The 274,276-nt window shown below is 40.1% G+C and overlaps 9 protein-coding genes, 1 long non-coding RNA gene and 132 other non-coding genes across 153 annotated transcripts in view; 136 read left to right on the top strand and 6 right to left on the bottom strand.

The window, feature by feature from the left end:
- emilin2a (elastin microfibril interfacer 2a) overlaps positions 1–7,951 on the top strand; it is a 16,319-nt gene extending 8,368 nt beyond the window's left edge. The window contains exons 5-9 of the mRNA XM_077559897.1: positions 4,024–4,332; positions 4,484–4,537; positions 5,767–5,826; positions 5,912–6,055; positions 7,461–7,951. Coding sequence (XP_077416023.1) covers positions 4,024–4,332; positions 4,484–4,537; positions 5,767–5,826; positions 5,912–6,055; positions 7,461–7,780 — 887 coding nt within the window. The 3' untranslated portion in view covers positions 7,781–7,951. The remainder of the gene's footprint in view (positions 1–4,023; positions 4,333–4,483; positions 4,538–5,766; positions 5,827–5,911; positions 6,056–7,460) is intronic.
- Positions 7,952–12,103: 4,152 nt separating this feature from the next.
- On the bottom strand, positions 12,104–39,317 carry lpin2 (lipin 2). Of its 5 annotated transcripts, none has more exons than XM_077559532.1 (19): positions 39,075–39,317; positions 30,715–30,915; positions 28,979–29,074; positions 27,307–27,770; positions 25,526–25,652; positions 25,130–25,427; positions 24,641–24,740; positions 24,371–24,558; positions 24,145–24,238; positions 23,988–24,057; positions 23,815–23,907; positions 23,654–23,736; positions 23,422–23,569; positions 22,464–22,612; positions 19,753–19,839; positions 17,768–17,920; positions 15,732–15,846; positions 15,060–15,163; positions 12,104–14,653 (listed from the first exon to the last, which is right to left on the bottom strand). In XM_077559532.1, the coding sequence occupies exons 2-19, from the start codon at positions 30,904–30,906 to the stop codon at positions 14,509–14,511; spliced, it is 2,706 nt and encodes a 901-aa protein (XP_077415658.1). In that variant the 5' UTR covers positions 30,907–30,915; positions 39,075–39,317; the 3' UTR covers positions 12,104–14,508. The 5 variants fall into 5 exon arrangements, with proteins under 5 accessions (XP_077415658.1, XP_077415656.1, XP_077415657.1 ...); XM_077559530.1 differs by lacking the exon at positions 39,075–39,317 and adding an exon at positions 32,224–32,485; XM_077559531.1 differs by lacking the exon at positions 39,075–39,317 and adding an exon at positions 32,224–32,485 and having other exon boundaries at positions 27,307–27,767.
- A 2,025-nt stretch (positions 39,318–41,342) lies between these two features.
- myom1a (myomesin 1a (skelemin)) lies at positions 41,343–67,388 on the bottom strand. Of its 4 annotated transcripts, XM_077559527.1 has the most exons (37): positions 66,713–67,388; positions 65,214–65,474; positions 62,709–62,858; positions 62,277–62,463; positions 62,040–62,197; positions 61,848–61,940; positions 61,655–61,743; positions 60,863–60,904; positions 60,473–60,634; positions 60,228–60,389; positions 59,121–59,262; positions 58,785–58,984; positions 58,644–58,697; positions 58,197–58,321; positions 56,730–56,913; positions 56,470–56,644; positions 56,113–56,234; positions 53,184–53,380; positions 52,987–53,113; positions 52,315–52,499; positions 52,140–52,254; positions 50,983–51,139; positions 50,707–50,813; positions 50,487–50,531; positions 49,721–49,857; positions 49,495–49,639; positions 48,067–48,126; positions 47,928–47,995; positions 47,732–47,857; positions 45,264–45,351; positions 44,664–44,702; positions 43,908–44,013; positions 42,402–42,565; positions 42,283–42,319; positions 42,091–42,113; positions 41,849–41,904; positions 41,343–41,779 (listed from the first exon to the last, which is right to left on the bottom strand). In XM_077559527.1, exons 2-37 carry the CDS (start codon positions 65,447–65,449, stop codon positions 41,510–41,512), a joined length of 4,533 nt encoding a protein of 1,510 aa, XP_077415653.1. In that variant the 5' UTR covers positions 65,450–65,474; positions 66,713–67,388; the 3' UTR covers positions 41,343–41,509. The 4 variants fall into 4 exon arrangements, 3 of the variants coding, with proteins under 3 accessions (XP_077415653.1, XP_077415652.1, XP_077415655.1); XM_077559526.1 differs by lacking the exon at positions 66,713–67,388 and having other exon boundaries at positions 65,214–65,640; XM_077559529.1 differs by lacking the exons at positions 62,040–62,197; positions 62,277–62,463; positions 62,709–62,858; positions 65,214–65,474; positions 66,713–67,388 and having other exon boundaries at positions 61,844–61,930.
- Positions 67,389–68,347: 959 nt separating this feature from the next.
- myl12.2 (myosin, light chain 12, genome duplicate 2) lies at positions 68,348–71,043 on the top strand. Its single transcript, XM_077559324.1, has 4 exons — positions 68,348–68,484; positions 68,775–68,990; positions 69,055–69,216; positions 70,722–71,043. The coding sequence occupies exons 2-4, from the start codon at positions 68,807–68,809 to the stop codon at positions 70,892–70,894; spliced, it is 519 nt and encodes a 172-aa protein (XP_077415450.1). The 5' UTR covers positions 68,348–68,484; positions 68,775–68,806; the 3' UTR covers positions 70,895–71,043.
- A 2,931-nt stretch (positions 71,044–73,974) lies between these two features.
- bag1 (BCL2 associated athanogene 1) lies at positions 73,975–80,723 on the bottom strand. The gene is made up of 7 exons (XM_077559757.1): positions 80,577–80,723; positions 79,123–79,251; positions 78,970–79,052; positions 78,793–78,906; positions 76,721–76,828; positions 75,615–75,677; positions 73,975–75,538 (listed from the first exon to the last, which is right to left on the bottom strand). Exons 1-7 carry the CDS (start codon positions 80,611–80,613, stop codon positions 75,449–75,451), a joined length of 624 nt encoding a protein of 207 aa, XP_077415883.1. The 5' UTR covers positions 80,614–80,723; the 3' UTR covers positions 73,975–75,448.
- Positions 80,724–92,200: 11,477 nt separating this feature from the next.
- On the top strand, positions 92,201–92,272 carry trnah-gug (transfer RNA histidin (anticodon GUG)). Its single transcript has one exon. It is a non-coding gene; the product is annotated as a tRNA-His (tRNA).
- A 1,357-nt stretch (positions 92,273–93,629) lies between these two features.
- trnah-gug (transfer RNA histidin (anticodon GUG)) lies at positions 93,630–93,701 on the top strand. Its single transcript has one exon. It is a non-coding gene; the product is annotated as a tRNA-His (tRNA).
- A 1,543-nt stretch (positions 93,702–95,244) lies between these two features.
- On the top strand, positions 95,245–95,317 carry trnar-acg (transfer RNA arginine (anticodon ACG)). The gene has a single exon. It is a non-coding gene; the product is annotated as a tRNA-Arg (tRNA).
- Positions 95,318–95,772: 455 nt separating this feature from the next.
- trnah-gug (transfer RNA histidin (anticodon GUG)) lies at positions 95,773–95,844 on the top strand. The gene has a single exon. It is a non-coding gene; the product is annotated as a tRNA-His (tRNA).
- Positions 95,845–96,488: 644 nt separating this feature from the next.
- trnar-acg (transfer RNA arginine (anticodon ACG)) lies at positions 96,489–96,561 on the top strand. The gene has a single exon. It is a non-coding gene; the product is annotated as a tRNA-Arg (tRNA).
- Positions 96,562–97,017: 456 nt separating this feature from the next.
- Positions 97,018–97,089, top strand: trnah-gug (transfer RNA histidin (anticodon GUG)). Its single transcript has one exon. It is a non-coding gene; the product is annotated as a tRNA-His (tRNA).
- Positions 97,090–97,206: 117 nt separating this feature from the next.
- trnar-acg (transfer RNA arginine (anticodon ACG)) lies at positions 97,207–97,279 on the top strand. The gene has a single exon. It is a non-coding gene; the product is annotated as a tRNA-Arg (tRNA).
- Positions 97,280–97,734: 455 nt separating this feature from the next.
- Positions 97,735–97,806, top strand: trnah-gug (transfer RNA histidin (anticodon GUG)). Its single transcript has one exon. It is a non-coding gene; the product is annotated as a tRNA-His (tRNA).
- A 119-nt stretch (positions 97,807–97,925) lies between these two features.
- trnar-acg (transfer RNA arginine (anticodon ACG)) lies at positions 97,926–97,998 on the top strand. Its single transcript has one exon. It is a non-coding gene; the product is annotated as a tRNA-Arg (tRNA).
- A 455-nt stretch (positions 97,999–98,453) lies between these two features.
- trnah-gug (transfer RNA histidin (anticodon GUG)) lies at positions 98,454–98,525 on the top strand. Its single transcript has one exon. It is a non-coding gene; the product is annotated as a tRNA-His (tRNA).
- A 116-nt stretch (positions 98,526–98,641) lies between these two features.
- Positions 98,642–98,714, top strand: trnar-acg (transfer RNA arginine (anticodon ACG)). The gene has a single exon. It is a non-coding gene; the product is annotated as a tRNA-Arg (tRNA).
- Positions 98,715–99,169: 455 nt separating this feature from the next.
- trnah-gug (transfer RNA histidin (anticodon GUG)) lies at positions 99,170–99,241 on the top strand. The gene has a single exon. It is a non-coding gene; the product is annotated as a tRNA-His (tRNA).
- Positions 99,242–99,359: 118 nt separating this feature from the next.
- On the top strand, positions 99,360–99,432 carry trnar-acg (transfer RNA arginine (anticodon ACG)). The gene has a single exon. It is a non-coding gene; the product is annotated as a tRNA-Arg (tRNA).
- A 455-nt stretch (positions 99,433–99,887) lies between these two features.
- Positions 99,888–99,959, top strand: trnah-gug (transfer RNA histidin (anticodon GUG)). Its single transcript has one exon. It is a non-coding gene; the product is annotated as a tRNA-His (tRNA).
- Positions 99,960–100,074: 115 nt separating this feature from the next.
- Positions 100,075–100,147, top strand: trnar-acg (transfer RNA arginine (anticodon ACG)). Its single transcript has one exon. It is a non-coding gene; the product is annotated as a tRNA-Arg (tRNA).
- A 455-nt stretch (positions 100,148–100,602) lies between these two features.
- trnah-gug (transfer RNA histidin (anticodon GUG)) lies at positions 100,603–100,674 on the top strand. The gene has a single exon. It is a non-coding gene; the product is annotated as a tRNA-His (tRNA).
- Positions 100,675–100,792: 118 nt separating this feature from the next.
- On the top strand, positions 100,793–100,865 carry trnar-acg (transfer RNA arginine (anticodon ACG)). Its single transcript has one exon. It is a non-coding gene; the product is annotated as a tRNA-Arg (tRNA).
- A 455-nt stretch (positions 100,866–101,320) lies between these two features.
- trnah-gug (transfer RNA histidin (anticodon GUG)) lies at positions 101,321–101,392 on the top strand. Its single transcript has one exon. It is a non-coding gene; the product is annotated as a tRNA-His (tRNA).
- Positions 101,393–101,507: 115 nt separating this feature from the next.
- Positions 101,508–101,580, top strand: trnar-acg (transfer RNA arginine (anticodon ACG)). The gene has a single exon. It is a non-coding gene; the product is annotated as a tRNA-Arg (tRNA).
- A 1,171-nt stretch (positions 101,581–102,751) lies between these two features.
- Positions 102,752–102,823, top strand: trnah-gug (transfer RNA histidin (anticodon GUG)). The gene has a single exon. It is a non-coding gene; the product is annotated as a tRNA-His (tRNA).
- A 122-nt stretch (positions 102,824–102,945) lies between these two features.
- On the top strand, positions 102,946–103,018 carry trnar-acg (transfer RNA arginine (anticodon ACG)). The gene has a single exon. It is a non-coding gene; the product is annotated as a tRNA-Arg (tRNA).
- A 455-nt stretch (positions 103,019–103,473) lies between these two features.
- Positions 103,474–103,545, top strand: trnah-gug (transfer RNA histidin (anticodon GUG)). Its single transcript has one exon. It is a non-coding gene; the product is annotated as a tRNA-His (tRNA).
- Positions 103,546–103,660: 115 nt separating this feature from the next.
- trnar-acg (transfer RNA arginine (anticodon ACG)) lies at positions 103,661–103,733 on the top strand. The gene has a single exon. It is a non-coding gene; the product is annotated as a tRNA-Arg (tRNA).
- Positions 103,734–104,188: 455 nt separating this feature from the next.
- trnah-gug (transfer RNA histidin (anticodon GUG)) lies at positions 104,189–104,260 on the top strand. The gene has a single exon. It is a non-coding gene; the product is annotated as a tRNA-His (tRNA).
- Positions 104,261–104,382: 122 nt separating this feature from the next.
- On the top strand, positions 104,383–104,455 carry trnar-acg (transfer RNA arginine (anticodon ACG)). Its single transcript has one exon. It is a non-coding gene; the product is annotated as a tRNA-Arg (tRNA).
- A 455-nt stretch (positions 104,456–104,910) lies between these two features.
- trnah-gug (transfer RNA histidin (anticodon GUG)) lies at positions 104,911–104,982 on the top strand. Its single transcript has one exon. It is a non-coding gene; the product is annotated as a tRNA-His (tRNA).
- A 115-nt stretch (positions 104,983–105,097) lies between these two features.
- On the top strand, positions 105,098–105,170 carry trnar-acg (transfer RNA arginine (anticodon ACG)). The gene has a single exon. It is a non-coding gene; the product is annotated as a tRNA-Arg (tRNA).
- Positions 105,171–105,625: 455 nt separating this feature from the next.
- On the top strand, positions 105,626–105,697 carry trnah-gug (transfer RNA histidin (anticodon GUG)). Its single transcript has one exon. It is a non-coding gene; the product is annotated as a tRNA-His (tRNA).
- Positions 105,698–105,812: 115 nt separating this feature from the next.
- On the top strand, positions 105,813–105,885 carry trnar-acg (transfer RNA arginine (anticodon ACG)). Its single transcript has one exon. It is a non-coding gene; the product is annotated as a tRNA-Arg (tRNA).
- A 455-nt stretch (positions 105,886–106,340) lies between these two features.
- trnah-gug (transfer RNA histidin (anticodon GUG)) lies at positions 106,341–106,412 on the top strand. The gene has a single exon. It is a non-coding gene; the product is annotated as a tRNA-His (tRNA).
- A 115-nt stretch (positions 106,413–106,527) lies between these two features.
- trnar-acg (transfer RNA arginine (anticodon ACG)) lies at positions 106,528–106,600 on the top strand. The gene has a single exon. It is a non-coding gene; the product is annotated as a tRNA-Arg (tRNA).
- A 455-nt stretch (positions 106,601–107,055) lies between these two features.
- On the top strand, positions 107,056–107,127 carry trnah-gug (transfer RNA histidin (anticodon GUG)). Its single transcript has one exon. It is a non-coding gene; the product is annotated as a tRNA-His (tRNA).
- Positions 107,128–107,248: 121 nt separating this feature from the next.
- trnar-acg (transfer RNA arginine (anticodon ACG)) lies at positions 107,249–107,321 on the top strand. Its single transcript has one exon. It is a non-coding gene; the product is annotated as a tRNA-Arg (tRNA).
- Positions 107,322–107,776: 455 nt separating this feature from the next.
- On the top strand, positions 107,777–107,848 carry trnah-gug (transfer RNA histidin (anticodon GUG)). Its single transcript has one exon. It is a non-coding gene; the product is annotated as a tRNA-His (tRNA).
- A 115-nt stretch (positions 107,849–107,963) lies between these two features.
- Positions 107,964–108,036, top strand: trnar-acg (transfer RNA arginine (anticodon ACG)). Its single transcript has one exon. It is a non-coding gene; the product is annotated as a tRNA-Arg (tRNA).
- A 455-nt stretch (positions 108,037–108,491) lies between these two features.
- On the top strand, positions 108,492–108,563 carry trnah-gug (transfer RNA histidin (anticodon GUG)). Its single transcript has one exon. It is a non-coding gene; the product is annotated as a tRNA-His (tRNA).
- A 115-nt stretch (positions 108,564–108,678) lies between these two features.
- On the top strand, positions 108,679–108,751 carry trnar-acg (transfer RNA arginine (anticodon ACG)). Its single transcript has one exon. It is a non-coding gene; the product is annotated as a tRNA-Arg (tRNA).
- Positions 108,752–109,206: 455 nt separating this feature from the next.
- trnah-gug (transfer RNA histidin (anticodon GUG)) lies at positions 109,207–109,278 on the top strand. The gene has a single exon. It is a non-coding gene; the product is annotated as a tRNA-His (tRNA).
- A 123-nt stretch (positions 109,279–109,401) lies between these two features.
- On the top strand, positions 109,402–109,474 carry trnar-acg (transfer RNA arginine (anticodon ACG)). The gene has a single exon. It is a non-coding gene; the product is annotated as a tRNA-Arg (tRNA).
- A 455-nt stretch (positions 109,475–109,929) lies between these two features.
- trnah-gug (transfer RNA histidin (anticodon GUG)) lies at positions 109,930–110,001 on the top strand. The gene has a single exon. It is a non-coding gene; the product is annotated as a tRNA-His (tRNA).
- Positions 110,002–110,116: 115 nt separating this feature from the next.
- Positions 110,117–110,189, top strand: trnar-acg (transfer RNA arginine (anticodon ACG)). The gene has a single exon. It is a non-coding gene; the product is annotated as a tRNA-Arg (tRNA).
- A 455-nt stretch (positions 110,190–110,644) lies between these two features.
- Positions 110,645–110,716, top strand: trnah-gug (transfer RNA histidin (anticodon GUG)). The gene has a single exon. It is a non-coding gene; the product is annotated as a tRNA-His (tRNA).
- Positions 110,717–110,838: 122 nt separating this feature from the next.
- Positions 110,839–110,911, top strand: trnar-acg (transfer RNA arginine (anticodon ACG)). Its single transcript has one exon. It is a non-coding gene; the product is annotated as a tRNA-Arg (tRNA).
- Positions 110,912–111,564: 653 nt separating this feature from the next.
- trnar-acg (transfer RNA arginine (anticodon ACG)) lies at positions 111,565–111,637 on the top strand. Its single transcript has one exon. It is a non-coding gene; the product is annotated as a tRNA-Arg (tRNA).
- Positions 111,638–112,092: 455 nt separating this feature from the next.
- trnah-gug (transfer RNA histidin (anticodon GUG)) lies at positions 112,093–112,164 on the top strand. The gene has a single exon. It is a non-coding gene; the product is annotated as a tRNA-His (tRNA).
- A 115-nt stretch (positions 112,165–112,279) lies between these two features.
- On the top strand, positions 112,280–112,352 carry trnar-acg (transfer RNA arginine (anticodon ACG)). The gene has a single exon. It is a non-coding gene; the product is annotated as a tRNA-Arg (tRNA).
- A 642-nt stretch (positions 112,353–112,994) lies between these two features.
- Positions 112,995–113,067, top strand: trnar-acg (transfer RNA arginine (anticodon ACG)). Its single transcript has one exon. It is a non-coding gene; the product is annotated as a tRNA-Arg (tRNA).
- A 455-nt stretch (positions 113,068–113,522) lies between these two features.
- On the top strand, positions 113,523–113,594 carry trnah-gug (transfer RNA histidin (anticodon GUG)). Its single transcript has one exon. It is a non-coding gene; the product is annotated as a tRNA-His (tRNA).
- A 115-nt stretch (positions 113,595–113,709) lies between these two features.
- On the top strand, positions 113,710–113,782 carry trnar-acg (transfer RNA arginine (anticodon ACG)). The gene has a single exon. It is a non-coding gene; the product is annotated as a tRNA-Arg (tRNA).
- Positions 113,783–114,237: 455 nt separating this feature from the next.
- Positions 114,238–114,309, top strand: trnah-gug (transfer RNA histidin (anticodon GUG)). The gene has a single exon. It is a non-coding gene; the product is annotated as a tRNA-His (tRNA).
- A 122-nt stretch (positions 114,310–114,431) lies between these two features.
- trnar-acg (transfer RNA arginine (anticodon ACG)) lies at positions 114,432–114,504 on the top strand. Its single transcript has one exon. It is a non-coding gene; the product is annotated as a tRNA-Arg (tRNA).
- A 654-nt stretch (positions 114,505–115,158) lies between these two features.
- On the top strand, positions 115,159–115,231 carry trnar-acg (transfer RNA arginine (anticodon ACG)). The gene has a single exon. It is a non-coding gene; the product is annotated as a tRNA-Arg (tRNA).
- Positions 115,232–115,686: 455 nt separating this feature from the next.
- On the top strand, positions 115,687–115,758 carry trnah-gug (transfer RNA histidin (anticodon GUG)). The gene has a single exon. It is a non-coding gene; the product is annotated as a tRNA-His (tRNA).
- Positions 115,759–116,401: 643 nt separating this feature from the next.
- On the top strand, positions 116,402–116,473 carry trnah-gug (transfer RNA histidin (anticodon GUG)). The gene has a single exon. It is a non-coding gene; the product is annotated as a tRNA-His (tRNA).
- A 115-nt stretch (positions 116,474–116,588) lies between these two features.
- trnar-acg (transfer RNA arginine (anticodon ACG)) lies at positions 116,589–116,661 on the top strand. Its single transcript has one exon. It is a non-coding gene; the product is annotated as a tRNA-Arg (tRNA).
- A 642-nt stretch (positions 116,662–117,303) lies between these two features.
- Positions 117,304–117,376, top strand: trnar-acg (transfer RNA arginine (anticodon ACG)). The gene has a single exon. It is a non-coding gene; the product is annotated as a tRNA-Arg (tRNA).
- Positions 117,377–117,831: 455 nt separating this feature from the next.
- Positions 117,832–117,903, top strand: trnah-gug (transfer RNA histidin (anticodon GUG)). Its single transcript has one exon. It is a non-coding gene; the product is annotated as a tRNA-His (tRNA).
- A 115-nt stretch (positions 117,904–118,018) lies between these two features.
- On the top strand, positions 118,019–118,091 carry trnar-acg (transfer RNA arginine (anticodon ACG)). The gene has a single exon. It is a non-coding gene; the product is annotated as a tRNA-Arg (tRNA).
- Positions 118,092–118,744: 653 nt separating this feature from the next.
- Positions 118,745–118,817, top strand: trnar-acg (transfer RNA arginine (anticodon ACG)). The gene has a single exon. It is a non-coding gene; the product is annotated as a tRNA-Arg (tRNA).
- A 455-nt stretch (positions 118,818–119,272) lies between these two features.
- Positions 119,273–119,344, top strand: trnah-gug (transfer RNA histidin (anticodon GUG)). Its single transcript has one exon. It is a non-coding gene; the product is annotated as a tRNA-His (tRNA).
- A 115-nt stretch (positions 119,345–119,459) lies between these two features.
- On the top strand, positions 119,460–119,532 carry trnar-acg (transfer RNA arginine (anticodon ACG)). The gene has a single exon. It is a non-coding gene; the product is annotated as a tRNA-Arg (tRNA).
- Positions 119,533–120,174: 642 nt separating this feature from the next.
- On the top strand, positions 120,175–120,247 carry trnar-acg (transfer RNA arginine (anticodon ACG)). The gene has a single exon. It is a non-coding gene; the product is annotated as a tRNA-Arg (tRNA).
- Positions 120,248–120,702: 455 nt separating this feature from the next.
- trnah-gug (transfer RNA histidin (anticodon GUG)) lies at positions 120,703–120,774 on the top strand. The gene has a single exon. It is a non-coding gene; the product is annotated as a tRNA-His (tRNA).
- A 115-nt stretch (positions 120,775–120,889) lies between these two features.
- trnar-acg (transfer RNA arginine (anticodon ACG)) lies at positions 120,890–120,962 on the top strand. The gene has a single exon. It is a non-coding gene; the product is annotated as a tRNA-Arg (tRNA).
- Positions 120,963–121,417: 455 nt separating this feature from the next.
- trnah-gug (transfer RNA histidin (anticodon GUG)) lies at positions 121,418–121,489 on the top strand. Its single transcript has one exon. It is a non-coding gene; the product is annotated as a tRNA-His (tRNA).
- Positions 121,490–121,611: 122 nt separating this feature from the next.
- Positions 121,612–121,684, top strand: trnar-acg (transfer RNA arginine (anticodon ACG)). Its single transcript has one exon. It is a non-coding gene; the product is annotated as a tRNA-Arg (tRNA).
- Positions 121,685–122,337: 653 nt separating this feature from the next.
- On the top strand, positions 122,338–122,410 carry trnar-acg (transfer RNA arginine (anticodon ACG)). The gene has a single exon. It is a non-coding gene; the product is annotated as a tRNA-Arg (tRNA).
- Positions 122,411–122,865: 455 nt separating this feature from the next.
- Positions 122,866–122,937, top strand: trnah-gug (transfer RNA histidin (anticodon GUG)). The gene has a single exon. It is a non-coding gene; the product is annotated as a tRNA-His (tRNA).
- A 643-nt stretch (positions 122,938–123,580) lies between these two features.
- Positions 123,581–123,652, top strand: trnah-gug (transfer RNA histidin (anticodon GUG)). Its single transcript has one exon. It is a non-coding gene; the product is annotated as a tRNA-His (tRNA).
- A 115-nt stretch (positions 123,653–123,767) lies between these two features.
- On the top strand, positions 123,768–123,840 carry trnar-acg (transfer RNA arginine (anticodon ACG)). The gene has a single exon. It is a non-coding gene; the product is annotated as a tRNA-Arg (tRNA).
- A 642-nt stretch (positions 123,841–124,482) lies between these two features.
- On the top strand, positions 124,483–124,555 carry trnar-acg (transfer RNA arginine (anticodon ACG)). The gene has a single exon. It is a non-coding gene; the product is annotated as a tRNA-Arg (tRNA).
- Positions 124,556–125,010: 455 nt separating this feature from the next.
- trnah-gug (transfer RNA histidin (anticodon GUG)) lies at positions 125,011–125,082 on the top strand. The gene has a single exon. It is a non-coding gene; the product is annotated as a tRNA-His (tRNA).
- A 115-nt stretch (positions 125,083–125,197) lies between these two features.
- trnar-acg (transfer RNA arginine (anticodon ACG)) lies at positions 125,198–125,270 on the top strand. The gene has a single exon. It is a non-coding gene; the product is annotated as a tRNA-Arg (tRNA).
- Positions 125,271–125,725: 455 nt separating this feature from the next.
- trnah-gug (transfer RNA histidin (anticodon GUG)) lies at positions 125,726–125,797 on the top strand. Its single transcript has one exon. It is a non-coding gene; the product is annotated as a tRNA-His (tRNA).
- A 127-nt stretch (positions 125,798–125,924) lies between these two features.
- On the top strand, positions 125,925–125,997 carry trnar-acg (transfer RNA arginine (anticodon ACG)). The gene has a single exon. It is a non-coding gene; the product is annotated as a tRNA-Arg (tRNA).
- Positions 125,998–126,452: 455 nt separating this feature from the next.
- trnah-gug (transfer RNA histidin (anticodon GUG)) lies at positions 126,453–126,524 on the top strand. Its single transcript has one exon. It is a non-coding gene; the product is annotated as a tRNA-His (tRNA).
- A 115-nt stretch (positions 126,525–126,639) lies between these two features.
- Positions 126,640–126,712, top strand: trnar-acg (transfer RNA arginine (anticodon ACG)). Its single transcript has one exon. It is a non-coding gene; the product is annotated as a tRNA-Arg (tRNA).
- A 455-nt stretch (positions 126,713–127,167) lies between these two features.
- trnah-gug (transfer RNA histidin (anticodon GUG)) lies at positions 127,168–127,239 on the top strand. The gene has a single exon. It is a non-coding gene; the product is annotated as a tRNA-His (tRNA).
- A 123-nt stretch (positions 127,240–127,362) lies between these two features.
- trnar-acg (transfer RNA arginine (anticodon ACG)) lies at positions 127,363–127,435 on the top strand. Its single transcript has one exon. It is a non-coding gene; the product is annotated as a tRNA-Arg (tRNA).
- A 645-nt stretch (positions 127,436–128,080) lies between these two features.
- trnar-acg (transfer RNA arginine (anticodon ACG)) lies at positions 128,081–128,153 on the top strand. The gene has a single exon. It is a non-coding gene; the product is annotated as a tRNA-Arg (tRNA).
- Positions 128,154–128,608: 455 nt separating this feature from the next.
- On the top strand, positions 128,609–128,680 carry trnah-gug (transfer RNA histidin (anticodon GUG)). Its single transcript has one exon. It is a non-coding gene; the product is annotated as a tRNA-His (tRNA).
- Positions 128,681–129,513: 833 nt separating this feature from the next.
- Positions 129,514–129,586, top strand: trnar-acg (transfer RNA arginine (anticodon ACG)). The gene has a single exon. It is a non-coding gene; the product is annotated as a tRNA-Arg (tRNA).
- A 455-nt stretch (positions 129,587–130,041) lies between these two features.
- Positions 130,042–130,113, top strand: trnah-gug (transfer RNA histidin (anticodon GUG)). The gene has a single exon. It is a non-coding gene; the product is annotated as a tRNA-His (tRNA).
- A 115-nt stretch (positions 130,114–130,228) lies between these two features.
- Positions 130,229–130,301, top strand: trnar-acg (transfer RNA arginine (anticodon ACG)). Its single transcript has one exon. It is a non-coding gene; the product is annotated as a tRNA-Arg (tRNA).
- A 655-nt stretch (positions 130,302–130,956) lies between these two features.
- trnar-acg (transfer RNA arginine (anticodon ACG)) lies at positions 130,957–131,029 on the top strand. The gene has a single exon. It is a non-coding gene; the product is annotated as a tRNA-Arg (tRNA).
- Positions 131,030–131,484: 455 nt separating this feature from the next.
- trnah-gug (transfer RNA histidin (anticodon GUG)) lies at positions 131,485–131,556 on the top strand. The gene has a single exon. It is a non-coding gene; the product is annotated as a tRNA-His (tRNA).
- Positions 131,557–132,199: 643 nt separating this feature from the next.
- trnah-gug (transfer RNA histidin (anticodon GUG)) lies at positions 132,200–132,271 on the top strand. Its single transcript has one exon. It is a non-coding gene; the product is annotated as a tRNA-His (tRNA).
- A 115-nt stretch (positions 132,272–132,386) lies between these two features.
- On the top strand, positions 132,387–132,459 carry trnar-acg (transfer RNA arginine (anticodon ACG)). Its single transcript has one exon. It is a non-coding gene; the product is annotated as a tRNA-Arg (tRNA).
- Positions 132,460–133,101: 642 nt separating this feature from the next.
- Positions 133,102–133,174, top strand: trnar-acg (transfer RNA arginine (anticodon ACG)). The gene has a single exon. It is a non-coding gene; the product is annotated as a tRNA-Arg (tRNA).
- Positions 133,175–133,629: 455 nt separating this feature from the next.
- trnah-gug (transfer RNA histidin (anticodon GUG)) lies at positions 133,630–133,701 on the top strand. The gene has a single exon. It is a non-coding gene; the product is annotated as a tRNA-His (tRNA).
- Positions 133,702–133,827: 126 nt separating this feature from the next.
- Positions 133,828–133,900, top strand: trnar-acg (transfer RNA arginine (anticodon ACG)). The gene has a single exon. It is a non-coding gene; the product is annotated as a tRNA-Arg (tRNA).
- A 455-nt stretch (positions 133,901–134,355) lies between these two features.
- Positions 134,356–134,427, top strand: trnah-gug (transfer RNA histidin (anticodon GUG)). The gene has a single exon. It is a non-coding gene; the product is annotated as a tRNA-His (tRNA).
- A 643-nt stretch (positions 134,428–135,070) lies between these two features.
- trnah-gug (transfer RNA histidin (anticodon GUG)) lies at positions 135,071–135,142 on the top strand. The gene has a single exon. It is a non-coding gene; the product is annotated as a tRNA-His (tRNA).
- Positions 135,143–135,257: 115 nt separating this feature from the next.
- Positions 135,258–135,330, top strand: trnar-acg (transfer RNA arginine (anticodon ACG)). Its single transcript has one exon. It is a non-coding gene; the product is annotated as a tRNA-Arg (tRNA).
- A 455-nt stretch (positions 135,331–135,785) lies between these two features.
- trnah-gug (transfer RNA histidin (anticodon GUG)) lies at positions 135,786–135,857 on the top strand. Its single transcript has one exon. It is a non-coding gene; the product is annotated as a tRNA-His (tRNA).
- A 115-nt stretch (positions 135,858–135,972) lies between these two features.
- trnar-acg (transfer RNA arginine (anticodon ACG)) lies at positions 135,973–136,045 on the top strand. Its single transcript has one exon. It is a non-coding gene; the product is annotated as a tRNA-Arg (tRNA).
- A 455-nt stretch (positions 136,046–136,500) lies between these two features.
- Positions 136,501–136,572, top strand: trnah-gug (transfer RNA histidin (anticodon GUG)). Its single transcript has one exon. It is a non-coding gene; the product is annotated as a tRNA-His (tRNA).
- A 118-nt stretch (positions 136,573–136,690) lies between these two features.
- trnar-acg (transfer RNA arginine (anticodon ACG)) lies at positions 136,691–136,763 on the top strand. Its single transcript has one exon. It is a non-coding gene; the product is annotated as a tRNA-Arg (tRNA).
- A 5,398-nt stretch (positions 136,764–142,161) lies between these two features.
- Positions 142,162–142,234, top strand: trnar-acg (transfer RNA arginine (anticodon ACG)). Its single transcript has one exon. It is a non-coding gene; the product is annotated as a tRNA-Arg (tRNA).
- A 455-nt stretch (positions 142,235–142,689) lies between these two features.
- On the top strand, positions 142,690–142,761 carry trnah-gug (transfer RNA histidin (anticodon GUG)). The gene has a single exon. It is a non-coding gene; the product is annotated as a tRNA-His (tRNA).
- Positions 142,762–142,878: 117 nt separating this feature from the next.
- Positions 142,879–142,951, top strand: trnar-acg (transfer RNA arginine (anticodon ACG)). Its single transcript has one exon. It is a non-coding gene; the product is annotated as a tRNA-Arg (tRNA).
- Positions 142,952–143,596: 645 nt separating this feature from the next.
- trnar-acg (transfer RNA arginine (anticodon ACG)) lies at positions 143,597–143,669 on the top strand. Its single transcript has one exon. It is a non-coding gene; the product is annotated as a tRNA-Arg (tRNA).
- Positions 143,670–144,311: 642 nt separating this feature from the next.
- trnar-acg (transfer RNA arginine (anticodon ACG)) lies at positions 144,312–144,384 on the top strand. The gene has a single exon. It is a non-coding gene; the product is annotated as a tRNA-Arg (tRNA).
- Positions 144,385–146,144: 1,760 nt separating this feature from the next.
- trnah-gug (transfer RNA histidin (anticodon GUG)) lies at positions 146,145–146,216 on the top strand. The gene has a single exon. It is a non-coding gene; the product is annotated as a tRNA-His (tRNA).
- Positions 146,217–146,331: 115 nt separating this feature from the next.
- On the top strand, positions 146,332–146,404 carry trnar-acg (transfer RNA arginine (anticodon ACG)). The gene has a single exon. It is a non-coding gene; the product is annotated as a tRNA-Arg (tRNA).
- Positions 146,405–146,859: 455 nt separating this feature from the next.
- On the top strand, positions 146,860–146,931 carry trnah-gug (transfer RNA histidin (anticodon GUG)). The gene has a single exon. It is a non-coding gene; the product is annotated as a tRNA-His (tRNA).
- Positions 146,932–147,048: 117 nt separating this feature from the next.
- trnar-acg (transfer RNA arginine (anticodon ACG)) lies at positions 147,049–147,121 on the top strand. The gene has a single exon. It is a non-coding gene; the product is annotated as a tRNA-Arg (tRNA).
- A 455-nt stretch (positions 147,122–147,576) lies between these two features.
- trnah-gug (transfer RNA histidin (anticodon GUG)) lies at positions 147,577–147,648 on the top strand. The gene has a single exon. It is a non-coding gene; the product is annotated as a tRNA-His (tRNA).
- Positions 147,649–148,291: 643 nt separating this feature from the next.
- On the top strand, positions 148,292–148,363 carry trnah-gug (transfer RNA histidin (anticodon GUG)). The gene has a single exon. It is a non-coding gene; the product is annotated as a tRNA-His (tRNA).
- Positions 148,364–148,478: 115 nt separating this feature from the next.
- Positions 148,479–148,551, top strand: trnar-acg (transfer RNA arginine (anticodon ACG)). Its single transcript has one exon. It is a non-coding gene; the product is annotated as a tRNA-Arg (tRNA).
- Positions 148,552–149,196: 645 nt separating this feature from the next.
- trnar-acg (transfer RNA arginine (anticodon ACG)) lies at positions 149,197–149,269 on the top strand. The gene has a single exon. It is a non-coding gene; the product is annotated as a tRNA-Arg (tRNA).
- A 455-nt stretch (positions 149,270–149,724) lies between these two features.
- On the top strand, positions 149,725–149,796 carry trnah-gug (transfer RNA histidin (anticodon GUG)). The gene has a single exon. It is a non-coding gene; the product is annotated as a tRNA-His (tRNA).
- An 833-nt stretch (positions 149,797–150,629) lies between these two features.
- On the top strand, positions 150,630–150,702 carry trnar-acg (transfer RNA arginine (anticodon ACG)). The gene has a single exon. It is a non-coding gene; the product is annotated as a tRNA-Arg (tRNA).
- Positions 150,703–151,157: 455 nt separating this feature from the next.
- Positions 151,158–151,229, top strand: trnah-gug (transfer RNA histidin (anticodon GUG)). The gene has a single exon. It is a non-coding gene; the product is annotated as a tRNA-His (tRNA).
- An 832-nt stretch (positions 151,230–152,061) lies between these two features.
- On the top strand, positions 152,062–152,134 carry trnac-aca (transfer RNA cysteine (anticodon ACA)). The gene has a single exon. It is a non-coding gene; the product is annotated as a tRNA-Cys (tRNA).
- A 455-nt stretch (positions 152,135–152,589) lies between these two features.
- Positions 152,590–152,661, top strand: trnah-gug (transfer RNA histidin (anticodon GUG)). The gene has a single exon. It is a non-coding gene; the product is annotated as a tRNA-His (tRNA).
- Positions 152,662–152,777: 116 nt separating this feature from the next.
- Positions 152,778–152,850, top strand: trnar-acg (transfer RNA arginine (anticodon ACG)). The gene has a single exon. It is a non-coding gene; the product is annotated as a tRNA-Arg (tRNA).
- Positions 152,851–153,496: 646 nt separating this feature from the next.
- On the top strand, positions 153,497–153,569 carry trnar-acg (transfer RNA arginine (anticodon ACG)). The gene has a single exon. It is a non-coding gene; the product is annotated as a tRNA-Arg (tRNA).
- Positions 153,570–154,024: 455 nt separating this feature from the next.
- Positions 154,025–154,096, top strand: trnah-gug (transfer RNA histidin (anticodon GUG)). The gene has a single exon. It is a non-coding gene; the product is annotated as a tRNA-His (tRNA).
- Positions 154,097–154,211: 115 nt separating this feature from the next.
- On the top strand, positions 154,212–154,284 carry trnar-acg (transfer RNA arginine (anticodon ACG)). Its single transcript has one exon. It is a non-coding gene; the product is annotated as a tRNA-Arg (tRNA).
- Positions 154,285–154,740: 456 nt separating this feature from the next.
- On the top strand, positions 154,741–154,812 carry trnah-gug (transfer RNA histidin (anticodon GUG)). Its single transcript has one exon. It is a non-coding gene; the product is annotated as a tRNA-His (tRNA).
- A 1,950-nt stretch (positions 154,813–156,762) lies between these two features.
- Positions 156,763–156,834, top strand: trnah-gug (transfer RNA histidin (anticodon GUG)). The gene has a single exon. It is a non-coding gene; the product is annotated as a tRNA-His (tRNA).
- Positions 156,835–156,949: 115 nt separating this feature from the next.
- Positions 156,950–157,022, top strand: trnar-acg (transfer RNA arginine (anticodon ACG)). Its single transcript has one exon. It is a non-coding gene; the product is annotated as a tRNA-Arg (tRNA).
- A 2,945-nt stretch (positions 157,023–159,967) lies between these two features.
- Positions 159,968–160,040, top strand: trnar-acg (transfer RNA arginine (anticodon ACG)). The gene has a single exon. It is a non-coding gene; the product is annotated as a tRNA-Arg (tRNA).
- A 467-nt stretch (positions 160,041–160,507) lies between these two features.
- trnah-gug (transfer RNA histidin (anticodon GUG)) lies at positions 160,508–160,579 on the top strand. Its single transcript has one exon. It is a non-coding gene; the product is annotated as a tRNA-His (tRNA).
- Positions 160,580–160,702: 123 nt separating this feature from the next.
- Positions 160,703–160,775, top strand: trnar-acg (transfer RNA arginine (anticodon ACG)). Its single transcript has one exon. It is a non-coding gene; the product is annotated as a tRNA-Arg (tRNA).
- A 1,368-nt stretch (positions 160,776–162,143) lies between these two features.
- Positions 162,144–162,216, top strand: trnar-acg (transfer RNA arginine (anticodon ACG)). Its single transcript has one exon. It is a non-coding gene; the product is annotated as a tRNA-Arg (tRNA).
- Positions 162,217–164,824: 2,608 nt separating this feature from the next.
- On the top strand, positions 164,825–164,896 carry trnah-gug (transfer RNA histidin (anticodon GUG)). Its single transcript has one exon. It is a non-coding gene; the product is annotated as a tRNA-His (tRNA).
- A 123-nt stretch (positions 164,897–165,019) lies between these two features.
- On the top strand, positions 165,020–165,092 carry trnar-acg (transfer RNA arginine (anticodon ACG)). Its single transcript has one exon. It is a non-coding gene; the product is annotated as a tRNA-Arg (tRNA).
- Positions 165,093–169,141: 4,049 nt separating this feature from the next.
- Positions 169,142–169,213, top strand: trnah-gug (transfer RNA histidin (anticodon GUG)). The gene has a single exon. It is a non-coding gene; the product is annotated as a tRNA-His (tRNA).
- Positions 169,214–169,336: 123 nt separating this feature from the next.
- Positions 169,337–169,409, top strand: trnar-acg (transfer RNA arginine (anticodon ACG)). Its single transcript has one exon. It is a non-coding gene; the product is annotated as a tRNA-Arg (tRNA).
- Positions 169,410–172,021: 2,612 nt separating this feature from the next.
- trnah-gug (transfer RNA histidin (anticodon GUG)) lies at positions 172,022–172,093 on the top strand. The gene has a single exon. It is a non-coding gene; the product is annotated as a tRNA-His (tRNA).
- A 1,305-nt stretch (positions 172,094–173,398) lies between these two features.
- nop9 (NOP9 nucleolar protein) lies at positions 173,399–181,593 on the top strand. 3 transcript variants are annotated; one of them, XM_077557946.1, is made up of 13 exons: positions 173,399–173,511; positions 174,551–174,771; positions 176,034–176,270; positions 177,430–177,495; positions 177,571–177,609; positions 177,691–177,798; positions 178,687–178,828; positions 178,933–179,125; positions 179,196–179,336; positions 180,479–180,598; positions 180,741–180,953; positions 181,100–181,205; positions 181,304–181,593. In XM_077557946.1, exons 2-13 carry the CDS (start codon positions 174,552–174,554, stop codon positions 181,456–181,458), a joined length of 1,740 nt encoding a protein of 579 aa, XP_077414072.1. In that variant the 5' UTR covers positions 173,399–173,511; position 174,551; the 3' UTR covers positions 181,459–181,593. The 3 variants fall into 3 exon arrangements, with proteins under 3 accessions (XP_077414072.1, XP_077414070.1, XP_077414071.1); XM_077557944.1 differs by having other exon boundaries at positions 177,430–177,609; XM_077557945.1 differs by having other exon boundaries at positions 173,435–173,515; positions 177,430–177,609.
- A 7,873-nt stretch (positions 181,594–189,466) lies between these two features.
- Positions 189,467–216,845, bottom strand: rem2 (RAS (RAD and GEM)-like GTP binding 2). The gene is made up of 5 exons (XM_077558853.1): positions 216,418–216,845; positions 212,318–212,651; positions 210,037–210,110; positions 199,651–199,828; positions 189,467–192,310 (listed from the first exon to the last, which is right to left on the bottom strand). The coding sequence occupies exons 1-5, from the start codon at positions 216,427–216,429 to the stop codon at positions 191,988–191,990; spliced, it is 921 nt and encodes a 306-aa protein (XP_077414979.1). The 5' UTR covers positions 216,430–216,845; the 3' UTR covers positions 189,467–191,987.
- A 12,026-nt stretch (positions 216,846–228,871) lies between these two features.
- Positions 228,872–247,304, bottom strand: LOC144042887 (somatostatin receptor type 5). Of its 3 annotated transcripts, XM_077555936.1 has the most exons (5): positions 247,221–247,269; positions 245,162–245,241; positions 234,381–234,470; positions 232,569–233,007; positions 228,872–231,742 (listed from the first exon to the last, which is right to left on the bottom strand). In XM_077555936.1, the coding sequence occupies exons 4-5, from the start codon at positions 232,973–232,975 to the stop codon at positions 231,103–231,105; spliced, it is 1,047 nt and encodes a 348-aa protein (XP_077412062.1). In that variant the 5' UTR covers positions 232,976–233,007; positions 234,381–234,470; positions 245,162–245,241; positions 247,221–247,269; the 3' UTR covers positions 228,872–231,102. The 3 variants fall into 3 exon arrangements, with proteins under 3 accessions (XP_077412062.1, XP_077412060.1, XP_077412061.1); XM_077555934.1 differs by lacking the exon at positions 245,162–245,241 and having other exon boundaries at positions 247,217–247,304; XM_077555935.1 differs by lacking the exon at positions 245,162–245,241.
- LOC144042888 (uncharacterized) lies at positions 234,477–241,831 on the top strand. The gene is made up of 2 exons (XR_013291006.1): positions 234,477–236,047; positions 240,511–241,831. It is a non-coding gene; the product is annotated as an uncharacterized LOC144042888 (long non-coding RNA).
- Positions 247,305–255,612: 8,308 nt separating the features above from the next.
- carmil3 (capping protein regulator and myosin 1 linker 3) overlaps positions 255,613–274,276 on the bottom strand; it is a 99,104-nt gene continuing 80,440 nt past the window's right edge. Inside the window, 13 exon segments of the mRNA XM_077557682.1 lie at positions 255,613–256,278; positions 260,913–261,032; positions 261,230–261,301; positions 262,318–262,534; positions 262,632–262,738; positions 262,972–263,347; positions 265,853–266,021; positions 267,629–267,748; positions 269,959–270,038; positions 270,627–270,814; positions 270,921–270,987; positions 271,663–271,788; positions 274,274–274,276. The exon segment at positions 274,274–274,276 is cut by the window's right edge and continues 91 nt beyond it. Coding sequence (XP_077413808.1) covers positions 256,238–256,278; positions 260,913–261,032; positions 261,230–261,301; positions 262,318–262,534; positions 262,632–262,738; positions 262,972–263,347; positions 265,853–266,021; positions 267,629–267,748; positions 269,959–270,038; positions 270,627–270,814; positions 270,921–270,987; positions 271,663–271,788; positions 274,274–274,276 — 1,686 coding nt within the window. The 3' untranslated portion in view covers positions 255,613–256,237.

Here is a 274,276-nt window from a genome sequence, read left to right as displayed (position 1 = left end):
GTGAAACTAAATTTTTCATTTCTCATTACTAAGGGATAAAATGTCCATGAAATCATGAAGTATGCTCCAGATGGCGTTGGGACGCTCGTAGCGCTTATATGAGGGCCGCGATTAGACTTGTAAACACACCAGCCGTTGTCATATGCAGCTCTATCCTCGCATGGTGGGGTTGCATAAAACATGGTGGAGGAACTTCGCACGTCTCTGTACAGAAAAACCTTAAACCTGACTTAAAACCCTAATTTGAAATCCTAACACGAACTTCAAGCACTAGTCCTGATTTGAAACCCTAGATAACCCTACCCCTACCCTGGCTTGAAACTCTTGTTTGGTAAAACCTAACCATTGTTTGAAAATCCTGGCCTGGCACCTTAATTTAAAACCCTTACCCTGACTTGAAATCCAAGCCTAACTCACTGCTTGAAACCTTTACCCAAGTTTAAAATCCCACTCATGACTTGAAATTTTGAAAACTTAACCCTGGCTTCAAACTCTAATTTAAAACCCTACCCCTGACTTGGAACCCCACTTGGAGATCCCATGTGTGAATCCCTAACCCTGGCTTGAAACCTTCACCCTAGTTTAAAATCCCACTTCAGGCTTAAAAGTTTTAAAAACTTAACCCTGACTTGAAACCCTAATTTCAGGTCTTAACCCGTGTTTAAAACCTTAACCCTGGTCTGAAACCTTTAGCCTAGTTTAAAACCCTACTGCTGTCTTGAAACCCTGATTTGAAAACCTAACCCTGACTAGGACCCCTAATTTAAAACCCTAATACTTTCGCTTGAAACCCTACCCCTGACTTAAAACCTTACTTTGAGACCTTAACTCATGTTTTAAACCATGGCTTAAATCACCCGTTTGAAACCCTAACCATGAGTTAAAACTGTAATTTGAAACCCCAACCCTGACTTCAAACCCTAATTTAAAAACGTAACCAAACCATTGTAGTAAACCCTTGTTTTCTAGGCTTGAAACATTTACTCTAGTTTGCAACTCGCTGATGGGGCAACTCAACTTCAGCCTGTTAGGAGATATCGAAATACAAAAGAAAAAGCCTGACTTTTTTTTGTTATTTATTTATATTCTAGAGCTGCTTTATTTTCATCTGAGATGTTCCCTCACTTCCTTGCCTCCTCCTCATGATGTCCTTTTAAAAATGTCCTTGCACGGGTGCCAGAGGACGTCTCCTGGTCCCATCTTGTGGGGAGGCCTCAGCAAATGAATCTTATCAAACAACTGCTTTGATTTCGCGGATCAATGCATTTATAAACTGAGAGGCGAGGACCCTCTGCTAAAGATGTGAAGTGTATATTGCCAGCGGAGAGCAGAAGAAAAAAAAAACAAGGACATCAAAGTCCTCTTCAAGTCAAAGGGTGTCGAGGGGCAAGAAAGGAAAATGGCAGTCGGCAGGCACACGCACTATATAATATGCCAAATTAATTGGACATTATTTGAAATATGAATACCTGACTACATGTTGATAGAGGTGGGTAGATTACCCACAAATTGTACTCAAGAATAATGTAACTATAAAAGTAAAAAATATATATAGTAAGCAAAAATACTCAAGTGGAGAGTAATTTGATTTTTAATTTGTTTTTTTGTTTTTTTAATAAATCAAAGCATGAACATCAACTAGTCATTTTTTTTTAAATGGGAATGTGTCAATTCAGATATTAGTCAAAACATCACTTGAAATGAATGAAACAATAATACATTAAATCCTTATAAGATACCATAAGGAAAATTTATACTTCTTTTCTCATGTTTTTCCAGGTTTCACGAAAATTAGTCACTTTAAAAAAAAGTTGCTCTTGTGTGAGCAGGCCATGGAGTCAGAGTACAGTCATGTGACTGCCTGGCTTCGTTTGATTGGTCTAATGGAGTCAAATATCACTTGTTTCGTTGTATGGGTGAAACAAAAGTCAGTTGTCACTGCCAATTCGAAACATAAAAGCAAATATATTCATAAAAATAAAAGTAGTACTTTTCTTCATAACTAGTAAAATTATGTTGCAGTAGAATTTGTGCCAAAAATGATTGGAGTAAATATAATTTGGTAAATGTAGCGCATTCCTACCCAACTTGGGCCATATACGCTACACAGTTTCCCACTGTTTATTGACCCGAGAGTTTTACAAACCCATACTCAAATTTGAGATCATTTGAGCGAGAATTGGCTTTATTATTCGACTACAAAATGTTGTATGCTTTATATAGCCCGCATCCTGGGGCCTTTTTTCATCAACAGCAAGGTGAGGCGCTCGCTCCCATGACAGCAGCCCATCTGGAAGTCTTCAGAGGGGAGCGCTGCCAGATGTACAATGCGAGCCCCCTCGAGGTGTCCGACCTCCTGTCGTCATTAGCCAACGTGCGGCGAGAGGATTTCGTCCATTTACAAAGTGACTCGCACGGTGGTGGATCTCAAACTGAGGTCCCCGCAAGCTGTTAAGTTGTGAGGTCTTAAAATAATTTGTGATAAATGATGACATGTCACACATGTTTTGTTTGATTAGAGTAAGGACTGTGATGGGGTCCTTCAGAAAACTCACCGGTAAGCAAAAAGTTTGAGAAGCGCTGTGTGATGGAATGAGTGATGTGTTGACGTGTAAGCTGGCTCATTGTTACGGGAGGCCATCTTGTGTCTGGCATCTGGTTCTGGTGACTTCACCGTGCGCTTGTGGTTACCCCCACTTGACGAACCGTGTGGGGGAGGGGGTAGGACCCATGGGAAATATGCACTCAGGCAATCCTGAGGGCGACATGGAGAGGAAATGAACAAGAAGTTTTAATTTAATTTATATTTGATTAGACGTGGTTTGTAATTGGCTCATTTGCTGGAAGCACACTTATTATTATTGGTATTATTTTGTATTTGACGACGTGTGTTATTAGTTTGGGACGCAACAGCGTACCGCTCTGGTGATTTCATGATGAGTCCATACAGTCTATCTGAAAGGGATTGGATCAAAGGGGAAGAATGCAATTTTGTTGGCGACAGCTTGAGTGCTGAAAAGAAAGAGCGGGATCGATGTTGAATCTTTTCCTTTTTTGGGCCTTTTGGATCCATTGTCTATCAAAATCAACAAGGCTGTGGTTTAGGATAGATAGATGTGATACCGTTTAGGTTTATTCTTATGCTAACTTTTGATACTTTGTTGCAATTCCAGCAAAAGTCTTGTTGGACTGCATCCATCCATCGGCCCGTTTTATCCCCAGACCTGCCTGGACGTTCTTGACTATACTTAGAGCGCTTAGCATAACCGTCATCTTATATAAACATGAATTTGCGCATCTCATGCAAACTGTGCCGTAGGATCATTCTGTACAGACACTTATTTAAGCTAATAAGAGCTTTATTTATGCTCCCGCTTCCATGGCCGGTTGCCATGCCAGCCCAGCATCTTCCGGTGAATACTGCAGCTGACTTCGACCACTCTATTTTATTATTGAGGCGTTAGTTGAGATACAATCTCACTGCGGCACGATGACGGCTCTTGACCCTCTTGTTAACCTCGTTAAGATAGGTTGGTGGCTCCATTCCGCTAATGCAAATATTGCTTTTTATCTGAACTGATGCAACCCCTCGGATATGATATTAAAATAAAATATTTTATTTTTTATTTTTTTAAACATTTGAAGAGGGTTTACATTTGTGACTTCCAATTCAGAGCTAGACTTTCATTCTAGGGTTTTAAATCACTCTTTGGGTTTCAAAATAGTTTCAAGCAAGACTTCGAGTTCCAAATCAGCTTTTCAAAGTAAGCTTCAAGCCAGTGTTAAGGTTTCAAGTTATGGTTTCAAACCACGAGGGTTCAAGTTTCCAAGCGGAGTCTGTGTGCGCATCTGTTTTCTGTGCAAGCCCCCTCCTTTTCCTGCACATGCTGATGGACTTCATGTAAACATTAGCGATGAGTGTCGATTTCCTCGAAGTGTGACGTCATTCCATTCCCGCCATACCGCCATGATCCCCGTGTGGGATTCAGACCATGAATCAATGGCATGTCATTGTGTCCTTAGGAGTCCTCCTCAGACCCGACCCGCCGGCATCCCTGCCGGACCCCAGCAGAGGCCGAGTTCACCAAATCCACATCCCCCTCATCATCCCCCCGCCCAGGCAGCCCAACACGCACATTGTGAGGCCGAACCCCCCGAGCCGGCCGGTCGCTCCCCAGTGGCCCGGCAGCCAAGGCGTCCCCGTGCTGCCCAGCAGGCCCGTGGTGGAGACGGGCGAGGCGGGACCCCCTGGGTACATGCGCAGGGTCACGGTGAGGAGGGGATCTGAGGACTCGGCCAGCCCGCCGCTCACTGGGTTTGCGGGAGCGCCAGGTAGGCTTTCCTACCTTCTTCACTGATTGGCTGGCAGAAAGATTTGATTTTTTTTTTTCAAGATTTGATTTTTATTTGCTGATCAGTCAGTTTTTCATTTTTACATTTCTTTCCATTTTCATTGAAGGTATACTTTCTTGTCTTTTTGCAGGCTATCCTCCCGTGCAGCCAGTATCGTCCAAGTCAGAGTGGAGCAGCCGCACAGGTACAGCATAGCACACAGGTGCCTTGTGATTAGAATTCATCTTGCAAGATTTGTCATTCAAACAATTTTTTTGCTTTGACTTGAGGTACGAGCACTGTATTGGTGGCGGTGAACTACGCTCAACTGACTATACAATAAGAGGCACTATGGCAAATAATTGGTTAAAAAAGACGCTTCAAATTGTTACTTGCACTTGAAGTAAAAAAAACAACTAAACTAAACAAAAAATGTACACAAAGTGTATTTAAAGCAACCACATGGCTCTTTCAATCTGATAGTCTAATGCTATTGCATGATGTTGCGGTGCTATAATAAAAAACAGAAACAGATTGAATACATGTAGACAGACACTAAATATAGCATGATTCACAGTCATATATTCTTTATCTTTTGCAAAGAACGACTTATAGTTCGTACTGAACTGATGTGTTGTCTCAATGAACAATTGTTTTTGGGGAAAAAGCTTGAACGTATCCATGGTGAAGAGCTGATTTGAGGAAGGAGTGTTGAGTTACAAGCGTGGGCACTGAATAAATTAAACTTGTATCTCAAGGCACCACTGCATTAATATGTTGAACTGCGTTCGTATGGAGTGAGAAGTGAAGCTATGAATAAAGTGTAGCCTACGTGAGCGCGAGGGAAGAGGATGTTTAGATTGAAGAAGGTGTGGACGCACCATGGAAGGAGTTGGAGCTCGTTTGCAGATGTTCCACAAAAGAATTTAGCCCTCGGTTGCCTAGTTACGCACCCTCGCCATGCATATTTGCGCCTAGATCATACAAATAAAGCACAGCAGAACTCTGCCAAGGCCAAACAAGGCTAATTATGATCAGCACGTCCCGCGTAGACCTGAATTGGATCATCAACATTTGTCATTACTAAATGTTGAGAGAAATTGTTGTATACAGGGGGGGGGGCTATAGTAATGAAACAATGAACTTGTAATATTGTGGGGAAAAAGCTGAAGTATAAGATAAAATCTTAATTTTACAAATATTTCATTTTTTGAGAAAACATTTTGAAGTATGCAGTATTTGTCTTAAAATGACAACTTCTTTTCAATTGTATGACTTTATTCAAATACTTCCTAAAGGTGTAGAGGAAATCGGATATGTTGGTTTTGTGTAAACCCACTAACAATCAATTGGTGCTAAAATCATCCCTGGAAGAGGTAATACTTCTACAGAAATAATGCCCAGCAATTCATCTGTTGTGTTTGCACCTGACAGGTCCATTTGCAGCTAAAGTGCCCTGGAACCCGTCCTACCAAGCTCCTGTAGAATCACTTGGTAAAGTCTCACTTGGAAATACTTCGCTGAGCGTTGCATTCAGACAAAAGCCGATTAACCATGTTGTTGTTGTTGTTGTTGTAAGACGTTCCAGTAGAGCGCAACGCCTTGTCCGATCCTTTCTCCTTCTCGGTCGGCCTCACTCTCCAGCCTTTCTCTGGAGAGTTTGGCATCATTCGCTTCAACAAGGTTCTGCTCAACGATGGTGGCCACTACAGTCCCCACACAGGTGACACTGTAAACTCAAGTATTTGCTCATACGTTACTTAAGATGCAACGTCCTCAATAGTTTATATAGCGTAGCTTCTACACAAACACTTCTACTAGAATGTAAAAGCGATTAACTTCCAGATGACATTTCAGCATTTTTTAAATTTGGTATACATTTTATATTTTCAAAAAGACACAATTTACAGGAACCAAATGTTATTAAGATTTTTTATTTTTTTTTGAAAGAAGCATATTTTATAGAAAGGATGTGATTTTACAAGCATTACGTTGAATATTTGAGGGGAATTTAAGACAAAAGCTACAATCGCAGGAGAATAAAAAATTGTAATTTTGAGAAATTCCCAAAAAATTCTTTATTTTTTTTTAGAATTTTAAGTTTACATGCTGCAGACACATTAAAGAAAGAAAGTTGCAACCCTTATGAGGAAAAAAAATTGGGGAGAAAAAGTGGTATTGAGGAAAAAAGTTGGGAGAAAAAGTCAGAATTTTTACAAGATTAAAGTTGTTCATTTTCAAAAAAAATTAAGAAAAAAAGGTATTTTAATACAGAAGCCAGTCTTTTTTAATTTTATCAGTCATATTTTGGAGAGTTAACTATAATGTTACAAGGAAAAAAGTTGCATATTTCTGAGAAAAAAAAGTTTTGTATTTGAGAAAAAACTTTAATTAACTTTAATTAAAAAAAGGCACTATTATATTATTTTCGAGAAAGGGTCATTAATCCCGAGGGAATGTTTTGTTAAAGTTGCGTATTTTTAAGAAAAATTCACAATCTTATGACAATAGTTGTATATTTTTGATCAAACTAATCTTATCAGAAAAAAAATGCGTATTTATGATTAAACAAAAAAAGTTGAATTTTGACATTATTTTTTTTTAGAAAAGGGCCAATGTTGGGAGAGAGAGAGAAAAAATGATTTTTTGAGAAAACATTTTTGAATATTTTTTAGAAAGTATCTTACAAGAAAAGCAAATTTCTGAGAAATATTGTATTTGAGGGATAAAAAGTTGTATATTTTCAAGAACATTTTTTGCAATATTGACAATAGTTATTAAGAACAGTCAAGTTTATTTTCAAGAAGTTGCAGTTATAAGGTAGTAGAAGAAATTGAGATGATGAGAAAAACTGTTTGCCAGCATCTGGCACGTCTTTGTGCCCATTTGTAACTTTTAATGAACGCTGACCAAGAACAACAACTGCTATGTTCGCAAACACTCGGAGCGCTCATCAAGGAGAAGATTACCTTCAATTTGAGAAATAAAGTATTACAATATATTTTTAGCAGGGGGAAAAGTTGTATATCGTTGAGGGAAAAAGTCATGACATGTTTTTTTATTTTGACTTTGTGAAAATATGCCACTTTTTTCCACACAAGCCAATTGTCCATTTTCCCCATCCATAGGTTTGTTCACAGTCCCTCAAGATGGCCGCTACCTGATCTCAGGCCTTCTGACGGCGCAGCACGGAGACTCAGTCGAGGCGGTCCTGTCCGTGTCCCAGCGCAGCGTCCAGAGGCTACGCAGCTCGGCGGCGGCGCCGGGCAGTCGTGACGCGTGCGGCTGCGGCGGCTCGGTGTCCTTCGGCCTCGTCTTACCCCTGAAGCGAGGCGATCGCGTGGGCCTGCTGAGGACGGCGGGCCGTTTGGCCACCACCGACGCCCGGGAGGTGCTCTCCACTTTTGGCGCCCTCTACCTGTACGGCCCATCGGGCCAGCGCAGATAGCTGAAGCGCAAAGACTGCAATGTGAACTGTGTGCATACAAACATCTTCATCTAATATATTTGACAATCTTTGTACTGCTCATTGTGATTGTGGAAAGGTCTTAGTAATTGAACGCACATAATCTGTGATGTGACGCCGGTGATGGCAATAAATGGGCATATTTGAACTCAACGAGATGATTCATCAACATGCTCTCGACTCTTGAGAGAATAGTACAGCTGCAAATGGTTCATTAGGGTGGGAGTGGGGGAAGTACATACAGTTGTGCCTTGAGATACAAGTTTAATTCATTCAATGTCCATGCCAGGAACTCAAAACATCCGTATCACAAATCATTGGTACCCATCGAAATGAATGGAATTAACATTAATCCGTTCCAGCCCAAAAAATGCAATGTTTTTTAAATGAGAAAAAATAGCACTTCATATTATTATTATTATTAGAATAAAAACAATGAATCAACTTTTGCCAGATGTTCTCATTTGTTTCTGGCGTGTGCGTCTTGGCCACCTAGCGGCAGTTCAAGGCCAATTCATACTTAACTTTCCTGCATAAATACAGTTCTGCTCACCATTATTGGCACCCACAAAGATAAGTACATAATGTGGAATATCTTCTGAAAATAATTAATCAACTAAAATATATATATTTTTTTTTTATAGAGAACCCGGCGGCATGGGCGGGCATTAGGGGGCCAGGCCCACCCTGGCAGTCAGCTGTGCCCGTCCTGGGTTGGAAGCTGTGTTGAGAGGCCTTGCCAATCTGTAACTTTTTTCTATCGGTTATCTAAATTTGCGTTGCTTCTGTTTCATGTAAAGCATGGCTTGCCAACCAACCATATACTTCCTTTCAAGTTTGGCTTTGATTGACAGCTAAAGCTAGCCAATGACAATCAGGATGGGGGGTGGGGGGCGGTCAGACCGCTGACCGTCCCCACAGAGGGTAGACGATGTGCTACGCTTCATCTTTCTCTTCCCTGACAATGGGATCCTGCCTTATGTCCTTTTCCTGCGTCTGCTGGGCAAGTTAACGTCCCCGACGGCACTTGTGCCTCTAGGCCTGCTGTCGCTGCGACCATTGCAACGGTGGCTGCTCCGCTTTTGGCTCAAACCGCTGCTGGACCGTCGGAAGCGTCTCCAAGTGTCCAGTCGGTTCATGGGTGCTCTTGCACTTTGGGGTCGCCGGTCTGTTCTATCATTGTCCACCAGTCAGCGGAATCCCTCTCCCGCCATCGTCCACCTCAGGGTGATTGGCGTCTCCACCCGGAGGTGGTGAGCACTATTTGGAGTCGCTTCGGAAAGGCGACGGTAGATCTTTTTGCCCCTGAGGAGTCCACTCACTGTCCCCTCTGATTTTTCCTGAGGGAACAGAACAGCCTGCTCGGCCAAGATGCTCTGGCACACCCCAGGCCAAGGGGCCTGCTGTATGCTTTCCCACTTCTTCCCCTCATTCATCTAACCCTTCATCTGGTCCTTCTGGAGGGTCACACGTTATTGCCGGTGGCCCCTCTTTGGCCAGCCCAGACTTGGTTCCCTCTCCTCCGCAGTCTCTGCTTCTCCAAACCGTGGATCCTGCCCATTCGGTTGGATCTACTGTCCCAACAGCAGGGTCGGATTTGGCATCCCGATCCCCGCCGGCTCCATCTGTGTGTCTGGCCGCTGAGGGTCGAGACCAATTGATGACTGAGTGCTCATCTTCTGTTAAGCATACGATCCTTTATGCCAGGGCTTCGTCCACTTGTTTGCTGTATACTAACAGGTGGACGCTGTTTGCGGAGTGGTGTGCAAGTTTCTATCATCAAGGTCTACGTGGCGGCCATTTCGGCTCGCCATATTGCAGTGGATGTCAAGTCTGTTTGTTGCCATAGTCTAGTGGGCTCCTTCCTCAGAGGTGCCCTTTGCATTCGTTTTATGAACCCGCCTCGAGTCCCCGCCTGGGACCTTCGACTGGTGCTCGACGCACTGTGTAGGTCCCCTTTCGAGTCGTTGAACGAAGGGTAACTTTGTTGGCTGTCTCGCAAGACGGCGTTTCTACTTGCGATTGCAACCGCTAAGCAGGTGGGGGAGCTCCACACTATCTGTTAGCCCGACGGGGCAGGGGTCACATTGTGACCAAATAGTGCTTTTGTTCCCAAAGTTTTGTCTGGCTCTCAAGCCAACCACCCTATGCGTCTCGCTCGTTTTGCTCCGCCATCGATGGATGGAGATGACGGCCCGAATAAAGGAGCTGCTGTTTCCAAGCAACGCCTTTCCTATTGGATCGGGGAGGTGAATCGGCAGTCGTACCGGGTCTCTGGTCGTCCCCCTCCTCCTGGGGTGCGCAGTCACTCCACCAAGAGTGTGTCTAAATCATGGGCCGTTCTGAAAGGAGTGTCCTTGGAGGACGTCTTTGCGGCCGCTTCTTGCTCGTCACCTTGCACGTTCAGATTCTACAGTTTGGATGTCACCTCTCCTCATCCACTGGATGTGGTTCGCGGTCCTGCGGAGGCCCCTCTGTGAGGTACAATTTCCAGGGTCTTCGTAACTTTGCTGGTATTCAGCTTTCCATGCTGTTTCAGCACCGCCACCAGGAAGTCGGGACGGACGAAATAGAACGACAGTTACGTGTGTAACTATGGTGCTATGAGTCACGAACGACCGCCAGCATTGCTTGTCACTCAGAGCCCTCATGTTGATTTGCGCGAAAAGGTTCTGAGAGGCTGGGTTCCAGTTACGATCCGCTTTTATACATGAGGATCACGTCAGCCAGAACCCTGGAAATGCCCTTTTATGAATTATTTTTCGAGTGACGCATGCACGTGGGGGATTTTAGTGCTGTTTCAGCACCGCCACCTGGCGGTCGTCCGGGACTCATAAGCCGCGTTTCCACTGCAGGATGTTCGGTTATGGGGAGGAAGGTAGGGACATTCACAGGAACCGTTCTCTCAGCTGGCCCGCTTGTGGCTGTGTCTCCACTGCGGAGTACGACCCATTTCGCGACGTCACAAGTTCCGATCGACACATAAACGCCCTGTGACGAGTTCTCCCATGACGTCACCCAAGCACCGCGCGACGAAAATCACAACGAGGAAAGAGAAAAACTTTAGGTGGTTGCCGTTTTTTTTCTGCTTTTTTTTTATGTACTTGGCGTGGATGGATGGTTTGAGTGAGAGGAGACTGCGTCTAAATGAAGAATTTGAAAAGGCTAACAGTAGAGTGGAACAAAAATAGGCAAAGGATTACTAAGAGAACTGTTTTGGTGGAAGAGACTTAAGCCGAGAATGCATCATCGTAGCGCATGAAGGTAAGATCATTTTTTTATACTAAATCATTTTTAGCCAATCAGCACGATCGGGAGTTTATCGGGCCGGCGGAGTACCTACCCTCGAGTAGGACCTCCGCTCTTCCCCGTAAGTTCCTGTAAATGTGGCCCAGTTAAGAAGGCTCCTGCAGTGGAGACGCGCACATTTGGGGCTGGCCCCGTAAATTTACCCCGAAGTTCCTACGGTGGAAACGTGGCTATAGAACGGTAGTTACATACGTAACTGTCGTTTACCACTGTGAGAACAGTTATATGATCTCTGCATCTATTGCTGCATCATCTGGGTTCAAAGAGTCTTTATTCAAAGGGTTATAACACCACCACATAGCTGCCAATGCGAGTATTGCCAATGTTAGTATTAGCCCTACAACAGCAGACTTAAGGCTGATTATTCATGTAACTGGTGATGAGGGCAAATTATTTCTAACTGACTAGGCCCATTTTAAGGACATTTATCCTTAAAATGGCTGCTTCCAGAGGTGGGCACTTCCACCGACGATGACAATGACCACCTTTCGGCGAGTACTTAAAACCTCGAATAATTTTTTTTTTGCAAGACTTCGAATCATAAAGCATTCGCCAAATATACGGAAGCAATTGGTGAAAAGTGGGCATCATCATTGAAAAGAATTGACGATTCGGCGGAAAGTTGACTGCTTCAAAACAAAATGTCCAACTTCAATGTTCAATTTGGGGCATGGGCCCTGGAGACTTTTATGTGTGGCCTGTTATATCACTTTTTTTTGTTTAAATAGTTGCTGGAGTGGTTGGAGAATTCAGTAAGTGATCAATACTCATTGCGCTTTTGTAAACGAACTCCATCCTTGCAATGCGGAAACCACACATACACACAAAAAGATCCTGACAAACTCATACTTAATTGATCAAATGGACCAATCTCGCGGTTTTAAATTATAATTTGCACATGCAACCAAACCACAAGCATATTACGGTCCTAAATTATAAGCTTAATATAGTAATTTGATTCTGAACAAGACAAAATAGAGCCCAAACGCAAACATGTTCAGTTAGAAACTTTATTGAATACAAACAAGACCGTAACAGCCACAATCTGTTTGCGTCAGTAGGCCTATTTTCTTCTTTCCCTTAAATGTACTTCCTCTTTATCATTTGTTCATTGAAAGATTCTTTAAGCCACATTTGGATATACAAACGAACACTATGTGGTTGCTCCGTGTGGATGGGACACACACGTAAGCTAGCATCATTCACTTCAGAAGAAATGACAAAAAAGAACAAAAAGCAAAAGGCAACAGAGTAATCCACCCACCCTAAAAACGGGATCTTTTTATTTGTAGGTTTGTTGTACAATATAACGACGGCGTGTGTGATGCAGGCGGGACGGTGTGCGCTGTCCACACATGATGCTTCACTTTCATAGAAAGAATGGATTTATTTAATTATTTATGGCTAGCCAGAGTTCAAACACAGGAATCAACCGTTGATGCAATCACAACAACTGATACTGACCATGCAGTCGTTAGCATCGTTTGTGCTTAAAGTCCTGCGTTTTTCCCCATTCCAATTCATTGTCACGGTCGGTCCTCAATCAGAAACATACACAAACACTTTCTGTGCACATCCGCCTCACGATGTTTTAACAAGATAAGCAAAAACAAAAAACAAAAAAACTGCTTTGAATGTCGCTGATTCGTACAAGTGGCATTTTCCACCCAATGGAGGTAGCATAAGGGCTGTAACAGAGGCGGGACCTTGCGCCAAAAGCAATTGAGGGATAAGGGAGTTAAAGTTGATCAATACAGTTGCCCTCTTCCTATATTGTATCAAGGAAATGGCTGTGACACATTTAATGATCTCAACATGGGAAGCCACAACAGCTGTGCGTAGGGCAACATATCATTTCAGTGAGTTGTACATTTGTGTGACTAGCTATTAGCTTATCGGCGTAAACATTTTCCGATCTTCTGTTAGGGCTCTGATGCAATCATTTCACAGGCTGTCTGTGTGAAAGCGGCAAGTAGTTCTTGTAATTCTAGTAGACTCCAATTTTTTTTCTCTTTTGTGGGGGGTGTTTTTTGTGTGCTTTTTATAATACTTCCATTGAGGGTTTTTTTTCTTTCTTTTTTTGCCTTATCTTGTAAATCACCCAACCCCTGCTCTACAGGTTAGCTTGAATGCTAGTTAGCGTCACGTGTGTGCTTATTAGCATCCAAATACACGGCATGTTTGTATTAAATGTCATTTAAGATGCTTTGTTGTGGAGAAGAAGCCAAATTGAAACGCTCTAGCGGCTTTGTGTGAGGTGCAGCTTTAAGTGCAAGTGAGTTTGGATCATTAAGTAACGCTACTCCTTTGTACTTCTGTCAAAATCCTTCTTTACATACTTTCACTGTATATAGAAAATATTTATACTGTACACATTACCATTCAAAAGTTTGGTTGTTACTTTGAAAGGCCCTCTTTTTTTAAGCACTGTTTTTAACAACTTTAATGTCTGGACTCCATTTCTAATTAATTCAATTTGTCTGATTTAAAAACTGCTTTTTTTAATAAATGACAGTTGACAGAAATGTCTATAAGACCCTGAACTTTTGAATGGTATGCTTTTTTTTTTTTTACAGCTCTGAAAAAAATGAAGAGCCCACCGCCATACCAGCAAATCTTCATTGAGATACAAAGAAACTGAATTGTTGGTAATTTTCTGTATTTATAATTTATGATTGTGACGAGCAAACAGGTCTTGTATTTTTCTTATCGTTCTTCAAGCTTGCAGATGTCTCTTAGTTCTTTCCAGGGTTGTATGTCTACTTCTACAGCTTTTCTTTCAAAAACGATTTGTTTTTGAAATACAATCGAACAGTTGTGTACATGTGCTGAGAGAGGAATTAGCATGTATCGTATGAAACGTGTACAATGACTGACTTCAAACAAAGCAAAGTAAAAAGGCTTACTGTTAGCATTTAGTGCTAATGTCGTCCAACCACGTGGCCGTAAAGGACCTCTTCAGACAAGGCAAAAGGCATCACCATCAGGAATAACTTAAACATAACACTTATCATCATAAATAACAACAATGACTCAGCAGAGGTGGCTTTTGAGCGTCATAAATAGAGCGTTGTATAATACTATTGTCCTTTCATCTTTTGAGTGAGAAGATTCCGTGTGAGGAGTAGCTGCTTCATGTTGAGAGTGAGAGACATGACCTTCAATATTGAGCGTGACTCATTCTTGCTGTACTGCAACCTCGGCGGCCATTAAGCAGGTCCAGAAGTGCATGTAAGGCGGCGTTTGCTTTGGCAAAAGCGAGCATCCTTCAGGTGTCTGATTTGCGGTGCCAACTGCCGCAAAAAAAAAAGTCTTCTGATCCTCCAGGCCATACTTAAGTGCGGTACGCATCTTCTTGGTCCTCTCCGTGTTGCAAAAGAGCGAGAGTACCTGAGTGACTTTCAGAGCAGGTCGGCGGGGTCCACGGTGGCGATAGGCTGCCTCCAGAAGCAGAACGAGCTGAACTCGGGCATCGCAAAAGCTTCGTTCTGCTCCTTGCTCAGCAGCGGGAATACGTGCTCCACCAGCTCACTCAGCCTGCAGTAACTGGACAAAACAATAGTTCATCTTAAAAAGGGAACATGTGACGAAAAATTTGACTTTTGAATTGCTTACATACAAAAAAAAGTTGCGTCTTGAGAGGCTACCCACCAACCAACTGTGGCATTAATGAAAATACAGTGGTGCCCTGATACGATTTAAAAGCTAGCAACTCAAAACACTAGCAAATCTTGACCCATTGAAATGAATGGAAATGCTCTAAATCAGTTCAGGCCTCCCCACATTAAAAATAATAATAATTATTATTATTATAAAAATAAAAATAACTAAAAATCTAATAAAATCATTTGTGATTTTTTGGGTGACAATAAATAAATAAATAAATTGTGAATTAATTTTATTTATTTTTTTTACATAAGAAGGAACAAGAAGAGCTGGCTGATGTACGTACGAGGACTTGTTGCCCTTGGTCTGTTCCTGGATCAGCTCTCCCTTGGGGTTCACCGTGAAGATCCGGCAAACGGGAACTCCCACCTCCTTGTAGGCAAACACGTCCTACTCGGACAACATGAACCAAAGTTGCGATTTTGCATTATACTGTAGACCAGGGGTGGCCAAGTTCGGTCCTCGAGAGCCCCTATCTAGCCTGTTTTCAATGTCTCCCTCCTTCAGCGCAGCTGAATCTAATGATCAGCTCATCAACAAGCTTTGCAGAAGCCTGATAACGATCCTGATCATGAATCACATGTGTTAGTGGTGAGAAACATGGAAAACAGGCTGGATAGTGGCTCTCGAGGACCGAACTTGCCCACCCCTGATTTTAAAATTAGTTAACATGTCAAAAATCGGTGTGTTTGCCCTAGCAGTTCAAGTCCTGTAGGATTTTCCTAAACTCACAATAAAGAGTGTAAACATACTTGAAATTAGCTCATACTTGATTATATAACACCCGTCGTCATATTAGCAACGAGTTTTCAGATATACCAGAACGAAATGTTTAGCGAGCATGTCACATTTTCTTGGGAGAGTTGCAGTCATCTGCTTGTGTTGGTGCGGCTCGAGATGTTCTCTGCATTAGATCACATGACGTGGTGTGTTTGCGTCATGTCTACTGAAGACTCACGTTGGCTCGGTTGCCGAAGGCAGCGTGGAACGGCTGCTTGTTGTGCTGGAACAGGTTCTTGATGTCCGTCAGGCATTCAATCTTGAAGATCTCCGGTTTCTTCTCGATGACCTCTCTGAAGAAACAGAAGACGGGGATGATTATAGCCTGACTTACGTTGGACAGGCATGACATGGAGCAAGAATTTCCTCGTGCCTGGTACGAAAACAATGAAGGGCTATGATGACAGATGGAGTTGCTGTGGTTACGAGCGGACGACAAAGCAGCAGCAGAAAATACAGCAGACAACGCCCGCTCCCGTTCAGTGTAATTAAAGTGAAAATGCTCTATAATATAGAGCTCCGTTGAGCACAACACATGGTACATATGGGAGAAATGTCAACACAGGATGCCAAAGGGTTTTGGCACTTCCTGTGTGAAAAATCAAACAGCAGCAGTCATCCAAATCTTAGTGGCTCCAGTCTACATACACAAAAGGCAGTGATGAGGCGTGAGACACACCTTGACTGTATTTACAGTCGGTCTAGTAGCACATCCAATTCCTTGTTTTGTTTTGTTTTCCTGCTTTGACGCAGGTCCCAATTGTGCCACTGGGGAGCCAAACAAAATCTGAATTGTGTCACAGTCAACACCAAATAATCTTAAAAATGGTCTTGGCACATAAGGCTTACCATATTATCGTCAACTGATGGAAGAGAAGAGAGAATCTTCCATCCTGGAAAATACCGTTCTTCCTACAATACAGGTCTCCCAATGAAGTACATACTGTAATTTAGTCCGTGATTTTCTGCCAGACCACGCAAAGGCGAAACAGGCTACAGTAGCAATAATTCTTTTGACGAGAGCTTTTCATGAATTAGTTTGAGGATGTTTTTCCATATTTTGTGTTTTGTTTAATATTGCTGAGATTATTTTTTTTATTAGGTTTTTTAATATTAGGTTTGAGATCTGTCTTAAAATGACATGTACTAGTCGCTGGAGTCAGGCTGAAACCTCATAAGTCACAATTTGGTAAATTTCTTCTTTTTTTTTATCCATTCTGTTGGTCAGTCCACTCCACATGTGTGGGTGTTATTGACCAATCTAAAGTATTGAAAATGGCTTGCTCTCTCTGATGGTGCAATGTTAATGGTTAAACAAACAGTAGTTTTGTTTTGTTTTCTCCTGAAAAGGTTTCGGCCCGACGCCAGCATAATGTAATAACATTTTTATGAAAATGGTGACTATTTGTAGACACAACCCAACCACCCCCGACAATATTTATGCAAATAAATACATTCAATCAATGATTAAAGAAAGGCATGACTTGGGGGAGGCCTTTATTGCATACATTTATACCTCGGATGACAAATTTGTGTGGTACGCCATTCACAAAGTCACTACTGCTTTTTGTTGGGAAACTATCCTCTGCTGAAAATCTCAAGCCATGTCTATTTGGTGCCATCTGGTGGCCAGCACATACTGTATGTTAAACTGAGAATAGGAGATTTTAGGCTGCCCTCAGAGCTTTCTCTACAATGAAAGTGCTTTTGCCGTATTCTTGCGGTATCTATAAATAATTAAATGTCTGTGTGTGGGTGTCAATTACTCAGGGATTTTCACATAGCGAAATAAATTTGCAGCAGGGCTTGTTCCTGGTCCCCTGCGAGTTGAAGGGGTTTCACTGTATTCAGCAATGATAGGGGTTATAATACAAATGACAACAAGTGAAAGCAGAGTTTACAACGAAACAATATGGATACAATAACACAGACATGGACTGACACAACATTGGGAGTAACCACATAGTAGAGTCGACTGGAATGCAAATGTTTCAATTGCTGCTATTTTGGTTAGCAACGGATCTCAAATAATCAATTAAACACAATGTTGCAATGACATAATAAGCTACTTTTTTATTCCTGGTAAGAAAAAGAGGAGGTGTGTAAGAAAGAGAGACATTTATTTGTCTAAGTAAACAAACTGGACCACAGAATGGCTACCACATGATTTGATAGATTAGACTGGAGGGATTTGTGTGTGCGTGTGCAGTTTACCTGTGGAAGGCCGAGAAGAGGCTGCTGGGTGACAGCATGAGGGGCCCGCGGGGCAGGATGGTGCCATCGTCGTTGACCCACTGCAGGTAGCCCCTCGTCATGTCCGCCATGCCGATGGCGCGAGCTGAGCAGTACAAGAACTTGTAGCCATTCCTGCCAATAATGGGGGAAAAGAGAAGACATTGAAAACCGCTTAGAATAGAATAGAATAATCGTATATATCCAAGCGTTCCAAAAGTGAAACAAATTCTTTACAAAGAGCAGAGTGTCTTTTATTTTATTTTTTTAACAGGCAGTGTCCAAATTCCAGCCCAGGAAATGGATGGATGAATCACGCTAAAAATCAATTGGTTTGCAAACTATAAAACAAAGCTGATGTAAGCCTTTCTATTTACATAAAGAGTGGGCAAAAATGCAAGCACACTTTTTAAAAAAGTGAAAAATGGCAAAGAAATTGTGGATTGTACAGTAAAAAGTAGTATTGGACGAGTGATGAAGGAACAAAAGAGGTCTTAAGCAAAGGAACGTGGGATGTAAAATAAGTGTGTCTGAATGTACAGTAGGAAAGGAATGAAAGAAGGCAAAAAGGAAGGTAGGATGAAAGCACCTGTGCTGAGGAAATTGTTAATGACCAATCACGGCTCACCTGTTTTCTGGGTTTGGTCAGCAAACTGAGCCATGATTAGCCGTTACCTGTTTCCCGAGCACAGGTTATGTCATCTTCAGTCGACAGCAATTGGTAAAAGTAGTTTTTAAAGGTATTGATAGTTAATGAAAAATAATGAAGTTATCACATTAATTATAGACAAAATGTTATCATCTTATTGTTGAAAATAGCTCAATGAGTCAAGTATCCCTTTAAGTGTTCTGTTATTCTTTCTTTTTTGTGCATTGTGACAGAAAATGTCAGAATCTTTTTATCAAGACATCTGGGAACTCTTTTAAATTGTGTAAAAAAATTCAGTTCAAAATCTGTTCAAGCAACCCTTTTTTGTTTGGATATTGGATACTGTTAGAAGTTTTAAAAACAAAAAGTCAACTGATTATAATGATATGATATGACAATAGTGAAAGAAGTAATTGAATAAATTTCAAAACCATTAACATATATTTGTAATTTATCATTCCAAACTCGTACGTTCCCACCAAAAATTTAAATAACCAAAGCCATTCCACTGTACAAAACTAGGAACAATCACCACCTCACTAATTACAGACCTATTTCCTTATTTCCCAACTTTCAAAAATACTAGAAAAACTGTTTAATAATCGTTTGGATGCATTTATAGAAAAGCACAAATTACTCTGACAGCCAGTTTGGTTTCAGATCGACATCACTGGCAATTACAGAAGCGATTATAGAAATACCAGGTGCTATTGATCATTGAACGTATTCTATTGGAATATTTATTGATATCAAGAAAGCTTTTGACACAATTAACCATAATATTTTTTGAGGTTCAAAAAAATAAAGTTTTGGGTGTCATAATAGATGAAAAAATTAGTTGGAAGCCACACATTAAACACATACTTACCAAATTATCAAAAAGCATTGCAGTATTGAATAAAGTCAAATATTTGATTACAATTCGCTCCACATTTTGTACTTCCATAATTCTGACATATTTTAGTTACTGAGTTGAAAATTGGAATAATAATTACAAGTTCAATCAGTTCATTAATAACTTTACAAAAAAAGGGCAATGAGAATCATACATAAGGTTAGGTATCTGGATCATACACACTCACTATTTTTACAGTCAAAACTCTTAAAACAATTTGATTTAGTGAGTTTTTAGACAGGATAGGTTATGTATAAAGTTTAAAATAATATGCTACCACTAAATATTCAAAAAATGTGTAGAGAGAAAGATGGGGGTTATAAATTAAGAGGGAAATACAATCTAAAAATTAGCATTATTTGAACAAACAGGAGAAGGTTCTGTATATCATTCAGTGGGGTGAAATTATAGAACAGTACTTACTCAGCTACTGAGTGATAAAGCTTGGCGATCCCCTGGTGGGTCCAGTCCTTCCCAAGCTGTGGCAGGATCTGTCCAAACACGTCGGACCTGGAAGCGACAGAACCTAAGTGAAGCGGCCATCAGAGAGAGAGAACATAATGCAGTGTTCTTGTATAAAGTAAGATTAGTTGCGCGTGGAAAAGGCCGAAGCGTCTCAAATGCAAATGAGCTCATTATAAAGCCTTGTGAACGGAAGCCACATGTCACGAGTCTCTTGCGGGGTCATGCCAGATAATAAACTGTAGTCAATCTGGCTCGTTTGATGTGCGGGCCAACTATGCGCCCTCCCCGAGCGAATTATCGAGGAAATGGAAGACGACATCATTGGTACGTCAAAGGTGAGCTTTAAGCTAATTAAAAGACAAATGCGTAAAGAGAAATCATATTACAATTAGACAATATGTGCTATTTTGAGGGTGGTAAACATGTCGAGAGCAATTTCGTTACGCTAGAAAATGCATCAAAACATCTTGGCGTATAATTGCCTTCATCTAAAAAGTAACTAGAGTGAAAGAGCCTTATTTTATTATGTGTGGGCTCTTGTCATGTCATCCCATTCTCAATTAAACAGAAGCTTGCAGAGAATAGACAATCATAAACCTTTGTACGTGGGAACATTAGTTCATAATAGAGTTGTGCAATATAACGTTATAAAGTTGTAGTCATAAGTTTACACATCCTAAGGGTATGCAAACTTATGAGCACAACTTATACTCTAGGCCAGTGGAGTCCAAACTCAGTCCTCGAGGGCCAAAGTCCTGCAGGTTTTGGATGTTTCTCTTCTCCAACACACCTGAATCTCATAAGCAAGCTCTGCATAAACCTGATAATGATCCTGTTCATTGGAAGAGGTGCGTTGGAGCAGGGACACATCCAAAACCTGCATCAGACCAATTATATGTCTGCCAAATAGTGGTGAATGGTGATATACAGTTGTCCACATAAGTTTACATACCCCAACACAGAGGTTAAGTAAACTTATGAGCTCAATTGTGTATCGTAGATACAACATAAAAGGTTGACTGTACTTTGTAACGCTATATTGTAGATGTTTTCCTAATACATTAATCAGCATCAAAAGACATGCACAGATGCTTGCACCAGATTTAGCAGAAAGAAAATGTCCATGTTCTATCGCTAGATATACCTCGTAGCCACTGGGGAAATATGTTGTAGTTTATTTTCCTCCAATAAACCATATGTGACCGGATATGGGTCCTCATGTGCCAAAAATAAATAAATCTAAATTGAGATATTGATATATTAAATTCTGCACTTAATTCCCTTTAAAATATATATATAATAGATTAATGTACCTCAAAAATTGACAAAGTTACAGCAGTTTTAATGTTTGAAGGTTGAAATCCCTAGTTTTAAGAAAAGGGGATTTAAAGTTTTGGTGCTTGTATCTTTCAAATGTCCATAGCAACCAGTACCTTAGGAAAAAGATATGAACCTGAAATTTTCAGGAGCTGTAAAAATGTCAGTGGAAAGTTAATTCCAATCGCAGGCAAGGTCATCGTCCGAGATTTGAACCCTTTAAAAGTTTTGGAGGTTTTACCTCTCAACAGATGAAATCAGCCTCAACTTTGAAGATCACATTCATCTTACAATTCAGCTTCTGATGCATCAGCCAAAGTTTGGTTATTTTATTGTTGCTCCTGTATTTTCTTGTTTAAATGAGGTCATAATACTGCAGTGGGAAATTAGACTTACAGTAATTTCTGGACTATAAGCCGCTGCTTTTTCACTTGCATTCGACCCTGCGGCTAATACAAAGGTGCGGCTTATCCATCAGATCACAAGATTGCACTATAAAGGAAGCGCAAGAGCGTCAGGCAGAGCAAAACAAACCAAGTGAGCCCAAATACAGTTGAAGAGACAGAATGAGAGCGAAACAATTTGCGCCCTCATTATGGAAAAGAAAGTAGCGGGAATCCAGTGTGGTAACATTAAAACACCTGCGGCTTACAGTCAGGTGCGGCTTATATGTGTAACAAACTCACGTATTCCCCAAAATTAGCTAGCACATTTTATAGTCAGGTGCGCCTTATAGGCCAGAAATTACTTTACTAATTTTGTGTGAATTATAAGGTTTTTTGTAATTTAGTGTGGCCTGTGACAAATAAGTTTATTGGTAACATCATGGATGTTATGTCTCAAAATGCTTTTGGACACATAAAGGAAATTAAAATGTTATGATGGTTCTACAGTGTAGATCTCTGGATTGCAAAGCACGGTAATCCGGATGACAACGTGCTTCTAAGGTATGATGGCGTTTTATGACGTGCGCGTCATTCATTCATACATTCATTATGGTGGACTTTTTTTGGTTAGTTTGAGGCAGGAAATCCGGGTTGCTTTTAAAACACTTTAAATCACTTATAAAAAACACTCCCTAGTTACGATGCATACTGTCTAATAATTGCTTATTTTCACACTTCTATTTTAAACATCCTTCCGACATGCGGATCCTTTTGCTGGGTGTCACATATCATTGCGTCAATTGGAATTTCTATTTTCAGTCACTTCATTTGCAGCTCAGCACACAGACCCACTGATTGGCAAACATTTGTTTGGCTACTGGATATTTGTATTTTATTTTTATTGGGGGGGTTTCCCCCATGGACATTTATTGTGAGAGCATGTCAACGCCTTGTTGTGAGGCCTACTTGGTGATGGTTCCGTCAATGTCGGAGATGATGACTTTGTCGTCCCAGTTCCACAGATAGATGGTGCCCTCACAGCGGCACGTGCCTTGGTATTGCGTGGTTATGCTGAACGTCACATCATTGGGGCCTTCCTTCAGTTTCAGACTGGCCTGGTAGGACATAAAAATGGTGAAAAACAACTGACGCTAGTTAATGTTAAAAATGTGTTCAGATTAGGGCTAGGCGACTTAATAGTGATCATGATAAATTTGTAGTCGATTACAGTGATCAGCTGTGAGCATGTTTAATTAATCAGATGTGGTGGAAATGTGCGAGAGAACAGCCAAGCAGTCTGGCTTTTCCTACTCTTCGTTCATTTAGAAGTTGAAAAAATAAACAGCAATAGTAAGAAATAAACCATGAACAAAGGTGGAACCAAGTGTGCAACTGAGGGCAGCAAAATACTCAGCCATGGCCTGCCGTTATCCTCCAAAGATGGGACTGTTTTGACTTGAGAAGTTACTCACTCTCCGTTGTGTGGTGGGATCTCTGAAGTGATGCTGAGCAAATTATGTCGATGTGCAAAGTATATCGACAGGCTGTGCTCTTAAAAATAACTTAATGCATTAATAGAACAAACTTTTCTCTATTTTTTTCAGTACTTTTTCAAAATGTATTTTATCATTTATTTATCATATTATATATTATATCACATATAATATGTAATATTAGGTCACAGCAATCTATCTATCCCCCGACCCCCCATTAGTCTATCTATCAACCTATCAAGCTACTCTCATATAAACCCATCCAGCAACTTCAGCTTACAATATTGAATGGGGCAAGTGCCAATTCCAGCCAGCAGATGAAGCTCCAAACTGGCAAAAGAAGTAGCTTGATGTTGCTTCTTGTATTTTCGACCCCTCATACCATGTTGCTTACCAAGTGTAAAATCAGTACCATTTATGAGCGTACTCACGATCTGATCAGAAGAGAGGCGTAGCGATTTCCTGTAGGCATGTGCGCCAAGATGCTGCTGACTGTCGTTAAGATGGTGTCTCTCCTGACATGACACAGCGCTCACCTCCTTGCCTTCTTCATCGCTGGACGAGTCAGTGTTTTTAGTCCTATAAAGGATACATTTACTTTATTAAATTAACCACAAATGTATGCTGACAGCATGTGATTTGTTATTAGAGACTAGCACTTACAGTAAGGTGAGTTTCTCTTGCGTCATGGCAGGTCCTTCATCCGCCGACTGAGACTCTTCCTTGGTTTCAAGCTTAGTCTCAGACTGCAATAAAATGGAAATACATCGATAAAGCTACTTTATATACACTAAAACAAAAATGTTGTCAAACGCCACACAAACCTGCTTGATTGCACTGTCTGCCCGTTTTCGCCAGAACCACCACCGGCCCGACTTCTTTGGCATCTTTTCCTTTACCCAGGCCTCCTCTGTAGCCTGCATCATAAGAGGCAGTGTTCAAATTCCTGCCATTGGCAATAGTAGAGACTGTGTGCACAGTAATAACTTTTACTTACCTTTGGTAAATTCTTCTGAAATGCTTGTAGACTTAAAATCAAGGGAGCAGCAAGAGTCCAGTTATAATATCTATGAGTACCAAAAGAGTTAAATACCAGTTATTTACCGCATTAGTAGGTTGTGTTCATTTCAGCATGGAGACTAACGAATACTTACCTATTTCCTATCTTTACAACAAGGTTGGGGTTATCTATAATTGCTGGATTTTCAGCAAATTCGTGGTAGGTGATAATGTGTTCCATGAACTTTTCTGAAGAAAGAAAAGAACAGTTGCAGGAGTTCTTTAAGGCTTTGCTCACTCCACCCCATCTACTGCTGGGTGTCCCAAGTATGGTTTTTGTAACCATGACAACCAGAGGTAGCTAATGTGCACTTCCATTACCTTTGGATATCTCTGCATTCTCTGTCAGGCCGCCGCACAGCGACAGTGTAACGTCCGGGAGGTCGCTAGCTGAATCCGACAGACACTCGGTGCCGCTGTCGGCCGCAGCGCTGCCGACGGACTGTGGCGACTGCGATCCTGAACGAATCTCTGTTTCTATCCAGTGCTTGCCGGCTGCCTCTGCCTCGCTGCGGCAAGAGAACGTAAGATGACGTTGTACTACTACTATTTATTTATTTATTTATTTTTTAACATTGTCAGACGTCTAACCTCTTGGGAAAGTATCTGGCAGCTACGTCGGGCTCAAGTGCAGTTAGGTCATCCAGGTAGATGTCCTCGGGACCCTGATGATGGCTCCTCTTCGGTACACCTGCATTCAACAAGAATTTGTCACCAGTTTACTACTTTGAGCTGAGCAATTTGGCATTAATTGATTTGACAGAAATCGGGTTTCCAATTTTAATCAACTTTTCACCTTTGCTTATAGTAATATCAAATGGCAATGCTTCTTTTTTTCTAAATAGTCAAAAGGGGTTGGAAAAGTCACTCATCATAGCAAGCAAGCAAATCGCTACGGCATCAACACTGATTTTAATTTTGAGCCCAGCAAAGCAAAAACTCCTCTGTGTGTGCAGCCATGTTCATGCAAGCAGTAAATGTCAGCAAAGACACGCTTTGCGCTACAAAACCAGTACAAAAAAAAATCCTGAGTAATTAATCGCCCAACCCTACTTATGCCGAACAATAAACCAAGCCTACCTTTCTTCTTAGAGGGTGAGTCACTTTGCTGGTTGTTGCCAGGAGTGGAGGTGACCATGTTGTACGGCAGAACATCCGTGGGCTCCGTGAGAGTGGCGGGACTCTCACACATGGTAGTGGAGATGTTTGTGAGAGTACGTGGCTCAGGCTTGACGATGGCACATACAGGGTGGTCGCCGTCATCCGTTTCACCGTAGTCCTCCATTGCCTCAGAGCTGAGGATAACACGGAAATGGGTGCTCTCGGAAGGAGTGATGGTCACCGTTTTAAGTAGCTCCGCTTTGTCCCTTTTGGTCACCTAGATATTGGCGAACCAAGGAGGTGGAGGAAAACCATATTTCAACACTCACTACAGTATATGCATGCAAAACATCATTTTCAAGATTGTGTTCTTACCCGGGCTGTTTCCGGAAACTCTCCCCAAGTCCACTGCATGTGTGACTCGGCTCGCAGCAAAGTCTCCGAGGGCCTCACCATCAGTTCAGAGTCACTCCTTGGAGAAAAGGCTTGGGATAAGCCATGGCTGAAGGTAACGATAAAGAGAAACATAAATAAGGAGCAGTTTATTTACTCTAGGTGTTTCCTTAAAGTCTAGCCATTTATTGACACTTTTGTTTGTACAAACGCTTGTGCAAGGGTGTGGATACATATTATGATCGGGAGTTGGAGGTGGAACTAATTGTTCACAGACAAGTGCAAACGCTCTGGCCATGTGTCTACTTGCTGCAAGACCATGTTGATTTTACTTCATCTATAGTTCTCAAATGGTCACTTTGTTTTTTTTTCTTGGTATGCTGTCACATAACTTATTTAAGGACTTCAGGACGTTATCTGCTAACTGCTACTTAATGGTAACTAAACCTGAGTGACATGTATCAAATGGATATGAACTTCTAGGTAAAAAAGTGGCTCAGTTTCCGACGGTGCTGACACAAATGGTTACAAATAGAACGATGCACAATGAACTAGTTTGCGCAGCAGCATAATATGTGGTTATGCGGCACAAGAGGGTGCATTCAGTTCATACTTTTTAAAAATTTAATTAAAATTAAAAGTTTTATATCTATAGCCTTTAAGTTGTTCAAATGAAGTTTTCAAATATTATACAGTGGTACCTCGGAGTTTGAGCATAATTCGTTCCTGCGAAGTGTTCAAAATCCGAATTGTTCAACCTTCAAAACATTTTTTCTCATAGCAAATAACGTAAATGCAATTAATCCGTTCCCAAGCTCCAAAAACAGAAAATTCCTATTTTCATTTCTATTTATGTTTTTTACATTTACAGTACAGTACAGTACAGCATTTAAACAATAAAAAATATCTTACCTTTTTTGCTGTGGTGTGATGGCATCAGTGGACGATAAATGCTATGTTAATGCTAGCTTTAGTTCAGTGCTGAGATTGTGTATTTTACATTGGGCATATTGTTAGACTACTAAGCGGTCCTTGCGTGCGTTGTTTAACGTCAGGCACGTTGTTGAACAGCTAAGGGTGGGTCCTTGTGCCAGTATTTACAGAAGTTGTCACGGTAGTTACGACGGCGCGATAATCTCCTTGCTAATTCCACTGTGGTTCGTAGCACTGTATGTTTTTCTTTGCTGCCACTGGCATTGTTGTCTTTCTTTGGGCCCATGGCGAAGAAAATTGTCGTGGAAAAATCAAAATGCACTCGCGAGTATGGAGCATCTCCGGGAGTATTCACGATCTGACTGGAAAAGCGCAACGCATCGTCTCAACTACGTGAGCATTCAGCAATGCTTGGCTCCGCTCGGCTGCCTGTTTTCAAGGTACGTTCGGCTTAGCTTGCGCAGATTTTTTGGTTGAAGTCCAATTTGTACAAGTTCCGAGACATTCAAACTCCAAGGTTCCACTGTACTAGCTATATTAGATATTTACTGTAGTTTTGACTTTCAAAACAGTTGCATATTTTCAGAAAATAAATGTCACTTGTGTTAGAACCCCCCCAACATAATTTGCACAGTGGCATATTTACAAAGGTCCAGCAGTAAAGGAAGGCACATTCAGTTTACACCATGCTTGCTGTTTTTCATCTGATTGTTTTCAATTGAATGTGTTTTACATTAACATTTTTACAGGAATTGTGACTTCACTACTGTTAGTGAGAGACTACTGCACATTCTTGTCTATTAAATCCTTGCAAATAGCCAAAAAGCCACCTGTCATTTGTTGTCCAGTCGCCATCAGACAGTGCGTAACCATCCAGGTTATGCCTGGCTGCAGGAAGTCTTGGGTCAACATCTCGTATTGTGGACACGGAAGGCGATCTGGACACGTGAGGCACTGAGGCGTCCTCGTCAGAGCTGAGGTCCATCTCAAACATCTCCTCGTTGGTCGTAGCAGCGGGTGTGTTAGCAGCAACAGTGGGGGTGACCAACATGGGGGGGACCGACATGGGGGGAGTCAGCTCTTCTCTGCGGGGTTCTCCTTTGTGCTTCTTCCGCCGTTTTTTCTTCTTTTTCGTAGACACGCTGGCGGGAGACGGCGGATCAGGCGGGTCTTCCTGGTCAGCCGGGTTGTCATCTTCCAAGTCTTTTGATGACCGGTGCTCCACCTCTGAGATCCAGAAAAGGTGGCTTTCTGTCGGGATCGGGGATGTAGCCAGGTGGGCGGGGACAATCTGCTGGAGGACAGACAAGGCACAAATCTAAGAGACGTATTGTGTTTTTTTTTAATAATTGTGACATGACTTCATCAGCTACGCCAAAGACCAAGAAAGTCCTGTCTTATGCATATGAGCCACCCCGGCCCCTCTATTACAGGGTCAAAGCCCTGCACAGCTCTCATTATACCATGACGACCTAGGGGGGAAGTGGGTGGCTACTACTAGCTCAGAGTGTGAAGAAAAAAAAAGGCAACAACCCATAAACACAGTAAAAGCATGAATTGTATTTTCACTTGTGGTGACAGTACTTTGTCATCGAGTGGGCAAATCACACTTGTCCTTGTCAATTTACTGTAGCAGACTACAACTGACTAAGGCTGCAACTAGCGATTATTTTAATAATCTGTAAAACTGTTGATTATTTTGTCGATTAGTCCCTGGATCGAGTTTTTTTTTTCTTTTACTTGTTTTAATTTCCATCCCTTTTCCCCCCAAACACTAGTCATTACAGGTATTTTAAATTGACAGGGCAAAAAATTCACAAACATAAATTAACTACGATTCAGTTACTTGTATGTGACATGTCAGGAAATAGGCAAAAATGTTGATCGTTGTTTTTCAAAGTAAAAGCAGAAGGTTGGAAATGTCTTGAACAAACACAAATGAAATCAGTCTGCTTTCATGGAGGACTTCCGAAATCGGAATATTTTCTGTTCAAAAGCTGAAATTCAAAGGATTTGGACCATTTTAAATTAAACATGGTAACTAAACAAGTTATTGATTGTCAAAATAATGACTGATTAATTGTTGCAGCTCTACAACTGGCAATGCCAAATATATGTACTTCCCTGTCGCCAAGTCATCAACGCCAAACATTCCAGCATGTGCCACATATCAGAAACTAACACTAATCTGTGAACCCAGGAACAATTACAGTGCCGCTCTACTTGTCTTCTATGAAAGGGCAGATATCCGCCCAGTGGGTTTGTTTTGACTTAGTAACTCAGTAGGTGGCCACTCAAGTGACCAAACTATTTGTAAACATATCCATATTTTGCACAGATATATTGTGAGGATATTGCAGCCAAAAATGATTGACAGCAAGCACATCCTGCAGACTCAAGGTTGGTTGTTGTCATCAGTGAGACTGGATGCCACACAATTGGAGGAAAAAGGACACTGGTCACATAGAATTTTGAAAAATAATCATACTGTGTCATACTTACATTCTGCTGCTCGGTTTCCTGAACAAAAAAAGCCTCGCCATTGTCGCCGAGTTTCATTTGCAACTCCACAGGCTCGCCATTCACTTCAATGTCAATCTAGACAAGAAAAAATGAATACACAAAAATATCATGATCATAAATCAACATGAGAGACCTGAATTATACGGCCATTTGTATTTGTCAGTATTTGTCCTCATAGGACTGACACGTAAGATGGAGTCCATCCCAGCTGACTTTGAATTAAGAGGAGGGTAAAACCCTTGACTGGTCAACCTCCTGTAACATAAGGACAACAACCGTGGCAGCCATGACCAATTGTTAAAGATCGTCGCTTGCCACTGTGGGGAACTCGGTCATTTCAAGACCATCCCCGGACATAAAGCTGCGGTGTCCTTGAACAAGACACAGATTCCCAAAATTGCTCCCCCAAGCACTTAAGCAGCCCCCAGCTCTATTGGGTGTCATAAAACAGTGCGTGTTTGCTGCTGTTGGTCAGGTGCAGAGGTCAAAGTGTGTGCATGAGAAAAAAGTGATTATTTCATGTCATTTCAACAACATAGCCAAATTTTAGTATTCAAAACCATGATTGGATTAGCCACATCCTTCCGATTGTGAAGCAGACATGCTAAACACGACATCAACGTGCTGCAAAAGTGGGACTCGCTCAGCAGTCACACAATTTAATTTGCCACTATCTGGGCCCTATGCAGGAATTTATGCAATGCAAGGTATAAAGGCCGAGTTTAACGCCTAACTAACTAATGAGGCAGAATAAATGAGGGCCCTCTTTAATCCTGCCAAGAAGTGACAGCTCACATGCATCAGAAGTAGTCTCCAACAGCCGGCTGGAGGCAGTTGCACCACAGTTGATTCAATATAGTAAGGACTAGAGTGTATACTTAAATACAAAATGTAAAAATATCACTGCAAAGTTGAGTAAGTATGTTTTATAATCACTCATGTCTTACTTTATTCTGGTGAGACAGTTGCAAATCTAGCCCTCAGCCGCAGGCGGCCCTTTTCCCCCTGCAGTTTCTTCTCCTGCCCACGCATTCAAGTTGTAGTGCTTGTTGCCATGGCAAAGGCTCATTCATTCATTTCTACGAGTCCATCAGCATTCTAGGAAGCTGCTGAGAATTTACCAGCCTCTCACTTATCTACCCCACAGACCATTCCTCTAGGCCAAAAAAGAAAAATGCTACCGCGAGTGAATCATACAAAAATGTCTAAAGAGGGGAAGACAAAGGCCGCAAAAGCCAGATTTTTTTTCCACCTTTAAACATGTTGCTGCTCTGCACACATAGCACCAAAGCATAATTGGGGGCGAAGTGAGGTGGCATTGGGGGCAAAGTTGACCCTATAATTTTACATGGTAGCAGGTATGGTTCACAAAATCCACGGTTCCGTTTTGTTCTATTCACAGCTAATTCCTGTTATAACAAATAACTGCTCTTCAATTGGACGGCAAAAGGTTGGGTCTATCTTAGGGTAATTTTGGCCATTTCCAGCGATCCTTTAAAAGCAAACTCATTCTAGACTTAAAGGTTTCGTCTGATGGCTAACAAATTTGAACCAGGTATACTAAATACAGTAGCTCTAGGCAACATCAAATTGTCAAGAGATTTGAGTAGTTGTTGTTATCTGGCGCTGGAGCTCATCAAGTTTGACGACTTGCCATAAAACAGAAAACTCCACGTGATCTTGCGCAAACACCTTTAACCGTCAAGGGAACTCACCACTTTCTCTTTGGAGCGCAGCACACCCAGCTTGCCGAAGCGCACGTGGAAGGGCGAACACTGGTAGGTGCCGTCCCGCTGGCGGACGACCACGACATCGATGCAGCCAGACAGCGTGGCCTGGTTGATGCCCTTGTACAGCTCCTTGACGGTGACCAGCACCTGGCCAGCCAGCTGACCCACGTAGTTCATGGTGTCCACCTGCGATCAAAATGCAACATCTAGTGAGCCGGGCAGGTTTACAAGGAATAAAAGCCCAGAGGGAAATCTGCTGAACTACAAACTGACTACTTATACCTAACTGCAATGTGATGTTGCAAAAGTAAGCAAACAAAGACGGCGAGTCAGGCCACGGTCTAGTTTAGTGGGGCTTGTACACCCCACTGCCTTTGTTGACATAACCTGAAATGTTTACATCTAATGCTGACCTTTAGAGTTCAGAGACTAGGCATGGGAGAAAGGAGCTGCTTGGAGATGAAAAGCATGTGTGGAACAGTGCAATGCAACCCACAAATAAACAAGATGGCGAACTTTATAGAATAATAGAAAAGAAGCACTGGTATAAAAGTTTCATTTAATGATGAAGAGAAAGGTTTAACGATTTTGAGATTTTTTTTTTTACCTCAACATTGTGATTTAATTATTTTGTCAAGGTCCTCTTCTCATTTATTAGTCAACAAACACAAGCACTACTCGACTTTACTCAAAGACACATTTCAGCCCTACTGCTTATGATGTAAAATCTTCCAATTTCAAAACAGGAATGAGTGCCACTAGCAGGTATTCCAAGATTGTAGGATGACGACTCATCACTAAACGAAGAGTAACATCATTTTGTCAGTGTCTTCAGTTTCATTCATAATACTGGACGAGGCGATGTTTGGCCACATATCAACCATTTTATCCGCTAGGCTAATATGTAGCCACTGACAACTCGGCTTATTGGGCGCCATCTTCAAATCATGTGGTCTGAGGATGCGTTTTGAATGGACACAACTCAAGTTAGCAAGCACACAGTGATTTTTTATTTTTTTGCCTCGCAAGATGAACAAACAAACGTTAAAAATATTCATCTAAAGGCCTTGTGAGACAGAAAATTCAACGGAAATTATGCACACCCAGCACAGCAGTCTCAGACAGGCTTTAAGTGTGCTAACCACGAGTCTACTGAGCTGCCTTCCAAATATTAGCCAAATGCCAACTTCAATCCAGGAGCATTCACGTTCAGTACTTGGATTCTTGTAGTCTCTGGAGCTAAAAAAGTGCCCTTGGGCCAACTGTTTGCAAAGTGTCCAAACAGTAGAAGTAAATGTATTCCACCTGCTAGGCAGTAGGTGGCGAATCAAATGATAGTGAGTATGCAAAAGATTGTTGAAGGGGAAAATAACCTTCATTCGGTCATGGAAGTAAATTCAGCCAATAGTTCTAGTCCAAACACGCCAATCCTCTAAAAGTTCCAGGTTCCCAGGTCAACATCCTGTGGTGGAAATGTGCCGTACACTGACTCACCAAGGACCAAGAGGACTTAAGCGGTGAGAAGTCATCCAACTCACTGATGTCAGTGTTGTCCTCTGTGCTGGTGGTTCCTGAAGTTCTTTGTCTCTTCATGGTGTCCACAAGGCCTCATGACACTCCACCATGACCACCACGCGCGTGTTGTATAACTTAAATCAAACATCCTGAACGTGTTCTTTATTTATCTCCCGACTTATCACCTCATTGGTTCATCGCACTCTTGTGAAATGCTGTCATAAACTTTATAATTCATGGTTGATGGAGTAGTGTTGTTTTTTCTTCCCTCTACCAGTAGACAGGATCCTCAGAATTGAGCCAATGAGATGACAGCTGTAAGGTGCTGACGGCTGATAAGGCGACACACGTTACGCAGTTTTTCCCCCTGATAACAAAGTGTACTCTGTGGTGTGACGTTCTTGTACACACAGTCACATGAACGATATGACCATTGCTGCGTCTGCTTGTTATTGTGACTATCTGGGTAGCTTATGGCTTTTTGTTGCTGCCAATTGGACAAACTGGTACAATGGCTGGAGGTTACGCTTAATTATTTTACATCCAAAACATGTGAAGGCAAATACAGGACCATGAGAGTAAGAAGGCGTAATCCCTAAGGCGATTATTCCATTTACATACCAGTACAGTGTGCTAAAATGAGCCCAACTGTTCATCTCATATCGAGTTACACACAGCAGGAAAGACGTCTGCAGTGGAACCTCTAAGGTGGAACACAATCTGTTCCAGGACCCCCCATTTGTTCATATTTTCAGTCCTTTTTCCCCCCATTGGAAGCCACGGGAATAGAAATAGTCTGTATAACCAGAGGACAAGCTGCACTCTGTTTGCAGAGTAGCCGTGTGGCAGTTAAGCTTTCTTATGCGTTCTGAGTGGAAACTTAATGTGCTTCAGTACTAGGGGTGTGAAAAAATAAAAACATTGATTCGGCGATTCATCGCGATATACAGCGCGTAATTCTTGTATCGATGCAATATGCAGCCGAATCAATGTTTAAACATAAATTATGAAAATATTCAACAAAAAAATCTTACTTAGGATTATGGTTCACACTTTAAGAATGGAAGAATGTTATAGTAATGATACATTAAGCCTTCATATTTTATTTATTTTAATGCTGTTCAAACATGAAAGAGATTGCAACCTGTTTATTAAATACAGTAGTTCAGTTATAAGCCTGAAGTTTCAGATGAATACATGTTCATACTAATCAGTGTACATGTACAAGATTACTGATTAGTATTATCTAAATTTGATTTAAAAATCACAATAATCGACTATTAAATTTGTATCGGGATTAATCGGTATCAAATCAAATCATGAGCTATGAATACTGATTCAGATCGAATCGCCAGGTACTAGGCCATTCACACCCCTATTCTGTACCAGAGCAAAAAATAATGAACAGAAATAAATGCACAACTATTGTACATGGAGTGTACAACGATTTACGCTTGTGTATTAAAACTTAGTATTAGGAGTGGATAGTGTTTTGTTTCTAGTTTAAAATTATACAGCTGCATCTATTACCAGTTTCCACAGGGTAGAATTTAAAATGTTGTGTTACTTAATGTTATATGAAGGCAAAAGTTTGACCATCAAACAGATTCTTGGCATTACCTCTATGGAAGAAATAGTTTGTTTCAAGTAGGGGTGCACCAATCGACCGGCCAGCCGATTTATTGGCCCCGATTTCCTTAATTTTGCAGGATCTGTGAATGGCCAATCCCTTAAAAATAAACTGATCTTTTACACCAATCTCATCTCCTTCCTCAGAGGTCTGAAAAAGTCAGCCCCTGTCCTCTTCTGCTGAGGATGTCTTTTCATTTTCATTTGAAAGAACTACTTCATGTGCAGTTAAAACAATCCGTTTGCATTATTTGAAAGATATTGTTCAATGTTTTAGAATAAAACAAGATTGGAACACTCAAGGTATATGTTGATTGTTATGAAAAAAAAATCGAGACTTTTTACCAGATTGGGGATCGGTGATCAGCCGAAAAATTGTGATTGGTGCAGCCCTAGTTTCATGTACAAGCAACTGGCAAAGAAAGAGCAAAACATACGGCTCATATGGCTCGAAAAAAAAGTTTGAAGTGGCTTTCCAATTGTTCAACTTCAGGGTTTTCCTACATTTATACATTGGTGCCGAGATATTAATTTTAATTTGTTCCAAAACCACTCGTAGCACGAAATCATGGCTGAACAATTTTGGAAAATATTGTAATTGTGATTTATTTTTTCCTAAAAATTGGGATTGCACAGTAATATGCAATTGTTTATTTCAAGGTGCTTTTCAAAATGAAAAACTTGTTAGTTGAATCACTCGTCATATCTCAAGGCACCACTGTTTACCAAGTACAAACAACCTTCTAGAAATAAGCAAATCCTATTGTTTGTATTTTTTTTAAATGCCTAAATCAGAAAACACTTGAGTCATACGGCATATATTTATCCTAGCAAAATTACTATTGTCTGTGCTACGATGATCATGTACCACAGCGCCATTGGTTATTGATGGCGGGACAACAACAATCTGTCCTAGCAGGCTGACAAAAGAGACGTAAGCAAAACACACAAGGATCACGTTGCACTCATTTGAGATTGAGGTTACACCATCAGCAAGTACGCTGAATGGAAATATCGAGCGACACAGACAGACAACACCGCTTCTCATATCATTGACAGTGATATGAAAAACAAAGTGGAAGTTATTTTTTAAACATTAACCGTTACACAAATATGTATGAAAGCAACCATTAACACAATTTAAAACATTTAACAGAATAATAACTTTTTATTATAGGCATGTGCATGGCAGCCAGCATGAGATGCATTGCTAACATAATCTGACTCCATCTTCTTGACTCCGTGCTCCTTTCCTCAGCACAATTCAACTTCAAATGAATGACAAGAGATTAAGATAACAAAACCAGGAAGTAGACACCTACTAAAATAAAAAAAAACCTAAACAGGTGGCCTCAAATGCAACAAACCAGTTAGATCCAAATCAAAGTCCTCTGATGACAAAAAAATTGTCAGTACCAGGCAGCTGAGAGTCCTATTAAGTCAACAGGGACACAAACAGGAAGACCTACAAAAATAAAAAATATAATTTACTCATACGCGCACACTCCAGTTAGAGAAGATCCGAATCAATGTGCTTTGTTGACCAACAGTTGCTTGACACCAGCCAAGAGTTTTAATGAGCCAAAAGGAATGTGAACAAAAAAAATAGGTAGATAAAACCTATCAACAAAGAGCAGCAAAATGAGATGGACATAAATGCACCACATCAGTCAGAAGATCTAAATCAAAGCCCTCTGTTGACAAAAAGTTTTTGATACGATATTGATTTCAGAGCCCCATGAAGTCAAATGGAACTAAAAAGGAAGTATAAACTTACCACAAAAAAAACCTGAAGAAGCACAAACAGATGGACTCAGATGCTTAAAGCCAGCCAGAGAAAATCCAAAGCAAAGTGAATTGTTAACCATCGAGTTGATACAAGCAGAGAATTTTGTCAAACCACTGGGAATGGGAATCAATTAACACCGGAAGTAGAAACCTATCAAAATAAAACAAATAGCAGCATAAGCAACACCGGTCACGGAAGAGCCAAGTAAAAGTCATTTGTTAACAAAACATTGGTCGGTATCAGAAACAGGGGAAAAAACAACCAAGAAGCACTAACATAAAATCAGAAACAACACTTGTGTTGTGCACTGAAATGCGCACTCTGACTGGACAAAAGTGCAGGGACAGCAACATTCAGTCTGTTTTGCTTCAAATGAGGCTGCTTACTTCATTCAGGGAAGTCTAGTTGGGTCACGCACTGTGACAGAAATATCTTTAACACATTTCCAAATGTTGGCTATTACGTGCTGACTACGACATTTTGACTGGCTTAGCCTTGTGTAACTAACTGATTAGGAAACAGTAATGCTCCTGTGACACATTTGCATGAAATGTCTGAGGGAGAATGTCAAGTTGAGCTTGAACTCCACTAACTCAGTGTTTGCCAAAGTTTTTACTGACAACATCGATGCTAACCTTGATCTTAGTGTAATGAAACAGTTTTGTCAAATAGACTGTAGGTGAATATTCCATTGAACTCAAAACCTTCAAAGTCAGAATTATGGGTTATTTGTAAATGATGATCCCATAACATTGCAATATAATTTCAATCAGTTTTTTTTTTTCAATGACGTTAACCTTCAAAACAGATAGTGCCTTGAGATTAGGTCTGATGATGATTTTGGAAAAATAATATATTTAGAATTATTCTCCTTAGTATTGCAATAGAGATTTGATATGCAGTTATTTTTAGCATTAAGTCCTCTTCTCATATACAGAATTTAAAATGATGAACAAATGCATTGTTTTGAAAAATTTAACTAGAATTTTATTATGGAACTTCACCCATAAGTAGGTTTGTGCACAAATGGGTGATGACTCGAACTGATGAAAAATGAATACCGAATGCACATTGTCGCGTGTACAACTGTCACAGGAATGTTTGAATGGTAATATTTGTGACTTATGGACATGCACAGTGGTGTGTGTTTGAGACCAGACACCCAGAAATGTTTGCCTGTGTTTGGGAACATACTATATAGCCAGCTAATGAGCATGATATTAAACTGTTAAGCAATCAATAAATAAAGCCCATCTAGCTTTGCGCTAGGTAGCTGGTACGAGAGAACATGGATAGATGTAAAACTTTACTGAACATTTAAGTATGTTGGCTAAAAAAGTTCATCTTGTCTACAAATCTATATTGTCCTATGTTTTTTCTTTTTTAAGGCAAAAAAAAATTGTGCTTTACCTTGACTAGTTACGGCGATGACTAAATTGTCATGGCAAAGCATTTTTTTTTTGTCTTAAAAAAGAAAAACCGTAGGACTATTGAAGTATGTTATTTTAATTTAAAAAAGATAAAACCTTTCTGTAGGTTGACGCAGCTGCAGTCCTGGCACACTCAAAAAAAAACACTGTATAATTGCACTCCTTTTATCCTTATGATCAAATTATATTTATAATTTTTTGGACTAAGATGTGTTTTTTTTTTTGCCAAAAGTACAATTAATAACCCATTCAAATATATTTTTTTGAAAGTCATATAATTGCATTTTTTCATCAATATTGTGATTACGATTTAATGTTTTTTTTTTGTATTTTTAACAAACTCAGGCAATGAATTAATCTACATTATAATAAATGATATCAGATCTTTTGTACATAAGTGTCTTAGTCATAGGTTTGTCTTACACCAAAATAAAGTCGAATGACGGCTGTTAAATTGAAAAACTCAGCGCTTTGGTCATTCCTATTTCAAGGTGCCACTATGTCTGTATTTTTAGTTGAAAGTTTTGTATATAGACAGCTCAGAGGACTAGTTAATACATCTGCATTACAGTGACGAGATCCTAGGTTCAAATTTCGGCCATCCAGGAGTTTTCATGTCTTCACATCTCTTGCTTGTATTGGTTTAATCCAGGTACCTTTGGGTCCAGTTTGCCCTGATCTACATATTTTTGCAATCTTTCTGTAACATCCTATAAAGGTGCCATTGCAGCAGGGCTAGAAATAGACCACCGACTGGTGGTTCGAAAGGCAGGTGAGGAGAGAATTACACCAGGGTGGTTAATTTCTCAAGATGTAGAAGAGAAAAGGTCCGCATACTTGCAAGAGTAGAACTTGTAATTTTTACAGGTCGTGAAGCTGACTTGGTAGTTTTGGTACATTTTATTGTGATTTCTTTTTTTAATCAAACTATCTGTCAAACATTTATTTTTAACAAGTACTATAAAATGAGTTTGAAATGACAGCAGTAACTCTTTGTACTGATTTTTCTTTTTCATTTAAAACCAGAGGGTCAAGGTTCATATCTTGCTTCAAACAAAAAAAACAGCAACTAATTGTTAGAGTGATGCTAATCTGCCTTATACTGTCAGGTGCCCTTGAGCAAGGCACACCCTCCTTTGCCCGTTGAGGGATTATAGTGAGTATAATAAATATTTCAATGTTTTTGGATAGCGATACTTGCCCTGTATCTAATTGGTATTGTCTCAATGGGTTGCTGTAAGTGCACTAGTGCAGTATCGCACATCATCATTGCTTACTATTCTGGCAGCTTGAATAACAGGGGAAATGCCACTAAAAAAAAAGGTCCAAAATCCAAAACGGGAACCACACTATGAGAAGCTATCACGTACTTGTTATGTGGCCCTTTCGAGGCATCAGATTCCTCCCATTGACTCCTCGCACAAATACGCCTCATATTGTACAAATGTCAACTTTAAAAAAGGCGAATAAAGCTAGTATGTGAACATATTAAAGATAACGTGGCTCACGAACGTCACCGCGGTATTTGAACGTTACGGCGGGTTTTGTGGGAAAGGACAACAAGGGGCCAAGGTGAGGGGGGGGGGGGGGGGGATCTCTTGCGGTGGCTAATGGTGGACGTTTGAGACACAAGTGAGGCAAGTTGAAATGGAAGAAGCCCAAAATGAATGGAGCCGTGGTCGTCCGTCAGCTAGCTGCTGTTGACTTCACGTCAGCTTCATCGTTAAATGTCAGTAATAAGCGAAACACGCCCTCCGTTAAACCCCCACAACACGCGACTTTTACTAGTATAAACGCGTTCATTTGACAACTAAATTCCCCGAATCAATGTCATCAATTGAATCGTTCGGAGCTGGGGGAAAAATATGTCAGTTAGCTTCGATGCTAACTACCGCTAGCTGCTACGGTAATGACAAACGCCGCCTTAAAAAGGCATTTTTCTCTTAAAAACGAAACCAAAAAAAGATAGCAATTTATTATACCTTCTGTTGTCTTCAGCGGAGGTTTGTTTATCAACGAGTCCCCGCGTCCTCCATGTCTTCCTCGCCCCTGTGGCTGGAACTACTACTACTACTACTTCTCCACCCCCTCCTCCCGGCTCCTGAACCTCCCCGACTGGCTGACGCGACCGCGGCTGGGACCACCGTGCTGGGCATCTGGCGAGGGGGGAGGAGAGGTGCCCCTGCTAGTGGAGCTTCCAGATGATGACGATGACGACGGTGGTGGTGGCGGGACGGTGAAAACACAACGCACACGCACACGCACACGCACACGCACACGCACACGCACACGCACACGCACACGCAGTTCTGACATGTACCCGGTAGGGAATATCTATGCAAATGCCAAAATATATATATATATATATATATATATATACACACTCTCTCTCTCTCTCTCTATATATATATATAAGATAATATATATATATATAATTATTTATTTGTGCATTTTCTATGTATTGTATTTGTGCTCATATTTTTGTATTATCTTCAAATGTGTATTTTAGTTTTTTTTTTTTAATCTTCTTTTTTTGGCAGCTAGATTTTAGCACATCTAGTGTGGCTAATAGTTAGTTGTGTTAATTTTTTATGATTTTGCCTCTGTTTTGCTCAAAATTTTGTGTATTTCATTCTGACCCATTTGTATGTTTAGTCGAAAAGTTTTGTGTTTTACACATGTACCACAGAGTCAAGAGGTTCTGGGTTTGACTCACTGCCCTGCAAAAGTTTCATGTTGAGGCCGTACTTGCGTGGGTTTTCTCCAAGTACTCCAGGTTTCTTTCATGCATGCATGGCCTACGTAGTCAATTCAAAATATCTTCTGATTTCAAGCCCTGGAATCAATTGAAGCTTGTATTATAAGGAGCGCCTTGACTTGACAACTGAATTTAAACACAAGTAAACATTTAAGGATAGTTGATCAGTTTTCTTCACTGGCACTGGAAAAACAACATTCCCCAGCACTATTCCTCAGGGTCTTGTCTGTTGAATTTGTGTGCGGCACCGACCAGTTCTTCTTATTATTGTTGTGACCACTTTGGGTCAACTGTGGTTATTCTTCTTTTTACAAATATGCTTTTGGCATCAGCATGCCCCCAAAATACTTTTTTAAATGCAAACTGAAAATTAAATTTGTTATACACAAAAATATAAAAATATTAGATGAAAAATACACAAATGTTTAGAAAAAATAGCTAAAATATGAGGAAACAATACAAACATTGGAAAAAGATAGTAATACAAATTAACACACCACAATAATGAAGAAACTACACGTTAATATTAGCTAAACATATCACAAATATTTAGAAAATACTAAATTAGTTGAAAATACATTAGAAACTAATCCACTAAAATAATTAAAATGAAAATGCAAAATACACAAAAATACTATCAATTTATATAAAAATTACACAAATGTCTGAAGATTTTATTTTATTTTTAATTTAATTATCGATCAAAATAATCACCAGTATTTCAAGAAAATCTAAAAATATTAGGGGAAAAATACAAAGTATTTAAAATGCACAAATATCTTAAGAGAATACAAAAATATTAGACGACAAAAAAAATTGTTTGGAAATATACAGTAATAGGGAAAAATATGCAACTAGATAAAATACATAAAGTATAAAAATATTGGGGGGGGAATTGGAAAAAATTAAAGAAATTTGAAGAATAGGGGATCATACTCTACAGTATGTTCAAATACGAAAATATAGTGGGGGTAATCTGAAAATAATGAAATCTAACACATCGAATACTAGGAATAAATAAATAAATGAGCAAACAATAAATAAATACTAGAAATAAATACAGAGACATAACAATATTATGAAATAGAAAAATTTATATAAACATAGCAAAATTTGAAGAAAAAAACACAAATGTTAGCGGAAACATATTTCAACCTAATTCACTAAAATACTAGAAAATGTAATAATATATTGGATGAAAATCCCAAAATATTATGGGGAAAATACAAGATAGATGGCCAGAACCTCAAAACTGTAAGGCACATATGCTAGCCCACTACACCACCGTGATGCAATGAAAATATATGTAAAAATAAATAAATGTTAATTACATTCAACATTATAAACTTTTGTAGGTTTGGGGTCTTTTTCTAACAGTACCTTGAGGTTCGAGTTGTCTGTCAAATTGCACAGCAACGCTTTGGCGGCCCATTTTTTGCCCATGAGTTGAAGGTTGATGTCATAGTTTCTCAATGACAAAACAAACAATGGATGAAGATATCTGAAGTTCTTTTATTGTTTTTTCATTCTTCACAGTACCAACATGTTTTTAAAGGTTGCTTAAAATACTGACGTGCTAAGAAAGCACCGCTTTGCTTTTCCTTTGTGTTTCCGTCAAACACCCGACTATTCGCTCTTCCACTTTCCACCCTCTCAGTCCTACTTCTTCTCCTCCTCAAGGTTTTCATCATCCTCCGGGTTGTACACGCTGACCGTAAACTGGCCGGCCTCCGTTCCGTACTTGTTGCGCACCACCAACGCATACTTGCCCGAGTCGGCGCGGGTGACGCAGGTGATGGCGATGCTGGCGTACTTGCCGTGCTCGAACTTGAGCAGGTAGCGCTCGTCAGACACCAGCTCTCGCTCGTTCTTGGTCCAGCTCACCTCAGGCGTGGGCTCGCCCCACACGTTGCCGGTCAGATTAAGAGACTAGAGGAGAACAACATACAAAGTGAAGAACAGAGGTAATGTAATAGGAAAGAAGACAGATTATATTACCTTGCCCTCTTGGATAGCAACCACGTCTGGCAGGCCTCCAATGACACGAGCACGATCTAAAGAAAAAATACAACGACGGGACAATTTGTTTGGTATTTGTCTACAGGTGTGCTAAGTTGAGTCCTTTTAATGATATTACAAGTTGTCTGATACGTAGATGACGCCATGCTCCCAAGTAATTGTGAAATAAATGAAAGTCATGACAGGAGGAAAAAAAGTTTTCTGGCACAAGCTTAACTTACTTCTTTCTGCGATGGCTGCTGCCCTACAAAAGGAAGGAAGGAGAGTCACAATGTCAGAAGCTTCTCGAAAGACAAAAAAAATGTGTGCACTGGCAGGAAATGCACTCTGAAAGCACTCAGAAGAGGTTATTTTCAGTTTAGGCCACCTGGAAGCATTTATTTGCACTCCGTCACATGAGTTTGTTTACTTACTTGAGCCTTTGGAATTCCTCAAACGCTTCTTCCCATGCTGCAAGAGGGAATCGCACGTTTATGATATTGAATAACAAATAACCAGAGAATTTAATTTGTAACTGGAAAAAGAAAGTCACCTTGTGCAGACAGTTCAACAACGCGCTTGACCCCGTCCTTGCCGTCGAAGAGGTCGATGGTGTATTTGCCTTTGTCCTTCTCGGTGGGCTCGTTGATCTTGAGCCACAGCTGCTCGCCCGTCACTCCCGCTTTCACACGATCTGAAGCGGCGATCTTGGCGTCCCTTGGTAGTGAAGGAACAAAACAATCATGTTGAAATGTTGAGACTTGGGGAGTTAGCCCAATCATTTGGTCAGTGAGCTTTAATTTCACCATAGTTGGCCTTTGTTTTGACTGGACTGGACTAACATACTAGCATTAACAGTCACTAAAGCAGATTGAAAAGGTTGTCCAACTTGTTCATATTGGCCTGTAATCAGGTCCCATTGCTGATGAGAATTGAAAAAATGCTAACATGCTAATGGTTGGTATACAAACATACAGCAAGATAGCAACAAGAGTAGAAAAATGACTAAGGCACATTAATCAAGATTTTAATCAGATAATTTCTACATACAGCTCTGTAATCAGGTACTATTTCTAATGAGAACTGATCAAATGCTATCAAATGGTATGCTAACATACAGCAAGGTAGCAACCTGGATAGAGAGAGCATTCCATTTTCCCCTTGTATCTATTCAGGTACAGTGGTGCCTCGAGATATGAGTTTAATTTGTTCCGATAACATGCTCGTACACTCTAAAAAGAGAATTGTTGAACCAATTTAGGATTAAACAGAACGGTTGACCAATTTAATAAAATTGCTTCGTGGTAGCACACGATTGAATTAAGGTATCCAAAGTGAATGTAGTAAGTTTAATTAATTATGAGTTCATTAAACTTAATATATTCACTTTGGATTAACTTCATTAATTTAATATATTCAGTTTGAATTAGCTTAATTCAATCGTGTGTTACCAGGAAGAAATTTTATTATGTTGGTCAACAATTCTCTGTTTAATCTTAAATTGGTTCAACAATTCTCATTTTAGAATGTAACTCAAATTACTTGGACCTCAAATATGAATATAAATAAATATTAAAGTGTCTTCAACAAAAAAACTGAAACAGTGCCTGAAGTCAGGCCAAAACTGCTCTCATTGGATGAGAGAGATTAGTTAGCACTATTAACTGTACAGGAGATGTACTCCTGTACAATTGATTTGTGATTTTAATGACTCATTTTAGGCTGTCTTTTACATCCGCCCAAGGGACAGCCAATGAAAATTAGCTTGACTTAGCTAACTTGGGCACATTTAAATTTACATTGTAAAATGTTGATTAATGTGCATTGTCTATTTCAAATAAATAAATTCAAATTTCCAATTAAAATGAATGGAAATGACATTAATTTGTTCCAGCCCTCCCCTGCCCCCCCAAAAAAAGTTGTAGATTGAGTAGAGCGGGGTAAGATGACCTCCTTAAAAATGTCAATTTTCATAAAAAATATCAATAATTGTAATGTCAATATAATACGTACACAAGAAGTATGCCAAAGTAAACATTTAATCGCTAATTGGTTATACTTGTGTAGCCAGTTGATGCGCTGGTCCTCGTGATAGTACGTGACGTCGGAGGAGAGGATGATGCCGTGTTCTGTGCTGGTGACTTGAACTTGAGAGGAGGAGTTGGCTGAAGGGAGGAAATCAAACAAGTATTTATCATTAATCATAGTAACAAACTTCTTTCACTACATCCATCATTGCAATAGAATTTGTGTGTGCACTGAAGAGGTTAAATTTATTTGTCCTCTTTTGCGTGTTCCAAAAATATGAAGACAGATTTAATGTAAGAAAAAACACCTTTGCAAAAATGATTTAATAAAAAACAGAGATCTCTGGACATCGTGACAGACTCCAAACATCACGTAACAGGTGGAATTTCAGAGTGCCGAATGTGTCTCTTCCGCGGGGAAGATGGCTTCTTATAGTTAAACAGACCGCCTCTCTTTCATTTGTAGACAAAACATACTCTCTGGGTACGTTTCCGTGAGCGATGGCGCAAACAGAGTCAGGGGTGTGTGTGTGTGTGTTCGAAGCAGATTCTGTTCTCAAGGACTAAATGTGTTTTCGCACAGAACACTTAGAAGAAATTTTTTAGACCAAACAATATGTTCCAGCTTAAAGTCAAATTATACTGAGTTCAACACTACCTCACATCTACAAAACATTTCGACATGGTTAATATAAAGAATTAAAATGTTAATAATGTATAACAATGGTTAATATATGAAATAAAGAATTTAAATGTTAATAATATCTAACAGCACTTAAATGACTCACCAATCACCCTGAACAACTCGTTCATTACAGCCTGGTAGCCTAGAGAGAAACACAGAAATGCAAAAATAAGTTTTTGCAATGTCGGAAAGTAAAAGGTGCCACTATGCACAGATCAGGGGCGCAGCTAGAAATTTTTCATGGGGGTGGCCAAGGTGACAAAACATCTCACTGGCCATAATCACACGGAGGGAGGTCTGCATGCACACTATGTGCACGCTTGCACACAAAAAATACAAAATATAAAACGAAAGTAAAATACCAAAATTTGAATTAAAATACACATTAGAAAAGATTACAAAAATTAACCTAACTACTATACTAAATTTGTAAATAATGAAAATATTAGACCAACAATACGAAATTAGATGAAAAATACAAACGTTAAAAAGGTATTTTTGCGCAACATTTTAACCGGGGATGAACAAAATATTTCATAAAAAATACCCACTTTTTAAAAATAAGAAAATAATGCAAAAATATGGAAAAAGGGGGAACATGTAAGCATTGTGGAAATTAAAAAAAAAAAAACGTATTCAAAGTACTGTACCTCTATTACAAAATGTTGTGAGTGGAATCCGGATTTCCTGTACATGTGCTTACCTTCATTCGTCATATCGAACCTGCTCTTGTCTTGACCTCTCTCATCCCTTAGGTACACTTCGTAGATGCCCACGTCATTCTTAGAAATCTGAGGGGCAAAAACGTTGACGTTAGAAAAACAACAGTGGCGTCCACTGACGGAGGAGTGTCTTCAATAACTGCACAGTCGGATAAACAGACAAGGCAACGCTGCAGACGTGACATGGCAAACAATGGAATGGTAGCATGGAGTAAATGAAAAAAGCATGAATAGCCGTATGGTCCAGACTTTGGGTCTTGGCGGCAGCAGCGACGACGCATCCTCAGCGGGCGGCTTTATCTCTTCACTTTGTGCCTGCGGGTCTTGCATAACAACCCACTGCAAATTAAGACACATGAGCACGTCAATGGCAACGGACAGCGGCACATGCGTTGATGGACGATAATGTGACTTCCACTGGCCATTCTAAGACAGCCGCTGGAGGTTACATTGAAAACAATGTTAATGATGAAATAGCACATGGACAACAAACTGCTTCTCTTTTGGGAAAAACTTCCGTTATAAAATGCAAAATATGGACAAAGGTATTGGGACAACGACGGTGATGAAATGGTAAGGCGGCTTCATATATAGAGAGAGCAAAATGATGTTTATCCATGTCATTCGGAAAAATATATTGGTAAAAATTAGGTACACCTTATGCAAGCTCTTATGAAAGCAATAATGCTACACACAACACAATGCTTAATAATTGTTATTAAAAAAAAATTGATGAATATTCAGAAATAAAAAAAAATCTACAAAAATATAAGAGAATATTTAAAAGAAAAATACAAATATGTTAATATATTACACAGAAAAAAAACTATTATAGATAGAAATGTACAGTACAAGAAAATTAACTGATGAATCATAAAATATTGGGGGGAAAAGAAAAATACAAACAAACAAATTAACAAATAATGCAAAATACCAAACAAATAACACAAACGTTACATGCATATTGTGTTGTTATAATAAAAAAAAAAAGATTGACACAAACACAAGAGAATATTTAAAAGACAAATACAAATTAATAAAATAATATAATATAAATAATATTAATATAATAATGTTAAATTAACTGATACATTATAAAAGATTGGGGGGGGGGGGGTGAAGTAGTAGAAGTAGAAGTAATGCAAAATACCAGACAAATAACATAAATGTTACATGCAAATAAAAACATTTATGAAATATGCATTGCTGTTACGGAATAGTTTTTAAAAGAGGGAAATAGTGGGAAAAAATATAAATGTTACAAAGAAAAATGCCAAAATATTAGGGGGAAAAAAACAACATTATGAAAAACATTAACTGAAAAATACAAATATATATATATACATTAGGACAAAAATACAAAACTATTGGACTACAAATACAAATATATTGGACCAAAATACCCCCCAAAAATCCAGTCGGATAAATAAAAAAAAAATTAGAATGTTAACAGATACACACAAATATTAAGGAGAAAATACACAAATATTAGACAACATATATTGGAGGGGGAAAAAACAATATTAGGGGGAAAAAAAAATACATAACCGTTGGACTAAAAATTTAAAAATAATTGGACAAAAAATACACACATATTAGGAATGAATACAGTAAACCCTCGCAATACACAAAATCCACCAAGTGGCAACTATACATGTACCAGTATTATCATCCATCCATCCATCCATTCCCTGAACCATCTGTCCTCATATCATTTTGTATTTCTTTATTTACTTATATATTTTAAAGCTTTATGTGTATAAAATATGCCATAATACAGTGTACCCCTGCATATTTGTGGTTCAGCACCCATGGATTTACCTATTCGAGGATTACATTATTATTTTTTATATCTATTTTTATTTTTATTTTTTAATATTCGCGGGCCAACCCTGTTCCTATCCCCCCAAAAGTAGCGGGCGTCCATTGTATATAATGTATAGGAGGTGCAGGTGTTATTTTAATACACTTGGGGTCAGCATCCACACATTCTACACCACTGCAGTATCTGTGACTAAACGTGTCTGACTTAAAAAGGCGTATCGTTTCCTTTTGTGGGACGTGGGAGTCAGCGAATGACAGTGTAGAGTTTGCTGGCTAAACTGTTTACCATTCTGTGTTGAGTGACGGCATCAGTTGTGGCCAACGGCAGTTCATCAGCAGCTGCGCTTATCCTTGACCACCAGGGGAGGTTTTACCATTTGTTTTACTAGCAGTTGCAGGCTAATGTAATGGAATGGAATGGAATGGAATTTAATTAGCTAACAATGTTAACTTTATTGTAGACCTGTGTAACATTAAGGGATGTGTTCCAATACTTTAGGCCAAAGAGTGCATAGCATGATGACTTTCACTAAAAGCAGTTTTGTCATTGATGCATGTGTTAGACTGCGTAGCATGAACAATATAGCCAGACAAAATGGAAGCACATTGCCCTACACTGGCTGACCTTTCCGATATTAAAGGTCAGCACGTCATCCTTCTTCTCAAGCTTCTTGGCAGCCTCGTCGCGCTCGCCGATCGAGAGGCTGTCCTTGTACCAGATGATCTGCGTGTCCGCTTTCATGTTTCCTACCTGCGGGCACAAATGAGGACGTGGTGTCACAAAATGATTTGTTGGTTTGTTGCTCTTTTTTTGTCTTTACCGTGCATTGTAGCAGCACATCACACTCAGGGGTGACAGTGAAGTTCAGGTATTTGATGAAGTGAGGACCTGTGGATGAAAATGTGTCACACACACACACACGTTTGTGTATGACAGAATATGAGAGGAAGCACTTATACCTTGTTTCCTGATCCATTCTGCTCTCTCAAACTGGGACTTCTTCTGCAGCTCCTTGAACTCTGCACATACGAACACAAGGTTTCAAAAGAAGTTGAAATATGTCCTTCTGCTGCCCCTCTATGGACACACATGTTAACTACAGGAAAGACAATCATGCAAATATGAGCAGCCGTTTATATACGTCCATTATTCAAGGCTGGATTACTGCAGTTCTGACTCTGAGGGTTATTACTAGTCGTTCCAAAGTAAATGGTAAAGATGTACAATGGTGCCTTGAGATACAACTTTATTTCATTCTGTTGTTATGCTTGTAACTCAAAACACTATCTCAAATCATGACATTTCCCATTAAAAGGAATAAAAATACTAAGATAAATTTAGTTTTTTTTTTAAATAAAACAAATAGCACTCTATTACTATACTTTATAAAAACAGAGCAACAAAATAATAAAAAAAAACAAATACTATTACTACTTCTATAACTAGACTAAGTGACTCAGTAAGATGCTGTAACATTAGTTACTTCATAGTGGAAAAAAAATATGTGCCTGTGAATATATTATCTCGTTATATTATCTGTCTACATATGTCCACTAGGGCTGTGTTTAAAAAAATCGAATAATGATTTTCCTTTTCAAGCGTGATATTGATTCATAAAACTATCAATCTATTATTTTAATCTCTTTTTTCCCCATAAATAAACAAAAAATAAAATTTCGAAGGCCACATTTTTTTTTGTATCTTACTGTTTTCTTGAAATTTACTGTTCACGTGAATTTATAAGTATTTTCCAACATTTATGAAAGACCTGGCTTATTGCACTTTATGACAATTCAGAATATTTTTAATTTATATTTACAATTATTGAAATAGAATTATGAAAACGTGTTCATCTCATCCATGCTGATGTCAATGTTTGCGTACATTTAAGTGATTATAAGATGTGTTATATTTATTAATAAATAAATCATTTAACAAACTAGTTATTCCCTCTGCAAAATTTAATTTGGAATTTAATGTTTGTGGAGTTTTTTTAATCATGTCCTTGATATTTAAGAATAATTGATTTTCCTTAATTAATTAAAATCGGATTGAACTGAAGTGAATCGAATCGGGAAAAATCTCAATTGAATCAAACTGAATTCTTGTGGATTGTAATCAAATCGATTTAGGAAATTTTAATCGATACCCAGCCCTAGTGTCCACCATCAAAAATGTGTTGCTTCTAAAACCGTGCCAATTGTCGCTAACCCTTAGCATGTCAATGGTATTTCGTATTGTTTGTGAGCATAATGCTAAGCGGACATCCCTACGGCAAAGCTATGCGATAGTTTTAAAAACGCAATTTGTAATTATTTTAGTTTTACGTTTAGTTTGATAGTTAACTATCTGGAAAAACTGTGCTTCACAATTGTTGTGCGTAATACCTTCACCAATGAGCACCAGGCTGGTGGCGCCTTTTGCTTTGCCGTCTACCAAATTGAAGGTGAACGTGCCCTCGTCGATGACTTCCAGGGAGTCCATGAACATTTCGATGATACCGGTGGTCTTGTCGAAGTTCATGGTGTATTTCTGGAGACCAGCCCAAAGAAAATTGACTTTTAATTTGTGGAAGAAATAGGGAAATAATACACTAGCAGGGCTGGGACTTACATCTCCTTGATGAATGATGGTGTTGTTGAAAACATACTCTACTTGACAGTCCTTGCTGAACTTCTCCACCTGAGTCCAGAAGCGCACACGGCCTTTCTCTTGCAACTCCATGGCCATTTCGTTCTTAAAGGGAATAACTGAGGACAAACAAAGATGGAGGACTCACTAGCAGATACACAGCATGCGTGGACACTATACAGTTGTACCTTGTTACTGCTTTTGAGTTGGTAGCCTTTAAGTTAGGGTTGTGTTGGGTTGGTTTATTATGTCACTGTTGCCATGCAATTGAGTGCATCTGTTTTGTAAGTGAAGACGTAAACAGTTAGCATGTCATGCTAGCCACTAGTGACCCAAGAGGTAGAGAGATGTATGTATATGTTTCAAATGGCATTAGTGGTTGAGGTGTTCGACTTAATTACTGTACATTATGCGTGTGTGGCAACTATTATTGTCCAGTTATTATTAAGGTTTTATGTTCGTAATTTTGGATTATGGAACAAATTCAACATATAGTAAATAAATAATACATTTAATAACTCAATAATTAATGACAAAAAAGAATAATGAAATGTAAAAAATAACTAAATAAATAGACACAAGTAAAAATAAACAATTAGCTAATCAATACAATAATGTACTTTGTTTTGACCAATGTCACAAAATGGACTGCGGTGGAATTTGATGGTACCACTCTGGTGAGAATGTGATGCGTGATAAGGGATGCATTTTCAAGCTGAGCTGTTTATTGATGGTGCGGCGTAATCACCAGGGAACTTGTGGTCGTGGCTGATGTCCAGCAGACGCATCAGACCTGTCAACAACAAGAAGATCAGAACAAAGGGGTGATTGTCACGACCTCAGCATTTTCCTCATAGCACAGAGTGGCACTTTCCATTTGTCTGGCAGCTGGGAATTGCGTGTATCGGTTACAAAGAAATTTTCTGCGTGGCCAACAAAGCGCAAGTGCATTTGGGGCCACGGCTCACCTTCCTCAGTGAGCTGGTAGCTGGATGAGACGCCCTCCATGTTGGTGACTACACAGGAGAAAATGCCCAGATCCTCCAGGGAGGGGTTGTTAAAGATAGCCCTAGACCTGAAAGTTGAGTACACCAAATTAGAAGTTGATGAGAGATAACCCGCGATTGATTGGCTGTCCTTAAACACGTTTCCACCACGGTACATGCACAGTCCGGTGTCATACATTGTTGGACCAAGAATTGACCCTTGCGGAACACGTTTGAGAAGTGGAAATTGATGCCTACCTGCCCTTTTCGTTGATGATAGTCACTCTGGAGGTGTCTGTGATGGGCTGGTAGTTCTTAGACCAAACAAATTCGCAGCCCTGACTCATCTCGGGGCAATCGAAGACCATGGAGATTATGCCATCATCATCCACATCCACATAGATCTCCTTGGTGCCTGACGGGAGAGTATATGGTACATGATTGGAAAGACTTTTGAACTGGAGTGTCATTTTTTTTTCTGCAATATGTAGTTTATTTCAACATTTATTAGTGTTTAGTGGGGGTTTTTTTTTGGTAATAAAATAATTGCTTAACTTGTTTGTGATTTTTAATTTAATAATATTTGGATTCTTTTTAATTTAATTTAATTATTTTAAATATTGTAGTCAACTTTTAGTTTTTTGTATATAACTTTTGTATAATTCCTAAATTAACATATATTTTTTATTTTACTCTGCCATCTAATCTTAAAATATAATCCAAAAGGAAGTTAAATTTTCAATATATATTTTTCTTGATTCTAATATATTTAACATTTTGGTGTAATTTTTTGTGTGTTTTTTAAAATGTATGTATTATCTTCTCTTTCTTCAGTGTTTAGTATAATTTTCAATATACTATTTTTGTGTTACTGTTAATTTAGTCATGTTTAGTGTTTTTTTTATTTTATTTAGAGTAGGTAAATGTTTAATTATAGTTTTTATTTATGCTGTTGTGTTTATTGTAATCCTTAACATAATAAAATGTTCATGTTATAAATTAATTTAGTGCAAATTATAGTGTAAACATTTGTATATTTTTTTTAATTCTTAATTGTTTTGTTTTTAAATTATTTTAGTATTTAACATGTTCAGTCTAATTTGTAATTTAGGAAAAACTTTTAATTACATTTTTTAATTACCCTATTTATTGTAATTTTTAATATGGTAAAATGTTTTATTTTATAATATTGTAAAAATATTTTTATTGAATTAAATGTTTATTTAAAAATATGTATTGGATGTTAAATTATAGTTTTTGTTAAAAAAAATTATTACAGTATTATTTGTGTCATTTTTAACTTAATTCCAGGTTTAGTGTCATTTTTAATATAGTAGACTTTGTAATTACTGTAAAAAAAAAAAAAAAATGTTCAGACTTTCCTGAGATTTACCGAACATAACAGTTGCACTCACCGGGACGAGTCTCGGCAAGGATGGGACCCAAGACCGCGGAGGGATCCCCCACCCCAGCGAGGTTTTGAGCACGCACACGGAAGACGTAGGATGTAGCATCCTGTAGCCCGCTCACCTAAATCAACAACAGCAGTCAAAAGGAGGTTCTCTCTTTTTACTTCCAAGTGTCCCTCACTTTCATGAACGCGGACTTGTTGGCCTTCTCGTGGGCAGCCGTCCAGCCTTCCTCCCCGGCTGACGCCTCCTTAAAGTCCAAATAGTAGCCATTGACGGGAGAGCGGCCATCGAATAAAGGCAGCTCCCACAGGATCACCATGGAGGTGTCCCGGATCTCCAAAACGTGAAGACCAGCGGGTGCACCTTGGATGAGAAACCAGCGGTGGACATTTTGAGGACACTTTACAAGTTTACATGGATGCAGTGTCAAACCTCCTTATAGCTGAATGCATGCGTTTTTTCGTAACTATCAAAGATAATCAAAGAACCTAACATGTTAGAACAATAATTGTTTCTCACCATTTCACTTTTCCTGATTTTTTCATTTTTTCATTTTTTGGATAAAGTGTTGCCGCTAAACGCATTTTAGAGTCCACCATGAGTTGCCCCTCCCCCACGATATAAGCACCAGTAGAGGTATTTTTTTTATGTGAAGACTTTACATCATTGACATAACATACCCTCAAAGTAATCCCCATTTTTTTTTATAAATGTATATGTAATCTGATTACCCTGTTTTTTTCCCTGTAATTTTAATGGAATAGAGTTAAAAAAAAAAATTGCAATCTGATTATGTAACGGCGGTACATGTATTCCGTTACTTCCCAAGCCTGTTTGCATGGTCCTCTACCTGGCACCGTAAGGGTCCACTCTTCGCACTTTAAAGCTGCACTGGCCACCGAGCCATCGCTCAAACCTGCCATGTTCACGGCGCGCACCTGGAACTGGTAAACTACGTTCTCCTTCAGGTTCTCCACCTGAGCAGAAACAGATGCAGATGAGTTCACCGCCAAAACAGTTAAACCAAGTGTTCGGACGGGAGCTCACCTTATATGAGGTGGTGGTCAAGGCGTGGAGGTTGAGCTCGTGCCACTTGCTGATCACGCGCCCCTTCACGGTCCTGTAGTCCACAAAGTATCCTCTGATGTCCGCTCCTCCATTGTTGGTCGGCTCGCTCCAGCCCAGCACCATCGTGTCCCTGTGAGCCTCCAGCAGGTGCACATCCGTTGGCATCGCAGGGACGGCTGCAGCATGTTACAGATGTACAGGATGGGATACGCTTGTTTATTATGAAAAATAGAAGCTCACAAATGATCTCGGATGGATGGCCCAGTGGATCTCACTCACATGCAGTTCAAGATTACTTTTGTTAGCCTTATCTTATGAATGCTCACAAAGGCCTACAAAACTTATATTAATATATTATAGAGTATTAGAGCCACATTGAATAGTTTTGGGGGGGGGGGGGGGTTTGCGAGTGACTTCATCTTTGTGAGATTATGACTTTCTCTTGATTTAATCTTGTACAATTACAACTTGCTTCTCAAATTTTGCATTTTATTCTCGCAAGATTCCATGTTTTATAGTTCTTGCATGTGTATATTTCATACGGCTATTCTCTTAAGAATCCAACTTTTTTCACATGAAATTAAGATCTCGTTCTCATAAATTACATTTTACCCTTGCAAAATCCCGATTTTATAGTCGCAAGATTAAGAGAACGCAACAAATAAATTCATCTTAATTTTCATAACATTAAAACTTTTTCTGGTCATTTTATTCTCACAAGTGACTTTTTTCCATGAGAAAAATGTGAATTTATTTTTGCAATATAATTACTACATAAAGAACTTTAGTCTCACAGTATTGTGACTTGTGACTGTTAGAAAAAATGGTATTCTTGTAAGATTCCGATTTAACTGCCATAAAATGATGATTATATGATTATGAATAGATTCTACATAATTATCATTAAACTATGATTTTTCAGTTATTTTCTCCCCTTACAGTATTACTATTATTTTTTCCATGTAAAATATGTCATGTCTGGGAAGATCTGGCTTTGGTTGAGGGCCCTGAGTGGGTTCCCGCCCTTCCGCGGGTTGACCAATCCGGGCCCTCAGCCACTTGTGCCTGGCCCCAGGTGTGGCTAGTTACCAAATTAGTGTGGGTGTATTTAGTTCCCAGGTGGTGATCAGTCCATGTGGGATCATTGCCGCTTGTCACGGTCACCCCCGGAGTTCTGGCTGTCATTTTGATTTTGTACCTTTTCAGGTCCTTGTTTATTTATTACTAACCAGTACCCCGGTTAGTGTTTTTTTGTAAAATAAAGCACGCCAGTCTCGCCTGCACTCCTGCTGTGGTTCTCCTGCCTCCCTGCATTTTGGGTCCTCCACCTCACACGCCGACAGACACCGCTCCGTGACCACACCGTGACAGACAGCAATGATCCCACACGGACTGATCACCACCCGGGAACTAAATACACCCACACTAATTTGGTAACTAGCCACGCCTGGGGCCAGGCACAAGTGGCTGAGGGCCCGGATTGGTCAACCCGCGGAAGGGCGGGAACCCACTCAGGGCCCTCAACCAAAGCCAGATCTTCCCAGACATGACAAAATAATGGTTTAATTCCTAAATTGATAAAATTATGACATTTTTCTCACAAAGTCACAATATTATTCTATAAGATTATAAATGGTGTGAATTATACGAATAGGTACGACTTGATCTTGAACTTTTTCTGGTTATTTTGTTCGCTCAATGTGACTTTTTCTTGAAATAACTTCAACTTCATTAAGTTAGGTCGACTTTTTCACTTGCAAATACTTTTTTCTCAAAAGATGATGACTTTCTTTAAAAAAAAAAAAAAACATTCAGACAGTACTTCATTCACAAAGTAAAACAATATTATTGCACTATTACTACTATGACATAAAATTAAGATTTTGTTTGTTTGTTCTTTTTTTCCTTTGTAATATATACCTGCTATCTCATGTCCATATCAGACATATCAATAAATATGCAGTATTTGTGTAAAAGGGTGGCTTCCACCAATACTCGCCACTCTTGGAAGTTTCTTCCTCACAAAATTGCAGCCTTTTTCTATTAATTGTTAATGATCTACAGCATGGTTTAAACAAACACACAACACACACACACACACACACACACCTTTTAGGGGCCGTTATAAATAAAAGTACTTACACAGAAGCTTCATGCTCTTTAAGTATGTTTTTAGCCTTTTTCACCTTGTCCATGCACCAACCAGGCCTCCTGAAGAGTTAGCACACAGCTATGTCAACAGCTACACCACGCAGAAGTAGCCCCCCCCCCCCCCCCCCCCAAAAAAAAAGTTTTAGTGATGCACATGCACAAACATTAGTCAGTGGGCACTATTCTTAAAGGAGGCATATTAAACATTTATTTTCACAATTTAAAACAGCTACCAGGTGTCCTAATAACATGTTTGTAGCATGTTTTCTTTTTTAAGTTGGGCCACTCAATTCAATGCACCCCTGCATATACTGTATAAGATTTAGGCAAGTGCCACTTGGTTAAGAAACCAATGCTGATCTTTGCAACTTACAAAACTTGTTTTCACTCTTAATAATGTTTAATTTCACAATGGATGGATTATGAGTAGGCATCCAGAGACCCAATTACTCTGATAAAATGAATTAAATAGTATATTTTCTATAATATGTCCCCTTAAAGAGAAGAAGCAAGCAGAACACGCCTTGGCAGGCCATATCAAGAAGAAATCCGATAAAGACAACGAGGTTGGTAAAAAATAAAAATAAATGTAACTAAAGCTTCCCACCAAGTGATAAACACAGAAGGTCAAGAAGGAAATTCAAAGCACAAGAGAAGATCGTGTTCTCAGTAGTATATTAAAAGTTGATGAAGTTGGAGCGCAGATGGTGAGAGAGAGAAAGCCTCAAGGCCAGTCAAATAAAGCGAGGAGACTCACAAATGGCCGCCCGCACCAGCTCTGGCTGCGACGTTGTGGAGCTCAGGCTGTAGCCGGCGGCGTTGACCGCCTTCACTCGGAACACGCACGTCGTCTCGCTGGTGAGGCCATGACACACGAACCTGAACACAAGCCACAAAAGGATTCAAAAGTGGGGAGTTTTTTGGTTGCATTGTACATTACGAGCTGCAATTCTAAGGAGTGGCACAGTGAATGGCATGCTAGAACCGAAGGCAAAAGTTCAGCAATTTGGAGTTCAACCACCATCATCATCATTATCGTCATTTTTTTTTTTTAACTATCAAAACTATTTCAACGCTAATTTGTACAAAATTCCCCATTGCCAAAGTATTTTACCTGGTCTGCTTGACAGGTTTGTTGTTGCACGGGATCCAGACGTCGGTGCCCACCACGGTGTATTCGATGTAGTAGCCCACCAGGTTCTTGACATCCTTGGAGGCCCCCCAGGAGACCACCATGGAGGTGCGGGTGTTCCTGATTGCCACAGGTGTGCCCGGAGAAGCAGGCAGGTCTGTCGAGAAGCATGGCGATGACGACGATGACATTCATTTCAACAATTGTAAAAGGTTTATGTAATGTCCGGCCGGCCCTCTCACCGAGAACGTCTCCCACGGTGATGTTGCCAGTGGTTTCGGAGGCCTCGCCCACGCCGGCGGAGTTGCAGCAGCGCACGCGAAAGCTGTACGATTTCCCTTCGCAAAGATCGAACAGGGCGAAGCGAGGAGACTTGACGGGCATACCCGTGTTCACCCTCTGCCACGTGTCCGAGCCTGAAACGCACTGAAGCAAATGGCCGCCAACAGATATTTTTGATACAATCTTGAATTAAATGTGAAAGTGTAAGTTATGCAGTACAGATCCAGTACACTTACTAGTATAAATGTATGTATGGATAGACCTAGATGGCTACCATATGCATCAGGTAATTTTGTTAAACACAATGGTGCCTAGAGACATGAGTGACTTGATTTAAGAATTTTTCGAGATAAGGATTAGGATAATACTGATAGGGTGAATCGTATTAATGGCATTTACATTATCATCATTTCAGTGGGAGAAAATGTTTAAATACAAGTGTTTGGATATAAGAGCATGGTGACAGAACAAATTCAACTTGTATCTATCTTATTTTTTATTAAAATTAATTAGATAAGCGAACAAACCAGACAAATGCAGCATTTTCATCTGTATAGTTTGTAATATTAAAATCTTATTTTTCTTTATTGCACTTCCATATTCACAAAAATACAAATTTATTGTCAAGATTAAGATTTCAACTTTATTTAATAAAATTGCACTTTTAGTTGCGTAAAATGATCAGACCAGAGAGTGACAAGGAAGGGAGGGAAGTAAATTGCCACCCATGACCACCAGTAGCCCTGCCCCTGATTCTATTCTTACTACATGAGTTCAACTTTTTTCTTGAAAAAAAAAAGTGGACTTCCTTTGTGTAATTTGACAACTTCTTTCTGGTAAAGTAGATTATTCTCTTAAAACTACAACTTTTTTCCTTTAAAAACTTATATTTTATTCCTATAAAAATTTCATTCTTTTAAAAGTGCAATTTTGGTAAAAGACAGATTTTTCTATATATATATATATATATATAATAATATATATTCTTATAATAATATTCTTTTTTTTCTTAAAAAAAACTTTACTGTGTTACAAAATTTTAATTTAAATAAAAATTCAAATGATTTTATTCTCATAACATATCGACTTTCCTTGTAAATTCAAACTTGATTCTCATATAATGTATCTGATCTACTGTTATGACTTTATTCTCTTCAGATTTGGACTTTTACTGAAAAATTCCGACTTCATTCTCATAAAATTCTAACCACTTTCAAAACATGAACGTATTCACTTATTATTGCGACTTCACTTATATAAAATTACAAATTAACTATTGCAAGATTATAGTTTTTATTAACAGCAACTTAGTAACACTAGAATTTCCTGCTGATGAAGTAACAACTAGTCTAGTGAGACTACAACTATATATGCTGACATTTTTTGCCCCAAAATGACTGTTCAAGTGTTCATTTAGCACTTCTCACCTTCTCAATATAATACATGACTCCTTCATGACCCCTTTGGACTGGAGGCTTCCAGGCAAGCACCACATAGCTCTTGGTTGCCTCGGTAACCACGACTTCAGTGGGTTCTCCAGGGACCACTCCAGCTGGGGGCACGTCATACAGATGATAATGATGGAAAAGGCATATAGAAGTACTGTATATAAAAAAACAAATAGTGCAGCTATAATGTCTTCACCTTTTTCACATTTCATTATACGGGATGGCAGAGGCTGTGAATACTTAGGTAGGTATGTATTACGCTTTGCTACTAACTTGTGGCATCTGTTGGCAATTCTAAACCCCTTTTGAGCTGGGGAGGCATTAATTGTTTGTAGATTTTCACTATTGGCAAATACAATCTGGTAAAAGTAAAACACTGAAGATTTTCCAAATGTACTAAATAAAACTAAGCAAGTAAGCTACTACCGGTGTGATCCTCCTCTGTGAACTTGATCATGCCAGTCCAAGGGGCAGAAGGTCCTGCAGGGGTGTGGAAAAAAGACCACTAACAGTTAGACAAGTTCACATTGTTTGTTTAGTGTTAGAATCTCCTCAATTGCTTCTCACCAAGGAGGCGGGCCCTGTCGAAGGGATCCATGGCGACCACCATGTCAGAGATGCGAGACGCACGGCTCACCCCCGCCTTGTTGAGGGCCGTCACCCTGAAAATGTAAGAGCGGCCCTCCACCAGGCCAGTGACGGGGAAGCGGGCGTACTTGACCGGCGTGTCGTTACACTGCGCCCAATGGTGCGTTCCCACCTCGCACCTGAGATACAAGTTTATTTCACTCCTTGACCAAGCTCGTAACTCAAAACAGTCATCTCGCAAATCACCAGTCCTCAATTAAATGAATGGAAATGCCAGTACTGTACATAATGTTGGGTTGGGGAGGGTCGCCCTACCTATCGATGTAGTAGCCCAGGATGGGGCTGCTGCCCTCCACGGCGGGCTGCTTCCAGGTCACCACCACATAGTCTTTGTTGACATCGTGACAGCGCACATCCAGAGGGGCTACTGGGACCCCCTCCACCTCCACGTCGGCATCTGGCATAGCAAAAAAAAACACACACATACATGTGAGCAGTTGTGTTTCTAAATCTGTCTGGTTTCTATTACCCACTAAGTATCCACTGTCTGGCCTACTTCTTCAACCTTAGTGTAGACTAGTGTATGCTTTTTGAACAAAAGTCTTGGGACACAAACCCTCATAGATGAATCGGGGGGTTGGGCTACATTCTTTCACAATCAAAGGTCTTGATTGCCTGACCTCAACCCCATCAAACACCTTTGGGATGATGATGGACAAAAAAAAAAAGAATCCACAGACACTCAAAAAAATGGTGCTTCCTGTTCTTTACATGTACTGTAGTTGCCATAAACAAAGAGGCTGTTCCTGACTAACAACATCAGCTCAATAAAATAAATGCCTCCCTCAATAAACACTTTCTTTTCAGCCTTTTTCCAGTCATTTTTAAGTTGTTTTAAAGGGGAAGTTAACCCATTTTTTTATTGACAATGATATGTTCTATTCGGCCCCACTAGTCTAAATATGGTATTTTGGTTAATATTGCATTAGTGGAATATGAGTTAAGCAGCAAAATCCAGCAGTTTTTATCAATATCAGAAGTCGGCCATTTTGCTACTTGCTGTCGAGTGAAAATGACATCACAGTTGCTCATGTGTCAGGTAACAACCAATCACAGCTCAGCTTCAGAAAACAGGTGACCTGTGATTGGCCATTGCCTGAACCCTGAGCAACTGTGATGTCATCTTCAGTCAACAACAAGTGGCAAAATGGCCGCCTCCTGAGATGGATAAAAAATGACTGGATTTTGCTGCATAACTCATATTCCCCAAATGTAATTATTAATCAGAATGTCATGTTTAGACTAGTGAGGTCACATATAAAATATTATTGTCAAAAAATATTTAAGTTAAATTGTTACATGTTTCTTTTTTATTATTATTCCAGTAAAAAATGAACACCTCCCCCCGATTAACAGACCTACCTCTGACAAACACATATGCAGAGTAGGTGTCATAGCCAGACTTAGTGAAGATACGCATGGTGTACATGCCCTCGTCTTCCTTATTGAGGTGGACCAGCGTAAGGGTGGCGCGCTGTCCGGCCCACTGCGTGTGCACCCATTGCGATGTCTTCAGTGGTACACCTGATGGTGGGGAAAGCCAAAAGATTTCAGATTTAACGCTCATAACAGGTGGGGAACATTGTCCGGAAAGAGGGTCAACGCACCGTTTCTGTACCACATCACTTCGGGCTTGTAGTTCTTGACGGTGGGATACACAATAACAGTGCAACCCAGGCTCAGCGTCTCGCCCTCGCAGCCGAATGCAACGTTGAATTTTTCCAGGATGGTCGTCCTGAACGTGACGCCGTGCTCGGAGCTGAAGCCGTCTGAGATACAGAGGACGCTTTCACTAACATACACGGAAACTTTTCCAGCCATGAAACCCCTTCGGCATACCCACAGTGTTGGCACAATAAGAGCAAATTCTCATAATAAACAATTTTCTTGTTCTTTTCTTTTTTTTCCTGAAAGCAATTTCTATTTGGTTTACACAGAGCTGTCTCTAACAATTCTGTTAGTTAGAAGTTATGAAGCTTTTACTCAGATTGACTCACGAGGTTGGGTCACACTCAGATCTCTATCCTCATCCTGGAAGCCTGCAAAGAAAAAAGAGCTATCCTTCATTAAAAGTCAAACACTACAAATGAGGAGAGGGCAAACTTTAATGCTTAAGGGACATGTTTGATTGTTAAACTGGACAGATGATCATCATATTTGTAGATGAAGTAAAATTAAACAATAACAATAATCAAATATGTGTAAAATATGTTAAGTTTAATCATTTTCAGATATTCCTATCATTCTTCATTTCCATTTTTAAATGTTATTTATATTGTATTTTATGATGTTTGATTAGCCTATCGATTACAACCTTAGCTACTTTAAACAGATACATTTTTAAAATGCTTTAAAAATCATTAAAGGTGTAAACTATGTAAATAAGTGAAATGATTCATGCTCACTTTATAAATTTATTTAAAAAATATTTTTTGTAGGCAATTAAGCTATTGTTCAGCAAAATAAAAATAAAAAGGTTTTGAAAATAGTGTGTAGGCCTATGTAAATTTGCTAAAATTGTTTATTTTAAAAACAAAACAATTAAAAAAATGTTTTTAATGTTTATGTATAATTAAAATTAGATTTTTTTTTTAAACAAATAAATATATGTTTTATAATTAAGAAGTTTGGTTAATTTTATTTTATTTGACCAGTGGCAACTTCTTCTTTTTTTTTATAGGACTCTTGGTCAGTGGCTGGATTAATGAAGGGGGCCTTGTGTGCTAATTCTTTGCCCACACCTATATAAAGGACTTGAGTAAGATTGCCTTTGACTGTAATTTACTTACGTTTGACAACCACAGTGGCCACGCAGGACATTTCTCCTTTCACGTTGAGTGCAGACACCCGATACGCGGCCGTGTCGAGGAAGTCACAGCTGGTGGGGTGGGTGGGTCAAAGGCAAACCAAATTCAGCTTAATCCCATGTGAACACAATGTGAATTTTTGGGCCCGTGTCAACAAGACTTGGTGTTTACCTACTTCTTGATCTCCAAGTAGTGCAAGTTGTAATTGCTCTCCACAGTGTACTTCTCAGGACGTGCTTTGGCGTCGATCAGCACGTTGTTTTTGTACCTTGAAAAAAAGGGGTATTGAACATCTCTAGCTTATCAATACACAGTGCTCCGCCTCTCTTTACACTTGTATGATGACAATTGAAAATACATCAATTACCAGGCAATCCTTGGTCTGGGCCACCCTGCCACGGTGCAGTGCAACCTGATGGTCTGGCCCTCCCACACGGTATGTCCCCGGGGCTTGGTGGTCATCTCCGGGGGGTGCATCAGGCTATCCGGGTTCATTTTCTTGCGGAACTCCGTCCACTCGTCCAACTGTGGCCACACATAGAGAGATTCACATTAGAATATTGAATAGGCTTTTTTTTAATTATTATTACATAGGATAACTTACAGTCCTATTCAGTTGCACACGCTCGGCGGACTCTCGGATTTGTGTGGTCCTGGTCTTTTTTTCCACTCTGACCTCCGTCGCCTCCCTGGCCTCACGGACGAACAGGTTCCTCATGGCCACGTAGTTGATGCCCTCCTCGGTCACGTCGTCCTCGCGGGCCTCCATCAACCCACGCACCTCTTCATGGCTTCACAATGGAAACGTAATTCTCACACGAATCTTAAGACATGTCTCAATTACACTAGTCACAAAAAGTTTTGAGTTTGGGGCTTTTCAGGTGAAATGTCAAGGATAAATTTTGAGAGGGAACAGCAAATTGTACATTCAAATGTTTAGAGGAGCTTAATGCATTTTCGTTTCATCTTCCTGCAAGTTCTCCCAAAGCCTAATATCCCTAACTTTTTGTGAGTAGTGTATGATGTTGGCACTCACTTGGCTCTGAAAATTGGAATCACATAGCCGATGACTTCCTTATCCAAGTCGGTGGCCAGATAGGTGCGCTTGGCTCGCTTTGGCAGCGGACTTAACGACTTGACCACCTGCTCCAGATCCTTCTTCTCGGTCTTCATGGTGGTTTTCACGCTTGACAGTAATAGAGAATACATTATATAGTAGTGCCTTGAAATACGAGTTTAACACATTCTGTGAACACCCTTGTATCTCAATACACTTCAATCTCAAATCATCTTTCTCCATTGAAATAAATGGAAATGCCATAAATCTGTTCCAATTCCCAAACATTTCCATGCTAATGATTGCTAACCATTAGCATGTCAAGAGCAGTGTTTTGAATTAGTATTAAGCTAAACAAACTTTAAGACAAAGCTATCTCAAGGCACCACTGTAATTTATGTATGCATGTTATGATGCACTTGGGAAGCACACTACACTAGTGTTTAGCACATCTGCCTCACAATTTTGAAGTTTGGGGTTCACTGGGATAGACTCAGCCTAAATAAATGAACCCTATAGAAAATGGATGTATTAGACCTGAGGCAGCTATTTGCTACTTGTTGTCCACGTCTGTCCCTTTTTTTTTTCTTTTTTTTACAATGACTGCATGTGCTTATTTTAGGGGGTCCGGCATGCATGCAGTGTATCTTTTGGCACTGAATGTAAAAATGAAAGATGTATTTCAGTCCACCTAAGCTCGACCCTGGACACCATTTGGTTAGGGGTTTATAAATACATAACAGGATAACACAAAGTATATATAAAAAAGATTCTACTACAGTAGTAGCCGGTGGGGTTTACCAGCCATCTGTTAGGAGCGGGATCTTTTTTTCCCTTTAAAAAAAAAAAAACGTTTACTCTACTTAATAATACACAAAGAACTCATTCATAACATGCAAGATTCTACACTTGAGTTCATCCAAACTGTTTACTTGCTGCTGTTTTGGTTTTTAACAGAGATCAAACAGTTAATTCTAAATTCTATCTCTAAACCATAGCATCTAAGGATTTTCTCTTAAAACTCCCACATTAACGCCAGCTTTACACCACGGATCTACCACTGCGTACCCTACCCGAAAGGTCCCTGGACCTCTTAAAAAGTACTGCCACCCTGTAAAAAAAAAAAACTGCTAGGGTGGTAAGTCTTTTTACAGAGCCAGTGAAATACGTGTAGTTCATGTCAATACAAAGTTACAATTCTCCAGACCCTAATGCAAATGGTTCCAGCAGCTCTCACAAAAAAATTGGAGAGTTTTCCCGTGTCGTGGGGTAGAAAAGTTTTAATTTCTTACAAGTAATGCAAGAAAAGTACTTTATTTGGTGCTAAACAAATAAGACAAAATTGAATGATCAAACTTCAGAGATAGTCCTTTCAGTGTCATACAGTAAAGTGTCCTAGTCAGTCTTCACAAATAGCCCAGCTGGTCATGAATGTATCTGGCAGCGCTCGACTACAGCTCAATTTCCTTCCCTGACCTCTTTATAGAGATTGACACACTTGCTGCGTCAAGGACACAACAATACATGTTGTGTTGTGTACTGACTTGTGTTGTGTGGGACACAAATGCACATGTGTTTTGACACACCTAAAAATGCCACTGCAGCTGCTAAGATGGAGATTTTCCATCAGATTTTTTTTAAACACTGACGGATGTAAATGTCAACAATTTAAGGTAAAACAACAGCACATGTCGGCTATTGAAGAATGACAAACCATCGATGGTGTAGTGGTTTAGTAGTCCAGTCTCCAAGGTTTCTGAACCTCTTAAATGCACTAGGGCAGTGGAGGGCAAACTCGATCCTCGAGGGCCGGAGTCCTGCAGGTTTTGGATCTTTCCTTGCTCCAACGCAGCTGATTCCAATTAACAGGATCGTTATCAGGCTTATGCAGAGCTTGCTGATGAGCGGAACATATCAGCTGTGTTGGAGAGGGGAAACATCCAAAACCTGCTGGACTCCGGCCCTGGAGGACCGAGTTTTCCCACCCCTGCACTAGGGTCTTCTTTTGGCCCTTATAAATTTCCCCAGGACAAAAGGCTATCGTAAAATATAAGGTTTCAATTACATAATTTCAAGGGTGCAGATCCCTGAGAAAGGATTCTGGACCTTTCAAAAGTACAAATTCACACCGAGCTGAGCCATCTTTCGGTCCCGACACAACACATCCTGGGACTAAAAAAAGTTCCTGGGATGATAAAGTTGGAGAGTCTTCTTTTGAGCTCTGTAAAATTACCTTGTTTATATGACTATATATATTGTTGGATGGTCTGTCTATGTGTGTTGCAGCACTGTTTGCACTCGCAAGTCAGCTTTTTTTTTTTATTGGCCCATCTATGCCTCATATCTCAAAAACTGGTAAACCAGGTCACTTGTATCTCAAGGCACCATTACGCGAAGTTCCTATTGAAAACCATATATCACTCATAAAAATCCCATGAAAACAACCTCAGGTCCATTTCAAATTGATATTTCAGATCCTCTTACCGACGAGTGGTAGTCTTGTAAGTGGAGAAGGACTGTTTGCTGAAGGAGGACTTGCTGCTTAAGTGACTGCTGCTCTCATAGTGCTGCTGCTGCTGCTGCTGCTGCTGCTGCTGTCGATGGTGATGATGGTGATGACGATGATGCTCCTCCTGATGCTGCTCCTTGCGATGCTGCAGCTGTTGCTCCTTCTGTGACACTTGCACTGATCCTGACATCTTGGGGGCGCTCCGCAACATCACACACTTTACGTCTGGACCAGCTCTGCAAAGAAACATAATTTTTAGCACCATAGATTGATTTATGACTATTTTAGATTGATTTATGACCATTGTAAATTGATTTATGATGACCATACTGATTCAAGACAACATGGGTTGCGTTGTTGGTCTATTTATGTCCCACGTTTGTTGTCAATTCATTTATTTACTTGTCTTTGTATTTGTGATGAAAGTGTGTTATCTTGCAGCTGTTTACGACCAATGCCTATTACGTAATGGAAAAAGTACTAAAAATGTCTATTTAGTGGGAGAAAATCGTTACAAAAAAGGGGAAAACAATCTAAAATAAATAAACTAAAATGTGAGAAAAATAAGCTTAATTAAATTATTTTATTATAAATAAAATTATTGCCTTCCTAAGTTGCTATAAAAAAAACTTTAGTACAATAAAATTACAACAATTTAAATTTGAAGGTAAACCAAAAACAAAAAGCAAAAAAATGAACATACACGTTTACAAATATAAATTGTCCAGAAAATTAATGTTGCCTGTTGAAAAACAAATATAAAATGTAAAAACATATTTTTTTAATGGTAGTATTTTAATGGTAAATGAGCAAAATTGTTTCAATTAACATACAACGATACAAATTCTAAAGCACATCATCAGCCAGTTTAAGAAACACTTGTTTAAATATATCTATAAACACATAAGTGCACATATATAAGATCAAATAATTGAAGCAATGACACTTGTGTAAAATAGAAACAATAACAAAGTTCCAAAAATATATACAAATGTTTCCTTGTAAAAAATCCAAATACTAAGCAAAATAATTTGAATTATTATTAATAAAAAAATATTATATGAATACCTAATCAAATACAGATATAATCCCCAAAAAATTGCCTGTATTATGGGAATCCCATTGTCATCTACACAAATAATTTCCTTTTTCAACTCTTGCTCTCCCTATTTTCAAGTTCATGACTCTCCAGAATCAAATCATTATGACATGCATAATGCTTTCTGTTGTGACCGTTTCGTTTATCTATCTTTGCATATGTCAAGGATAAGTACAGTAATCCATAGGCCTACTGCATTTTTTCATTTTCAATGTACCATCAAAACAATGAAACATGCGGCTTCTACAACAAGGTCAAACATGTTAAAATACATTATATAAATATATAATGACTAACCACCAAGAGGAGCTTTCAAATTAAAATGTTACACTACTACTACTAAGTGTTAATTAACATGAAATATACAGGACTTACCACAACCAAGTCTCCAGGAATCCAACAATGGATCAATATGAGGTGTTAAAAATTTTAAATCAAGCAAATCCAGAACGAGCGAAGGCAAGCAGGGGTGAGGGCCAGTGGACAAGAGATGGCCCGCAGACCAAAAATAATGCTGCCACTCTGCAGAACGCACAAGACACCCTCAGGACCTTTTAAGGCTGGGACACGTTTAAATTTAGATCTCAAGGAGGAGAGGAGCTCCTTGGCTTACCCCGCCACCCTGTAACTTTAGAGAGGAAATGTTGACTTGTGGTAACTTCTCTGTCTTTTACATTTATACATATAAAAAAAATCTCTATATATAACAAAATTTACGTTTTCATTATTTATGTAATTTTGTTTTATTTTTACTTCCATGAAAAAAAAGAAGCTTTAAAGTGCTTTTGGCAGGCACGGACAATTGGATGTAAAGTAGCCTACTGTACTAAAAATTGGCCCCTCGCGGCTGAAGCCATAGCGCATCCATCTTACGTTGCCACTGTTTCTGACAACTTCTGTGTGTGTTTTGCTTAATTTTCAACAGTGAGTGATTTACGACTAATGACAAATGAGAGCCTCTCAAAAGAAATGATGCAGACGAATGTTCAAGCACTTGGGTTTGAGAGACTGTCAGATGCATAAACGAGAGAGCACAAATAAGTTGATATGATGGTGTATGGGGTGGTTGCAAGAACAGCTGTTGTCCGTAGCATGCAGTTGTGCATCGGGTCCAAAAAGCAACTATCTATCTTGGACACATAAATCCCTTTTCTTTTTCTTTTTTTTTTAATCTCATAGTTACCGAGGAATTTGAGTAGTGTAACACGATTTTGATAAAAGTGTCAAAATACCTACCATGCAACAAGTGTCAGCTACATAGTACATTCCAGACAGATTAACTACTGTACTACTAATTGACTATATGCCACGGAGGAGGCGGGACTTCCGACTTTCGGGTTTTCACCCATCAAGCTTTTTTCCGTTTCCGGTTTGTGACGTGTGGGCCGCGTCCCAGTACTTGTGCTTCCGCCTTTGTTCCCCTCGGTTGCGCGTTCAACGGGTGCGAGGCTGCGAGTGTGTAATGTCTGTCTCAGTGTCCGAAGCATTTCAGATAGCCCGCCGATGTTTTGGGGGCGCAGGGGTGGGGGTGCGAGTGTTGGAACGCGGCCAGCAGTGACCGGAAACGGCGCTGATGTGTAAAATCCGGAAGTCGGAAGTCCATGGCATCTACCCTATTGTATTACTTTTGGTCACATTATTGGATTATATATATGTTTAATATTTTTTTCTTTGTTACAGGCTCACAAGTTAACCCATTTTTAATACAATAAGACCATGTTTCTTAATTATAGTTGTGTTTCTATATTAAACCTGGGGAAATCACAGTAAGGTAACAAACACAAACTTAGTTACGGTAGTTTGAGACACAAATATATTTGTAAATACGACTTGCAGTTCCGTTCTCTAATAATTAATCATTTTAGAGTTATAGCTATTTGTTTTATAGTCATGTTTCAACATTGAACAAACCCATTTTGTCGAAATAAGCCATAAACATGAACATCATCGGATAACACCGTCGTGTACTTCAGGCTCCTCTCTGAATGGTCGCTTTGGTAAACGGGAAGTAAAAGACCGCTAGTCGCGTTTCTGATTGGTCCGTTTGGTAAACAGGAAGTGCACCACTAGCCCGCCCGCTCACATTAGCAGGACGATTGTATGCAGACATCTGTGCGTGACAAATAATTATACGTCAATATTCCAAGGTGCGTAGCTTTATTTGCAAATATTACTCATTTACTCGAAATTTTGCGCGTTTGTGCTAGCTCCATCGATGCTTTAAATAGGTCAGCGTAGCTAGCTAATGTACTGAGATGTCGACTGCATCATGAATGAATGAATGAATAAATAGCTCAACTATTTTTTGACGTCTTTGATCTGTTCAGAGAGCGATGCAACTACGCCTAGCATCAAAGAAACCCAGCGCGTGCTAAACTGGATTAACGAAATATTTGGTGATGTTGTGAATGTGTTTATGTGGATATGTGCGTTCCAGGGCGAGGAGGAGAGGACTTTCGAGCTGCCAACATGTCAAGCAAAAGGGCCAAGGGTAAGAACACCAAGAAACGTCCTCAGCGGGCCACCTCCAATGTGTTTGCCATGTTCGACCAGTCCCAGATTCAGGAGTTCAAGGAGGCCTTCAACATGATTGACCAAAACAGGGATGGCTTCATCGACAAGGAGGACCTGCACGACATGTTGGCTTCTCTAGGTAGACGTAAACACAAAAACAACAGGACTTTATGACTAGGTAACACACTGTTGGTTTTCTTTAGGTAAAAACCCCACTGATGAATACCTGGAGGCCATGATGAACGAAGCCCCAGGTCCCATAAACTTCACCATGTTCCTCACCATGTTTGGGGAGAAGCTGAACGGCACTGACCCAGAGGATGTCATCCGCAATGCCTTCGCCTGCTTTGACGAAGAAGGCACTGGTGAGTGCGTTCAAAGGGACACGTCTAATGCTCTGACCTGGAGCGAGTTGCCAAAAAATGGGTACCCGCCACCAGAAATTTCACCAAGGAGAATTTGATAACCTTTATTATTCCCACAGTAAAGTAAACTTACCAAATTAATTTGTTTCAGGTGCAAACCTGATGCTGCTGTGAAATCTTGATTAACTGTACAGGTGATGAGCAACATTATTAACAGTCATACCAGTATACAGTCCTAAGAAGGACTGATGTAAATAAGGATGAATAGGAAGGAACTACCTTTAGAACAATACTGCCACCTAGTGGGGTTTACAATGTATTGCTTGTGTTAATGAGCTTTGTTTCATGTAAAAATGTATTAGTAATTGATTTATATCATAGATGATTCACTATATTGTAGGATTTTGTAGTGATTTTCCAAACTGACTGTCACTGCAAAGCAATAAGTAAAAAACAAATATAATACAGAATGACCAAACTTTGAGATGTCACATTGAATAAAAGATGCGAAACTGTCTTGAGTTACACAACTGTATGTCTACAGTAATGTAAACATCGTTAGTTAATTAAAACAAATTGAATTCCTCCACTTCTAGTCAAGGATAGACACGGTCGCCAGTGCACTTTCAAATGCGTTATTGAACAAAATAACAAAATAAACACAAGCACATATTTACACACAACATTAAATAGTTTAGTGTAACCAGTCCTCCTATTAAGTACCTGAAACCCAAAACTTGGGTAAAAGAACAAGTGTGATAAAAGAAAGTATCTTTGGTAGAAGTAAAAGTCATCGTGTACAATATTGCTCGAGTAAATGTCTTAAGGGTATCTGACATTTGCTGTTAAAAGTAACTTTCGGATTTTTAAATGCACTCAAGTATTGTAGGTATTTATTAATTTGATATATTATTTTTTTTAGGCAAGTGTTTATCATTTTTATTTATTTAATTTACTTCCCTTCCTTGTTATCACCATTGTAGTCGTTTTGGTCATTGTCTGAACATGTGCTTCCATTGCTTGCGATTTTATTTTACTGCAAAAAGTACCGAAGATTGGTTAGGCGTTAGGGCCAATGCATCGGAGTAAAATCCCAGTGGTGCCTTGAGATACGAGTGAGTTGATTTAACAAGCTTTCGAGATACTACTTAGCATTAGGACAATTTTTGGGGGGCGTGCAAGCCCAAACTTGACATACGATCACTGTGTGATGGCAGCAAATTCAATTCAACTCACTTCACTTATAAGCAGCACTTTGGCAATTTCCATTCATTTCAATGGGGAAAGAATTTGAGATACAAGTGTTTTGAGTTACGTGTGTTTGGTGGTCACAAAACAAATGAAACAGCACCACTGTATTCATTTTATTTAGATGGTTATGTAGAGAAGTCAAAGTTGCCAGAATTATAAAGAAGGAAGTACAGATACTAGTACAGTAAAATATTTTTACTCAGTTACAATACCAGATTGCGTGTTAACAAGGTGGTCTCCTGTGGCTACTGCAGGTATGATCCAGGAGGAACAGCTGCGTGAGCTGCTGACCACCATGGGCGACAGATTAACGGACGAGGAGGTGGACGAGCTCTTCCGGGAGGCGCCCATCGACAAGAAGGGCAATTTCAACTACATGGCGTTCACGCGTATCCTCAAGCACGGCGCCAAGGACAAAGACGATTAGCCACTGACCCAACCAACCAAACACTGGAGTTTTTCTGTGTATGTTATCATGTGTTTTGTATAGCCCACCGGAAGGAAGGTTGTCATGTAGCTGCTTTCTGCTTATTTGCACAACACTAAGAATGTGTATAAAGTTTACCATATGTACCACTGTGCGTGTCACTGTGACTGTTTAATGGATCACCTCTTGATACAACAGGCATTTAGCCACATTTTAACACTGAGCCCAAGGTTATTTTCATCAATGAAAACAAAATAACTTAATACTAAAAATTGAAAAAAATATTTTCATTAATGAAATAAAATTAAACACAAATGCCCCCCAAAAATAAAAATAATTGAAACTACATTTTACATTTACAAAACTATAATCATAGCAAACGGGCTTTTTTAAAATGGTAAATTTATTGTATTTATTTCGGAAGTACAACACAGCCATTAGCCGAAAGGAAGGAAGAGTCGAGACAAGTCCTTTTAACTGTGTCTCACATACAAGCGACATCATGTAGCGATGGCCCATACGAACTTCCGTGTTTGTTGTGGCTCAGATAGTTCCCCTGCTTTTGTCACTTTACAGAAACATGACGCTAGGTAACAAGTGCTCTCTTTTTTTGCTTCATATCGCTGGCGTCGTTTTTACATTTGTTCACACATCACCAAAGAGAGCAAGCCATTTTCAGCACATTAGAGCAGTCAAAAAGTTGTAAAATAACAGCCACACGCGTGGGCTGGCCAACAGAATATATTTAATAAACAACAAAACAAATTGTGACCTAGTCAAAATGAGGTTTCAGACCAAGCCCAGCAAGATCTATAAAATATCTATTTACCAAAAAAACTAAAAGTACAGTGGGTTTAATATACAATAATACAAGCTACAAATCCACTTCAGAAGTTGGCAAGCATGGATGGAAAGCACGGCCATCCTAACTTTAGGCTTGTGATGCATCGATCCAACTTTAGACGTATTATTTATATTTAAGTGTATTTTATTATGCACTGCAGTTATCAAAGTCTGTGGAGTGTCGACTGCAGTACCTGTATTGGATTTAAAGTACCACTGATTGTCACACCAAACTAAGTGGGGCGAAATTCATTCTCTGCATTTGACCCATCCCCTGAGGGAGCGATGAGCAGCAAGAAACACACCCAGGAATCATTTGGTGATCTAACCCCCCAATTCCAACCCTGAATGCTGAGTGTCAAGGAGGGAGGCAAATGGGTGCCATTTTTATAGTCTTTTGTATGAGCCGGCCGGGGATTGAACCCACGACCTCTTAGTCACAGGGCGGACACTACCACAAGGCCACTGAGCTGGTTTGTGGATGGTGAGAGTGTTAAAAACACTTTTAGGACCCTGTAGGTAGAAAAGCTCTATACAAGTGAAAGTACATTTACATGTTTGTTTTTAAAATTATATTTGGGTTGAATTTTTACTACACTATGCTTTCTGTTATTTTTAAAATCTTGCACACAAGAAATACACAACATAAAATCTAATACTGAAACTAATCAAAACCTAAACTCAAATTTATGTTAATCTAACTTGGTCTAAAAAGAAGCCCAACACTTGGCGAGTTCAGGAAGTCATCTGTCGCCACTGAGCGGCTACTGAAGTTCCATCCATTCATTTTCTTTACCGCTTGTCCTCACAAGGGTCGCGGGGTTGCTGGAGCCTATCCCAGCTGGCTTCGGGCAGTAGGCGGGGTACACCCTGAACTGGTTGCCAGTCAATTGCAGGGCACACAGAGACGAACAATCATACTCACAATCACACCTATGGACAATTTGGAGTGTCCAATCAACCTGCCATGCATGTTTTTGGAATGTGGGAGGAAACCGGAGTACCCGGAGAAAACCCACGCAAGCACGGGGAGAACACGCAAACTCCACCCAGGAAGGCCGAAGCCCGGACTCAATCTCACGTCCTCAGCACTGGGAGGCGGACGTGCTAACCAGTCATACACCGTGCCGCGCTACTGAAGTTGTACAGTAGACGAAAATGTTTGACACGTGGGTTTTATGGCGCAAGTGGGTTTTGTGCTGGGCACACAAGTGAAAAGAAAATCTGATGTCAAAAATATGTGTACTGCATTACTTTTTAATGTTTTTTATGTTGTTGTTTGTGAGTCAGTCGGATTTGAATTATCAACCAAAATAAGTTAAAAAATAATGTAAAGTAAAACTCATATCAAGTCAAACAACTGAATTGATTTGTGCTGTCAGCATAGTAAAACCTTAAGGCCATGAAAAAGCAAGTTGAGCAAAGCAGTGCTTTTGCCGGCATTTTGTGGCATCTATATGCAATTACAAACTGAGTGGCAGGCGCTTGATTGTAAAACTAAGTGTGAACCTAGTAATTACCATTTCTGTGTAATTTTTATAGTCGTGACATTTTTTTGGTTTCTGTTATTAAAGAAAATAGTTTTCGAGTTTCAGAATTAGCCTCTAAATAATGCCTACCCCTGGAGAACCCACGGGGTCAAATTTGGCCCCTATAAATTCTGCTACTCAAATAAAGACCTTTTTATTTTTTTTTATTTTTACAAATTTAACTTCAAAAGTCCAGAGTGCCACTTCTGACCCCTGCATGGGGCCATCTAGTGAATGAATATTGCACTTACATGAGCCAGAGTGGTGGTGACAAGATGGCTGGCAACATGCTGTTTTGTTGAGCTGGAAATCAATCCAAACAAAACCATCTTCTCAGCAAACCATCAGATGGTAAAATTGTGTTTCTTTTGTTAATCTATTTCATATCATGTTGCAGAATGCCTAGGAGTATGTTTTATATATATATTTTGATAAATTAGCAACTCTGAGCTGGTTAAAAAAAAGGGTTAAAATTGAAAAAACATATTTTGGTGTTCAGTGAACTTATAGCAGTCATTTAATGTATAATTCATAATTTTCCAAAGAAGAAAAAGGTTCTTGAGTTTTCCAGGGTTAAGACTAAGAACATCCTCAATCAAATTAAGATGGAAACCAGAAATTGATTTGACTGAATTTGAGTTGTCTGCCTATTGCATTTGAACACTTTAAAATAAAATGCAAAATATGAAGAAAACACTGAATTCACACTTTGTGTTGTAATCATTTTAATTAGAAACACATCACTGTCCACTGAGTATCACGTTCATTGCAATATGACGCACAGGTTAAAGCTGGGATAATGAAAATCATGTTGACGTAAAGTACACTACAATCATTCAAAGCTAACCGGACACGCTACAGTGTCGCCTTGAGATGTGAGTTTTATTTGTTCCGTGACCACGCCCATAACTCTTAATCACTCAAATCATCTTTCCCCATTGACATAAATTGAAATGCTATAAATCCATTTCAGCCTACCCCCGTCAAAAATGTTTTTGTCATATGGTTCTTTTTATGAATTAATTAAGTTAATAATTATTTTAATTGATTAATCTAGTTTATTTTGTCAATTAATCAATAAATCTGAGTTTTAATAAAAATGTTTTAATTTCCATCACTTTATTGAGAATGTAGGGTGTACATCTCTCCAACAAACCAACAAATGATGATTCAAAATTTATCTCTATACATGGGAATATATACGACTCAAAGACGGTTCAATTTTAAAGTGGAATGATTGTATTCGATTCACTCGCATCTTTTAAATCCAAACCAATTTTCTGATTCAAACTAGTTATTTATTACACTATTTACTGTTGAGAGGCTCGAATTCCAAGAATCTGGACAATCTTAACTCTTTTACCGCCAAAAACGTTTAATGACGTATACTAAAATCCAAATGAATGCTGCCAAAAACGTTAATTGACGTTTACTATGTTTTTTCTCTCTCAAATGGGCAGGGTAACGTCAGTGAAGCGCTGCCTTGCCATTGGGGTTGTAAAATCCCAAAACACCCACTAATTATGGCCAGCAGATGGCAGCATTGTATCTCTTTTCAATGGGCTCCCGGTTGTATGGAATTACACTGAGAAAATAACGAATCTGATGAAATAGAACATTTTCAAGGATGACGTGAAGGATCAAAGCCTTTGTTGCATTCAATCTAATTCACAGAGCGTCACTGAACAAAAAATATTAGCGTCAAAGTCACTGTTGTGCAGAAAATGTATCTTTTCACAAAGAGCTTATTTTTCCTTATATTTTCGCTCAATGTCACTCAAATTACCTATTGAGAAAATGGTGATTACTGAAGAACGGAATGAAGTTTTTCTCATGAAAGAATGGATCGCAATTCATTTGCTACCCACCATGTTTATGTAGTCAGAGCACACAATATTCTGTTTGCCTGAAATCGTCTGGCACTGTTGGGGTTGTTTTATGAATAACGTGTGGCAGTAAAAGAGTTAAAAAACAAGGCCTCTAAATGTTTAATTATCCAAAATAATTATCGATTAATTAAAAAAAAAAAGTCTGAATGACAGCTTGTCTCTGGAACAACTTGTAAGTCAGGTTACTCGTATCTCAAGGCACCACTGTAGTAATAAATAGAGATAACGGAGGTGCGCTCTGTACACAGCACAGTATTTGCTCACAGAGCAATAACAACAGTATTGATATGTCTTCAATCCGCCAGGGCCAGATTTTTAGACTGGATCTTTGTCAGGTGGTCTGATATGCAAGCCTCCATCTTGTCACACTGGGCCAAGAAGTCCTGATGTGAAGATATTTTGTCAGCAACAGTGGTAGGGATTTGTTGGCTAGTGGAGGAAATGAAGTGGAGCACTCACCTGCACTGTCTTCACGAGAACCTTTTTCTTCTGACGACAGTCGTTGAAGTTCTCCGGGATGCTCTGAGGGCAACAAGTCACACACTTTAGTTTTTTTGGTCCACAACTCGAAATTGTACTCAAATAATAAAATTAAAAAATCGCCTCTGAGGTTGCATAAAACTGCTACAGCCATACCGCGACAACTAGCGGCGTGATTTGCGAGTTTTTGAGGCAGGCGCAGTCATGTGGCCGATTTTTTTTGTCTTGAGTTGCAAGCAAAAATGTGAGTTACAAGCACTAGCTATAGTGAAAGTGAACAGCACAACAAGCAGGATTTTGACAGGTAGAAAACAATTTTAAAAAAAAAAGAAAAAAGAAGGGGCAAGTGCTTAAAACAAAGAGAATTACACATTGTGTACTAATTATTATCGAAACCACACTGACTTTGTCTAACGAATGTCTGCTGGCTTAATGCTAGAAAATAGACGTGCTAACGAAACAAACATTGAAATTGATCTTTTTGATGAATATTATTGCAGCTATTTTGTGACGGTCTGCTGTGTTATCAACAAATCTTCATGTAGCATGTGTGCATGTATTATACTGCCCCTTGTGGCCAAGGTGTGCACAGCAGAATGAGCAGCACAATGCCCACTTAATTATAATGTACAAACTGTCTGATTCTTTACATTCTATTACAATATGTTAATATTATATGTTTTTATAATGAACAATACTGTACAATGGTCTTTACTTAATAAAAAAAGAACACATTAAAAATATTTAATGCGTTGTTTCCCCTCAAATAAATTTGTTAAGTGAAGTCCTAGTTAGTGTGCAGGGGATTCTTTTTCTCTTGTTTCCATACATAAGTCCCTGCTGCCCACCAGCACCTGACTGCTGGCGGCTGTGCAAAGACATTTTCTCCATTGATCAAAAATATTTTGTTGTGCTTCATGGGGAACTCTGACAGATTAATGGCATTTCCATTAATTTCAGTGGAGAAAGATGATTTGAGATTTTGAGTTATGAACATGGTCACGGCTTGAATTAAACTCACAAGTCAAGGGCAACACCATACTACTATTATTATTTTATTTTTTTGTAAGGGTGAAAGAGATTACCAGAGCATCGATCTGCTCCAGGATCTTCATAAACTGCTCAGCCGCGACTTTCACTCTGTGGTCCAGTTTGCCCAGAGCGTCGGCCTGAAGATCTTTGGCCAGGAAGCCCTGGTTTAAATGGGAAAAAAATGAGTAGGAAGTTACTAAGCATTTTATACAAGGGAGAATTTAGGGACACACTGTAAAGAAAAAAAATATTAAGATTAAAGTTGAAAGCTTATCAGAAAAAAATAAAGTGTATTTGAGATATAAAAGTTGGTCATATTAATCTATCTAAAAAACACTACACTACTTTTTTCTTGAAACTTTGTTTTCCCGTGGCCTCCCACTCCAGTTGGACTCCATGAAGCTTGCACCAAGATTTAGTGGTCCTTATGTCATTGAGCGATTCATTAACCCTGTGTGGTTAGGCTTAAGCTACCTCCCTCCTTGAATGTCCATCCTGTCTTCCATGTGTTGCTCCTCAAGCCTGTTTCCTGTTCCACTTTATACGTTCGTTTTTATGTATTTTAAGCAGAATGTTAACTCTTTGACTGCCAAAAACGTTAAATAACGTTTAGTAAAATCCTACGGAGGAGCGCCAAAGACGTTAAAAGACGTTAAAAGACGTTCACCAAGTTTTGTTTTTTTTTTTGGGGGGGAAACGGGTGGAGGAAAGCCTTGGCCAGCTGTGCTGAAAGTATCAAGCAGATCTAGTTAGTATAATGCCAATTTTTGGCCCCTAGATTGCAGCGATGACTCTCTTTGGACAAGATTGGGTAGGTGTCAGTAGAAGACGTGAGGCGGAGCTAGAGTGTTGAGGGGAGAATGGCTGAGGAAGCCATAATGGCGACCGTTTGCAAGCAGCTCATGCTTGAGCATTTTTTTCAAAGACGAAAAGCATCGACCAATGCTAAAGAGCACATTGATGACGACGAAGATGATGATGGTGACTTCGAGGTTGACGCTGAAGTTGGAAGCGTTGACGCGGCGGCTATGATCACGTCATAAAGCCTCACCGGCTAGCGATGTTAACGCCGGAAAACGCGGAGCACAACCGAGCACTTCTGCTCAGGCGGACATTCAATCGGACGACGAAGAGTGCCCCGAGTCCAATGCATATTCATCGGAGGAGTGGGTACAGTCTGATCACGGAGAAGACACTGGTTATGGACTACGATGTCACCATGAATGGAGCGGATAAGATGGATCAACCACCCGGTATAGGAACTGAAGGACAATGAGGAAGCCAGACGTAACACCACCGTAATGTCACTGTATCATGAACCTGAGAGTAGACTTGATGGCAACATGGCCAAACACACACTGCAGTATATACTTGCTATTCCCCGGAAAAAAAGGCCGGCAAGAAAGTGTATCGTCTGCACGCGAAGGAGCCATCGCAGTGAAACTAAACTGTTGTGCAAATCCTGCTGCGTCCACTTGCACGCAGGGGAGTGTTACAAAAAGAAAAACTGTATTTGAAACATCCACACAATTGTAAATAGTACCACGGTTGCACACATTTGTAAATTTGTCAAATTTTGTCAAAGTTTGCCAAATTGTTTTGTCAAATTGTTACTCTGTTGAATGTAAATAAACGTATTTTGCTATCAAAAAACACTTTTTCATTGTTGGTGGTAGTGTTTTACAGAAGTAAAGCACTGTTTAGGTGTTTGTGGCATCATTCATGGAAAAAAAAGGTGTCAAATTCACTAGAGTGCATGAAATAATATCGTTTCACAAAAAGCTTGATTTCTCCGTATTTTGTTTCAAAACAGAGCATTTGGGTGAAACTAACCATTTTCTATTGTTGATTACTGAAAAACGGAATAAGGTAGAAACAAACTTTTTTTCTGATGAAAAATGAGAGTTCAATCTTTCATTTGGTAGTATGTGTGTTTCCACAGTCCAAACACAAAATTTTCTGTGGACCTTGAAAGATCAGTCAAAATGCTTAAATCGGCTGGCACTAACAGCATCCCTTTTCTGAAAACGTCTGGCAGTCAAAGAGTTAATACTCCTTGGTACTTTTATGCTAAACAGAACAACAAACAGAACAAAACAAATGCAAACAAGCCAAAGGAACCTACATTCTTGAGTCCAGTCAACTCCCCGTCGACTTTCTCCAGCTTTTTTGCCATCTGCTCCACCGATTTTTCGATGTCTTTCAGCTTCTTCAGCTCACCTTCCTCCTCAGGACTATTCTGTTGGCAAAGTCCGCCTTTACACACATTTACATACACATACAGGAAGTTCAAAGGTCTCACCCGCTTTCCAATCATCATGAGCTTGCATCCGTCCTTGATCCCATAGCTGGACAATGTTTGCTCCATGTCCTTTAGCGACTTCCCTGGAACGTCAACAGAATTCCAATGTGGGCAAACAATTGCACCGACAGCCATCCAAAAAGCAACTCTTACCCTTGAAGATGAGCTTCTGCGAGGCCGAAGGGACTCCGGTAACCCGAGTGAGACAATCTGATAGGTCTTTGACAGTGGGACTCTTGCCATCCTCCTGACTGGTCACCGCGATGCTGTGCTTCGTAGAACCTGGAGTGGGATATTGGCAATAATAATAAAAAAACATCAAGCCACGCATCCGTTTGTATTGTGTTTGTCCATATTAGGAGCCAGGAGGTGAGCATAGGAATATCTATCCCTACCCTGATGCATATTTCTCTAACATTTATTTTGCCAGAGGCGGGGTACATCCTGGACTGGTTGAGAGGGCACATCAAGGCAAACCATTCACACTTAAATTGAAACCTATGGACAATTTAGAGCATAGGTGTCAAACTCCGGTCCTGGAGGGCCGCAGTCCTGCAGGTTTTGGATGTTTCCGTTCTCCAACACAGCTGATATATGATCAGCTGATCTGAAACCTCCAAAACCTGCAGGACTGGGGCCCTCGGGGACGGACGGGAGTGTTGACACCTATGATTTAGAGTCTCCAATAAAACTGAATGTTTTTGGAATGTGGGAGAAAGCTGGAGTATCTGGAAAAAAATAATGCAAGCACGGTGAGAACATGCCAATTCCATACAGGAAAGCCAGATCTGAGATTACAAACCACTTTTTCCCACAGCCCCAAGTATACCACCCACTGTCCATTCATGGGGTACTGCTCGCACACTCCATTTCTGTCTGTCTCTCTCTCTCTCCGACGTGAACCTTTCACAATGCATAAAAACATGTTCTACGGTTTCTCTAACACCACATCTCTCACACTCCTCAGAATCCTTTTTCCCAATGACATATACATCACATCATTCATTCGCATATGACCGACCCTGAGTCTTGTCATAATCACTTCCTGTTTTATTAATTTTCAATGCTTACATATTTTTAATATTAATGATTTTTTAATATTATATTTTTAAATTGCGTTCCTTTCTTTTCCCTTTCCCATCTTTTTTTGCCATATGTCCAACCCTTTCTTCCTCACAATGCTTTTACCCTCTCCTTTTCTCAATGGTACCACAAGTTATGTCCTTTCAAAGTGCATCTGCCACACCTCTTGCATTGTATAAATTGCATCCATCCGTGCATCTACCTATCCATCCATCTTCCGAATGTAGCTATAATACATATTTCTTTTGTACTCATTTGTTTTCGTTCCCATGTCACCCTCCATTCTTTCCCTAAGACCTTGCTTTGCATGTCAGTATCTTTCTCCTCCGCTCTTAAGGTATCTCTATTGCTACCATCAACAAGGCATGTACAATATAGGAGTAGGAGTAGTTCACATGGCTCCCGTGCACACTCAGTGCACTATTATGTAATCTAGCCAATTTGTCGTCTCCAACGACTGTTATTCACCCCACATAATTCTTCCTTTCGAATATCTACTGAAAATTGAAATTGAAAGATATTACCGTAAGCGACTATCACGGTGATAGCTTGCGCCGACATGTTTAAATATCGTCGTTTACATGAAAAGCGTCATGAAGTTTGCTAAAAGCTATTTGCAAGCTAACTACTTCCGGTTAAAACCAGAAGCAGTTCACCACACCTCCTTATCGAATAAGTGATTTAGTTGAAACGACAATGAAAACGATGTATGTATATATATATATATATATATATATATATATATATATATATATATATATATATACGCGTATTTAGGCAATTTTGGAAGAAGAACAACAATAGCACCGCTAATTTTTTAGATTACATACATATATTTTTACTGTGTGTTCTTTTTACCAAGCTAGAAACTTATAGCTATAATATATACATATATAAAACCATAGAATTTAAAAGTGATATTTAAACAGCAAAAATACAGTACATCCCCCATTTGATTGAAAATGGTTTGATCCACCTCGACCCCTCCCCTGCTTACAAGCAGACCAGCGGAGCGCGTCTGCTTTTTTGCTCCTCAATCATGTTGCTACGTGCTAATGAGGGAAACAAGTGTTAATATTAATGTCTGTTGTACTGCTATTGGCTAGCTTACTATATATATATATATATATATATATATATATTCTTCTTCTTTAGAGCTCAGTATTGTTCATTCGATTTGACATCATCATTGCTCTCCTTTTTAAAAAAATAAATAAATAAATAAAAGTTTTTTTTTTCTTTAAATATATATACATATATATACATACACACACACATATATATATATATATATATATATATATATATATATATATATATTTTTTTTTTTTTTTGTATGTGGGTGAGCATGTGCATGTGCGTGCGTGCGTGTGTGTATTCATCAGTTCACCTAAAGCCCATTAAAAAAAAATCCCATACTAATAATATAATATAATAATAAATTGCCAAATGCAGAAACATCAATGTAAGTTATCACGATGTAGTGGCTCTCGCTAACAGACAGAATTAAGTAACCAGAATTAGGTTAAAAAATTCTATATACGTAGACCATGTTTCTATAAATTTTGATATTTGGTTTTTATTTGAGGCAGATATTTTTTCCATTAAAATGTGATTATGAGGAGGTTAGACCATTGGTCGATATTCAGAGTTTGTTTATTTTTCCAGTTAACAAGAATTGTTTTTTTAGCGATAGTAAGGGCTACAAGTGTAGATTGAAATTGTTTATGTGGTAAGTCAGCTGTTGTTAGGTCACCTAGCAAACACAAGTTTGGAGATAAAGGTATCCTACAGTCCAAAATAGCGGAAAGTTTTTCTAAGACTTTAGTCCAGAAATACATAACCGGAGTACATAACCATAAAGCATGAATATAAGTGTCTGTAGTGTTTTGTAAACATTGGAGACAAATGTCGGAGTCTGAGAGTCCCATTTTCTTAATCATATATTGAGTAATGTATGTTCTGTGAATAATTTTATATTGGATAAGTTGTAAATTTGTGTGTTTTGCCATTTTAAATGCGTTTTCACAAACTTGAATCCAAAAGTCAGATTCCGGTGCTATAGACAAGTCTGTCTCCCATTTCGAGATCGGTAAAGACATTTTATCAGTATATGAAAGTAACTTATATATTTTTGAAAGTTTTTTTGTTGTCGGAGAAAGCTTGTTAATATCTTTAGCTAAAACAGGCGGTTGGAGCGTACCCCGAAGTGTTGGAATTTTTTTCTTTATCATATTTTTAACTTGTAGATAATGTAAAAAATTTCCGTTTTTTATATTGTATTTTTGGAGCAAGGATGTATATGATATAAACATATTATCTGAGAAGAGATGGTGGAGATGTGTAATTCCTTTCTGCTCCCACACACCTAGATAAAACGGTTGGTTGTTAATTCGAAAGTCGGGTTATGCCATAGGGGAGAGAGCCCACAGGGCTCCACTTGGGCTTTTGTCAATTCTAGTGCCTTCCACCAGGCAGTCACGGTGGCGGAAATCATTGGGTTTTTAAAACAATCATGTCGCTTAATCGATGTTGTAATAAAGAGTAAATCTCGAAGTCTGAGGTTATTACAATCCTTCTGTTCTAGTTCCAGCCAACAGTTAGTGTCTCTGTTGGGTTGTGCCCATAGAACGATATATTGTAGCTGGTTAGCTATATAGTAGTACATAAAATTTGGTGGCTCTAGACCACCTTTGGATTTACTTTTCTGAAAAGTAGATAGACTAATCTTTGCTTTTTTTTTATTCCAGTAAAATTTTGTAACGGCTGAGTCCAACAACTGGAAACATTTAGCCGTATGGCTATAATTTATATAATTTTGTCAAACTCTGCGTCGTTTAGCAGTGAGATGTTAAACCGCCATGTCGGTGGTGGTTTAAAGGTATAATCAACTTGTAGGGAAAGGGAGACTGGTGCATGGTCGCTAATAATAATAATAGGATGTATTTTTGTAACAGTTTTATCAGCAATAGAGTTATTTGTAAGAAAATAATCAATTCTTGAAAAAGACCGGTGCACAGTGGCTAGCTTACTATAACGTGTGTGGCGTGCGTGTGTGGTGTGTGTCTCTGCACAGAAAAAAAAACTAGTCTCATGGAGTAGGTCTTGGACATAAGATTGTTTCTCAGCAAACAAAAACTAAATTTTGAAGTATTTGTATTAAAGACAGGATATAAGAAGGCAGACACAAACAGTGCTGAAGTAAATTTGTTTTGTTCATATGTTTTATATGTGTCTGTACTTCACCCATTCACAGACTTGTACATGCATTATTATTTTGTAGATTCAAGCACATTTGTTTTTTTGATGTGTGTTTTTATAACATAGTACAGACAGGTATAGTCAAAAAGCAATCATTCTGTATTAAGTTAATGTCTGTTAACATATTTTATATGTTGTGTGCTTCATTTAAAAGAAAATATCAGAAACAAGTCCAAGGTCCATCCATCCATTTTCTTAACCACCTGTCCTCACAAGGGTCGCAGGAGCCTATCCCAGCTGGCTTCAGGCGGTAGGCGGGGTACACCCTGAACTGGTTGCCAGCCAATCGCAGGGCACAAGAGACAAACAACCATCCACACTCACAATCACACCTATGAAAAATTTGGAGTGTTCAATCAAACTGCCATCCTTGTCTTTGGAATGTGGCAGGAAACCAGAGTACCCAGAGAAAACCTACGCAAGCAGAGGTAGAACATGCAAACTCCGGCGCAGGAAGGCCAAAGCCCGGACTCGATCTCACGTCCTCGTCACTGGTAGGCGGACGTGCTAACCAGTCAGCCGCCATGCCTCCCAAGGCCAAGGTTCATTTTAGATAATTCTCACTGTAAACTGTGGGGAGCTAGTTTGCTCCAAAAACATGCATTCTGTCGATGCGTATGTTGAGGAGCTGTTGTATCAAAAAGAGTACCCTTCTCAAGAAATTAGGGTTGGGATATGTTTTTATTTTAAGTCCTTTTCTCCTTTGCATAACTTTTATTAGATTCGGTTTACTCACTGACTTCCCATGCAATTTTTGGAGCGGCAAGTAACCCCAAACCACGACAAGCTACCTATCACATAACCCCCCGTTGTAGTACCGAAGTACCCCTAAATGTCTTTATAGCACCCCTAAGCCTCTGATCCAAGAATCGCCTGTTTGTATATATATATATATAGAGAGAGAGAGAGAGAGAGAGAGAGAGAGAGAGAGAAAGAGAAAGAGAAAGAGAGTGAGAGTGAGAGTGAGAGTGAGAGTGAGAGTGAGAGTGAGAGTGAGAGTGAGAGTGAGAGTGAGAGTTTAGACTTTTACACATTTACAACAAAAACTTTGCTTTAAAGTAAACAACGCAACATGAAGTTCTTACTAAAACAGTAAAAAGTAGATGCAATCTCCAGGCTGCGCTAAAAAAAATGCATTTCCACTGAATTGGTGTCCAACATTTATGAATTCAGTATCAGTTTCAAGGCGCACTGGAAGACAATTTTATGCCCAGGACATGCATTTGACATAGTTTGACAGTAGTCCTGCATCAGCAGCCTGACCGTTTCCCAGGGTCGATGGCAGCAAATATCAGGGATAGAAAATTTTATCCACTAGATGGGCAAAGCCTTGTGGGCCGTGATCTTATTGTGGTTAGTACTTTGTGTTGTGGTCGCAGCAACCCCGGTTCAAATCCGGGTCACGGCAAACTCAACACTCTGCATAAGTTTTTTTTTTTTTTTTTACTGCTAATTGACATGAAAGCCTTCCTTTTGCGTAACAGTGACAATCTGCCACTGTAGCTTACAGAAGATCACCTTGCTTTAAGGGGCTAGTGGGGCAATGGATAAAGCGTCTCACTACGGATCAGAAGATTCTAGGTGTGACTCCTGGCTAGCTTAAACTCTCTTTGTTTATGGTAAACGTGATCTAAAACTGCTATGTTACATCTGTTCACCTGATATTTCTTAGGGAGCGCGAACTCACGCAATATTTTTAAGATGGAAAAGGTATCTTCTAATGTTTTCTCACCTCAAGTATCTGTTACTTCTAATTTGCGCAGTATTTAGTTCCAGGTTTGTTTTAACTTTTCCACATGATCTTCTTAGTAAAACAGTAAAAGGTAGATGCAATCTCCCGGCTGCGCTAAAAAAACTGCATTTCCACTGAATTGGTGTCCAACATTTATGAATTGTATCAGTTACAAGGCGCACTGGAAGACAATTTTATGCCCAGGACATTCATTTGACATTGTTTCACAGTAGTCCTGGTTCAGCAGCCTGAATGTTTCCTAAGGTCGATGGCCGCAAATATAAGCGAGACAATTTTATCCACTAGATGGAAAAAAACTTGTGGTCTGTGATCGTATAGTGGTTAGTACTCTGCGTTGTGGTCGCAGCAACTGAAAGAGGAATAAAATTATTTTGTCCTCTTTGCGTGTTCGAAAACTTGAAGACAGATTTAATGTAAGAAAAAACACCTTTGCAAAAATGATTTAATAAAAAAAGGTCAGAGATCTCTGGACATTCATTACAGACTCCAATTGCTTAACTTAAACAGGTGGAATTTCAGAGCGTCGAATGTAGCTCTTCCGCGTGTACAATGGCTTCTTATAGTTAAAACCGACCGCCTCTCTTTCATTTGTAGACAAAACATACTCTCTGGGTACTTTTCCATGAGCGATGAGTCAGGAGTGCGTGTTCGAAACAGATTCTGTTCTCAAGGACTAAATGTGTTTTCGCACAAAGCGCTGAGAAGGAACTTTTTTAGACTAAATAGTATGTCCCAGCTTAAGGTCAGATTATACCGAAATCAACACCATCTGCTCTGCACAGGACACAAAACATTTCGACAAGGTTAATATAAAGAATTAAAATGTTAATAATGTGTAACAATGGTTAATATATGAAATGAAGTATTAAAAATGTTACAATATCTATCAGTCCGCCCTTTGGGCTTTTTTAAATAAAGCCCAATAACTAAATATTTAAACATTTTTACACAAAGGATTCCAGCGGGATCTTTATCATCGCAATGGCAGGTGCAACATAAGAAGAGAAAAATGAAAACATTATTTTTTGCAGGAGAGGAGGTCAGTCATATGTCAAAACAATGTGATTCATTAAAATATTTTTTTTTCAGTAAAATAAGCATATCATATATGAAGACAATGTGTTGTGATTATGTTAAAAAATTGTGGTGGGGGATCCCAGAAATAGCAAATTGACAGTCAGTATGAGAAAGAGTGTCGTTATGTACGTGCAATTGGAGACGCGATTGAAGACTTGTTGTCGTTTGGGCTAGGGAAGTTTTTGTTGACGTTTGTCAGTTCCGTTTTCGTTCTTGCGTTTGTTTTTTCAAACCGAGTCCTTCAGCTTTGCGATTGGCTGGCAACCTGTTCAAGTTGCACCCCGCCTACTGCCCGAAGCCAGTTGGGATAGGCTCCAGTACCCTCACAATCCTTGTGAGGACAAGCGGTCAAGGGAATGGATGGATGGATGGATCCTTCAGCTCTTTTAGAACCCACATCAACTGCCAGAGATGATCACCGGGCCCAAGGTGTGACTCATTCTTTGTGGAACGCCCCGGAAAAGGGACACATTCCTCCTCTCTCCATTGGGTAATCCTTAGATCGTCTGGTGGAAACTGGAAGCAGTTGAATGGCCTCTCAGCTGGCACGTCTGGTGGCTCGCTCCTGAAGGTGGGGGTTGAGCAGAAGGCGGACCCCGGGCCTGTCTAATAGGCAAGATGTGGAACCAGGTGCCCCGTGGACTGGACCAGGTTGACCTTTCCATCACCTCATCTGGGTGCAGGACATTTTCATTAGTCACTAATAAACATTTATTCACATCCCTTCTTTTTGAAAGAGCATTTTGGTAGTGTTATTAGTTAGGAGTTAGTAAATGTTAGTAAAGTTCTGTAGGCCTGTCCTGTGGGAAAAAATTCTGTTTGTTGTGGCATTCAATTAGGATCCAGCCTTTGGCTGACTTTTAATGACCTGAGCACATTCATAAATGCAAAAAATTTAAATCTTAGCCAGTTCAAATCTGACGAGGCCAATTTTGTTTACAGAATGTAATGATTATTGGAATGTTTTATTATAATATTTATTGTTATAGATATGGCATGAATGTGCTTCAAGCCATTAAATAAATGCAACTTTCGCCAACAAATAAAATCAAAAAATAACATCTAACCCCAGGGCCCCAGGGAAAAATAGAAATGGAACATATTCACCTTATTTTCGCCGTCTCTGCCAAAACTTACTCCTTCTCCATGGTCAAGGAAATCCCCAATTGTCCTCCTGTAAAATTCATTCTCACGGACTATCTATAATTATCACATTAAGACTAACTTTTAATTTTATCTTTATTTTAATTCAACATGGACTGTTTGTGTCCTTCGCAACGGTATACCCAGACCGACCAATAATTCCCCCATCTGAAAAAAATCGACTTAGAGAATTTTTCAGACTCTAATAATATACAAGTTCTGCAGTAAATAAATTTTGCTTGCTTTTTGTTTAAAAAGGGGTAAAATTTTACATTTAACCAGTAAATTCGACAAAGCGCCCCAAGCAACTATTCAAATTTCAAAAGAAAAATATTAAAAGACTAAATTCAATAAGCGTAAAATATAATTAAGATTGAAATAAATTTTATCTTATCTTTATTCACATTAGCTCTTTTCAATTTCTGAAACCACACGAAATTTACCTGTATTATCTTTTGTACTATAAAAATATTGTAGCTTAAGCCAATGAATTTTACAAAGAATCTCAGTTTTCAGCCAATCCATCAATTATTATTAATACATAAAGTTGCCCTTAGTTTTAATGTTACCATTAAGCTTGCTAGTCCCCCTTGTTGATGTTTGTCCTAAAAGCTGACTGTTTTAAAATAGACAGAGATAAACAAATCAGATCAAATCAAAATAAACATCAAAAGTTTTTAAATATAATAAATCTGTGTGTATAGAGTGTTGTCAATCAGTTCGTTATATTTACGAAATGTTTTACTGTAAATGTTATCACCTTATATCTATCAAAAATATAGAGTGCAGTGTAAACAGTCAGTATCACATCATATGGTCTGGTATCACTAACTCAAGGGAACATTGTTGGTGGGGGCTGAGTCACCAGCGTAGTGGAACAGTTTTTTCACAGGACAGTTCGGGACGCAAGAATGCATTAAGGAAGCATTGGAGCAGTTTTTTCATTTAAGACTTTTGCATGTGAGTTCAGGGTGCAGTCATTGTGGAAACTTTCCATCAGGTGGCGCTGGGTAGTGCTGTTTAGGGAAAAAGGGCAAGTATTGTTGTGATGATGCCCGCATACTTAAACCACGCCCCCACTGCTGGTGGTAGTAGCCCCGCCCATATTGTTCATGTTGATAGAAGCCGCGAACATGTTGTTGATGGAGGTCATGATCATTCTGCTGTCCGCGGCCTTTGCTCCAGATATCATGTGGCTGCTGTCGGCATTCTTTTGTCCAGTGGCCAGTTTGACCACATCTGTAGCATTCATTTCGACCCGCAAAAGGACGTGGCTGGAACACAACGCGATCTCTCACAACATTAGGTGATGCAATACCCGTGGAGGGCGTAACAACAAGGTGCTCGTCTTTTTTCTCATGTGCTTTTGCCCGTGAGTGCTGTCTGCAAGCACTGGCCCAGTGTCCAGAACGTCCACACTTGAAACAGCAATCCCGACCAATGAACGACACTCTGTGAAACTTATTAAAATCTGCCCCAACATTATCAGGTGATGACATATCAGTAAAAGTCGAAATAATAAAATCCTGCTTTATATAAATAAATAAAATAAAATAAAATAAAATAAAAAATAAAAAATAATTTATTAATTAACAATAAAAATAATAAAAATAATGTAAAACAACAAAAGTTTACAATTTTAAATAATTGCTAATTATATGTCAATATTTGTTATGGTTTACAATATTTAATTTAATATGTTTTGCATACCTTCATAAATGATACTTAAGATAAGAAAGGATAGCTTTGCTCTAAAAATATACGAATATAATACATAGTCAATTAACAAGTGTGTAGTTTTCAATTAATATTTTCAAGAAACGCCTAGTCTGCTTTTTTAGTCAAACATCAAAGCACAAATTATTTTTTAATTTCATAGCACCTCAAATTATGTCAAAAATGTTATCCTCCCAGATGGCTCCTCATGGAACGGTCCAATCTTCCAGGGTATCCTACTTCAATTCTGAAATGGGACTTCAAATGTCGAATTCAAAGGTTAAATATGTGAGGACAAATTAAAATTATTTTTCTACTTATAAACATTTATAGCCCCTTTTTAAATTATAATTAACACATTACTTCATCCCCAGAACCGGAATATGGCACTTTGGTGGGAATCCCGTCTTTAATGGGTGTGGCTCCTGATTCTGAAAAGATATTCAAAATTAAATAATGTTCTCGCGCATAAGCAAAATTACAATAGAAGAAACAATCATCTTATAACAAAATATTCCACATTAGTTGCCATCCAAATTATTCATTTTTAATTAATTATTATTATTATTAAAATAAGAAAAATATGGCTGAAATATGTCATCTAATAACAATCCAAATTTTTTTTTTAAATATATACCTCTTTACATTAGTTGATTTGCTCTTGGCATTTTTAATTTGAAAAAGGGGGACATCTGGCGGTCAAAATGAGTCATAGCAATTATATTAAGTAGCCCCGCTTTTTCAAAATGTGCACACCTTATTGAAAACTCTGTCCCTTCTGAATACCATTCATGTACTTCCTATCTTATCTGTTCTCCCCCATTTGAACCTTTTTTCATTAAGACGTACTCTTCCCTTCTATTTCAACATTACGCAAACCACCTTTTCACAATATCCTGCACATTAAAATCAAATGTCTCCTCCATTTTTATGTGTTGTTATTCGTTCGATTTGTATTAGGTCGCTATATTATCGCATGTGCTGTGATGCCAGATGATCAACATTAATCGTTTGGAGATGTTATTAGTAATATTACCGTCCAATTAATTTATCCCGTTCAGCGTTTATTAAACGGTTTCATTTATTTTATTATGTAAATTTGTATTATACAGCTGTTTTATTTGCAAAGCAACATTTCAGCAGTAATCATTATTTAATACACTTTTCTTAAAGTTACGTCCGGGATTTTCCTCTATATTAAAATACATATAACTCTAATACTTTTTCTAATACTTTGTCGGCGTTTACGGAAATACAAAGTTAAACTGCCGCCTTTGAAACCATCGAACAGATTACATATCTTATTAGAATAAACCAACCTTTTTCACAATATAATCAAGTCCCGTTGTTCAATATTAATTACATTTTATATCATTATTGAAAAAAGAAATGAAGTGACGTCTCACTTATAACAGAATTAGTCAACAACATATCTCCTCGCGGTCCCTTTAAGAATAACCGTGACGTCCGATTATTGTATCACAAGACAAAACATATAAGACAAACAAATATCATGATCTCCTCCTAAAATAATAAATACTGCTTTAAGTCAATCAAGAAGCAGTCTCTCGGCTGCAAGGAGCGAAGCGTTGTTTCCAACTTTGAGGCAGGCCTTATTATAAAGAGACTGCCATGTGTTTTCCGTAATTAATACTGTTTGCAGCCTGAATGCCACAATTATTTGATTCAATTGTGCAAATCCATCGTAACGCACCATCGTAGCGTTACGCTATACTGCTTTTAATCAATCATGAAGCAGTCTCTCGCCATTTTAATAGCGTATCATCTTTGTCAATGAAATTTGTACGTCTATTTCAGCCTGTCTGTTCACAATTGTTTGGTTCAATTGTGCAGAATCCTCATCTGCGCTGAGCAAAATAATCCATCATTCAAGGATCTATTATCGATATCTTCACAGCGGGCGATCTAGCCATTGTGTCAATCATAATCTTCCTAATTCCACCCAAGAATCTTAGACCTCTAATTTACGTCTGTTTGCAATTCATTCAAGGAACCTATTACGATGTACTACCAGCGGGCGATTTATCCGCTGCTTCGATCCATAATCTTACTCTAATTCCTTCCAAGAATCTTAGACATTTAATTTATGTCTGTTTGCCACCTCAGCGCGACCTTATTTCATCTTCATTTCATTTTAGCGCATTACCCAACAACGTGACGGCATTTCCGAATACAATGCTTACGTCACCACGTACGTGTACAGTTCAAACACCGTGGTAAAATCCAAAATCTGGGACTTCGCGTACAACCAAACGACTTCAAAATTTATCACTATTTTTCTTACACAAATTCTATCTTCAATATAATTTTGCAAGATGAAATTACCAGCCGCAGCGCTCTCAGACAGACAGAACTCCTAAAACGTGGATAAAGTGTCCACTTACCTTGATTAATGTGGCCGGGAGTTCCATTCGTCTGTGAACGCACCGCTATAAAACGTCGTTCTACGTCGGGGTTCACCATTTGAAAGAGGAATAAAATTATTTTGTCCTCTTCGCGTGTTTGAAAACTTGAAGACAGATTTAATGTAAGAAAAAACACCTTTGCAAAAATGATTTAATAAAAAAAGGTCAGAGATCTCTGGACATTCATTAGACTCCAATTGCTTCACTTAAACAGGTGGAATTTCAGAGCGTCGAATGTAGCTCTTCAGCACCTGGCGCAATGGATAACGTGTCTGACTACAGATCAGAAGATTCTAGGTTTGACTCCTGGTTAGTTCATCTCTCTTTGTTTATGGTAAAACTGATCTAAAACTGCTATGTTACATCTGTTTACCTGATATTTCTTAGGGAGCGCAAACTGACGCAATATTTTGAAGATGGAAAAGGTATCTTCCAATGTTTTCTCACCTCAAGTATCTATTACTTCTAATTTGCGCAGTGTTTAGTTCCAGGTTTGTTTTAACTTTTCACTTGATAATCTTACTAAAACAGTGAAAGGTAGATGCAATCTCCAGGCTGCGCTAAAAAAACTGCGATTCCACTGAATTGGTGTCCAACATTTATGAATTGTATCAGTTACAAGGCGTCCTGGAAGACAATTTTATGCCCAGGACATTCATTTGACATTGTTTCACAGTAGTCCTGGTTCAGCAACTTGAATGTTTCCTAGGGTCGATGGCCGCAAATAAAAGCGATAGGCAATTTTATCCACTAGATGGGCAAAGACTTGTGGGCCGTGATCGTATAGTGGTTAGTACTCTGCGTTGTGGTCGCAGCAACCCCGGTTCAAATCCGGGTCACGGCAAACTCAGCACTCTGCATAAGATTTTTTTTTTGTTTTACTTCTTATTGACATGAAAGCCTTCCCTTTGCGTAACAGTGATAATCCACCAATGTAGCTTACAGAAGATCACCTTGCTTTAAGGGACTAGTGGTGCAGTGGATAATGTGTCTGACAACGGATCAGAAGATTCTAGGTTCAACTCCTGGCTAGCTCAACTCTCTTTGTTTATGGTAAGCCTGATCTAAAACTGCTATGTTACATCTGTTCACCTGATATTTCTTAGGGAGCGCAAACTGACGCAATATTTTGAAGATGGAAAAGGTATCTTCTAATGTTTTCTCACCTCAAGTATCTATTACTGCTAATTTGCGCAGTGTTTAGTTCCAGGTTTGTTTTAACTTTTCCACTTGATAATCTTACTAAAACAGTGAAAGGTAGATGCAATCTCCAGGCTGCGCTAAAAAAACTGCATTTCCACTGAATTGGTGTCCAACATTTATGAATTGTATCAGTTACAAGGCGCACTGGAAGACAATTTTATGCCCAGGACATTCATTTGACATTGTTTCACAGTAGTCCTGGTTCAGCAACTTGAATGTTTCCTAGGGTCGATGGCCGCAAGTAAAAGCGATAGGCAATTTTATCCACTAGATGGGCAAAGACTTGTGGGCCGTGATCGTATAGTGGTTAGTACTCTGCGTTGTGGTCGCAGCAACCCCAGTTCAAATCCGGGTCACGGCAAACTCTGCATAAGTTTTTTTTTTTTACTTCTTATTGACATGAAAGCCTTCCCTTTGGGTAACAGTGATAATACACCAATGTAGTTTACAGAAGATCACCTTGTTTTAAGGGGTTAGTGGCGCAATGGATAACGCGTCTGACTACGGATCCGAAGATTCTAGGTTCAACTCCTGGCTAGCTCAACTCTCTTTGTTTATGGTAAGCCTGATCTAAAACTGCTATGTTACATCAGTTCACCTGATATTTCTTAGGGAGCGCAAACTGACGCAATATTTTGAAGATGGAAAAGGTATCTTCCAATGTTTTCTCACCTCAAGTATCTATTACTTCTAATTTGCGCAGTGTTTAGTTCCAGGTTTGTTTTAACTTTTCCACTTGATAATCTTACTAAAACAGTGAAAGGTAGATGCAATCTCCAGGCTGCGCTAAAAAAACTGCGATTCCACTGAATTGGTGTCCAACATTTATGAATTGTATCAGTTACAAGGCGTCCTGGAAGACAATTTTATGCCCAGGACATTCATTTGACATTGTTTCACAGTAGTCCTGGTTCAGCAACTTGAATGTTTCCTAGGGTCGATGGCCGCAAATAAAAGCGATAGGCAATTTTATCCACTAGATGGGCAAAGACTTGTGGGCCGTGATCGTATAGTGGTTAGTACTCTGCGTTGTGGTCGCAGCAACCCCGGTTCAAATCCGGGTCACGGCAAACTCAGCACTCTGCATAAGTTTTTTTTTTTGTTTTACTTCTTATTGACATGAAAGCCTTCCCTTTGCGTAACAGTGATAATCCACCAATGTAGCTTACAGAAGATCACCTTGCTTTAAGGGACTAGTGGTGCAGTGGATAATGTGTCTGACAACGGATCAGAAGATTCTAGGTTCAACTCCTGGCTAGCTCAACTCTCTTTGTTTATGGTAAGCCTGATCTAAAACTGCTATGTTACATCTGTTCACCTGATATTTCTTAGGGAGCGCAAACTGACGCAATATTTTGAAGATGGAAAAGGTATCTTCTAATGTTTTCTCACCTCAAGTATCTATTACTGCTAATTTGCGCAGTGTTTAGTTCCAGGTTTGTTTTAACTTTTCCACTTGATAATCTTACTAAAACAGTGAAAGGTAGATGCAATCTCCAGGCTGCGCTAAAAAAACTGCATTTCCACTGAATTGGTGTCCAACATTTATGAATTGTATCAGTTACAAGGCGCACTGGAAGACAATTTTATGCCCAGGACATTCATTTGACATTGTTTCACAGTAGTCCTGGTTCAGCAACTTGAATGTTTCCTAGGGTCGATGGCCGCAAGTAAAAGCGATAGGCAATTTTATCCACTAGATGGGCAAAGACTTGTGGGCCGTGATCGTATAGTGGTTAGTACTCTGCGTTGTGGTCGCAGCAACCCCAGTTCAAATCCGGGTCACGGCAAACTCTGCATAAGTTTTTTTTTTTTACTTATTATTGACATGAAAGCCTTCCCTTTGGGTAACAGTGATAATACACCAATGTAGTTTACAGAAGATCACCTTGTTTTAAGGGGTTAGTGGCGCAATGGATAACGCGTCTGACTACGGATCCGAAGATTCTAGGTTCAACTCCTGGCTAGCTCAACTCTCTTTGTTTATGGTAAGCCTGATCTAAAACTGCTATGTTACATCAGTTCACCTGATATTTCTTAGGGAGCGCAAACTGACGCAATATTTTGAAGATGGAAAAGGTATCTTCCAATGTTTTCTCACCTCAAGTATCAGTTCTAATTTGCGCAGTGTTTAGTTTCAGGTTTAATTTAACTTTTCCACTTGATAATCTTACTAAAACAGTAAAAGGTAGATGCAATCTCCAGGCTGCGCTAAAAAAAACTGCATTTCCACTGAATTGGTGTCCAACATTTATGAATTGTATCAGTTACAAGGCGCACTGGAAGACAATTTTATACCCAGGACATTCATTTGACATTGTTTCACAGTAGTCCTGGTTCAGCAACTTGAATGTTTCCTAGGGTCGATGGCCGCAAATAAAAGCGATAGGCAATTTTATCCACTAGATGGGCAAAGACTTGTGGGCAGTGATCGTATAGTGGTTAGTACTCTGCGTTGTGGTCGCAGCAACCCCGGTTCAAATCCGGGTCACGGCAAACTCAGCACTCTGCAAAAGTTTTTTTTTTTTTACTTCTTATTGACATGAAAGCCTTCCCTTTGCGTAACAGTGACAATCCGCCACTGTAGCTTACAGAAGATCACCTTTCTTTAAGGGGCTAGTGGCGCAATGGATAACGCGTCTGACTACGGATCAGAAGATTCTAGGTTCAACTCCTGGCTAGCTCAACTCTCTTTGTTTATGGTAAGCCTGATCTAAAACTGCTATGTTACATCTGTTCACCTGATATTTCTTAGGGAGCGCAAACTGACGCAATATTTTGAAGATGGAAAAGGTATCTTCTAATGTTTTCTCACCTCAAGTATCTATTACTGCTAATTTGCGCAGTGTTTAGTTCCAGGTTTGTTTTAACTTTTCCACTTGATAATCTTACTAAAACAGTGAAAGGTAGATGCAATCTCCAGGCTGCGCTAAAAAAACTGCATTTCCACTGAATTGGTGTCCAACATTTATGAATTGTATCAGTTACAAGGCGCACTGGAAGACAATTTTATGCCCAGGACATTCATTTGACATTGTTTCACAGTAGTCCTGGTTCAGCAACTTGAATGTTTCCTAGGGTCGATGGCCGCAAGTAAAAGCGATAGGCAATTTTATCCACTAGATGGGCAAAGACTTGTGGGCCGTGATCGTATAGTGGTTAGTACTCTGCGTTGTGGTCGCAGCAACCCCGGTTCAAATCCGGGTCACGGCAAACTCTGCATAAGTTTTTTTTTTTTACTTCTTATTGACATGAAAGCCTTCCCTTTGGGTAACAGTGATAATACACCAATGTAGTTTACAGAAGATCACCTCGTTTTAAGGGGTTAGTGGCGCAATGGATAACGCGTCTGCCTACGGATCCGAAGATTCTAGGTTCAACTCCTGGCTAGCTCAACTCTCTTTGTTTATGGTAAGCCTGATCTAAAACTGCTATATTACATCTGTTCACCTGATATTTCTTAGGGAGCGGAAACTGACGCAATATTTTGAAGATGGAAAAGGTATCTTCCAATGTTTTCTCACCTCAAGTATCTATTACTTCTAATTTGCGCAGTGTTTAGTTCCAGGTTTGTTTTAACTTTTCCACTTGATAATCTTACTAAAACAGTGAAAGGTAGATGCAATCTCCAGGCTGCGCTAAAAAAACTGCATTTCCACTGAATTGGTGTCCAACATTTATGAATTGTATCAGTTACAACGTTGTGGTCGCAGCAACTCTGGTTCAAATCTGGGTCACGGCAAACTCAGCACTCTGCATAAGTTTTTTTTTTTACTTCTTATTGACATGAAAGCCTTCCCTTTGCGTAACAGTGACAATCCGCCACTGTAGCTTACAGAAGATCACCTTCCTTTAAGAGGCTAGTGGCGCAATGGATAACGTGTCTGACTACGGATCAGAAGATTCTAGGTTCAACTCCTGGCTAGCTCAACTCTCTTTGTTTATGGTAAGCCTGATCTAAAACTGCTATGTTACATCTGTTCACCTGATATTTCTTAGGGAGCGCAAACTGACGCAATATTTTGAAGACGGAAAAGGTATCTTCTAATAATTTCTCACCTCAAGTATCTATTACTTCTAATTTGCGCAGTGTTTAGTTCCAGGTTTGTTTTAACTTTTCCACTTGATAATCTTACTAAAACAGTGAAAGGTAGATGCAATCTCCAGGCTGCGCTAAAAAAACTGCATTTCCACTGATTTGGTGTCCAACATTTATGAATTGTATCAGTTACAAGGCGCACTGGAAGACAATTTTATGCCCAGGACATTCATTTGACATTGTTTCACAGTAGTCCTGGTTCAGCAACTTGAATGTTTCCTAGGGTCGATAGCCGCAAATAAAAGCGATAGGCAATTTTTTTCCACTAGATGGGCAAAGACTTGTGGGCCGTGATCGTATAGTGGTTAGTACTCTGCGTTGTGGTCGCAGCAACCCCGGTTCAAATCCGGGTCACGGCAAACTCAGCACTCTGCATAAGTTTTTTTTTTTTTACTTCTTATTGACATGAAAGCCTTCCCTTTGCGTAACAGTGATAATACACCAATGTAGTTTACAGAAGATCACCTTGTTTTAAGGGGTTAGTGGCGCAATGGATAACGCGTCTGACTACGGATCAGAAGATTCTAGGTTCAACTCCTGGCTAGCTCAACTCTCTTTGTTTATGGTAAGCCTGATCTAAAACTGCTATATTACATCTGTTCACCTGATATTTCTTAGGGAGCGGAAACTGACGCAATATTTTGAAGATGGAAAAGGTATCTTCCAATGTTTTCTCACCTCAAGTATCTATTACTTCTAATTTGCGCAGTGTTTAGTTCCAGGTTTGTTTTAACTTTTCCACTTGATAATCTTACTAAAACAGTGAAAGGTAGATGCAATCTCCAGGCTGCGCTAAAAAAACTGCATTTCCACTGAATTGGTGTCCAACATTTATGAATTGTATCAGTTACAAGGCGCACTGGAAGACAATTCTATGCCCAGGACATTCATTTGACATTGTTTCACAGTAGTCCTGGTTCAGCAACTTGAATGTTTCCTAGGGTCGATGGCCGCAAATAAAAGCGATAGGCAATTTTATCCACTAGATGGGCAAAGACTTGTGGGCCGTGATCGTATAGTGGTTAGTACTCTGCGTTGTGGTCGCAGCAACCCTGGTTCAAATCCAGGTCACGGCAAACTCAGCACTCTGCATAAGTTTTTTTTTTTTTTTACTTCTTACTGACATGAAAGCCTTCCCTTTGCGTAACAGTGACAATCCGCCACTGTAGCTTACAGAAGATCACCTTCCTTTAAGGGGCTAGTGGCGCAATGGATAACGCGTCTGACTACGGATCAGAAGATTCTAGGTTCAACTCCTGGCTAGCTCAACTCTCTTTGTTTATGGTAAGCCTGATCTAAAACTGCTATGTTACATCTGTTCACCTGATATTTCTTAGGGAGCGCAAACTGACGCAATATTTTGAAGACGGAAAAGGTATCTTCTAATAATTTCTCACCTCAAGTATCTATTACTTCTAATTTGCGCAGTGTTTAGTTCCAGGTTTGTTTTAACTTTTCCACTTGATAATCTTACTAAAACAGTGAAAGGTAGATGCAATCTCCAGGCTGCGCTAAAAAAACTGCATTTCCACTGAATTGGTGTCCAACATTTATGAATTGTATCAGTTACAAGGCGCACTGGAAGACAATTCTATGCCCAGGACATTCATTTGACATTGTTTCACAGTAGTCCTGGTTCAGCAACTTGAATGTTTCCTAGGGTCGATGGCCGCAAATAAAAGCGATAGGCAATTTTATCCACTAGATGGGCAAAGACTTGTGGGCCGTGATCGTATAGTGGTTAGTACTCTGCGTTGTGGTCGCAGCAACCCCGGTTCAAATCCGGGTCACGGCATACTCAGCACTCTGCATAAGTTTTTTTTTTTTACTTCTTATTGACATGAAAGCCTTCCCTTTGCGTAACAGTGATAATACGCCAATGTAGTTTACAGAAGATCACCTTGTTTTAAGGGGTTAGTGGCGCAATGGATAACGCGTCTGACTACGGATCAGAAGATTCTAGGTTCAACTCCTGGCTAGCTCAACTCTCTTTGTTTATGGTAAGCCTGATCTAAAACTGCTATATTACATCTGTTCACCTGATATTTCTTAGGGAGCGGAAACTGACGCAATATTTTGAAGATGGAAAAGGTATCTTCCAATGTTTTCTCACCTCAAGTATCTATTACTTCTAATTTGCGCAGTGTTTAGTTCCAGGTTTGTTTTAACTTTTCCACTTGATAATCTTACTAAAACAGTGAAAGGTAGATGCAATCTCCAGGCTGCGCTAAAAAAACTGCATTTCCACTGAATTGGTGTCCAACATTTATGAATTGTATCAGTTACAAGGCGCACTGGAAGACAATTCTATGCCCAGGACATTCATTTGACATTGTTTCACAGTAGTCCTGGTTCAGCAACTTGAATGTTTCCTAGGGTCGATGGCCGCAAATAAAAGCGATAGGCAATTTTATCCACTAGATGGGCAAAGACTTGTGGGCCGTGATCGTATAGTGGTTAGTACTCTGCGTTGTGGTCGCAGCAACCCTGGTTCAAATCCAGGTCACGGCAAACTCAGCACTCTGCATAAGTTTTTTTTTTTTTTACTTCTTATTGACATGAAAGCCTTCCCTTTGCGTAACAGTGACAATCCGCCACTGTAGCTTACAGAAGATCACCTTCCTTTAAGGGGCTAGTGGCGCAATGGATAACGCGTCTGACTACGGATCAGAAGATTCTAGGTTCAACTCCTGGCTGGCTCAACTCTCTTTGTTTATGGTAAGCCTGATCTAAAACTGCTATGTTACATCTGTTCACCTGATATTTCTTAGGGAGCGCAAACTGACGCAATATTTTGAAGACGGAAAAGGTATCTTCTAATAATTTCTCACCTCAAGTATCTATTACTTCTAATTTGCGCAGTGTTTAGTTCCAGGTTTGTTTTAACTTTTCCACTTGATAATCTTACTAAAACAGTGAAAGGTAGATGCAATCTCCAGGCTGCGCTAAAAAAACTGCATTTCCACTGAATTGGTGTCCAACATTTATGAATTGTATCAGTTACAAGGCGCACTGGAAGACAATTTTATGCCCAGGACATTCATTTGACATTGTTTCACAGTAGTCCTGGTTCAGCAACTTGAATGTTTCCTAGGGTCGATAGCCGCAAATAAAAGCGATAGGCAATTTTATCCACTAGATGGGCAAAGACTTGTGGGCCGTGATCGTATAGTGGTTAGTACTCTGCGTTGTGGTCGCAGCAACCCTGGTTCAAATCCGGGTCACGGCAAACTCAGAACTCTGCATAAGTTTTTTTTTTTACTTCTTATTGACATGAAAGCCTTCCCTTTGCGTAACAGTGATAATACACCAATGTAGTTTACAGAAGATCACCTTGTTTTAAGGGGTTAGTGGCGCAATGGATAACGCGTCTGACTACGGATCAGAAGATTCTAGGTTCAACTCCTGGCTAGCTCAACTCTCTTTGTTTATGGTAAGCCTGATCTAAAACTGCTATATTACATCTGTTCACCTGATATTTCTTAGGGAGCGGAAACTGACGCAATATTTTGAAGATGGAAAAGGTATCTTCCAATGTTTTCTCACCTCAAGTATCTATTACTTCTAATTTGCGCAGTGTTTAGTTCCAGGTTTGTTTTAACTTTTCCACTTGATAATCTTACTAAAACAGTGAAAGGTAGATGCAATCTCCAGGCTGCGCTAAAAAAACTGCATTTCCACTGAATTGGTGTCCAACATTTATGAATTGTATCAGTTACAAGGCGCACTGGAAGACAATTCTATGCCCAGGACATTCATTTGACATTGTTTCACAGTAGTCCTGGTTCAGCAACTTGAATGTTTCCTAGGGTCGATGGCCGCAAATAAAAGCGATAGGCAATTTTATCCACTAGATGGGCAAAGACTTGTGGGCCGTGATCGTATAGTGGTTAGTACTCTGCGTTGTGGTCGCAGCAACCCTGGTTCAAATCCAGGTCACGGCAAACTCAGCACTCTGCATAAGTTTTTTTTTTTTTTACTTCTTATTGACATGAAAGCCTTCCCTTTGCGTAACAGTGACAATCCGCCACTGTAGCTTACAGAAGATCACCTTCCTTTAAGGGGCTAGTGGCGCAATGGATAACGCGTCTGACTACGGATCAGAAGATTCTAGGTTCAACTCCTGGCTGGCTCAACTCTCTTTGTTTATGGTAAGCCTGATCTAAAACTGCTATGTTACATCTGTTCACCTGATATTTCTTAGGGAGCGCAAACTGACGCAATATTTTGAAGACGGAAAAGGTATCTTCTAATAATTTCTCACCTCAAGTATCTATTACTTCTAATTTGCGCAGTGTTTAGTTCCAGGTTTGTTTTAACTTTTCCACTTGATAATCTTACTAAAACAGTGAAAGGTAGATGCAATCTCCAGGCTGCGCTAAAAAAACTGCATTTCCACTGAATTGGTGTCCAACATTTATGAATTGTATCAGTTACAAGGCGCACTGGAAGACAATTTTATGCCCAGGACATTCATTTGACATTGTTTCACAGTAGTCCTGGTTCAGCAACTTGAATGTTTCCTAGGGTCGATAGCCGCAAATAAAAGCGATAGGCAATTTTATCCACTAGATGGGCAAAGACTTGTGGGCCGTGATCGTATAGTGGTTAGTACTCTGCGTTGTGGTCGCAGCAACCCTGGTTCAAATCCGGGTCACGGCAAACTCAGAACTCTGCATAAGTTTTTTTTTTTACTTCTTATTGACATGAAAGCCTTCCCTTTGCGTAACAGTGATAATACACCAATGTAGTTTACAGAAGATCACCTTGTTTTAAGGGGTTAGTGGCGCAATGGATAACGCGTCTGACTACGGATCAGAAGATTCTAGGTTCAACTCCTGGCTAGCTCAACTCTCTTTGTTTATGGTAAGCCTGATCTAAAACTGCTATGTTACATCTGTTCACCTGATATTTCTTAGGGAGCGCAAACTGACGCAATATTTTGAAGATGGAAAAGGTATCTTCTAATAATTTCTCACCTCAACTATCTATTACTTCTAATTTGCGCAGTGTTTAATTCCAGGTTTGTTTTAACTTTTCCACTTGATAATCTTACTAAAACAGTGAAAGGTAGATGCAATCTCCAGGCTGCGCTAAAAAAACTGCATTTCCACTGAATTGGTGTCCAACATTTATGAATTGTATCAGTTACAAGGCGCACTGGAAGACAATTTTATGCCCAGGACATTCATTTGACATTGTTTCACAGTAGTCCTGGTTCAGCAACTTGAATGTTTCCTAGGGTCGATGGCCGCAAATAAAAGCGATAGGCAATTTTATTCACTAGATGGGCAAAGACTTGTGGGCCGTGATCGTATAGTGGTTAGTACTCTGCGTTGTGGTCGCAGCAACCCCGGTTCAAATCCGTGTCACGGCAAACTCAGCACTCTGCATAAGTTTTTTTTTTTTACTTCTTATTGACATGAAAGCCTTCCCTTTGCGTAACAGTGATAATACACCAATGTAGTTTACAGAAGATCACCTTGTTTTAAGGGGTTAGTGGCGCAATGGATAATGCGTCTGACTACGGATCAGAAGATTCTAGGTTCAACTCCTGGCTTGCTCAGCTCTCTTTGTTTATGGTAAGCCTGATCTAAAACTGCTATGTTACATCTGTTCACCTGATATTTCTTAGGGAGCGGAAACTGACGCAATATTTTGAAGATGGAAAAGGTATCTTCCAATGTTTTCTCACCTCAAGTATCTATTACTTCTAATTTGCGCAGTGTTTAGTTCCAGGTTTGTTTTAACTTTTCCACTTGATAATCTTACTAAAACAGTGAAAGGTAGATGCAATCTCCAGGCTGCGCTAAAAAAACTGCATTTCCACTGAATTGGTGTCCAACATTTATGAATTGTATCAGTTACAAGGCGCACTGGAAGACAATTCTATGCCCAGGACATTCATTTGACATTGTTTCACAGTAGTCCTGGTTCAGCAACTTGAATGTTTCCTAGGGTCGATGGCCGCAAATAAAAGCGATAGGCAATTTTATCCACTAGATGGGCAAAGACTTGTGGGCCGTGATCGTATAGTGGTTAGTACTCTGCGTTGTGGTCGCAGCAACCCCGGTTCAAATCCGGGTCACGGCAAACTCAGCACTCTGCATAAGTTTTTTTTTTTTTTTTTTACTTCTTATTGACATGAAAGCCTTCCCTTTGCGTAACAGTGATAATACACCAATGTAGTTTACAGAAGATCACCTTGTTTTAAGGGGTTAGTGGCGCAATGGATAACGCGTCTGACTACGGATCAGAAGATTCTAGGTTCAACTCCTGGCTAGCTCAACTCTCTTTGTTTATGGTAAGCCTGATCTAAAACTGCAATGTTACATCTGTTCACCTGATATTTCTTAGGGAGCGGAAACTGACGCAATATTTTGAAGATGGAAAAGGTATCTTCCAATGTTATCTCACCTCAAGTATCTATTACTTCTAATTTGCGCAGTGTTTAGTTCCAGGTTTGTTTTAACTTTTCCACTTGATAATCTTACTAAAACAGTGAAAGGTAGATGCAATCTCCAGGCTGCGCTAAAAAAACTGCATTTCCACTGAATTGGTGTCCAACATTTATGAATTGTATCAGTTACAAGGCGCACTGGAAGACAATTCTATGCCCAGGACATTCATTTGACATTGTTTCACAGTAGTCCTGGTTCAGCAACTTGAATGTTTCCTAGGGTCGATGGCCGCAAATAAAAGCGATAGGCAATTTTATCCACTAGATGGGCAAAGACTTGTGGGCCGTGATCGTATAGTGGTTAGTACTCTGCGTTGTGGTCGCAGCAACCCCGGTTCAAATCCGGGTCACGGCATACTCAGCACTCTGCATAAGTTTTTTTTTTTACTTCTTATTGACATGAAAGCCTTCCCTTTGCGTAACAGTGATAATACACCAATGTAGTTTACAGAAGATCACCTTTTTTTAAGGGGTTAGTGGCGCAATGGATAACGCGTCTGACTACGGATCAGAAGATTCTAGGTTCAACTCCTGGCTAGCTCAACTCTCTTTGTTTATGGTAAGCCTGATCTAAAACTGCTATGTTACATCTGTTCACCTGATATTTCTTAGGGAGCGCAAACTGACGCAATATTTTGAAGACGGAAAAGGTATCTTCTAATAATTTCTCACCTCAAGTATCTATTACTTCTAATTTGCGCAGTGTTTAGTTCCAGGTTTGTTTTAACTTTTCCACTTGATAATCTTACTAAAACAGTGAAAGGTAGATGCAATCTCCAGGCTGCGCTAAAAAAACTGCATTTCCACTGAATTGGTGTCCAACATTTATGAATTGTATCAGTTACAAGGCGCACTGGAAGACAATTTTATGCCCAGGACATTCATTTAACATTGTTTCACAGTAGTCCTGGTTCAGCAACTTGAATGTTTCCTAGGGTCGATGGCCGCAAATAAAAGCGATAGGCAATTTTATCCACTAGATGGGCAAAGACTTGTGGGCCGTGATCGTATAGTGGTTAGTACTCTGCGTTGTGGTCGCAGCAACCCCGGTTCAAATCCGGGTCACGGCAAACTCAGCACTCTGCATAAGTTGTTTTTTTTTTTTTTTACTTCTTATTGACATGAAAGCCTTCCCTTTGCGTAACAGTGATAATACACCAATGTAGTTTACAGAAGATCACCTTGTTTTAAGGGGTTAGTGGCGCAATGGATAACGCGTCTGACTACGGATCGGAAGATTCTAGGTTCAACTCCTGGCTAGCTCAACTCTCTTTGTTTATGGTAAGCCTGATCTAAAACTGCAATGTTACATCTGTTCACCTGATATTTCTTAGGGAGCGGAAACTGACGCAATATTTTGAAGATGGAAAAGGTATCTTCCAATGTTTTCTCACCTCAAGTATCTATTACTTCTAATTTGCGCAGTGTTTAGTTCCAGGTTTGTTTTAACTTTTCCACTTGATAATCTTACTAAAACAGTGAAAGGTAGATGCAATCTCCAGGCTGCGCTAAAAAAACTGCATTTCCACTGAATTGGTGTCCAACATTTATGAATTGTATCAGTTACAAGGCGCACTGGAAGACAATTCTATGCCCAGGACATTCATTTGACATTGTTTCACAGTAGTCCTGGTTTAGCAACTTGAATGTTTCCTAGGGTCGATGGCCGCAAATAAAAGCGATAGGCAATTTTATCCACTAGATGGGCAAAGACTTGTGGGCCGTGATCGTATAGTGGTTAGTACTCTGCGTTGTGGTCGCAGCAACCCCGGTTCAAATCCGGGTCACGGCATACTCAGCACTCTGCATAAGTTTTTTTTTTTACTTCTTATTGACATGAAAGCCTTCCCTTTGCGTAACAGTGATAATACACCAATGTAGTTTACAGAAGATCACCTTTTTTTAAGGGGTTAGTGGCGCAATGGATAACGCGTCTGACTACGGATCAGAAGATTCTAGGTTCAACTCCTGGCTAGCTCAACTCTCTTTGTTTATGGTAAGCCTGATCTAAAACTGCTATGTTACATCTGTTCACCTGATATTTCTTAGGGAGCGCAAACTGACGCATTATTTTGAAGACGGAAAAGGTATCTTCTAATAATTTCTCACCTCAAGTATCTATTACTTCTAATTTGCGCAGTGTTTAGTTCCAGGTTTGTTTTAACTTTTCCACTTGATAATCTTACTAAAACAGTGAAAGGTAGATGCAATCTCCAGGCTGCGCTAAAAAAACTGCATTTCCACTGAATTGGTGTCCAACATTTATGAATTGTATCAGTTACAAGGCGCACTGGAAGACAATTTTATGCCCAGGACATTCATTTGACATTGTTTCACAGTAGTCCTGGTTCAGCAACTTGAATGTTTCCTAGGGTCGATAGCCGCAAATAAAAGCGATAGGCAATTTTATCCACTAGATGGGCAAAGACTTGTGGGCCGTGATCGTATAGTGGTTAGTACTCTGCGTTGTGGTCGCAGCAACCCCGGTTCAAATCCGGGTCACGGCAAACTCAGAACTCTGCATAAGTTTTTTTTTTTACTTCTTATTGACATGAAAGCCTTCCCTTTGCGTAACAGTGATAATACACCAATGTAGTTTACAGAAGATCACCTTGTTTTAAGGGGTTAGTGGCGCAATGGATAACGCGTCTGACTACGGATCAGAAGATTCTAGGTTCAACTCCTGGCTAGCTCAACTCTCTTTGTTTATGGAAAGCCTGATCTAAAACTGCTATGTTACATCTGTTCACCTGATATTTCTTAGGGAGCGCAAACTGACGCAATATTTTGAAGGTGGAAAAGGTATCTTCTAATAATTTCTCACCTCAAGTATCTATTACTTCTAATTTTCGCAGTGTTTAGTTCCAGGTTTGTTTTAACTTTTCCACTTGATAATCTTACTAAAACAGTGAAAGGTAGATGCAATCTCCAGGCTGCGCTAAAAAAACTGCATTTCCACTGAATTGGTGTCCAACATTTATGAATTGTATCAGTTACAAGGCGCACTGGAAGACAATTTTATGCCCAGGACATTCATTTGACATTGTTTCACAGTAGTCCTGGTTCAGCAACTTGAATGTTTCCTAGGGTCGATGGCCGCAAATAAAAGCGATAGGCAATTTTATCCACTAGATGGGCAAAGACTTGTGGGCCGTGATCGTATAGTGGTTAGTACTCTGCGTTGTGGTCGCAGCAACCCCGGTTCAAATCCGGGTCACGGCATACTCAGCACTCTCCATAAGTTTTTTTTTTTACTTCTTATTGACATGAAAGCCTTCCCTTTGCGTAACAGTGACAATCCGCCACTGTAGCTTACAGAAGATCACCTTCCTTTAAGGGGCTAGTGGCGCAATGGATAACGCGTCTGACTACGGATCAGAAGATTCTAGGTTCAACTCCTGCCTAGCTCAACTCTCTTTGTTTATGGTAAGCCTGATCTAAAACTGCTATGTTACATCTGTTCACCTGATATTTCTTAGGGAGCGCAAACTGACGCAATATTTTGAAGACGGAAAAGGTATCTTCTAATAATTTCTCACCTCAAGTATCTATTACTTCTAATTTGCGCAGTGTTTAGTTCCAGGTTTGTTTTAACTTTTCCACTTGATAATCTTACTAAAACAGTGAAAGGTAGATGCAATCTCCAGGCTGCGCTAAAAAAACTGCATTTCCACTGAATTGGTGTCCAACATTTATGAATTGTATCAGTTACAAGGCGCACTGGAAGACAATTTTATGCCCAGGACATTCATTTGACATTGTTTCACAGTAGTCCTGGTTCAGCAACTTGAATGTTTCCTAGGGTCGATGGCCGCAAATAAAAGCGATAGGCAATTTTATCCACTAGATGGGCAAAGACTTGTGGGCCGTGATCGTATAGTGGTTAGTACTCTGCGTTGTGGTCGCAGCAACCCCGGTTCAAATCCGGGTCACGGCAAACTCAGCACTCTGCATAAGTTTTTTTTTTTTTTTTTACTTCTTATTGAGATGAAAGCCTTCCCTTTGCGTAACAGTGATAATACACCAATGTAGTTTACAGAAGATCACCTTGTTTTAAGGGGTTAGTGGCGCAATGGATAACGCGTCTGACTACGGATCAGAAGATTCTAGGTTCAACTCCTGGCTAGCTCAACTCTCTTTGTTTATGGTAAGCCTGATCTAAAACTGCTATGTTACATCTGTTCACCTGATATTTCTTAGGGAGCGGAAACTGACGCAATATTTTGAAGATGGAAAAGGTATCTTCCAATGTTTTCTCACCTCAAGTATCTATTACTTCTAATTTGCGCAGTGTTTAGTTCCAGGTTTGTTTTAACTTTTCCACTTGATAATCTTACTAAAACAGTGAAAGGTAGATGCAATCTCCAGGCTGCGCTAAAAAAACTGCATTTCCACTGAATTGGTGTCCAACATTTATGAATTGTATCAGTTACAAGGCGCACTGGAAGACAATTCTATGCCCAGGACATTCATTTGACATTGTTTCACAGTAGTCCTGGTTCAGCAACTTGAATGTTTCCTAGGGTCGATGGCCGCAAATAAAAGCGATAGGCAATTTTATCCACTAGATGGGCAAAGACTTGTGGGCCGTGATCGTATAGTGGTTAGTACTCTGCGTTGTGGTCGCAGCAACCCCGGTTCAAATCCGGGTCACGGCATACTCATCACTCTGCATAAGTTTTTTTTTTTACTTCTTATTGACATGAAAGCCTTCCCTTTGCGTAACAGTGATAATACGCCAATGTAGTTTACAGAAGATCACCTTGTTTTAAGGGGTTAGTGGCGCAATGGATAACGCGTCTGACTACGGATCAGAAGATTCTAGGTTCAACTCCTGGCTAGCTCAACTCTCTTTGTTTATGGTAAGCCTGATCTAAAACTGCTATATTACATCTGTTCACCTGATATTTCTTAGGGAGCGGAAACTGACGCAATATTTTGAAGATGGAAAAGGTATCTTCCAATGTTTTCTCACCTCAAGTATCTATTACTTCTAATTTGCACAGTGTTTAGTTCCAGGTTTGTTTTAACTTTTCCACTTGATAATCTTACTAAAACAGTGAAAGGTAGATGCAATCTCCAGGCTGCGCTAAAAAAACTGCATTTCCACTGAATTGGTGTCCAACATTTATGAATTGTATCAGTTACAAGGCGCACTGGAAGACAATTCTATGCCCAGGACATTCATTTGACATTGTTTCACAGTAGTCCTGGTTCAGCAACTTGAATGTTTCCTAGGGTCGATGGCCGCAAATAAAAGCGATAGGCAATTTTATCCACTAGATGGGCAAAGACTTGTGGGCCGTGATCGTATAGTGGTTAGTACTCTGCGTTGTGGTCGCAGCAACCCCGGTTCAAATCCGGGTCACGGCATTCTCAGCACTCTGCATAAGTTTTTTTTTTTACTTCTTATTGACATGAAAGCCTTCCCTTTGCGTAACAGTGATAATACACCAATGTAGTTTACAGAAGATCACCTTTTTTTAAGGGGTTAGTGGCGCAATGGATAACGCGTCTGACTACGGATCAGAAGATTCTAGGTTCAACTCCTGGCTAGCTCAACTCTCTTTGTTTATGGTAAGCCTGATCTAAAACTGCTATGTTACATCTGTTCACCTGATATTTCTTAGGGAGCGCAAACTGACGCAATATTTTGAAGACGGAAAAGGTATCTTCTAATAATTTCTCACCTCAAGTATCTATTACTTCTAATTTGCGCAGTGTTTAGTTCCAGGTTTGTTTTAACTTTTCCACTTGATAATCTTACTAAAACAGTGAAAGGTAGATGCAATCTCTAGGCTGCGCTAAAAAAACTGCATTTCCACTGAATTGGTGTCCAACATTTATGAATTGTATCAGTTACAAGGCGCACTGGAAGACAATTTTATGCCCAGGACATTCATTTGACATTGTTTCACAGAAGTCCTGGTTCAGCAACTTGAATGTTTCCTAGGGTCGATGGCCGCAAATAAAAGCGATAGGCAATTTTATCCACTAGATGGGCAAAGACTTGTGGGCCGTGATCGTATAGTGGTTAGTACTCTGCGTTGTGGTCGCAGCAACCCCGGTTCAAATCCGGGTCACGGCAAACTCAGCACTCTGCATAAGTTTTTTTTTTTTTTTTTTTACTTCTTATTGACATGAAAGCCTTCCCTTTGCGTAACAGTGATAATACACCAATGTAGTTTACAGAAGATCACCTTGTTTTAAGGGGTTAGTGGCGCAATGGATAATGCGTCTGACTACGGATCAGAAGATTCTAGGTTCAACTCCTGGCTAGCTCAACTCTCTTTGTTTATGGTAAGCCTGATCTAAAACTGCAATGTTACATCTGTTCACCTGATATTTCTTAGGGAGCGGAAACTGACGCAATATTTTGAAGATGGAAAAGGTATCTTCCAATGTTTTCTCACCTCAAGTATCTATTACTTCTAATTTGCGCAGTGTTTAGTTCCAGGTTTGTTTTAACTTTTCCACTTGATAATCTTACTAAAACAGTGAAAGGTAGATGCAATCTCCAGGCTGCGCTAAAAAAACTGCATTTCCACTGAATTGGTGTCCAACATTTATGAATTGTATCAGTTACAAGGCGCACTGGAAGACAATTCTATGCCCAGGACATTCATTTGACATTGTTTCACAGTAGTCCTGGTTTAGCAACTTGAATGTTTCCTAGGGTCGATGGCCGCAAATAAAAGCGATAGGCAATTTTATCCACTAGATGGGCAAAGTCTTGTGGGCCGTGATCGTATAGTGGTTAGTACTCTGCGTTGTGGTCGCAGCAACCCCGGTTCAAATCCGGGTCACGGCATACTCAGCACTCTGCATAAGTTTTTTTTTTTACTTCTTATTGACATGAAAGCCTTCCCTTTGCGTAACAGTGATAATACACCAATGTAGTTTACAGAAGATCACCTTTTTTTAAGGGGTTAGTGGCGCAATGGATAACGCGTCTGACTACGGATCAGAAGATTCTAGGTTCAACTCCTGGCTAGCTCAACTCTCTTTGTTTATGGTAAGCCTGATCTAAAACTGCTATGTTACATCTGTTCACCTGATATTTCTTAGGGAGCGCAAACTGACGCATTATTTTGAAGACGGAAAAGGTATCTTCTAATAATTTCTCACCTCAAGTATCTATTACTTCTAATTTTCGCAGTGTTTAGTTCCAGGTTTGTTTTAACTTTTCCACTTGATAATCTTACTAAAACAGTGAAAGGTAGATGCAATCTCCAGGCTGCGCTAAAAAAACTGCATTTCCACTGAATTGGTGTCCAACATTTATGAATTGTATCAGTTACAAGGCGCACTGGAAGACAATTTTATGCCCAGGACATTCATTTGACATTGTTTCACAGTAGTCCTGGTTCAGCAACTTGAATGTTTCCTAGGGTCGATGGCCGCAAATAAAAGCGATAGGCAATTTTATCCACTAGATGGGCAAAGACTTGTGGGCCGTGATCGTATAGTGGTTAGTACTCTGCGTTGTGGTCGCAGCAACCCCGGTTCAAATCCGGGTCACGGCAAACTCAGCACTCTGCATAAGTTTTTTTTTTTTTTTTTTACTTCTTATTGACATGAAAGCCTTCCCTTTGCGTAACAGTGATAATACACCAATGTAGTTTACAGAAGATCTCCTTGTTTTAAGGGGTTAGTGGCGCAATGGATAACGCGTCTGACTACGGATCAGAAGATTCTAGGTTCAACTCCTGCCTAGCTCAACTCTCTTTGTTTATGGTAAGCCTGATCTAAAACTGCTCTGTTACATCTGTTCACCTGATATTTCTTAGGGAGCGCAAACTGACGCAATATTTTGAAGACGGAAAAGGTATCTTCTAATAATTTCTCACCTCAAGTATCTATTACTTCTAATTTGCGCAGTGTTTAGTTCCAGGTTTGTTTTAACTTTTCCACTTGATAATCTTACTAAAACAGTGAAAGGTAGATGCAATCTCCAGGCTGCGCTAAAAAAACTGCATTTCCACTGAATTGGTGTCCAACATTTATGAATTGTATCAGTTACAAGGCGCACTGGAAGACAATTTTATGCCCAGGACATTCATTTGACATTGTTTCACAGTAGTCCTGGTTCAGCAACTTGAATGTTTCCTAGGGTCGATGGCCGCAAATAAAAGCGATAGGCAATTTTATCCACTAGATGGGCAAAGACTTGTGGGCCGTGATCGTATAGTGGTTAGTACTCTGCGTTGTGGTCGCAGCAACCCCGGTACAAATCCGGGTCACGGCAAACTTAGCACTCTGCATAAGTTTTTTTTTTTTTTTTTTTTTTACTTCTTATTGACATGAAAGCCTTCCCTTTGCGTAACAGTGATAATACACCAATGTAGTTTACAGAAGATCACCTTGTTTTAAGGGGTTAGTGGCGCAATGGATAACGCGTCTGACTACGGATCAGAAGATTCTAGGTTCAACTCCTGGCTAGCTCAACTCTCTTTGTTTATGGTAAGCCTGATCTAAAACTGCTATGTTACATCTGTTCACCTGATATTTCTTAGGGAGCGGAAACTGACGCAATATTTTGAAGATGGAAAAGGTATCTTCCAATGTTTTCTCACCTCAAGTATCTATTACTTCTAATTTGCACAGTGTTTAGTTCCAGGTTTGTTTTAACTTTTCCACTTGATAATCTTACTAAAACAGTGAAAGGTAGATGCAATCTCCAGGCTGCGCTAAAAAAACTGCATTTCCACTGAATTGGTGTCCAACATTTATGAATTGTATCAGTTACAAGGCGCACTGGAAGACAATTCTATGCCCAGGACATTCATTTGACATTGTTTCACAGTAGTCCTGGTTCAGCAACTTGAATGTTTCCTAGGGTCGATAGCCGCAAATAAAAGCGATAGGCAATTTTATCCACTAGATGGGGAAAGACTTGTGGGCCGTGATCGTATAGTGGTTAGTACTCTGCGTTGTGGTCGCAGCAACCCCGGTTCAAATCCGGGTCACGGCAAACTCAGCACTCTGCATAAGTTTTTTTTTTTACTTCTTATTGACATGAAAGCCTTCCCTTTGCGTAACAGTGATAATACACCAATGTAGTTTACAGAAGATCACCTTGTTTTAAGGGGTTAGTGGCGCAATGGATAATGCGTCTGACTACGGATCAGAAGATTCTAGGTTCAACTCCTGGCTAGCTCAACTCTCTTTGTTTATGGTAAGCCTGATCTAAAACTGCAATGTTACATCTGTTCACCTGATATTTCTTAGGGAGCGGAAACTGACGCAATATTTTGAAGATGGAAAAGGTATCTTCCAATGTTTTCTCACCTCAAGTATCTATTACTTCTAATTTGCGCAGTGTTTAGTTCCAGGTTTGTTTTAACTTTTCCACTTGATAATCTTACTAAAACAGTGAAAGGTAGATGCAATCTCCAGGCTGCGCTAAAAAAACTGCATTTCCACTGAATTGGTGTCCAACATTTATGAATTGTATCAGTTACAAGGCGCACTGGAAGACAATTCTATGCCCAGGACATTCATTTGACATTGTTTCACAGTAGTCCTGGTTTAGCAACTTGAATGTTTCCTAGGGTCGATGGCCGCAAATAAAAGCGATAGGCAATTTTATCCACTAGATGGGCAAAGTCTTGTGGGCTGTGATCGTATAGTGGTTAGTACTCTGCGTTGTGGTCGCAGCAACCCCGGTTCAAATCCGGGTCACGGCATACTCAGCACTCTGCATAAGTTTTTTTTTTTACTTCTTATTGACATGAAAGCCTTCCCTTTGCGTAACAGTGATAATACACCAATGTAGTTTACAGAAGATCACCTTTTTTTAAGGGGTTAGTGGCGCAATGGATAACGCGTCTGACTACGGATCAGAAGATTCTAGGTTCAACTCCTGGCTAGCTCAACTCTCTTTGTTTATGGTAAGCCTGATCTAAAACTGCTATGTTACATCTGTTCACCTGATATTTCTTAGGGAGCGCAAACTGACGCATTATTTTGAAGACGGAAAAGGTATCTTCTAATAATTTCTCACCTCAAGTATCTATTACTTCTAATTTGCGCAGTGTTTAGTTCCAGGTTTGTTTTAACTTTTCCACTTGATAATCTTACTAAAACAGTGAAAGGTAGATGCAATCTCCAGGCTGCGCTAAAAAAACTGCATTTCCACTGAATTGGTGTCCAACATTTATGAATTGTATCAGTTACAAGGCGCACTGGAAGACAATTTTATGCCCAGGACAATCATTTGACATTGTTTCACAGTAGTCCTGGTTCAGCAACTTGAATGTTTCCTAGGGTCGATAGCCGCAAATAAAAGCGATAGGCAATTTTATCCACTAGATGGGCAAAGACTTGTGGGCCGTGATCGTATAGTGGTTAGTACTCTGCGTTGTGGTCGCAGCAACCCCGGTTCAAATCCGGGTCACGGCAAACTCAGAACTCTGCATAAGTTTTTTTTTTTACTTCTTATTGACATGAAAGCCTTCCCTTTGCGTAACAGTGATAATACACCAATGTAGTTTACAGAAGATCACCTTGTTTTAAGGGGTTAGTGGCGCAATGGATAACGCGTCTGACTACGGATCAGAAGATTCTAGGTTCAACTCCTGGCTAGCTCAACTCTCTTTGTTTATGGTAAGCCTGATCTAAAACTGCTATGTTACATCTGTTCACCTGATATTTCTTAGGGAGCGCAAACTGACGCAATATTTTGAAGGTGGAAAAGGTATCTTCTAATAATTTCTCACCTCAAGTATCTATTACTTCTAATTTTCGCAGTGTTTAGTTCCAGGTTTGTTTTAACTTTTCCACTTGATAATCTTACTAAAACAGTGAAAGGTAGATGCAATCTCCAGGCTGCGCTAAAAAAACTGCATTTCCACTGAATTGGTGTCCAACATTTATGAATTGTATCAGTTACAAGGCGCACTGGAAGACAATTTTATGCCCAGGACATTCATTTGACATTGTTTCACAGTAGTCCTGGTTCAGCAACTTGAATGTTTCCTAGGGTCGATGGCCGCAAATAAAAGCGATAGGCAATTTTATCCACTAGATGGGCAAAGACTTGTGGGCCGTGATCGTATAGTGGTTAGTACTCTGCGTTGTGGTCGCAGCAACCCCGGTTCAAATCCGGGTCACGGCAAACTCAGCACTCTGCATAAGTTTTTTTTTTTTTTTTTTACTTCTTATTGACATGAAAGCCTTCCCTTTGCGTAACAGTGATAATACACCAATGTAGTTTACAGAAGATCTCCTTGTTTTAAGGGGTTAGTGGCGCAATGGATAACGCGTCTGACTACGGATCAGAAGATTCTAGGTTCAACTCCTGCCTAGCTCAACTCTCTTTGTTTATGGTAAGCCTGATCTAAAACTGCTCTGTTACATCTGTTCACCTGATATTTCTTAGGGAGCGCAAACTGACGCAATATTTTGAAGACGGAAAAGGTATCTTCTAATAATTTCTCACCTCAAGTATCTATTACTTCTAATTTGCGCAGTGTTTAGTTCCAGGTTTGTTTTAACTTTTCCACTTGATAATCTTACTAAAACAGTGAAAGGTAGATGCAATCTCCAGGCTGCGCTAAAAAAACTGCATTTCCACTGAATTGGTGTCCAACATTTATGAATTGTATCAGTTACAAGGCGCACTGGAAGACAATTTTATGCCCAGGACATTCATTTGACATTGTTTCACAGTAGTCCTGGTTCAGCAACTTGAATGTTTCCTAGGGTCGATGGCCGCAAATAAAAGCGATAGGCAATTTTATCCACTAGATGGGCAAAGACTTGTGGGCCGTGATCGTATAGTGGTTAGTACTCTGCGTTGTGGTCGCAGCAACCCCGGTACAAATCCGGGTCACGGCAAACTTAGCACTCTGCATAAGTTTTTTTTTTTTTTTTTTTTTTTACTTCTTATTGACATGAAAGCCTTCCCTTTGCGTAACAGTGATAATACACCAATGTAGTTTACAGAAGATCACCTTGTTTTAAGGGGTTAGTGGCGCAATGGATAACGCGTCTGACTACGGATCAGAAGATTCTAGGTTCAACTCCTGGCTAGCTCAACTCTCTTTGTTTATGGTAAGCCTGATCTAAAACTGCTATGTTACATCTGTTCACCTGATATTTCTTAGGGAGCGGAAACTGACGCAATATTTTGAAGATGGAAAAGGTATCTTCCAATGTTTTCTCACCTCAAGTATCTATTACTTCTAATTTGCACAGTGTTTAGTTCCAGGTTTGTTTTAACTTTTCCACTTGATAATCTTACTAAAACAGTGAAAGGTAGATGCAATCTCCAGGCTGCGCTAAAAAAACTGCATTTCCACTGAATTGGTGTCCAACATTTATGAATTGTATCAGTTACAAGGCGCACTGGAAGACAATTCTATGCCCAGGACATTCATTTGACATTGTTTCACAGTAGTCCTGGTTCAGCAACTTGAATGTTTCCTAGGGTCGATAGCCGCAAATAAAAGCGATAGGCAATTTTATCCACTAGATGGGGAAAGACTTGTGGGCCGTGATCGTATAGTGGTTAGTACTCTGCGTTGTGGTCGCAGCAACCCCGGTTCAAATCCGGGTCACGGCAAACTCAGCACTCTGCATAAGTTTTTTTTTTTACTTCTTATTGACATGAAAGCCTTCCCTTTGCGTAACAGTGATAATACACCAATGTAGTTTACAGAAGATCACCTTGTTTTAAGGGGTTAGTGGCGCAATGGATAACGCGTCTGCCTACGGATCAGAAGATTCTAGGTTCAACTCCTGGCTAGCTCAACTCTCTTTGTTTATGGTAAGCCTGATCTAAAACTGCTATGTTACATCTGTTCACCTGATATTTCTTAGGGAGCGGAAACTGACGCAATATTTTGAAGATGGAAAAGGTATCTTCCAATGTTTTCTCACCTCAAGTATCTATTACTTCTAATTTGCGCAGTGTTTAGTTCCAGGTTTGTTTTAACTTTTCCACTTGATAATCTTACTAAAACAGTGAAAGGTAGATGCAATCTCCAGGCTGCGCTAAAAAAACTGCATTTCCACTGAATTGGTGTCCAACATTTATGAATTGTATCAGTTACAAGGCGCACTGGAAGACAATTTTATGCCCAGGACAATCATTTGACATTGTTTCACAGTAGTCCTGGTTCAGCAACTTGAATGTTTCCTAGGGTCGATAGCCGCAAATAAAAGCGATAGGCAATTTTATCCACTAGATGGGCAAAGACTTGTGGGCCGTGATCGTATAGTGGTTAGTACTCTGCGTTGTGGTCGCAGCAACCCCGGTTCAAATCCGGGTCACGGCAAACTCAGAACTCTGCATAAGTTTTTTTTTTTACTTCTTATTGACATGAAAGCCTTCCCTTTGCGTAACAGTGATAATACACCAATGTAGTTTACAGAAGATCACCTTGTTTTAAGGGGTTAGTGGCGCAATGGATAACGCGTCTGACTACGGATCAGAAGATTCTAGGTTCAACTCCTGGCTAGCTCAACTCTCTTTGTTTATGGTAAGCCTGATCTAAAACTGCTATGTTACATCTGTTCACCTGATATTTCTTAGGGAGCGCAAACTGACGCAATATTTTGAAGGTGGAAAAGGTATCTTGTAATAATTTCTCACCTCAAGTATCTATTACTTCTAATTTTCGCAGTGTTTAGTTCCAGGTTTGTTTTAACTTTTCCACTTGATAATCTTACTAAAACAGTGAAAGGTAGATGCAATCTCCAGGCTGCGCTAAAAAAACTGCATTTCCACTGAATTGGTGTCCAACATTTATGAATTGTATCAGTTACAAGGCGCACTGGAAGACAATTTTATGCCCAGGACATTCATTTGACATTGTTTCACAGTAGTCCTGGTTCAGCAACTTGAATGTTTCCTAGGGTCGATGGCCGCAAATAAAAGCGATAGGCAATTTTATCCACTAGATGGGCAAGGACTTGTGGGCCGTGATCGTATAGTGGTTAGTACTCTGCGTTGTGGTCGCAGCAACCCTGGTTCAAATCCGTGTCATGGCAAACTCAGCACTCTGCATAAGTTTTTTTTTTTACTTCTTATTGACATGAAAGCCTTCCCTTTGCGTAACAGTGATAATACACCAATGTAGTTTACAGAAGATCACCTTGTTTTAAGGGGTTAGTGGCGCAATGGATAACGCGTCTGACTACGGATCAGAAGATTCTAGGTTCAACTCCTGGCTAGCTCAACTCTCTTTGTTTATGGTAAGCCTGATCTAAAACTGCTATGTTACATCTGTTCACCTGATATTTCTTAGGGAGCGCAAACTGACGCAATATTTTGAAGACGGAAAAGGTATCTTCTAATAATTTCTCACCTCAAGTATCTATTACTTCTAATTTGCGCAGTGTTTAGTTCCAGGTTTGTTTTAACTTTTCCACTTGATAATCTTACTAAAACAGTGAAAGGTAGATGCAATCTCCAGGCTGCGCTAAAAAAACTGCATTTCCACTGAATTGGTGTCCAACGTTTATGAATTGTATCAGTTACAAGGCGCACTGGAAGACAATTCTATGCCCAGGACATTCATTTGACATTGTTTCACAGTAGTCCTGGTTCAGCAACTTGAATGTTTCCTAGGGTCGATGGCCGCAAATAAAAGCGATAGGCAATTTTATCCACTAGATGGGCAAAGACTTGTGGGCCGTGATCGTATAGTGGTTAGTACTCTGCGTTGTGGTCGCAGCAACCCCGGTTCAAATCCGGGTCACGGCATACTCAGCACTCTCCATAAGTTTTTTTTTTTACTTCTTATTGACATGAAAGCCTTCCCTTTGCGTAACAGTGACAATCCGCCACTGTAGCTTACAGAAGATCACCTTCCTTTAAGGGGCTAGTGGCGCAATGGATAACGCGTCTGACTACGGATCAGAAGATTCTAGGTTCAACTCCTGCCTAGCTCAACTCTCTTTGTTTATGGTAAGCCTGATCTAAAACTGCTATGTTACATCTGTTCACCTGATATTTCTTAGGGAGCGCAAACTGACGCAATATTTTGAAGACGGAAAAGGTATCTTCTAATAATTTCTCACCTCAAGTATCTATTACTTCTAATTTGCGCAGTGTTTAGTTCCAGGTTTGTTTTAACTTTTCCACTTGATAATCTTACTAAAACAGTGAAAGGTAGATGCAATCTCCAGGCTGCGCTAAAAAAACTGCATTTCCACTGAATTGGTGTCCAACATTTATGAATTGTATCAGTTACAAGGCGCACTGGAAGACAATTTTATGCCCAGGACATTCATTTGACATTGTTTCACAGTAGTCCTGGTTCAGCAACTTGAATGTTTCCTAGGGTCGATGGCCGCAAATAAAAGCGATAGGCAATTTTATCCACTAGATGGGCAAAGACTTGTGGGCCGTGATCGTATAGTGGTTAGTACTCTGCGTTGTGGTCGCAGCAACCCCGGTACAAATCCGGGTCACGGCAAACTTAGCACTCTGCATAAGTTTTTTTTTTTTTTTTTTTTTTACTTCTTATTGACATGAAAGCCTTCCCTTTGCGTAACAGTGATAATACACCAATGTAGTTTACAGAAGATCACCTTGTTTTAAGGGGTTAGTGGCGCAATGGATAACGCGTCTGACTACGGATCAGAAGATTCTAGGTTCAACTCCTGGCTAGCTCAACTCTCTTTGTTTATGGTAAGCCTGATCTAAAACTGCTATGTTACATCTGTTCACCTGATATTTCTTAGGGAGCGGAAACTGACGCAATATTTTGAAGATGGAAAAGGTATCTTCCAATGTTTTCTCACCTCAAGTATCTATTACTTCTAATTTGCACAGTGTTTAGTTCCAGGTTTGTTTTAACTTTTCCACTTGATAATCTTACTAAAACAGTGAAAGGTAGATGCAATCTCCAGGCTGCGCTAAAAAAACTGCATTTCCACTGAATTGGTGTCCAACATTTATGAATTGTATCAGTTACAAGGCGCACTGGAAGACAATTCTATGCCCAGGACATTCATTTGACATTGTTTCACAGTAGTCCTGGTTCAGCAACTTGAATGTTTCCTAGGGTCGATAGCCGCAAATAAAAGCGATAGGCAATTTTATCCACTAGATGGGGAAAGACTTGTGGGCCGTGATCGTATAGTGGTTAGTACTCTGCGTTGTGGTCGCAGCAACCCCGGTTCAAATCCGGGTCACGGCAAACTCAGCACTCTGCATAAGTTTTTTTTTTTACTTCTTATTGACATGAAAGCCTTCCCTTTGCGTAACAGTGATAATACACCAATGTAGTTTACAGAAGATCACCTTGTTTTAAGGGGTTAGTGGCGCAATGGATAATGCGTCTGACTACGGATCAGAAGATTCTAGGTTCAACTCCTGGCTAGCTCAACTCTCTTTGTTTATGGTAAGCCTGATCTAAAACTGCAATGTTACATCTGTTCACCTGATATTTCTTAGGGAGCGGAAACTGACGCAATATTTTGAAGATGGAAAAGGTATCTTCCAATGTTTTCTCACCTCAAGTATCTATTACTTCTAATTTGCGCAGTGTTTAGTTCCAGGTTTGTTTTAACTTTTCCACTTGATAATCTTACTAAAACAGTGAAAGGTAGATGCAATCTCCAGGCTGCGCTAAAAAAACTGCATTTCCACTGAATTGGTGTCCAACATTTATGAATTGTATCAGTTACAAGGCGCACTGGAAGACAATTCTATGCCCAGGACATTCATTTGACATTGTTTCACAGTAGTCCTGGTTTAGCAACTTGAATGTTTCCTAGGGTCGATGGCCGCAAATAAAAGCGATAGGCAATTTTATCCACTAGATGGGCAAAGTCTTGTGGGCTGTGATCGTATAGTGGTTAGTACTCTGCGTTGTGGTCGCAGCAACCCCGGTTCAAATCCGGGTCACGGCATACTCAGCACTCTGCATAAGTTTTTTTTTTTACTTCTTATTGACATGAAAGCCTTCCCTTTGCGTAACAGTGATAATACACCAATGTAGTTTACAGAAGATCACCTTTTTTTAAGGGGTTAGTGGCGCAATGGATAACGCGTCTGACTACGGATCAGAAGATTCTAGGTTCAACTCCTGGCTAGCTCAACTCTCTTTGTTTATGGTAAGCCTGATCTAAAACTGCTATGTTACATCTGTTCACCTGATATTTCTTAGGGAGCGCAAACTGACGCATTATTTTGAAGACGGAAAAGGTATCTTCTAATAATTTCTCACCTCAAGTATCTATTACTTCTAATTTGCGCAGTGTTTAGTTCCAGGTTTGTTTTAACTTTTCCACTTGATAATCTTACTAAAACAGTGAAAGGTAGATGCAATCTCCAGGCTGCGCTAAAAAAACTGCATTTCCACTGAATTGGTGTCCAACATTTATGAATTGTATCAGTTACAAGGCGCACTGGAAGACAATTTTATGCCCAGGACAATCATTTGACATTGTTTCACAGTAGTCCTGGTTCAGCAACTTGAATGTTTCCTAGGGTCGATAGCCGCAAATAAAAGCGATAGGCAATTTTATCCACTAGATGGGCAAAGACTTGTGGGCCGTGATCGTATAGTGGTTAGTACTCTGCGTTGTGGTCGCAGCAACCCCGGTTCAAATCCGGGTCACGGCAAACTCAGAACTCTGCATAAGTTTTTTTTTTTACTTCTTATTGACATGAAAGCCTTCCCTTTGCGTAACAGTGATAATACACCAATGTAGTTTACAGAAGATCACCTTGTTTTAAGGGGTTAGTGGCGCAATGGATAACGCGTCTGACTACGGATCAGAAGATTCTAGGTTCAACTCCTGGCTAGCTCAACTCTCTTTGTTTATGGTAAGCCTGATCTAAAACTGCTATGTTACATCTGTTCACCTGATATTTCTTAGGGAGCGCAAACTGACGCAATATTTTGAAGGTGGAAAAGGTATCTTCTAATAATTTCTCACCTCAAGTATCTATTACTTCTAATTTTCGCAGTGTTTAGTTCCAGGTTTGTTTTAACTTTTCCACTTGATAATCTTACTAAAACAGTGAAAGGTAGATGCAATCTCCAGGCTGCGCTAAAAAAACTGCATTTCCACTGAATTGGTGTCCAACATTTATGAATTGTATCAGTTACAAGGCGCACTGGAAGACAATTTTATGCCCAGGACATTCATTTGACATTGTTTCACAGTAGTCCTGGTTCAGCAACTTGAATGTTTCCTAGGGTCGATGGCCGCAAATAAAAGCGATAGGCAATTTTATCCACTAGATGGGCAAAGACTTGTGGGCCGTGATCGTATAGTGGTTAGTACTCTGCGTTGTGGTCGCAGCAACCCCGGTTCAAATCCGGGTCACGGCAAACTCAGCACTCTGCATAAGTTTTTTTTTTTTTTTTTTACTTCTTATTGACATGAAAGCCTTCCCTTTGCGTAACAGTGATAATACACCAATGTAGTTTACAGAAGATCTCCTTGTTTTAAGGGGTTAGTGGCGCAATGGATAACGCGTCTGACTACGGATCAGAAGATTCTAGGTTCAACTCCTGCCTAGCTCAACTCTCTTTGTTTATGGTAAGCCTGATCTAAAACTGCTCTGTTACATCTGTTCACCTGATATTTCTTAGGGAGCGCAAACTGACGCAATATTTTGAAGACGGAAAAGGTATCTTCTAATAATTTCTCACCTCAAGTATCTATTACTTCTAATTTGCGCAGTGTTTAGTTCCAGGTTTGTTTTAACTTTTCCACTTGATAATCTTACTAAAACAGTGAAAGGTAGATGCAATCTCCAGGCTGCGCTAAAAAAACTGCATTTCCACTGAATTGGTGTCCAACATTTATGAATTGTATCAGTTACAAGGCGCACTGGAAGACAATTTTATGCCCAGGACATTCATTTGACATTGTTTCACAGTAGTCCTGGTTCAGCAACTTGAATGTTTCCTAGGGTCGATGGCCGCAAATAAAAGCGATAGGCAATTTTATCCACTAGATGGGCAAAGACTTGTGGGCCGTGATCGTATAGTGGTTAGTACTCTGCGTTGTGGTCGCAGCAACCCCGGTACAAATCCGGGTCACGGCAAACTTAGCACTCTGCATAAGTTTTTTTTTTTTTTTTTTTTTTACTTCTTATTGACATGAAAGCCTTCCCTTTGCGTAACAGTGATAATACACCAATGTAGTTTACAGAAGATCACCTTGTTTTAAGGGGTTAGTGGCGCAATGGATAACGCGTCTGACTACGGATCAGAAGATTCTAGGTTCAACTCCTGGCTAGCTCAACTCTCTTTGTTTATGGTAAGCCTGATCTAAAACTGCTATGTTACATCTGTTCACCTGATATTTCTTAGGGAGCGGAAACTGACGCAATATTTTGAAGATGGAAAAGGTATCTTCCAATGTTTTCTCACCTCAAGTATCTATTACTTCTAATTTGCACAGTGTTTAGTTCCAGGTTTGTTTTAACTTTTCCACTTGATAATCTTACTAAAACAGTGAAAGGTAGATGCAATCTCCAGGCTGCGCTAAAAAAACTGCATTTCCACTGAATTGGTGTCCAACATTTATGAATTGTATCAGTTACAAGGCGCACTGGAAGACAATTCTATGCCCAGGACATTCATTTGACATTGTTTCACAGTAGTCCTGGTTCAGCAACTTGAATGTTTCCTAGGGTCGATAGCCGCAAATAAAAGCGATAGGCAATTTTATCCACTAGATGGGGAAAGACTTGTGGGCCGTGATCGTATAGTGGTTAGTACTCTGCGTTGTGGTCGCAGCAACCCCGGTTCAAATCCGGGTCACGGCAAACTCAGCACTCTGCATAAGTTTTTTTTTTTACTTCTTATTGACATGAAAGCCTTCCCTTTGCGTAACAGTGATAATACACCAATGTAGTTTACAGAAGATCACCTTGTTTTAAGGGGTTAGTGGCGCAATGGATAACGCGTCTGCCTACGGATCAGAAGATTCTAGGTTCAACTCCTGGCTAGCTCAACTCTCTTTGTTTATGGTAAGCCTGATCTAAAACTGCTATGTTACATCTGTTCACCTGATATTTCTTAGGGAGCGGAAACTGACGCAATATTTTGAAGATGGAAAAGGTATCTTCCAATGTTTTCTCACCTCAAGTATCTATTACTTCTAATTTGCGCAGTGTTTAGTTCCAGGTTTGTTTTAACTTTTCCACTTGATAATCTTACTAAAACAGTGAAAGGTAGATGCAATCTCCAGGCTGCGCTAAAAAAACTGCATTTCCACTGAATTGGTGTCCAACATTTATGAATTGTATCAGTTACAAGGCGCACTGGAAGACAATTTTATGCCCAGGACAATCATTTGACATTGTTTCACAGTAGTCCTGGTTCAGCAACTTGAATGTTTCCTAGGGTCGATAGCCGCAAATAAAAGCGATAGGCAATTTTATCCACTAGATGGGCAAAGACTTGTGGGCCGTGATCGTATAGTGGTTAGTACTCTGCGTTGTGGTCGCAGCAACCCCGGTTCAAATCCGGGTCACGGCAAACTCAGAACTCTGCATAAGTTTTTTTTTTTACTTCTTATTGACATGAAAGCCTTCCCTTTGCGTAACAGTGATAATACACCAATGTAGTTTACAGAAGATCACCTTGTTTTAAGGGGTTAGTGGCGCAATGGATAACGCGTCTGACTACGGATCAGAAGATTCTAGGTTCAACTCCTGGCTAGCTCAACTCTCTTTGTTTATGGTAAGCCTGATCTAAAACTGCTATGTTACATCTGTTCACCTGATATTTCTTAGGGAGCGCAAACTGACGCAATATTTTGAAGGTGGAAAAGGTATCTTGTAATAATTTCTCACCTCAAGTATCTATTACTTCTAATTTTCGCAGTGTTTAGTTCCAGGTTTGTTTTAACTTTTCCACTTGATAATCTTACTAAAACAGTGAAAGGTAGATGCAATCTCCAGGCTGCGCTAAAAAAACTGCATTTCCACTGAATTGGTGTCCAACATTTATGAATTGTATCAGTTACAAGGCGCACTGGAAGACAATTTTATGCCCAGGACATTCATTTGACATTGTTTCACAGTAGTCCTGGTTCAGCAACTTGAATGTTTCCTAGGGTCGATGGCCGCAAATAAAAGCGATAGGCAATTTTATCCACTAGATGGGCAAGGACTTGTGGGCCGTGATCGTATAGTGGTTAGTACTCTGCGTTGTGGTCGCAGCAACCCTGGTTCAAATCCGTGTCATGGCAAACTCAGCACTCTGCATAAGTTTTTTTTTTTACTTCTTATTGACATGAAAGCCTTCCCTTTGCGTAACAGTGATAATACACCAATGTAGTTTACAGAAGATCACCTTGTTTTAAGGGGTTAGTGGCGCAATGGATAACGCGTCTGACTACGGATCAGAAGATTCTAGGTTCAACTCCTGGCTAGCTCAACTCTCTTTGTTTATGGTAAGCCTGATCTAAAACTGCTATGTTACATCTGTTCACCTGATATTTCTTAGGGAGCGCAAACTGACGCAATATTTTGAAGACGGAAAAGGTATCTTCTAATAATTTCTCACCTCAAGTATCTATTACTTCTAATTTGCGCAGTGTTTAGTTCCAGGTTTGTTTTAACTTTTCCACTTGATAATCTTACTAAAACAGTGAAAGGTAGATGCAATCTCCAGGCTGCGCTAAAAAAACTGCATTTCCACTGAATTGGTGTCCAACGTTTATGAATTGTATCAGTTACAAGGCGCACTGGAAGACAATTCTATGCCCAGGACATTCATTTGACATTGTTTCACAGTAGTCCTGGTTCAGCAACTTGAATGTTTCCTAGGGTCGATGGCCGCAAATAAAAGCGATAGGCAATTTTATCCACTAGATGGGCAAAGACTTGTGGGCCGTGATCGTATAGTGGTTAGTACTCTGCGTTGTGGTCGCAGCAACCCCGGTTCAAATCCGGGTCACGGCATACTCAGCACTCTCCATAAGTTTTTTTTTTTACTTCTTATTGACATGAAAGCCTTCCCTTTGCGTAACAGTGACAATCCGCCACTGTAGCTTACAGAAGATCACCTTCCTTTAAGGGGCTAGTGGCGCAATGGATAACGCGTCTGACTACGGATCAGAAGATTCTAGGTTCAACTCCTGCCTAGCTCAACTCTCTTTGTTTATGGTAAGCCTGATCTAAAACTGCTATGTTACATCTGTTCACCTGATATTTCTTAGGGAGCGCAAACTGACGCAATATTTTGAAGACGGAAAAGGTATCTTCTAATAATTTCTCACCTCAAGTATCTATTACTTCTAATTTGCGCAGTGTTTAGTTCCAGGTTTGTTTTAACTTTTCCACTTGATAATCTTACTAAAACAGTGAAAGGTAGATGCAATCTCCAGGCTGCGCTAAAAAAACTGCATTTCCACTGAATTGGTGTCCAACATTTATGAATTGTATCAGTTACAAGGCGCACTGGAAGACAATTTTATGCCCAGGACATTCATTTGACATTGTTTCACAGTAGTCCTGGTTCAGCAACTTGAATGTTTCCTCGGGTCGATGGCCGCAAATAAAAGCGATAGGCAATTTTATCCACTAGATGGGCAAAGACTTGTGGGCCGTGATCGTATAGTGGTTAGTACTCTGCGTTGTGGTCGCAGTAACCCCGGTTCAAATCCGGGTCACGGCAAACTTAGCACTCTGCATAAGTTTTTTTTTTTTTTTTTTTTTTTACTTCTTATTGACATGAAAGCCTTCCCTTTGCGTAACAGTGATAATACGCCAATGTAGTTTACAGAAGATCACCTTGTTTTAAGGGGTTAGTGGCGCAATGGATAACGCGTCTGACTACGGATCAGAAGATTCTAGGTTCAACTCCTGGCTAGCTCAACTCTCTTTGTTTATGGTAAGCCTGATCTAAAACTGCTATATTACATCTGTTCACCTGATATTTCTTAGGGAGCGGAAACTGACGCAATATTTTGAAGATGGAAAAGGTATCTTCCAATGTTTTCTCACCTCAAGTATCTATTACTTCTAATTTGCGCAGTGTTTAGTTCCAGGTTTGTTTTAACTTTTCCACTTGATAATCTTACTAAAACAGTGAAAGGTAGATGCAATCTCCAGGCTGCGCTAAAAAAACTGCATTTCCACTGAATTGGTGTCCAACATTTATGAATTGTATCAGTTACAAGGCGCACTGGAAGACAATTCTATGCCCAGGACATTCATTTGACATTGTTTCACAGTAGTCCTGGTTCAGCAACTTGAATGTTTCCTAGGGTCGATGGCCGCAAATAAAAGCGATAGGCAATTTTATCCACTAGATGGGCAAAGACTTGTGGGCCGTGATCGTATAGTGGTTAGTACTCTGCGTTGTGGTCGCAGCAACCCCGGTTCAAATCCGGGTCACGGCATTCTCAGCACTCTGCATAAGTTTTTTTTTTTACTTCTTATTGACATGAAAGCCTTCCCTTTGCGTAACAGTGATAATACACCAATGTAGTTTACAGAAGATCACCTTTTTTTAAGGGGTTAGTGGCGCAATGGATAACGCGTCTGACTACGGATCAGAAGATTCTAGGTTCAACTCCTGGCTAGCTCAACTCTCTTTGTTTATGGTAAGCCTGATCTAAAACTGCTATGTTACATCTGTTCACCTGATATTTCTTAGGGAGCGCAAACTGACGCAATATTTTGAAGACGGAAAAGGTATCTTCTAATAATTTCTCACCTCAAGTATCTATTACTTCTAATTTGCGCAGTGTTTAGTTCCAGGTTTGTTTTAACTTTTCCACTTGATAATCTTACTAAAACAGTGAAAGGTAGATGCAATCTCTAGGCTGCGCTAAAAAAACTGCATTTCCACTGAATTGGTGTCCAACATTTATGAATTGTATCAGTTACAAGGCGCACTGGAAGACAATTTTATGCCCAGGACATTCATTTGACATTGTTTCACAGAAGTCCTGGTTCAGCAACTTGAATGTTTCCTAGGGTCGATGGCCGCAAATAAAAGCGATAGGCAATTTTATCCACTAGATGGGCAAAGACTTGTAAGCCGTGATCGTATAGTGGTTAGTACTCTGCGTTGTGGTCGCAGCAACCCCGGTTCAAATCCGGGTCACGGCAAACTCAGCACTCTGCATAAGTTTTTTTTTTTTTTTTTTTACTTCTTATTGACATGAAAGCCTTCCCTTTGCGTAACAGTGATAATACACCAATGTAGTTTACAGAAGATCACCTTGTTTTAAGGGGTTAGTGGCGCAATGGATAACGCGTCTGACTACGGATCAGAAGATTCTAGGTTCAACTCCTGGCTAGCTCAACTCTCTTTGTTTATGGTAAGCCTGATCTAAAACTGCTATATTACATCTGTTCACCTGATATTTCTTAGGGAGCGGAAACTGACGCAATATTTTGAAGATGGAAAAGGTATCTTCCAATGTTTTCTCACCTCAAGTATCTATTACTTCTAATTTGCGCAGTGTTTAGTTCCAGGTTTGTTTTAACTTTTCCACTTGATAATCTTACTAAAACAGTGAAAGGTAGATGCAATCTCCAGGCTGCGCTAAAAAAACTGCATTTCCACTGAATTGGTGTCCAACATTTATGAATTGTATCAGTTACAAGGCGCACTGGAAGACAATTCTATGCCCAGGACATTCATTTGACATTGTTTCACAGTAGTCCTGGTTCAGCAACTTGAATGTTTCCTAGGGTCGATGGCCGCAAATAAAAGCGATAGGCAATTTTATCCACTAGATGGGCAAAGACTTGTGGGCCGTGATCGTATAGTGGTTAGTACTCTGCGTTGTGGTCGCAGCACCCCCAGTTCAAATCCGGGTCACGGCAAACTCAGCACTCTGCATATGTTTTTGTTTTTTTTACTGCTAATTGACATGAAAGCCTTCCCTTTGCGTAACAGTGACAATCCGCCACTGTAGCTTACAGAAGATCACCTTGTTTTAAGGGGTTAGTGGCGCAATGGATAACGCGTCTGACTACGGATCAGAAGATTCTAGGTTCAACTCCTGGCTAGCTCAACTCTCTTTGTTTATGGTAAGCCTGATCTAAAACTGCTATGTTACATCTGTTCACCTGATATTTCTTAGGGAGCGGAAACTGACGCAATATTTTGAAGATGGAAAAGGTATCTTCCAATGTTTTCTCACCTCAAGTATCTATTACTTCTAATTTGCGCAGTGTTTAGTTCCAGGTTTGTTTTAACTTTTCCACTTGATAATCTTACTAAAACAGTGAAAGGTAGATGCAATCTCCAGGCTGCGCTAAAAAAACTGCATTTCCACTGAATTGGTGTCCAACATTTATGAATTGTATCAGTTACAAGGCGCACTGGAAGACAATTCTATGCCCAGGACATTCATTTGACATTGTTTCACAGTAGTCCTGGTTCAGCAACTTGAATGTTTCCTAGGGTCGATAGCCGCAAATAAAAGCGATAGGCAATTTTATCCACTAGATGGGGAAAGACTTGTGGGCCGTGATCGTATAGTGGTTAGTACTCTGCGTTGTGGTCGCAGCAACCCCGGTTCAAATCCGGGTCACGGCAAACTCAGCACTCTGCATAAGTTTTTTTTTTTACTTCTTATTGACATGAAAGCCTTCCCTTTGCGTAACAGTGATAATACACCAATGTAGTTTACAGAAGATCACCTTGTTTTAAGGGGTTAGTGGCGCAATGGATAACGCGTCTGCCTACGGATCAGAAGATTCTAGGTTCAACTCCTGGCTAGCTCAACTCTCTTTGTTTATGGTAAGCCTGATCTAAAACTGCTATGTTACATCTGTTCACCTGATATTTCTTAGGGAGCGGAAACTGACGCAATATTTTGAAGATGGAAAAGGTATCTTCCAATGTTTTCTCACCTCAAGTATCTATTACTTCTAATTTGCGCAGTGTTTAGTTCCAGGTTTGTTTTAACTTTTCCACTTGATAATCTTACTAAAACAGTGAAAGGTAGATGCAATCTCCAGGCTGCGCTAAAAAAACTGCATTTCCACTGAATTGGTGTCCAACATTTATGAATTGTATCAGTTACAAGGCGCACTGGAAGACAATTCTATGCCCAGGACATTCATTTGACATTGTTTCACAGTAGTCCTGGTTCAGCAACTTGAATGTTTCCTAGGGTCGATGGCCGCAAATAAAAGCGATAGGCAATTTTATCCACTAGATGGGCAAAGACTTGTGGGCCGTGATCGTATAGTGGTTAGTACTCTGCGTTGTGGTCGCAGCACCCCCAGTTCAAATCCGGGTCACGGCAAACTCAGCACTCTGCATATGTTTTTGTTTTTTTTACTGCTAATTGACATGAAAGCCTTCCCTTTGCGTAACAGTGACAATCCGCCACTGTAGCTTACAGAAGATCACCTTGTTTTAAGGGGTTAGTGGCGCAATGGATAACGCGTCTGACTACGGATCAGAAGATTCTAGGTTCAACTCCTGGCTAGCTCAACTCTCTTTGTTTATGGTAAGCCTGATCTAAAACTGCTATGTTCCATCTGTTCACCTGATATTTCTTAGGGAGCGGAAACTGACGCAATATTTTGAAGATGGAAAAGGTATCTTCCAATGTTTTCTCACCTCAAGTATCTATTACTTCTAATTTGCGCAGTGTTTAGTTCCAGGTTTGTTTTAACTTTTCCACTTGATAATCTTACTAAAACAGTGAAAGGTAGATGCAATCTCCAGGCTGCGCTAAAAAAACTGCATTTCCACTGAATTGGTGTCCAACATTTATGAATTGTATCAGTTACAAGGCGCACTGGAAGACAATTCTATGCCCAGGACATTCATTTGACATTGTTTCACAGTAGTCCTGGTTTAGCAACTTGAATGTTTCCTAGGGTCGATGGCCGCAAATAAAAGCGATAGGCAATTTTATCCACTAGATGGGCAAAGTCTTGTGGGCCGTGATCGTATAGTGGTTAGTACTCTGCGTTGTGGTCGCAGCAACCCCGGTTCAAATCCGGGTCACGGCAAACTCAGCACTCTGCATAAGTTTTTTTTTTTACTTCTTATTGACATGAAAGCCTTCCCTTTGCGTAACAGTGATAATACACCAATGTAGTTTACAGAAGATCTCCTTGTTTTAAGGGGTTAGTGGCGCAATGGATAACGCGTCTGACTACGGATCAGAAGATTCTAGGTTCAACTCCTGCCTAGCTCAACTCTCTTTGTTTATGGTAAGCCTGATCTAAAACTGCTCTGTTACATCTGTTCACCTGATATTTCTTAGGGAGCGCAAACTGACGCAATATTTTGAAGACGGAAAAGGTATCTTCTAATAATTTCTCACCTCAAGTATCTATTACTTCTAATTTGCGCAGTGTTTAGTTCCAGGTTTGTTTTAACTTTTCCACTTGATAATCTTACTAAAACAGTGAAAGGTAGACGCAATCTCCAGGCTGCGCTAAAAAAACTGCATTTCCACTGAATTGGTGTCCAACATTTATGAATTGTATCAGTTACAAGGCGCACTGGAAGACAATTTTATGCCCAGGACATTCATTTGACATTGTTTCACAGTAGTCCTGGTTCAGCAACTTGAATGTTTCCTAGGGTCGATGGCCGCAAATAAAAGCGATAGGCAATTTTATCCACTAGATGGGCAAAGACTTGTGGGCCGTGATCGTATAGTGGTTAGTACTCTGCGTTGTGGTCGCAGCAACCCCGGTACAAATCCGGGTCACGGCAAACTTAGCACTCTGCATAAGTTTTTTTTTTTTTTTTTTTTTTTTACTTCTTATTGACATGAAAGCCTTCCCTTTGCGTAACAGTGATAATACACCAATGTAGTTTACAGAAGATCACCTTGTTTTAAGGGGTTAGTGGCGCAATGGATAACGCGTCTGACTACGGATCAGAAGATTCTAGGTTCAACTCCTGGCTAGCTCAACTCTCTTTGTTTATGGTAAGCCTGATCTAAAACTGCTATGTTACATCTGTTCACCTGATATTTCTTAGGGAGCGGAAACTGACGCAATATTTTGAAGATGGAAAAGGTATCTTCCAATGTTTTCTCACCTCAAGTATCTATTACTTCTAATTTGCACAGTGTTTAGTTCCAGGTTTGTTTTAACTTTTCCACTTGATAATCTTACTAAAACAGTGAAAGGTAGATGCAATCTCCAGGCTGCGCTAAAAAAACTGCATTTCCACTGAATTGGTGTCCAACATTTATGAATTGTATCAGTTACAAGGCGCACTGGAAGACAATTCTATGCCCAGGACATTCATTTGACATTGTTTCACAGTAGTCCTGGTTCAGCAACTTGAATGTTTCCTAGGGTCGATAGCCGCAAATAAAAGCGATAGGCAATTTTATCCACTAGATGGGGAAAGACTTGTGGGCCGTGATCGTATAGTGGTTAGTACTCTGCGTTGTGGTCGCAGCAACCCCGGTTCAAATCCGGGTCACGGCAAACTCAGCACTCTGCATAAGTTTTTTTTTTTACTTCTTATTGACATGAAAGCCTTCCCTTTGCGTAACAGTGATAATACACCAATGTAGTTTACAGAAGATCACCTTGTTTTAAGGGGTTAGTGGCGCAATGGATAACGCGTCTGCCTACGGATCAGAAGATTCTAGGTTCAACTCCTGGCTAGCTCAACTCTCTTTGTTTATGGTAAGCCTGATCTAAAACTGCTATGTTACATCTGTTCACCTGATATTTCTTAGGGAGCGGAAACTGACGCAATATTTTGAAGATGGAAAAGGTATCTTCCAATGTTTTCTCACCTCAAGTATCTATTACTTCTAATTTGCGCAGTGTTTAGTTCCAGGTTTGTTTTAACTTTTCCACTTGATAATCTTACTAAAACAGTGAAAGGTAGATGCAATCTCCAGGCTGCGCTAAAAAAACTGCATTTCCACTGAATTGGTGTCCAACATTTATGAATTGTATCAGTTACAAGGCGCACTGGAAGACAATTTTATGCCCAGGACAATCATTTGACATTGTTTCACAGTAGTCCTGGTTCAGCAACTTGAATGTTTCCTAGGGTCGATAGCCGCAAATAAAAGCGATAGGCAATTTTATCCACTAGATGGGCAAAGACTTGTGGGCCGTGATCGTATAGTGGTTAGTACTCTGCGTTGTGGTCGCAGCAACCCCGGTTCAAATCCGGGTCACGGCAAACTCAGAACTCTGCATAAGTTTTTTTTTTTACTTCTTATTGACATGAAAGCCTTCCCTTTGCGTAACAGTGATAATACACCAATGTAGTTTACAGAAGATCACCTTGTTTTAAGGGGTTAGTGGCGCAATGGATAACGCGTCTGACTACGGATCAGAAGATTCTAGGTTCAACTCCTGGCTAGCTCAACTCTCTTTGTTTATGGTAAGCCTGATCTAAAACTGCTATGTTACATCTGTTCACCTGATATTTCTTAGGGAGCGCAAACTGACGCAATATTTTGAAGGTGGAAAAGGTATCTTGTAATAATTTCTCACCTCAAGTATCTATTACTTCTAATTTTCGCAGTGTTTAGTTCCAGGTTTGTTTTAACTTTTCCACTTGATAATCTTACTAAAACAGTGAAAGGTAGATGCAATCTCCAGGCTGCGCTAAAAAAACTGCATTTCCACTGAATTGGTGTCCAACATTTATGAATTGTATCAGTTACAAGGCGCACTGGAAGACAATTTTATGCCCAGGACATTCATTTGACATTGTTTCACAGTAGTCCTGGTTCAGCAACTTGAATGTTTCCTAGGGTCGATGGCCGCAAATAAAAGCGATAGGCAATTTTATCCACTAGATGGGCAAGGACTTGTGGGCCGTGATCGTATAGTGGTTAGTACTCTGCGTTGTGGTCGCAGCAACCCTGGTTCAAATCCGTGTCACGGCAAACTCAGCACTCTGCATAAGTTTTTTTTTTTACTTCTTATTGACATGAAAGCCTTCCCTTTGCGTAACAGTGACAATCCGCCACTGTAGCTTACAGAAGATCACCTTCCTTTAAGGGGCTAGTGGCGCAATGGATAACGCGTCTGACTACGGATCAGAAGATTCTAGGTTCAACTCCTGCCTAGCTCAACTCTCTTTGTTTATGGTAAGCCTGATCTAAAACTGCTATGTTACATCTGTTCACCTGATATTTCTTAGGGAGCGCAAACTGACGCAATATTTTGAAGACGGAAAAGGTATCTTCTAATAATTTCTCACCTCAAGTATCTATTACTTCTAATTTGCGCAGTGTTTAGTTCCAGGTTTGTTTTAACTTTTCCACTTGATAATCTTACTAAAACAGTGAAAGGTAGATGCAATCTCCAGGCTGCGCTAAAAAAACTGCATTTCCACTGAATTGGTGTCCAACATTTATGAATTGTATCAGTTACAAGGCGCACTGGAAGACAATTTTATGCCCAGGACATTCATTTGACATTGTTTCACAGTAGTCCTGGTTCAGCAACTTGAATGTTTCCTAGGGTCGATGGCCGCAAATAAAAGCGATAGGCAATTTTATCCACTAGATGGGCAAAGACTTGTGGGCCGTGATCGTATAGTGGTTAGTACTCTGCGTTGTGGTCGCAGTAACCCCGGTTCAAATCCGGGTCACGGCAAACTTAGCACTCTGCATAAGTTTTTTTTTTTTTTTTTTTTTTACTTCTTATTGACATGAAAGCCTTCCCTTTGCGTAACAGTGATAATACACCAATGTAGTTTACAGAAGATCACCTTGTTTTAAGGGGTTAGTGGCGCAATGGATAACGCGTCTGACTACGGATCAGAAGATTCTAGGTTCAACTCCTGGCTAGCTCAACTCTCTTTGTTTATGGTAAGCCTGATCTAAAACTGCTACGTTACATCTGTTCACCTGATATTTCTTAGGGAGCGGAAACTGACGCAATATTTTGAAGATGGAAAAGGTATCTTCCAATGTTTTCTCACCTCAAGTATCTATTACTTCTAATTTGCGCAGTGTTTAGTTCCAGGTTTGTTTTAACTTTTCCACTTGATAATCTTACTAAAACAGTGAAAGGTAGATGCAATCTCCAGGCTGCGCTAAAAAAACTGCATTTCCACTGAATTGGTGTCCAACATTTATGAATTGTATCAGTTACAAGGCGCACTGGAAGACAATTCTATGCCCAGGACATTCATTTGACATTGTTTCACAGTAGTCCTGGTTCAGCAACTTGAATGTTTCCTAGGGTCGTTAGCCGCAAATAAAAGCGATAGGCAATTTTATCCACTAGATGGGGAAAGACTTGTGGGCCGTGATCGTATAGTGGTTAGTACTCTGCGTTGTGGTCGCAGCAACCCCGGTTCAAATCCGGGTCACGGCAAACTCAGCACTCTGCATAAGTTTTTTTTTTTACTTCTTATTGACATGAAAGCCTTCCCTTTGCGTAACAGTGATAATACACCAATGTAGTTTACAGAAGATCACCTTGTTTTAAGGGGTTAGTGGCGCAATGGATAACGCGTCTGCCTACGGATCAGAAGATTCTAGGTTCAACTCCTGGCTAGCTCAACTCTCTTTGTTTATGGTAAGCCTGATCTAAAACTGCTATGTTACATCTGTTCACCTGATATTTCTTAGGGAGCGGAAACTGACGCAATATTTTGAAGATGGAAAAGGTATCTTCCAATGTTTTCTCACCTCAAGTATCTATTACTTCTAATTTGCGCAGTGTTTAGTTCCAGGTTTGTTTTAACTTTTCCACTTGATAATCTTACTAAAACAGTGAAAGGTAGATGCAATCTCCAGGCTGCGCTAAAAAAACTGCATTTCCACTGAATTGGTGTCCAACATTTATGAATTGTATCAGTTACAAGGCGCACTGGAAGACAATTCTATGCCCAGGACATTCATTTGACATTGTTTCACAGTAGTCCTGGTTCAGCAACTTGAATGTTTCCTAGGGTCGATGGCCGCAAATAAAAGCGATAGGCAATTTTATCCACTAGATGGGCAAAGACTTGTGGGCCGTGATCGTATAGTGGTTAGTACTCTGCGTTGTGGTCGCAGCAACCCCGGTTCAAATCCGGGTCACGGCATACTCAGCACTCTGCATAAGTTTTTTTTTTTACTTCTTATTGACATGAAAGCCTTCCCTTTGCGTAACAGTGATAATACGCCAATGTAGTTTACAGAAGATCACCTTGTTTTAAGGGGTTAGTGGCGCAATGGATAACGCGTCTGACTACGGATCAGAAGATTCTAGGTTCAACTCCTGGCTAGCTCAACTCTCTTTGTTTATGGTAAGCCTGATCTAAAACTGCTATATTACATCTGTTCACCTGATTTTTCTTAGGGAGCGGAAACTGACGCAATATTTTGAAGATGGAAAAGGTATCTTCCAATGTTTTCTCACCTCAAGTATCTATTACTTCTAATTTGCGCAGTGTTTAGTTCCAGGTTTGTTTTAACTTTTCCACTTGATAATCTTACTAAAACAGTGAAAGGTAGATGCAATCTCCAGGCTGCGCTAAAAAAACTGCATTTCCACTGAATTGGTGTCCAACATTTATGAATTGTATCAGTTACAAGGCGCACTGGAAGACAATTCTATGCCCAGGACATTCATTTGACATTGTTTCACAGTAGTCCTGGTTCAGCAACTTGAATGTTTCCTAGGGTCGATGGCCGCAAATAAAAGCGATAGGCAATTTTATCCACTAGATGGGCAAAGACTTGTGGGCCGTGATCGTATAGTGGTTAGTACTCTGCGTTGTGGTCGCAGCAACCCCGGTTCAAATCCGGGTCACGGCATACTCAGCACTCTGCATAAGTTTTTTTTTTTACTTCTTATTGACATGAAAGCCTTCCCTTTGCGTAACAGTGATAATACGCCAATGTAGTTTACAGAAGATCACCTTGTTTTAAGGGGTTAGTGGCGCAATGGATAACGCGTCTGACTACGGATCAGAAGATTCTAGGTTCAACTCCTGGCTAGCTCAACTCTCTTTGTTTATGGTAAGCCTGATCTAAAACTGCTATATTACATCTGTTCACCTGATATTTCTTAGGGAGCGGAAACTGACGCAATATTTTGAAGATGGAAAAGGTATCTTCCAATGTTTTCTCACCTCAAGTATCTATTACTTCTAATTTGCGCAGTGTTTAGTTCCAGGTTTGTTTTAACTTTTCCACTTGATAATCTTACTAAAACAGTGAAAGGTAGATGCAATCTCCAGGCTGCGCTAAAAAAACTGCATTTCCACTGAATTGGTGTCCAACATTTATGAATTGTATCAGTTACAAGGCGCACTGGAAGACAATTCTATGCCCAGGACATTTATTTGACATTGTTTCACAGTAGTCCTGGTTCAGCAACTTGAATGTTTCCTAGGGTCGATGGCCGCAAATAAAAGCGATAGGCAATTTTATCCACTAGATGGGCAAAGACTTGTGGGCCGTGATCGTATAGTGGTTAGTACTCTGCGTTGTGGTCGCAGCAACCCTGGTTCAAATCCAGGTCACGGCAAACTCAGCACTCTGCATAAGTTTTTTTTTTTTTTACTTCTTATTGACATGAAAGCCTTCCCTTTGCGTAACAGTGACAATCCGCCACTGTAGCTTACAGAAGATCACCTTGTTTTAAGGGGTTAGTGGCGCAATGGATAACGCGTCTGACTACGGATCAGAAGATTCTAGGTTCAACTCCTGGCTAGCTCAACTCTCTTTGTTTATGGTAAGCCTGATCTAAAACTGCTATGTTACATCTGTTCACCTGATATTTCTTAGGGAGCGCAAACTGACGCAATATTTTGAAGATGGAAAAGGTATCTTCCAATGTTTTCTCACCTCAAGTATCTATTACTTCTAATTTGCGCAGTGTTTAGTTCCAGGTTTGTTTTAACTTTTCCACTTGATAATCTTACTAAAACAGTGAAAGGTAGATGCAATCTCCAGGCTGCGCTAAAAAAACTGCATTTCCACTGAATTGGTGTCCAACATTTATGAATTGTATCAGTTACAAGGCGCACTGGAAGACAATTTTATGACCAGGACATTCATTTGACATTGTTTCACAGTAGTCCTGGTTCAGCAACTTGAATGTTTCCTAGGGTCGATGGCCGCAAATAAAAGCGATAGGCAATTTTATCCACTAGATGGGCAAAGACTTGTGGGCCGTGATCGTATAGTGGTTAGTACTCTGCGTTGTGGTCGCAGCAACCCCGGTTCAAACCCGGGTCACGTCAAATTCAGCACTCTGCATATGTTTTTTTTTTTTTACTGCTTATTGACATGAAAGCCTTCCCTTTGCGTAACAGTGACAATCCGCCACTGTAGCTTACAGAAGATCACCTTCCTTTAGGGGGCTAGTGGCTGTTGGAATTTCTAAATCAACATAAACTCAAGTTAGTAATCTGACTCCAATTTGTGACCTTACCCAACTGCCACTCATCCAACAATATGCGCGCTCGTTCTGCAATAGAAAGGTATCAGGAAGCCGGCATTTTCACACACGAGTGGATTTATTCCTAACACACAGATCTAATACAAGCACCTGGGTCTCGGGTCCCTCTCAATACAGCTCTGTACTTCTCTGTTGCCAACAGCAGACGTACTTCACATCCGAGTTGCCCAGCAATGAGTTATACTACACAATATGCAAATGGCACAGCAACAAAGGCATCCTGGCATTATTCTATTGGCTATGTGTATACTGCAGTTAACTTTAGCTTGCTCTCATTGGTCTTTCTTCCCCTGCAGAATCGTTTGCTTGCTCCTCCTGGTTGTAGTTTCCTCACAGTATTTTTCCACCAGCTGCCTCTGTGTTATCACCTCTGGATCCTCTCCGCGACTGGCACCGTTTGTTCTGAAACATTCCATTCTTGCACACCCTTGCCTCCCACATACACAGGATGCAATGAACTACTTCAAGCTCAAACTCTTATGTTCCTTTATGGCGCAATGGATAACGCGTCTGACTACGGATCAGAAGATTCTAGGTTCAACTCCTGGCTAGCTCAACTCTCTTTGTTTATGGTAAGCATGATCTAAAACTGCTATGTTACATCTGTTCACCTGATATTTCTTAGGGAGCGCAAACTGACGCAATATTTTGAAGATGGAAAAGGTAAATTCCAATATTTTCTCACCTCAAGTATCTATTACTTCTAATTTGTGCAGTGTTTAGTTCCAGGTTTGTTTTAACTTTTCCACTTGATAATCTTACTAAAACAGTGAAAGGTAGATGCAATCTCCAGGCTGCGCTAAAAAAACTGCATTTCCACTGAATTGGTGTCCAACATTTATGAATTGTATCAGTTACAAGGCGCACTGGAAGACAATTTTATGCCCAGGACATTCATTTGACATTGTTTCACAGTAGTCCTGGTTCAGCAACTTGAATGTTTCCTAGGGTCGATGGCCGCAAATAAAAGCGATAGGCAATTTTATACACTAGATGGGCAAAGCCTTGTGGGCCGTGATCGTATAGTGGTTAGTACTCTGCGTTGTGGTCGCAGCACCCCCAGTTCAAATCCGGGTCACGGCAAACTCAGCACTCTGCATATGTTTTTGTTTTTTTTACTGCTAATTGACATGAAAGCCTTCCCTTTGCGTAACAGTGACAATCCGCCACTGTAGCTTACAGAAGATCACCTTGTTTTAAGGGGTTAGTGGCGCAATGGATAACGCGTCTGACTACGCATCAGAAGATTCTACGTTCAACTCCTGGCTAGCTCAACTCTCTTTGTTTATGGTAAGCCTGATCTAAAACTGCTATGTTACATCTGTTCACCTGATATTTCTTAGGGAGCGGAAACTGACGCAATATTTTGAAGATGGAAAAGGTATCTTCCAATGTTTTCTCACCTCAAGTATCTATTACTTCTAATTTGCGCAGTGTTTAGTTCCAGGTTTGTTTTAACTTTTCCACTTGATAATCTTACTAAAACAGTGAAAGGTAGATGCAATCTCCAGGCTGCGCTAAAAAAACTGCCTTTCCACTGAATTGGTGTCCAACATTTATGAATTGTATCAGTTACAAGGCGCACTGGAAGACAATTTTATGTCCAGGACATTCATTTGACATTGTTTCACAGTAGTCCTGGTTCAGCAACTTGAATGTTTCCTAGGGTCGATAGCCGCAAATAAAAGCGATAGGCAATTTTATCCACTAGATGGGCAAAGACTTGTGGGCCGTGATCGTATAGTGGTTAGTACTCTGCGTTGTGGTAGCAGCAACCCCGGTTCAAATCCGTGTCACGGCAAACTCAGCACTCCGCATAAGTTTTTTTTTTTACTTCTTATTGACATGAAAGCCTTCCCTTTGCGTAACAGTGACAATCCGCCACGGTAGCTTACAGAAGATCACCTTGCTTTAAGGGACTAGTGGTGCAGTGGATAATGTGTCTGAGTACGGATCAGAAGATTCTAGGTTCAACTCTTGGCTTGCTCAACTCTCTTGGTTTATGGTAAGCCTGATCTAAAACTGCAATGTTACATGTGTTCACCTGATATTTCTTAGGGAGCGCTAACTGACGCAATATTTTGAAGATGGAAAAGGTATCTTCCAATGTTTTCTCACCTCAAGTATCTATTACTTCTAATTTGCGCAGTGTTTAGTTCCAGGTTTGTTTTAACTTTTCCACTTGATAATCTTACTAAAACAGTGAAAGGTAGATGCAATCTCCAGGCTGCGCTAAAAAAACTTTATTTCCACTGAATTGGTGTCCAACATTTATGAATTGTATCAGTTACAAGGTGCACTGGAAGACAATTCTATGCCCAGGACATTCATTTGACATTGTTTCACAGTAGTCCTGGTTCAGCAACTTGAATGTTTCCTAGGGTCGATGGCCGCCAATAAAAGCGATAGGCAATTTTATCCACTAGATGGGTAAAGACTTGTGGGCCGTGATCGTATAGTGGTTAGTACTCTGCGTTGTGGTCGCAGCAACCCCGGTTCAAATCCAGGTCACGGCAAACTCAGCACTCTGCATAAGTTTTTTTTTTTTTACTTCTTATTGACATGAAAGCCTTCCCTTTGCGTAACAGTGACAATCCGCCACTGTAGCTTACAGAAGATCACCTTCCTTTAAGGGGCTAGTGGCGCAATGGATAAAGCGTCTGACTACGGATCAAAAAATTCTAGGTTCAACTCCTGGCTAGCTCAACTCTCTTTGTTTATGGTAAGCCTGATCTAAAACTGCTATGTTACATCTGTTCACCTGATATTTCTTAGGGAGCGCAAACTGACGCAATATTTTGAAGATGGAAAAGGTATCTTCCAATGTTTTCTCACCTCAAGTATCTATTAGTTCTAATTTGCGCAGTGTTTAGTTTCAGGTTTAATTTAACTTTTCCACTTGATAATCTTACTAAAACAGTGAAAGGTAGATGCAATCTCCAGGCTGCGCTAAAAAAACTGCATTTCCACTGAATTGGTGTCCAACATTTATGAATTGTATCAGTTACAAGGCGCACTGGAAGACAATTTTATGACCAGGACATTCATTTGACATTGTTTCACAGTAGTCCTGGTTCAGCAACTTGAATGTTTCCTAGGGTCGATGGCCGCAAATAAAAGCGATAGGCAATTTTATCCACTAGATGGGCAAAGACTTGTGGGCCGTGATCGTATAGTGGTTAGTACTCTGCGTTGTGGTCGCAGCAACCCCGGTTCAAACCCGGGTCACATCAAATTCAGCACTCTGCATATGTTTTTTTTTTTTTACTGCTTATTGACATGAAAGCCTTCCCTTTGCGTAACAGTGACAATCCGCCACTGTAGCTTACAGAAGATCACCTTCCTTTAGGGGGCTAGTGGCTGTTGGAATTTATTTCTAAATCAACATAAACTCAAGTTAGTAATCTGACTCCAATTTGTGACCTTACCCAACTGCCACTCATCCAACAATATGCGCGCTCGTTCTGCAATAGAAAGGTATCAGGAAGCCGGCATTTTCACACACGAGTGGATTTATTCCTAACACACAGATCTAATACAAGCACCTGGGTCTCGGGTCCCTCTCAATACAGCTCTGTACTTCTCTGTTGCCAACAGCAGACGTACTTCACATCCGAGTTGCCCAGCAATGAGTTATACTACACAATATGCAAATGGCACAGCAACAAAGGCATCCTGGCATTATTCTATTGGCTATGTGTATACTGCAGTTAACTTTAGCTTGCTCTCATTGGTCTTTCTTCCCCTGCAGAATCGTTTGCTTGCTCCTCCTGGTTGTAGTTTCCTCATAGTATTTTTCCACCAGCTGCCTCTGTGTTATCACCTCTGGATCCTCTCCGCGACTGGCACCGTTTGTTCTGAAACATTCCATTCTTGCACACCCTTGCCTCCCACATACACAGGATGCAATGAACTACTTCAAGCTCAAACTCTTATGTTCCTTTATGGCGCAATGGATAACGCGTCTGACTACGGATCAGAAGATTCTAGGTTCAACTCCTGGCTAGCTCAACTCTCTTTGTTTATGGTAAGCATGATCTAAAACTGCTATGTTACATCTGTTCACCTGATATTTCTTAGGGAGCGCAAACTGACGCAATATTTTGAAGATGGAAAAGGTAAATTCCAATATTTTCTCACCTCAAGTATCTATTACTTCTAATTTGTGCAGTGTTTAGTTCCAGGTTTGTTTTAACTTTTCCACTTGATAATCTTACTAAAACAGTGAAAGGTAGATGCAATCTCCAGGCTGCGCTAAAAAAACTGCATTTCCACTGAATTGGTGTCCAACATTTATGAATTGTATCAGTTACAAGGCGCACTGGAAGACAATTTTATGCCCAGGACATTCATTTGACATTGTTTCACAGTAGTCCTGGTTCAGCAACTTGAATGTTTCCTAGGGTCGATGGCCGCAATTAAAAGCGATAGGCAATTTTATCCACTAGATGGGCAAAGACTTGTGGGCCTTGATCGTATAGTGGTTAGTACTCTGCGTTGTGGTCGCAGCAACCCTGGTTCAAATCCGGGTCACGGCAAACTCAGCACTCTGCATAAGTTTTTTTTTTTACTTCTTATTGACATGAAAGCCTTCCCTTTGCGTAACAGTGACAATCCGCCACTGTAGCTTACAGAAGATCACCTTCCTTTAAGGGGCTAGTGGCGCAATGGATAACGCGTCTGACTACGGATCAGAAGATTCTAGGTTCAACTCCTGGCTAGCTCAACTCTCTTTGTTTATGGTAAGCCTGATCTAAAACTGCTATGTTACATCTGTTCACCTGATATTTCTTAGGGAGCGCAAACTGACGCAATATTTTGAAGACGGAAAAGGTATCTTCTAATAATTTCTCACCTCAAGTATCTATTACTTCTAATTTGCGCAGTGTTTAGTTCCAGGTTTGTTTTAACTTTTCCACTTGATAATCTTACTAAAACAGTGAAAGGTAGATGCAATCTCCAGGCTGCGCTAAGAAAACTGCATTTCCACTGATTTGGTGTCCAACATTTATGAATTGTATCAGTTACAAGGCGCACTGGAAGACAATTTTATGCCCAGGACATTCATTTGACATTGTTTCACAGTAGTCCTGGTTCAGCAACTTGAATGTTTCCTAGGGTCGATAGCCGCAAATAAAAGCGATAGGCAATTTTATCCACTAGATGGGCAAAGACTTGTGGGCCGTGATCGTATAGTGGTTAGTACTCTGCGTTGTGGTCGCAGCAACCCTGGTTCAAATCCGGGTCACGGCAAACTCAGCACTCTGCATAAGTTTTTTTTTTTTTACTTCTTATTGACATGAAAGCCTTCCCTTTGCGTAACAGTGATAATACACCAATGTAGTTTACAGAAGATCACCTTGTTTTAAGGGGTTAGTGGCGCAATGGATAACGCGTCTGACTACGGATCAGAAGATTCTAGGTTCAACTCCTGGCTAGCTCAACTCTCTTTGTTTATGGTAAGCCTGATCTAAAACTGCTATGTTACATCTGTTCACCTGATATTTCTTAGGGAGCGGAAACTGACGCAATATTTTGAAGATGGAAAAGGTATCTTCCAATGTTTTCTCACCTCAAGTATCTATTACTTCTAATTTGCGCAGTGTTTAGTTCCAGGTTTGTTTTAACTTTTCCACTTGATAATCTTACTAAAACAGTGAAAGGTAGATGCAATCTCCAGGCTGCGCTAAAAAAACTGCATTTCCACTGAATTGGTGTCCAACATTTATGAATTGTATCAGTTACAAGGCGCACTGGAAGACAATTCTATGCCCAGGACATTCATTTGACATTGTTTCACAGTAGTCCTGGTTCAGCAACTTGAATGTTTCCTAGGGTCGATAGCCGCAAATAAAAGCGATAGGCAATTTTATCCACTAGATGGGCAAAGACTTGTGGGCCGTGATCGTATAGTGGTTAGTACTCTGCGTTGTGGTCGCAGCACCCCCAGTTCAAATCCGGGTCACGGCAAACTCAGCACTCCGCATATGTTTTTGTTTTTTTTACTGCTAATTGACATGAAAGCCTTCCCTTTGCGTAACAGTGACAATCCGCCACTGTAGCTTACAGAAGATCACCTTGTTTTAAGGGGTTAGTGGCGCAATGGATAACGCGTCTGACTACGGATCAGAAGATTCTAGGTTCAACTCCTGGCTAGCTCAACTCTCTTTGTTTATTGTAAGCCTGATCTAAAACTGCTATGTTACATCTGTTCACCTGATATTTCTTAGGGAGCGGAAACTGACGCAATATTTTGAAGATGGAAAAGGTATCTTCCAATGTTTTCTCACCTCAAGTATCTATTACTTCTAATTTGCGCAGTGTTTAGTTCCAGGTTTGTTTTAACTTTTCCACTTGATAATCTTACTAAAACAGTGAAAGGTAGATGCAATCTCCAGGCTGCGCTAAAAAAACTGCATTTCCACTGAATTGATGTCCAACATTTATGAATTGTATCAGTTACAAGGCGCACTGGAAGACAATTCTATGCCCAGGACATTCATTTGACATTGTTTCACAGTAGTCCTGGTTCAGCAACTTGAATGTTTCCTAGGGTCGATAGCCGCAAATAAAAGCGATAGGCAATTTTATCCACTAGATGGGGAAAGACTTGTGGGCCGTGATCGTATAGTGGTTAGTACTCTGCGTTGTGGTCGCACCAACCCCGGTTCAAATCCGGGTCACGGCAAACTCAGCACTCTGCATAAGTTTTTTTTTTTACTTCTTATTGACATGAAAGCCTTCCCTTTGCGTAACAGTGACAATCCGCCACTGTAGCTTACAGAAGATCACCTTGTTTTAAGGGGTTAGTGGCGCAATGGATAACGCGTCTGACTACGGATCAGAAGATTCTAGGTTCAACTCCTGGCTAGCTCAACTCTCTTTGTTTATGGTAAGCCTGATCTAAAACTGCTATGTTACATCTGTTCACCTGATATTTCTTAGGGAGCGCAAACTGACGCAATATTTTGAAGATGGAAAAGGTATCTTCCAATGTTTTCTCACCTCAAGTATCTATTACTTCTAATTTGCGCAGTGTTTAGTTCCAGGTTTGTTTTAACTTTTCCACTTGATAATCTTACTAAAACAGTGAAAGGTAGATGCAATCTCCAGGCTGCGCTAAAAAAACTGCATTTCCACTGAATTGGTGTCCAACATTTATGAATTGTATCAGTTACAAGGCGCACTGGAAGACAATTTTATGACCAGGACATTCATTTGACATTGTTTCACAGTAGTCCTGGTTCAGCAACTTGAATGTTTCCTAGGGTCGATGGCCGCAAATAAAAGCGATAGGCAATTTTATCCACTAGATGGGCAAAGACTTGTGGGCCGTGATCGTATAGTGGTTAGTACTCTGCGTTGTGGTCGCAGCAACCCCGGTTCAAACCCGGGTCACGTCAAATTCAGCACTCTGCATATGTTTTTTTTTTTTTACTGCTTATTGACATGAAAGCCTTCCCTTTGCGTAACAGTGACAATCCGCCACTGTAGCTTACAGAAGATCACCTTCCTTTAGGGGGCTAGTGGCTGTTGGAATTTATTTCTAAATCAACATAAACTCAAGTTAGTAATCTGACTCCAATTTGTGACCTTACCCAACTGCCACTCATCCAACAATATGCGCGCTCGTTCTGCAATAGAAAGGTATCAGGAAGCCGGCATTTTCACACACGAGTGGATTTATTCCTAACACACAGATCTAATACAAGCACCTGGGTCTCGGGTCCCTCTCAATACAGCTCTGTACTTCTCTGTTGCCAACAGCAGACGTACTTCACATCCGAGTTGCCCAGCAATGAGTTATACTACACAATATGCAAATGGCACAGCAACAAAGGCATCCTGGCATTATTCTATTGGCTATGTGTATACTGCAGTTAACTTTAGCTTGCTCTCATTGGTCTTTCTTCCCCTGCAGAATCGTTTGCTTGCTCCTCCTGGTTGTAGTTTCCTCATAGTATTTTTCCACCAGCTGCCTCTGTGTTATCACCTCTGGATCCTCTCCGCGACTGGCACCGTTTGTTCTGAAACATTCCATTCTTGCACACCCTTGCCTCCCACATACACAGGATGCAATGAACTACTTCAAGCTCAAACTCTTATGTTCCTTTATGGCGCAATGGATAACGCGTCTGACTACGGATCAGAAGATTCTAGGTTCAACTCCTGGCTAGCTCAACTCTCTTTGTTTATGGTAAGCATGATCTAAAACTGCTATGTTACATCTGTTCACCTGATATTTCTTAGGGAGCGCAAACTGACGCAATATTTTGAAGATGGAAAAGGTAAATTCCAATATTTTCTCACCTCAAGTATCTATTACTTCTAATTTGTGCAGTGTTTAGTTCCAGGTTTGTTTTAACTTTTCCACTTGATAATCTTACTAAAACAGTGAAAGGTAGATGCAATCTCCAGGCTGCGCTAAAAAAACTGCATTTCCACTGAATTGGTGTCCAACATTTATGAATTGTATCAGTTACAAGGCGCACTGGAAGACAATTTTATGCCCAGGACATTCATTTGACATTGTTTCACAGTAGTCCTGGTTCAGCAACTTGAATGTTTCCTAGGGTCGATGGCCGCAATTAAAAGCGATAGGCAATTTTATCCACTAGATGGGCAAAGACTTGTGGGCCGTGATCGTATAGTGGTTAGTACTCTGCGTTGTGGTCGCAGCAACCCTGGTTCAAATCCGGGTCACGGCAAACTCAGCACTCTGCATAAGTTTTTTTTTTTACTTCTTATTGACATGAAAGCCTTCTCTTTGCGTAACAGTGACAATCCGCCACTGTAGCTTACAGAAGATCACCTTCCTTTAAGGGGCTAGTGGCGCAATGGATAACGCGTCTGACTACGGATCAGAAGATTCTAGGTTCAACTCCTGGCTAGCTCAACTCTCTTTGTTTATGGTAAGCCTGATCTAAAACTGCTATGTTACATCTGTTCACCTGATATTTCTTAGGGAGCGCAAACTGACGCAATATTTTGAAGACGGAAAAGGTATCTTCTAATAATTTCTCACCTCAAGTATCTATTACTTCTAATTTGCGCAGTGTTTAGTTCCAGGTTTGTTTTAACTTTTCCACTTGATAATCTTACTAAAACAGTGAAAGGTAGATGCAATCTCCAGGCTGCGCTAAGAAAACTGCATTTCCACTGATTTGGTGTCCAACATTTATGAATTGTATCAGTTACAAGGCGCACTGGAAGACAATTTTATGCCCAGGACATTCATTTGACATTGTTTCACAGTAGTCCTGGTTCAGCAACTTGAATGTTTCCTAGGGTCGATAGCCGCAAATAAAAGCGATAGGCAATTTTATCCACTAGATGGGCAAAGACTTGTGGGCCGTGATCGTATAGTGGTTAGTACTCTGCGTTGTGGTCGCAGCAACCCTGGTTCAAATCCGGGTCACGGCAAACTCAGCACTCTGCATAAGTTTTTTTTTTTTTACTTCTTATTGACATGAAAGCCTTCCCTTTGCGTAACAGTGATAATACACCAATGTAGTTTACAGAAGATCACCTTGTTTTAAGGGGTTAGTGGCGCAATGGATAACGCGTCTGACTACGGATCAGAAGATTCTAGGTTCAACTCCTGGCTAGCTCAACTCTCTTTGTTTATGGTAAGCCTGATCTAAAACTGCTATGTTACATCTGTTCACCTGATATTTCTTAGGGAGCGGAAACTGACGCAATATTTTGAAGATGGAAAAGGTATCTTCCAATGTTTTCTCACCTCAAGTATCTATTACTTCTAATTTGCGCAGTGTTTAGTTCCAGGTTTGTTTTAACTTTTCCACTTGATAATCTTACTAAAACAGTGAAAGGTAGATGCAATCTCCAGGCTGCGCTAAAAAAACTGCATTTCCACTGAATTGGTGTCCAACATTTATGAATTGTATCAGTTACAAGGCGCACTGGAAGACAATTCTATGCCCAGGACATTCATTTGACATTGTTTCACAGTAGTCCTGGTTCAGCAACTTGAATGTTTCCTAGGGTCGATAGCCGCAAATAAAAGCGATAGGCAATTTTATCCACTAGATGGGGAAAGACTTGTGGGCCGTGATCGTATAGTGGTTAGTACTCTGCGTTGTGGTCGCAGCAACCCCGGTTCAAATCCGGGTCACGGCAAACTCAGCACTCTGCATAAGTTTTTTTTTTTACTTCTTATTGACATGAAAGCCTTCCCTTTGCGTAACAGTGATAATACACCAATGTAGTTTACAGAAGATCACCTTGTTTTAAGGGGTTAGTGGCGCAATGGATAACGCGTCTGCCTACGGATCAGAAGATTCTAGGTTCAACTCCTGGCTAGCTCAACTCTCTTTGTTTATGGTAAGCCTGATCTAAAACTGCTATGTTACATCTGTTCACCTGATATTTCTTAGGGAGCGGAAACTGACGCAATATTTTGAAGATGGAAAAGGTATCTTCCAATGTTTTCTCACCTCAAGTATCTATTACTTCTAATTTGCGCAGTGTTTAGTTCCAGGTTTGTTTTAACTTTTCCACTTGATAATCTTACTAAAACAGTGAAAGGTAGATGCAATCTCCAGGCTGCGCTAAAAAAACTGCATTTCCACTGAATTGGTGTCCAACATTTATGAATTGTATCAGTTACAAGGCGCACTGGAAGACAATTCTATGCCCAGGACATTCATTTGACATTGTTTCACAGTAGTCCTGGTTCAGCAACTTGAATGTTTCCTAGGGTCGATAGCCGCAAATAAAAGCGATAGGCAATTTTATCCACTAGATGGGGAAAGACTTGTGGGCCGTGATCGTATAGTGGTTAGTACTCTGCGTTGTGGTCGCAGCAACCCCGGTTCAAATCCGGGTCACGGCAAACTCAGCACTCTGCATAAGTTTTTTTTTTTACTTCTTATTGACATGAAAGCCTTCCCTTTGCGTAACAGTGATAAAACGCCAATGTAGTTTACAGAAGATCACCTTGTTTTAAGGGGTTAGTGGCGCAATGGATAACGCGTCTGACTACGGATCAGAAGATTCTAGGTTCAACTCCTGGCTAGCTCAACTCTCTTTGTTTATGGTAAGCCTGATCTAAAACTGCTATATTACATCTGTTCACCTGATATTTCTTAGGGAGCGGAAACTGACGCAATATTTTGAAGATGGAAAAGGTATCTTCCAATGTTTTCTCACCTCAAGTATCTATTACTTCTAATTTGCGCAGTGTTTAGTTCCAGGTTTGTTTTAACTTTTCCACTTGATAATCTTACTAAAACAGTGAAAGGTAGATGCAATCTCCAGGCTGCGCTAAAAAAACTGCATTTCCACTGAATTGGTGTCCAACATTTATGAATTGTATCAGTTACAAGGCGCACTGGAAGACAATTCTATGCCCAGGACATTCATTTGACATTGTTTCACAGTAGTCCTGGTTCAGCAACTTGAATGTTTCCTAGGGTCGATGGCCGCAAATAAAAGCGATAGGCAATTTTATCCACTAGATGGGCAAAGACTTGTGGGCCGTGATCGTATAGTGGTTAGTACTCTGCGTTGTGGTCGCAGCACCCCCAGTTCAAATCCGGGTCACGGCAAACTCAGCACTCTGCATATGTTTTTGTTTTTTTTACTGCTAATTGACATGAAAGCCTTCCCTTTGCGTAACAGTGACAATCCGCCACTGTAGCTTACAGAAGATCACCTTGTTTTAAGGGGTTAGTGGCGCAATGGATAACGCGTCTGACTACGGATCAGAAGATTCTAGGTTCAACTCCTGGCTAGCTCAACTCTCTTTGTTTATGGTAAGCCTGATCTAAAACTGCTATGTTACATCTGTTCACCTGATATTTCTTAGGGAGCGGAAACTGACGCAATATTTTGAAGATGGAAAAGGTATCTTCCAATGTTTTCTCACCTCAAGTATCTATTACTTCTAATTTGCGCAGTGTTTAGTTCCAGGTTTGTTTTAACTTTTCCACTTGATAATCTTACTAAAACAGTGAAAGGTAGATGCAATCTCCAGGCTGCGCTAAAAAAACTGCATTTCCACTGAATTGGTGTCCAACATTTATGAATTGTATCAGTTACAAGGCGCACTGGAAGACAATTCTATGCCCAGGACATTCATTTGACATTGTTTCACAGTAGTCCTGGTTCAGCAACTTGAATGTTTCCTAGGGTCGATAGCCGCAAATAAAAGCGATAGGCAATTTTATCCACTAGATGGGGAAAGACTAGTGGGCCGTGATCGTATAGTGGTTAGTACTCTGCGTTGTGGTCGCAGCAACCCCGGTTCAAATCCGGGTCACGGCAAACTCAGCACTCTGCATAAGTTTTTTTTTTTACTTCTTATTGACATGAAAGCCTTCCCTTTGCGTAACAGTGATAATACACCAATGTAGTTTACAGAAGATCACCTTGTTTTAAGGGGTTAGTGGCGCAATGGATAACGCGTCTGCCTACGGATCAGAAGATTCTAGGTTCAACTCCTGGCTAGCTCAACTCTCTTTGTTTATGGTAAGCCTGATCTAAAACTGCTATGTTACATCTGTTCACCTGATATTTCTTAGGGAGCGGAAACTGACGCAATATTTTGAAGATGGAAAAGGTATCTTCCAATGTTTTCTCACCTCAAGTATCTATTACTTCTAATTTGCGCAGTGTTTAGTTCCAGGTTTGTTTTAACTTTTCCACTTGATAATCTTACTAAAACAGTGAAAGGTAGATGCAATCTCCAGGCTGCGCTAAAAAAACTGCATTTCCACTGAATTGGTGTCCAACATTTATGAATTGTATCAGTTACAAGGCGCACTGGAAGACAATTCTATGCCCAGGACATTCATTTGACATTGTTTCACAGTAGTCCTGGTTCAGCAACTTGAATGTTTCCTAGGGTCGATGGCCGCAAATAAAAGCGATAGGCAATTTTATCCACTAGATGGGCAAAGACTTGTGGGCCGTGATCGTATAGTGGTTAGTACTCTGCGTTGTGGTCGCAGCACCCCCAGTTCAAATCCGGGTCACGGCAAACTCAGCACTCTGCATATGTTTTTGTTTTTTTTACTGCTAATTGACATGAAAGCCTTCCCTTTGCGTAACAGTGACAATCCGCCACTGTAGCTTACAGAAGATCACCTTGTTTTAAGGGGTTAGTGGCGCAATGGATAACGCGTCTGACTACGGATCAGAAGATTCTAGGTTCAACTCCTGGCTAGCTCAACTCTCTTTGTTTATGGTAAGCCTGATCTAAAACTGCTATGTTCCATCTGTTCACCTGATATTTCTTAGGGAGCGGAAACTGACGCAATATTTTGAAGATGGAAAAGGTATCTTCCAATGTTTTCTCACCTCAAGTATCTATTACTTCTAATTTGCGCAGTGTTTAGTTCCAGGTTTGTTTTAACTTTTCCACTTGATAATCTTACTAAAACAGTGAAAGGTAGATGCAATCTCCAGGCTGCGCTAAAAAAACTGCATTTCCACTGAATTGGTGTCCAACATTTATGAATTGTATCAGTTACAAGGCGCACTGGAAGACAATTCTATGCCCAGGACATTCATTTGACATTGTTTCACAGTAGTCCTGGTTCAGCAACTTGAATGTTTCCTAGGGTCGATAGCCGCAAATAAAAGCGATAGGCAATTTTATCCACTAGATGGGGAAAGACTTGTGGGCCGTGATCGTATAGTGGTTAGTACTCTGCGTTGTGGTCGCAGCAACCCCGGTTCAAATCCGGGTCACGGCAAACTCAGCACTCTGCATAAGTTTTTTTTTTTACTTCTTATTGACATGAAAGCCTTCCCTTTGCGTAACAGTGATAATACACCAATGTAGTTTACAGAAGATCACCTGGTTTTAAGGGGTTAGTGGCGCAATGGATAACGCGTCTGCCTACGGATCAGAAGATTCTAGGTTCAACTCCTGGCTAGCTCAACTCTCTTTGTTTATGGTAAGCCTGATCTAAAACTGCTATGTTACATCTGTTCACCTGATATTTCTTAGGGAGCGGAAACTGACGCAATATTTTGAAGATGGAAAAGGTATCTTCCAATGTTTTCTCACCTCAAGTATCTATTACTTCTAATTTGCGCAGTGTTTAGTTCCAGGTTTGTTTTAACTTTTCCACTTGATAATCTTACTAAAACAGTGAAAGGTAGATGCAATCTCCAGGCTGCGCTAAAAAAACTGCATTTCCACTGAATTGGTGTCCAACATTTATGAATTGTATCAGTTACAAGGCGCACTGGAAGACAATTCTATGCCCAGGACATTCATTTGACATTGTTTCACAGTAGTCCTGGTTCAGCAACTTGAATGTTTCCTAGGGTCGATGGCCGCAAATAAAAGCGATAGGCAATTTTATCCACTAGATGGGCAAAGACTTGTGGGCCGTGATCGTATAGTGGTTAGTACTCTGCGTTGTGGTCGCAGCAACCCTGGTTCAAATCTGGGTCACGGCAAACTCAGCACTCTGCATAAGTTTTTTTTTTTTTACTTCTTATTGACATGAAAGCCTTCCCTTTGCGTAACAGTGATAATACACCAATGTAGTTTACAGAAGATCACCTTGTTTTAAGGGGTTAGTGGCGCAATGGATAACGCGTCTGACTACAGATCAGAAGATTCTAGGTTCAACTCCTGGCTAGCTCAACTCTCTTTGTTTATGGTAAGCCTGATCTAAAACTGCTATGTTCCATCTGTTCACCTGATATTTCTTAGGGAGCGGAAACTGACGCAATATTTTGAAGATGGAAAAGGTATCTTCCAATGTTTTCTCACCTCAAGTATCTATTACTTCTAATTTGCGCAGTGTTTAGTTCCAGGTTTGTTTTAACTTTTCCACTTGATAATCTTACTAAAACAGTGAAAGGTAGATGCAATCTCCAGGCTGCGCTAAAAAAACTGCATTTCCACTGAATTGGTGTCCAACATTTATGAATTGTATCAGTTACAAGGCGCACTGGAAGACAATTCTATGCCCAGGACATTCATTTGACATTGTTTCACAGTAGTCCTGGTTCAGCAACTTGAATGTTTCCTAGGGTCGATAGCCGCAAATAAAAGCGATAGGCAATTTTATCCACTAGATGGGGAAAGACTTGTGGGCCGTGATCGTATAGTGGTTAGTACTCTGCGTTGTGGTCGCAGCAACCCCGGTTCAAATCCGGGTCACGGCAAACTCAGCACTCTGCATAAGTTTTTTTTTTTTACTTCTTATTGACATGAAAGCCTTCCCTTTGCGTAACAGTGATAATACACCAATGTAGTTTACAGAAGATCACCTTGTTTTAAGGGGTTAGTGGCGCAATGGATAACGCGTCTGACTACGGATCAGAAGATTCTAGGTTCAACTCCTGGCTAGCTCAACTCTCTTTGTTTATGGTAAGCCTGATCTAAAACTGCTATATTACATCTGTTCACCTGATATTTCTTAGGGAGCGGAAACTGACGCAATATTTTGAAGATGGAAAAGGTATCTTCCAATGTTTTCTCACCTCAAGTATCTATTACTTCTAATTTGCGCAGTGTTTAGTTCCAGGTTTGTTTTAACTTTTCCACTTGATAATCTTACTAAAACAGTGAAAGGTAGATGCAATCTCCAGGCTGCGCTAAAAAAACTGCATTTCCACTGAATTGGTGTCCAACATTTATGAATTGTATCAGTTACAAGGCGCACTGGAAGACAATTCTATGCCCAGGACATTCATTTGACATTGTTTCACAGTAGTCCTGGTTCAGCAACTTGAATGTTTCCTAGGGTCGATGGCCGCAAATAAAAGCGATAGGCAATTTTATCCACTAGATGGGCAAAGACTTGTGGGCCGTGATCGTATAGTGGTTAGTACTCTGCGTTGTGGTCGCAGCAACCCTGTTTCAAATCCAGGTCACGGCAAACTCAGCACTCTGCATAAGTTTTTTTTTTTTTTTACTTCTTATTGACATGAAAGCCTTCCCTTTGTGTAACAGTGACAATCCGCCACTGTAGCTTACAGAAGATCACCTTGTTTTAAGGGGTTAGTGGCGCAATGGATAACGCGTCTGACTACGGATCAGAAGATTCTAGGTTCAACTCCTGGCTAGCTCAACTCTCTTTGTTTATGGTAAGCCTGATCTAAAACTGCTATGTTACATCTGTTCACCTGATATTTCTTAGGGAGCGCAAACTGACGCAATATTTTGAAGATGGAAAAGGTATCTTCCAATGTTTTCTCACCTCAAGTATCTATTACTTCTAATTTGCGCAGTGTTTAGTTCCAGGTTTGTTTTAACTTTTCCACTTGATAATCTTACTAAAACAGTGAAAGGTAGATGCAATCTCCAGGCTGCGCTAAAACAACTGCATTTCCACTGAATTGGTGTCCAACATTTATGAATTGTATCAGTTACAAGGCGCACTGGAAGACAATTCTATGCCCAGGACATTCATTTGACATTGTTTCACAGTAGTCCTGGTTCAGCAACTTGAATGTTTCCTAGGGTCGATGGCCGCAAATAAAAGCGATAGGCAATTTTATCCACTAGATGGGCAAAGACTTGTGGGCCGTGATCGTATAGTGGTTAGTACTCTGCGTTGTGGTCGCAGCAACCCCGGTTCAAATCCGGGTCACGGCATACTCAGCACTTTGCATAAGTTTTTTTTTTTACTTCTTATTGACATGAAAGCCTTCCCTTTGCGTAACAGTGACAATCCGCCACTGTAGCTTACAGAAGAGCACCTTCCTTTAAGGGGCTAGTGGCGCAATGGATAACGCGTCTGACTACGGATCAGAAGATTCTAGGTTCAACTCCTGGCTAGCTCAACTCTCTTTGTTTATGGTAAGCCTGATCTAAAACTGCTATGTTACATCTGTTCACCTGATATTTCTTAGGGAGCGCAAACTGACGCAATATTTTGAAGACGGAAAAGGTATCTTCTAATAATTTCTCACCTCAAGTATCTATTACTTCTAATTTGCGCAGTGTTTAGTTCCAGGTTTGTTTTAACTTTTCCACTTGATAATCTTACTAAAACAGTGAAAGGTAGATGCAATCTCCAGGCTGCGCTAAAAAAAACTGCATTTCCACTGAATTGGTGTCCAACATTTATGAATTGTATCAGTTACAAGGCGCACTGGAAGACAATTTTATGCCCAGGACATTCATTTGACATTGTTTCACAGTAGTCCTGGTTCAGCAACTTGAATGTTTCCTAGGGTCGATGGCCGCAAATAAAAGCGATAGGCAATTTTATCCACTAGATGGGCAAAGACTTGTGGGCCGTGATCGTATAGTGGTTAGTACTCTGCGTTGTGGTCGCAGCAACCCCGGTTCAAATCCGGGTCACGGCAAACTCAGCACTCTGCATAAGTTTTTTTTTTTTTTTTTTACTTCTTATTGACATGAAAGCCTTCCCTTTGCGTAACAGTGATAATACACCAATGTAGTTTACAGAAGATCACCTTCCTTTAGGGGGCTAGTGGCTGTTGGAATTTCTAAATCAACATAAACTCAAGTTAGTAATCTGACTCCAATTTGTGACCTTACCCAACTGCCACTCATCCAACAATATGCGCGCTCGTTCTGCAATAGAAAGGTATCAGGAAGCCGGCATTTTCACACACGAGTGGATTTATTCCTAACACACAGATCTAATACAAGCACCTGGGTCTCGGGTCCCTCTCAATACAGCTCTGTACTTCTCTGTTGCCAACAGCAGACGTACTTCACATCCGAGTTGCCCAGCAATGAGTTATACTACACAATATGCAAATGGCACAGCAACAAAGGCATCCTGGCATTATTCTATTGGCTATGTGTATACTGCAGTTAACTTTAGCTTGCTCTCATTGGTCTTTCTTCCCCTGCAGAATCGTTTGCTTGCTCCTCCTGGTTGTAGTTTCCTCACAGTATTTTTCCACCAGCTGCCTCTGTGTTATCACCTCTGGATCCTCTCCGCGACTGGCACCGTTTGTTCTGAAACATTCCATTCTTGCACACCCTTGCCTCCCACATACACAGGATGCAATGAACTACTTCAAGCTCAAACTCTTATGTTCCTTTATGGCGCAATGGATAACGCGTCTGACTACGGATCAGAAGATTCTAGGTTCAACTCCTGGCTAGCTCAACTCTCTTTGTTTATGGTAAGCATGATCTAAAACTGCAATGTTACATGTGTTCACCTGATATTTCTTAGGGAGCGCTAACTGACGCAATATTTTGAAGATGGAAAAGGTATCTTCCAATGTTTTCTCACCTCAAGTATCTATTACTTCTAATTTGCGCAGTGTTTAGTTCCAGGTTTGTTTTAACTTTTCCACTTGATAATCTTACTAAAACAGTGAAAGGTAGATGCAATCTCCAGGCTGCGCTAAAAAAACTTTATTTCCACTGAATTGGTGTCCAACATTTATGAATTGTATCAGTTACAAGGTGCACTGGAAGACAATTCTATGCCCAGGACATTCATTTGACATTGTTTCACAGTAGTCCTGGTTCAGCAACTTGAATGTTTCCTAGGGTCGATGGCCGCCAATAAAAGCGATAGGCAATTTTATACACTAGATGGGCAAAGACTTGTGGGCCGTGATCGTATAGTGGTTAGTACTCTGCGTTGTGATCGCAGCAACCCCGGTTCAAATCCAGGTCACGGCAAACTCTGCACTCTGCATAAGTTTTTTTTTTTTACTTCTTATTGACATGAAAGCCTTCCCTTTGCGTAACAGTGACAATCCGCCACTGTAGCTTACAGAAGATCACCTTCCTTTAAGGGGCTAGTGGCGCAATGGATATAGCGTCTGACTACGGATCAAAAAATTCTAGGTTCAACTCCTGGCTAGCTCAACTCTCTTTGTTTATGGTAAGCCTGATCTAAAACTGCTATGTTACATCTGTTCACCTGATATTTCTTAGGGAGCGCAAACTGATGCAATATTTTGAAGATGGAAAAGGTATCTTCCAATGTTTTCTCACCTCAAGTATCTATTAGTTCTAATTTGCGCAGTGTTTAGTTTCAGGTTTAATTTAACTTTTCCACTTGATAATCTTACTAAAACAGTAAAAGGTAGATGCAATCTCCAGGCTGCGCTAAAAAAACTGCATTTCCACTGAATTGGTGTCCAACATTTATGAATTGTATCAGTTACAAGGCGCACTGGAAGACAATTCTATGCCCAGGACATTCATTTGACATTGTTTCACAGTAGTCCTGGTTCAGCAACTTGAATGTTTCCTAGGGTCGATGGCCGCAAATAAAAGCGATAGGCAATTTTATCCACTAGATGGGCAAAGACTTGTGGGCCGTGATCGTATAGTGGTTAGTACTCTGCGTTGTGGTCGCAGCAACCCCGGTTCAAATCCGGGTCACGGCAAACTCAGCACTCTGCATAAGTTTTTTTTTTTACTTCTTATTGACATGAAAGCCTTCCCTTTGCGTAACAGTGATAATACACCAATGTAGTTTACAGAAGATCACCTTGTTTTAAGGGGTTAGTGGCGCAATGGATAACGTGTCTGACTACGGATCAGAAGATTCTAGGTTCAACTCCTGGCTAGCTCAACTCTCTTTGTTTATGGTAAGCCTGATCTAAAACTGCTATGTTACATCTGTTCACCTGATATTTCTTAGGGAGCGGAAACTGACGCAATATTTTGAAGATGGAAAAGGTATCTTCCAATGTTTTCTCACCTCAAGTATCTATTACTTCTAATTTGCGCAGTGTTTAGTTCCAGGTTTGTTTTAACTTTTCCACTTGATAATCTTACTAAAACAGTGAAAGGTAGATGCAATCTCCAGGCTGCGCTAAAAAAACTGCATTTCCACTGAATTGGTGTCCAACATTTATGAATTGTATCAGTTACAAGGCGCACTGGAAGACAATTTTATGCCCAGGACATTCAATTGACATTGTTTCACAGTAGTCCTGTTTCAGCAGCCTGAATGTTTCCGAGGGTCTATGGCCGCAAATATAAGCGATAGACAATTTTATCCACTAGTTGGGCAAAGACTTGTGGGCCGTGATCGTATAGTGGTTAGTACTCTGCGTTGTGGTCGCAGCAACCCCGGTTCAAATCCAGGTCACGGCAAACTCAGCACTCTGCATAAGTTTTTTTTTTTTTTTACTTCTTATTGACATGAAAGCTTTCCCTTTGCGTAACAGTGACAATCCGCCACGGTAGCTTACAGAAGATCACCTTGCTTTAAGGGACTAGTGGTGCAGTGGATAATGTGTCTGAGTACGGATCAGAAGATTCTAGGTTCAACTCTTGGCTTGCTCAACTCTCTTGGTTTATGGTAAGCCTGATCTAAAACTGCAATGTTACATGTGTTCACCTGATATTTCTTAGGGAGCGCTAACTGACGCAATATTTTGAAGATGGAAAAGGTATCTTCCAATGTTTTCTCACCTCAAGTATCTATTACTTCTAATTTGCGCAGTGTTTAGTTCCAGGTTTGTTTTAACTTTTCCACTTGATAATCTTACTAAAACAGTGAAAGGTAGATGCAATCTCCAGGCTGCGCTAAAAAAACTTTATTTCCACTGAATTGGTGTCCAACATTTATGAATTGTATCAGTTACAAGGTGCACTGGAAGACAATTCTATGCCCAGGACATTCATTTGACATTGTTTCACAGTAGTCCTGGTTCAGCAACTTGAATGTTTCCTAGGGTCGATGGCCGCCAATAAAAGCGATAGGCAATTTTATCCACTAGATGGGCAAAGACTTGTGGGCCGTGATCGTATAGTGGTTAGTACTCTGCGTTGTGGTCGCAGCAACCCCGGTTCAAATCCAGGTCACGGCAAACTCTGCACTCTGCATAAGTTTTTTTTTTTTACTTCTTATTGACATGAAAGCCTTCCCTTTGCGTAACAGTGACAATCCGCCACTGTAGCTTACAGAAGATCACCTTCCTTTAAGGGGCTAGTGGCGCAATGGATATAGCGTCTGACTACGGATCAAAAAATTCTAGGTTCAACTCCTGGCTAGCTCAACTCTCTTTGTTTATGGTAAGCCTGATCTAAAACTGCTATGTTACATCTGTTCACCTGATATTTCTTAGGGAGCGCAAACTGATGCAATATTTTGAAGATGGAAAAGGTATCTTCCAATGTTTTCTCACCTCAAGTATCTATTAGTTCTAATTTGCGCAGTGTTTAGTTTCAGGTTTAATTTAACTTTTCCACTTGATAATCTTACTAAAACAGTAAAAGGTAGATGCAATCTCCAGGCTGCGCTAAAAAAACTGCATTTCCACTGAATTGGTGTCCAACATTTATGAATTGTATCAGTTACAAGGCGCACTGGAAGACAATTTTATGCCCAGGACATTCATTTGACATTGTTTCACAGTAGTCCTGTTTCAGCAGCCTGAATGTTTCCTAGGGTCTATGGCCGCAAATATAAGCGATAGACAATTTTATCCACTAGTTGGGCAAAGCCTTGTGGACCGTGATCGTATAGTGGTTAGAACTCTGCGTTGTGGTCGCAGAAACCCCGGGTCACGGCAAACTCAGCACTCTGCATATGTTTTTTTTTTTTACTGCTAATTGACATGAAAGCCTTCCCTTTGCGTAACAGTGACAATCCGCCACTGTAGCTTACAGAAGATCACCTTGCTTTAATGGACTAGTGGCGCAGTGGATAATGTGTCTGACTACGGATCAGAAGATTCTAGGTTCAACTCCTGGCTAGCTCAACTCTCTTGGTTTATGGTAAGCCTGATCTTTTGTAGTTTCCTCACAGTATTTTTCCACCAGCTGCCTCTGTGTTATCACCTCTGGATCCTCTCCGCGACTGGCACCGTTTGTTCTGAAACATTCCATTCTTGCACACCCTTGCCTCCCACATACACAGGATGCAATGAACTACTTCAAGCTCAAACTCTTATGTTCCTTTATGGCGCAATGGATAACGCGTCTGACTACGGATCAGAAGATTCTAGGTTCAACTCCTGGCTAGCTCAACTCTCTTTGTTTATGGTAAGCATGATCTAAAACTGCTATGTTACATCTGTTCACCTGATATTTCTTAGGGAGCGCAAACTGACGCAATATTTTGAAGATGGAAAAGGTAAATTCCAATATTTTCTCACCTCAAGTATCTATTACTTCTAATTTGTGCAGTGTTTAGTCCAACATTTATGAATTGTATCAGTTACAAGGCGCACTGGAAGACAATTTTATGCCCAGGACATTCATTTGACATTGTTTCACAGTAGTCCTGGTTCAGCAACTTGAATGTTTCCTAGGGTCGATGGCCGCAAATAAAAGCGATAGGCAATTTTATACACTAGATGGGCAAAGCCTTGTGGGCCGTGATCGTATAGTGGTTAGTACTCTGCGTTGTGGTCGCAGCACCCCCAGTTCAAATCCGGGTCACGGCAAACTCAGCACTCTGCATATGTTTTTGTTTTTTTTACTGCTAATTGACATGAAAGCCTTCCCTTTGCGTAACAGTGACAATCCGCCACTGTAGCTTACAGAAGATCACCTTGTTTTAAGGGGTTAGTGGCGCAATGGATAACGCGTCTGACTACGAATCAGAAGATTCTAGGTTCAACTCCTGGCTAGCTCAACTCTCTTTGTTTATGGTAAGCCTGATCTAAAACTGCTATGTTACATCTGTTCACCTGATATTTCTTAGGGAGCGGAAACTGACGCAATATTTTGAAGATGGAAAAGGTATCTTCCAATGTTTTCTCACCTCAAGTATCTATTACTTCTAATTTGCGCAGTGTTTAGTTCCAGGTTTGTTTTAACTTTTCCACTTGATAATCTTACTAAAACAGTGAAAGGTAGATGCAATCTCCAGGCTGCGCTAAAAAAACTGAATTTCCACTGAATTGGTGTCCAACATTTATGAATTGTATCAGTTACAAGGCGCACTGGAAGACAATTTTATGCCCAGGACATTCATTTGACATTGTTTTTGACATTGTTTCACAGTAGTCCTGGTTCAGCAACTTGAATGTTTCCTAGGGTCGATTGCCGTAAATAAAAGCGATAGGCAATTTTATCCACTAGATGGGCAAAGACTTGTGGGCCGTGATCGTATAGTGGTTAGTACTCTGCGTTGTGGTCGCAGCAACCCCGGTTCAAATCCGGGTCACGGCAAACTCAACACTCTGCATAAGTTCTTATTTTTATTTTTTTACTTCTTATTGACATGAAAGCCTTCCCGTTGCGTAACAGTGATAATCCACCAATGTAGTTTACAGAAGATCACCTTGTTTTAAGGGGTTAGTGGCGCAATGGATAACGCGTCTGACTACGGATCAGAAGATTCTAGGTTCAACTCCTGGCTAGCTCAACTCTCTTTGTTTATGGTAAGCCTGATCTAAAACTGCTATGTTACATCTGTTCACCTGATATTTCTTAGGGAGCGCAAACTGACGCAATATTTTGAAGATGGAAAAGGTATCTTCCAATGTTTTCTCACCTCAAGTATCTATTACTTCTAATTTGCGCAGTGTTTAGTTCCAGGTTTGTTTTCACTTTTCCACTTGATAATCTTACTAAAACAGTGAAAGGTAGATGCAATCTCCAGGCTGCGCTAAAAAAACTGCATTTCCACTGAATTGGTGTCCAACATTTATGAATTGTATCAGTTACAAGGCGCACTGGAAGACAATTTTATGCCCAGGACATTCATTTGACATTGTTTCACAGTAGTCCTGGTTCAGCAACTTGAATGTTTCCTAGGGTCGATGGCCGCAAATAAAAGCGATAGGCAATTTTATCCACTAGATGGGCAAAGACTTGTGGGCCGTGATCGTGTAGTGGTTAGTACTCTGCGTTGTGGTCACAGCAACCCCGGTTCAAATACGGATCACGGCAAACTCAACACTCTGCATAAGTTTTTTATTTTTTTTATTTTTTACTTCTTATTGACATGAAAGCCTTCCCGTTGCGTAACAGTGATAATCCGCCACTGTAGTTTACAAAAGATAGCTTCCTTTAAGGGGCTAGTGGCGCAATGGATAATGCGTCTGACTACAGATCAGAAGATTCTAGGTTCAACTACTGGCTAGCTCAACTCTCTTTGTTTATGGTAAGCCTGATCTAAAACTGCTATGTTACATCTGTTCACCTGATATTTCTTAGGGAGCGCAAACTGACGCAATATTTTGAAGATGGAAAAGGTATCTTCCAATGTTTTCTCACCTCAAGTATCTATTAGTTCTAATTTGCGCAGTGTTTAGTTTCAGGTTTAATTTAACTTTTCCACTTGATAATCTTACTAAAACAGTAAAAGGTAGATGCAATCTCCAGGCTGCGCTAAAAAAACTGCATTTCCACTGAATTGGTGTCCAACATTTATGAATTGTATCAGTTACAAGGCGCACTGGAAGACAATTTTATGCCCAGGACATTCATTTGACATTGTTTCACAGTAGTCCTGGTTCAGCAGCCTGAATGTTTCCTAGGGTCTATGGCCACAAATATAAGCGATGGAAAATTTTATCCACTAGTTGGACAAAGCCTTGTGGGCCGTGATCGTATAGTGGTTAGTACTCTGCGTTGTGGTCACAGCAATCCCGGTTCAAATCCGGGTCACGGCAAACTCAGCACTCTGCATATGTTTTTTTTTTTTACTTCTTATTGACATGAAAGCCTTCCCTTTGCGTAACAGTGATAATACACCAATGTAGTTTACAGAAGATCACCTTGTTTTAAGGGGTTAGTGGCGCAATGGATAACGCGTCTGACTACGGATTAGAAGATTCTAGGTTCAACTCCTGGCTAGCTCAACTCTCTTTGTTTATGGTAAGCCTGATCTAAAACTGCTATGTTACATCTGTTCACCTGATATTTCTTAGGGAGCGGAAACTGACGCAATATTTTGAAGATGGAAAAGGTATCTTCCAATGTTTTCTCACCTCAAGTATCTATTACTTCTAATTTGCGCAGTGTTTAGTTCCAGGTTTGTTTTAACTTTTCCACTTGATAATCTTACTAAAACAGTGAAAGGTAGATGCAATCTCCAGGCTGCGCTAAAAAAACTGCATTTCCACTGAATTGGTGTCCAACATTTATGAATTGTATCAGTTACAAGGCGCACTGGAAGACAATTTTATGCCCAGGACATTCAATTGACATTGTTTCACAGTAGTCCTGTTTCAGCAGCCTGAATGTTTCCGAGGGTCTATGGCCGCAAATATAAGCGATAGACAATTTTATCCACTAGTTGGGCAAAGCCTTGTGGACCGTGATCGTATAGTGGTTAGTACTCTGCGTTGTGGTCGCAGCAACCCCGGTTCAAATCCAGGTCACGGCAAACTCAGCACTCTGCATAAGTTTTTTTTTTTTTTTACTTCTTATTGACATGAAAGCCTTCCCTTTGCGTAACAGTGACAATCCGCCACGGTAGCTTACAGAAGATCACCTTGCTTTAAGGGACTAGTGGTGCAGTGGATAATGTGTCTGAGTACGGATCAGAAGATTCTAGGTTCAACTCTTGGCTTGCTCAACTCTCTTGGTTTATGGTAAGCCTGATCTAAAACTGCAATGTTACATGTGTTCACCTGATATTTCTTAGGGAGCGCTAACTGACGCAATATTTTGAAGATGGAAAAGGTATCTTCCAATGTTTTCTCACCTCAAGTATCTATTACTTCTAATTTGCGCAGTGTTTAGTTCCAGGTTTGTTTTAACTTTTCCACTTGATAATCTTACTAAAACAGTGAAAGGTAGATGCAATCTCCAGGCTGCGCTAAAAAAACTTTATTTCCACTGAATTGGTGTCCAACATTTATGAATTGTATCAGTTACAAGGTGCACTGGAAGACAATTCTATGCCCAGGACATTCATTTGACATTGTTTCACAGTAGTCCTGGTTCAGCAACTTGAATGTTTCCTAGGGTCGATGGCCGCCAATAAAAGCGATAGGCAATTTTATCCACTAGATGGGCAAAGACTTGTGGGCCGTGATCGTATAGTGGTTAGTACTCTGCGTTGTGGTCGCAGCAACCCCGGTTCAAATCCAGGTCACGGCAAACTCAGCACTCTGCATAAGTTTTTTTTTTTTACTTCTTATTGACATGAAAGCCTTCCCTTTGCGTAACAGTGACAATCCGCCACTGTAGCTTACAGAAGATCACCTTCCTTTAAGGGGCTAGTGGCGCAATGGATAAAGCGTCTGACTACGGATCAAAAAATTCTAGGTTCAACTCCTGGCTAGCTCAACTCTCTTTGTTTATGGTAAGCCTGATCTAAAACTGCTATGTTACATCTGTTCACCTGATATTTCTTAGGGAGCGCAAACTGACGCAATATTTTGAAGATGGAAAAGGTATCTTCCAATGTTTTCTCACCTCAAGTATCTATTAGTTCTAATTTGCGCAGTGTTTAGTTTCAGGTTTAATTTAACTTTTCCACTTGATAATCTTACTAAAACAGTAAAAGGTAGATGCAATCTCCAGGCTGCGCTAAAAAAACTGCATTTCCACTGAATTGGTGTCCAACATTTATGAATTGTATCAGTTACAAGGCGCACTGGAAGACAATTTTATGCCCAGGACATTCATTTGACATTGTTTCACAGTAGTCCTGTTTCAGCAGCCTGAATGTTTCCTAGGGTCTATGGCCGCAAATATAAGCGATAGACAATTTTATCCACTAGTTGGGCAAAGCCTTGTGGACCGTGATCGTATAGTGGTTAGAACTCTGCGTTGTGGTCGCAGCAACCCCGGGTCACGGCAAACTCAGCACTCTGCATATGTTTTTTTTTTTTTACTGCTAATTGACATGAAAGCCTTCCCTTTGCGTAACAGTGACAATCCGCCACTGTAGCTTACAGAAGATCACCTTGCTTTAATGGACTAGTGGCGCAGTGGATAATGTGTCTGACTACGGATCAGAAGATTCTAGGTTCAACTCCTGGCTAGCTCAACTCTCTTGGTTTATGGTAAGCCTGATCTAAAACTGCAATGTTACATGTGTTCACCTGATATTTCTTAGGGAGTGCAAACTGATGCAATATTTTGAAGATGGAAAAGGTATCTTCCAATGTTTTCTCACCTCAAGTATCTATTAGTTCTAATTTGCGCAGTGTTTAGTTCCAGGTTTGTTTTAACTTTTCCACTTGATAATCTTACTAAAACAGTGAAAGGTAGATGCAATCTCCAGGCTGCGCTAAAAAAACTGAATTTCCACTGAATTGGTGTCCAACATTTATGAATTGTATCAGTTACAAGGCGCACTGGAAGACAATTTTATGCCCAGGACATTCATTTGACATTGTTTTTGACATTGTTTCACAGTAGTCCTGGTTCAGCAACTTGAATGTTTCCTAGGGTCGATGGCCGTAAATAAAAGCGATAGGCAATTTTATCCACTAGATGGGCAAAGACTTGTGGGCCGTGATCGTATAGTGGTTAGTACTCTGCGTTGTGGTCGCAGCAACCCCGGTTCAAATCCGGGTCACGGCAAACTCAACACTCTGCATAAGTTCTTATTTTTATTTTTTTACTTCTTATTGACATGAAAGCCTTCCCGTTGCGTAACAGTGATAATCCACCAATGTAGTTTACAGAAGATCACCTTGTTTTAAGGGGTTAGTGGCGCAATGGATAACGCGTCTGACTACGGATCAGAAGATTCTAGGTTCAACTCCTGGCTAGCTCAACTCTCTTTGTTTATGGTAAGCCTGATCTAAAACTTCTATGTTACATCTGTTCACCTGATATTTCTTAGGGAGCGCAAACTGACGCAATATTTTGAAGATGGAAAAGGTATCTTCCAATGTTTTCTCACCTCAAGTATCTATTACTTCTAATTTGCGCAGTGTTTAGTTCCAGGTTTGTTTTCACTTTTCCACTTGATAATCTTACTAAAACAGTGAAAGGTAGATGCAATCTCCAGGCTGCGCTAAAAAAACTGCATTTCCACTGAATTGGTGTCCAACATTTATGAATTGTATCAGTTACAAGGCGCACTGGAAGACAATTTTATGCCCAGGACATTCATTTGACATTGTTTCACAGTAGTCCTGGTTCAGCAACTTGAATGTTTCCTAGGGTCGATGGCCGCAAATAAAAGCGATAGGCAATTTTATCCACTAGATGGGCAAAGACTTGTGGGCCGTGATCGTGTAGTGGTTAGTACTCTGCGTTGTGGTCGCAGCAACCCCGGTTCAAATACGGATCACGGCAAACTCAACACTCTGCATAAGTTTTTTATTTTTTTTATTTTTTACTTCTTATTGACATGAAAGCCTTCCCGTTGCGTATCAGTGATAATCCGCCACTGTAGTTTACAAAAGATAGCTTCCTTTAAGGGGCTAGTGGCGCAATGGATAATGCGTCTGACTACAGATCAGAAGATTCTAGGTTCAACTACTGGCTAGCTCAACTCTCTTTGTTTATGGTAAGCCTGATCTAAAACTGCTATGTTACATCTGTTCACCTGATATTTCTTAGGGAGCGCAAACTGACGCAATATTTTGAAGATGGAAAAGGTATCTTCCAATGTTTTCTCACCTCAAGTATCTATTAGTTCTAATTTGCGCAGTGTTTAGTTTCAGGTTTAATTTAACTTTTCCACTTGATAATCTTACTAAAACAGTAAAAGGTAGATGCAATCTCCAGGCTGCGCTAAAAAAACTGCATTTCCACTGAATTGGTGTCCAACATTTATGAATTGTATCAGTTACAAGGCGCACTGGAAGACAATTTTATGCCCAGGACATTCATTTGACATTGTTTCACAGTAGTCCTGGTTCAGCAGCCTGAATGTTTCCTAGGGTCTATGGCCACAAATATAAGCGATGGAAAATTTTATCCACTAATTGGACAAAGCCTTGTGGGCCGTGATCGTATAGTGGTTAGTACTCTGCGTTGTGGTCACAGCAATCCCGGTTCAAATCCGGGTCACGGCAAACTCAGCACTCTGCATATGTTTGTTTTTTTTACTGCTAATTGACATGAAAGCCTTCCTTTTGCGTAACAGTGACAATCCGCCACTGTAGCTTACAGAAGATCACCTTGCTTTAAGGGCCTAGTGGCGCAGTGGATAATGTGTCTGACTACGGATCAGAAGATTCTAGGTTCAACTCCTGGCTAGCTCAACTCTCTTGGTTTATGGTAAGTCTGATCTATAACTGCAATGTTACATGTGTTCACTTGATATTTCTTAGGGAGCGCAAACTGATGCAATATTTTGAAGATGGAAAAGGTATCTTCCAATGTTTTCTCACCTCAAGTATCTATTAGTTCTAATTTGCGCAGTGTTTAGTTTCAGGTTTAATTTAACTTTTCCACTTGATAATCTTACTAAAACAGTAAAAGGTAGATGCAATCTCCAGGCTGCGCTAAAAAAACTGCATTTCCACTGAATTGGTGTCCAACATTTATGAATTGTATCAGTTACAAGGCGCACTGGAAGACAATTTTATGCCCAGGACATTCAATTGACATTGTTTCACAGTAGTCCTGTTTCAGCAGCCTGAATGTTTCCGAGGGTCTATGGCCGCAAATATAAGCGATAGACAATTTTATCCACTAGTTGGGCAAAGCCTTGTGGGCAGTGATCGTATAGTGGTTAGTACTCTGCGTTGTGGTCGCAGCAACCCCGGTTCAAATCCAGGTCACGGCAAACTCAGCACTCTGCATAAGTTTTTTTTTTTTTTTACTTCTTATTGACATGAAAGCCTTCCCTTTGCGTAACAGTGACAATCCGCCACGGTAGCTTACAGAAGATCACCTTGCTTTAAGGGACTAGTGGTGCAGTGGATAATGTGTCTGAGTACGGATCAGAAGATTCTAGGTTCAACTCTTGGCTTGCTCAACTCTCTTGGTTTATGGTAAGCCTGATCTAAAACTGCAATGTTACATGTGTTCACCTGATATTTCTTAGGGAGCGCTAACTGACGCAATATTTTGAAGATGGAAAAGGTATCTTCCAATGTTTTCTCACCTCAAGTATCTATTACTTCTAATTTGCGCAGTGTTTAGTTCCAGGTTTGTTTTAACTTTTCCACTTGATAATCTTACTAAAACAGTGAAAGGTAGATGCAATCTCCAGGCTGCGCTAAAAAAACTTTATTTCCACTGAATTGGTGTCCAACATTTATGAATTGTATCAGTTACAAGGTGCACTGGAAGACAATTCTATGCCCAGGACATTCATTTGACATTGTTTCACAGTAGTCCTGGTTCAGCAACTTGAATGTTTCCTAGGGTCGATGGCCGCCAATAAAAGCGATAGGCAATTTTATCCACTAGATGGGCAAAGACTTGTGGGCCGTGATCGTATAGTGGTTAGTACTCTGCGTTGTGGTCGCAGCAACCCCGGTTCAAATCCAGGTCACGGCAAACTCAGCACTCTGCATAAGTTTTTTTTTTTTACTTCTTATTGACATGAAAGCCTTCCCTTTGCGTAACAGTGACAATCCGCCACTGTAGCTTACAGAAGATCACCTTCCTTTAAGGGGCTAGTGGCGCAATGGATAAAGCGTCTGACTACGGATCAAAAAATTCTAGGTTCAACTCCTGGCTAGCTCAACTCTCTTTGTTTATGGTAAGCCTGATCTAAAACTGCTATGTTACATCTGTTCACCTGATATTTCTTAGGGAGCGCAAACTGACGCAATATTTTGAAGATGGAAAAGGTATCTTCCAATGTTTTCTCACCTCAAGTATCTATTAGTTCTAATTTGCGCAGTGTTTAGTTTCAGGTTTAATTTAACTTTTCCACTTGATAATCTTACTAAAACAGTAAAAGGTAGATGCAATCTCCAGGCTGCGCTAAAAAAACTGCATTTCCACTGAATTGGTGTCCAACATTTATGAATTGTATCAGTTACAAGGCGCACTGGAAGACAATTTTATGCCCAGGACATTCATTTGACATTGTTTCACAGTAGTCCTGTTTCAGCAGCCTGAATGTTTCCTAGGGTCTATGGCCGCAAATATAAGCGATAGACAATTTTATCCACTAGTTGGGCAAAGCCTTGTGGACCGTGATCGTATAGTGGTTAGAACTCTGCGTTGTGGTCGCAGCAACCCCGGGTCACGGCAAACTCAGCACTCTGCATATGTTTTTTTTTTTTTACTGCTAATTGACATGAAAGCCTTCCCTTTGCGTAACAGTGACAATCCGCCACTGTAGCTTACAGAAGATCACCTTGCTTTAATGGACTAGTGGCGCAGTGGATAATGTGTCTGACTACGGATCAGAAGATTCTAGGTTCAACTCCTGGCTAGCTCAACTCTCTTGGTTTATGGTAAGCCTGATCTAAAACTGCAATGTTACATGTGTTCACCTGATATTTCTTAGGGAGTGCAAACTGATGCAATATTTTGAAGATGGAAAAGGTATCTTCCAATGTTTTCTCACCTCAAGTATCTATTAGTTCTAATTTGCGCAGTGTTTAGTTCCAGGTTTGTTTTAACTTTTCCACTTGATAATCTTACTAAAACAGTGAAAGGTAGATGCAATCTCCAGGCTGCGCTAAAAAAACTGAATTTCCACTGAATTGGTGTCCAACATTTATGAATTGTATCAGTTACAAGGCGCACTGGAAGACAATTTTATGCCCAGGACATTCATTTGACATTGTTTTTGACATTGTTTCACAGTAGTCCTGGTTCAGCAACTTGAATGTTTCCTAGGGTCGATGGCCGTAAATAAAAGCGATAGGCAATTTTATCCACTAGATGGGCAAAGACTTGTGGGCCGTGATCGTATAGTGGTTAGTACTCTGCGTTGTGGTCGCAGCAACCCCGGTTCAAATCCGGGTCACGGCAAACTCAACACTCTGCATAAGTTCTTATTTTTATTTTTTTACTTCTTATTGACATGAAAGCCTTCCCGTTGCGTAACAGTGATAATCCACCAATGTAGTTTACAGAAGATCACCTTGTTTTAAGGGGTTAGTGGCGCAATGGATAACGCGTCTGACTACGGATCAGAAGATTCTAGGTTCAACTCCTGGCTAGCTCAACTCTCTTTGTTTATGGTAAGCCTGATCTAAAACTGCTATGTTACATCTGTTCACCTGATATTTCTTAGGGAGCGCAAACTGACGCAATATTTTGAAGATGGAAAAGGTATCTTCCAATGTTTTCTCACCTCAAGTATCTATTACTTCTAATTTGCGCAGTGTTTAGTTCCAGGTTTGTTTTCACTTTTCCACTTGATAATCTTACTAAAACAGTGAAAGGTAGATGCAATCTCCAGGCTGCGCTAAAAAAACTGCATTTCCACTGAATTGGTGTCCAACATTTATGAATTGTATCAGTTACAAGGCGCACTGGAAGACAATTTTATGCCCAGGACATTCATTTGACATTGTTTCACAGTAGTCCTGGTTCAGCAACTTGAATGTTTCCTAGGGTCGATGGCCGCAAATAAAAGCGATAGGCAATTTTATCCACTAGATGGGCAAAGACTTGTGGGCCGTGATCGTGTAGTGGTTAGTACTCTGCGTTGTGGTCGCAGCAACCCCGGTTCAAATACGGATCACGGCAAACTCAACACTCTGCATAAGTTTTTTATTTTTTTTATTTTTTACTTCTTATTGACATGAAAGCCTTCCCGTTGCGTAACAGTGATAATCCGCCACTGTAGTTTACAAAAGATAGCTTCCTTTAAGGGGCTAGTGGCGCAATGGATAATGCGTCTGACTACAGATCAGAAGATTCTAGGTTCAACTACTGGCTAGCTCAACTCTCTTTGTTTATGGTAAGCCTGATCTAAAACTGCTATGTTACATCTGTTCACCTGATATTTCTTAGGGAGCGCAAACTGACGCAATATTTTGAAGATGGAAAAGGTATCTTCCAATGTTTTCTCACCTCAAGTATCTATTAGTTCTAATTTGCGCAGTGTTTAGTTTCAGGTTTAATTTAACTTTTCCACTTGATAATCTTACTAAAACAGTAAAAGGTAGATGCAATCTCCAGGCTGCGCTAAAAAAACTGCATTTCCACTGAATTGGTGTCCAACATTTATGAATTGTATCAGTTACAAGGCGCACTGGAAGACAATTTTATGCCCAGGACATTCATTTGACATTGTTTCACAGTAGTCCTGGTTCAGCAGCCTGAATGTTTCCTAGGGTCTATGGCCACAAATATAAGCGATGGAAAATTTTATCCACTAGTTGGACAAAGCCTTGTGGGCCGTGATCGTATAGTGGTTAGTACTCTCCGTTGTGGTCACAGCAATCCCGGTTCAAATCCGGGTCACGGCAAACTCAGCACTCTGCATATGTTTGTTTTTTTTACTGCTAATTGACATGAAAGCCTTCCTTTTGCGTGACAGTGACAATCCGCCACTGTAGCTTACAGAAGATCACCTTGCTTTAAGGGCCTAGTGGCGCAGTGGATAATGTGTCTGACTACGGATCAGAAGATTCTAGGTTCAACTCCTGGCTAGCTCAACTCTCTTGGTTTATGGTAAGTCTGATCTATAACTGCAATGTTACATGTGTTCACTTGATATTTCTTAGGGAGCGCAAACTGATGCAATATTTTGAAGATGGAAAAGGTATCTTCCAATGTTTTCTCACCTCAAGTATCTATTAGTTCTAATTTGCGCAGTGTTTAGTTTCAGGTTTAATTTAACTTTTCCACTTGATAATCTTACTAAAACAGTAAAAGGTAGATGCAATCTCCAGGCTGCGCTAAAAAAACTGCATTTCCACTGAATTGGTGTCCAACATTTATGAATTGTATCAGTTACAAGGCGCACTGGAAGACAATTTTATGCCCAGGACATTCATTTGACATTGTTTCACAGTAGTCCTGTTTCAGCAGCCTGAATGTTTCCTAGGGTCTATGGCCGCAAATATAAGCGATAGACAATTTTATCCACTAGATGGGCAAAGACTTGTGGGCCGTGATCGTATAGTGGTTAGTACTCTGCGTTGTGGTCGCAGCAACCCCGGTTCAAATCTGGGTCACGGCAAACTCAGCACTCTGCATAAGTTTTTTTTTTTTACTTCTTATTGACATGAAAGCCTTCCCTTTGCGTAACAGTGACAATCCGCCACTGTAGCTTACAGAAGATCACCTTCCTTTAAGGGGCTAGTGGCGCAATGGATAACGCGTCTGACTACGGATCAGAAGATTCTCGGTTCAACTCCTGGCTAGCTCAACTCTCTTTGTTTATGGTAAGCCTGATCTAAAACTGCTATGTTACATCTGTTCACCTGATATTTCTTAGGGAGCGCAAACTGACGCAATATTTTGAAGATGGAAAAGGTATCTTCTAATAATTTCTCACCTCAAGTATCTATTACTTCTAATTTGCGCAGTGTTTAGTTCCAGGTTTGTTTTCACTTTTCCACTTGATAATCTTACTAAAACAGTGAAAGGTAGATGCAATCTCCAGGCTGCGCTAAAAAAACTGCATTTCCACTGAATTGGTGTCCAACATTTATGAATTGTATCAGTTACAAGGCGCAATGGAAGACAATTTTATGCCCAGGACATTCATTTGATATTGTTTCACAGTTGTCCTGGTTCAGCAGCCTGAATGTTTCCTAGGGTCGATGGCCGTAAATAAAAGCGATAGACAATTTTATCCACTAGATGGGCAAAGACTTGTAGGCCGTGATCGTATAGTGGTTAGTACTCTGCGTTGTGGTCGCAGCAACCCTGGTTCAAATCCGGGTCACGGCAAACTCAACAGTCTGCATGTTTGTTTGTTTTTTACTGCTAATTGACATGAAAGCCTTCCCTTTGCGTAACAGTGATAATCCGCCACTGTAGTTTACAGAAGATCGGATCACGCCCGATCCAAGGATTGGTTGACACAAATAAAGCAAAGTGCGCATTCACGTCCATTTTGGTATGTCAAGGAAGCTGAAACATACTCAGCATAACATGCTAAGCTTAACTTCAAATTAAATTTTACCAAATACAGTAATACATTGACAGGAAAGCAAATAGCCTTAGTACATTTTTACTTTGAAGTTCAGTTTTTTTTATCATTGTTTATTGACATTGTAGTTGCGAGTTCGCGACTAACATCAACACACTACCGAACTCATGTTCAATTGATAATTTAGGGCGCTAAGAAACTGGCAATTAATTATGACGTCATTGTATGATACAGCACAAGTCTCAGACGTAAGTGCTTAGCGGCTACCTGTTTTACAAAATAAATGAAGACACTAAGTCTTATACGGCTATATCAGACATTTTGAATAGTTTTTTTTATTTATGGAAAAAGCACTTTACAAAATAAATGAAGACAAAGTACCATTTATCTTATATTTATATTATATATTTATCTTATTTTATTTTGCACCACTACATCATGCACATTCTCGTATCGTTCCATTCATGCTAAATGTTGCCTTATTTTCCTCTGTGATGATAGCCTTTTGTAGTTACAGCATGCTAGCGGATAAGGCGACTAAACATAGCTAATTGGTTATGACAATTCCAGCTGACCAGCGCTTACTATTCTGTCGTTCATTGACATGCAAAATGTGCATGGCATCCAGTGACATTCAAGAGTGAAAATTGTTCTCTAATTCAGACTCCTATAGGCACTGCTTCAATTCATGGAAACATATCATTCTCCTTTGACATACAGTACTTTAGTATACTTATGTTCTGTCTCAAATGGGTGCCAGTGCCTTTTCCTTTTCTCCGGTTTCAAGAAAATAATAACTGGACTATCTTACTACAGTCTTGATTTTTAACTCAAATTAAGGTATTTTTGGCAAAGGAAATGGCAATGCAATGTGAGCAGCAGCATGCATTTTCACATTATCTTGCAAATACCGTTTTTTATTTTCATTGTTCAGGCTGGCTGTAAATCCACAAGTAAAAAATAAATAGTGATGTCAGGCTTAGCTGTATATTATTTATATCTTTGTTTTATTTTGAGCATCAGAATAACACAGTAAAGATAGAAGCAACAAAATAAAAACAGCAGACTGGAAGCGAAACGCAGTTGGCCACATCACAATATACCAATGCTGTAGGTGGCGGCAGCTAGCAATTATGTACTCTTAACAAACCATAGAAGAAGAAAAGGTTACATTTGTACCCGGAAGTAGGATTGTTTGGTTTGCTGCATACTGCACGTGAGTACGTCTTTTCACTTCGATTTTGCTACCTATTTTAAATGTCGTTGGAAAATGCTTTACAGATGTATGTTTTGTTTTTCGAGTTTAGATAAGTTGCTTTGCATGAATTTCAGTCGTTACAATGTTGTACATTTTCACAAACCCACATGGCACAGCTATTGCGTTATTATTAAGTTTCAGTTGAGAATTCTAAAACGTGCCCACTTCTTTAAAAGAAAAACAACAACAATCGTATCAATCATCTCTTAACTAGTTCACCAACGAAAAAAAAACACACACACGAAAACTTACCGTAACTCGCCACCTAGCGTTATTTTGCCGTGAATCGCGCAAGAATTACAAGTACAAATTTTGCGCAGGTGAAGGTGTACCAGTTCGTGCAGTAGTAGGTAGAGCGGACGCCTCGCAGGTGCTACATGCGCAAAAATACTGCTCCGTGTATTTTTATTTATTTATTAATTCTATTTTTATTTTTGCCATGTTGACAATTTCTTGCAGCCAGTCGGGAGTTGTAAACGAACCGTTTTATTTCACGCGTTTATTGAAGAAATTAATTATTATGGTTAGGGTCAGGCTGGTATAGCCGATAACAGCCAATCCGTGAAGAGTCAGAATGGACCAGGAGGTGAAGTGATAACAAGGTCCGGCGATTGACTGACCGGTAAAGTAGCGCTCGCAGGAGAGTTGCCAATTACGGCAAAAATAACCACTGAATGGCTCTTAAAATTTATTCTTTACCCTGTTGCAATTGTTATTAATAATACACCCAAAAAAGTAAATAAATGTGTGTCATTACAGTCTATTTAAGGTGGGCGGAGAGGTGATATCTGAAAGTTATACCATCTGACTTAATCAGTCATCTGCTGTAGCCAAATAACTTTAAAATGTAAAAAGCCTCTCAACAATTTTGTTAGTTATACCATCTGACTTAATCAGTCATCTGCTGTAGCCAAATAACTTTAAAATGTAAAAAGCCTCTCAACAATTTTGTTGTCGGTTGTCATGACACTAAGTTGCATATTGTACTCATTCAAAGGATGCCGGAAAAGGAAGAGGTCAAGAAGCCCCAGAAAGGAGTTACTAAGAAGAGAGACCAGCCAGCAGGCTATGGAGGAGAGAGCAAGAGGAAAAAAGCTCAAGATGAGACAAAGGCAGAAGGAGAGGGTGGAAAAAAGCGACTTGATGCAATGAGTGTTGGTTATTACCGGCGAGTTGGAGAAAGACTGAATGATGACTTTGAAGATGCTGAGGAGAGAGGTGAGATTGAAATGGTGCTACAAGATGTCACCTATGTGAAAACTTGGTTGTGAGTGTATTTTGATGAAGAATTCTTGATCCTCTCTAATGTAGGTAGAGTAGATAATGAATTCATTCACTGCCATTGATGGCTATAAACGTCAAAAATTCATTTGAACTATTTCTATTAGATTAAAAAAAAATCCACTTGTAAGAGTGTGAAAACCTAGCAAAAAAATATTGTACATTTAGAACAGATATAAAGTTTTTGAGTAATCGTGAGTTAACTAGTGAAGTCATGCGATTAATTACAATTAAAAAATTTTTTAAATCACCTGACGATGATTATTAAAAATTAGAGGCGTCAGGCAATTAAATTTTTTTATCGGAATTAATTGCATGACTTCAATAGTTAACTCACGATTAAGCACAAATTTTATATCTGCTTTAAATGTACAATAAAAAAAAATTCTAGGTTTTCATCTCTTGTTAACAAAAGTAGAAAAAAGTTAGACTAATAGAAATAGTTAAAATGATTTTTTGACGTTTATAACCGTCAATGGCAGTGAATGAGTTAACTTACAGTAGCATCTTAGTATGTAGTTCAGTTGGCACTCACTACAACTACTTTTAAATGATTCTCTGACACCTTTATTATCGTGAAGACATATTTTTGCTGTAGCACCTTTGAGTGGTGAGTATATATTCTACTGACTCTCTTTAGCAAATGCAGTTCGCACCGTTTTGGGGAAATCATCTCCATCGTGGCAGTTGGGAGTCATATGCAGGGGAGAAACACTGGGTGTATTTGGGTTTGGTCTTTTTCTTCTTTTTTGTGTGCATGATAGATAGAATCTTCTGGAAATTATCTGGCGACATTGTGGCATATAAAGAGTGATACACAACTTTTTACCCAAAAGACACAAATTATTTGATTTATACTGAGAAATCTCGGAATAGTATAGAATTTTTAAAAAGGAACATTAATTTGACTACGTGCATCACATCTCTATTGATCTGTGTTAAAATGGTAGTTCTGCGATCCTTCTTTTTGAAAATGTTGGATCTGACCGGTCTAGTTGCCAAATAATGAGGAATAGAACTCTGGGGCCAGATCACTTTGGGCCGAGTTGGGACAATCTGCCAACATTCAGAAAATAAATTTACTTAATTAGCTAGTTGACAAAATAATTACTTGGTTGTCACGTTCCCTAATGTCCCCTTTATAACATGAACTCTCATGTAGCAACACAACACTGTCTTATATACTGTCTTTTCCGCAGATATGTTTGTGGAAAATGTCCTGAGTGAAGTGAAAGATAAAGCAAGCGTGGTGGCAATGGATCGTACCGGAAGCATCACACTGCAGCACCTGCTCCCACTGTCGAGTCTTGATCAGGTGGCAAAAGTCATGGCTGAGCTGGGAGGAGAATCAGGAGCAGACTTCAAAGCCATCTCTTGTGACCGTTGTGGCGGACATGTAGTGGAGAGCGCAGTCCGACAGGTGTCCAGGTTGACAGGTGTGTTGAATTGTTGATGATGTATGATGCGATAGTTCCATTAGTAGTTTTTTTTTTCAACTCATGTCAACATAGTACTTGGCCACCATGATGCCACAGGATGGCGCCAAAGCACATATATAAAGTCTCTGACAGATTTGGCCTGAACACAAAAACAGCAAAAAAAAGTTTTAACAGGAAATATATATATATATATATATATATATATATATATATATATAAAGGATGTTCGATTCCACTTTTTTTCCAACTCATCTCTTGAGTAGTCACCGATACCAATACAAAGCACCAATACCACCTGTACTTTTGATTCATAAAATTGGCACAAAAAAACTATGACAGATCATTTTAATGGAAGACCTCTATATCCCAATATAGATTTTTTTCTCCTTAAAATTGCATAATGGCAATTGTTTATTCTTCAAATTTCTTGTTCCTGATTGTAAAATGGCCACAAGAAGACAATTGATACTGTTATTGGCCGCCGTTGCGAGTACCAACACCTTATTTCGGTACTCGTCAATCCCCCCCAAATAAAATAAAAAAAATGCACACAAAAATGTAAATTTTAAATGCCAAACCATGAATATGCGGGGGGTCCACTAATGTGCTCTACACTTATTTGTTCAAGTATGGATAATTAGAGCAACTAGAGTCCTGCTATCTATTAGAGCCGAGGCCGCTATGTGAAGATATACGGTAGTAACGATTTAACAGGCAGACTGCTAACCCTAATCTTAATTACCCTTTTATGTGTTTGTTTTGTTAATAACATTGTAATTAGGGCTGGGCAATAAATCAAATTAATTTGATACATCGTCATTTTAAAAATCGAATCGTTGAAAATTTGCAAAATCGTGAAATCGAATGTTGTCTTCTGGATTATTAAAAGCTGTTCTTATGTTCTGTTACATTTAAATGTTTTAGTAAGTTGTAATTTTGCAAGTGGCAAAATGCTGGATGGGTGCTTTACAAGAAATAGCTACTAACTAGGGCAAGTCAAGAACTTCTCAAGAAGAAGCACTTGATGGCAGAGGAAAGGAAAACAGACATCTTTAACAGGACCCGGCCTCTGAGACTGACTCGCCAAACTCAGAATCGCTGTCCTAGTCATTATAACATCAAATCATGCTGTTTCCTGCGTGTTTAATGAATTTAGCAAAAGAAGAAGAAGATGATGAGAGTGAACTTCTGGAGGTCCAGGTCTTGGCATTAAGTCAAGTGGTGAGAGACAACAGCGCAGAGTTTATCAAACACGTCCACGGTTCTCACGTTGTCCGCACACTTTTGCATGTGCTGGCTGGCTGTGTGGGGCCTCCCCGCACGGAGACACGTCCAGGTATACACACACACACACACTTGTATGCACATTTTGCTTGTAATTTATATGTTGTTTGCCTTTGTTTTGTTTTTTTACAAGGTGTGAAAAACCGCAATGCTTCTCCTCAGCTGACTGACTTTGAGATTCCTACATCTTTTTGGTATGAGCTGAAAAGCCTCACAGAGACTTTGATGGACAGTGTTAAATGTAAGTCCGCGGTGAAGTATATGCTGACTGTTTTGTACCTGTGTATTGGCGTACTTTAATTCATTTGAGATTTTTCCTTTACCATCCTTTACGGAAGGGTTTGGTACATTAAAAAAATTACACGATACTATAGTAGTAGTAGTAGTAGTAGTACGATTTCGAATTTTTCGATTCAATTCACTTCAATCCGATATTAATTGATTATGGAACATCAAGTCTTCTTAAATATCAAGGACATGATAAAAACGCCACAAACATAACATTTTGTGGAAGAAGTAACTGGTTAAATGATTTAGTATTGTAATCACTAAGTGTTACACAAACATTTCATCGCTGCTATGTGAAAAGCACTTATGTCCGTTAACCTCACCACCCCCCCCCCTTTTTTTTTAAAAGATGTTTACGTTTTTGGGATGTCTGCATTCAGTTTCATCCCCAAAATATACGAATAAAAAAAAAAGACAAAAATGGACAGGTGTTTTCAAGGATCAGATGAAAATCTGTTCTTAATTATAATTCAATAATTGTAAATATAAATAAAAAATATTCTAAATTGCAGTAAGTCAGGTCTTTCATGAATGTAAGAGAATACTTTTAAATTCATGTGAACAGTAAATGTCAAGAAAACAGTAAAATACAACAAAACTCAGCCTTTAAAATTCTATTTTCTTATGTATTTATGGGAAAAAGAGATATTAAAATAATTGATTCATTGTTTTATGAATCGATATTAGGCTCAAAAAGGAAAATCAAATTGATATTGATTATTCAAATTATTATTTTTTAAACCCATCCCTAGTAATTACTGTACCATCTTCCTAGGACTCCATTGGAAGACAAGGTTTAAGTTTGAAAAGTTGTTGTTTTTGTCTCGTTGTGTCTCGCTAGTAAGCATCACAGACTCGGTTGCCAGTGCAGTGTTCCAGACCATGTTGACCGTGTGTCACAGGAAGCGGCCCAAACTTTGCAAACAGCTCATCAGGCGCATCATGGAATACTTGACAAGTTGCCCCGCTGCTCCGGGAGTCAGGTCTCGCTTCAATTGTGTCTTTAAATCCGCACAATCAGAAGAAGGGAGGGGAAGCATTTTCTTACTTTGCTTTTGTTGTTGTTGACTTTTTCTTTTTTTTATAGTCCGCTTCTGGTTTTCCTCAAGGACCAGGCTTCCAGTCACCTTATTGAGACCATTACTCAGCTTTCACCCAAATCTCTTCTCCGAGACCTTTACAAGAATCACCTGAAGGGTCACCTGGTTGACCTTGCTCTCCATCCCATCGCCAACTTCCCTGTGCAGAGGTTGACGGCGGCCTCGGCCAAATGCAAACTGGTGGGCTGAAAATGGAAATGCAAGTTGTCCAAGTGCAAGAATGACTGAGGCTTTTCTCTACCTTTTGAAGTTCCCCAGGTTATTCGATGAGTTGGTTCAAGGCGTCGAGGCCATCTTGGCTGCAGGTCACATGGGTGTGATTGTGCAACTGGCAGAAAGCTGTGCAGAAGGTGGAGAGCGGCAAGGAGAATTGATGCAGTGTCTACTCCAAGTAAGTGTGAACGTTATGATCAAAACTAGGGATAGACTGATTATCGGTGCCAATATTTGGCTTTTTGGCAAATATCGGCATCTGCATTTTTACGAATCTGAAGGCCAATGTAGTTGGTATCACACGGAGTGAATGCTTGCGAACATAGCGAATTTTGCGTTTTCATAAGGATTTGTAAGATGTTCACAGACACTTTTTCACCAAATTAGCTACATTCGCATGCATTTGTCGCTTAGTGAGCTACAGGTTACTTTTCATTTATGTATTTATTTAAATTTCCACTTAACTTTATAAAAGATGATGCTGAAAGTGGGAACTCCCTACACTTTTTTTTTTAAATAACATACAGGTATGTATATATTTTTTTTAATTTTGGAAAACTTTATTTACAGTAGAAAACTTTAGGGAGCTATTTACTTGCTTAGCTTTTAATTTAGTTCATCACGCGGATGACCCTAGAAGTTCCCTGCAATTTTTGCTATAATTTTTAAGCTGTAACAAAGCTGTCTTTTTTTTTCTTTTCTTTTTTTTAAGAAAACTTTCAAAGTGTTGACCATTTTATGTACAAAATTAAAAGAAAACTTTCAAAGTGTTGACCATTTCAAAAGTTGTTTTAACAAACGCTTAACCCATTAAAGAGTAACTCAACACTAAATCACCTTCTTCTTTTTGCTGATAAACTGTATAAACGGGTGACTACAAATGCTGTTTACATGTCCTGGTCATTATTTTGACATTTTAGTGCATGTTTGTTGAAAGCTTGAATTTGGGGCAAAAACTGTGTTTTTGGTGCCATCTTAAGGTTAAACACTGAGATAAACACAATTTTGGCTGTTTGTACTCTCATTACACGAGACAATACACACTCCGTCACTTGTTCCGCATGACGTAGTCGCTCCCACTACCAACCGGCTCATTCTCGTACACGCCTCCTTAAACGTCTTCTTAGTGAGTTGCTGCTGTCAATCACAGCCAGACCACGCCCAACCCTCTCCCCATTCACAACCCAACGGTCCCCTGGGCAGCACCCCTTTAAGCGCCGATTTCAAATCTTTTTTTATGCTGATTTTGGATTTTATCAAAAGTTGAATAACAATGAAAGCTTCATTTTTGTCAAATTGGATTGTTGCTTGTTCTCACAGGCATTCCACTGTGCCGAGCCTGGCTCCCGCCATGTCCACTGCCTCCCTCTCTTCATGTCCCTCCTCACCTACGATGTCTACTACCACTCTGACACAGCAGAGGGCAGCGTTCAGACAGAGGTGAGCTGACATGTTGCAACCTTCTCTTGAACCTGCATCATGAATGATAACCCGTGAATAACAGAATAATCCTTCCGGTGTTTTTTTATGCCGAGCAAATGTCAGACGAACAGCAGGTTGCAATATGGCTTGTGTGTTCTAGGTCCCTCTGTCATCCATCTGTTACCACGGCTCCCGGCTGGTGCAGGCACTCGCCAGGTTCCAGGAGCGCTCCATCCTCCTCAGCAGTCTGCGCTCGCTAACGTCAGTGGACCTTTTGAAACTGGCGTCAGACCCTGCCGGCAGCCACGTCCTTCAAGTTCTCATCACCACATCCAGCGACAAGGGAAGAGGGAAGATCCTCAAGAGGTTGGAGGTACGAGCACTTGGCCGTTATTGATTCTGTGAACAAGCACTATTGACCTGCAAGGACGGGAAAACAATGGTGTGGAACTTTCATATTTCTTTACTGAGTTCTTCCACATTAAACACGGGTATAACATTGTATTTATTTCCACCCAGGGTCAATATGTTCGGATGGCGTGCTCCAGGTTAGGCAGTCGAGTACTGGAGGCCGTGTGGAACAGTGCATCGGTCAGTCAGAGGCAAAACATTGCACAGGAGCTTGGTAACATGATTCATGTGGCACATTTTTTTGCATTTATTTTCTCGTTACCATGTACAGTATGTTAATGAACTTTTTTCCTTTCTTATTTTCGCTTCCAGTGCCAAGTGAAAGTCAGCTGAGGTCAGACCAATTTGCTCGCCATGTGTGGGCCAAATTTGCTCTTTCCCACTTTATCAGCAGACGAGCCCACTGGCAGGAGATTCAAACCGGCGAGTCGAAGAAACGCAAGCTTTTTAGTGATATTCTTGAGTAAAAAAAAAAAAAAAGTGTTTTGGCCAAAATAATGTTTTTTCTTTCTATTGTTTCATTCAAGCATTTAGAAAATAAAAACATGTTTGTAAGGTTTGTTACTTGCGTGTCAATTCAAATACAGAAAGAATTAAGTTCAGTGTTATGGTCTGATTTTTATAAATATTTGTTAATTCCCATGTCTGCAAATAATCCTTCATTAACGATAAGACGAAAGTTACTACTGTAACTGCGATTCTATGAGTCCCGGACGACCGCCAGCAGGCGGTGCTTCAAGCACCGAATGTTTCCTTCGCGCATACTCAGTTAGAGTAATCCATACCAAATTAGTCACCTGTGACCCTAGAAGGGTATAAGTTTCGATGTCACCCGAGGTTCGTTTCCCCTCGGAATCTTCTAGAACCGCAGTTACAGTCATAACTTTAGTTCTATTTCGTCCCTCCCAACCGTCAGATGGCCGTGCTTCAAGCACTGAATGACTAATACCCGCGTAGTCACAAGGAATGCCAGACACAACCTCACTGAGAAGCCCCAGCAGGACATAAGACCATGCTTAGCTGATGGGGAGAGGCGACATCCACGCTATAAAACCTGGAGAAAGTGCTCGGCGCCGTCCACGAGGCAACAGCACAGATGTCCTCTAGAGGAACACCTCTCAGGGCAGCCCAAGAAGTGGCAACGCTCCTGGTGGAGTGACATCGCACCCCCGGCGGCAGGGGGTAGCCCGACCCAGGTAGGAATGACGAATGGCATCCACTACACAGTAAGACAAGCGCTGCTTGGAGAGAGCGGAGCCCTTGACCGGATCACCATAACAGACAAAAAGCCTGAGCAGACGTCCGAAAGCCCGCCGTAGCATCGATGTAGTACCGCAAGGCTCTCACAGGACACAAGAGCTCCGGCCTGTCCCACCTTCATCTAAAGGAGGTATATACAGTGCAAGCCGTAGAGGCTGGTTAGAACGAGAGCCAGACAACACCTTGGTAACAAAGGCAGTATTCGGCCACAGAGTGACGCCGGCGCCATCACAGGCATGCAGGGCTAACCGACAATGGGTGCAGCTCGCCGACACGCTTCGCAGAAGCAATGGCGAGCAAGAGCGCAGTCTTGCGTGACACCCACAGGAAGTCTGCCTCCCCCAGGGGCTCAGAGGCCTGCATAGGCCATCCAACACCAAATGTAAATCCCACGGCGGAACCCGAGGTGTAGTGCAGGGATAAAGACGGAGAGCCTCCAACAACGACAACAGCTCATGGCTACCCATCGTGCAGCCATCGACTACTGTGATTAGCAGAAATCGCTGCCACATACACCTTCAGCGTAGATGGAGCCCTTATCCAGGAGAGACTGCAGGAAATCCAGGATGGTGGGAACCGAACACAAAACGGGGTCCGCCCCGCAGTCTCCACACCACACCACAAACAACTTCCACCTGTTGGCCAGCCGAGTGGATGGTGCCCTTGCATTGAGAATGGTACGCCTGACCGGTTCTGCACAACAGGTCGGCAGCGGTCAGAGGCCAAACACACAAGCGGAGGCGTTGAGGGTTGGGATGGCAAATCCGACCTCCGTGATGGGACAAGAGCTCCTGCCTGTTGGGGAGACGCCACGGCTCGCCGCAGCACATTAGGCGGAGCAGGGGGAACCACGTCCGGGCCGGCCAGAAGGGGGCCACCAGTAACCCCTCCTGAAGAACTCACTAAAGCATCTGCCATATCAGAGGGAGCGGTGGAAAGGCGTAAAGGAGGTACTCCGGCCACGATTGGGCCAACGCATCCTGACCCAGAGGGCTGGTGGTTCCCCTCAGGGAAAACCAAAGGGCGCAGTGGGTCGAGTTCTCGGAGGCAAAAAGATCGACTCCCGCCCTGCCGAAGCGACTCCAAATCATGTGCACCACCACCGGTTGGAGGCGCCATTCTCCCGGAGGAGGACCCCGACAGGAGAGAGAGTCCGCGAGCTGGTTCCGATCCCCCGGCAGATAGACGGCCCGCAGACTGGCCAGGCGGGGGGCATCCCACCTGAGAAGGTCTTGGTCTTGGTCTCTCCAAGGTGCCAGGGCAAGGAGGCATCGACGTGACACCCTGAGCTTCCTGTGATGGTGCCATTTGCCGTGCAAGTAAAAGCCGTTCAGCCACCTCTGCAGGGGGCGCAATGACAGCAGACCCAGCGGGACCACGGCTGTCATGGACGTCAGCGTGCCCAAAAGTCGTAAATAGGTGACGTAAAGCAGCAGCTTGTTCTCCCGAAAGAGCGTGAGGAGGCGAAGAGCATCGTCGACCCTGAAAGAAGACGGGTGGGCCCTCATAATTGTGTCCAAGGTCACCCCAATAAAGTCGGTCCTTTGAGAGGGGATCACAGAGGACTTTGGCAGATTGACCCTGATGCCAAATCGGGCCACATGTGACAGAAGATCGTAGGTATCTTGGATCACCTGAGCTTGTGATGGCGCGCAGAGGAGCCAGTTGTCAAGGTACGGCAGCACCTTCATGCCCGTAGACTAGGGGCGCAAGAGCAGCCTTCACAAATCGAGTGAAAACCAGTGGGGCGAGGGAGAGTCCGAAAGGGAGCATGTGGAATTGTCAGTGACGGCCGCTGTAGGCAAAACGGAGAAACCGGCGGTGCCGAGGTGCAATGTGGAAGTAGGCGTCCTTCAGGTCTACGAATGTGAATAACTCCCCTTGGGCGACCGTCTGTAAGACGTCGTTCGTGGTCAACATGTGGAATGGCAATACCTTGAGATGTCGGTTGAGCCGCCTCAGGTCCAGTATTGTCTGGTATCCGCCTGTCTTTTTCGGGACAAGGACGTACGTTGAGTAGAAAGCCCCGGGTTGCGCCAGAGGATCCACGACCTCAATCGCATCCTTGGCCAGGAGGGCGGAAAGCTCCTGGTCCAGTGCCAAGGCCTTTGCCGGGTCGGCGATGGTGGTCACCCTGAAAAAAATAGGGGCCTCAGTCCCCCGGGTCTATTTGAGGGGGGCAGGCTACTACTAAGGCTGGAAAGCTGTCTCCTGGTCTCACGGGCCCTAATTGTCCTTTCCAGCGCCCCCACAGCAGCCGAACCAAAAAGCTGCCCCGGCTCCACAGGAACACTTCGGAGAGCCCTCCTAGAGGACTGCATAAAGGGGGACTGCGCCAGGAAGGACATCAGCCGGCCTGTGCCGGAAGAAGGCACTCTCAGATGCCGACTGGGCCTGCGGAGGCACATCCAAACGCAGGAGGTCCAAGGCACTGCGCAGTACAAGTACCTGCCTCGCTGTACAAGCTCCGAGCGGATGACAAAGAGCTCTGTCCCAAAATCACAGACGCTGGTTCACTGTCAGCATCATGAAAAAAAGCTGCCGAAGCCGCCAAGAAAATGGCGTCATCTTCCGGAAGATTTGTTTGGGTGGAGTAGCTGGACTTGGCACCACCGAAGGGGAGGTTGACGGTCCTGCAAAAGTGACCTCACCTCCGCTAACTCGGTCTGCAGGCGTCGCTGCGCCACCTTCTTCTTGGGGGGACCAGACACAGCAGAAGACACACCGAGACGTTTTGGGGGCCTTGGTTGGGAAGATGACAGGCGACCCAGAGGGCTGGGGTCCTCCACATGAGGATTGCCGGACTGAGTCTCTCCAACGCGATCGAAAATGAGGCATCTTGGGCAGCGATCATCCTGGACTTCCGAGGCCTCAAAGACGGCGCCACAGTCCGCATAGCAATGGGAGCCCTCCATCGCGAATGCAAAGGAGTCCTGGTAGTGAACAGTGGGTTAGACCCTAACCCTAACCCTTAAACCTCCGACCAACACGGTCACAGGGCTAACTGCGGCGAGGTCGAAGAGAGTACAGTACCTGCAATCTTCGAAGTTGCGTCGTATGCAAACGCCTGGCGAGAAGGAAAGAAGAAATGTACCTCGGGTGACACCGGAACTTATACCCTTCAAAGGTCACTGAGGAGTTACAGGTGACTAATTTGGTATGCATTACTCGAACTGCGCATGAGCGAAGGAAACATTCGCCATCTGGTGGTCGGTAGGGATGAAATAGAACTTCACACCATAAATGAAATTTTAACTGTCTTTGTTGACAACAGTAAAAAGTTGTGCTTTTTCTTTGAAAGTCTCTCCATTTCTCTGAGTTTAATTGCCAATGAGCAAAGTATTCCCTGCTCCATCCTATTTCGGGTGAATGTTTTGAGTATTTTTAAGGATGGGAATGATCTTTCCCCAGACACTTTCGCAGCTGGCACAGTGAGAGCAGACAAGAGTGACGGTTGTGGCTGCAGTGTACATTTATTAGAAGGATAATCTGTTTGTGGCAGCCATTTTCCATTCAGTCTCATCTCACCGCAATCTTCAAATTGGAATAACAAGATCTTTCAAGGGTAACACTAATAATTCAATAAACCTTCATGGCAAAGAGAAAAAAATATTCCTATTATGTTTTTGTATTGTGGGCCTTGAACATAGTGTATACCCTTGTGTGAAATTGATTTAATTGAGGTCAGTGTCAATTTGTTCAAAACAATTTACAAGAAAATAATATGCTCAATCATCTCATCAAGATGAGCTAAAAGGGAATTAATCGTTTAATCTAATTGGATGAGTCACCTTGATTCCCAAAGTCTGGTTTAGTGTGAATAACTCCCTCAAGTGTGACTGTGTGGAAGACAACTTCTCTTTCACTAGATTTCCACGTCATATTGAGTCAGTTAAATCCTATTCAAAATGTCCTGAGCGAGTTGGGCTTTTCATCTATTTTGTTACTAGATTATTTCAATAGGCATGCTTTACAGACTAGAGACCAATTTGAAAAAGGAAAAAAAATCTGTTAGATTTTTATGCTGACTGAAACTAGAATTGTCATGCTGATTCCAAAATTGCAGTGAGGTTTTTTTTTCTAGCCTATAAAGATTTGTCTTCACAATACCCTCCAGATAAGCAAAATTCCGCTGAATACCTGTAGTAAGCTGTGTTGATTACAATTTGACTCATCCAGTTACGTGGCAACTTGTTTGTGCAGCTACCAATAAATAGCGCAGTACTATAAGTACTGTCAATATCTGCGAACAGAAATCTAATGCTGACTTTTCTCTGAATCTTGTAAACATAAGAACACCGATGTAATGTTCTATTTCATTTTATGCTGTTTTATTTTATTTTTCAAGTTTTCTAAGCTTGTAAACCTCATTCACTGCTAGCCAAAATTTTCAATACCCACACGATATGTTCAATAATGATATATATACCGATTTTGCCAAATGACAGAAGAGACTCTCTCCTTTCTGCCTTGTCCCGTTCTTTTATAATTGACAGTAGAAAAATGTTGGTTGTACGAAATCCATCCATTTCTCCCGTGGACTCTCAAACTGTTTATTTCGTATAAAATGGGGCAATGGTGTCATATACTGGTGTTTGTGCATCAGTAAAGTTGTTTCCAAATTTGACATTTACAGTAGAGCATAATCAGATTCTCCCCACATCTAACGCCATTGAAAAAAATGTAATTGACAATTATACTTGTCAAAGGCAGTGAATGAATTTGTAACAATTTCATCTTAGTGCTACATCCACTTTTATAATTTTTTTTATAAGAAAACGGGGATCCTATACATAGTATTCACATGACGTCACCGACCCCCGACCTATCGACCCAACACACCTTTTGTGGGGCAAACGGCCAGCAAGACAACGCAACCAAATGTTGAGGAGCGCTCGTGTTGTTACTACAAGTTACTATGATTCATTCATTTGTTCATTTACCTTAGAGCACACGTTGCCATGTCGTCCGGTCCGGGCAGTATCGACAAATGTTTGTAATCCAATCAATTCCACTAACGTGTACCGCTGCAAAGAGTGTTGAGCTAAATCTTCCGTATATTTCTTGCTTACACAAGTAACGTTAGAGGAAGCTGGGGGTGACATCGTCAATAACAAAAGGATATTTGGTGTAAACTCAATAGAAGCAGAACTGACTTCACTGGAAAATTGCCCCAAAATGAGGGGCGGGCTTGCGATCCCGTGACGTCAGTGAAGACTATGTATAGCTCAAAAACCTGCCGTGATAAATCCAAAACTGAGAGCAGTTTTGGATTCTGCACCCACAAATTCGGCACCAAACTCTTACTCAACCAAATTTGTATTCCCCAGTGTTATAAACAAGCACGTTAAAGGTAAAGTCTACAAGACCTCCAAGTGGCTTGATGTTCCTGTGACTGCAGGTGCACATACTCAAAACCTCCTGTGGCAGGGTATGGCAGCAAGACGAAAGTTAACGATAAATTGAAGAGACTGCTAATACAAATAGCACCGAAAGAGCCAAGAATAAACTCAAAAAGCAATTATAGGTGAACTCCAAGGTCATTGTCAGATCGCACCAACCATTAGCCAAAGTGAATTTGATGGGAGACGACCACTGTTGAAAATAAATCATTGAAATCTTTTTTTTTGCAAAACTTCATGTTGCCAAGCCACATTGCTTCTGAGAGACTGTTCTAAGAACAAATGAGACAAAAACCTGAACTTTCTGGAAGGTACGTTAGCTGTGGCTCACAGATGCCAAAATGAAGCATACCAAGAAAAGACCACTGTCCCTGTTTTGAAACATGGAGCATGTAGCTTCTTCTCTCTTTCTCCTTTGTGGCTTGTTAGTTTATAGTACCATATGTAGTAGGAAGCAAATGACAAGACACAATCACCAAATAGAATTATCTTCACTACACTGAAACCTTCCCCCTCCCCTAGTGTGAAACCATATCTTTCTTGTCTGAAACTTTCCTGTACATGCCCAATTTACACCACACTGATGGTGTACTCACTAACAAGCTTACACCCACACCAGAGGGAAATTTCTCATTGGTTATGCATAAAGATCACTGAAAATAGTCTTTCTTTGCGCGCAAGTGAGAAATCATTCAAAAAGCATTCATTGGCAAACAATTGCCGCTTTTCATCTTTTAAACAGTCTGTCATTTTCATCCCCAGCAGAAAAATTACAGTGTATGCCCACTGAATGAGTCAGAGACAAAGACAGAGGCAGGGAGGAGCGCGAGAGTGATATGGTGTCACAAAATCAAATTGTATCATATTGTTTGTGAAATCAAATCCAACCTTAAAAAAAACAGCCATTTCTTCTGCCCTTATTAATATTATGAAGTAGTCTTCTACAGTACTGGTTGAAAAAGTAAAACAAGAGGAGATCAACATTAATATATAGGACAATCGAGATACCAAAGGACTTAGGGACTCATGGTCTCCTAGACAACAGTCTCCAAGCAACCATTACTCCTCAAAGCTCTCTCCCTCTCTCTTTTCAAACCGTTGTCTCTTTGCCAGTTTTTCTTCCTCTCAAGAGTTCTCTCGTGGATCCCCTTGATAGTTGATAGGTACGTGATTGTTACACATGCAGTGTCATAAACTCAAAACTGCAGCTTGGGCTGTGGTTATGGACGTGGCACAATGAGCTCTTGCTATTCAGACCAACGCATCTGACCTGCCAGGGTGCAGTAGGGAATTTTTTTTCTCTCTAAGTGTTCAATACCTTTTAGGTACTTAAGGTCTGGGGGGGTGTCAACGGGAGATCAAGTGTTGCCTTTGGTGAGTTGCCTTCTTTTTATGCCCAATCTCAAAGTAATTCTCAGTAGATCCCAGTAAATCCCTGTAGAAGATTGTTGGACTCCCAAGCCTACAGTTGCTCATAAATATCTGTTTATCATAACATCTTTACGGATTGGCAGCTTCTTCTAAGCGGTGACCAAAAGTAGACAGCTCCTCCACGGTTTATGTAATAGGATTTCTGTTTTATGTTCTTAAAATCAAGCAAGTTTTTATGCTGGCTGTGAATTTTCATGGGGTGAAAAAAAGTTCACCTCTGGGAGAATATACTAGAGTACAGTATATGTGTGTAGCTACACACAGCACAGCACCGTTTTCTCTGCTTGCAGGCTCAATTGCAAATTGGATAACCCACATGTCATCCAATCCTGAGTGTGTCAATAAGGAGAATCATTTAAAAAGTAAACACACAATACCAACATTGGGATGTCAAACAAAAGTTTATTCTCAGTGGAAAGACGTGTGAGTGCTTAGCAGACTGTGACAAACAAGTGGGCCTGTGTTGATAACCGCAGCCCTCTTGAGTTATCGTTTCCAGAACGTCCTCATCTGGGTCACCTGCAGGGGATGCCCCCACAGTATTCAGTCTGAGCATACGTCGTAATAATGGCAGTGGATGGAAAGAGAAACATGAAAACATCAAACGTCCACAGGTAGTTCAGATTTCTTCTTCTTTTTTCTCCCTCAATGTCTAACCCAGTGGTTCTTAACCTTGTTGGAGGTACTGAACCCCACCATTTCCTTTGTGCATTCACCGAACCCTTCTTTATTAAATAATAAGTATTCCCCAACTCCATGCAGCTTTAGTAAGTCTTCCTTTAATTTTGCTAGATAGCTAGTTGGGCTGGATGAGAACTAGACCAAGACTAGACTAGAAGCCAAGGGTAGCAGATAGCCTACCATGAAAACAGCAGAGGCCCCAGAATTGATCCCTGTGGAACACCGTACGTTCCGTTTGCACATATTCGTCCGACAGCTTTCTTTTTTGCTCGATTAGTATGAAGGGAATAAGATTATAAGGAAATCACATGATGTACCATCATAACAGTCAAATCGACTTCTGAGTATACCGAATTCCTTGCCGCACAGATAGGCCAAGCAAATCGGGTGTGTGTCTTGACCTCTGCCGAACCCCTGAAACTGACTCACCAAGCCCATGGAGTTGGATCAAACCCAGGATAAGAACCACTGGACCAAGCATTCCGCGTCACTTTTGACCCAAAGCTCAGTATTATTTATTTCCTTATACCCTTTTGGACTCCACATATGATTCCACTTCCTGCAGTAAAGGGTTTTCTGTGCTGATTGCTTATACTGTAGTGCAATCAGCAATCATATGGTTAGGGCAACACTGAGAGATGAACGTACTGTGCGCCATCGACGATGATAAACACTTTTCAACTCAGTAAGGAGCAGAAACAGAGGATGCAGAAACAGAGGATGTAGAGAGGGATACAAACGGGTAATTATGTGAAATAAAGGGTTTTGCCTTTGCGATAGTTTTGCTAGCTAGAATGTGCATTACCTATTGGCCAGTGAGGTACAATCAATCCATGAACCTACAGGGCCAGCCGTCTACTGAGCATGCTATAAAACAGGATCCACAAAATGTTTACATTAGGTTGCTATCAATCTACGTAATCATCAGCGCGTGCTACTTGAGTGTGTGTCTATTGGTGACATCCACCCCCTCCATACATCCGTCTTTCAGTCCTTTGTGTGTCCTTCCGTCCGCATCTCCCATCAGGTTAAAGAACATGTGGTATGTGGTCATTTAATTCCATCCTTTATAGATCCTCACATGTTTTTCAGTGGAATGACAAACAATAGAACATTATTTCATGTTCTGTGAATACTAAACAGACCCTGTATGGCTGCACTCCTGGAGAAAAGAACGAAAAGTACCAGTAATCACACCTGAAATACTTCACCACATGTCTTTAATCCCTGAACATTTGCAAATTAATACCTCCTCTTGCGTTGTAAAAAATAAATAAAAAATAAAAAAGGTGATGGCAGTAGTCTGACTAAAACTAAAACTCCTGAGGTGAAACATGAAATGTGCTATTTTATTGTTTCCTGCAGAGGTGGGCACTTCCGTCGTTAATGTCGGATTGACGGATGGTCAACTTCCTGTCTGGCTCGTGTAATTTTTTCAGCTTCATGAAAATCCGCATGCGGAGTCCGGAAAAAATCTAAAGCTTGCGGAAACCTTCCGCAGCGCTGCATCCGATCTGCAGCTGGTGTGAATTGACACACAGACTCAAATGCTTTCTATTTCTAACTGTAAAATGTGATGTAATCCCTTAAAAAAAATGCATGCAAAATTACACACACAAAAAACTTTGAAACAGCGAGACCGCAAAAAGTGAACCGCGTTATAGCGAGGGAACCCTGTACTTTCGCCTGTGCTCTCAGTCCATTTACTTATTCAAGACTTTGCATCATGAAGCACTCGCCGCAAATGTGGAAGCACTGTGGGCATCCCTCACTGACGGGCGACGTAATGATGGAGGTGCCCACCTCTGGTTTCCTGTCTAATAAAAGTTAAAGTGAATACCTATTATTGTTTTGATCTCAGCTACTTACACCATACTGTTGCAACCATTTCTCAATTGGGTTTTGTATATAAGCGTTCAAGGTTGCATTCTTCCGTAAAATCTACCCGGACAACCGTGTACGGTTTTGGGGCTTTAATTCATCAAAACATCCTTAAATCACATAATTTATCTCCAAATAGCGATTTGAAGGACCTGCAGCATTTGGGCCCCTAATTTTCAGCCTGAGAGAGCATGTGCATCTATTTGTGCCTTCTCTCTCTTCTTGTCATTCCTGCTCCTATTTATCCTCTTCCATTTGACGATTCACACCTCCCCCTCCGGCATGTCTGGCGTGTGTACATGTGTTAGAGTGTGTCTTGAGCCTGTGTGCATGTACGTTTGTCACAGTGCGCTGAGGTCGTGGCAGGAGCGAGACTTCTGGCGAAGGATCTTGCTGCCCCGGTGGCGGCTCATCTCTCGATAGCGTCCCCTGTCACGCTCTCGTCCGTAGGAGCGTGGCACCAGCCCTGCCAGAAAGCGCTTGGCCCGGCTGGTCAAGCTTTCCCTGCGGCCTGAACCGGGGTCGCCGTCGGTCCAGTTGGGTCCCAAACAGTCGCCTCTCGCGGCCCGAACAGCTGCTTCTAGTAGCTCGTTGGTGCCGTGTTCCAGAGAGGCTGAGAGCTCCAGGTAATGGCAGTCGAACATCATGGCGCTGGATTGGGCCTCTAGTGCAAAAAGAGGTAAAAGTAACCTTTCAGAGTATCATACCAGATGTCTCGATTAAACAGTCCCGGATTTGAGCCTTGTGTCTCGAGTTCCAGCGGATATGCAGTCCAAATAAGATTGGATAATGGTGAGAACCAAGATAGCATTTAGCATTAGCCAACATAATGACACAACTAGATTGACTAGCGATTACATTTGTTATGAATAGTTCCTGGTGAGAATTTCTTGTATTTTTGATTTTCAGTGAAATTGTAGTGTCTCGGTTTTAACATTTGAAAGTCTGGTCACCCTAGATTAGACACAGCATTATACTATCGCTGAATCAGTTCAACCATTGCATTAGATGTCACTGAAATCAGTGAAATGTTAGTTTACGTTATTTTTGCACCTAATGGTGACAAATGTATTCTATCATTCAGTGTTTTAAAACAAATATGCTAGTGTAGCCATGGAAACGAAAGATGCCACAATTGGACTGAGTGGAAGTAATCTCAAATCTTACGAGAGCTCAGAAATCACAGGAACATATATGAACTCCATGGGCTCTATTTTCGTAGCCAGCGTGTGTATGTTTGAGCGTGGAAACTGGCATCTCGATTTTCATACTGGTGCAACCCTTGTGTTTAGGAATTTGGCAGACCACACTGCACCACACTGGGCATTCATTCCTCCAAAGCGAAGACGTTTTCTTAAACACTCCCCCGGCACACCTGACAATTTGGTGACTGAAAGCAGACTAGACTTTAGACCAGGTGTAACCAGGTCTAAGTTGTGGCCAAAGTGGAGTAACACCATTTTGGTGAATTTGATCAAGGTGCTGGCAGCCAGATTTTGCCTTCTGCTGATATGTGTGGTGGTTGTCATTATTATTCAATAATATGATTGTCACGCAGTTTATTATAAGCGTACTTTGAGTGATGGGTCCATTGAACCATGTTCTGTTTCTGCAATGTCAGAAGATTGTGTTTGCCTCTCCTGCGCTGAATTTAAAAGGAATGAGAGGAGCGGCTTTCATGTGTTCACGCACATCCACAATAGCGGAAATACCCATTTCTAACTGCACTCGTTTGCGAAAATACCACATGAAAGAAAATTCCACCCGTGTGCACAATGATTGTGTCTTTAGCTCAATCCATTTAATCAATATGGTACTTAGAGCAGAGATACTGTAGATGTATCTTTCCGATATGAAATGTCATCTTTATCAGATTTGTTTTCCTTTTTACTCTGTATACCTTCATACATCTTTGGCTGTGGCTTATCTCTGGTTTGAGCACTTCCAATCTGTGCAGTGAGCAGCTGGTGTGCCATTAATGCACAAGAAAATACTTTTAAGGTTGATTATTTTTTAGTAAAAAAACAAAACAAAAACCTTCAAGACTCATTCAATTGCTTCAAATTATTGCAATGTATTTGCAGGAGAAAGGTCAGATTTTGTGTGCGTATTGGAGAGTTTTCCCCTTAATCCTACGTGTTAATCTTGAGGGAAGTTTCAAATACGATCAGCACCAGGCGGTGCGGAAAATGAGATTTTGACAAAATTAAAAACAAAACAAAAACGCAAATATCATGTAAATGCAGTCATTCAAATTGTGACAACAAAATGTCCGATTTATTAAACACCTAATTTATGTAAAAAAGAATGTATGTATGACTAAATTATAAAAACATAGCACATTTCACAATTGTAATACTGAAATAAATAAGTACTCCTGTGTGATTAAGTGAATGTGCTTATTTATGGCACATTTGTTTTCTTGTTTAACAATTCCAATATCAAACCTGTACACAAAGAACAAGACTTAATCTAGGTTTAACACTGCAGCATTACAGCAGCTGTAAAACCTCAGCAGCATCACTTAATACAGGGAAGGAAAATCCCAAAGCACATTGGCAGGGTTTAGTACCTACAGCAGCTGATTGAATTGAGTCTTATAAATAGTTTATAACAGAATTCAGGAACTACTGTTGGAGATGAGAAACATTAACGGGGAGGGAGGAGCCAAACACTGATGAGTTGAATAAGATGGTACAAGGACAAGGGTAAAGAGAGATGAAACTGGGGGAGAAGACAATTGAATAGAAGGGGACAAAACGAAGAATGAAGAAAAGAAAAATAAAGTTGCCGTTGCTGATTTAAAATGTCTTCCATTTTTGAAAGCACATCTTTGGTAAGTGAGGGGGTAATCATCACCTCCATGGCAGCAAATAGAAATAGAAAGAGTTGTTAAGAGAAGACGGAGAAGCCATGCTAATTGCTAAGCTATTATGACATCCGTCCATCCAGTCTCTGCACGTGAAACAGTCTTAAATGATTGAGTGGGCGGCAAAGTCCACTTTTGACAGAAGTCTGGCTGGAATTGCGTTGAAGTGGAGAGTATACAAATGGTGGGAATTTGTATATCTTTGAACAGCAAAGTGTAATAAGTGTCTGGAGATAAAATTATACACAATAGCGCTATCCTGAGTTTTGATTTGGAATTTGAGATCTGTATAATGTTCTCAAAATTGCATTTCAGTAGATATTAGCTTATTTATTTATTATGAATTTAGCGTTGCTAAAAGACCATACAGCCCTTTCAAAAATACCAAGTTTAAACTGAAAAATTGCCCCACTGAAAATGTTTCTTGGTAAGAAAATACAGTTTGTTGCTATTTTGATTCCATCAAAAAAGGAAATTAATAGTTGATACCTTGTATGAATAAAATCCTTGCTTCAGATCTCTGGGATTAACCAGCAAAAAGTGGATCCTCACAGTGAGAAAGTTGCTCCTCAAATGAAGTCATTGATTAGCAAAACTGCCTTGAGCCTTGAAGGGGCCTTTTTTGTGTGAAGTGCTGCAGTGAATGGAAGTGACAGTGAACCTTAGATATTCTACTCTACAAGATAAGAAAAGAAAGGAGACAGACAGTGAGAATGCCGACTGTAAGCCCATGGAGCCAAAGTGCATGTTAATCAGAGCCCGGGGGGAGCACGGCCGTTATGTGACTATATTGAGCCAGTGATAAATATGTTGAGTGTGAGGGAGAAAAAAGGGACAAGGAATAAAAGTGTCACTGTACATGCCATAAATAGACTTTATGACTTCAGCTCTTTTAGCCTGACCAAAGGTTCTGTAAGGAAGATGTTAGGCTGTCGTCTCGTTGCATCAGAGATGCAGGAATATTATACACATGCTTTGGCCTAAGAGAACATTGAACATCCTTGTCAGGTGTCACGGGAATATAAAAGGAACATTTTCATACTGCTGACCTCATCCATGCTCCTAGCTTGTTTTTATTTCCTAGTGGTGGGAAAGTGCTGAGTGCAGACAGCGCTCATTATTCAAAGTCACATTGCTCCTTCTTCTTATTCCACTAAAGTGTCAATCAGTGTACACATGTAGAAGCCTTGACTGACAGCTACAAAAAAGAAAAGTCAAACAGGATTTGATGAAATTGATAAGTTTACAAACAAACACTCAAACAACATTATGCTTGTGTTTTCCACTTAAACGTCTAAAATTAGTTTGAAGAACATATTTGACTCCTCCCAAATGGCAATGTTAATATCAAAAACTAGAACACAAATCAACAAATTTAAAGTTAGTTTGATATGAAGTATCACATAACTATAATTGTGCAGGGCAGCACGCTAGGCTAGTGGTTGACACATCTGCCTCCCAATTTTCATGTTCAGAGTTTGAATCTTGGATACATCATGCACTGGATAAGAATATGCCAGAGTAACAAGCCATTCTATAAGCGAAATGCACAGCACAAATTGAATATAAGCTTTATGCTTGTCTTATTCATCAAGGACAGGCGAACCACCTTTGGTTCACAGACACAACTGCATACATTTCTTTTTTTTCCTTCTTCTTTTTTTAATATATAAAGCATCTCACACATGCTATCGTTCAAACGCACACCCTTTTCCTATACAGTTCACACGACTTTGTTTCCTGTGTGCAGGCAGATGTGCACATACTGTGAAGACAAACATTCATAAAGATAGTAGCACAGCCGTGCCCTGTGAGAGGGAGATCATCTAAAGTATAACCATCTGGGGGGGGGAAACAAAACAAAACTCGGAGCTGAGGGAGGCAGGGAGACGGAACCCCCCAGAGAGAAAAGTGGATGTGGATGAGAGATATTGTTGCACCTAGAGAGAGAGATGTGTCTTTATTTCTCATGGCAGTTAAGCAAAAAAAAAAAAAAAGTCAGGCGCATTCATACATGGTGCATATCCAGGTCAAACTTCATTTCCATTGTTCCGTTTGAGAGGGAAAAAACGGCAACAGATAGTTAGAAATTGTGTTGTAATCCTGGCAAATGGATACTCCAGATGAATACTGTATGTCCTACACGTGAGCATCTTTGTTTATTCACTCACTTAATGGATACAGTTCAGGACAAAACCCATGGTTACCAAAAGCCTGCCGCTATTGTATGTTTATCAAAGTGAAGTGTGTTATGCCATAAAAGCACACATATAGTCCCTCAAGTCTGCTTTTATCAATATTTAACACATTTGATTGTTTTTGTTTTAATGTTGTAATTACTAGCTATTTACAAAACTATTTCAGTATTTCCAAATGATAATGTCAACGTTTGTGTACCTAATTTGCCAAATAGATGAACGTCATTCTTACAGATCAAGTTTATGTCCACCCCAACAGCTAATGAAATTGTGTTGCCAGGAGTTAAACAACTGGTATTTGTCTTGTAAACAGAAATAAATAGATTTGCCTGATCGATGAGGAACCCCAGAGGAGTCTTGCTAATGTTGGTTTGGACGGATATTTATGATTTTCTGGCACGCAACTATCGGGCCGGGCCAGGCTGACAACATTACAGCAATGCATCAGGCCCTCTGCCCCCAATCGAGAGCCCACTGACGCGTGAGAGATTTTGACGAATGAAGTCAATGAATATTTTATCGAATCTATTTTATGTTTTCAATCTGTTTTTGCTGTCCATCATTCATCAAACTTGCACTGATTGAAAGCAAGCGTTCTCAAAGTTCACATCCATCGATCCGGTTTCTTCTTCTCGTATTCAGGGTTATGGGTCAATTAGAGCCTGTGCCAGCTGCAAGAGGCAAGCTACAACTGGAATCGTCGCCAGTAGGATGTCCAAATCACGTTTTTTTTGCACCCCAGTTTGAGTCAGAGTCGATTTTGAGTATTTGTGTGTTTTCCCAAAATAATTGTGGTTTGTCCAGGTACTCCTTGGCACAGGTTAGCCATTCTCTTTTTTTTTATGTCTGTCTCAGGAATGGTCTTCACCCATGAAGCCCTATTTTTGGTTCAGTGTGTGGCGCATGGTGCTTCTTGAAACCATGATCTCAAACTGTTCCAGGTTGGCTTTCAGGTCTTTGGATGTTTAACATGGTGTTTTTTCCACCATTTGCACCAACCGTCGAAGATTTCCGTCATCAATTTCTCTCTTCCTCCCACGTCCATGGAGGTTCTTGACAGTTCCGTGCTCGTCAAACTTCTTAATAACATTACGCACTGCTGAAACGAGGCTACCAAAATCTTTGGAGATGGCTCTATAACCTTTGGAGGTCTTGTGCTTGCGAATTATCGCACTTCTGATATCCTCAGGCAGATCCTTTGTTTTCACGATTTTGTCATTCATTGGTTAATTCATGTCAATCAGGCACAGACCATTTAAAACTTCCATTTAAAATTCTCATTTGTGATTTACCAAAGGTGAGTCACAATACAGTAGTGTTTCCATACTGATTTACAGGAAAGGGTACCAATACCAGTGACAGAGCACATTTTAAGATTTCAATTTTTTCCGCCCATTGTTTATTGTTCTAAATTGTTTTTAAATCATTTGGTCTTTAGGATAAAACACAAGTTCGCTGTAAAAAAATAAAAGGATTTACTTGATTCATTTTTTTCAGAAAATATTCCACATTATGTACTTGACCTTCATGGGTGCCAATAATGGTGAGCAGGACTGTATATTATGTCAACTGTAGATATAGATGAATGCTTTTTAGAATAGTTTCTAGATTGTAAATTACGTGTGGTTTCCAAAGCGTTACAGAAGTGTTGTCACAATACCAAAGTTTTGACTTCGATACTATACCTGCTTAAAATACCCCGATACCGGTACTTCGACAAAAATCGAAAACATCAGCAAACGAAGCAAACATTTTTTTTTTATATTAGGATGTATACATGTTAATTTATGTAAATACTTATATTTATGTATATACTGTATGTGCTTTGACATTGCATGCCATGTTCATGCCATCGTCAGTGTTCAGTGTGTGAAGCCATCTTCCTGAGCCCTCTCGCGCACAATTTGAAAGAGGCGTGCCGCTTATGGCATTTTCCGCATATTGACAGGTGGCCTCCCGTGTATGTGTACCCGCCTTTAAAACAGAGTTGGCGGGCTGTTTCGTATTTATTTTTTGAAGTACCGGTGCTAAAAAATGTTTTTAGACCGGGCCGTTTTTTACGCCAAAAAATAGAGGTACGGTACTGGTACCGGTATCCCGTGCAACACTAGTTTACAGTATTTCAATTAAAATCGTCAATCTGGAATGTTAGGAATGTTATAACTATTTGATACTGCATAGTAAGACTTAAAATAGATGGCAGATATTAAATGGTTTCAACAAGGGAAATACAATTGCATTACGCTCAGTCTGGTGACTGTAAGTGCAAAAGACAGAGATGAAATAAAAGTTACTGGTAGATTTCATGAGTAAGCAGCTGACTTCTTTATTGTCTCCATTTAAAATGAGAGATCCGTTAAGGACACTTTATAGCATCATTTCATTTAGACAAAGGGTAGGACGTTAATTTTGTTATATTGCTACAGGAGGGACAATGCCAGATAGAACAGAGCATTGCTACTTGTATTTTTGTCAGTAACTGCAGCAGGGAAGGAGTCACGACGATCTTTTTCAGGGAGGAACAAAAAAGTTCTTGTGAGAATAGTGTAGAATAGTTGATAGTGACAGTTGTTGGCAGTGGGGTTTTCTTTTTACCCCCCTCCCCTAAATAAAAAGTAAATAACTATCTTTTTCCAATATGGAGCCACTAGAGTAGGCTATACAAAAATAAAGTGGTACTGTGTATACAGTATTATATATATCACTCTGTTGGCAGCAGTTGTTGATTTCAGAATATCTAATATCCATGTTCCTGCCTCCTATCTGCTGAAACCAAAAACATATGTGCTGTGTTGCTACATATGGAGAAAAAACAAAGCATGAGCCGCCTGCATGAGGCAAGATACCATACTAAAGCATGGTGGGATAATGGCTATCCGAGGGGAGGGGTGCGTTTGTGTGTTTGTGGACGGCACAGATTGCATCTGCTATACCTACCCTCGGCGCTGATTTCACGAGAGCGAACAAGGTCGCTCTTGTTGCCCACCAAGATGATTGGCGTGTGAGGCTGGGACTCCCTGAGGAGAAGGCGGAGCTGTGCGGTGCGATGGAAACTTCGCCTGTCAGTCACGGAGAAGACCAGGATGCACACATCACACTGGAGAGTGGACAGGTCCTGTGAAGACGGACACGTGCATTAGTAACACAGTAGAAAAGATTAGCGAGGCATACTACAAAGGGCGTGGAGATGATATGCAGTGACGGATGGATATGGGCGGGGAATTACTTGGTTAAGACGCATCGTAGAAGATCTTACGATGAACATAATTGGCAATTTGTCCTTGACTAAGTCTCCTTGATCTGTTGGAAGTTGTCTGAAAGGTGGTCAGGTGGGCGGTGCTGAAGTCTGTATTGCTTTGCTTTGACACGCGGCAGAGGAAGCTTTGTTCAACTTGGCTCCATGCTTGTCACGCTTGGTTATGAATCTCCTGACCCTTTTAGCAGGGAGCACTAAAACCCCGATGGACTTTCCTGTCACAGAGGTTCAATTAGCCAGAGTGGTTCGGGCAGAAACAGCAACTTGGACTTGCCCGCGACTTGTTTTTTCTTCCTTTCTGGCCCTGAATCGATCAGCGGGCTGCCTTTGTGAAATGGCTTGTGTTATTGTTTGTGTCTCTAAACAGCAACACCAAGGTCCTCAGAGGGTCATCATTGCAAATGGGGTACAAACATATATGGATTGTTAACATCTTCACTGATTTTTAAAATGTGACAGTCTCCACAATAGACAAACGAAAAAAAAGTGTGATGAATACCAATACATTTCACCACCTAATCTAACAAAGTCTAACTCTGCTTGGAGGCAGGCTGGGCCAAATTTTGGTATTTTTGCATACACACAGCTTCGAGCAGTGAAAAAATGGTCTGTTGCGCCGTTGTGGGCGACTTGACTTTCCATCAAGCGACGCGGCTCCTCTCATTCCTTTCTAAAATCGACACCACTGACAGTCCTTGACATGGAAGCTGAAACTGATATGTTAGAGTCCATGCAGTAGCGTGCAAAGTATATTTATAATGAACTGCAAGCAGACCTCCATGGGCGGATGATGTAAAGTTGGCCGGGTAGATCACAGAGGAGCTAACAATGGTTGTTTGCGTCCATGTGTTTTCAACATGATATTCTTGAACATTTCATGGACTTCATTGTTGTGGCTCACAATGTTACAAAAACAGGAAATTGCGGGTCCCAAGGTGACTATAGTTGAGATCAAGTCACTAACTGCATTTACATGCAGTCAATATTTGGGTTAAGGTTAAAATTCCAGTTTCTGAAACGGACTAGTGTTAATTTCATCAAGGAAAACTAAACAAAAATAATTTCGCAACACACATTTTTCACCGGACTAGCACTAGACTAGACTAAAACCTTCATTAATAAACAATATAATAACTGGGACAAAATCAGTATGCATGTTGACTAACAAAGATGAGACGAAAATGTAGTTCATGAACAAAAATGAGATGAAAATGATATGATTTTATAAAATCTTGTTTCTGCTAATCTGTCACTGTGACATTGTCATGTGACACAGAGTGATACGCCCCCTTTCAAATCTGCAGCTAGCAAGAGCGACATGCACAAACACAAGGGACAGACAGGAGGTGGATTCACGGTGAAAAGTAAAAAAAAATAAATAAAAAATTAATTGAGCAGCACTGATCTACATTCAATTTATATCATTCATATAAAATGAGTGGTCTTGTGATGGTGTTACTGTTAATGGGCCCATGCACTATTATCCTGTTATCTATGCAGGTTTTGTCTTTATTTTGGTGTCTTTTCATGAATAGCAGGCAATACATGACTCATTCTCACCTTCTCTGCTGGCAGGGAGTAGGAGCTCAAGTTAAGAAATGCACGGAGGATTTAGCAAGGGCCACTATTTTCTCTTCTTCACAAGGGAACATCACTCTCTGACTTTCAACGTTTCACAAAGCATCTCCACCAGCAGAGCTCATTCCGACTGCAACTAGAAATCTCAAGTTGGTCGATGCAAACACATTTCCTCCAAATTGATAGAAACCTGAGAGCAGACTCCATAAGGCAATGCCAGGCACAAAATCATTCAACTTCTATTTCAGTTTAAAATTATATTCTGCCATAAACACTTGCTTCCATAGCTTGAATGTTACAAATGGAGCAGACTCTCCTTCAGAAAGACACATTCATAACTGGAATTGCAAACGAATTGGCCAAGGCAGATCAACCCTAATTTAGGTCAGTACCAAATCTTACACCTTCAAGACTCATCCAGCCATCTGTTTTCCAAACTTGCCCTCATTAAGGTTACGGGTGAGCTGGGGCGTGTCTCCAGATAACCACAGTGTGCATATGGACACACGCACACACACACACACATTCAGGGCAATTCAGAAAAGAAAACTTAAAAAGGGATGGGGAGAATATGTAAACTCCAAACAAGAGGGCTTGAGCTGAGTTTCAAATCTAGTACCACTTGACTATGAGGAAGACGTGCTAACCACTTTCATCTTGCTCATAAAGTAAAACAAATAACAATAAAAATCTATCATCCTTAGCAGAGAAATGGATTATTCCTGCTAGCTTCAGACTGCATCTTGACTGTTTATGTGTGCAAGTGTGTAACTGCCCTTGCCCTACATCCATCGTCCCCAGGGTACATTCTTGCCCTCAAGAGAGGTCCTGACGCTTGAAAAATTCACCATGTCCCAAATGGCCAAGTAGTATCAGACCAGACCCCGGGGCAGCATATTTGTAGGGAGTGTCTTAGCAATATGTTTGATGGAGCGCAAGAAAGGACAAGCGGAGGAAACGGGAGGGAGGGAGGGAGGGAGGGAGCCACCAGCCACCTGTCACGGTCTCAAAGAGGGATGAAGAAGAATGACAACAAGCTAAGCGAAGGCAACAGCTCACAGATGAAGCACTGTGCATTTTTCCCCCCCATGCAAAGGTGTACAAATGTAAGGAGGAGGTCTGACGTATTGCTCCATAGGAAAGCAAGTAAATGCAATCATAGGCAGAGAACTCAGGCCAGTGCCAACCCTTGGCATTTTTTTCCCGTCTTAATAAAGCAGCTTCTCTCTGTTCACGAGCGCAGGCCATCTGTCATTGACTACTCCCCCATGCACAACCAGCTCACCGAAAAGAAAAACACACGCGCACACACACACACACACACACACACACACTAAAAAAAATAAGAGGGAGGTTTGTGCTTTGCTAGTGGAAGACACAAATAATTATTACAGAAAATACTAATAATATCATTATTTAATAATTAAAGAAATTAAATAAATAAATAAAAATATATATATATTTTCTTTTCTGGAGAGCTCAGTATCGTTCATTCGGTAATTTTACCGATTTGACATGTCATCATCATTGCTCTCTCTTTTTTATTTTTTTTTATTTTGTTGTGTGGGTGAATATGTGTATGTGCGTGTGTGTGAGTGTGTATTCATTAGTTCACCTAAAACCTATTAAAAAATCCTATACCGTTCACCTAAACCGAACATTTCCAGCCGTGAGGCCGTCAGGAGAGAGAAGAAAGGAAAGTGAAATCAAGAAAATAATTATTAAGATTATTTACAGAAAATAAATCGAGGCTATGTTTGGTTTAATTTAACTCAATCAGAGTGCAAAACCGTGAGGAAAAATAACAACAACAAAAACAGGTCCCTTAGGGCATACCGAATATTATTCCGTTTTATGCTAGTATGGAGATGTATGATTAGGTGTTGGATTGTTCAATTTGGGTATTAGTTCTACTGAGATATTCGGACATTTCTTATTGTTTTATTGAATTGACTTTAATATTTAATAATCATAATGATTCCTATTGAATCAAAAATTTTACCCATTCGCAGTATATTCTGAAGTAAAAGTTTACAGTCAAAGTAGCAATACGCAATTTGTATGCAAACCTACATTTACAGCGGCTGCACTGAATTGCTTCTATGAATAAATAATAATATTTTTGATGAGATTGTAGCTATGGGCTATGTGCTGGAACCTCTCATTGCCACTTATTGGACCATATTTTAAAAAGTAATGCATCAATTATCAGCAGTGTTCAATATGTACTTTGCAGTTGTTTATTTGAAATATAGTTGAATAGAATCTTCACAAAAATTCACTCAATGATTGAATGAAATTAAATTGTATCAAAACACATAATATAGCTAGATGGCTAGATAGCGAGACAGCTTGTTGATGTTGATGTTTTTTTCATTTGTGTTGTTGATATCGTAAAGAAACTGTACGGGTCTTCCACAGCGAAGATAAATGTTCTTGTAATGAAAGGCTCACAGGGGAGTCAGACAGGCCAATCTGTTCTATCAGGAGAAAATGGTTCAAAGAATGGGTCTGCTTCTGCTGCAGACATATAATAGATAAGAAAGCATTAAGTAGGATTTATTTCAACTCTACTTTTTATTTTTATTACACTTCAGTCTGGGTAACTATAGAAAAATACAGTATTGATAATATTCTGTACTTGGAATGCTAAATGATGTAATTGTGCAAATAGCCAGCCTCTTTAAACTACAGAATGTTTACGTTTTTACAAGCTGGAAGGAAGACGCTCTTGTGACTGCTGCACTGCAGTGGCTTCCGACAAATGTGGGAGAGTCGTTTAGTTTCCAATCAGGGGCAAATTCAGGCTTTCTTCCTTTTCTTGCAAACAATAAACCGATTCACTGCCAGGTCACAAGCACCCACAATCCAACACTGTCACACACAAACTTGGATTGAGGACAAGGGACCAATTATCAGACATCATTTGCATTACACGCAAGTCCTCCACTACACCATTATTCAGCTATTTTTAGAGTGTGTAGTTGCATGTGTGCGCAATAGACAACATTCTCCATCTCTAAAACACACAACTGGAACTGATGTTATCTATCGTGAGTAATTTAGATAACAAGCAAATCATCTTTAACTCATCTGCTCCCAAAAACGTATAAAAAGGTTCTTTTTTAAATATCGCCATGGTCCCAAAAACGTATTTTTACATTTTTAGGATTGTTTCATGCTAGAGCATACAGAAGGCTTGATGCAGCCTCTGAGCTGAAGAGGTTGCTTAAAGCAATTGTAGTTATTACAAAAAAAACGGGCAGCAAGTGACAGCAGAGTATAAGAGACCAACGAGGGCCATGTTGCAAAAAAGCTCTTTTCCCAAGTGTTTTAAACTGATTTGTGAATAATGATGAAAATTTGCTATATTCAAATGCTAATTGCTGCAAAACGGAAACAGATTTTTTTTCTGATGAAAGAAGAGACTAATCTTTCTTTTGGTATATTCCATATTTTTATAGCAATAGAACACAATATTCTGTGGGCCTTGCAAAATCAATCAAAATCCAGTAAAACAGCCTGGAGCGAAGGGGGTTGCTTCTGTGAATATGGCTGGGAGTGAATGAGTTAAGGTCAAATGCATCTTCACTTGCATCCACAGACATGCAGTTTGACGGCCTGGTATCAAACTAAAAAGTAGTAAGCAGGTAAATCCCAAAAGTTGCGAGGATGATGAATGAGGTGATTTAATTTTGCAGGTGAGAAAGCAGCAAAAGGGAGCTCAGGAGTGATAAAGAAGGCCAACTGTGAGGAAACACAGACGAGGCCCTTGCTTTATTCACACAGCTCAGATCTCATAATAGGATGACAACACTTCGAGTAGATGGGAATGCTGAGTTCGTATCTTGTTCTTTTTCTCCGCCTTGTTTACTGCTGCAGAGAAAACACCCCACTTAGGGAGGATAATACTAGAGACCATCTGGCCTGTACTGACTCATCACCTGAACCCCCCCCCCACGCCATCTGCTTGCAGTTTTCGTTAATACCTACCATTTTCAAAAATGTTGATTGACCTTTGACTTCAATGTGGAAGGATGTTAAAGTGGATTTTTATTTCATCCATTCCATTTTCCATACCACATGTTATGTCATTTGGGTCAGGGGTGAGCTGGAGCGCATCTGTTGGGCCAAGTGCAGAATTGACCCAGAACTGATTTGATTGCCAGTCATTTGCAGCGCACGTATAGACAAGCAACCATTCATGCTTGCATTCACACCAATAGACAAGTTTGGGTCTTCAGTTCACCTGCCATGTATGTTTGTATTTTTTATGTCGACAAAGTCAGAGCAGTGAAAGGAATTATGATTTTGCCAGTTACGCAATACCAGTTAACATCAGTTTTAGGCATTAAGATTTGGGAGGGGAAACCAAGTTAAAAGAGTACATAACTTAACCAAATCTCCAAAATATCCCAAATAAAAAGCCACTGGCATCAAACAAAATCTGTTTACAATTTAGTAGGTCTTTTCTCTCGAGTCGAATACGGAAGCATTTTGTGACACTACAACACATAAATGGGGCATTGAAATTCAGAAAAAATATCTTTGGATTACACGTCCTCATTTAAGCAAAATGATTATTTTTTCTGATGAACAAACACCACAACAAGGTACATTTCAGCTGAAACTAATTGAACAAGAATGTATTTCAGTTGAGAGCTGAGATAGAAAAAAACTAACAAAAAAGGACATTGTTCATTATTACTTCTAAACCTGATCTATTTTGTAAGGGGAAAAAATAATACAGTACTCACCTATTACACAATTACCCACCCTGACACAATACTTAAAAGCTGTTCAATATTAAAGAAATTTGCTATGCCTTAGCTGGTACAAGTAGAGATGGCTGTGTAGCTATACCAGGTATCTTATCAGGCCGATACACGGCCTTATTTCAAAGTATTGGTACTCGCAACACCTCTCGTGGCCATTTAATGATCATGACATTAGAAATAATTTTAAAGAATAATGATATATATTAGAATACATAGGTCTAAACATAATTTGTCTTTTTTTAATTTTATTTTAGCTATCAAAAGTATTAGTGGTATCGGGGACTTTGTATCGGTGGCTACTCAACAATTGACTACTTGTACTGGTATTATTCTGAAAAAAAAAAAGGGATGTCGAACAAGTGTGGACAAAAAAACTCTGAAACAAGAAGAAATATTCAGCTAAGGTGTGTTTTTGTAAGAGGTGTTAATTTTTGGAACAATTGAAAGGGTGTGAATCACTTACTATGTCCAAAAAGAGATTCTAAGTACACAAAAAAAAGATATACATTAGTTATAAGCCAGTGAAACTGCAGAAATGTCGCAAATTATGAGAGGTACTAGTTTGAATATAATGAATATTGATGCTTTATAAATGTGCTTATGTACTGAATGTGCATATTGTATGCTGTCGGCATATGTACATGCATATATGTTTATATGTTGAGTTATTTTTATATTGTTATAGTTATATGAAGAACTTATTATTGCATTAATATGCAATGAGTCAAAATATACAAAAACAAGGGGCAGCACTAGATAAATGTGTTTACTTTTTCTACTCCCCTTTGAACATGTAAACTGTGCTTAACGATAACCATTTAAGTTACAAACAAATCAAAAGAGATCCCAACTCTTGATCTTCTTGGCTTACACAGAGCACACAAGTGGAAATATTCAACCTCCCAGTTGAGACTAAAACAAACTGAGGAAGTGTAATAGTTTCTGTGGATTAGGGCAACTGGGAACTGTAAATCGTCCAAAACAAATCATGGGAGGCTGCAAGATATCAAAGAGGAAAAAGAAAATCATGCCCAAAGAATGTGCTCCCTCGACATTTAAAATGCACAATTTGTCCATGCCTTGAGTGGTAAAAGAATGTTTAATTTCTTCCCCCAAAATGACAAAAATGCACTCAAGCGACTCCCTAACTTTGTCCCTTGTAATTGTCTTCAACATAATGAACAATCTGGTGCTTAAGGGTAGAATTTTTTCCCCCCAGTCTTCCTCACTCTTTGCTGCAAATCACTGGCCTACATCCATCAAATACGAATGGACAAATCTGAAAATTGTACTGAAATCACTCCAAAACTATAAATACGATGTTAAATGCAAAAACAAGCGAGGACCCTTCTGGTCGTCAGTGACCTCAATTTCTCTCATGGTCCTTAACACAACTGAGTGCAGATGTTCTCTTGTAAAGAACGACATCACGTGATTAAAGTTCATCAACACGCAGAGGACATTATTGGCTGGCTGGGTCAAGGCCAGGCCCCGCTGTTTCTATTTCCGCATCATGGATGACTTATTTAAAGCATTCCAGCCTTGTGACGTCAGCAAGCCTCAAAGCAGCTCACCGTCTGGCTGACCTCCATTCATGTGTACACTCACGCCTTTTTTTTTTTCTTACATACTCATGAATACAGACATGTTTGTCGGCTGTCGCATTATCTCGGCAACCGCGGTTGTAATTTCAATGGCTATCAGTACAATCCAAGATAGCACTTGACGGAACAATCACGGAGGGAGAATCTAACAGCTTTCCATCTCTGTTCGCAGTTTACATGGCAAGAAAAAGTGCTGCTCACACTGGCCTGGGAGAGAATGACGTCCTACAGTCAAGAGTTGGAGGATGAGCGTCATCTTACGCTCGTACTGTACGTGTTTGTGTAAACATGAGCAAATATATGTGTGTGTGGATGCATTTTGTTATGGCGATTGCAGCATAAGTTAGGGTAGGGTTCTGCAACCTGCGGCTCTGGAGCCACATGTAGCTTTTTAGTACCTCTCCTGTGGCCCTCTGTGGATCTCTTAATTTTTTTTTTTTTAAAAGAGTAGAAATTATTATTATTTTTTTTTAATAAAATATTTTCTCAAATGAATTAATATTTTTTTGTTATTATTATTATTTTAAGAACTATTACATATAAAAAAATGTCCAAACTTTAAAGTTGTCAGAAAAAGAGAGACGAAAAGGTAGGGGGCAAAAGAAGAGGTTAAAACTTGTTTTTAGAATTGCCAAAGAAGTCAGAAAATTCATTTTTAAAAAGGCAGAAAAGAAAACATTCAAAAAGCATACTATAAAGTAAAGTAAACTATAAAATGTCCAAAAACAAAAGAAGAAATCCCAAAAATTGCCATAAAAGGTACACAAAATTGCCCCAAAAAGTCAGAAAATTGTTTTTTGAAAAAGGCAGAAAAGAAAACTTTTTAAAAGTAACTATAAAATGTACAAAATCAAAAGAAGAAATCCAGAAAGCAAGTATAGTATGTACACAAAATTGAAATAAATAAATAAGTAAATAAATAAATAAATCAGAAAATTGGTTTTAAAAAAAAAATTCCCCCACCTCAAAAAAACATAAAATGTCCAAAAACAAAAGAAGAAATCCCGAAAATTAGCATAAAATGTCTACAAAGTTGCCAACAATAGCAGAAAATTTATAGCAAAAAAGGGAAAAAATAACCTTAAAATGTCCAAAAAAGGAAGAAGAGAGGCAGAGAATTACCACGTGTCCATAAAATTGCCATAAAATGTCATAAATTTGACAAAAAGGCAAAACAAAAAACAAACAAAAAAAAACAAAGTATGGAAAAAAAGAATAAAAACAAGAATAAAATAAATTAAAAAATGAAGATGATGATTGGATGCTGCATATTTTTCCGTTATAGTACAGCTCTAATTAGCTCTCGGAGCCTCAGTACATTAGACTAACACTAACACAAATTTTTGTTCATGACAAAGTTCAAGTGTTTTGCGGCTCCAGATTTTTTGGTCTTTATTTGGCCTAAAATGGCTCTTTTGACAGGAAATGGTACTGACCCCTGTGTTCGGGTGTCCCTCAGAGCACACATGGCTCGCTGCCACGAGGTCAAGGCCACGTCATTTGTGCAACATCTGCCTCGGTTTTTGATTTGGGATTAAAAAAGGACGGAATATGAGCATGCATTGACGGATTATTTAGGACATCATCCGGTCCTTCACCGCCCTCCCTAACTGATGACAACTCTGGAGTTTGTCCATGCGTCCTGCTGGCCGGCGTCTGTTGCTTCAGCCTTAATACCCTTGACTTGTATTAGCACGCGCAGAATAAGCAAATATAATCAACACTCAGTGAGAGCAGAAAAAGGCCAGCGGGGTGGAGCAGCGAAGCCACCGGAGTGGCTCAAGTTGATTTAGACAACGAGAAGGAAAGTAAAAAATAATTAGAGGGAAGGGAGAAAGAGAGGAGGAAACGCTCAAAGGCGAAGCAAGCGTGCTTTCAGTGGAGTTATCAAAGCTCAGCATGAATAATTTCAACTCAAAGGGGGGGAGCCCCTCATGGGCAGAGTGGACAGCTGGACTAGGATACATCCCGGTTTATCCACACCACTTGTTAAATAGATAATTAACAGGCATTTTTCAAAAATCCCAAAAAATCCATAAAAAAATAAATAAAAATAATTTTCTGAGGTAGTACGATTGGCAAGTTAAGCCAAAAACTCATGACTCACCTGTTTCCAATTGTCAAAAATGATGATTTTGCTGTCCTCGTCGTCAACTGTGACTGTGGACTCGTAGCCCTCACCTGCAAGCAAGCATTCAAACAAGCAGTCAAAATTCAGTGTACGTCAGCATGGAAAATAACATGCTGCAAAAAAAAGAAAAAGAGCAGGATAAAGGCATCTAAACTTGAAATGTCAACTGTCTCTTCTGCTATCTGAAAAATATTTTTCAGGCAGCCTTAACATTTCAGAAAATGCCAATCCCAGTTGTTGGAAATATACTTGACTGTGTAGCACTGTAGCCCAACAGGGGGGCTGGTGGGGGATGCTGTTAGGGTTAGGGTCGGACATTCACAACTTTTCCCAATTTGAGCACTGACTTTGTTCCTTGTGAAATTTGTTATCATTCTAACGTTAAAGCTATTGTAACAAAGAGCAATAAAGTCTAATATGAAGTCAACTTAGAGCTTCCGTTATTATAAGTTTAAAAATATGTTAATGCTCAAGCCACAGGAAAAACTGGAAAACACTCAGCTGAATGACACATCTATTTTTGGTTCAAACTGCAGCTGTCTTGTACTGCAATTACTTGGTCAGGCCATGTTTTAATTGCTATAAGTGTTAATCCACTCATGAACTGATATGGCGTGCACCAGTCATTGCAAAGTGCTAATTAAGTACAAGTTAAGCACTCCATTCCATTTATCAAGCTTAAATTAACCAAGTGGTGCACAGTGAGAAATGCTATATGTTATGATTCTGAGCGCTGTGAAAAAGTGTAGATGCCCCTCAATGAAAGTGATGGAGGGATTCAACGAGGACTGATTATATATTAGTAGGAGCGTCAGGGGATTAAAAGTTTTAATTGTAATTGTTCAAATTAAAAAGATGTACTGTACTGTAAAAAACAAGAGTGATATTGATTTGTGTTGAGGTAAATTTCTGCCACTAGGTGGCATAATTGCATTAGTAAGACATTGGTGACAGCGCAGTGAATTTTTCTTTTCATATTAAGAGCTATCTAATCTTTATCATGAAGTAACTTGTAAAATTCTGCACATATTCAAAATTGTAAAACACAACTTGATCCCAGTCTCCACACATATACTGTATGTTATTATTAGGGGTGTCCAAATTGGTGCGTTACTTTTGAGTGAAGTTACAGTTCCTTTCACGCCACAATTTTTTTTCTAATGCACGATTAATGACCGCCGTTTACTTGGAAAGCCTGTACTGGGGGAGTTCCAGTCGCAACGCAGTAGGCACGTCCATGCCAAAATTTTGCAGTAATAAATGTAATAATAATGCATATATTTGTGGCGACTGGGGTCAAGTTATATTTTACAATTTTGAAAATGTGCAGAATTTCACAAGTTACTTCATGTTAAAGATTAGATGCTTTTTTTTTCTTTTTCTTTTTTACAGTGCATTACATCTTTTTACTGAAGTTACGCAATTAATTACGATTAAAAAATTTAATCGCCTGACACCCCTAATTATCCATCCATCCATTTTCTTGGCCGCTTTTCCTCACTAGGGTCGCGGGGGTGCTGGAGCCTATCCCAGCTGGCTTCGGGCAGTAGGCGGGGTACACCCTGAACTGGTTGCCAGCCAATCGCAGGGCACACAGAGACGAACAACCACACTCACATTCACACCTAGGGACAATTTGGAGTGTTCAATTAACCTGCCATGCATGTTTTTGGAATGTGGGAGGAAACCGGAGTACCCGGAGAAAACCCACGCAAGCACGGGGAGAACATGCAAACTCCACCCAGGAAGGCCGAAGCCCGGACTCGATCTCACGTCCTCTGCACTGGGAGGCGGACCCCTAATTATTATTAAATTTATTACTGCTAAATTTTTAAGTGGACTTGTTTGCTGCATTGTAAGGAATTCCCTCACTACAAGCTTTCCAGTTAATTAATCGTGCGTAAAAAAAAAAAAAATAGTGCCGGTAAATGAACTTTAACTCAAAATGACCGCACTAATTTTGACACCCCTATCTATTACATTTTCAGACAGTTCTATTGACTGACTGAGGTCACATGACAAGGAGGAGGTGAGTTTCAGCATGTGTACCAGAAGGAAATTGAACTCTAAATAATTGAGATAGTGATGCCTCGACCTACATGTGTATAGAATACATGAAGAAAATGTGTTTCACAAATTCATTGTCACTTGCTGAGCACAAAACCGGTGAATTATTGCAAATCCTTGGATATTGTATTCCAAAAAAAAAGAACACAAGCCATGTCTAAAAAGTCAGCAACACATGATGAGCCATTACCGCATGCTTGTGTCTCCGAGTCTACAGAGAGCGATCTGTCCGACTGGCCAGCCAGTGACAAGGCCAGTGACGACTTGCCCACGCCGTTCTGTCCCAGCAGCACAATCTTCAGTGCCCCCCCGTGACTGTGGTAGGTCGACTGTGCGGCTGACGTTTGACTGCACGATTCATCGCCAGGCAATGTTGTGTCACTGATAGGCAACGTGGCAGGTTCCTCCAATCCCGGGATCCAATCGCAGTCCTCGGACACGGCCTCTTCTCTCCGCAGCTGGTGCTTGACAGGGAGGGGTGTGCTTCCTCGTCGGAGGGGGAGCGCCGTGGTGAGAAACATGTACTAGACAGAAGGGGGGAAGCAAAATGTAAGATGCATTATTCACTTTAAATTACGGTGCTACATGAGACACTGAAGCGCTATCTCTTGAACGGGGGAAGGAAGAGCATTCTGTAAAATGTATTTGTGTGTTAAGAATGTTAATGGAGGGAGAAAGAGTGACTGCATAGCGTGTTTCACACTGCACATCATTAGTACCTGCTGAAAGAACTTCTGAGGACATGTTGATAAGGTGAGGAGAGGTCAAGCCAAGAAACAAGTGCTGATGGATGCACAAAATAAAATAAAATAAAATACAAAGGCAGATAGAAAAATAAGGGCGCTGTGGGTTGGGAGGGTTACTTTTAAAATATAATCCGTTACAGTTACAAGTTATCTGCTAAAAAATGGAGTTAGTAACGTAATCCAAGTACCATCATATTAAAGTAATGTAACTGGAATAACTTTTGGATTCCTCCAATATTGAGTATGCTCATGAAGACAAAATAAAAATAAATATCACCACAATATATATTCTATACAATGTGCCCCTGCTATTTGCGGGTGATAGGGACCCGGGCACCCTACAAATAGCAAAAATCCTTGTCTAATTAAAAAGCATGTAGGCTATTGATTGGTTGATTGATTGATTGAAGGCCATATGCTGTTTTCGAACTGTCACTGAAAGCAACCACACCTCACAGTTTGATAGATCGCTAGATCGATAGATAGATCGCTAGATCGATAGATAGATCGCTAGATAGACAGACAGACAGACGGACGGACGGACGGACGGACAGATAGATAGATAGATAGATAGATAGATAGATAGATAGATAGATAGATAGATAGATAGATAGATAGATAGATAGATAGATAGAATGAAAATGATGATGCGTGACATCAACTGCAAAATGAACTTTTATCGCAGTCACAAGTTTAGCCGTGTATATGTTGTGTATGATGTTTAAATAGTGAATTGGTGGGAGGAAGATTTGTTTGGAAGGTGTAACTCACATTATGGTTGTACTGTAGGCTAGCGAGCTAGCTAGCTAGCAAGAAGCTACAGCGGCTAGCATGCCGCTGGACTCTCAGCTCAAACTTTTGCTCCGAGTAAGTTCCAGTGAATACCGGTCGTTATTTCCTTCTCCCGTCTGTGAAGCTTTTTCAAACTGCCCGCGTGTGGAGGACACGACGAGTCAGTTCGTTCGTTCCCACCTCCCCGACATGTAGCAACGGTCCCACACGTGCGTGCGTGCACACGCTCTCTATCGCTCTTTCCCTCTCTCTCTCACCTTCTTTCGCACTCTCTCTCATCGTAGAAATTGTAATCCCTAAAATTAATCCCCATTTTTTAATAAATATACTTGTAATCTGATTACATGTTTTTTCCTGTAACTGTAATGGAATACACTTAAAAAAAATGTTTTAATCTGATTACGTAACGGTGGTACATGTATTCCGTTACTCCCCAAGCCTGCCGCGCTGAATATGTGTCATGCTCAACTCCATTGTACAGAATGAATTAACAAAAATGTAAGGCTGGCTTATTAAAAAAAGGAACTGACGTAAGCTACTCTAAAATTAGACCTTGACTGAGAACATGCCAATATACAAGCATGTGATGCAGCTTCTGCAGGTCAGACAAAGGAGACGTTCATCAATATTAACACACACATAAATCAATCTTGCAGAACCTCACATGTGCAATGTGCGTGAGTGTGTGTGCGTGTGTGTGAAACTGCATTTGCCAATAGGGCAAAGCTAAGTGCTGTAGTGACACCTAATTAGAGGGAATGGAACATAATGTAATTCCCTTCACTTATACTGATGAATACCGAATCAACAGCTGCAGTATCAAGTGTTAATTGTTTTTATGAAGTGGGCAACTTCTATTTTGTGTACTAAATTGCTAATGCATCCTAAAACATTGGTAACCACTGTGTCAATTGTGTATTGCTTTATAAGAGTTTTTCTGAACCTGGGTTCATCGGTTTCGGTGGGTCAGTCTCAGGGGTTCGGCAGAGGTCAGGACACACACCCGACTCATATTATGATTCACGATCACGCTATATTGCTTGAACTACAGTATCTGTGTTGCAAGGAATTTGGTGCGCTCAGTAGTCGACTTGTGACTGTTGTGCTCTATCTTATGCTGAGCAAAAAAAAAAAGTGGTCGGACAAATATGTGCAATATGAATTCACATGTATAACGGAACGTATGGTGTTCCACAGGGTTCAATTCTGGGGCCTCTACTGTTTTATCTATCTATCTATCTATCTATCTATCTATCTATCTATCTATCTATCTATCTATCTATCTATCTATCTATCTATCAGCAGACCCTAATGCAATATAGCATAGCAATTAGTGCTGTCACTGTCGACTATTTTTAGAATTGATTAATCTCTCGATTATTCAATCGATTAATCTGATTCAAATTAATTTTGCACCAAAATAAATTGCAAAAGCATTTTTTCCCTGATTACTGTTTATTAACCAGTGATTGGTGTTTATTCCGTACTTCCTATTCATGTAGTAAAGTGGGATTGGTGTTGTATTATGTTACTGATTCGGTCATTGTTTTCCAAAGTAAAAACAGATGCAAACGTCTTATTTTGATTAAACACAGAAGATAATCAGTTTTCTTTTATGAAGGACTACAGAAATCAGTGAACAATTGCTGTTGATATGCTGAAATCACAGGATTTGTACAATTACAAAAAAAAAGGCTCCAAACGGTTACTCGATCCTTAAAATAATTGTCGATTAATTTTATAATTGATTACTTGTCGATTGATTAATTTTGACAGCTCTAATAGCAATATAAAAAAATGCATAAAATAACAACTGCATGTAATGTGAATTATGGAGTGCAAATCAGTAAAGCTGGGATGTCCAATTTATGTTTGTTGCATCATGTAAATGTTGCTAAATGTATGATTGCTTGATATTATGTAATGCAACAAAATTGATGAATTACTAGTTTTTTAATCAAAGACCAGTAGCCTTGTTCAAATATTACCTGCATTTTCAAAAAGGGGTATTGGTAATAAACAAAATGCATGCGATTTCAACGTTTTTGAAAATGAAGACAGTTTTCAATTTTGATATTTTGGAATGAAACATGAAGGCGATACACATAAAATAGTTTTTGTGAGCCACATAAAATTAGGGGGGCAGGGGGGCATCTTGCCCCCAGGCCTCGAATTTGACACCTGTACAATTACCGCATGGTAAATTATAGTACGGTACTATGTATTATGTATGAACACGCAGTAGTATTTTTTTTACACATGCAGAGGCTTACTCAGCTAGCTCAATTAGGTTAATTGAAAGGGCTAATCAATTAAGCATGGCCTCCATTGTCAGCAGGCTCAGGGGAGCCATTCGTGCAGGCTGAGGTAACCCTGACCGCAGGCTGAGCCAGTTGTCAGGGGTTAATCTGCTTCTCTCTGCAGGCTGAAGAGAAACTAGGGCAAACAACAGTGCACGATGCAAATTTAATTCTCCTGCCAATGTTTTTGAGCTTCTGCTGTTACACCGCCAGCTGCATCTCGATAAAAGGCAGCTGTGCATGCAGTTTCTTAACAAATAAGGATGAAATGCCGAATAAAACAACATTTATTATTCTTATTTGTTATTATTGGCGGTTTAGTGTCACAGGTAAACAGTTATAATGAGTAGAAACACATAAAGTAGCATACTTTTGTTCACGTGCACAAACCTTAAATGAGTGAATCTTAAGATGTACACGTTAATTAACGAAAACAATAGGTGTTGCCTTACCTGGTCGGCCATGGTTTGCAAGAATGATCTTTGGAGGGAACGAGTGCTGTAGTTGCAACCTCGCGTGTAGTGACCTGCTCAAGTCATCTGTGCTTACATGCAGTCCCGGGATCACAAGCACATCGGCGTCAGCGCGCTGTGCAATAAAAAGACGCTCCACCTTTCATTTATCATCATGTTTCTTTCTTCCTACTACAGCGCGTAAAATCCACTGGCGGAAGGAAAGGCGCGGCGCGCGGAGACGTAAGTAGGAAAGGTTGGAGCAGGCTGGAGGATCGACGAGACACCACCTGCACCTCCGTGTGGAATAGGATGATGGAGGTGAGAGAAAGCCATCAGCAATCCATCACATCTTCTAGTTGACCTCCTTTAATGTGTCACGACGAGCAACAGCGAACACGCGTCCCTTCACCACCTCTGCTAATACTCTACCTGCCTCTGTCTCCCTCCCTCCCTCCACCCATCTCTCTCTCCACACACATCTCTCTCTCTCTCTCTCTCTCTCTCTCTCTCTCTCTCTCTCTCTCTCTCTCTCTCTCTCTCTCTCTCTCTCTCTCTCTCTCTCTCTCTCTCTCTCTCTCTCTTCTCTCTCTCTCTCTCTCTCTCTCTCTCTCTCTCTCGACAGTAGAACCGGCAGAGGGCGCCAAAGTGATGCATCGGAGCAGGTTAAAACCACGCGACTGCAAAGGAATGAGGTCGGTTCTCTACCTCAAAACGAGGGGAAGTAGGCTATAGACTTTTAGCACTGCTACTTGTGTATCAGTCAATTAGCTTTGACTCCAGCTACCCGTGACTTGACCTCGACCTGGACCCCTCGTTTCGTCACATCAAACCAGGGGTCACCAACCTTTTGGAAGCAGAGATTTGGCCATACAGTACTCATAGTGCAAAAGGCTACCAGTTTGACATACCTGCAATACAGTAGTTTGTTAAAATTAACTTTAATAATGTGATTAGATGTTATTATTTGGGGAGTTGGGGGGTCAGCTATGTTGACCACAAAAAAAGGTTGACAAAAATGCTTGCCTCGAAATAGGTGCAGGAGGCGTAATTACCCAAGTAATTGATGGAATAATCGACAAGATAATCAATTCTAAGAAGATTTGTAAGTGACACCCCTTTATTATTTATTTATGTGCAGCCACTGATTATGTTAATGATTTCTCATAAAGATTGGGAAACCACTAGAGCTGCGAGCAGCTATAAAGGGGGCCTCCAAGGGTACTAGCATGTTGGGGTACTATCACGTAGGACAAGAACCCTCCAAAATATAAATGTTTTTTTACAGGTTTTATGTGTTTGCAAAGTTTCATGAGTATTTATTAAAATATTACCTCTGTAATGCGTTGTTAAAAATTTGTAGAGGGCGCTATTGAGCCAAATTATGAAAATTGAATGAGAAATCGCTAAAATATTGATGTTCATGACTGGTCTGATGTGTTTGAAAAGTTTCATGAGTTTTTGCCTCTCCAGTGTGTCCTGGGTCGTCCCTGGGCCTCCCGCCGGTGGGTCATGCCCGGAACACTTCTCCAGGGAGGCGTCCAGGAGGCATCCGAACCAGATGCCCGATCCACCTCAACTGGCTCCTCTCAACGCGGAGGAGCAGCGGCTCTACTCCAGGTCCCTCCTGAATGACCGAGCTTCGCACCCTATCTCCTCCTAAGGAAGAGCCTGGACACCCTGCGGAGGAAACTCATTTTGGCTGCTTGTATCCAGGATCTTGTGCTTTTGGTCATGACCATAGGTGAGGGTAGGTACGTAGATCGAGGGTAGGTCCTAAATCAAGAGCTTCGCCTTTCGACTCAGCTCCTTCTTTATCACAACGGACCGATACATTGTCCGCATCATTGCAGACGCTGCACCGGTCCGCCTGTCAATCTCCCGCTCCATCCTACCCTCACTCGTGTACAAGACCTCAAGATACTTGAACTCCTCTACTTGGGGCAGGATCTCATCCCGGGCCCAGAGAGGGCATGTCACCCTTTTACGACTGAGGACCATGGTCTCAGATTTGGAGGTGCTGATCTTCATCCCAGCTGCTCCAGTGAGAGTTGGAGATCACGGCTTGATGAAGCCCACAACACCTGCTTTCCTCTCCTAAGAAGCCGGTTGGTGGACCAGAATTTCCTCGAAGCCGTCTGGAAGTCGTTTTCCATGGCTACTCCTCCCATGTTCAAGTTTTTGCTGCCAAAACCACGTTCTGCTTGGCCACCCGGTACCTGTCAGCTGCCTCCTGGGTCCCACAGGCCAAAAAGGCCTGATAGGACTTCAGCTTGACGGCATCCCTTACCGCTGGTGGACACCAGCGGGTTCGAGGATTGCTGCCACGACAGGTACTGACCAACTTTCGGCTATAGCTCCGATCAGCCGCCTCAACATCAATGGAGGTGCGGAACATGGCCCACTCTGACTCAATGTCCCCCGCCTCCCCCGGGACAAGGGAGAAGTTCTGCCGGAGGTGGGCGTTGAAACTCTTTCTGACAGGGGATTCCACCAGACGTTCCCAGCAAACCCTCGCAATACGTTTGGGTCTGCCAGGTCTGACCAGCATCTTCCCCCACCATCGCAGCCAACACACACCAGGTCGTGATCAGTTGACAGCTCCACCCCTCTCTTCACCCGAGTGTCCAAAACATGCAGCCGAAAATCCGACTACGAAGTCAATCATCCAACTGCGGCCTGGTGCAGGGTGTCCTGGTGCCAAGTGCACATATGGACACCCCTATGTTTGAACATGGTGTTCGTTATGGACAATCTGTGACAAGCACAGAAGTCCAATAACAAAACAGCACTCCGGTTCTGATCAGGGGGACTGTTCCTCCCAATCACGCCCTACCAGGTCTCACTGTCATTGCCCACTTGAGCGTCCCCCAGCAGAACGAGGGAGTTCCCAGAGGGAGCGCTCTCCATCACACCCTCCAAGGACTCAAAAAAGTGGGTACTCTGAAATGCTGTTCGGTGCATATGCACAAACAACAGTCAGGACCCGTCCCCCCACCCGAAGGCGGAGGGAGGCTACCCTCTAGCAGGGTGAACCTCAACGTACAGGCACCAAGCCGGGGGGCAATCAGTATGCCTACACCTGCTCTGTGCCTCTCACCGTGGGCAACTCCAGAGTAGAAGAGAGTCCAGCCCCTCTCTAGAGCCAGAGCCCATGCCGTGTTTGGAGGAGAGTCCCATTTAATCTAGTCGGAATTTCTCTGCATCACACACCAGCTCGGGGTCCTTCCAGAGAGGTGACATTCCATGTCCCAAGAGCTTGCTTCTGTAGCCGGGGATCGGACCGCCAAAGTTTCTGCCTTTGGCTGCCAAGCAGCTCGCTAAGCACCCGACCTCTTTGGCCCCTCCTACAGGTGGTGAGCCCATAGGAAGGGGGACCCACGTTGCCTCGGGCTATGCCCAGCCCTAAGGCCCAGTCACCAGACGCTTGCCTTCGAGCCCCACCTCCAGCCCTGGCTCCAGAGGGGGGCCCGGTAACCCGTGTCAGAGCAAGGGAGACCACGATCCAATATTTGTACTCGTCATAAGAGGTCAGTGAGCCATGGCCCCAGACAACATAGCTCCTTGGATCATTAGGACACGCAAACCCCTCCACCATTACTAAGGAGGTTAAAGACTGTATTAACCGCAAAAAAAGGGCATTTAAGAACCAGGACAGAGCCCAGCTCAAACTGGTTCAAAAAGAACTCGAACACATGCTTAAAGAAGCAAAAAGGAAGCACAAAGAGACTATAGAACAACACTTTGCTGCTAACAACTCTAAGAAAATGTGGGACACCATGAGGAGGATCACCAACTTGACTCCTGCTCAAAAAGGTCTCAGCACCCTAAATGACCTCCAGAAGGCAAGGGAGCTGAATGACTTTTATTTAAGATTCGAAACCCAGGACTTCTCCTCTGAATGTGAGGAGGTCCTGAGGTCCATTTCAGTGAATGAGCAAGACTCAAGGCTGGTGATTCATCCCCATGATGTCCAATCTGCTTTTAGGTCTGTCTGCACAAAAAAGGCCTCAGGACCAGATGGGATATCTGCCTTTCTGCTAAAATCCTGTGCAGAGGAGCTCACAGCGGCATGGCAGCCCATCTTCCAGAGATCTGTGGACTCACACTCCATTCCCAGTGTCTGGAAAAAATCAGTAATCACCCCGGTTCCTAAAAAACAATGTCCTGTGGTCAATAATGACTTCAGGCCTGTGGCTCTAACTTCCATTGTTATGAAGTGTTTCGAGAGGCTGATGGTGACTCTGCTCAGGGGGGAGGTGGATGCACACTTAGACTCCCTTCAGTTTGCCTACAAGCGGGGTCGCGGCACTGACGATGCTATCAACAGCATCACACATCTGTTCAGCAAACATCTGGACGTCCCTAAAGCTTATGCACGTGTGTTGTTCGTTGACTTTAGCTCAGCGTTCAACACAATGCAGCCGCACCTGCTTTTGGGTAAACTGAAGGAGATGAATGTGAACCCGTACATCTCAAGGTGGTATCACTCCTTCCTGACACAGCGCACACAGCAAGTCAGGGTCAACAGCTCCCTCTCGGAACCCAGATTGATAAGCACAGGCGCCTCACAGGGCTGCGTCAGCTTCCCGGTCCTCTTCACATTGTACACAAATGATTGTGTGACATCACACTCTGAGAACATTATCATTAAGTTCTCTGATGACACAGCTATCGTCAGCTTGCTGCAGGCCGGCGGTAGCCCACTGGACTATTTCTCAGAAATAGAGAAATTTGTCCAGTGGTGTGACCAAAATCATCTTGTGCTCAATGTGGGGAAGACAGAGGAGGTGATGTTTGATCCAAAAACTGTTGGTGACCACAGGCCAGTCGTCATTAAAGGCAATCACATCAGCCAGGTGGCTTCATACAGGTATCTGGGGGTCCACATCGACAACACACTCAGCTGGAGGGTACACGTTGGAAGTCTCTGCTCCAAACTCCAACAGCGTCTCTATTTCTTACGCAGACTTAGGGTCTATGGAGTGGAGCAGAGGATCATGCTGTTGTTCTACCGGGCTGCATTGGAAAGTATCATCAGATACGGCATTGCGGCCTGGTACGGCAACCTGACTGTGCAGTCAAGGTCACAGATTGCCGGTCTGGTGCGGACTGCCATGAAGATCATGGGCGTCAGGAATCATCCTTCCCTACAGATGCTTTATGAGCAGTCCGTCACCAGACTGGCACAGAAAATTGTTACTGACCCGACTCACATTCTGCATCATGAGCTCCAGTTACTGCCTTCCAGGCAGGAGATTCAGGGCCCCCAGAGCCAGGCTGAACCGCTACAATAACTCATTCCTGCCGACATCCATCAAACTGCTTAATAACCGACATTAACTAAGTGGTGCAATATATATGTATAGGAGTGTGTGTGTATATGGGTGTGTACAGTCCTCATGTATGTACTTCTCTACACATGTATACTTCTGTGAAGACTTCTATTTTTTGCTGCACTTCTTATTTATTTTAATTATCTCTCTCTATTCTGTTGTTTTTCTTACTGTAAACTACTGCTGCACTTCTTATTTAATTTTGATTTTATCTCTTTCTATTCTTTTGTTTTTTCCTTACTGTAAACTGCAGCTGGACGGAGTCCAGGAAAAAGTTCCCCACGGGGAAAATAAAAGTATATCGTATCGTATCGTATATCGTATCGTACCATAAGGCAATGACTCACTTCTATGCATTTCTTTAATTTTTACATTCCCGAATGATCACTTATACAACATTCCTAAAAAATCACAATGCCCCATCACTCGTGAGCTATTTTTGGAAAAGACTTGCAAGCTACTCATGAGGTCCTACCTGGTGCCCGTGGGCAACACGGTGACCAATGCACTAAACAATAAAAACTCTAAGAACATTGGTGACATCTGACATTGTTCGTTCAAAAATCAAGGCCGTTAGTGTGCCAATACCCTTTTCATTTTACGATGTCATTCCTGCACACACATTCTGAAATTTCACATAATGTAGGTCTAAATCAATGTTTGTCTTTGTGCCAGTCATGACTGTGTAGTGGTTCACTTACCTCCCCATGCAAGCAGCACGGGCTCAGTTCCCACTCAGTGACACTGTGAATGTACGTAACTAATGTGAATGGCTGTCCTGAGTACAGTTTGTTGTATGATGTGATAAGTTTCAGCTCCATGCAGCCTTGACCAGGAAAAGCGTAAAAGAAAATTGACAGATGGTTGAAGGACACTGACCTGAATCATGTGTGAATGTCCATACTGACTTTGAGTGTGTCAGTTCTGTGATTCACTGATGTTAACTGCAAGTCCATCTCCTCACCCTGTTTCATCAAGGAAAGGTTAACAAAGAGGATAACAACGGGATGCCATTCAAGACAGCATTATGGGGGAATATGTATAAGGAATTAAATGACAAATGTATTTATTTATCTATCTATACAGGGTGTAAGGTGCAAAAACAGTACAACCAGAGTCTTACATGTCTGTCATCAGCCATCCCTTTTTCGGAACCATTCTTCCTCATTAGGTTCTGGTGAGTGAAGCTTACCCCAGCTTTGGGTGTGAGGTGCGGTACAGCCTGATTTGGTCGCCAGCTAGTTGCAGTTTGTCAAGACCCAATAAAAATAGAAGGCCTGCCCTTCACCAAACGGCTTGAGAAGTGACTTTTCTGCCAGCGATGTTGTAAATGTCTTTTTTTGGGGGCAGAAATAGGAAGCCTACATTACTCTAACTCGGGTCTGTATCTATCTATTTATCATAGTGTTTCATGAGAACAATGTCCAAACAAAGTTAATGGGGAACTATAAATCTTGATTACAAAGGGATGAATTAGAAAAAAAGAAGAGTGCCAAAAAACTCAGTTTCGCTACCTGAACACTCATAACTTCCACTCATATCCTGTGGGCATCAAGGCTTTGGAAATGAGCCACTCATGGGTACCGAAAGTGATTTTGAATACATAAATGAAGCCAAGCAAGTGACGAGTTTCAGTGTGATTGACAGATCCGGACAGGCTGGGTTCTGGCACATTAATGAAAACATGCAGTAAAGCACTGATGCAAACCAAAAGTGTGCTAACAGACTATAAATGGAAGCTGCATCTCAGAAGATTTAATTTATTGGTGATTTGATTTAAAAAAAATCTGATGTCGCAACTAGTTTAATTAACCCAACTGATTTCACAACAGAGGACACAGGATAAACATTTAAATATCTTTACCTCTACTGAATGAATTTGACTAATTTGGCATCCTGTTAAGGTTATTTAATTCAATAATGCTTTGTTAATGGGGAGATTTTGCAGTGATTATGTGATCAGGACAACGACAATGTTGGATTACTTTAATAGATTGATCATCAAATGATTTCCTGTGTGAATAAATTGGTGATGTTTGTCTGCCTGCCTGTTGTGCTGCCTTGTCTGTTTCCTCAGCTGCCATGGTGATTGCTGGTATCTATGAATTTTCGGTGAGGCACCCGCCGTTGGTTTTAATCAGCTTAATCAGCTGGTATTCTGTTGTTGCAGAACAATGCCCGAGTATTGCACGTTGTTTGTTCATCCCTTTGCCTTCCTAGTTTATGAACATTTACCTGTTTTTTTTTGGTATTGGTTTGTTTTTTTCTGTTGCCATTTGTGCCTCAGGAGAATTCTGATACCTTGCATTTTTTCCCTTTCTGTTTGTCATGCAGGATGCTGTATTACTTTCTTATGCCAGAAGCTTTTATTCTGAGTAACAGGAGTTTTATATACTTCCTCTATGTTTTTTTTGTATTATCATATTTATTGTTAAAAGCAGCCGGACAGGTTAATAGGTTTGAGCGGGAACAGAGAGAACGATAAATGCAAAGACAGACCACAAGCAGTAAAAAGAAAACGATGTGACTGAGTCATTTTCATATAATGGGATCAAGGTAAAGACTGACCCCACTAAATGTACTCTCAAGGATTTCTTTGAAAATTTGAATGTTAAAATGTCTCTACCAATGTTGCAATACACCAGAGGGATCTGTGAGCTGAAGTGCCAGGATAAGACAGACATTTTGAATTCAGACTCAAGCAGACAGCAAAATAGATGCTTGAACTATTTCATGTGTTTACCATCATATGGTTGTATACATATTTTAATTTTTATATAGAATTTAAAGTGTTTTTTCTTCAGTCAATCGTTTTTTCCCACGAAAGAGAACAATCTCTCTTACCTTGCTGACAGTCCAGCATTCACCCAGAGAGTTATGCGTTGCACTTGTATTCACAGAGTTTGATGGGCAACACATGTATATTGTGCAACTCACCATATTTTTATAAAGTTGTGTATGAGAACATAGTGTGTGCTAACTGAGATCCTACGACTTCTTTGGGTCCATTCCACCAGGCACTGAAGATGGATGCGATGATCGGGTTCTTGAAACACTTGCGGTGTTTATAGCTTGTGCTGACAAACGGGGGCAGAGTCTGGCTGCCACTACTGTCTGCTTTATCTCTTGCAAGACTGATGATGGTCCTCATTATGCTGTAGCCATTTGATGAAGTATTTTAATTGCCCAGCTAAATCAGGGGTGTACAAATCCCGGTCCTCAAGGGCAACTATTCCGCATATTATAGATGTGTCCTTCCTACAACACACCTGATTCAAATGGCCGTGGTCGTTATCAGGCTTCTGCAGAGCTTACTTATAAACTGATAATTTGATTCAGGTGTGTTTGAGGAGGGAAATTACTAAAATCCTCAAGGATCAGATTTGAACACTCCTAAATTAAATAATGTCTACAGTTGGGTGCAAATCTTGCTGTTAAAATCTAGTGCAGATTAAATCCTGTTTGACTTTTCTGTTCTGTGGCTTGTGCACTACTTAAGTTAAAATTGTAACATTCTTCATTTTTATCCACACTTTCCCTCCCTTATTTGATGTAGTCGTTTAAGTTGTTTCTTTTCATTTTTCTCCACTTGCTCCCTCTGCTGCTGTTTCACCACCACCCTGAAACCCTGTTTCTGTCTGTTCATTGTGTAGTCTGAGCAGTTGTACCTGCACCTCACGTAATTCATGACCTCAGCCCTGAAGTTATCCCTTACGCCACACTATGAGTAACTCATTGTTTCCCTGGCATGTTACTTCTGTGTGACCTAGCGTGTCTTAAAAAAAACAATAGAATGCTCCTATTTAGTTTCTCCCCATCTCTCATTACTTGGAGTCTCTTTGACTCTTTCAGTGCTCCTGCTCTCAAATTAGATTTTTTTTTTCCTTCACTGAAACCCCCTCTGGTATTCCTCTTTATTCCACTCACCCCCAATCTCCACCTGGCTCACACTACATTACTTGATACCGTCCTACTGCCTTCATCATGCACGCTATCTCCCTTTGCTTCCCTTCTTTACATATCAACATTAAATTCCTTTTCCACCATCACTTTTGCGAGATTCATGTCTTTTCTGTGAGTTTTCAAGATTGAAGTAGCTAAACCAAAGGACGATTTAAAAAAATGTGTGCTTGACATCAAATCAGGCACGTCTTCATTTTGACATGAGGACAAATCTAGTTTACCATATCTGGGAATTGCGCCTCGCGAGACATTCTGGCAGACAGAGTACGTTTTCTATTATGCAGAAAGTAGGTGAAACCAGGTCTAATTTGTGGTGCAGGTGGAATTGATCCAGTCAATCGTATTTCATTCCTAATATGACGACAGCGTGCATCAAACCCTCTGAATCATTGTAGAAGTCAATTCAATGAGTGCATTAAATATATATTTTTATTTTTCATTTTAACATACATTATGTTACACTAAGCAGGGGTCCATTTAGAGGAGATTCCCGACTGCCATTGAGATGGCTTACTGAGGTTCTGGCTTGCTGCTTTCTTTGAAAACACAGAGATCAGACATCTCACAACAGCAAGGGCTGCAAAGTGAAGCTTGAGCAAGATGAAGTCTGGTCCAGACTTGAGGAGAACGCTCTGGTCCCTTTCACACTTCCCCAAATGATCATCACACAGTTGACAAAGATAAGCGCCCTAATTTGCCCAGAAAGAACTATGATGCTTTGCTTATTGGAATCTGCTGTGGTGCATTCTGGGACATATCAGAGGGTCAATTAAGGCAGAAAATATGGCCAAGGCGAGATGCCTGCAAGCCCAGCAGAGTACACTATATACTTTCATGCATCTTAACAAGATAATTACAAAGATTGAAATTGTGATTAGGGAAGACTGAAGGAACTTGAGTATAGGGGCAAGTTGAGCCCCTAAGAAACCTTTTTAAAAAAAGAGAGCATTTGACTAAATGTTTAGGTAGTAGACCCTATTTTGTGGACCCTGTAAAGAGCCACATGTGAGAAGTCATTAGACATTTATGCCCCCAAAAAACGTATTTTTACTCATGAAAGTAAATTTACTCTATCATAATGTCTATGATGATTGTGCAAATACCAAAGTAGATAGTTTTACATTTGTTTTATACGGAAGTTAGGATATCTATGAGCTGCAAAATTGGGTGCTAAACTTGAATAAAAGTGCACCATATAAGCTGTGGTGGATAATAAATTCAATATTATAGCCAAGGGGTCCAGCAATATGAGCAGGGACAAGTTAAGCCACCCTTCTATTTTAGCAGCACATTTTGCCACTACCATTCCAGAATGGTTTATTTGGAAGCAGGACGATTCCATTTTGTTTGGTTAAATTAAAGATGATTTTTTTATTCAAATCGGTTTTCGGTATATCCCTCATATCAACATAATGAAATGCCCGATAGAGCGTGGTGTATTGTCGTAGTACAGAACGGCCTCTTCTTACACGCAGATCACGCACTGTGCATGGGGCACCATCCTCCGTTGGGTGGCCCCGATCCTCCAGCACAAATGACTTTTATTAAGGGAACTTTAACCATAATGAGTACTTATACTGTCCCTTTCTAAATACTAGGGGTGTCAGGTGATTCAATTTTCAATCGTAATTCATCCCATGACTTCAATAGTTAACTCACGATTAATCACAAATTTGAGATTAATCACAAAGTTTTCATACTCTTGTTAACGTAAAAGTGGACTATACTTTAAAAAACAACAACCAAAAAACGAGTGGGATTTTTAATTTTTCTGCCACTAGATGGCATAATTGCATTTGTAAGACGATGGTGACAGCTCAGTGAATTTTTCTTTTCATATTAAGAGCTGTGGAATCTTTAACATAAAGTAACTTGTGAAATGCTGCACATTTTTAAACTTGACCCCAGTTCCCACAAATATATGCATTATTATTAAATGTAATACTGCTAAATTTTGATGTGGACGTGTCTGCTGCGTTGCGACTGGAACTCCCCCAGTACAGGCTTTCCAAGTAAGGGGCGGTCATTAATCGCATGTTAAAACAATTTGTGGCATTAAAGGAACTTTGAGAGGAACCACTTGCCTTGCTATACTCACTGAGTTGTCACATGGTTTAACACCTGTAACACAATTTTACAATTAGCAATCAGAGCTTTAGCATAAAAGGGCAACAGGTGAGTGATCTGAGTTGGAGAAATGGAGGACTACATTGGAAGCACAAACAAAACAAAAACGAAGTGCGCATTCACAGTCCATTCTGACATGTCAAGAAAGCTGAAACATACTCAACGGAGTCTACACGCTAAGTCTATCTTTACAAATACAGTAACACATTGACTACAAAGCAAATAGCCTTCGTACACTCTTACGTTGATGTTGCCCCAAGTCGTGGCGTGATGGCTAGCTTGACTTCCCTTTTAGACGTTACTTTATCGTAGTTGATTGACATTGTAGTTGCGACCAGCATCAACACAACGGTATCACGAACACATATTCAATCGCTAATTTAGGATGCTAAGAAACCGCTAATTAATTACGCTGTCATTGTATGACACGGCAGAAGTCTCCGACGTAAGTGGCTAGCGGCTACCTGTTAGCATCACCAACGACTGTCTAAGTGTCTGGCTGCCGGCCGATCAGTAAATTTGACAGCTTACTTTAATTATTTTCAATATTCTGGACCAAGTCTAATTTGTAATTCACCCTACATGTTTAAAGAAGGGGAAGCGTCTTTTCATTATATATATATAAAAAAAAAGTTTAATAGAAATTTGTCTTTATTTATTTTAGAAAACACTTTTTAAAGACAAACATTCAATTCAAAATGTCAAATTTAGCTGTTTAGATTATAGGAACACAACTTTAAGCCATCAATACCTTGTTATTTTACACATAACCATGTAAAAATAGGAATGTATCTGCCTCATATTGCACTTAAAAGTTGTGTTCTAAATGGCTATAATAGACATTTTGTATTTATTTTTTTATTTTATTTTTTTTATTTAATTGGAAAAGGTGTTTTACAAAATAAATGAAGACACTAAATCCTACACGGCTATATTATACTCTTTTTTTTTTTTTTTTAAATATTTAATGTAAAAAAGTGCTTTACAAAATAAAGACAAAGTACTATATATCTGTTGGTTGTTTTTTGTTTTAGCTAAAAAACGATCCAATCCGTAGCTCAAATCCGTGATCCGATTTGAACGGTGACTTTTGTGATCCGTTGCATCTCTACCTCTGGGTAATAAGTGATGATGTAAGTTGGTTGTTGTAAGTTTAAGAGCCATGCAAAACATGTGCAATGACCTCCCATCTTTTGTGTCTTTATTCCTTGTAAAAGTTCTCAGAGACAAGCAGATAACATAACAAACTTCTATTTATTTTCTATACGAGTTAGCTCATCTGAACACAACAAGCACAAGGGATTGAGAGAAGTCAAATATGAGCGAAGTCAAAAGATGAAACAAAATCAAATTACGGCTATTTTATATTCAGATGAGCTCAGAATGCCAAAGACCTGGCTGCGCTTTATGATATCTGAAAGTAGATGGGCTCCACTTGTTACAAAATCATTTTCCATAGCCTCCGTCTGATTTGATTCTTAGTGTGGAATTGTGCTTTTTAATACTCACTCTGCTTTCAAGAGTTACAATCACTCGCAAGATTGTGTGTTCACAAGGTTATTGAGATTGCATGGAATTTAGATCCTGGCATCGTCAATGGCTTTACAGAGATGAGTTGGGGCAGCACTGTCTATACACTTTGTTTCTGTGGGTGGCTTTTACGGCTCAGCATTTAAGCTGCACTCATCTGCCAGACAACGCAATGTCAGACAGGGGGCCTCTTGGAAGCTGCATAACGTATTCGTGCTGCGTCCATATGATGTGTATTTGCCATATTAATCAGACACCTTTTTAACTCTCAGCTGTGGGAAGGTTGTTTAAACATTCTGCGGACAATTGTTTGCTCTAGGACTGCGCTGGTTTACACGGGATGTAAAGCCGTCTATTTGGAGATCTTGGAGTGACCTTGATTTGTAAATGATATGGTGTGTGTTTGTTCTATGCAAAGAAATACTGCATATTCTAATCCAACTCACAGGCATTCTGCATTTTCTCACAACGAGGTGCGATTTAATGCATGGATGGTCTATAGTTAATCCGTCCATTACATTACAAGATTGCTGGACCCTCAAATGTACAGTTAACAGCAAACAGCTAAGCACACAGATAGACAAGCTACAGCAGCACTCCATATGCATGCACGTATATGTCAGCAATTGGAAAGAATGGCTGATGTAGTCCAGTGTAAAACAACAAACTTTAGATTGCAAAGCAAAGCACAGGTGTTACTCCATATTGACAGATGTGCCAATAGCATTCATGTTCATTACTCAAGTAGAACTATAGATTTTAGGGTGTAAAAAGTCATCCTTACAATACAATAAATACGGTATCTATATTACATACCTAACTGTAGACATTAAAACAAAATATTTCACATTATTTTGGCCACACAGTTACATATGTAATCTAGCACACATCGTCCTTCATCATTTTGATGTGATTTTTACTAAACAACATTCCGAGTTTAATGCCACATTTAAAGTGATTTTGTTATGTTGGTTATGTTTTGTAGCTTTATTTTATAACTGTGCAAGATAAACCGTTTTTAACCGAAACAGAGACCATTTAGTGGTCTAGAATGTTAATTCTAAAACTTTATACATTTTCTAATAAAATAACTTCATTTGCATTTTGTTTGGTCTGTGCCACAAAATATTTCATACAGACTTATTTTTAACACATATTAATCTGCTAATACAATGTGTGACTCTGAAAATATACGTGACGCTTGCCTTCTTGGGTATCGTATTCGGTTTGTGAATGGCTAGAATTGCTTTCTGTCTTTACAATGATAACGAGTATACACACTTCAGGGCTTAGTCAGCATGGGCTTTATATAAAGTATTTGGTGCAACAGTATATTTAAACAATATGCTGTATAGTTGACTTAGTTTTTCAATGCTCCGTACTGTTTTTTTCTATCACTGTACAATGTACAAGTTTGTTTACATTGAGCTCCAAGGTGCTACGTCATTTCAGGTTTGCTCTCAACTTTAAAGAATTTCTAAAGTGTGTTGCTTAGTGAGCCAGCTATTTCTTTTTATGGCATGCAATGTATTCTGTTAATGGCGCTGTTATCTCTCATACTACTGTCAACTTGAATATTTGGACACATTTACAGCAGTAAGGCATATAGCAATGAGGTTTGAATTTCTATTGCATTTGTAAGGATAGTATTTCTTTTCTAGGGAATAGTTTGTCAGATTGCCTCCTAACTTTTAATGACTCCGCAAGTTTTGTGAGTAAGTACAAGAGGTTACTGGTGTTCTGAATGCGTGTAGGGAACAGGCGCGATTCGTTTTTTCATCAGGTGCTTGTGGAAAAAGGAAGGCAGCAGAGCACGAAGCTGACGCATTGCAGGCCGAGATAACAGAAAATAAAGTAGCGGGTTCCAGCATGGGGCAAGGCACACCAACAGTATGGCAGTCAATGATGACACTTCCCATAGAAGGGACACATTTGTTTTCATTTCAACACCTGTCCCATGTGTGGTGACTGACAAATATGATGATAAGTATTGAGCAGATCTGGTGTGGGGAGAAGCGACAGAGCTAACATAAGGAGACATAACGTTAACAAACTCAAGTGCATAGTATGGTAACCAGCTCACAGCAAAAGTTAGAGTTGAAGCAATTAGAAGAGCAGTAGCCTTTTTGTTCCGCCTGTGTACACTTAAAGACTCCCTGTAGCCATGGAGGTGCGAGATGATGAGGCCACAGTTGACGGCAATGCAAAGGAGAGGGCCAACGTAATAGACAAGGAATGCCGGGACCAGAAAGAACAGCCACTCATCTCGGCCCTCTGTCCACGTGCAACCGCCATTAATGTTGATATAGGTGACCTTGGGTAACGCCATGGTGACTGAGACGAGCCAAATAGCCGCTACAATTGATAACCTGTGGAAGAGAATAGGAGAACATTAACGTTGGCTTTACCCCTATAAAGCCAAAGGTATCATATTAAATACAAGACATTTTGAGCCCTCGATTTCATTAGTATAATATTTGTTTCCCCATTAAAAACCTAACATATATGTTTAACACATGCATTGCACGGATAATCCGTTAGTGGGCAGTATCACCCAGCTGATGGCTTTTCCAGCGACCTTGCAAGATCACCCCAATTGGGAAAGGAGAGACGCTTATACGTATTAATAGTGGGAAAAGTTATTTGTGATTTTTGGAAATACAGGCGGGGCCTTCTCGGCTGGTGGGTGGCATTGGTGGGTGCCAAGACCTAAGCATCATCTGGATGCTGGCAACAGTAGTGGGCCAGTGGCTGAGCTGACCAGAATGGAGGGAATATTGCTGTGGAAGCAATGGGCAGAATGCAAGCCGATCTGCTCTTCTGGAAGCCACAACGTGTGAAAGCTGATCCAAGGTCAGCAAAGGCGCTACTGGTGAACGAGCATGCGCTGACCTTGGCTGCTCGCCTGGTTGGGTGGGCCCTGTTGGTGGCGTCCGGGAACCGATTTACTAAATCCTAATGATTGGTACTAGCTGCAACTTACACACAGACATTAATTGATAACGATATGTCATTGATAAAGATATGAATCAATGACCTTCATAAGTTAGGTTACTAATTAGCCATGGTTTCTACCCGTCAGCCCTTCTTTTGGATGTCAATGTTGCAAATGATATGATGTGATCGATGTAACCCGTAATAATGTGTCCAAAAGGAAAAAATGAATAAAACAAACTTGATTAAAAAGATACTCACACATATGTCAAGTTCACAGGTCGTCTTGTCCCCGGCGCAACAATATGATGCCGAAGCACAGACAAAGTAGCCAGGCTGAAAATTTCCACTCCCACTGTTATGGAAGTCACGAATCCCAGTAGGATGCAGGTGGCACCCCCAAGTTGCCAGTCCAAGAAAGTAGCACTCAGAAGCACACAGGGCAATGTGAGCAGAGCCCCCATGTCTGCCAGGCTGAGGTTCAGCAGCAGGATGGAGCCCGGCTTGGAGCATCTCCGACGGTTCTTCACCAGCACCAACCACATGAGGAGGTGACCCCCCAACCCACCAAGGAGCGAGACCAGGCTGACCAAGGGCAGCACCACGTTAAAGGAGATGGTGGTGTTGGTTGAGACAACGTTGAAAAGGAGATTGACAATGGCAGGCATGATGAAGGTTAGCTGTGGGACTTAAGTTGCTCCTGTAACCAAGCAATGAAAGAGTTTGTTGTTTTAAATACAAAGATCTAATTTCACAGAACAAAATTAAATTGATGTGAAAAAAGAAAAAAATATGTGCTTCATAAAGTCACTCACTGAAGTTTTATAGCCTTTTTTTCTCTAAATGTGGTAACAAACTATGAACCTGTTACAGATTGATATAAGGGTATAGGATAATTATCACAATGTTGTGGGAAAGTGGCGATACTAAAACAACATAGAAAAAAACTCAACCTTTCCATGTTGACATATATAATCAACCAACAATAATTAATAACTAGGGGTGTCAGGCGATTAACATTTTTAATTGTAATTAATCGCATGACTTCAATAGTTAACTCACCATTAATCGCACATTCTATCTGCTCTAAATGTACAATAAAAATAAAAAAACAATTATTTAAGTTTTCATACTCTTGTCAACATAAAAAAATGTATACAAAAAAGTGGATTTTTTTTAAACTAATAAAAATATGGCTGCATTTTTTAGTCATGATACAGTAACTCCATAATTTATAAAATTGAGTAAAAATTAGAAAGGTGTATTTTACTGTAAAAACGAGTGTGATTTTGATTTGTTTTGAGATCAGTTGTCTGCCACTAGATGGCATAATTGCATTTGTAAGACGTTGGTGACAGCTCAGTGCATTTTTCTTTAACATGAAGTAACTTGTGAAATTCTGCACATTTTTAAAATTATAATATATAATTTTACACCAGTCTCCACATATAGGCTATGCATTATATTACATTAATTACTGCTAAATTTTGACATGGATGTGTCTTTTGCGACTGGAATTCCCCCAGTACAGGCTTTCCAAGTGAGTTGCGGTTATTAATCTTCAGTTTGAGGTAGTTACTTGCTAACGCACGCACGCACTGTGAATCGAGTCACATTGTGGGGGATGTCAAAAGTGTTCCCTTTCATCTGGCCATTAGCGTGGGTCTTCAACGAAGGTGGCCAAAACATGCCTAATCAAAATTAAACTGCACTAATAAACTAACCACTAGAGGGTGCTGCAACTGCACAAATGGAATACAACCACACCTTTTTAACATACAGTATGTGCTGCTTTTAATATCGCAATATCGCCGTTATCGTTACATCCCTAATCAATATAGAGGGCTAAACAAAAGTAGACAAGATGATTTGTGATATGAATAAAAGATGAGGAAGTGGTGTGGGCAAGATTGCAAAATATACACAAGCAAAAGTGGCAAGAAAAGCAATGCAAACAAGGTAGATCAAGTCTTGAGTTCCTAGAGAGATGCACAGATTTTCTGAAAACTGATTTTAATAATCACATGCATTATTCATGCGGATAATACTTGCACTCCATGGCATCTAAATCACCTGCTATCCAGCGCTCAGCAGGCTTCCGATGACTGACAGGCCTGATGAGTCAGACGTGATGGTCTAGCCAACCCCTCCACCACCTTACTCCTGAAGACATTTAACATTTTCAATTTGATGTTTTACTGTTTTTGAATTTACTTATAGGCATATCAATGTGATATAAGCATGAGTGTTTAAAAGAATACAGTGGGATGGTGATTTTGTGAACTTTATTTGATCTTTGTACCCTCAAATGCTGTTGGAGGGGCAATGTGCATGATGTTGTCAGAGTTTCTTGACATTTAGGGACTGAAGGTCTGGGGTCAGATTTTGATTACTTCTGTTCCCCCAATCAAGAAGGGGAACTGTATAAAGATGTCTGTTTACCATCAACATTACACCTTTGTTCAATCTAGGAGATGACATGTCTGCCCTTTGTTCAATCATGAGCCAGGAGGAGGAACCTTTTAGCTTTTTTGTATAAATGTGTCGATGTTCTGTAAATTGTCACACACTTGGAATCATCACGTTGCATTCTGATGTGATATTCTGACTGTGTCTTTAGAGGCCTCTAAATAAATTCTTGCAGGAAAACTTCTTCATCAGATCTCGGATACAATGATTTTGAACACGTAAAGATTACACTTAATATAGTAATCAACATATTCCTTCATTTTGGTGACCCCGACGAGCGACGTTGCGAGCTGTGGCGTTCACGGACGGATGCAATTCCAGGCGCCTAATTAATTACGGTGAGTGGACATTTATCCACGTTTGAGGAATTGTGTCTGTTTCGAGTCGCTGCAGCTGGTATTCGTCTTGAAAAATTACATTGTGATGAGATCTGTGTGAAAAGGTGTTAGTAAAATTTGAAGTCGTTGTGTTGGACACGAAGTCCCTGATTTCGGATTTTACTACGGTGTTCGAACTGTACACGTACGTGGTGACGACAGCATTGTTTACGGAAGTGTCGTTACGTTGGTTGTCTCGCTGAAAGGGAAACACAGGCAGACGCAGCGGGTTGCGCCGCTGCTAAGAAGTCGAAAGATTCTTGAATAAATTTGATATTAAAAAGTATAAATGGACACAGCGTACGTACGCCGCTGTTATAAATTTGGTACTAAGAGGCACAGGTAGACGCAGCGGACTTCTCGCCGCTGTTAAGAAACCGTTAGATTCTTGAATAGATTTGTTCAGCTGGTAGACACATGCGCAGATGAGATACGTAACGTTACGATGATGGTGCACAATTAAGCCGGATTGTTGCAAACGGGCTGAAGCAGGCGTTTTATTAAAAATTACAGGAAACACACGGCAGTCTCGTTCTAAAGGAATCTTAGAGATTGTAAGTCCCTGCATTTCTGAGGCAATTGTTAAGTACATGTAGAGTTGGAAACAACTTTTCGCTGCGAAGGAGCCAAGAGACTGCTTTGTGATCGTCTTAAAGCAGTATTTTTTCCGGGCTACAGGTTGACGCATAGCTTTTATTATTTATGAATGCTATTGCTAAGAAATCGAGAGATCGCGATATTTTTGTTTTTGGATAATTTTGTTTAGCTGAAAGGAGCGCTCCGCCGTCTAAAACGGCATATGATATTGAATTTCCACGGCGAATGTAGGAGTACTGCTGTGTGAGAAGTAAGCCCGTGAAGATCCTGGATATATTTGTTGAAGTCGCGCAAAAGGTATTTAATATCTGTTTCGTTTTCGTCTTGTTTGTGTTTGTCTGGAAAAAAAAAAAAAAGAAAAATATTTTTTTGGGGGGATTAAGGAGAATACTTTTGATCTGTTATATCGTAGTATAATAAGTGAGACGTCACTGACTTTATAAATATTAAAAACGACTAATTACTACATATTATGGACGGAAAAAATTGACTGTAACTAAGGAGGTTTGCATAGACTTCCGGTCGAGAGTCAGAATTGGTCGCTAAGCGAACAGTGAGTTCATGATGCTGGACGCATTTCCACCACGGCGTCAACGTAAGTATGAAACTCTTTTAAATGTATGAATGCGCACGAATTGTGATAGTGGTTGGTTCTCACCGTTGTAAAATGTGGTGTGTTTGTGGAACTTGATTGTGTAAACAGCGCCAGACGCTGATTACCTCCGTGAAAAACACTTCTATAAGTTTCTTCGAATGGAAGAAAAGTTAGACGGTGCGCAGATGGCGGTGTTAAGTGATTTTGAGAATGAGGAAACTGATGCTAAGCTAGCGGCTCTGCTCAGCGTACAAGTTTTGCGCAGGAGATGAGTTTTTGGTAAGATGCTACCGTGCGAATCTGTTTTTAAGGCTAAGGATGAGTTAGCTGCGGGCAGCCGCATCTGTTAAGAAATTGGAACATAAATTGGATGAAGTGTTGACTGTGAAAGATGACCCGGGGGGAAAATTTGAACCAAGCGAGAGCTCTTGGCTTAGAAATGAATTGTTGAGTGTACGCATTTGTTTGTTTGTTAAGCTCCATGGTGTGTTGTGGCCACGCGGTTTTTCGTTGTTTGTTTTAAATTGTGCGCGACGTGTCTGTGTCGCAGCCGTAACGTTGCGATGGATTGTGCGCGAATAAGTCGACATTTGAGCTATAAGTACGTGGTGAAGTTATTATTAGACGAATAAACGGTGTATTTTACAAATGAGTGCGCACTTCGGAGAGGTTTGTGTTCGTCTGTGGTTCAACAACTGAGACGCCACTGAATTAAGTTGAGGAGTGTGTGTTGTGTGAGTGTTTGTTGAAACTATGAATATGTGAAGCATGTGTGAATTGTGAGTTTAAAGGGGGGATTTGATTTCTTCTTGTTTTTGTGTTTTTTCTCCTCAATGCCTTTATGACAAGGGAGAGGAAACTGAAGTTACAGTAAGTGAAAGAAGGACTGAGTTTGTTGGAAGGCAGGTATTTTGTGTCTCCAAAAATGAGCGAGATAAGATAGGATGTATATGAATGGCGTTTTGTAGGAAAGAAAGAAAAGATGGGTGGAAAGTAATTTTTTCCCTCCAAAATTCTTTGTCCTCAAAAAAGAGTGAAAAAGAATGGTAAGCAGGAAATCTGCATATTTTGAAAGTAGGGGAGAATTCTGCCTTTGTCTGTGACAATTTTTAAAGCTCTTCCCCCCACGCTTGATTAGGGACTAAAGGTCTGTGAGGATGGGGGCCGTGAGCTGCTGTTTTAAGAAGGTGGTGATTTGTACTGTTGTCTGTTAAAATTAAATTAAACTAAATAAAAAGGAAAGGGGGTGTGATAAGTTTAGTCCTCTCTCCCATTGTCTCCATTTGGGAGACTTGTAGTCTGTTGTGTGTGTGAATAGCAGGGGTCGTCTAAGGCTAAATCAAATTGTTCCTGTTATGCGGAAGGACATAGAGGTCTAGGTGTTAACTACAGGCCACTCTCATATTATTTTTAAAATCAGATCTGTGTAATATAGTTGAATAAGTAATAAAACCAAATTTTAATTGAAATAGACTTTTCATTTTTGATTTTTATATTTCCCCTGCATCTCTGATAACTTATTCGTAGGTGTGAAAATGATTTAACCTTTGTCTTTATCTGAGTCCCATTCTAGAAGTCTGGAAAGGACTTCCATCCAAGTGGCCAGGGTGACTAACAGCTGTCACATTTTCTTAAATTTGAGGTAACACGTAATGAAGATGTCTATGGTAGACATATGCGTAAATATAGTACTACTACTTGCTATAGTGTAGTGATCAAATTCAAATAAAACCACAAAATGAATAAATTAGGGGTTTGAAAAACAAAATATTTTGGGGGAATTTTTTATTTTATTTTTTCTTGGAAATTGTATGACAACAAGCAGTGTTCTCTTGCTATGATCTCATCTCCCTCTGTCTGTTCCGAGTGTATAAATGTTTCGGGCAGGTTCAATCTTTGACTGAAAGGTGTTTCACTTGGGTGACTCAACCAAAAAGTGCTGGAAATGGAATGAACAGCATTCTCCTGCTATGCTTGATGTTCAGAGTGGACGGCGAACTGAACAATGGTCACTTTCGGGGGGGAAGTGACCACACGGACTGTAAATCCGCTCGTCCTGTGACTGTTCAATGACTCTTATGCATTGTTTGAGCATAATGTCCAGCAACTTTTTAAGCAGACAGGATTATCATCGATTCTGCCATGATGAACTTTTCCTGAGAACTCCAGTACACAAAGCCCAGTGCCCGCTTTGAACTATGCCCTGCATAAACTGCTATCGACAAGGACAGGAAGGAATATGAACTACAGTTGTGGACTCAAAGTTCTGGAATCATCTGAGTTTGGTGCCTGAGGTCGTATGTTGTATTCTGTTTGTAGACATTTGCACTCTGTACTATGTCAGAAAGGAGATGTGATCTATAGCAACGCAGTTTCGGAAATTGAGAACAGCTTATGTGAATTAGGGTAGTACAAAATTCATTCTAATCCTTAAATACTATATTTTCCGTTGTTTGATGCTTGTTGAATTTGGCCTTCTAGTTTTTTCCCATTTCTCTTTTATAACTTTGGCTTCTCAGAGTGGACTCAGATATGGAACACTTACGCCGAAGTTGCTGGTTAAATTTTTAATTTTCGATTTAGGTCGCAGCACTGATTTTAATTGGGTCATGATCTGCAAAGTTGCCTGCTGTGTTTTACAAGCCCCCACTACTCTGTAGAAGAGGTGAGGTTAGTTAGCATCTTAAGAATACTTTTTGGTTGGTTTAAAGTAGGGATTTTGTTTTGTTTTTCTGATTATAACTCGTTTCTTTTACTAGTTGAGATGGCAGATATTTGGAAGATTTGTGACCTGCAGTAGATTAATGGGGTTGTTTAAAAAAAAAAAAAAAATAATAATAATAATTCTTCTCTTCCTGACCCTAAAAGTCCTCCGCTGCAGTATCTTAATTTACATCTGCTTAAGTTGGTTGTTTTTCTAATCTACAGGATTCAAATTTACATTACAAACTCTTGCCTCAAAGGCTTTTGTTTTTATGGCTCATGGCTAGCTCAGCTGGAGATCTTTTTATAGTTCTGGTGTTGGCCAAATTGTCACAATTTGGTTGTTTTTTAATCTACAGGACACAAGGTGTCTGTTTTTCCTCTTTGAAGCAGCAATTTGGAAGCGGCTGCAGTTTTCACATTCAGGTCTGAAATGATCAAAATTGATCTTTATCAGATGGGGGAATGATTGGTCTGTCTGAGTTTGTTGAAAAGGAAGTCTGATGTGAGAATGATTGGTCTGTCTGATGTGAGAATGACTGGTCTGTCTGTGTATCAAAAGGAAGTCTGATGTGAGAATGAAGTTTGGTGTGAGGAATTTTACAGGCAGCGAATGGGGAGGATTTGACCATGGGAGGAAACGTAAGTTCTACAAAGATGACAAAAGACAACCCTTATAGCAGAAATACGGTAAGTATGTTCCATCTCAGAAACGATTGAAAAGTATAATTTCTAGAGCCCATGGAATATGCCATTTAGGTGTGGAAGGAACATTGACACACCTGGGTGACATTTTTTCATGAGACAAGTTGTTAAAAATGAACTGCAGTGTTTATTTAAGGTTTGAGTATAAATCTCTTCTCAGACTGTTCATGGCCCGGCCGGACATGAATAGTTCTGAGTTAAGATGATGTTGTTTTTAAATGATTTACACTGCTATAATAAGAAACCAGCGTTAAAAATACAGAAATTTGATGTACGACAAAGAGCACATTTATGCTAAAATCTACAACAGTAAATATCATGGTAAAATATTTGATTAATCATTATCTACCATCATAAGGGTTTCCTAGGAAGATTGGATCAGACAAACCCACTTGAAAAAACAAAACTTCATAAGATATAGAAAAGGCATTGAGATTAAAACATATTTGATTTAGTATATTATCTCTGATCTCAAGGACATTAAAGAAAAATAGAAATATTAAACAATTGGCCTCATAAAGTTTCAATGGCAACAAGACTTTCATTATTATGCCATTGAATGTACAAATGTCATTAAACGGATTCTGTTTGAATGCCACAACAAAAATAACTTTTTCCGTGTCCAACAGCATGTTTCAGGACCTACAGAACTTAAACAATTAACATTTGCTAACAAAAAACCAGGTGCTCTTTTCAAAGTAAAGAATGAAGACTATGTATGTTATGAGTGACTAAATGAAAATGATTTTGCACACAGATTGGTTTGCTGATCATAATGGTGGGGGCCACATCCACCACATGTGAGCCAAGAGGTCCCAGGCTCATCAAATCACATCAGTTGACTGAGGGGGTTGACTAAGCTGCTGATCTGCGTCCACACCAATTGGAGCCATCTAACGGATCCCACCACACCCGGTTCCAGTGTCTACCTGACAAGCTGCCCAAGGACGCAGAGGAAAGAAGATTCATTGGAGTGCCTTTTCCATGGGCAAAGATGGGCACAGTTGATTCGCCTGGAAAAGCTGATCAAGTGTCAATCTGCTGGTGAAAGGGGGAAATCACTCAATGGTGATTTGAATCACATGCCCCTTTTCATCAATTCACAAGGAAAGAGTCACACTGGGAATGAAGTCCCGTGACCTTTCCTGCGATCTCTGGCAGTGAGCCAGGGTTCGGAAAGAGGCTGACAAACGCCTCTTCTTAAAAAAAAAAAATAATAATTTTTTGACCAACTTTTCATTCAACAAGACCCTCATCAGGAGATGGCTTCGAGGGACGGACACATCTGCTATTGCGTCGTGACACTTAACCACATCACATAGTGTTATGCCTCACATTTATTATGCCCCTTCCACTGATTTTTTTAATGAATCAAACTGAATTTTGACTGCTAAGCCCCTCTATCTATCTTTCTCTCTCTCTCTTTCTCTCTCTCTCTCACCTGCTATTCTTATTTTCTGAACTCCACACATAAACATTGCTTCATTTTTGCGACGATCAAGATCCGCGCTGGACTTTCTCTCTAGACTATGGTGGGATTAAATGTCCGGTTTTTGAACTTATAGAAGTTCAATGGTAGGACTGAAGACATTTAACATTTTCAATTTGATGTTTTACTGTTTTTGAATTTACTTATAGGCATATCAATGTGATATAAGCATGAGTGTTTAAAAGAATACAGTGGGATGGTGATTTTGTGAACTTTATTTGATCTTTGTACCCTCAAATGCTGTTGGAGGGGCAATGTGCATGATGTTGTCAGAGTTTCTTGACATTTAGGGACTGAAGGTCTGGGGTCAGATTTTGATTACTTCTGTTCCCCCAATCAAGAAGGGGAACTGTATAAAGATGTCTGTTTACCATCAACATTACACCTTTGTTCAATCTAGGAGATGACATGTCTGCCCTTTGTTCAATCATGAGCCAGGAGGAGGAACCTTTTAGCTTTTTTGTATAAATGTGTCGATGTTCTGTAAATTGTCACACACTTGGAATCATCACGTTGCATTCTGATGTGATATTCTGACTGTGTCTTTAGAGGCCTCTAAATAAATTCTTGCAGGAAAACTTCTTCATCAGATCTCGGATACAATGATTTTGAACACGTAAAGATTACACTTAATATAGTAATCAACATATTCCTTCACTCCTCGCTCAGGAGACATAAGCAAACCCTCAGTGACGACATGAACAACTGGGACGGCATCGCGACACTAACAAGGCAAGTCATCTCAATGGACACGTTTCAAAGACAGAAGTGTGTGTGTGTGTGTGGGGGGGGGTTTCCAAAGGAATAACTTCAGTTACTTACAAAACATTGAAGCATGAACTCCTGCAAGTGAAGTAAATAAGGAAGACTTCTACATGTATGTGAAAGTTGCTGAGTAAATCTCACCTCATCTTTATCTGAGCAGTCGAGCCTGCTTTTGCCTTTTTTCATCACGAGTCAAATACACAAACAAGCCGGCACTAATAATTTGTTACGCAGGCTAATGGCACTAGTGAATGAATCGAGACATCACTCAATTTTTACCATCCTCATGATGTTGCTTTGGGATGTTGTCATATTTATTTTGCGAGATCTTTTACTTATACTATAAGAAATACTGTTCACAATGTCTTGTTTTATTGTAAAATACTAGATAAAACATTCAAATGAAATTATCTTCTATCCTAAGAGAAATGTTTATGTCTTCCGTCACTGTCTTCTGCTGACCAGACCTTGCATAACATTCCCTGCATTTGCCACTGTAATACCTGAACTTTACAGACTGACTGGCTTGTTTTGATTAGACAAGGTGACAGTTATCATGAACAACAGTAATAAAAAAAAAATCCCCGTTTTTTAAATTAATTTTTTAATTTTGGTCAGTTCAGTATCATACAATACTTGAATTTCCTAACATTGTAGGTTTGCCATCAAATGATGCAAATGTTCAAATGACTCGTGCAGTAGTGCGATGCATTACTCCCACTTTAGTCAAAATCTGATCAAGCGTGTCTGTGTAGTGTGTGTGTGGCACAGATGGACAAGCAAATGAACAAAACATTGTTTATTTCTTCCCCCATCTGTGCCTCTCCTGCAGCCACTCATCTGCAGCCCAAACTCCCTGTTTCATCATGTACCTTTCTTTTTATGAATGTGGACTGGCGAGCAAGCAGAGGTCAGCGAGGCAGATTCACAGTTAGGAAGAAGCAAATCAACCGACTGGTGCTGGCTTTTTAAATTCGATTTTTTCTGCTGGTTCATCACATCACATCATTGAGTCAGTGAGACTTTATGAGTGACTGATTAACTCATTTACTGCCATTGATAGATATATATAGATGTCAAAAATGTGTTTGAACTATTTCTATTAGTTTAACTTTTTTTCCACTTTTGTTAACGAGAGTATGAAAACCTAGAAAAATTATAATAATAATACATATATATATATATATATTGTACATTTAAAACAGATATAAAATTTGTGATTTTAATGAACTAACTAGTGAAGTCATGTGATTAATTACTGACGCCCTTCGTTTTTAATATACTTTTCTTCTTCTTCATTAAAAAAAGTAATTTGAATTATTATTATTACTATTTGTAATAATATTTTATTTTCTTTAAAAAAGAAGAAGAAAAGTTTATTAAAAATTAGGGCCATCAGGCGATTACATTTTTTAATCATAATTAATCGCATGACTTCACTAGTTAACTCACGATTAATCACAAATTTGATATCTGGTCTAAATGTCCCCACCCAAAATTCCCCCTAGGTTTTCATACTCTTGTTAACAAAAGTGGGAAAAAATGTTAAACTAATAGAAATAGTTCAAATGAATTTTTGACGTATATAGCCGTCAATGGCAGTGAATGAGTTAAATGTGTGATTAACTATTCAAGCAGTTTTAGTGTAATAAGGGTGATACTATGCCCTACTTCAAAAACTAATGGAACATGTAATTATCGACTGTTGTGGAATGAGATGAAGGATGGGAAAAAGTTAACCTAAAAATCCTTAGCAAGGAGTCTTAGCTTAGGAGTGATTCCAGAAAGCTTCTTAGAGCATTTAGGAATGGGCACAAAACTCTTATTTTAATGAGGAGGCTATTTCCTACGCAGACTGAGGGTCTATGGAGTGGAGCAGAGGATCATGCTGTTGTTCTACCGGGCTGCATTGGAAAGTATCATCAGATACGGCATTGCGGCCTGGTACGGCAACCTGACTGTTCAGTCAAGGTCACAGATTGCCGGTCTGGTGCGGACTGCCATGAAGATCATGGGGGTCAGGAATCATCCTTCCCTACAGATGCTTTATGAGCGGTCCGTCACCAGACTGGCACAGAAAATTGTTACTGACCCGACTCATATTCTGCATCATGAGTTCCAGCTACTGCCTTCCGGCAGGAGATTCAGGGCCCCCAGAACCAGGCTGAACCGCTACAAGAACTCATTCCTGCCGACATCCATCAAATTGCTTAATAACCGACATTAACTAAGTGGTGCAATATATATATATAGGAGTGCGTGTGTATTATTTATTTTAATTATCTCTCTCTATTCTGTTGTTTTTCTCACTGTAAACTACTGCTGCACTTCTTATTTAATTTTGATTTTATCTCTTTCTATTCTGTTGTTTTTTCCTTACTGTAAACTGCAGCTGGACGGAGTCCAGGAAAAAGTTCCCCACGGGGAAAATAAAAGTATATCGTATCGTATCGTATCGTATCGTATCGTATCGTATCGTATCGTATCGTATCGTATGAGTCATCCTTTTAAAAGCTGTGATTCTTATGGAGACTGTAATTGTAAACAATATTTCACTTAAATGAATAGTAGGCTATACTTTAAAATTATTCTACAAAATGTGTGGAAAATGTAGGCCCACTTGCAGTCATAGTGATGGATCAATCCGCTTATATTAATTGTCATGTTGGTAATTTTTGCACATTTCAATTTTCACACTCAATTTTGGTATTAAGCACAATACAACGTGCAGTCGATACTTGTTTTTTTTATGCACATATCTTAAAATTGTAATATGACTGTTAATTGCCACGTGTGCTCATATTGTACATAGTTCAAAATCTTAATAAAATGTTAATCCCCAAAATGTATTTTTTACTGTCATATGTTATAGCTGTTTAACACTAAACAGTCAGTGAACTTAGCTAAAATGCTTCTAAGTCTTGTACTTAAAAATCAAAGCTGCTTTTGATGTCCAACCCAAAATCTTTCATCTACTGCAAAAATAATTTGTCTCGGTGTCCTAATTGGATGGCAGTGCAATCTTATCTTCTGCATTGTTCTGTAACATTTGTAGTGCAAGAATTATTGATTTGTTTTGAAACACAAACTGCAAATTAGTGTAGCCAGATGTGTGTGTGTCTAAATTTAACCCAGCCTTTAGCCTTGTGCTCACTTTGTCTCTGGAGCATCACATCTGTGTTCTGTTTCTGACTCTCTGCTCATCTGTCCTCTTCCCATCTTTTCCTTAGAGGCCTTTAACACAAGCAAAACTCATAAAACTTACATATTGCCTAGATTGCACATATGCAAAAATTACATCCCTAGTTTATTTTTCATGTTTTAATATAAAGGTTTTTATGTGCCACAAAATTTTACTAAGTTAATTCAAATGATCAAAATAGAAAATACCCAATGGTGGGGTTTTCTATCAATAATATGCATCCCCGGACTGTCTACAATCCAACCAGGTATGAAAAAAGTACGTCCGTGACTTCTTTAGCTTTCTCCTCCTTTCTAAAAAATGTGTGCTTCAAACGAGCAGTTTAAACTTACGTTACTTAGTCACGTCAAAAAGACACGGAAGTGCACTCGACCCAGCCCCCTCGGGTTAGTGGCACCACCTCCTGTAAAGGTTTGTCACGCTCACTGAAATTCGAGAAGCTGGCTGCGCCCTTCTTTTTCTCCCCTTGCTCGCAATTGCTCCATGGAAAGGGGAAACAATGATTAGGAAAAAGTGGTTGTTTCCTTCGTCCCAAAAGACAGTGGATTAATTAGATTTTTGAAGGACGTGTACCGACATCATGGCGGCACGGTGGTTGACTAGTTAGCACGTCCGCCTCCCAGTGCTGAGGACGTGAGAACGAGTCCGGGCTTCGGCCTTCCTGGGTGGAGTTTGCATGTTCTCCCCGTGCTTGCGTGGGTTTTCTGCGGGCACTCCGATTTCCTCCCACATTCAAAGACATGCATGGCACGTTGATTGGATACTCCAAATTGTCCATAGGTGTGATTGTGAGTATGGTTGTTCGTCTCTGTGTGCCCTGCAATTGGCTGGCAACCAGTTCAGGGTGTACCCCGCCTACTGCCTGAAGCCAGCTGGGATAGGCTTCAGCGACCCTTGTGAGGAAAAGTGGTTAAGAAAATGGATGGCTGGATGGAGGGTGTACCGACATCATTTCTTAAAATACTGTTTTGTTAGTAAAAGCCTGTTTCAGAGCTGGATTTACAACACGTATAAACATAATGGATATGGAGCCAATAAGATTTGGTATTGAAAAAAAAATGTCATTGTGGAAAAAGATGCATTGATATTGAAGTATTGGCATTGTAAAAGGTTGTATTGAAAAATAAAATACAGACATTAAAAAACACTATTTTCTTTCAGCATTTTTTTTTGTATTATGATGTCTTTTTCAATGCCAATCTGCGGATTTTTTTTACACTCTCTCTTCCACCCCAGACTATATAGTGTGTGAGTGTGTGTGGATAGTTGGTGTTTTGTTATGTTGACTGTAAAGAACTAATCCTCTGGAATTATGAAATTCACCTTGAAACCTTGAGGTTCAGATTACAGGCAAGTTTTCAATCACAGTTGCACTTTCCAAAAGAGCTGCTTTCATATCCTTTTAAACTCATTTTAAATTCTTCTAGTGTAAAAAAAATAATAATTAATAGCTGAAAGACCAAAATAGCTAACTTCTCTTCTCTCATTCCATCTGAAGAGCACATTGGTTTTGTTTGATACACAGAAATACGCTTAAGAGGGCACCTGCCAAATCAGAGTGACTGGTGCACATCTTGCAGTATTCACTAATCAATTTCATAGGACACACCTGGGCAACAAAGCACACATGTCATTTGTCAGTTCTACTACTTTTGCTTACGTGAAAGTCTGTTGTCTATGTAATGTAAAGATGGTAAGACCTTAAATTAATGCTGAATATCTGGCATCGAATTTCCAATACTTTTGGAAGTAATTTTGGTTTTATTAACTCATTCACTGCCATCCCACTTAAAATGGATCTTTGACGTTTAAAGTCGTCAATGAATGAGTAAAATCTTACTTGAAAAGCCATAGGATTCAATTGAAGCTATTTGACATATTAGCCTTTTCAAATCATCAACAAGTCAGTTTGATACAGGGCTATACAAAGCCAAAATGTAGATGGTGGAAAGGTGAGCACAAAACAAACAAAACCACAGGCAGATAGAAAAAGTGAATGTGCCTCACTTACTGTGTGCAGCGATCCGCTCCGAGGAATAGCCCTTTGCTCACCTTCACCCATTGTGATGGATGAAATGGGGAAACCCTGTGCTCCTCCTCTTTCCTCTTTATTTCCCAAGCTGCTCGTTGATCACGAATGCGCTGCCCCCACCTTAAACGTTGCAACACAGCGTTATAAGCCACCGACTGGGTGCTCTAAGCCATATGCCAATTTATCATCTTTAAGTTTACACCTTAGCTGTGCAACATTTTTCCCGCTGAGAGACAAAATAAAAGTTCACTGAGTGAGAGAAACTCAGTTTGTGGTATCTGATGCAAATAGTTTTTTTTTTAAAAAATTGTCTTCAAATATCACATCCACTTCCATGAAGAAGCCATAGAATGCATTTGCATGATTTATGGTAAATTGCTTTCTATAGATGGTGTGATGGAAAATGTTGTAACTGACATGTCTAACATTTCTTTTCTTGAACGCCTCAGTAAATTGTGAGAGTTAAGTATAACTTCCAGATCCACCACGCTAGTTAATTTCACATTTAAAGTGACATATTTCATATATGCGTCTCCTCCTGTACGTTCTTTGTTATTATATTGGAGTTGGGTAATATTTGATAGGTTTACATATTTGTTCATTAATCTGTACTTTTTTGCCCTTTTTTTAACTGCAAAATAAAAAGAATTTATACATGAAAAGTAACATATTTAAAAAAATGGGTCTCTATGGAATTCGCATGCCTCATGAAAACTAAAAGTCAACAAGTCATGCCACTTTGATGGCTGTGCACACATTTCCAGGTTACACATACCCATAGTGGGCGTGTCAGAAATCTGGAGAATTGGCATATTTTGAAAGCGCCAATTAATAGGAAAATGTGGCCCATAGTCAATAACTCATTCACTGCCATTGACGGCGATAGATGTCAAAAATTGATTTGAACTATTTCTATTTGTTTCACAATTTTTTCCCACTTTTGTTAACAAGAGTATGAAATCCTAGATTTTTTTATTGTGCACTTAGAACAGATATAAAATTTGTGATTAATCGTGAGTTAACTATTGAAGTCATGCGATTAATTACAATAAAAAAAATGAATCGTCTGACACCCCTAATTTTTAATAATCTTTTCTTCTTTTTTTTTTAATTAGCGGCATCAGGTGATTAATTTTTTAAAAATTGTAATTAATCACATGACTTAACTAGTTAACTCAAGATTAATCAGGAATTTTATATCTGTTCTAAATGTACAATGCATTTTTTTCTAGGTTTTCATACTCTTTTTAACAAAAGTTGAAAAAAAAGTGAAACTAAAATAAATAGTTCTAATGAATTTTTGACGTCTATAGTCGTCAATGGCAGTGAATGAGTTAATTATCTGTTGACTGATGTTCTGCTGTGTTATAGGCATGAAGCACTTGGAATATTTGGTATTGCAGCTACTTTTTTTTAATCTTCTTAGGAATAGGGATGTCATGATATCCAAATATCACAATACCATAAATATGATATGAACCTCATGATACGATTTTTTATCAAGATATTGTGGGGAGGTTGGCAACATAAAAAAAGCTCACAATACTGTATAAAAACTCATGGCATTGAAAAAAAAAAAAACACCAATTGGGGAAAAAAAGCACAGTGTTGTGTTTTTGTGCATAACAGCAGTGACGGAGAAATAGGTCATGTCATGGCCATGTCATTGTCATGTGCTCCTATTGACTCAGCGGCACAAGGTATCATGGTCCATGTCGTTCACAATGTTGTGTTCGGCTGAAGTGGGCCAAAAGTAATGTGTTGTTTTTTTTTTAAATGGAGATGTTGAAAAATATTTGCTGGTATGACTGATTTATGGGAGTGATAACCACTGCAATGGCCAAAACATCCCTAATTAAAATTCAACAGCACTAATAAACTAACCACCAGAGGGTGCTAGAACTGCACAAATTGAAGACAATCTCACCTTTTTAACAGATGTTCTGCTTTTAATATCGTGGCATGACGACAACGATGTGGCAATTTTAATATTGCAATATCAAGATATTACCATTATTGTTACATCCCTACTTGGGAAGGAGAGTGCGCAACAAGTCATCAATGTCCGACTGTATGGTTATGTGACATTAGTAAACTGAATCCTTAGGCACTGTGATGTCATTTTAAGTCGAGAGCAAGAGGCAAAATGGCCGCCTCCTGTGATGGATACAAACGGTTGGATTTTAATGCTTAATTCATATTCCGCAAACGCAACATTCGGACCCGGAGGCATGGGTGGGCATTAGGGGGCTGGGCCCGCCCTGGGTTGGAAGCTGTGTTGAGAAGCCTTGCCAATCTGTAACTTCTTCTTATCTGTCATTTAAACTTGCGTTGCTTCTGCTTTACGTAAAGCGTGGCTTGCTAACCAACCAGATATACTTCCTTTCAAGTTTGGCTTTGATTGACAGCTAAAGCTAGCCAATGGCAATCGGGCTGGGCGGCAGTCAGATGCGCGTGCTTTGACACACAAATCTACTTCCGGGTTAGCCAGGGTACGCTCGCCTGCTGGAATGCCCGCCCACGTCGTATTTATGTAGTAAGCTGCGTCTGCCGCTGCCTTTTTGTGGATAAAAAAAAAAAAAAAGTGATGCAAAGCGACGTATTGTAATGGGAGCCACCAAACGTCAAACATCGATCTGACACAGGCTGACACAGTTGACATCGCTGGAATTCCTGTGAGTCCTCACGTTACAACGTTCACAAGTGAGTGGGAAACTAATAATCAGTCAAGCCACATGCATGGACCAAATTGTCGAACAACACACACAGTGATGCGGTTAAACCAGAGATAGCAAGTTCGGTCCTAGAGAGCCGCAGTCCTGCATGTTTTCGGTGTCTCCTGCCTCCAACCCAGGTGTTTCAAATCATCAGCTCATAATTACATTCTGCAGGAGCCTCTGAGCTGTGTTTGAGGAGGGAGACATCAAAAACATGCAATCTTGTATAATTATCAGTCTTGCATAGAGGGAAGTGAAATTAAATAACACAAAATAAAATAAATTCATATCATAAGTAGGTAGTTATAAAAGTAAATAAAAGTAATATTAATACATTAATAACAAGAAATAGGGAAGTGAATACTTGTAAGTAAAAAAAGTATAAATAAAATTAATTGTAGACGCCATAAAAGACCGAAACGATGCTACGTCTCATGCTGAGTCAAAGACCAAAGAATAGAGATGTCTGACAAAAACCATTAGATATGAAATTTTGTCCATATCGTACAGCTTTAAATCCAACCAGCGAAGGAAGGCAACTGGCTTGTTTTTCGTTTGTCTTTTAGATTTCACAATGAACTGCCGCTTTTAAGTGACAGAAAATATTTCTGAGCAGTTCAGCCTGAAGACCATTAGATTTAGATTGAAAAAGTGTAACCCCCCAATTTTTGTTATTGCCCCCCTCCCCCCCAAAAATGTATGCCCCCCCCCCACCCCCCCCGTAATTTCTTTCTGCAGCCGGATCTGGCAACATTAATCACATTACCGTGTTTTAGCCTCGTCCCCGGGGGGCGCATGGAACAGAATTGTAAAGATTTTTTTAACTTGACTTTCCTGTCAACATTATGCTAACATGTGCTAGCCTCAAGATGGAAAGAGCAAGAAAGAGAGTGCGTGAGACACTAACGATGCACCCAATAAAATAAAGAGTCCTGATTGGCTGTGTCTCATTTTCATTGTAGCCCTCTACTGGCATCCTCGCCATATCGATGAAACAGAAAACAGCAATATTGGCTTTACACTGAGTAACGGGGATGTGCTTTTTCATCACAACCACGTGCAGTGCACTTAACGTCATTTGGAAGGCGGGGCCTTAACCAATTTTTGATTGTTCCCCTTCTAATTTGGATTCTATAGCGACACATATTTCTGCCACAGACTTCATTTTAAGCCTGATTCAGCCTCATTCAGCTTGAGGGAAAAGGAAGACTTGTTTTGAGGAACAAATGACACTTGTCTGAAATGTAATGGAAGCACAACTCAGGAGATGGAGCGGCTGTCTGGTAATCAGATGGTCAAATTGATTTTGTTCTGCAATAAAAGTTTCTTGAACAAGAGACTGCAATCTTTACCTGCTGTCCGTGTGTGCGTGGTATGGGAAGCAACTTCGAACAGGCCGAAACATGTACACCACAAACCTCTTGTAGCTCTTAAGTATTTTAATACATGGGGATCCCCCTCAGTTTAAAAGATAAAAACATCTATTTATAGAAACAAGACTAAATAAAGCTGACTGTAGGGATGATAGAAAATGCAGTGAAACCTCACATCCTAAATCCTAAAGTCAAATGAAGGTCAAACTATTTTATATGCATAAAAATTGGTGGGAAAAGATTTGCCTTTAAATAGCGTGCAACTTTGGAATTTTAACTCACCATCATGCTCCCATATTATCTTTAGTGAAATAGTTTTTCAAGCTTTCCCTATTTTTTGGGGGGTAAGAATAAATGGATGTTATGCTTTGAAAAACAATTTTTTTAAATAAATAAATATTTTCACTTCTAATTTGTCCCTGAAAAGAGTAGCCTAATTGTTTGCTCAAGACTTTAAAGTGGAAGTCAACGTTAAACATTTCTTGACAATAATATGTTATATATAACCTTACTAGTCTAAACGGGACATTCTGATTAATATTACATTTGTGGAATATGAGTTATGCAGCAAAATCCAGCCATTTTTATCCATCTCAGGGGGCGGCCATTCAGACAACCACTAATCACAGTTCAGCTGTTTTCTGGAGCTGAGCTGTGATTGGTTGTTACCTGAGACCTGAGCAACATGGATGTCAACAGTTAAGTGGCAAAATGGCCGCTCCCTGAGATGAATAAAAACGGCTGGATTTTGCTGTTTAAATCACATTCCACTAACGCAATATTAACCAGAATACCATATTCAGACTAGTAGGGCTGCATAGAACATATTATCTTTTTTTGGGGGGGTTGACTTCACTTCCCCGTAAGGAGCCGTTCGACCGTGAACAGGAGCAAAGTTAAATGCCAAAACGTGGAAAAACAACTTGGAAGGCTGGAGGCTGTTATAGCAGAAAAACATAACCCCCCCCTCTTCTAAACACTTATGACAAAGTTGTGGCTACATCCTCATTATATAACCCCCTCTCCGCTTTGGGCACCTCAGTCAGCCATACAGCCGTGGGTATGTGTTGTCTGCAAAATGTCTCATCTATCGCACCCACTCAATCTCACTCTGACTCAGCCTCTGCCCCACAACCTCACTATCACTGCCCAATCTAAGCACGCCTCCTCACACAGAAAAAGACGGGGAGGGAAGTGAATAGATAGCGTTTATGAATCGGAGAGGAAGAAATAAAACACATCTGCGTCAAGCGGCGCCTAGAATGGAGCCAGAGGAATCTTGTCAAGTGCCTGCTCGCTTGCGTCACATCCCCGCTTTTTAAGGGTGAATAGAGGTACGCCAGGCGCATAAGCTCGGCCCGGAATAAGGAGGCTAGAACAAGTTTTGGGTTTATTGCTTCACTTGAAGTTATAGAAGTAGCTTATGTGAGATGAGAGCTGCAGCAAGTTGAAGCAGGTGCTGCTTTTCCTCAAATAAACTTGACAGAATGTGAAAAAGAGATACAAAAATGAAGTAAAAGTAAAGTAAACTGATCTGAGAACTGTATCAAAAAGACAATTATGCTTAATTTTGACTGAAACTTTCACGTATTTTAATCAATACATTACATTATAATAGTTTTATTTCAAAGATAATCTGTTTTCAGCTTTTCAATATGATTCCTAAAAAATAGGGATGTTATTACTCTGATGAATTTTGCACACAAAAAACTGCCATTTCACTGGCAACTCGGGACGTCGAGATCTACCGTCAAACACAGGCAATTTAGTACAACAGTTAGGCATACAAATGAAAACGTAACTAAACATAATGACTGAAACCGGCAGTGACATGACCTGAATTTGGACGTGCAGTAATTAAACCGCTAACCTTCAGCAAATCCAGTTGTAATGTCATAATTACAGCAAATATGTGTACTACAATTATGTGCCCTTTTGTCTTGGTCCGTCACATGAAATCAAAATGAAATACACTTCAGACACAATGTGAAAAAAAAAATCCAAGGTACATGATTTTTTTCCCCAAGCCACTGAGCTTCAGTAAATGTCACAATGCCAATGTCACAAAAATTTGCATCATGTCCAGGATTGTAACGTCAGCCTGCATAGTGCAGGAATGTTAATAAACAATCCTCCTCTACTGGCAACCCAAATAACACAAACAATGGCGACACATTACATGACACTAAATGCGACACGTCGTGTCACTTGTCCAATTAATGAAATGCTTTGTTTGCTTCAGTGTCACTGCCAGTCTAGCAAATGAGCAAGAAGTTGTTGTTTTTTTTCCCGACCGTTGTTGACTCACGACAGGCACTATATGGACTAAAGGACATCTAGGCCATTACACACAAAGATCATCATTCAGCTTAAATGATTTCTACTTTTTTGGGAGAAAATTCTTCAATAAATCACTACCCTGAAAATCTAAATAAAGATGATCGCAAACATTACTATTTCAACTCCAATTCGCTAAGGAGGCGTGTATGTGACTCAGCCGGTGGGTGGTAGACAGGGTTATTATAGTTTTGGAATTTTCATTTTAGTTAGTTTTTATTTCGTTTTGATTTAAACATTTTGTTAGTTTTAATTAGTTTTCAGGGTGGTTCTGTTAGTTTGAGTTTAAAAAAAAAAAGCTTAGTTTTTGTTTAGTTTTAGTTCATTTCAGTATTAGTTTTCGTTTTTTTAAAATGTGTAATAATTGTGCGCAATATTTGATGAAGATGAAAAAAAGTAACCTATTTTATACCTAGCGTTGCATTTCAGCTCAGTTAAATGACAGTATAAAGGTTTATATTTTGTCCAGAATTAATTTGATAACTTCTCTATTTTTCATAAACAATTAATACGTTTAAAAACACTTTTTTTCCCCAGTTGCTGTCGACTGAAGGTGACATCACGTGCTTGGGAAATAGGTAACGACCAATCACAGCTCCCCTGTTTTCTGAGTTTGGTCAGCAAACTGAACCATGATTGGTCCCTACCTGGTTACCTGAGCACCTGTGATGTCAAAACGAGTTGTTCAAAGCTATTCAGTGTTCATGAAAAATAACGACAAAATACCATCTTCTTACTACTGAAAATGGCTCAATGAGTCAAGTGTGAGTAGGTTGAAGGTTGACATCGTGGACTCACAGGGTAATGTCTCCCTTCAATAATTGCACCCTTCAACAAACTGTCCAAGTGGCCTTGAGCAAGACAGCTTTCTAACATGAATGGCACCTTTCATCATCAGTGAACCGGCCAGCAGAATAAATGTACCTCATTCTTTATTTTCCATCCCCATAGGCAAGACATTTTTCACATTTTTGTCTCTCCCACTGTGGTGCATGCAGGCTCATATCAACTCATTACCACCTTGCCACTGTTGACACAGCAGCCAAGTGACTTACTGCTGACCCATCTGCCACTGCTGTGCACACAAAATAGACACATCAGCACGCATGCACGGCGACACAACACACACATCTACAAGTGCACAGATAGGAGAGCTTGTACGAGTGTACATGAGCTTGTCTCGGATGTGTCAAGATGGATTCTTCAGGAAATGTGCGTGCACGGTCACAATGGACTGACTGTGTTCTGTGATGAAACGGGCCATATGGTGTGGAAAAATAAAAAGACAACACTAGATGAGGTGGATTATTGAAAGCCTGCAAGATCTCTCGCCTTTATCTACTCTTGACTGAGAGCAAGCAGATGAGGTCATTGTCTCAGTTCTATTCTTTGTAAAAGCTGATGGACGTGGGCTCCAGGTGGCGGAGTGGTACCGTCACTTGCCTACGATGCAGGTTGGCGTAGGTTTGCTTCCCCGTCTGGGAGACCATGTTTGTGTGAGTGTGTGAGGTAAAAAAAAAAAAAAAAAAAAAAAAGAGCTGATGGATGTTCCAAAGCCTGACTCATATATGTTTACAAGGCAAGAACTGGAAACGCCCAATATGGCCTAATCTTCTGCTTACATGCAAGCGACAGAAATAATTAATAGACACGCAATTAAGCAATCATCTCGCTCATTAGCAAGTCTCCTCTAGATCTGCTGGCCCGCTCTCCCAAGGCGACCATCTTCCAAAGAGCTCAGCTGAGAATTAACACCATAATGGTCATGCATATTCGTCAACCGTTACAGTGCAAGTAACACTGAGAGTCTGCTGCCCTCTGCTGTTCTGAAACCATAACAAGCCTTACAATTTTGCAGGAACAACTGGCATGTGTGTAAAAAAAAAAAAGAAGAAAAAAAGCTTAAGGACATAATTCAAACATTTCAATGATGCAAGTGAAACCTTGTGTGTAAAGTCATTTTTTATTTATTCTGATTCATTTTTAGAAAAAATACACATTTTCCTTCCAGTAAAATCAGATTAATACGATAACTGATTTTATTACCTTTAAAGAGATGGAATTGTTAGAGCATTAAACACATTTCTCAATCATTTGCATTCAGTAACGCATACCGATCACATGTAACAAATGATAAATTATCACAAAAACGAAAAACAAAACCATGATTGTTCACCAGAAGATTCACCACAAAGGTTAGTGCAGATTTATATTAAACATGTACAACTCCATTTGAATAAATACAGTACAAACTTGTTTTCTTTTAGCAGATTGTCAATGAAGAGTAGGCAGAAGACTTTGAAATAATTTAGCCTCAGTGCATAAAACAACAGTTGCAGGAGACGCATGGAACTATGCTGAACTGTTGTATGAAAGGTGCATTATGAACCTAATGCCCCTTAACAAGTGTAACCACTTGAAACTAAAAACCATACAGCACATGCATAGTCAGCAAAAACTCATGACAAACTAGGTGAAATAAAACATGTCATTAAAAACTCGTTTCACTCCAGTCTTCAGTTTTCCAGTCTTGTTTTCCATGCAAACCTTGGCTGGTCCTCGTGTGATGTCATAAAGCATCGTTGTTACCATGGTGGGGACTTTCATAACCTAAAAAGAAAATATATTTTCAGTGCAAGTGGATATGTACTTTAATAACCCATTTAATAGGTTGGAATAATCTAGACGTTTTAGGACAACCTATTACTGCTACAAGCACAACTCCAATGAAGTTGGGACGTTGTGTTAGACATAAAAACAGATTACGATGATTTGCATTTGCATGTTCAACTTGTACTGTATTTAATTGAATAATCTTCAAAAACAAGATATTTAACTCTTTCACTGCCACTGACGTTTAAAGACGTCAAGTAAAAATCTACGGAGGGCCGCCAATGACGTTAAAAGACGTCATCCAATTATTATTATTATTATTTTTTTTAAATGGGTGGAGGAAAGCCTTCCCCAGCTGTGTTGAAAGTTTCAAGCAGGTCTAGTGAGCCTAATGACTATTTTTGGCCCCTAGATGGCAGCAATGACTCTCTTTTGACAAGATTGGGTAGGCGTCAGCAGAAGACGTGAGGCGGGGCTAGAGTGTTGAGGGGACAATGGCTGAAGAAGCCATAATGGCGACCGGTTGCAAGCAGCTCACGGTCGAGCCGTTTTTTTCAAAGACGAAAAGCATCGACCAACGCTATAAAGAGCACATTGATGACGACGATGATCATCATCGATGATGATGATGGTGTCTCTGAGGTTGACGGCGAAGTTGGAAGCGTTGACGCGGCGGCTATGACGACGTCATAAAAGGTTCACGGGCTAGCGATGCCAACACCGGAAAACTCGGAGCACAACCGAGCACGCTCAGGCAGACGTTCAATCGGACGACGAAGAGTGCCCCGAGTCCAATGCATATTCCTCGGAGGAGAGTGTACAGTCTGCTACTTACTATTCCCCGGAAAAAAAGGCCGTCTGCACGCGAAACGGACAATGGAAAGTGAAAGTAATCTGTTGTGCAAACGCTGCTCCCCTCCTTGCACGCAGGAGAGCGTTACAAAAAGAAAAACTGTATTTGAAACACCCACATAATTGTAAGTAGTACCACAGTTGCACATATTTGTAAATAGTTTGCGAAATTGCTTTTGTCAAATTGTTACACTGTTAATGGAAATAAACGTATTTTGCAAACTAAAAACACTTTTTTATTGTTGTTGGTGGTGTATTACAGAAGTAAAGCACTATTTAGGTGTTTGTGGCATCATTCATGGACAAAAAGAAGTGTACAATTCACTAGAGTGCATGAAATAACATCGTTTCACAAAAAGCTCTTTTTCTCCGCTTTTTGTTTCAAAACAGCATTTCGGTGAAAGTAACCATTTTCTATTGTTGATTACTGAAGAACGGAATAAGGTAGAAACAAACTTTTTTTTTCTGATGAAAGATGAGAGTTCAATCTTTCATTTGGTAGTATGTGTGTTTCCATAGTCCAAACACAACATTTTCTGTGGACCTTGAAAGATCAGTCAAAATGCTTAAATGGGCTGGCACTGGCGACATCCCGTTTCTGAAAACGTCTGGCAGTCAAAGAGTTAATGTTCAAACTGATAAACTTTGTTTTTAGCAAATAATCATTAACAAAAAAATATGGATAGGGTCCACGTTTACCACTGTGTTACATCACTTTTTTTTTTAATGTGGACTCGTCAGACCACAAACCCCTTTTCCACTTTGCATCAGTCCATCTTGGATGAGCTCGGCGCAAGAGAAGCCGGCGTTGATAAATGGCTTTTGCTTTGCATGGTAGAGTTTTACGGAAAACGTATTTACTGACATTGGTTTTGTGAAGTGTTCCTGAGCCCATGTGGTGACATCCTTTACACATTGATGTCAGTTTTTAATTGCAGTGCCGCAGTGAGGGATCAAAGGTCACGAGCATTCAATGTTGTTTTTTTTCCAGCCTTGCTGCATACATACAGTGGTTTCTCCAGATTCTCTGAACCTTTTAAAGATGTTATGGACCGTAGATGAAATTCCCAAATTCTTGCAATTTTACGTTGAGGAACATTGTCCAACATTGTCCTTAAACGGTTTTGTTCAAATTTGTTCTCAACGTGGACCTCGCCCCATCTTTGCTTGTGAATGAGCAATTCAGGGATCCTCCTTTTCCACCCCATCATGGCACCCTCCTGTTCCCAATTAGCATGTTCACCTGTGGGACGTTCCAAACAGGTGTTTGATGAGCATTGCTCAACTTTGTCAATCTGTTTTCGTCACCTGTCCCAGCTTTAAAGATCTTGTCTTTGTAGTGTATTTAATTCAATATAGTTTGAATAGGATTTCCAAATTTTGTTTTTATTTACGTTGAACTGAATGTCCCAACTTTTTGGGAATTGGGTTTGTATCGTCATATCAAACTTAACAAAGCAATGATAAGCAAATACAAGAGGAATTTGATGTTTGTCTTGTTTTGCATTGCCCAAATGGCCAAACAAGAATTTCCACATGTGACATTCAGTTTCTATAACAAACAGGGAGCACAAACATGACCGTACAGGGAATGCATGTTGACAGAGCATCACACGTTCGTGAATAACAGTTTTAATGCCATCCCTTGCGACGTGTCGACTTTTAACATTCTCCCATTGATGCTAATTGAGTCCCCTGCAGCCTTTGCATGCGAACTTCCAGATTACTGGCAGAGATAATTTGCAATACATTTGCCTCATGTTTCTATTGCTGAGGGCTTTTCATCTTCGGTGGCTGACAGCTTAGCGTAAAAAGTCATAACATGCCCGCCAATTACTGCACCAATGAAACATTGCAGAAGAATCAGATGCTATTAAAGCATCAATGATACGTTTTGTGGCCCAAGAATATAAAAATATTTCTTCACTCAAAATGAAATCCGGTTGCCATCTGAATTATAGCTTTTAAAAACTAAAAACAAGCATATATGAAGTGCGTCATCGACTTTGGAAAGGAGAAATATTATGGGGGAAACTTTTTAATTGCGGTTATACAATTAGTTGGGTCTGTGGTGAGCCCGCCCACCCATCAAGTGTGAAATTAAACAACCAAGTACTTCTTTTGTGTTGATTTTCTTCTGAAAATGTTTTTCCCCGCCCATGACCCAATCAGCTAGGCTAGGCGAAGATCCAGAGGCACTTCTAAGTAATTGGTCTGAATGACTATCATCAAAGTCATCATCGTGAACAAACAGGCACATCCCCCTCGGGTATGTTTGCCCTATTACTCTTTAAAATCCAAAAGGTAAGCAGAGCTGCATCAGGTTTTATTGGATGAATGGATTAGCGTTAACCTTTGATAACCGGCAGATACTTGATTGTTGTGTGAAGTTATCAAAACCTCGTTGAGGAACATGGTTCGAGCGTTTTTTTTGGAACTGTTTTGAATTGTGAAAAAAAATTGTCAGATAAGTACATTTATAGATTAGACTAGAGCCGCGTTTCCACCGCAGGAACTTTGGGGTAAATTTACGGGGCCAGCCCCGTATTTGCGCATCTGCACTACAGGAGCCTTCCCAACCGGGCCACATTTACAGGAACTGACGGAGACGAGCGGAGGTCCTACTCAAGGGTGGGTACACCGCCGGCCCGATAAACTCCCGATCGTGCTGATTGGCTAAAAATTATTTAGTACAAAAAAATTATCTTACCTTCATGCGCGACTATGATGCATTCTCGGCTTAAGTTTTTTCCACCAAAACAATTCTCTTAATAATCCTTTGTCTATTTATGTTCCTCTCCACTGTTAGCCTTTTCAAATTCTTCATCTAGACACAGACTCCTCTCACTCAAACCATCCATCCATGCCAAGTACATAAAATAAAAAGTAGAGAAAAACAGCAACCACCTAAAGTTTTTCTCTTTCCTCATTGTGATTTTCGTCGCGCGGTGCTTGGGTGACGTCACGGGAGAAACCGTCGCACGGCGTTTACGTGTCGACCGCAACTCGTGACGTCGCAAAATGGTCGTACTCCGCAGTGGGGAGACAGCCACAAGCGGGCCGGCTGAGAGGACGGTTCCTGTGAAAGTCCCTACCCCCTCCCCATACCCGAACGTCGTGCGGTGGAAACGCGGCTTAGGAGTAGTGTTGGCGGGTACCAGGTAGTCCCCAAGGATCACAGGCCTGTTCTAAAAATAACTTACTAGAGCAGGGACATTGCAATTTCTTTGGAATGTTATACAAATGATTAATTGAAAATGATATTGAATGAATAAATAAAATGTATATATAAATAATTATGTAATTAAATTAATAATAGGAAAGAAGAAAACGATGGGAAAAAAATATATAAATAATGATATAATTAACTAAAGAAAATGATTTAAAAAATGACAATGAATAAATAAGTGAATAAATATGAATAAATAGATGTTGAAATGGTATTTATCAGTTTCATAACCTGTTAACTGTTGAGAATTAAAGGAAAATTATGATCAGTGTTTTCACAATGCTGACTAATCAGATATTAGTAACAACAAAATTCAAGCAAATTTGCATAAATTGAATATTTCAGAAGTGTGTATCAAACTGGTTGCCCTTCCATTAATCAGTACTCAAAAAGCAGCTGTCAGTTTCAAAAAGGTTGGTGACGCCTACAACAGACAAAATGATACATTCTGCAGTTGCAAAGTCAAGTACTTTGCAAACTTTCCACTGTCACATGACTGTCAGGTCACATTTTTGGGAGGTGTGGGGTGGGAATGAAATACAGTACATACACCTGGTCCCAGCGGGGTAGTCCAGAGATCTGTTTCTGTTCTGTGGGAAATACGTTTTTTTCACAGAGAGTCTGGGATCTGAAAACCTCTCCAGATCATAGTGACTGCCCCGCTCCATGCCTGAGGGGAAATGACCAGCCAACAACATGCAACAACATTATAAACATGGGAGTAAAAAAACTTAACAAGTCTTGAGACAATTAAAAAAATAGTGATGTATTCCATTCACCCATTAATTTGACGTACACACATGCTGAATGACATAACATGCACAATCATGTGCGCATATCAGCCAGCGTGCCGTAACAAAGTAATACCTGTGTCAAATGAGCTGGACTTTCTCGTGCCACGTGATGGGGCCGGAAATCCATTGCTGTCTTCGTTCTTACCTGATAGGTGCGACAATATCCATTATCAATACATTCATGTAGTGTGAAGAAAAAACCTTTCCAAATCAGGTTGAGTGAAGACATTTACTGTTGACTTATAAATTAACCAGCTCAATAAGCATGTTCCTCTGTGAACATATTCATCACAAAATGCGACCTTTATCAAGAAATGCATCGTCATAGACAAAAACAAATGGTCATTAGACCAATTCTGTTCTTATAACAAAATGCAGTGAAAATTTCAATGTGGAATGTTTCACTATAACTAGAGATGGGCCAGTAGTGATACCAGGCATCAATTATCATTTAATTTTCTATTCCAGGGTATCGGTACTAGTGACGACGGTGACTAACGGTTTTTATGGTTAAAAAACAACAACACAAAAAGTACTAATAATAATAATAAAAGTATTAATTTCATGCAACTGTAAGTAAAATTTCTTATATTGGGATATATAGGTGCCTCTTTAAAATGATCTGTTACTGTTTTTTTTTGGTTTGGGGGGTGGGGGGGGTTATATTCAAAAGTACCAGTGTATCAGTGCTTCGTATCAGTGGCTACTCTTGAGTAAAAAAAAAAAAAAATAGAGTCAAACATCACCTGCAGTGAGGGTTGTTGCAAGATGAGAGTTGTAGAAGCTCAAACAAAAAGATTTGTTAATCAGAGGCAATTTTCCCATGAGCAAACGGCAGGATGGCTATGCATCATGTTGGGAGCAGGTTTTAACCACAAAACAGTGCTCTAATAAGCTCTAAAAATGTTTGCTTTAATGGGCTCGAGTAACTTTTAGAGCAGAGTGGCCATTAAAAGTTGCATTTTGTGTTGAACACTTGTAATGCAGTTATGCTGATTTACTGGTAGGTATTTTTTTTATTGTCAACAACTTATTGCACATCTGCACAAAAACATAACCATTAATAGAAACTGAACTTGTAGTGTTGAAACGTGATCAGTTTTTTTTAACTACTCTAATATAATTGATGCCATCTTTACTGAACATTAACACTTTTTATACCTTCACCAAGAATGCTGTGTGCAGCCGAATCCATTTCAGTCTTGGCAGGTGCTGGCGGGCTTCTCCACTCACCGGTGGCGACTTCCTCGTGACTGACAGACTCAGCAAGAGGCGCACGCCTCGGGGCATCACTTCCTTCTTGACTGATGGGGGAGATTTGGGGAGAGATCGTGGGGGTTTCCGGGGAGGTTTTCTCTCTTGCGAGGTCCAGACTAGGCTGAAGGTGGGATTAAGTGTTTGGTTAGGTGACGGTTTTTATAGCAGGAGGAGCATAAAAGCAAAAAAAAGGCTAACGTTTTTGTTTGTAAACACACCTTGACAGGAATAAGAGGACGCTGCCCCTCGGGTCCTCGCGTCCTCTCCTTTTCCTCATGTTTTCTTTCAATCTGCTCTTCTTGTGCTTCCAACTTTCCTGCCGCTGCTGGAAATCAAAACAGGTCTCACAATTAAATGTTAAAAGTATATATTTACATATATATCGCTTAAAGCCTTCAAGTCTAACACAATTGTACAGTAAATGTTTATTTGTTTACTCATGTTTTTTTATGATAGATTTTAACGCTTAAATTAACATCAGTATATGAATGTCAAATATCAAAGACACAGACAACCTACTTGCACAGAGCACATTTCATAAAACGGCATTTACAGTACCTAAACTCTCCTGCAGGTGTCTCTGCCTCATGGCGGCAAGACTGGGCTTGGTGCTCTGAGGTGGTGGATCAGGCCTCAGGCCGCCGGGAGTACCGCTTGCGCCTCTCTCGCCACGTTGAGCGTCCTCGTCAGAGTCGGTCTGCAGGCCAGTCAGAGGCATGATCCTCTCCTGTCTGCTCGTTTCCACCGTCCTGTCAGCCTGCTGCTTGGAGGACGCCTCCTGTCCGTTGGTGTGATTGTCTGCCGGGGCCTCCCAGGTGCCGGTTGACCTGTCAGAAGCTTCCTCCATCGCTTTGGTGTCACAAGTGCTGCTAGCATCCGATTCGTCAATGTCTGCCCCAATGCAGCTGTACACCATGCTGACCAGGTCTGTGGACTAACCAAGGACAAGACATGTCAGACCACCAGTGATGGGCAGTAACAAATTACAAATACTTTGTTACTGTACTTGAGTTGATTTTTTAGCTTTCTGTAATTTATTATTATTATTATTTTTAAATACCTCCGCTGATGATGACTTGACTGAGAAATGTAAAGTCAACCATGATTATATTTTGATTGTCTTGATCAGACAGGAACACCAGCGGCAGGGTGGAATGTAAATGGGACAGCATTAATCGCTTCAGAGAAGCAAGCTATTCCCCATCCATGGCCTTGTTCAAGAGAACTGTTGAATTGTACTGTAATTCTCTGCCTAATCTAAAACAACAACCTGCACAGGTAAGGACAACTTTTTTCAGTTATCTCTAGTTAAGCATTTGTTGTTGTTGCTCTGCTTACAACATTAGCAAAGCTATGTGAACACATTGTTTGGATACAGTAAAATAAAAGTCAAGCCAACAATAGTTAGCGGATGGTAAAAAAAAAAAAAGGCATGTATGTATGTTGATTTATTATTATTCTCAGTACAAACACTAACAAGAGGGAAACTACCGTATACTGTGTGAACAGTATTTTTATCTTTGTGCCAAATTATCAAAACAGTAAATATAACAGTGCTTATTACTTTTGTATTTAAGTTTTCACTTCTTTTTTTTGGGGGGGGGGGGGGGATAATTGAATTGGCTCTTATAATTTTCCGTTTTTTGTTTTGTTTTACACAAGTATCTGTTTTGCTACTTAACCACAAAGTGTGAGTAATTTTGCCACGTATGCAGAACGGAGAATGGCGAGCAAGGAAATTGGCGTATCTGTTAAGTTCTAATTTTTTGTTTTGTTTACATTTGCCAGTTAGCATCTAGCAACAGCAAAAGCCTCAATCGCTTGCACAAACGATGTCAATGAAGAAAAGTAAGAAATAGTGTAGGTCTCTATCAAGGAAAGTACCACCAAGTGGAATGAAGGAAGAGAGTACATGTTTGATGTGCACCAAGGTTATTATAGTTAATCAAAAATGAAATAACATTTGTTTTTTGTTTTTTTAAAAGTGTTCTTCGTGTTTTCATCAGTTAATATCATTGAGCTAGCAGTGCTCATTTAAAATGCATTTATTTCAGTATTACTGTACGGCTATGCAGAAGAAAGAAGGTTGAATAGTTGGCTGAGAATTGCAGTTTACGTTAGTTTATTACACAATACTTAGTGGGCTATTTTGTTGTCTTTTATGCTCCATATATAAAAAACAACAAAACACACACACACACACACACGCACACGCACACGCACACGCACACGCACACGCACACACACACACACACACACACACACACACACACACACACACACACACACACACACACACACACACACGCACACGCACACGCACACGCACACGCACGCACAAACTTTATAAAAACTAACTGAATTTTGGAAACAAAATTCTAAAAAACAAACAAATAAACACTACATTGAAAAATCCTAAAGTATTATAAGCCTGGTGTGCACACTACCGCCAAGGTCATTCTCCATATTAATTAGAACAGCAGTTCAATCAGAGCAAAGCTTACATATTGAATATGAATGAAAAATCCTCACCGTTTGATATGCCAGGCATTTTTGACCAACTGAAGTAGCTTGAAAAACGGCATCTGGCATTTCCAAACCATATCATCTTGCAAACCCGATAAAAGGGCATTAAAGATTGTAAAAAAGAAAAAGTGTGGAATGCCTTGAAAAATCATTCATACCCTCCCTCTGACTGATGATACCTTTGAACAATAAAATCCCTCTGATGCTGTGGAAGCTGTCTGCAGGCCAACAATGTAAGGAAGAGCGTACTAGAATACTGAACTTTCATTGGAGGGCACTATATATGGTGATTGTGATGTGATTGGTTAAATCTGAACACTGCCACATCCGCAATTATAAAAAGGTAAGCACACTTGAGCAACCACATTACCTCAGTTTATTTATACTTTTTACTATTTTTTTCCCTCATTTTTTTTTAAAAAAAATCATGTAATCCTAGTATTTGAACTGTGTGTACACTTTTTATATCCACTGATTGAGATCCAATGTAAAATACAAACGGGCCATAAAGGTAGGAATGTGACAATATACAGTAGTGATGGGAAAATGAAGTTTCATGAACCACTTGCGATATTTTTGGTTTAAAGAGCACCATCTAGAGGAGTAAAAAATATTGCAAGTGGTTCATGAAGCTTCATTTTTCCCATCACTAGTATTTGCTAATTTAAGTGTTTGTTTGCAATAGTGTGGAACTATATAGGCAGCTTCTGTATGGGACCACATCTGCTAGATAAAAATTAAGGTAAAACCCATTCTGAACTTATAACTTCCTATTAATGAAGCAATCTTGGGTGAAGAAGTAAGTGTGCTTAATAAAGAGATGAGTAGTAAAGGAAAACAATGCAAACTTTCTCAGTGTGCTTTACTGTAACTAATTGTAAAGATTGGATGTCTGTCGCCGCTGAGACTGTACCTGTCTCTGAATGAGGGAGGAGGGGCTGGTGGGCCTCAAGCCTTGCACGGGAGCACCCTGTCCGACCCGAGGTGAGGGCATGGTCCCGTTTGCCCCATGCACAGAATGATCTGCTCTTCCAGCGTCCTTTGGGTGCTGAATCATCGAGTACACATTCTCTGAAGTGCTGCTGGATCAGGCAGGAAGAAGAGTTGGAATAAATTAAGTACTTTAATGGGGGTAACGGACTGCACCTAACAGGCCAGCAAAGAGAAGGAGAGCATATCGAAATTGATGGTATATAAATAGAAGCCTATCCATTTTCTGTGCCATTTATCACAGTATTTTAACCACACTGATTATTTTTCTTCAAATTCAAATTTATTTTCATCCTCCTAATGTGTTCTTCCACCTACACATTCAGCAACACTAAAGAAATGTAACTAAAAGACTACAAATCAACGTTTCAAGGATTAAATACCATTGATCAAGAATTTATATTTGCACTTTATCCACAGCCCTTTTTAAAACCTATAAAGCCAAACGTATCATATTAAATGCAAGACATTTTGAGCCCTCTATTTCATGAGTATAATATTTTTTCCCATTAAAACCCTGACGTATATGATCGGATACATGCATTGCACAGATAATCCATTAGAGGGCAGTATCACCCAGCTGATGGCTTTTTCAGAAACCTTCTGCTGATGGCTTTTTCAGAAAGATCGCCCCAATTGAGAAAGGAGAGACACCTATACTTATTAATAGTGGGAAATGTTCTTTCCGATTTTTATATTTTTAACAGTTATAAATGTACGAAATTGTGACTGGATGTATTAAATATGACAAGTCAGACGCTACTAACAAAAAGTTAGGGATATTTGGCTTTCAGATGAAATTTCAGGACGAGGCTAACATGCATTCAAACCTTAACGGGTGACCTTAATGTGACCTTCTCGAAGCTTTTTAATGCACATGTCCAACTGTTACATGCTTCAGTACTTTTTGCACAAGTTACTGTTATCCGACGAGGAGCTTCACGGCAAAATTCACAAACGACAATGTTACAGCTCATGGAGGTGGCATCATCAGGGAACGGCTGTTGGAGACTGGTGTACCTCAAATGGAATGGCCTGCACTTTCTCCAGAATCCTATTGAAAACCTGTGGGATCAGCTGAGTCGCCGTGTAGAGGCGGGAAACTCTGCACCCCAGAACCTCAATGACCAGAGGGCTGCCCTTCAAGAAGAGTGGGATGCCATGTCTCAGCAGACAATGAGTCGACTTGTGAATAGCACGAGACGTTGTCAAGCTGTAATTGATGCTCAAGGGCACATGACTAGTTATTGAGACGTTGACATTTTTTGTTGTTAACTTTGAGTTTGAATGAATTGTTTGAGACGAGGAAATCACCAATGCATCCTTCTACTTAAATGTGTTACTTTCATGATATGATATCATTGTAGCGTGAACTTTTTACATTTCCCATAAATTTTACCTGAAAGCCAAATATCCCTAACTTTTTGTGAGTAATGCACGTGGAAGTTGATTCAACAAAACAACAACATTTTTTGTTTGTTTGTTCAAAAGGACCAATAAATACTCTATTTACAAAGAATACAAATTTTCTCTCATATATTTCACAGTTCAGGCTTTAGAGGGTTGAGAACAATTAAAGGTTGGCGATTATTTTCTTATTCAAATTTTACGGAGGAACAAAATAACATGCACAATGTGCTAAGAAATGAATAAGGACTATTTATGCATTTTATCAAGCTGTGTGCTAAATAGCACTTACTCTAAGTCCTGGCTTGATATGGTGGAGTTGCGGTTCTTGCGGAAACCAGAGAAAATGGACAGCATGCTGCGTCTTTTTTTCCTCCTCAGGGACTGAGCCTGATGGATGGATGACAACTGACTGAAGGAGAGAGAAAAACATACAAGGCTCATTTAGAATGTGTTTGCTCTCTAATTTGAGACATAAAACACCGATTCAGCAATTAGCATTCGAGGAACATAAATGGTGGAGAATCACCATTCTAGTTGCGCCTATCTTGAAGCAATGCAGAAATAATCAATTTTGACTACCTGGCAGCAAGCAGCAGCGGGACCAATTATTTCAAGCCCAACTAGTTTGTTGCCTTCGACATTTTAGTGGAGTACTATTTTAAACTAAAAATAGCAAACTTTGCTGTAAATATTGCAATAAACTAGACTGGAATGGTAATGCATTTGCACTTGTGTATTCCTGAAACTTCACGACTTTCAGAGAGGTGCTGTCAGTTGTTAGATTGCCTGCTGTTTAGCCCCTTACATATACTGTATGTCTCCACAATAATAAGTCGGCTGGAGTTACTTTATTTTGCTGTTTGGGTTATGCATATGAAAGTGAAGAGGTTAAGCTTGGAGCCTCACGTGCTTCCTTTATGTTCCACTGTATATCTTTTTTTAAATGTTTTAATTACTTAGAGAGTGATAGATTTAAAATTACACTGAAAAAAAAAAAAGAGTTTTGTTTGTATTTTCTATCACATAAAACAAAAACCAACAGTCAATAGTGGTGATGGTATTGTTGTGAGAGCACATAGGTTAATCACCGCAATGTCTTTTATTGTTACTTTTTTTTTTCTTCCTTTTTGTTATTCAGCCTATTACCGGTTTACTGTTTCTTAGTAGTGGCTTGTTATGGATGCATGTACGTGTCTCAGATTTTTGGATCGGATGAAAATGCTCAGTCATTTCCATATGAAAGCCAATGACAATCAGTGAAGAACACAAAATCTCACTTGTTTGGGCCAGTATTTAACCGAACAATTTCCATATAAATTTTCAACTGGGCAGGCCTAACAGATGGCAAAATTCATTCTGCTTCAATCATTTATTTTCTTTTTTGTTTTATTTTGCACTGCTGATATGAAAACATTGTCACGCAGCCTTGAAGTTGTTGCCAGTGGACTGTCCACGATTGAACTGCATATCTGAGTCACAAATGAGTACAAACTAATCTGTTCTATTCTTGGTTGAAAACTTTTTTGAAAAAGCGATCAGTAATGTAGCAAGCAGTAATGTCATAAAATCCACATTACACTGGCATATCGCCTTATAATACAAATATGAGTGTAAAATAAAAAGTCTACTATAGTCTTAATGTATAAATACATTATATCCACACATATTGTAATTTAGGAAGCAGTATTTTACTGGAGGAAATAATTATTTTCATAAAATTGGGTATGTCTATGTAACGTGTAACTGAAGTTTTCAAAATGTTTCCATCATAGCTGAGAACCAGTAATGGCAAAGAATAAAATTGTGAGAAACCCAACTCAGTGTGATGTAATAGTAGCTGCGCATCATCAGAGGGTGAGTACATAGTTTTTCTTTCTATTATACAGCAGTTAACGTTTTTTTAAACAGTTGTATGTAATGCCAAAATGATCATTTTAAACATTGGCTGTACTTAGTAGATAGGTGAAACTTGTACAGCCATTCAAAGTAATATGGAATGTGTAATGTGTTGTTATTTCTTTTCGTTTGCTTATGTGCTTCCTTCCTACAAAGTAAATAGTTCTAAATAAACGGTGGTAAATTGTAATTGTCTAATAATGCCTGCCGATTTTAGCATGTAGCAAAATTCGAACGATTAGTACGCAAAATGTGCAGATGAGCTATTTGAGAGCAGTGTAACAGAGAAACGTATAATCACCTGTTTAAGCAGGTGATCTGGAGTCACCACCGCGACGTCGGGGTATTTTGTCTTTTATTACAAGACGGTGTGCCTTTTAATGAGTTTTAAGCTGTGATTTACAGGCTGCACTACATTGTCAAATATTGCTGTTTAAATCACGGAAATTATTAAAGCGTCACAGCAAATGTAGTTTCAGAAAAACTACTTAAAAAAACGTATTCAGTTTATAATAAAGAAAAAATAGCAATAAAGAGTTAAAAAAAACACCTATTTGAGAACATCTGATAAGTAATTTGATCAAAATTACACTCACAGTTGTTTGGCTGACGTAACTGCTACTAAATATCATGCTGTAAGTTATTACTATTTTGTTTTCAGTAGGTGCCACAGAGGTGGTGAGATCGTCGAATAAATCTTGAATGATTTCACAATGCAACTACCTGTCAGGGAGAACTCTCTTGCTGTAGAAGTCTGGCAATCCATCCTCCAGTGTATTGACTCCTCCATTCTCAAAGTAATGCTACAAGCAAAAGAAAGAAAAACAATATATCAAATAACCAATCAACACTGACAGCTGCAAGGCCACATTAGCATAAAAATAAAACAGCAAACAAAATGCAATCCGCTTTTATAAATAAACCTGAATCAGGAAGGAGGCCTAACAAAATATGAAGTGATTTAGAAGAAATCTTCAGTTAAAAAGTTAGAAGTTGCCTGTTGGCCTCCAGCAGACAACTGCACATGAGCGCGACTATTTGCACGACACAGGCAACAGCTTCTGAATTCAAAATAAGCTTATTCTTGGAAAGTGCCACTGGCATCCAGAATTAAATTAATGCAAATTTGACACAAAGCAAGCAAATGTCTCAACAACATTTTATCACCTGAAGGATCTGTGGAAAGAAGCGCTGTACACAGATATAGAGCACATATCAAATTGAAAGCGCTCCGTGGTTTACAATCAACACCAACACACTATATCAATGATGATGATGATGATGATGATGATGATGAACCTTCAGAAATTCTGCAAAAAGCTCAAGGCAAAGTTGCATCTAGCTCAAAAAAGTTTTCGAAGTCCCTGCCATATCATTTGCCATGAACTCACAGATTCTGGGGGAAGGTGACCTGCTCTGTGTCTCCGTGGAGGGCGGGGCCTTACGTGGGTCACATGACGCAAAGGCGAGCCGTTGGTGGGAAGGGTGGACAGGCACTCCCATGATGCTGAGTGGGAAAGATGGGAGGAGGGTGGAGGAGCAGAAGGTGTGGGGGAGGAAGTGGGCTCGTCTCCGAGACCTACAACAAAGCCAAACTGATTGTTGTCATGCTCTTAATTCAAATGTATTCAATATGTTGCTTTGCTACTTCATTTAAAAGAAAGTCACCAAGGTAAAAGCCTCACTTGGTTTGGTGGAGACGGGACGGATTCTTCTGGTTCTGGAGCTTCGCTTCTTTATAGCCATGGTGTCCTTTAGGCAAACAATTGCATCATACGTTTGTAGTGCAATTGTAATAGTTACTAAAATCTTTAATGTACAGTGTTGTTTTTGTTGTTGTAGATTTTTTTCAATGTTCATTCATTTTAAAAACACGCTATTACTTTCAATATTTTGCAAAAAAAAGTTCTATCACATCAATGTATTTAAAAAAATAATAATTATAGGTCTAGTAATCACTAATTATATTACATGGTTTGCAGTGCGCCTTAAAGGAGGCTAACATGTTTCACCGCCATCTTTCTACTTGGTGGTAGGCTTGCTGTCTCTCTGAGGCACAGCAACGCTTTCATCATAGCTCATTGCATTCTATTATTTAACCACTAGATGGCATTCAATTATACACACCAACCCTTTAACATAACACAAGTCAGTCATTGATGTTCACAGTTAATACTGATTCTGTTAAAGTATGTGCTTATAGGTGAACATGGTTGATGTCAAGGAGAGGTTTCTATTTTCTAGAATTTAAAACTCAAAAGATTGGTCAGTGCTTGCCAAAGACGACAGTATATTGACTTAGAACTTGGAATGTTCTGAAAGTGTAGCCAATGGGAAGACCCTACATGTTTCACAATTCAGCTCACAGGCATCCTTAGAATTCAAAAATACATTTGAGTCACTGCAATCAATCAACGGTGCACTTACTATTCCCAGGTTGACGCCCACGTCTTCATCTGGGAATTCCAGAGACTCCACGACTCGGGACTGTCTGATTGTATGTCTTCCTGTCCCCACATCGTCCCAGCACTTGGCCTGAGACACCTGCCGCAGCTGACGCAACACATGTAAACATTCTCCTCATCACATGCTGGATACCATTACACTCTTAGCGGCAACTGGACCAACAATACTCGGGGATAAAAATGATCAAAATTGTGGAGCTGACCTAAGAGAAAAGCAATTTCTTGACAATCAAAGGGGAGCGATTCATGAGAGAGGATGGATTGCAGCAGACGAGCAAGATGAGAATGAGATACAAGGCAAGCAAAAAGTAAACAAAATGTAAAATAAATTTCAAAAATAACGTGGAAAGTGTTTTTACTCGACATCCAACTCACTCTTTTATTCTTACCTCATTTTTCAAACTAGGTGTTATGAAGATAAGAACTCATTGATTCCTCTTTTTGGACCTTGGTTAACAAATATTCTTTATACGAATGTAACACTTCACAGCCAGTAATGACATGAAATAATAAACGTACAAGGATTTGAATCTGGTTTGAATCAAAGCGCTCCAATTCAAGCGCTAAAAAGAATCTGACTGGAATGCTGGGAAGAGTTTTATATTTGGGCAACCGAATTTAGCAACATCAGAGAGCACAATACAATATTTGAAAGTGAGTTTTATACCACTGAAAATGTGACAATGTCAAATAGGCAATAATACTCAGTAAATGGCACAATTTTAAGCATGTGTGTCTCTAATGTTGGAAAGTAAATACAGTACAAGGTATGTATATTTTTTTGGGCGTCACCTGTCCCCAATTTTTTAATTTATTCCTTAACCAACACACACACTTTCAACGTTCCAATCTTGTTTCACTGTAAAACATTGAAAAAAATATGTGAAAGAAAACAAATGCGTTGTTTTAACTACCGGTAGATTCAATGTTGTAATCTTTTAAGTTGTTTTTAATTTTTTTAAATGCGCTCTCAAAGATATTCTAGCTTTCTTCCACATCCCCAAAACATGCATGGTAGGCAATAAGGCACTTTTGTCCATAAAGGTCTATATGTGTTCTGTGATTGACTGGCATGCCACCTCTCAACCCAAATCAACTGGGATATGCTCCAGCTCACCCATGACCCAGATGAGGACAAGCGCTATTAAAAATGGATGAGCGAGTGAGCTTACAAAGGTCAGAGTAAGGAAAAATATAGGTGAAAGGTCCTCTTGTGACAACATGAAAGTAGCTCTGGCTAAATAAGCTCATTCGCTCCTCAAGTTCTGTATTGTGCAGAAAGTACTTTTGGGTGATTGTGTTTGGATAGAATTCACACTGGAAGAGCACACACAGACTTATATCACTGGGGGGAAATACTGAGGTTAACTCACAATTTAGAAATGGTTAGTTGAAAGGTTTATTTGTGCTTCTTGGTCCATCAAAGTTGACTCAAATTCGGATCGTAATTTAGAATCAACCCGTTGATTAACAGACCAATAACTTCAACTGTTGATGTTACTTTGTAACAAACCAATAAAAGAAAGAAAAGGAGATAATTAAGATAGAAAAAGAAAGATAGAAAAAGAAAGAAAAAGAAAGAAACCTTCATTGACCTTGTGATAGAGGATATCTTGAGATATAGTCGGTGGAGGACTTTTAATAAAGGGTCAGCCATCAATTTTAACTGAAGCAGTACGTTTGGAATAACGAGTCCCCTGGTATTTTTATTTGATTGGATGTTACACCACATGACTATTACAGTATTTGAAGTTATTGCAAACACAATAGCTTACTGGCCGCCAATGTTGTTAGCAGTAAATTTCATGCTTATTTGTAACCATGGCAAGTAGACGTGCCTCATCTATCGACAGCAAAATGACTACAAAATATGTGCATGCTATAAAAACAGGGAAGCAAGGCCATCTATTTCTTTTAAAAACAACTATTTCTACTGCAGCTCTGTAGGGCAATCAATAAAAGTGTGTTATTGCCTAGACTCAAGAATAATTCTTACACTCGCGTTGCTTTTTAAGTGTATTTTTTGCTGCTATTCTATGAAGACTGATTGGACCTCTTTTCTCTTTCTGTGTGCAAAAGTCTGGAATAATCCCTAAATTTTATAGCACTGTTACTTTTGTATAATGTAATTTGGTCTGTTGGATCTGATGGTTGTCATGTCTAATGTTTCATTACACCCCCAAATGAGGTAAATTCATTGGCATGAGCAGGAATTATTAATGCATTTTTGAGTCTTAAAAATTTTGTTCATCATGTAGTAGTTGACTAACATGATGTAAATATGATATTCATATGAACAGCTTTGCATTATAGAAGTAGTAGAGTTACAGTTCATATCATAACATTTGGTCAACTTGTATGCTGCCTAAACATTTTTTGTAAAAATGAAAAACGTAAAAAGTAAGAAAGTGAATTTTACTGAAGATGATTGTGAACTAAGAAAAAACATTGGCTGTAAATATTGCAGTGATCAACTTGCTTTCACAAATTTTCATGGCGATACTATTAAAAAAAAGTAAATACCATTGGTTAGTAGAGCTCTACAAAGAAGTCATGCAGAAAAGGGATATTACCAG

The sequence above is a fragment of the Vanacampus margaritifer genome, chromosome 2 (assembly GCF_051991255.1).
Source record: "Vanacampus margaritifer isolate UIUO_Vmar chromosome 2, RoL_Vmar_1.0, whole genome shotgun sequence".
Lineage (NCBI taxonomy): Eukaryota > Metazoa > Chordata > Actinopteri > Syngnathiformes > Syngnathidae > Vanacampus > Vanacampus margaritifer.
The sequence above is the reverse complement of the archived record's forward strand: the minus strand, read 5'-3'. Positions and strand labels throughout refer to the sequence as shown.

Excerpts from the sequence above, each read along its gene's own strand:
- rem2 (XM_077558853.1), bottom strand. Across the intron at positions 210,111-212,317 it reads CTCGGAGACACAAGCATGCG|GTGAGGGCTACGAGTCCACA; the intron begins GTAATGGCTCAT and ends GCTTGCTTGCAG. Across the intron at positions 199,829-210,036 it reads TTTTTGACAATTGGAAACAG|GACCTGTCCACTCTCCAGTG; the intron begins GTGAGTCATGAG and ends CCGTCTTCACAG.
- myom1a (XM_077559526.1), bottom strand. The coding sequence starts at position 65,566 with ATGGTCATCATAAATCAATTTACAATGGTCATAAATCAATCTAAAATA. Across the intron at positions 62,464-62,708 it reads ATTCCAATTTTCAGAGCCAA|CCATGAAGAGGTGCGTGGGT; the intron begins GTGAGTGCCAAC and ends TCCATTGTGAAG. Across the intron at positions 58,985-59,120 it reads CTGGGCTACTACATCGATAG|GTGCGAGGTGGGAACGCACC; the intron begins GTAGGGCGACCC and ends CTTGTATCTCAG.
- lpin2 (XM_077559530.1), bottom strand. The coding sequence starts at position 32,322 with ATGAAGAGACAAAGAACTTCAGGAACCACCAGCACAGAGGACAACACT. Across the intron at positions 19,840-22,463 it reads ATTGACGGAACCATCACCAA|GTCCGACGTGTTTGGACAGA; the intron begins GTAGGCCTCACA and ends TGTCGCTTCCAG. Across the intron at positions 15,164-15,731 it reads CCTTCGGCAACCGAGCCAAC|GACGTGTTTGCCTACAAGGA; the intron begins GTGAGTCTTCAG and ends TTGTCCGAGTAG.
- myl12.2 (XM_077559324.1), top strand. The coding sequence starts at position 68,807 with ATGTCAAGCAAAAGGGCCAAGGGTAAGAACACCAAGAAACGTCCTCAG. Across the intron at positions 68,991-69,054 it reads CGACATGTTGGCTTCTCTAG|GTAAAAACCCCACTGATGAA; the intron begins GTAGACGTAAAC and ends GGTTTTCTTTAG. Across the intron at positions 69,217-70,721 it reads CTTTGACGAAGAAGGCACTG|GTATGATCCAGGAGGAACAG; the intron begins GTGAGTGCGTTC and ends TGGCTACTGCAG.
- nop9 (XM_077557944.1), top strand. The coding sequence starts at position 174,552 with ATGCCGGAAAAGGAAGAGGTCAAGAAGCCCCAGAAAGGAGTTACTAAG. Across the intron at positions 178,829-178,932 it reads CCCGCTGCTCCGGGAGTCAG|TCCGCTTCTGGTTTTCCTCA; the intron begins GTCTCGCTTCAA and ends TTTTTTTTATAG. Across the intron at positions 179,337-180,478 it reads TGATGCAGTGTCTACTCCAA|GCATTCCACTGTGCCGAGCC; the intron begins GTAAGTGTGAAC and ends TTGTTCTCACAG.
- bag1 (XM_077559757.1), bottom strand. The coding sequence starts at position 80,613 with ATGTCGGCGCAAGCTATCACCGTGATAGTCGCTTACG. Across the intron at positions 79,252-80,576 it reads CACCGTGATAGTCGCTTACG|GTTCTACGAAGCACAGCATC; the intron begins GTAATATCTTTC and ends ATCCCACTCCAG. Across the intron at positions 78,907-78,969 it reads TCATGATGATTGGAAAGCGG|AATAGTCCTGAGGAGGAAGG; the intron begins GTGAGACCTTTG and ends CTTTGCCAACAG.
- LOC144042887 (XM_077555934.1), bottom strand. The coding sequence starts at position 232,975 with ATGCCTGCCATTGTCAATCTCCTTTTCAACGTTGTCTCAACCAACACC. Across the intron at positions 231,743-232,568 it reads CCTGTGAACTTGACATATGT|GTTATCAATTGTAGCGGCTA; the intron begins GTGAGTATCTTT and ends TCTCTTCCACAG.